At 45.6% G+C, this 288,358-nt stretch overlaps 2 protein-coding genes, 4 long non-coding RNA genes and 2 other non-coding genes across 20 annotated transcripts in view; 6 read left to right on the plus strand and 2 right to left on the minus strand.

The window, feature by feature from the left end:
• LOC117307800 (uncharacterized) overlaps window positions 1–888 on the plus strand; it is a 2,814-nt gene extending 1,926 nt beyond the window's left edge. The window contains exon 3 of the long non-coding RNA XR_004521667.2: window positions 685–888. This is a non-coding gene — a long non-coding RNA (uncharacterized lncRNA). The remainder of the gene's footprint in view (window positions 1–684) is intronic.
• A 19,627-nt stretch (window positions 889–20,515) lies between these two features.
• On the minus strand, window positions 20,516–36,178 carry LOC117307802 (uncharacterized). The gene is made up of 2 exons (XR_012325800.1): window positions 35,909–36,178; window positions 20,516–35,141 (listed from the first exon to the last, which is right to left on the minus strand). It is a non-coding gene; the product is annotated as an uncharacterized lncRNA (long non-coding RNA).
• LOC117307801 (uncharacterized) lies at window positions 21,433–33,263 on the plus strand. Of its 2 annotated transcripts, XR_012325799.1 has the most exons (3): window positions 21,433–21,914; window positions 25,896–31,926; window positions 32,439–33,263. It is a non-coding gene; the product is annotated as an uncharacterized lncRNA (long non-coding RNA). The 2 variants fall into 2 exon arrangements; XR_004521668.2 differs by having other exon boundaries at window positions 21,433–31,926.
• An 11,769-nt stretch (window positions 36,179–47,947) lies between the features above and the next one.
• Window positions 47,948–140,218, plus strand: PUM2 (pumilio RNA binding family member 2). Of its 12 annotated transcripts, XM_033837971.2 has the most exons (24): window positions 47,993–48,076; window positions 68,933–69,001; window positions 69,919–70,043; window positions 76,353–76,432; window positions 76,854–76,962; window positions 80,173–80,360; window positions 80,924–81,093; window positions 83,994–84,264; window positions 84,510–84,603; window positions 91,283–91,408; window positions 94,110–94,252; window positions 95,940–96,069; window positions 106,355–106,498; window positions 106,615–106,905; window positions 111,011–111,247; window positions 126,354–126,621; window positions 127,921–128,050; window positions 128,631–128,771; window positions 129,648–129,782; window positions 133,227–133,364; window positions 134,321–134,446; window positions 134,671–134,792; window positions 135,355–135,547; window positions 137,216–140,218. In XM_033837971.2, the coding sequence occupies exons 6-24, from the start codon at window positions 80,181–80,183 to the stop codon at window positions 137,345–137,347; spliced, it is 3,171 nt and encodes a 1,056-aa protein (XP_033693862.1). In that variant the 5' UTR covers window positions 47,993–48,076; window positions 68,933–69,001; window positions 69,919–70,043; window positions 76,353–76,432; window positions 76,854–76,962; window positions 80,173–80,180; the 3' UTR covers window positions 137,348–140,218. The 12 variants fall into 12 exon arrangements, with proteins under 12 accessions (XP_033693860.1, XP_033693861.1, XP_019798771.1 ...); XM_033837969.2 differs by lacking the exons at window positions 69,919–70,043; window positions 76,353–76,432 and having other exon boundaries at window positions 47,948–48,076; XM_033837970.2 differs by lacking the exons at window positions 69,919–70,043; window positions 76,353–76,432 and having other exon boundaries at window positions 47,948–48,076; window positions 129,648–129,776.
• An 18,754-nt stretch (window positions 140,219–158,972) lies between these two features.
• SDC1 (syndecan 1) lies at window positions 158,973–183,009 on the plus strand. Its single transcript, XM_033837977.2, has 5 exons — window positions 158,973–159,257; window positions 178,578–178,659; window positions 179,572–180,053; window positions 180,657–180,792; window positions 180,916–183,009. The coding sequence occupies exons 1-5, from the start codon at window positions 159,192–159,194 to the stop codon at window positions 181,083–181,085; spliced, it is 936 nt and encodes a 311-aa protein (XP_033693868.1). The 5' UTR covers window positions 158,973–159,191; the 3' UTR covers window positions 181,086–183,009.
• Window positions 183,010–193,634: 10,625 nt separating this feature from the next.
• TRNAC-GCA (transfer RNA cysteine (anticodon GCA)) lies at window positions 193,635–193,707 on the minus strand. The gene has a single exon. It is a non-coding gene; the product is annotated as a tRNA-Cys (tRNA).
• A 68,192-nt stretch (window positions 193,708–261,899) lies between these two features.
• LOC117307804 (uncharacterized) lies at window positions 261,900–270,550 on the plus strand. The gene is made up of 2 exons (XR_004521670.2): window positions 261,900–262,125; window positions 268,010–270,550. It is a non-coding gene; the product is annotated as an uncharacterized lncRNA (long non-coding RNA).
• A 13,856-nt stretch (window positions 270,551–284,406) lies between these two features.
• TRNAR-UCU (transfer RNA arginine (anticodon UCU)) lies at window positions 284,407–284,479 on the plus strand. Its single transcript has one exon. It is a non-coding gene; the product is annotated as a tRNA-Arg (tRNA).
• The last annotated feature ends 3,879 nt before the right edge of the window (window positions 284,480–288,358 follow it).

Raw genomic sequence — 288,358 nt, forward strand, 5'->3', positions numbered from 1 at the left:
AATCAAAACCTTTTATAGCTGTATTGTTAACACTGCTTTCCTTTATCTTAATATAGCTTGGGAATCTTGGCTATGTCCTTAAGCTTCAAATATTAAGAAAGTATCAAACAATTAAAGTTTTGTACCATGTATTGTTTTTTAAAACTGGAATACAAAGAATCAGGAAGAGGGATTCAATTCACTCATTTCCTGACTCTCAGACATATTATATGAGGTGTTCCAAGCTTGAATCTCAATATTGCAGTAATTTCTAAAAATATTCAGTTGGTAAATTATTCCAAAGTAAACAAGTAGAAAAATCTGTATTCTGCAGCAGCTTCTTTTCATGGTCTTCATTTTCATGTCCAGGATCCTTTGACAAGCTCTGTGAAGACTGGCTACTTCAAATACTGTACCACTCACGGGATAAACTCTCCCAAACTAGGGGATGTGCCTAATGGCCTCCTCACTGCCGCTGCTCTCCCATCACAATACACTGGCAAAGGGCAAGGATAAAACTGATTTGTCAAGGAGAGCAAATCATTTTAATAGTTAACTTTAGTAACCTATAGATTCATTGTATGACAGATACCCACACTAATGAGAGAGGGAAGTTATCCTCCAGACAAAAGGGAGATGTTAATCTACCTCCAATCTTCCTTCAGCCTTATTTATTTGGCCTTTTTTGTCCACTGTCTCCTACAGATCTCCTGTAAATCACCCCCCAACTCTTCGGAGACAAGACCAGCCAGAGACTGGAGTGTTCATTAGATTTTAGTGCCATCTTGTGGCAATATTTACAGGGTTTTTATATATATATATATATATATATATATATATATAATCATATTTAAATATTTTATAAATATTTTCTATATATTGTATATATATGATTATATAAAAACTTATCTAGCCAAAAAGCATGCATTTTATGACTATTTTTAAGATGTTTCACAGGATGTAAAACCCCTATTTGTTTCACAAGCAGCTTCTTTAGAAATTCTTCACATATATATTTATACACACATAGAACTTTTTTCATATACACTTAAAAAATTAATTAATTCCTTCCTAGTTAAATAGTAACTTCTAAAAGAGATTAGCAGAGATAACAGCTGTGGAACCTTACTAATTTATATAACAATGGACTTTCTTTTAACCTAATTACAATGTACAGAAAGTTGTAAAACAACTTGAACTGCAAAAATCATCTGCTTTCTTCCCCCCAGTTAAGAAAGCCATTATTGGATAATCTGGTATAACTGGAAGTAATAATAATTCACTTACCAATAAGCATTTACTGGAAACCAGCAATACCATAGACATTCCTGACACTCACTTAATTTTTAAATTATTTCTAATTTGAGCAAGTAGTTTAGGGTCTCTAGGAAAATTGTCAACCTTCCTTCTCAATGCGATGAGTTTTAAAAAGGGAAAGGCTCTTCTAGGCCTAGCCATACTATTTCATATGGAAAAACAGAAGTGGTCCCATATGGTCCGTTTGGGCCCATTCAGCCATGAGTTACATAGCTGAGCCTTCAAACTGCTTTCTGGGGTCTTCAAGCTATAAGTAACAGCAATTCAAACACCCCTCCCCTGTTCCAAGATTGTGACCCAGTTTGACCCAGGCCTAAGACAGAGAGGCTGTGCTCACAGGAGAATCACCATAGCTAGAATGTTAAACTTTGGAATGTAGGCATTGACCTCTGATCAGACTCCCTGTCTGTCCAGCCCAGGGTCATGCTGAGGGGAATTGGCAGTGGGCAACAGGGCCTAGCTCCTGAGCACTCTAAAATTGCACCATCCAATCCAGTAACCGATAGCCACGTGTGAAATCCTGCTGATACCACTAAAGAACCATTTTCAATGTTATATAATTTTAATAAATTTAAATTTAAAAGCTGATATTCATGGTAGAGGAAAAGGGAAATGTTGGTCAAAGAGTATAAACTTCCAGTTAGAAGATGAATAAGTTCTAAGGATCTAATGTCTAGCATGGTGATTTTAGTTAATAATACTATATTATATACTTGACAGTTGCCAAGAGAGTAGTTCCTAAATGTTCTCAGCACAGGTTGGGAATTCTCTGGTGGTGCAGTGGTTAAGACTCTGAGCTCCCAATGCAGGGAACTTGGGTTCAATCCCAGGTCAGGGAACTAGATCCCACATGTGTGCCACAACTAAGACTTTGCATACCACAACTAAGGAGCTGGCAAGCCACAACTAAGACCCAGCGCAATCAAATAAAAATAAATATTAAAAAAAAAAGAAATGGTAATGATGTGATGTGATGGAGGTGTTAGCTATTGCTATAGTGGTAATCGTTTTGCAATATGTAAGTGTATCAAATCAACACCACTGTTGTACACCTTAAACTTATACAATGTTATATGTCAATTATATCTCAATAAAGCTGGAGAAATAATTGATTTAATACTGATATGGCACTCAGAAAACTATAAAACACTGTTGAAAAATATCAAAGATGACATAAACAGATGGAGAAATATACCATTTTCTTGGATTGGAAGAATCAATGTTGTGAAAATGACTATACTACCCAAAGCAATCTACAGATTCAATGCAATCCCTATCAAACTACCAATGGCATTCTTCACAGAATTAGAACAAAAAATTTTACATTTCGTATGGAAACACAAAAGACCCCGAATAGCCAAAGCAATCTTGAGAAAGAAAAACAGAACTGGAGGAATCAGGCTCCCTGACTTCAAACTATACCACAAAACTACAGTAATCAAGACAGTATGGTATTGGCACAAAAACAGAAATATAGATCAATGGTACAGGATAGAATGCCCAGAGATAAACCCACACACATATGGTCACCTAATTTACGACAAAGTAGGCAAGAACGCACAGTGGAGAAAAGATAGTCTCTTCAATAAGTGGTGCTGGGAAAGTGGTGCTGGACAGCTACGTGTAAAAGGATGAAATTAGAACACTACCTAACACCATACACAAAAATAAACTCCAAATGGATTAAAGACCTAAATGTAAGACCAGACACTATAAAACTCTTAGAGGAAAACATAGGAAAAGCACTCTTTGACATAAACCAAACAAGATCTTTTTTGACCCATCTCCTAGAGAAATGGAAGTAGAAAGAAAAATAAACAAATGGGACTTAATTAAACTTAAAAGCTTTTGCACAGCAAAAGAAACCATAAACAAGATGAAAAGACAGCCCTCAGAATGGGAGAGAATATTTGCAAATGAAACAATGGACTAAGGATTAATCTCCAAAATATACAGACAGCTCATGGAGCTCAATATCAAAAAGACAAACAATCCAATTTAAAAAATGGGCAGAAAACCTAAATAGACATTTCACCAAGGAAGACATACAGATGGCTAAGAGGCACATGAAAAGATGGCTCAACATCTCTAGTTATTGGAGAGATGCAAATCAAAACTGCAATGAGCTATCACCTCACACTGGCCAGAATGGCCATTATCAAAAAATCTAGAAACAATAAATGTTGGAAAGGGTGTGGTGAAAAGAGAACCCTCCTGCACTGTTGGTGGGAATGTAGATTGATACAACCACTATGGAAAACAGTATGGAGGTTCCTTAAAAACTAAAAATAGAACTACCATATGACCCAGCAATCCCACTACTGGGCATATACCCTAGAAAACCATAATTGAAAAAGAGTCATGTACCACAATGTTCATTGCAGCTCTATTTACAATAGCCAGGACATGGAAGCAACCTAAATGTCCATCGACAGGCGAATGGATAGAGGAGATGTGGCCCATATATACAATGGAATATTACTCAGCCATAAAAAGAAACGAAATTGAGTTATTTGCAGTGAGGTGGATGGACCTAGAGTCTGTCATACAGAGTGAGGTGACTCAGAAAGAGAAAAGCGTATACTGTATGCTAACGCATATATATGCAATCTTAAGAAAAAAATGGTACTGATGAACCTAGTTGCAGGGCAGGAACAGAGACATAGACCTAGAGAACGGACTTGAGGACACGGGATAGGAGGGGGAAGCTGGGGCGAAGTGAGAGTAGCATCGACATATATACACTACCAAATGTAAAATAGCTAGTGGGAAGCAGCATCATAGCACGGGGAGATCAGCTTGGTGTTTGCGACCACCTAGAGGGGTGGGATAGGGAGGATGGGAGGGAGGCTCGAGAAGGAGGGGGTTTGGGGACATATGTATGCCTATGGCTGATTCACTTTGTTGTACAACAGGAACTAACACAGTATTGTGAAGCAATTATCCTCCAATAAAGACCTATTAAAAAAAATACTGATATGGACCACCAAAAAGTTTTTTAAATAAAAAATTAATAAAAACTGATATTCGATTCAGTTATTGGGAAATGTTTATGTATGTTTGAAGCAACTTGAGTATATGAAGCTACTTTTTCTTACCGGAAATTTTTTGAAATCTAAATACAGATTGAGCATCTTTGATGAAAATTTAGCATCTGAATTGAGATGTGCTGTAACTGTACAATAAACACTAGAATTTAAAGGCTTAGATTGAAAAACATGTAATATAGTCCACGAAATATTTTTATATTAATTACGTGTTGACATGATATTTTGCATATAGCGAATTTTTTTTAAATATGAGATTTAATATGTTAGATATATTTGGATATATAATTCAAATAAATTTTACCTTTTTCTGTTTGCTACTGTGACAACTAGAACATTTTAAATTACATATGTAGGTTACATTGTATTTCTCTTGGATAGTACCGCTCTAAGATGTCTACAAGCTCAGGTGGCTTCCTGGCAACTCCCTCCCTCACCGCCCTTTTGGGGAGTCACCTTTATATGAACCCCCTGGATCCCCTTAATCTTCCTGTGGGGGTTAGAGGTAGGATTTCCGTTTGTTTGTTCTAAACTCACTGCTGGATTTCAGACAGGCTCAGACACTTAGATAAACAGTGTGGTTTGGGGCCATCTCCCTGTCCACTTTCCATCACTGCTTTCCAGGCCAGACACCTCTAGGACTTTTCATCTGTCCCCCTAAACAGCAGCCCCCTCCCTAGTCTGTCCAGCTCTCACCCCAGCACTAGGCGATGTTTTCTTGAACAGGTGAGGCTATTTGGGCCTTTTTGCACGCGTCTTATTTTCCTTTCCAGAAAAGGGAATCAACATCTAGTCCTTGTCTGATTCTGGTAGAAAAATGGGAGATGTAGATTGTTTTCTGGAACTCTCATATCAACCTCAATTCTCTCAATTCAATTCAGTAAATGTAGATTGAAAGGAGAGTGGATGGGAAGGTGAAGACACAAAAGATAAGTAAGCTTAGGACTAACGGGTAGTGAAGTCTTGTCCCTCCCGCACCATGGGAGAAGACCTCACTAATATGTAAATGAAGGATGGAGTCAGCTTCACACTGGTGTTCACGGCTGAGCAAGGCTTTGGGTAAGCAGTAGGATTTTTCCAGAAGAGGTGCCCATTTGCACCATGTGAAACATTTACTGCGTGTATTATGTGGAGAAATGTTCCAATCAGAGCCATTTGTTGAGAGGGAGAAGTAGGAAAATGTTCCTCTTTCCACGCCTGAGTTTGTCTGAAGACATTGCAGGGTGAGGTTTGTCTCACCCTGAGGAATGGGAAGGCAGAAAGGAAAGAGGAAGGTCACAAGAACTCACCCTTACATAAGTGTTCTTACAAAATCCACCCCAGCAATGCTTGCTGTTTCTGTGACAGACGCTGAAATTTCACACAGATTTGTTAACTTCCCCAAAGCTACCGGAAAGTGATGGGGAGATGTAGTAAGCAGAAGAGAGAGAGCCTCGTACCCGGAACCTGGAAACTTACTTTTTAGGTCTTCCAATTCCTAGCTGTACAGCCTTGGGCAAATCAACCTTTCCAGGTCTCCGTTTCCCCATCTGTAAAATGAGAGAGAGAACTCAGAGGTTGGAAACTCAAATGTCCACAGGGGTCCTGCAGTTAACTGTGTGTGAGACATAATGGCAGTGGTGGAAACTGTGGGGAACCAGAGAACATGCCCTATCTAAGCAATAAAAGTTCCGAATTTAAAAACCAACTACTGGGCTTCCCTGGTGGCGCAGTGGTTGAGAGTCCGCCTGCCAAGGCAGGGGACGTGGGTTCGTGCCCAGGTCCGGGAAGATCCCACATGCTGCAGAGCAGCTGGGCCCGTGAGCCATGGCCGCTGAGCCTGCGCGTCCAAAGCCTGTGCTCCGCAACGGGAGAGGCCACAACAGTGAGAGGCCCGTGTACCGCAAAAAAAAAAAAAAAAAAAACCAACTACTGTGCTGTCCAAAAAAGGCACAAACAGAACAGGTTGGATTTGGCCAGGCAGAAAAGTCTGTGGCCCCTGACTAGATGAATTTCATTTTTTACAGATCAAGAGGGCTCACCTATAGAAAATAATATTGTTAATCCTTTCATAAACTGAAAAAATAATTTTATAAAACAAAAAATCATTTTTCTTGAATTTTATTTTTCAAAACTTTCTTTTATTTGAGTTACTTATACCGAGGTCCGAAAGATGAAATATTCCAAAGGATGGAAACTAGAGAAACATAGTCTTAAGTAAGAATAAGTTATTCTCGGACTTCCCTGGTGGCGCAGTGGTTAAGAATCCGCCTGCCAATGAGGGTTCGAGCCCTGGTCCGGGAAGGTCCCACATGCCACGGAGCAGCTAAGCTCGTGGGCCACAACTACTGAGCCTGTGTTCTAGAGCCCGCGAGCCACAGCTACCGAGCCTGCGTGCCACAACTACTGAAGCCCGCACACCTAGAGCCCATGCTCCACAACAAGAGAAGCCACCACGATGAGAATCCCGCACACCACAACGAAGAGTAGCCTCCACACACCACAACTAGAGAAAGCCCACGCACAGCAATGAAGACCCAACGCAGCCAAAAATAAATAACTAAATTTATTAAAAACAAAAAAAGGAATAAGTTATTCTCACAGCTACCTCAGGGTTAGCATTGAGCAGGGTGGGAGATGTTACACCCTTATGTCAGTCCAGAGGGCAATAACACCAAGATTTTTTCTCTTCCCATTTTTTTTTAGTCTTGAAAGCAAATGATCTAATCAAAGTATTTATACAGGGATGGATGATTCACTCCTTTTATTCTCTGATGATGTCAGAATTTTGCAATAGGGAAGAGTTGAATACACAATGGGTTTCCACACTCCAGTGTGTTATCACTGAAGATGGTCTGTGACTATTTATAGCACGAGACAGAGCCTCTATTAGGAGCCACTGCTCAGGACCAGGCAATCTAGGGAGCAGATGTCACAGTCGTGGGGAGACTATGAAGGATACAGTTCACCCCACCATTCCAGGACCTCTGCTTCTGCTCCAGCCACACAGGATGGTGGAACATGGCTCAGCAAAAAAGACTGTTCTTCATGAGGGTCCTCAATCAGAAAGGAGAACACTGAAAAATCTCTCTTTTCCACAATTCTCACATGGAACTGTTTCATCTCTGGAAAGTGGAGTTGTGTGATTTCTGATCAGCTTGGTCACAATGTATGTTTAAGAAAGAAGTTGATGCATTTGTAGCTTGGAAATCTCAGTGATATGCCTAGGAAATCCACTCACGCATTCATTCATCCATTCATTCCACTAACATGTGTTAGGTGCCTCCTGTATGCCTCGGTATAGGGCTAGCTGCCACGCTTTAAGGCACTCAGGGACCTGACATAGTTGGCGTCTCACAGCTGTTGAACTTCCTATGTCTAAACTGAGGTAGGGACAGGGCTTAAACCAGGCAGATATGAAGGAGGTAATGACAGTTGCTGCTCTCATTCAATCATTTATTCCGCAGACATACTCTGTGCCAGGGAGCAATTTGACAGAGTCCCAGTCCTCAGAGCAGCTTCAGTCCATAAATACAAGTGGCAATACAGTACAATAATCATAACAAACTATTTCAATCTAGTGTGGTGAGTGCCATAAATGGGTAGGCACAGGGGAGGGGCCAGAGTAGGCTTGAAGGAAGAGCTATGTTGGTACTTTGGTGGCCCTCAATAAACCACACACCCCCAGTATTCATCTCCTTGTGTGGTCCCTTCCCATGATGAGTCTGAGCTTGATCATGTGACTAGCTTAAGCCAATGGGACATCAGCAAGAATGATGCAAGCTACAGCTTGATAAGTACTTGCATATTGGGGCTTGCCCTTTGGGAGTGCTTCTTCCTGGAACCTGGCTGCCATGCTTTATGGAAACTCAATTAGCCAAGTGGAGAAACCCAAATGGAAAAGAATTGGGTCCCTGGCCAATAGCCACAGCTAAACTACAAGCCGGTGGCCAGCACCAACCCTTCTTAACATTCCAGCCAACACCATGGGAAAGAGAAGAACTGCTTGTGTCAACCCACAGAGTCATAAGAAATAATACATTGTTGCTGTCTTAAGCCACTATGTTTCAGGATGGTTTGTTCCACAGGAATGGATAACCAAACAGGCTGTCCTGATGGCTGCATACAAGTTAGCCAGACCAAGAAAGGAAAAGGAGGGCCTTCTAGCGTATGGAGGCATGAGATAGCATAGCATATTCAGGTACTAGATAGGTCAGTATGGTGGGAATGTGGGGTATACGGTGGAGAGAAGCAGGGGCTGGAACTGAGGAGGCTGGCCAGGCCCAGATAAGAGCATCTGAGGATGGGCCGGGAATCCCCAAGGCGACGATTCACTAAGAGGACTCACAGGACTCAGTGGGTAGCTGTACTCACAGCTGTGATTTATTAGAACAACAGGAGGCAAAACAAGGTCAGTAAAGGGAAGGCACATGAGGCGAAGTCAGGGGACAGCAGGTGCAGGGGAAATTGTTCTTGAGAGTATGCAGTCAGAGTCCTCTCCCAGGGAACCACACAGGACACACCCACTTCCCCCAGCAATGTGTTATGACAACGCGCATAAAACACTGCCAACCAAAGAAGCTCCTTAGAGACTCAGGGCTGGGGATTTTTACTGGGAGCTGTGATGGTTAATTTTTTTTTTTTTTTTTTTTTTTTTGCGGTACGCGGGCCTCTCACAGTCGCGGCCCCTCCCGCTGCGGAGCACAGGCTCCGGACGCGCAGGCTCAGCGGCCATGGCTCACGGGCCCAGCCGCTCCGCGGCATGTGGGATCTTCCCGGACCGGGGCACGAACCCGTGTCCCCTGCAGCGGCAGGCGGACTCTCAACCACTGCGCCACCAGGGAAGCCCGGTTAACTTTTTATGTCAACTTGGCCAGGCTACCATGCCCAGTTTGGTCAAACACCAGTCTAGATGTTGCTGGTGAAGGTATTTTTTAGAAGAGATTAGCATATAAATCAGTGGACTTTGAGTAAAGCTGATTATTCTCCATAGTATCGATGGGCTTCATGCACACAGTTGAAGACCTTAAGAACAAAGACTGCGATTTCCGTAAGAAGGGAGAATCCTCCTAAAGACTGCAGCGTAGACATCCCTGTTGCCCTGAGAATTTGGGCTCAAATGCCTCAACATCCACTCTGAATTTCCAGCCCGCCAGACTCCCCTACAGAGTTCAAACGTGCCAACCCCACAACTGCATGAGCCAATTCCTTAAAATGAATCGCTTGCCCCCTCTCCATAAATATATCCTATTGGTTCTGTTTCTCTAGAGGACTCTGACTAATACAGGGCTGACCCCAGAGGCACCCTCTGCCTGGCACGTACCCAAATTCCAGACTCCTAGAAGGAAAGCAGGGGTTCAACATGAATCGTATTGGCTGTTTCTACAGACAGTTTAGGGACAGGGAGCCACTCTTCTCAGTTAATGTGTAGGAACTCCCCCGACTCGAAATCTCTGTTCCCAGATGCCAGACAAGGGCCAGCCTGGATAAGCAGTCAGACCTAACTCCTTTCCGTATGGAAAGTAAGTAGTTTATACTGTGGACAATAAAAAGTCTTTGAATTTTTTTTTTTTTTTTTTGGCCGTGCCACGTGGCTTGTGGGATCATAGTACCCTGACCAGGGGTTGAACCCATGCCCCCTGCATTGGAAGCATGGAGTCTTAACCACTGGACCGCCAGGGAAGTCCCTGAGTTTTTTTTTTTTTTTAATGTAAATATGTTATTCCACTAGAGATTTTAAAGTGTGGGTGGCATGTTATGTTTTGTGTCATAAGGCCATGCTAACTGCATATGGGAGCCAGCCCAAGTAGGGGAAGTAGAGAAGCAGGCTTCGGATGAGGAGGCCCCTCTGGTCATCCAGGCAGAGTAAGGATGGAGTGGAAGGGGGAGGTTTGGGAAAACAACAGGACCTGTGAGAGGTGTCACTTCCCAGTCTGTCACCTCCTCTCCCGGTCAGTGGGAGCCTTGGAGAAAGGCCTTCTGCAGGTGAGGTTGCCATGTGCACTCTGTCTAGTCCCTGGAGAGATCTGGCCTGCCAGGCCCAGCAGGGGTTGGGTGTGTGTCTGTATCTATGTGTCTATGTCTATCTGTATATGTGTGTCTGTGTCTGTGTGTCTATTTGTGTCTGTGTCTGTGTGTGTCTGTGTATGTCTGTGTCTCTCTACATATGTGTGTCTATATCTGTGTGTCTGTGTGTATCTGTGTGTGTGTGTGTTTGTATATGTCTGTGGTGTGTCTATGTGTGTGTCTATCTGTGTATGAGTGTCTGTCTGTGTCTGTGTCTATCTGTGCCTGTGTGTCTTCTGTATCTGCGTGTCTATGTGTCTGTGTGTTGGGGCCGGCTCACCTCCCACGCCCACTCTCCTGGGAGAGGTATGCCCTAAACAGGGCACCTGCTGTGGCTATGAGAGGAGGGGAGGGGAAGGCTGGCTCTGTGTCCGTCTAGGAGGAGGGGGAGCCCACTCTCTGGAGACCTGATGCCCCAGGGCCCTTGCCCTGCTCTCTTCCCTCCCACCACAATCCAGACAGGGCTCCAGCTCTCCTGGATGCCCACAGGGCCTGAGGGCACACATGATCCTTACAGCTGCGAAAGATTCTGTGGGCTTCAAGGCTTTTGCTACTCAAAGTGTGGTCAGGCACCAGTAACATTAGCATTTCTTGGAAGCTTGTTGGAAACAGAGAATCTCAGGCCCCAACCCAGCCCAGGCCCCTACAGACTCAGAATCCAGGGGTCAACACGATCTCCAGGCGATTTGTTTGAACATAAAGTCCGAGAAGCACTGCTTGTCCTCACCTTATGTTGGAGGAAAGATGGTGGCCATGGGTTGATGGAACGTGTGCTGTAGCCAGGTTGCAGCTTTCCCCGGCCTCTGCTGACCATCGTGTGGTCTGGGCAGCATCTCCCTCTGCCTCAGTTTCTCATCTATGCATCGGGACATTAGCACTGCCTCCGTCACTGGGCTATTGCGAGTTAAGTGAGCTGTCGCGTGTCAAGTGTTTACAACAGAACCTGGCACGTGGTAAGTACCTGAAAACTCTTAGCCGTCATTCCTAAGTGAAGGGTCGTCCAGCCTCGCCTTGCCCCACCCCTCCCAGCAACACGCGTGCACGCAGGACGGGGAACAGCATCCCATGCTGAGACTGTCCTGAGGGAGAGCGCCCTCTTGTGGCTCCTGGAAGCTGGGTCTGAGGTGACACAGGAGTCTCTCCCTTGTCACAGAACAGCCTTCAGTTCTTGGAAATTACTCTCCGACCAAGTTTTCCTGTATTCAGGCTGTTCTAGTCCCCAGAACCCCATAATTTCTGCAGGTCCCGGCTGCCTTCCTGGGAGCCGGCCTCTCAGCGCACACCGGTTTGCCTAAGCCCTTCTTAAGGGACACTCCCAAGGCCAGGACTCTGAGCCAGGGGTGGTCTTCAGACCTGCTGGTTCTGCGGCCAGGCCAGTCAGATGGCTGCAGGGTAAGGCCCTCTGCAGAGGTGCTGCCACCAAGGTGTCTCAGGTCCAATGGATGCTGAGCTGCCCAAGATGGTCCATACAACATGGTGAGGGTGTAAAGCACCCTGGCATCCTGGCCAGCACGCGAGGGGAGACCAGGGGAAGGCAAAGCCCTTCAGCGGGATCCCCAGAACCATGAGAGGGTGGCCCAGCAGACCCCTCGCATCTCCATGAACCAACTACAGCCAATGTCCCTGGTGACGGGTAGGAGAGGGCAGATGGTGGTGGCTCATCCCCAATGGAGAACGTTCCACAACGTCTTGACTGCAATTGGATTTTTTAAACTTTTGGCTAAAGTTCTTGGAATTCAAGCAAAGTAACTAAGTCCTTAGAAATAATAATACCAATGACAGGGATTATAATAATAGGATTAATAAGTAACCGTTTGAGGACTTATGTGTTAGTTACTATTAAGTTCTTGACATGCATTACCTCATCCAATTCTCACAAAAAGCCTGACCAAGGTGTGATTGTGGCGGAGACAAAAGGTGTCTGATACTGAGAGTCTTATCCAGCTGCCACCTCCCCTTCACCCCTTTCCAGAGCAATTCTGGGTTTGCCCACTGGACCGCAGACTCTTCTTTGTGATCATTAGTGGAGAGGAGAATTGAAAGGAGCCAAAAGGCTAAGTTGATTTACATTTTAAAAGGTCCTGGAGCTTCTCCCAGAAGAAAACAACTTGTCCAGAAGGACAGAGGAGAGGTCCAGAGAGAAGCGGGTATGAGAGGAGATTGAGAGAAGAGAGATTTGAGAGAGGAGCTACCGCGAGGACAGGGCTCTGGGGAATCTGCTGGGGAAAGAGGATCTTGAGGGAATTTTCTTGTGTGTTTTGCACCGTTGCTCCCTTTTGCCACCTCTCTGGGGGATTTATGTGCATATTGACATTTCTTTTCAAGATTTTTTTGAGCTGGAGTTATGCGTCTTCTAGAGGCAACCCAGAACGGAGCTAGAAGTGAGTCGGCCCACTTCTGTTTGCATTACACTATGACTAGCTCCACCACTCAGAGATAAGGACACAGAGGTTAGAGAGTTTAAGTAAAGGGCCTAGGGTGACACTGCCAGTAAATGTTGAAACCAGCATCTAGTGAACACTCTGTGCTGGAGACAGCAGCCACCTACCACACTGGCTCAGAGGAGCCTGAAAACTCGGTGCTATTTCCAGGGTCCTCCAGCGGAGGGTCTTCTAATTGCCCAGGTCACACAGAGGAGTGACTCCAGAACCCTTGGGCTGTGAATACTGTGTTGTTCACTCCCTTCCTTGAAGTGGGTTTCCCAAATTGTCCCCTCATCCCCTTGTCCCTCCTCAGTGAATCACCTGCTCCCTTCTAGAAGCAGGCCTCTGCGTGAGCTTCTCTAACCAGGCAGTGTCTGTCTTTAAAGCCAGCAGGTGCCTGCGTGGCTAATGAGGGGCCAGCAGGCCTGGCAGAGCGCTGTCGGAACAGGAAGTACTGCCAAAATCGTTCACTCCCTCCGCAGTCATTTCTTGAGCTCACACTGGGAAGACAGCACTCCCTGGAGGCGACTTCCCTTCCCCTCTGAAACTCTCCGTGACTTAAAGTTCTAGTGTCATAAAATAAAACTAAGCAGGTCATTGACACCTTTACGTTTTTACTTTATCCCAAGTGGCAGAAGGGCTGCCAGCAAAGCAATATTGAAAACCTTGGACTGTAGGAAAGATGTACCTGACCAGAAGGAAGTGGGGGGTGAGGGTGGGAGCTGGGTGCTTTATATTTTTTGTCACATAATGATTCAAACGTAAGAAAAATATAGAGAGAATAATATCTGCCCCCAGCTTTGCCAATCTTTGAATATCCCGTGTTTATTTCAAATTATTTTAGTTCAGATGAAACTCCTGTGTACCCCTCCCCAATCCTGTTCCCCACCCTCCCTCCCTCAGATATGATGTACTTACAAATTTACAACGTATGAATGTGTCCTAAAGAATAGTTGGTGGAGTTTTGCATGTTTTAAATTTTTACACAAATAGTATTATACTTTACATAACTTCAGCAACTTGCTGTTCTCACTCAATGATATGTCTTTTGAGACATAGCTATTGATCATTCACTTTACCTGTATAATATTCCACTGTGTAAATATTTACCCGTTGTCCTGTTGTTGGGCATTTGGTTTATTTCAAGTTTTTTCTGATACAGACCATGCTGCAGTGACAAGTGCTGCAATTGGACAGGCTGATGTGTTCACGTGGAAGGGTTTCTAGGATGTCCACCTGTGTCACGGGAAGGAGCTTTCCATATGACAAAAATCCTGGGTTTCATTTCAAGTTTTGAAATTGCAGCCAAGGGCAAATGAAGTGTGCACCGTGACTCTGCCTCCTGTTTCTGCCTAGGGAGCTCCATGTCCTAGGTGAGTGACTGTGGCCCCCTTTCCAAGAATATGGTCCCGACAACGCCCTACATCCAGACTCATATATGGACCCCACATATATAGAACCCAGTGTGAATCACTTATCTTGTCTGTTTTCCCTTTTGGATTTATAGCTGGAAATATTGACATTCTGGAGTGTTCTGATGATTCATACCTAGTGTGATTGTGAGAGAGTCCGGAGGGAGGGCACGACTGTTTAGAGAAGGAGAAATGGAATTATTAGGTGGAAGTCAGGAGGATTGACATTCCATTCAGCCATTTCTGGGTAATAAACTACCCAGCAAAGATTTATTATTCTCTCAGTTCTGTGGGTTCCTCTGTTGGCTTCTCCTGGGCTTGCTCATGTGGTCAATTTCATCTGGAAGGTTCGCTGAGCAGAAAGAGCTTCTTGATTGCATGTCTAGAGGTTGGTGCCAGTTGTCGACTGGGTTGTCTTGATTCCCCTTCACTCGCTCTTTCACCCTCCAAGAGGCTAACCCAGCCACTTTGCATGGTGGTCCTGGGGCAGCATTCCAAGAGCGTGGAAGCAGATGCTGTAAGGACTATTGTGGGCGGGGCCAAAAACTCACGTAGCATCACTTCTGCCGAATTCTACTGGCCAAAGCAAGTCACGGGGCCAGTCCAGATTTAAGGAGAGGACTAGTTGTCACTCCCTCTTGTTAGAAGGAAGAGCAAGCCATGGGATATTGCAAAATCACATGGGACAAATTGCTTCAACTGTCTTCGAAAATGATCTTGCATGATTGAGCAACATGGGCAGATTAGAAATCTAACATTGAGGTTTTAGCCAGAGTCTTCTGTGTAATTTCCAAAATAGGCCAAGATGGTATAATTCTCATCACCCTGGCTTTCCTGACTAGAAAGAGGTTCACTGAGGGAGAGTTTTTAAATTATTGATGCTTCTGGCATTTCTCTTCACCTGAAAATCCAATAAAGAATCTACCTTCAACCTTTGTGAATTAATTATTTAAAGAATTGGTTTTTAAGGTCTCAGTGTGTATGGTGCATTATGCTAGATGCTGGGGATACAGCACTGGACAAAACAGATATAGTCCCTAAGTATTTTGGAATTTTCATCCCATGGAAGGGAGACAGGTATTAAACAATTAATTATACAGTTAAAGATTTAATTACAATGGTATTAAGTGTCATAAGAGAAGTAAGTCATGCGAGGAAGAAATATAAGTTGGGGGCCCTGGCCTGGTGTTGCAGTCATGGGAAACTTCCTTGAGTAAGACATGTGAGCTAATTTTTGAGGAATAAGTAGGCATTATATAGGCTAAGGGCATGGGGGAGGGTGGTAAAAAGGAATATTTCAAGCAGAAGAAACAGTGTACTAAGGCCCTAGAAAGGGAAGAAGCCTGCATGTCTGAGGAACTGAGAAATAAATAGAAGACAGGGGAGAGTTGATCACATGAGACAGGAGAACAGACAAGAGCCAGGAGATCATGCAGGACCTTGAAGACCATATAAAGGATTTTGGTCCATCCTGGACTGAATTGTGTCCCCTGCCAATTCATATACTGAAACCCTAATCCCCCCAATGTGACTGTATTTGGAAATAGGACCTTTAAGTAGGTAATTAAGGTTAAATGAGGTAATATGCGTGGGGCCCTAATCCAACGTGATTGGTGTTCTTATATAAGATGACGAAGAGACACCAGGAGACAGCATGGGCTTGTACAAGGAAAGGCCAAGTGAGGACGCACAGCAAGAAGACAGCCACCTCCAGGTCAAGGAGAAAATCCTCACTAGGAACCAAACCTGCCAACACCTTGATCTTGGACTTGCAGCCTCCAGGACTGTGAAAAAATTAATTTATGTTGTTTAAGCCCCCCAGTCTGTGGTATTTTGATATGGTAACCCTAGCAGACAAATAAAGCATATGAAATACTGAGATTTATGTTCTTAAAAGACCATCCTGATTGTTGTGTGTCTGATAGACCCAAGGAATACAAAACGTTATTTGGGGACGTCCCTGGCCATCCAATGGTTAAGACTCCGCACTGTCAACGCAGGGGATACGGGTTCAGTCCCTGGTCGGGGGAGTAAGATCCCGCATGTAGCATGGTGCAGCAGTTAAGAATCCGCCTGCCAATGCAGGGAACATGGGTTTGATCCCTGGTCCAGGAAGATCCCACATGCCGTGGAGCAACTAAGCCTATGCGCCACAACTACTGAGCTTGTGCTCTAGAGCCCACGAGCCACAACTACTGAGCCCGTATGCCACAACTACTGAAGGCCACGTGCCTAGAGCCCATGCCCTGCAACAAGAGAAGCCACCACAATGAGAAGCCCACGCACCGCAACAAAGAGTAGCCCCCACTCACCTCAACTAGAGAAAGCCCACGGGCAGCAACGAACACTCAACACAGCCAAAATAAATAATTAATTTTTTAAAAGAAAACTTAAAAAAAGAAGTTCAGCCATAAAGAGGAGAAGAGAGATGGGCAATAGACATAGAGGGAAAGGGGTGAAGTTTTGTTTCTTTGGTCTTTTTTTCCCAAGAAAGTCTAAGTTTGGGGTTTTTAAAGTGAAAGAAACGTAAGCATTTTAAAACTCTGATGGAAAGGGTCCCACATAAAGGTAAGTGCTAGAGATGTGCTAGAGAGAAGACCTGAGTAAAAGCATCAGGTCCTACCAGAAGAGGCAGGAGGCACTGGGGCCAACCCACAGGTGCTTTATGAAAGAGAATGAATGGATGAAATTAATGTATAGATGAGAAAATGAATTAATGAAATTCAACACCCGTGATGCTCTAACCTATGTTATTTAGAGTCCGTAGGGTGGCTGCCATCCGTTTCCAGCTTGCACCCATGTAACCAAGGGAATCTATCCAGAAAGCAAGCTTGTTTTTCATTCTCCTCCTTCTGCTGGTCACTTAGGGTCCTCCCTACAGCCACTGGTGCAACTGTGCTGGGAGCCATGGGGTTTCTTTCTGGGCTACCCACTTGCTGTGCCCTCTGGTCCTGCTTGCACTCAGAGATGCCCCCTCCCACCTCACTGTGGAGTGCTGCTGGCTTGCTCAACCTTATGATCTGGTGATTCTGATAGGACTCAGTTCACGATGGGCAGTGTCAGCCACATCATCACTTGATGTCCTGTGCTCAGAAATCCTGTCTGTTCCAGGGCCCAGAAACATACCAGAAGTTGTTTCTCAAAAGGCATTTAGTTCTCTGGCCCAGAGGGCATGGCCTCGCTCCAGAGCTGCAAGGATCTTCACTGTGATTCTCCCACTGGGACCAGCCACAACTCTACATGGCATGTTTTCTCACCACCGATACTTCCATCACCACGGGGCCTACTGGACCATATGGCCCAAGTGGCAGGAGGTGCTTGTGGCTGCAGCCAGGGCCCGCTGCAGAGCCCTTCATGTTATCCAGTGCACAGGCCTGGTGCAACCCAGCCAATCTTTCCATCCCTCTGGTGACACATGATGCCCAATGTAAGTGGCCGCAAGAAGGGGGTGAACATGTAATTTTAACAGCTCCCCCACCTCACGTGCTCAATCCTCAGAAACTTGCTAAACCCTTTCAACTTCCCTGTGAAGTAAGGCTCAACCTCCTTGTCTTACAGATGAGGAGACTGAGGCACACAGAGCTGAAGAAACTTGTTCAAAAATGCTCCACAGTGTGAGACAGAAGCAACAAGAATACTGACCAGATGCCTCAGACCAGGCAAGAGAATCTTTTAGAAACAGGGTGAGTGGAGTAGAGAGGAGTAGAGAATGATCGTGGGTGCCTGTGATGGTTAATTTCATGTGTCAATTTGGCTGGACTGTGGGATGCCCAACAGCTGGTAAAGTATTTCTGGGTGTGTCTGTGAGGGTGTTTCTGGAAGAGATCTGCATCTGAATCTCAGTAGACTGAGTGAAGGAGGTCACCCTCACTAATGTGGCATCGTCCAATCTGTTGAGTGTCTAAATGGAATATATATGTGCGTGTGTGTGTGTGTGTGTGTGTGTGTGTGTATACACACTATTGGGGGTCTAAATGGAATATATATACTATATATATAGAATATAGAATATATAGAAATATATAGAAATAATATATATAGTATATAGAATATATATACTATACTATATATATATATATATACTATTGAGGGTCTAAATGGTATATATATATATATATATATATAGAGAGAGAGAGAGAGAGAGAGAGAGAGAGAGAGAGAGAGAGAGTTGGTTCACGTGATTATGAAGGCTGAGGATACATATAATAGATAGTCTAATTTGGGTTAGATGTATCACTACGCAGTTTTATCTTTTGAAGTGTTTTCCTAGCAGGACTCTGCTCAATGCTGTAAGCCTTAGACGTTATCACTGTGCAGCAGTTGCTATCTATGTGTGGTTTAGAGGTGACCTTAGTCCTGAGATCAGCAACCAGCAGGCTGGAGACCCAGGAGAGCAATGATGTAATTCCAGTCTGAAGGTCAGCAGGCTTGACACCCAGGAAGAGCTAATATTTCAGTTTGAGTCCAAAGGCAGGACAAACGGATGTCCCAGCTCGAAAGCAGTCAGGCAGGAGGAGTTCCCCCTTATTTGCAGGAGGGTGAACCTTTTTGTTATATTCAGGCCTTCACCTGACTAGATGAGGCCCACCCCCACTGGGGAGGGCACTCTGCTTTACTCAGCCTAAGGATTGCAATGTTAATCTCATCCAGAAACAGCCTCACAGACACACCCAGAATAATATTTGACCAAATGTCTGGGCACCACGTGACACAGTCAAGTGGACACGGATGCTGATGCTGCTGGCCCATGACGAGGTTTTGAAACCACTGCTGCAGAGTATCTGCCTCCCTTTGAGGTGGGGTTAGACCATATCCCCTCTTCCAGCAGTATCCTCACAATCTAGAGGGTAGCGCCCATGACTCTGGGGCAGGTGCTACAGCAGTGACCAAGCTTGACCTGCTTGCAGACCATGGGGTGTAGAGAGCCCATGGCTGAGTGGCAGGAACCCTGCACGGCCAGGCACAGGGCCCATGCAGCCCACAGCACCTCCCTGGGCTTGAGCTCCTTTTAGAGTTCACAGAGAAAGCATTGCACAACATTACACTGAAAAGTATTTGTTGCTTATCTGAAATTCAGATTTCACTAGGCATCCTCTTTTTTGTTGTATTTTATTTTTTGCTCAGTTTGGCAACCCTAGTTTCTTTGTGAAATGGGGTACCACCAAAGGGGGTGTGAGAAGGCTTCAGGTGGGCTGCACAGAGAGGGTAGGGCACTGCTGCTGCTGGTAGCATAATGACAGCTTCCAGGCCATGCCACCAAGGGGGAGCAGACCTGTTTCCCCGGGGCTGCAGGAAGCCCAGCCTCCAACCCTGGATGGGGACTGGGGTTGGGGTCGGGGGGTGAGTCAGCTTGAGAGGAGGCTGGGGGACATCACAGCTCACACCACCTACAGAAGGATGTCACTCTCAGACCAGCCCTGACACCAGCAGTAAACAGGAAGTTCCCTCCACCCACAGGCTCACTGCTCTTCTTGCCAGGGTTAAGATGATTCTAAACCAGGATTCAGAATAGTCACTAGTGCTGGCGTTCAGCACCCCCAAGCGGGATGGCCAAGCCCCCAACCCAGAGGTGCCCCCAGTTTTCCAGCTCCCAGCCAGAAGAGACCCTCACACCCACCCAGTCCCCTCCCTGTGCCAGGGCCCAGACCAGAGAGAGAACTCCAAACCCGGTTTGGCGAGAGGAAGAGCTTCTCCCAGGCTGTCAGGGAGTCCAGGAGTAGAGGACGGGCGCGGTGCAGGGTGAGTGGCGCCCCAGCCCCGGGTGCTCCGTTTGCTGGAGGTCTCACAGATGCTGTACTGTGTGTCGGCACCTCTCAGTCCTACGTGGCCCTGTGAGCTCCAAGGTCATGGGCAGCACAGGGTCCTGGAGTCAGCCGTCACCCACCCTGTGGCCCCACCCCCTGTAGGCCCCATGTCAAGAAACTAGAGGAATGAGGGGCTGCAAAGGCCAGGTCAAGGGCAAAGGCCACTAGTGCTGAGGGAGGTGCGGGGCCGAGACACCCCTTGCACCGGGCCCCCTGGGAGCACAGGCGGAAGAGGAGACAGAAGCCTGGTCCCAAGGGCAAACCACTGGCCACTTAGCCAGCTCCGCCCCCACTTGGTGCTTGGCAAGTCACTTAGCTGCACCAAACCTCAGTTTCCCTTGTGTAAAATAGGGAGATGATACTACCCCGCCTGCCTCCTCAGGCTAGTGTAAGAACCAACTACTTGTGAAAGGATTTCATAAACTTTAAAATGCTGTGAGTTAGGGCTCTCTTAGTTTCAAGTGTGAGAAAACCAGACATAAACCAGATGAGGCAAAAGGAGAGTTTACTGGTTCAGAGTATCAACAGCAGGACAGGGAAAGGTGGCGCTCTCCTCTTCTCTCATCCCTGCTTCTCTCTGCAAATCAGCTTCTTTCTCTGGCAGACTGGCTTCTCCCACGAGCCTGGAGCATCTCCCAGCTTCACCTGCCACGAGGTGCTTCCCTCATCTATTTGCGCCAACATGAAAAATGCCAAGGAGGGCTCTCATCGGTCCCACCTGGGTCACGTGTCCACCCGTGGATGCAGGGTACTAGGTTTAGCACCCTCTTCTAGAACCATATATTCGGAGATCTGGGAGCCTTGGTTCCCCAAAAGAAAAGAGAAAGGGGGAATTCCTCAGAAAGGGAGACAATAATGCAAAGGTATCTACTATGAAGGTCATGTTTTATCAGTGGTATTATTATTATCGTTGGCATCAGCCACATAACCTGGCCACATTTTTCTAATTCCCCTTATCCTTGGGCAAAAGAGTGGCTAAAGGCACAGGCTCTGGAATTCAGACTGCCTGGATTCCAATTTGGGGTCTACCACCTTCTACCTGTGCGACATTAGGCAAGTTGCTAAAACTCTCTGTACCTTCATTCATAAGTGTGTGAAGATTAAATGAGTTGATACATGCAGAATGTGAAGAGAAGTGGATGGTATCTCCCAGGTGTTCGATAAACGCTACTCGTTACTATTGTCAGAAAAAAAAAAGTGGCTTAACCAGGAACATCGCTACTCACTTACTTCCCAGCTTTCTTCCAGAGTGCTTACAACTTCAGGAACTGCAGCTCACTAAGGACTGCCTGAGCTGTGTGGTATCCCTGAGAATTTTACAAGATAATAGACAAAGTCTCTCTCCTTCAGAAGTTCACAGCCAAGTAAGGGGGCAGACATATAAAGAGAGGGCTTTCCTGCAAGTTGGCTTGTGCTCTTCAGAAGTGGATGCAAGGTTCTGTGGGAAACCACAGAGGGCGCTGGGTCCCGAGGAAGCTGCCAGGAGGAAGCCACACCTGAGCTGAGACCCAGAGGACGAGCAAGAGTTTGTGAAGAAATGCAGTGAGCAGGGCACTGTGCTGGTTAGTCCTCAAGCTGTGGTGTCTCCGCTCCAGACCCACGTAGATCCTCTGCTTCGTGCCGCTGGGGCTGGAGCCCTGCAAATTCCACGCCTCCCTCGTCAGGGGTCCCTGGTATGTTCTGCCAGTAGGTGGCACCAGAAGCAGACTGGCAGGCAGAAGGAGGGAAGGCGCTCGCTCCTTGTTTGGTCACTGTCCTGCCAGCTTCTCCCCTGCACGAGCCCACGGGCCGGAAAGCAGCAAGGGAAGCCTCCAGGTCTCTGCCGCCTCCGCGGCTGAGCAATTGACAAAAAAGCAGGAGCCGAGAGGCTGTGCAGAGAGCACCCAGGTAAAGCAGTGGGGAGGGAGCGTCAGAAAGACTCCCAGGGGACAACAGCAAGGTCAAGGTGAGGGTGGCCCTCTCACATAGCACTCGATACCAGCAAGGGGCAGCTGGGGGCAGGAGCCAGAGCCGGAGCGGGTCAGAAGCAAACCCCAGACCCTGGGAAGTGGGGGCCAGAGGCAGGGCCTGGGTCAGGGAAGCTATGGTGCCAAGGAAGCCACTCTGCCTTCTCAGCGCTGGTGGTTTGTTCAGACATCCCCGAGGCCAGACCCGGGGCCAGGGCTCCGAGTGCGGCAGGTTACGGGAGGGGACCGCTCTAAGGACAGGGCGCCGTGACTGCCCGCAGACAACAAGGGAGCTGGCTATCCGCTGAGTGCCCTGTTGCCCGCATGGACAGAGCCCTGAGCCCCTCCCCCATATTAAGGGGCTAGGTCTTTACGAGCTCCTCTCTGAGATGCACTTCAGAGAGGGGCGTGAGTGCTGTGACCCGAATGCAGGAAACGTGCACGTGTGTATCTGTGATGAACAGTGGTGGGGGGGTACTTTTAGAACAGGCCTGGTAGATTCCTATGAGGTTGGTCATTCCCTTAAAACAGCTTGTCCGTGGCGTTGAAAACTTCTGTCTTCAACACTCTTATTCACTCCCGTGGCTTCCATTTCCACCTTTATTTCTAAATATGCATCTCCAACTTTGACTTGGCTTTTGAGCTCCAGATACACAAACCCCCTATCTTCACAGGAACCGCCTGCAGCACTTCAAACTGAACAAAGTAAAACACCTCCTTTTCCTTCAGACCTGCCCCTCCTCCCCCTTCCCTGTTTCCGTAAACCATCACACGCTCACCAAGTCACCCAGGGGCAAACCCCGAGTCCTGGCTTCCGTCCCCCCCCTCCTCACCCACAAGCAAGAAGACCAGGCCAGTCCTCCTTGCCGTATGTCCCAGGTCCCTCCACGACCCTCGCACCCACTGCTACCACCCCAGGTCCCCTCCGCAGATGCTCTCACCCTCAATTCCTTACAGCACAAGGAGCCAGATTCATATTCCAAAGCACCACTCTCCTCCCCAACGCTGAAGTTTAACTCAAGCCCGGATGCCTCACTCAGGGGCCCCCACTGTCTGAGCCAAACTGCCCTCACAGCCTCTCCCTCTCTTGACCCCATACGTACTCAGCATGGCCCCACCACACTCCCAGAGCAGGCTAGCCAGGGGCACGCTCCCATGTTGGAGCGGGAAGCCGGGTGTTGCAGACTTTACAACTGACTGCTTGCCCATAGAGACGGGGTGGAAGCTCTCCCTGTCTGAGTCTCCCTCTCAAGAGGCCTCCCTCTGGGCTGCGATGATTAACAGTCGTGAGCGGCGCCAGGATCAATGAATCGCAGAGAGAGATGGGCTCCTGGAGCAGGGTCAGCGCACAAAGGCAGTAACTCAGGTTCCCCCAGCCTCACACAGTGTATCCCTCACACAGTCCCCAGGCGTGTGGGAGGGCCCGGGACATGCGTGCGCCCAGTGAGAAGTGAGGATGAGGCCGGTGCTCTTCTCCGGCAAGTGGCTATCTTTCTTTTTTCTCTTCTCATCATCTAGACATTTTTTTTGTCTTATAGCACTGAACTATATAGAGTCAGATTCTGTGGCACTGACTAGGTGATATATCGATCTTATTATCTCTTATGTGAAATCAGCCTATACATGCCATTTACTCTTAGATTCAGGAATTTTTATTTCTTTCTATATTTTTGAAGGTTTTCTTTAGTTTCTAACTTTGGCAGGTATATAAAAATCGTTTTAACTTTTGCCCTTTATATTGTGTTTTTGAAAGAGCGATGTATTTGCTCTTTGCTCTGTAAGTTTTGAAATGGCATTTAGATAAAACTATAAAATTCTGCTTTTTAAAAATTAATAATGTACATTTTTACCTTCATAAATTATAAAAGCTTGTCGTTTTTAAATGAAAAAGGTGTGTATATACAAATGCAAACTTTACTTTCAAAAGAATACTTCATTTTGATGTGACTTTCAAGGAAATTGTGTGCCTCTTCCATTATTTATTTAATTTAATTCTTAATGTTGTTCCTAAATATTTTATCTTTGTTCCCAAGGATTCTGTTTCCGTGTTAAAATTAGGGCTCAGAGTGATCTGCTTAAGAAACCCAGTTATATTCTTTCATTCTTCACCTAGAAAAGGCATCCTTTTAAAGGTCCTTTGAATCAGTTAGCAACCAGACCAATACTCAGCATGATCCCATTTGTTTTACGCACGTGTTCACACACACACATGTGTTTGTGTATGTTTGGGAAATTTCAGAAAAGGTTAACTGTTGTTGCCTGTAAGGAGTGAGATTTGGAAGTGAGTACATGCTTCTGTGGCTGCTGGTGTTTCTGCTGGCAAGTATGGTCAAGGAGGTATTTGTTTCTTCTGTGGTTGCAAAAACAGAAACCTCCTTGGCTGGTCTAACTTTGTAGTTGCAAAGAGATAGAGTACAGGGCGTCCAATTTTTTTATGTGAATTGCAGTGGAGGTGGTATATCCCTAAGTCAGCAGCTGGGGCAATGATTTCCTCGGCAGGCCGGTTCTGTGGCATTGTTATAGGAGAGCCAGTCCTGGAAGCTCAGTGTCCAGTTTGGCCCTCCCGCCCTTCCAATAATTTTGTAATCACCTAACTCCCTGTGTTAAATCTCTTTCTACTTCAGTTGTCTGGAGTCATTTTCATTATCTGCAACCATACCCTGAACTGACACAGTGGGTAGAGAGGAGAGTTACAAATCTCAGAGGAAATCTTCATATGATATTACCAATGTTCTCCTTTGTATAATTTACCTCCCAAGAATGAACAAGACACCCTGACCCAGATCCTGTCTTTGCACTGCAATACTGGTCCCTTCCTTGTCCTAGTTTCTCTGCCTCTTCAACAAGATATCTGTGTTCATGTATTAGTCAGGACTATTTGGTTGCAAGTGACAGAAACTGTTAATTCAATCTACTATAGGCAAAAATATACATATATTGTGTTAGACACAACCAAACAGCAAGAAGGGTTGGGATGGATCCATCTTTTCCTCTCTCCCTCATCTCTCCTTCTTTCACTCTCTGTTTTTCTGTCTCTCTGTCATGCAAATCTCTCTCTGTTAGCTTTTTCTCTCTTAGGCCAGCTGTCCCCTACAAAAATGTCATTTCGACTGCTGGTGGCTCTTAGCTCATATCTTCATAATTTGTAAGAGAAAGGAGAGGGACTTTCCTCCCCCAACTTCAGTTTGAAAAAACCCTGGGGAATAATTCTGACTGAATTAGTTTGGTTCATGTGCTTGTCCTTTGGATAAATCACTATGTCATGAGAGTGGCTTAGCTTGGTTCAAGCAGGGTCTGTTACTGGAAAAGATGAAAGGATGCTTTAAAAGAAGTAAATGACCACTATAATGTGAACTCTAGGCTGCTTGACACACATGCAATCCTATCTTTTATATATGCAATTCTAATAATGGTCATGCTTAGAAACTGTGAGTCTCAAATATAAAAAAGACCATATTCATTAGATTGTTTCCAGAACAGCTGCTATAATTTCTCTCCATGTGCCCATGCCCTCATATAGATCTAGTGACATACTGTTAAATTGGTTCTCTGAAAAGAGAAGAAAAAAAAAAAAAAGCCCTGGTTTGTAGCATTTGCCAATTTCTATGATATAAATATTCGCACCATGGCCAATTTCGAGCTACAAGCAGTTTAACCACTAGCTTGCAAAATTCGTGCAAATTTAACTATCAGCTCTCAAGGTCTCATCATTCTGTCCCCTCCCATACTACCCCAGGGTTTGGTCTCATGTCACCTCAGGTGACAATAGCAAACTTGAAGCAAGCAGAGACTTAAAAAGTGCTTGCACGTTCAAGCTTACCCTCTCTTATTCCACTTGGAACCCTGACATCAATCATGTGCATGAGGTAGGTGAATGAGCTGAGTGGTGAGAGATACAAAACCAGTTGTCCTGTTCTTCAAGCCAACAGCCAGAAATGTGGTGAGGGGGTTATTGACCGAAGGCCTCCAAAACTGAAGGAAGGCCACAGAAGCTTGCATGGGCCCAGCCGAGACCCACGGAACTATCCACTGGACCCAGCCCAAATCGCTGACCTGCAGAATCATTGATTAATAAATGATGACTATATTAAGCCACTGTATGCTAAGGTAATTTGTTACACAGCAAAAGCTAACTGATACACTTATCCTATTCCCAAAGGGAAACAACCAAGGATTATATCCAGTTGTTACAGTCTGCTGTCCAGGATCTCTTAATTATCTCTGTTCTTCTCTGTAAGTTTAAGATATGATTGAGCAACCCACATATTAAGTGCGGAATTCAATTATCTCCAAAACACCTGGTAAACAATGCTGGAGAAAAACAAGATAACAAAGTTCCTTTCAGAAAACAGAAAAAGAAAGGCAAAATATCTAGTATAACGACATTTGTCATTATTTTTGGGTGCCCAGCATTTGAACTTTTTTTTTTTTTACATATAAGGAGTCCCTCAACTTATGAAGCAGAACCTGTATACATCCCACTATAGAAGCTAAAAAATATTCCTCAGACTCCCTTCCAGCTTTGGTGTGGGCACATGGCCTTGGTTCTGCCACTCAGATGCATTTACCTTTTGAATCAGAGAATTGTGATGTGAAGAGGCAGAAAACCCATTTGGTTTGTGAGTGGTGACATTTCTAGGGACAGTGTCCAGTGGCAGCATCATTGTGTGGGCAAGGCAAGCCTCAGGGTTTCACCACATAATTTATATGTTATGATCTAGACTATTGTCCCTGCCTTCATATCCTTCCAGCCTAACACACACAATACTCCTATCACAAGTTCTACAGAGTGTCGTGGGCAATGGAGAAGCTCTGGAGTCCAACTGCCTGGGTTTAAACCCTGGCTTTATTACCAATTGGCTGTGTGACCTTGAGAAAGTTCCTTAACTTCTCTATGCTATGTTCCCATCCAAAATGTGGGGTTAACCATAGTGTCAGTGTCAGAGGTACTATTATTGTTATAAAGGTTGTGGTAAGGATTACAATGAGTTTCATACATGCAAAGAATTTCACATGATGGTTGGCAAAATGTAAGCGCTTAATAAATGTTAGTATTGCTTTATTACTTAGTATCACAGTAATAAACTCCTTTTTATGCATAAATCAGTCAGTGTCTGTTGTTTACAACTAAGAATGCTGCCAGATACAATTAGTCACCAATCCAGAGTTTATACCATATCTTGCTAAACAGGAGTTATAAGGTACAGCTACTTATTAAGTTTCAAATGAGCCACTAGGTTGCCAAAGGCTCTATAGACAGGGAGGATTCACTTTGTCCAGGTCCTCCACGGCCATTGTTGGGGTCTGCTCTACCTTAACAGCTGACCTGCTGTTGCTGCAGGTGTAAGGAGCATGGGGAATGTTTTGATACTCTAGCGCCACTCTGGAGCCACAGAAGACCAGAGAGGCTATCTTGAGGCATTTTGCCTAAATGTGTCATGCCAACATTTCTACATTTCTATGCTGCATCATGTTGTCTTGTACAATGGGGGAATTCTATGACCTGACGTGCTTTCCTGGGTCTTCCCCGTGGAAGTAAGCGAAGGTTCCTCCACCCTCAGATCCCCAAACATATCTGGAGGTTCTCTTATCTCTACATGACTCTTGTCCCAATACGTGCACATATGTGTTACCACAGATCCTCCAAGGAACAGATACCAAGACAATATTAAAAGTACAGGAAATTTATCAGGGGAATCCTCAGTGAAGGAAAATGGGGAGGAAGTCAGGAAAGGCTGGAAGAGGTGTCAGCCCATGATATATGCCTGACCTGGAGTGAAGGAGAAAGGCAAGGAAGGATGGAAAGTTGGGAGGAAGTTTTCAGTGCAGTTAGAAGGAAAGCTGGGCAAGGACTTCTCAGGCCACAGTCACCCTCCCAGGAGTCCCCTGTCTCCCAGGAAAGGGCCTGCCATAGTATCCCCAGCTTACTCAGTAATCAGCTGGGAGTAGCTATGAGAAGCACAGGCTCCGTGGACCGCAGAAAATGGATTTCAGAGGAAGAAAGGACTTTTCAATACATTATACTGGTACAATTCACTAGACACAATGAGAAAAAAAGCTAGTTCCCTTATTAATGTCATTTAAAAAAATCTAAATGGATTAAATAGATCATGCAAAAAAGTTATAACAGAATGTAAAGAAAATATGGAAGAATTAAAAGACAGAAATATATGGAAAAAGAAAGTCTGAATTCTAGAAGAAAGAAGACATAGCTATGAGAGTCGAAAGTGATTCTCTCTGGGATAGAAGCAAGAGGAGTGGGAAGGAATGGAAACGAGATCTGTAATATTTTGACTTTTTAAACAATTAAATACAAATAAAGTTAAGGAAAGAGAGTAAGAGAACATTACGTACTACATTTTTGACAAATCTGAAAGTTAGGAAAAAATAGATAACTTGTATGCTAAATCATTAAATAAATTAAATCGGAAGTTAAAAAGTGGGCTTCCCTGGTGGCGCAGTGGTTGAGAGTCCGCCTGCCGATGCAGGGGACACGGGTTCGTGCCCCGGTTCGGGAAGATCCCACATGCCGCGGAGGGGCTGGGTCCGTGAGCCATGGCCGCGTGGCCTGTGCATCCGGAGCCTGTGCTCCACGGCCAGAGGGGCCACACCACTGAGAGGCCGGCATACCGCAAAAAAAAAAAAAAAAAAAAAAAAGAAGTTAAAAAGTTTAGAAGAAAAACAACAGCAAAAAAAAAAAAAGGAAACAATCTGTCAAATTTCAAAGAACAGACCATTCTAATATTATGCAAATTATCAGAGAAAAGAAGAAAGTGGGAACATTGCCTAAATCATTTGATGAGGTTAGAATAGTCTTAACCACCACCAGACAAGAACAGATCAAGAAAGAAAAATTAAATGTTGAGAATTCCCTGACTGTCCAGTGGTTAGGGCTCCACACTTCCACTACAGGGGTTGCGGGTTCAATCCATGGTCAGGGAACTAAGATCCTGCATGCCACACGCCATGGCCAAAAAAAAAAAAAAAGGAAGAAAAATTAAAAGGTAACGCATTTATGAATATAGATGCAGAATTTCTGAACATAATATTAGAAAATTGAATCCAACAATTTTTTTTAGTTTCTCATTATAAAATTGCTTTATCTCACCAATACAAAGATGTCTAAATTTCAGAAAACCTATTAATATAACTTACTTACATATCAAAACATTAAGGGAGAAAAAATATTATCTCAACAGCTTCAGGAAACATATTTGCTAGAGTTTAATATTATAAACTGGGGTTTCTCACAACCGCCTCCTTGAGTTTGATAATTTGCTAGAATAGCTCACAGAATGCAGGGAAACACTTATGCTTGCCAGTTTATAATAAAGGATACAGATGAACAGCCAGATGAAGAGGTACAAAAGGCAAGGTCTGGAAGGGTCCCCAGTGCAGGAGTTTCTATATCTGTGGAGCTGGGGTGCACCACCCTGTACCAACCCAGGAGCTACCTGAAGCCCATACCTTAGGGATTTTTATGGAGGCTTCATCACATAGGCATGATGGATAACTCACTCAATCTCTAGCTCCTATTCCGTCCCTGGAGAACAGGGTTTGGGGCTGAGAGTTACAAGCTTCTAATCATGCTTAGTTTTTCTGGTGACCAGCTCCCACCCAGGAGCCCACCCAGAGTCACTGCATTAGAACAAAAATGCTCCTATCACCCAGGAAATTCCAAGGGATTTAGGAGCTCTGCTAACTCTTATCACCCCCTCGTTACTCAGGAAATTGCAAGGATTTTAGGAGCTCTGTGTCAGGAATAGGGTCAGAGAACAAATATTAGTACAGAAGGTGCTCCACGCACCTTTATCACCCTGGGAATTACAAGGGGTTTAGAAAGTTTGTGGAACTGGGGTCAAAGACCAAATACTAGCAGAAGCTGGGGACAGAGACCAGTATATGTATTTCTTAGTATTTCACATATACCGTTCTCCTTTTGCCCTTTCAGTGGTTTTACGAGTTGACAATTCTCTATATTAACTTTCTACTGCTAATAAAATTGCTGTGTGGTTTCTGTCACCTGATTGGAAGCTGACAAACCACCTGGGACTTGCAATTGGCATCTGAAATGAGGGGCAATCGTGAACTGAGCCCTTAACCTGTGGGGTCTGTGCTAACTCCAGGCAGTTAGTGTCAGAATTAAACTGTAGGAAACCCAGTTGGTGTCTACTGAAAATTGGAGAATTGCTTGGTGTGGAAAATCCCTCACATCTGGTGTCAGGAGTAGTGTGAGTAGTAGCAAAGGAAACAGGAGTTTTCTTTAGCATAAATAATGGAAATAAATAGAAACTTCCTTTTCTGTCAAACTAGGAAACATACAACCCACAACTCAAAAATGCATAAATGCTACCGAAAGCTGCTAAGTTTACTTCATAATCTTTATGAAGGTAATATGTTGTGAAAGCCCCTTGGAGTAGAGAAGGGAAATGAAATGCAAAACAGTCCAGAAGGAACAGATCCCAGAAACCCCCGCATGAAAACTTGCTTTTGGTAAAAGGCTCAACTTGAAATAATAAATCAGTACCCCTTGCATACAATATAAGAGCTGTGATAGTTAGGAGGACAGGATAGAGACCTCTTTGGGGGGAAGTGAAACAACCTAGCAACAACCAATATGAGAAAAACATTAGCAAAACTTTGTCCCCTGAAGCAAACCCCAACAAATAGGTCAACTAGAGAAATTCAAAGGCAGCCAGCTTTAATTCAAAGAGGGGAAAATAAAAACAGGCAGGGAATTGCTGCAAAACTTACCAGCTACAAAGGATCACCAATCAAGTTGCCATGAAATAGGTGAAAATTTTGACCAAGCATTTGGCCATTACTTTCAAAGACTTAATAAAGAAATAGCCTCAATAAGGAAGAATGAATTTAAAAAAATATGTAGTCCCAGAGAAGAAATGGTGAGAAGACAAGAGAAAACTTGATCTTACACATTTGCAGAACTCAGAAAAGAGGTACGAGAAAAAAAGAAACATCACAGAAATCAAAACAAAAGCAGAGGAGTACAGGGGAGGGGGTACAAATACAGTGGAAAATACAACAAAATCTTTTGAGGATAGAAATGAAATAAGCATAGAAAAGAAACCATTTTTAAATAAATCCTAAAGACATTGATACACAGAGAAGACAGACAGTGGAGCTGCAGCAAGCACAGAACTGGAGTCCCCAAAGAAGGAAAACAATACCATGGAACTGGACAAATCATGCAAGAATGTTCCTGAAATAAAAGGCAACTTGACAGACTGTGCACCGGGGGAAGTGAACACAAAGTGGTCAGTATGTGCCAAAACATATTAGATGTTAAAAATAAAGACACAATCCCCCTTCCTCTTTTCCTCTTTCTTTTCCCTTTCCCTTCTAGTCAATTCCCTTCTAGTCAATTCAGTCCCAAAGACATTTGGTGGCAAGAAGCAAAACAGGCATGCATGGAGGGAGGGGAGGAAAGCAGTGATGTTGGAGCCTCAGCAGAGTAAGGAGGACATCTGGGTAAAAGAGTGCAGTGGACGGAACGTGTCCCCCCAAAATTGATATGTTGAAATCCCAACCCCCAATGTGATGGTATTAGGAGGTGGGGCCTTTGGGAGGTGATTAGGTCATAAGGGTGAAGCCTTCATGAATGGGATTAGTGCCCTTGTAAACAAAAGGGTCCCCAGAGAGCTCCCTCACTCTCCTTCCACATGTGAGGACACAGCGAGAAGTCAGCAGTCTGCAAGCTGGAAGAGGGTCCTCACCAGAACCAACCCTGCCGGTACCCTGATCTCAGATGTCCAGTCTCCGGAACTGTGAGAAATACATGTCTGTTGTTTATACGCCACTTAGTCTAAGGCACTTTGTTATAGCAGCCTGAACTAAGACAAAGAGTGACCCGTCCTGTGAGGTTGGAGCCTAAGGAGGGTGCCACGTGGGGAACAGCTGGCTTGCAAAGGATGTCACAGCCTGAGTGGAGTGAGGTAAGTGTCCGGGCTGGAGCCTAAGTGGGTGAGGAGGGCTTCCGCATGGTGGGACAGCTCAGCACAGGGTGTTGAGCCCAAGCAGCGTGATAATGGCACAGGATGGGAGGCGGTCCAGCATGACATGTTGTGGCCTGACCAGGGCCTGGGGCCGTGCGTACTCAAGCAAAGCTCAGAGAGCTTTGGCAGGTTATCAGGGCCAATGTGTAGGTGATAAGAAAGGCATGGGTAGGGGAGATGTAAATGTGGAACACTCCGCCCCTGGACTCAGGAACCAGGGTACCCAGCGCAGTATAGCACACAGTGCCCAGCACGACCAGGAGACCGCAGGCTGCTCAGACCATGCAGCTGGCCCCAGGGCTGTCCCTGGGGACCAACACAACTGTGGAGACACAAAGGTGCCAGAGCTGATCAGGGACACTGCATTGCAGGTCAATTTCCCTCCCTCCCCAGTGTCCCACCCCCAAGCTCTTGACGGCCACCCTCTCACCCATTTCTTCTCCCCAACTCAGGACTTCAACAGCAGCTGCCTCTAGTTGATGAGAAGCAGATGCTCTGAGCCTCCTGCAAGAGTTAATGATTACAGCAGCCCAAGGGCGTCTGAACCAAAGGACAAGCAGGCGGCACCTTACTGACTCAGACTTGTGTAAATGCAGGACATATGTTCCCAGGACAACTCAGCCAAGTTCCAGAAAGGAGAGGTTTTCATGCAAGCTCCTAGGATTCACTCCCTAAAGCCGTTCTTGCTGAAGAGGATTCTGCACTTAAAATGTAAACTCCAAGCAATCGCAGATGGAAAGACAGAATTCTTTGTAATGAGCAGATCAGCAAAGATATCAAGAGTTTCTCCTTGTGGGTCAGACAACATGGGATTAGGGTCACAGGTAAGAAAGCTTCAGAATTAATGATGAGGAACATATGGACAGGACTGGACAGGACTGTTTTCATTAGTCACAGCTGGATAAGGTTTTCAGCAATTTCAGAGATTGGGTGACTGTGGAACAGCGTTGTAATATATTTTCTCTGCCATGGTAGAGAAAATCTATCTGCACTAATACAGCAGCACTAGCTACATGTGGCTATTGAGCACGTGAAATGTGACTAGTGCAACTGAGGGTCTGCATTTTTAATTTTACTTAATTTTCATTAATTAAAATATTTCAATAGGGCCATGTAGCTAGTGGCTACCACAGCAGACAGCGCAGCTCTACAGAATTTGTGATCATTGTATAATTACTGCCGGTGTACTGTGTGAGTTATTTTGGTTGTTTTCAATTGTCTCAGATAATCAAAAAAATATTTCTTGTATAAATAAAAGTCTTAGTTAAAGAACCCTTCTTAATTCGTGTTAGTCAAGTCTGCAGGGCTCTGGAGTCGCATGTAGGCATGGCAAGTGGACTCAGCTGCTAATTGTGGTCCAGGCGGTGGTGTCCAGAGTGGGGGAAGCATATGAGAAAGCGCTCCCCAACGGGCATTACTGGAGCGCGATGATGACCAGTTGCTATCTCATGTAATGAAGAAGCTTTGTGAATAGGTAAAGTGTCACGGAGACTTCTCAGTGGAGTAGAATTCCCCAGGGATCCCATTCCCACCTACACCCTCTCTACAAAGCCTATCAGACAGAGGCCAAAAGAAGAGGTGGCGTGGTTCTCTTCCCACCAGCACCCGTGGGGTCTTATGCAGGGGAAGTAATAGAGAGAGGGTAGCAAAGACTGGGAAAGAAGAAAATAGACGGGAAATGAGGGGTAGAATGCTGTCAGCAGGAAAGGGAAACTAGTGTCTGAGGTAAGAAGCCAGCAATTTGGGGGGACTTCCCTGGTGGCACAGTGGTTAAGAATCCGCCTGCCAATGCAGGGGATACGGATTCGAGCCCAGGTCCGGGAAGATCCCACATGCTGCGGAGCAACTAAGCCCGTGCACCACAACTACCGAGCCTGTGCTCTAGAGCCCGCGAGCCACAACTACTGAAGCCCACACGCCTAGAGCAAATTCAATAAGTCAGATTCCTACTCTCCTTCCCACTTGCCCACGCTGGGCTCCAGGGCCCTGAAAACTTCTTAAGCATTTTGAGGAGCTCTCAGGCGGTGCCTCATGTGTGCTCACAGACCAGTCGGGCAGTTACAGGCAGTGTGGACCACCTTCCCCCTGTTCTCCCTCCTGCCGGCCCCTCCAAGTCCCCTCCCAGGATCCTGCAGGGAGGGCACTCTCCTCTGCCTGAGCACCAGTGCCCCCTATGCAAATGCCATGGTTCCCAAGAACGCTCTCTCTCCTTCGTGTCCAAAGCTGCTGCCTGAGGTGCCAGAGGTGCTGGGCTCCAGGCAGAAATGTCCCAGATTTTGTGAAATATTTTACCTCCCCCGCCCTGGAGCAACCCTTCTTATTTCACCCAAATGATCATATCTCAGCGACCTCTGGCCTCCAGATAAGGTCATTAAAAAAAAAATCAAACTAATTTTTAACAATCATGAGATCCTCCTCGACCTCCCACCTCCCTCCCTCTTTCTGAGGTGGAAGCCCATTTGGTAGCACCTCCCTTCAGGTATTTTGAGGCCCTCGGGAATGCTTTGCTGTCTGTGGTTTACCCTTCCTGTCACTCACTAGCTTCCCTCGCCCGGAGAACTGAGGTTCAAGCACAACCCCAGTGCCCAGACTCTGCAAACGCCAACCTCTGGCCAGGCCACCAGTGGGTCTGGATTCTCTCGAAGAACCATGTATAAATATGCCCTGAAAAATACAAAGTGTTGTGCTCAGAGCTCATAGTGTTCTTAGAGAGAAACCGAAAAGTCTAAAAGCCCGGTAGAGGGACTTCCCTGGCCGTCCAGTGGTGAAGACTCCACACTTACACTGCAGGGGGCACAGGTTCGATCCCTGGTCGGGGAACTAAGATCTCGCAGCTCGACCAAAAAAAAATTAAAAACAATAAATAAATAAAAATAAATAAATAAATAAAAGCTCAGTAGACACAGCTCTCTTCTCTTGAGTCGGAGAACAGCAGTGCTGAAAGCATCCCCAGAGGTGACCCAAAGTAATGCCATTGATCTACTCGTGAGGACAGGCCCGGCCCCACCGGGCTGGTCATCACAGGAACTCAGGATGGGTTTCACGGGCCAGGCAGGGAGTGCCAAATTTTGGAAACCAGATCACATCAGCCGTTGTGAGTTCTTAGCCTCACCTGCTGTTTCAGACGTCCACTCAAGTGTTTACACCCCCTGCAGCTGCCAGGGAGAAAGACAGTTATCACAGAAGTCCTGCCACTCCCAAAGTCCTATAGAATCTGAGCTAGCGCCCAGGCCCCTGTGCCTGAGGGTGAATGGGTGAGGCCAGCCCGTAAGACCTCAGCGTTGTCATGCCCTGCTGGAGAGTCTGGATCTCCCATTGCCCTCCAGGTCTGGAGGCACCCAGAGGGGGAAACTTCTGCCTGAGTCAAGACTGGCTTCTGGGCGTCAGGCTCCATTCTAAACTCCCAACATGACTGACTGGTTTATAAGGTGGCCCTCTCCTGTCTCTCCTGAAGGGGATAGTCCGTCAGCAGGTGGAGCTCTGGGTCCAGAGCACAGGGCAGCAGGTGATGGAGATGACCCTCCATCCCTTAGGGAGTTAGGAGGAGGGGCCGAGGGACCCTCATGGTGAGGAGAAGGGGTAGGAAGCTTCAGAGGCTGCCCAATGCCTCCGTGGGTCACCAGCAGCCTCGGCGACCCAGGCAGTGTTGATCCCTGCTGGAGGTGGAAAGGCAGCCCTGGATACCTCAGCTGCCTCTCCCACAGAGACAAGGGGAGACGGGAGGGGGTCTGGGACTTGAAGGGGATCTGGGCACTCTCCTGAGCCAACTTCAGTCCCTCCCTGTGGCCCCGTGGTCCACATCCCAGAACCTTCAGCTCCTAGAGCAGTCCTATAAGGCCTAAAATTGTGCCTAGCACATAGCACATACGCAGGAAGTATTCACCGAATGAATGGATGACTCTAAAAGTAAGACTGTGCTTACCTGTAGCTGCTGGTTTCATGGCAAAACAGGTTGCAGCTTCTACCTCCTTTGTGTATAGGGATGATGCCCCATTCCTTCACTGTCTCAGTCCCTGGTCCCTGGCCCTTAGCAAGGACTCTGGGACTGTCACAGTGCCCTCTCTGCAAGTCTCACTTGGCACGGACAGAATCAGGACTTGGGAAGGCCCCGAGATTCTCTAGTTTGGGCAGAATTTTGACAAGTCTGGACAGAATCCCGCCCTCACTCCTGTCAGACAGGTTTAGATGGCTCCATTTCACGGGGCCTGCACTCCTAAAAAGTGGCATAAGCATCTCACTTTTCCAGCTCTCCCACACCTCAGCCTCACTTTCCCGGGACAGGTGCCAGCTGCGGTGAGGACGAAAGCAGAGCCAGACAGCGGCCTCCTTGACGGCTTCTCTTCAGAGGGTCTGGAGGAAATCCCTATAAAAGCTTTTTCCCCAGACATGCAAGTGTGAGTAGACACCTCCCACAAGGAGTTCATTCATTCACTCCACACATATTTCTCACATGCCTTCTCCGTGTCAAGCACTGTCCTAGGAGCTGGGGTCCGGCACTGAACACAACAAAGTCCCCACCCTCATGGAGCTTACATCCTGGTATGGGAAGACCGATCGTAAATAAACAAATAATTCTTGAGACGGTGCTACGTGCCAAGAAGAAAACTCAATCAGAGTAAGAGGATACAAAATGGCTGCAAAGAACATGAGTGACTAGAGAAAGCCTGCGCGCAGCAATGAAGACCCAACGCAGCCAAAATATAAATAAATAAATAAAATTTACTTATTTTAAAAAACACACACACACAAAGACCCTGGAGCAAGAGTGTCTGATGTGTTTTAGGAACAGCCCAGCATCCAGTGTGGCTTAAGTAAGGGTAAGAGGAGTAGATCTGAGAGATAGCTGGAAGCCAGATCATGAATGTCATGGTAAAGATTCTGGATTTATTCCAAGTGACACGGGCAGCTATTAAAGGGTTCTGAGCAGAGGAGAGACATGATCTGACTTGAGTTATAAAAGGGACACACTTGCTGCTGGGTGCAGAATAGACTAGAGCTGGGCAAGGGTGGGGGTAGGGTGACAAGGCTTTGCAATAATCCACCTGGGGGATGATGGTAGCCTAGACCACAGTGGTCGGCGGTTATGGTGGAAGGAGTCAGAAATGGGTGGAATCTGAGTATATTTCAAAGGCGGAGCCAACAGGATTTTCAGGTAGATTGCATGTGTGGTATTAGAGAAAGATAAAAGTCAAAGATGCCTCCGGTGATGACTCAGACTGTTGATCTGAGCAAAGAGGAAGCTACCACGAGTAAGTGCTTTCCACCCTGGGATCTTGTATTTCTCTGAAAAGGAAACGAAAATCAGGACATGCCAAGGACCTGGACTTAGTAATCTTAGCCCACTGACGATGGTGACCCTGCGAAGGTGTTGATGGGCATGTAGGTGCACAAGGGGCACAGTGAAGACAGGACACTGATGCGGGGCATGTGGGTGCAGATGCAGGTTAGCACACGGCACACGTGGAGGGTGACGCTACAGGTGTGCATCACGAGATGCATGTACCATACGGTACTCTAAGACAGAATCTGGTTAAAGCAGCACTGAAAGAGCAGTTACTCATCTTGTTTTGACAAATGTATGCCCTAGACTTTTGACTTGAATAGTGCAATAAGATTCTCCCAGCTCTGATATCATCTATAGCAAAATCTTGAGGTTTTATGTGGGACTATGTGTAGACACCGAAAGGATTATTTGAGAACAAAGAGCACATGCACTGGAATGAGAACCACAATCGGTTTACTCTAAATTCTCAAAGACAATGAATTATAAATGCTGGGCAGAAGGTTCTGATCTTGGCTCCAGTTTCTTCTCACTTAGAAACTGGTGAAAGTCTGTAACTGGTGTGGCCAAGAGAATAGTTTCTTCCCCTCAGGTTTCCTCCATGTCCAGCTTTGTGGGGACCATGACAAGATTGTCCCACAGGGTGTAGTTTGCTCTAGGAGGTTTACCTCTTCCTTCAACCCATTTGTTACTATTCATGGCCAAGGATTCTCAGTTTTCACTTATGTCTGTATTTCAAAGGAGGATTTGCTTCTCTCTAACATGCTTTATAAAATGCTGAATGTTGGCTCTACTTGTTAACCCGAGAAGACTGTGCAACAGGGCAGTTCTGTTTTCCCTGCCACGCTGTTTTCTCTCTGGGATCAGCCCTCTCTGTGAGCGTCAGCGATGGGAGGGATATCTTAAAGCCCCTTGGACACATGCAGCATACAGGGGACCATGAACACAGAGGGCGAGGGAATAGGAAAAACTCTTTGATTCCTCCATGTACCAACTAATAGAAAAACTCTTTTCTCCCTCTGCTACTCTCCATACTTCACCTCTTGTCACCAAATATGTCATGGGTGGGGGAGGGCGGGTTCCCACACCAAGCAATTCTCCAGTTCTCTGTGGACATTAACTGGGTGTCCTGTAATTCAATTCAATTCTGACGCTATCTACCCAGGGCTGGAGCAGACCGCAGTCCCGGAAGACCTGCCCACCCTCCCCTACTGCAGATGCCAATCACAAGTCCGGGTTGTCCCCTGTGCTTCTGACCTACTGGCTATAAATCAGAGGTTCCCAGGTTCCCACAATGACCTCCTTGGTTTTGATAATTTGCTAGAGAGGCTCACAGAAGTCAGGAAAGTAGTTTACTTACTAGATTACCAGTTTATTATAATGGAATACCACTCAGAACAGCCAGATGGCAGAGACGCATAGGACAAGACACGAGGAAAGGGGCGCAGGGTTTCCATGCCGTCTCCACGTGTGCCATCCTCCCATCACCCCCACATGTTCAGCAACCCGGAAGCTCTCCAAACTCCAGTTGTTTAGGGTTTTTGGAGGTTTCATTTGTGGACATGATTGTTTAAATCATTGGACTTGGTGATGGAACTCAATCTCCAGCCCCTCCTTGCTCTGCTGGAGGTCAAGGGGTGGGACTGAAAGTTCCAATCTTTTTTTTTTTTGTGGTACGCGGGCCTCTCACTGTTGTGGCCTCTCCCGTTGCGGAGCACAGGCTCCAGACGTGCAGGCTCAGCGGCTATGGCTCACGGGCCCAGCCGCTCCGCGGCATGTGGGATCTTCCCAGACCGGGACACGAACCCATGTCCCCTGCATCGGCAGGCGGACTCTCAACCACTGCGCCACCAGGGAAGCCCGCAATCTTTTAATTACCCAATTAATTGGTTCCCCTGGCAACAGGTTCCCATCTTTAGAGGTTTTCCAAAAGTCGCCTTCTTAATGTAAATTCAGGTGTGGTTGAAAGAGACTTGTTATGAATAGCAAAAGACACTTTTGTTTCTCTTTTCACATAGAAGATTCCAAGGGTTTTAGGAGCTCTGTGCCAGGAATGGGGCCTACGACCAAATATATATTTCTTAGTATAAATCACAATTTCACAGTAAGCCTGCTGCACTACTAGGAAGTTTCCAATAATATTTTTTATATATATTTTTTTCTCATGGGAATGCATCTCTAGTTTAATGACAAAATGAGAAAATATAATCTACTTTCAAAATCTCCATCCCTGGCAGTCTATAAAGCAGAAGATACTAGTAGATTTTCCTAGACATTATGGACTGATGGTGATTTATTTTTTAATTTATGAACATAGTTTGACTCCTTGACTCACCTCACAGCCTCAGAAAGCACCCCGATGGCATGCAAGTCAGACTCTGGGAATTATGGAAGTGCGGTGTGTCTGAGATAGCATAGTCTCTTGTTCCAGTTTGGCCCTTGCCTTGGTCAGAGACATTGGGCAAAGTCATAGATCTCCCGGTTTCTAGGACCGACCTTCCTTATTTCAAGCCAAGGAAGTTGTTACTCTCCACTACGCCCAAATGGCCAGGATTTTCCCTCTGAGAAACCATAAAAAGCTGGGAAAACCCACCCTATCCAGGCATGTTTATATTCAGGGAAACCCCTCTGGCTCTCCCTCTAAAATTCATTTGGCCTCTCCTTCAGGGGCAATGGAATATATAAGATCACAGCAGCCCTGGCTTTATGCACAAACATTTAGAGAACACAAGCAAGTAAACCCACAGCCACCACAGCTTACCCAAGACCTGTTCCCCCAACCCAAAACATACCACAATCCAGATCCCGTTGTTTAACTGCCTGTCTTGGAAGGGCAATGATAGTCAAGGTTTAGCTAACAGCGGGGTTCTTTATTTTGTACAGGCTTTAGGGCAAGGGAGTGGAATTCAAGCCTTGTGTTTCTTAGAATGCCACCAAAATCACAGAAGGAAACTGTAGAAACCACTTTGAGATTGGAAATAAAAGCTTTGGAGAAATGCTATACTTGAGACTGGATGTTTCACTTTGAGAGCAAGGGATTATTCCATGTTACAGAAACTCACCAGACTAAGAACATCTAAAAAAAATTTCTCCTCATAATTTTGAAAATGGAAAATTGTTATAAACCAAGCCTCTACAAATATACAATTCCTTAAATAATTGGGCTCTGTCCTGGAAGGGGAAGGAGGCGTATGGCAGCTCTGCACGGGCTGGTCAGGACTCTTGCTTCACTTTAGCAGTGAGATAGGATGCTAACAGACCAAGCTGCTACGCTAGGGCAAGCCAGGAGGCAAAGTGGAAGTCACCATAGTTTGCCACCTGCAGGACACTCTTAGTTGACACAACAAGCTGAAGCCCAGGGGAATGGAACAGACCTTTGACCGGGTGTCATGGACCTTGGCAAAGAACGTTTAAGAGAATCTCTACTGAGTGACCAGAATCTAGGTCATCCAGCAAGAAATCAACTTAGTGCTGACTGAGCTCTTTCCTTCTCCCACCACGGTTTCCTCAGCCTACAGAAAAGTGGCTTCAAACTATACCCAGTACTCAAACTAACGCTTTGAAGGGAAGACACATTGGTCCCAGATGAGTGAGAACGCTATCAGAGATTTCACTGGCAGTTGCTCAAAGCAAAAAGAAAGCATGCCAGGTCTGCCCAGGATGACCTTGAGTAGCAAGAAAATAAAAGGGGCCTTTCCATTAGGCAGAGGTACTACAAGGGGGGAGGGGGTGGGGTGGGAGGAGAAGGAATACGTCACACAAAAGACAGCAAACCCACTATGAGAGAAACCATAATCAAAGAACCAAAACACTCCTCACAAAAACTTGTACACAAATGTTCACAGCAGTGTATTCATAAAAGCCACAAGGTAGAAACAACCCAAATGTCTATCAGTTGAATGGATAAACAAAATGTGGCATATCTGTACAATGGAATATTATTCGGCCATAAAAAGGAATGAAGTATTGATACATGCTACCCCATAGATGAACCTTGAAACATTATGCTAAGTGAAAGAAGACAGTCGCCAAAAACCCACATCTAATATGATTCCATTTATATAAAATGTCCAGAATAGGCAAATTATCTACACAGAAAAAAAGTGAATTAGTTGTTGCTCAGAACTAGGAGGTATCAGGGACAGTAGAGTGATAGCCTACGGTATGTTTTCTTTTTAAAGTGATGAAAATATTCTAAAATTGACTGTCTGATGGTTGCACATATCTGTGGATATGCTAAAACACACTGAATCGTACACGTTAAACAGGCAAACTGCATGGCCTGTAAATCTGTTTTAAAAATAAAAGCCAGCAAAGTTGTCTAAAAAGAGGGCTTCCCTGGTGGTGCAGTGGTTGAGAGTCCGCCTGCCGATGCAGGGGACACGGGTTTGTGCCCCGGTCCGGGAAGATTCCACATGCTGCGGAGCGGCGGGGCCCGTGAGCCATGGCCGCTGAGCCTGCGTGTCTGGAGCCTGTGCTCCACAACGGGAGAGGCCACAACAGTGAGAGGCCCGCATACTGAAAAAAAAAAAAAAAAAAAGTTGTCTAAAAAGAGACTCATTTAAACAAAAAATAAGATGCAGAAAAAATTCACAATGAAGGCATGGAAAAAGAATTTAAAAAGAAAGAAAAGAAACAGCCACATTTTCTGCAAATATTTATGCTATAATAAACTTTAATAACATGACTTCAAAAAAATTAGTTCCAGGGACTTCTCTGGCAGTCCAGTAGTTAAGATTCCCGGCTTCTGCTGCAGGGGGTGCGGGTTCGATCCCTGGTCAGGGAACTAAGATCCCACAAGCTGTGCAGCGCAGCCAAAAAGAATTCTTTTTAATAGTGTCTTTACATTAGCTTTACAATGGTAGTTGCACAAAATGTTTCAAATAAGAATAATCATTGTCCCTGAAGTAAAGAATCTATCAAATGTCAGAGAAAAAATATTCAGAGCTAGTACAGGAATCATGAATTATAACTTATTTTGGATTTGTAACAAGAAATGAGTATATAAATGTATGAACAGAAAATTTTCCCTGAAATGATAAAAAAAACCCCACTTAATTTCCAAATATCAAGGTTATATTTTAATACCAGGCAAATCTGTTAGAGACTGACAGTGAGACATATTGTGGTTAAGACACTGAAGTTCAAAAGTAGAGAAAAAGTTCTTAAAATAGGTTAAAGTCAAATCAGCCTCGGGTTTTCCATAAGTCTTTTCCCTAAAAGCAATGTTCACAAAGTCCTGAGGGGAAAAACAGCAAGACCCAAGAATAGTTGTTGCTTGAGTTTAATTAAAACAGAAAGGCATTTACAAGCATGAAATAACTTAGGGAATATGAAGCTATCATGAAAGATTGCAAATGGACACAAATACTTTGAAGTTTCTGTCATCAAAAGATAAAGTCTGGGGGCTTCCCTGGTGGCGCAGTGGTTGAGAGTCTGCCTGCCGATGCGGGGGACGCGGGTTCATGCCCCGGTCCGGGAAGATCCCACATGCCGCAGAGCGGCTGGGCCCGTGAGCCATGGCTGCTGAGCCTGCGCGTCCAGAGCCTGTGCTCTGCAACGGGAGAGGCCACGGCAGTGAGAGGCCCGCGTACCGCAAAAAAAAAAAAAAAAAAAAAGATAAAGTCTGTGTCTTCCTCTGTCAAATCCATGCTGGTCTTATGATTTGCTTTGGCCAGTGACTTGTAATGGATGGGACACTGTATGAGGTCCGAACCTAGGCCTCAGGGGACATTGCATCTTCCAGTCTCCCACTTTGCCACCATGTGAACAGGCCTGAGCAAGCTTGCTGGAGGGGCTACAAAGGGCCTTGGCTGACCACCTGACGGGAGCCAAGGCTCCCTACCAAGCCACCAGCTGACTGCAGTTGCATAGGTGAACCCAGGAGAGACCAGCTGAAACCCCCAACTGAATGCAGCCCAGCTGACTAACCCACAGAATTGGGATCTAGGAAACGACAGTTGGGGGTGGTTTGCAACCCAGGTAGAGGCTGATACGTGACGAAATGCATATAACCAAATCAAAATGAAGACAGAAATGAAGAAGTAATGAACAATAAATACATTTAACTGGAGAGGGTGTGGAGAAAAGGGAACCCACCTACACTGTTGCTGGGAATGTAAACTGGGGCAGCCACTATGGAGAAGAGTATGGAGGTTCCTCAAAAAACTAAAAATAGAGTTACCATATGATCCAGCAATCCCACTCCTGGGCATATATCTGGAGAAAACTCTAATTCGAAAAGATATATGCACCGCAATGTTCATAGCAGCACTATTTACAATAGCCAGGACATGGAAGCAACCTAAATGTCCATCAACAGAGGAATGGATAAAGAAGATGTGGTACATATATACAATGGAATATTACTCAACATAAAAAAGAATAAAATAATGCCATTTGCAGCAACATGGATAGACCTAGAGATTATCATACTAAGTGAAGTCAAAGACAAATATCATATGATATCACTTATATGTGGAATCTAAAAAAAGATACAAATGAACTTATTTACAAAACAGAAATAGACTCACAGATATAGAAAACAAACTTACGGGTTACCAAAGGGGAAACAAATATGTGGGGGAGGGATAAATTAGGAGTTTGGGATTAGCAGATATGTGCTACTATATATAAAATAGATAAACAACAAGATTCTACTGTATAGCACAGGGAACTATATTCAGCATCTTTAAATATACTATAATGGAAAAGAATCTGAAAAGAATGTGTATATATATATATAACTGAATCTGCTGTACACCAGAAATAACACAATACTGTAAATTAACTATACTTCAATTAAAAAATAAAAATACATTTAAATACTGAAATTAAGACAAATCAATATGGAAATGATGGATTAAAATAGAATGTAAATGTTATAAACCCTGACAAAGTGAAAAATAATATGAGCAAAAAATTAGGAAGTACAGGAAGGAGGTAGAAGGAAGTGAAAGTGTGCAGATCTATCTTTCATAGCAGGGAACTCAGTACTGACCAATATTGAAGCATTTAGTTTGAAAAAGTTACTCTGTCCCATTAGTGATTTTTATAATTGTGTTTAACCTTTGAGAAACCCTTTACAAGTCAATTTCTCTTGCAGTGAAGAAACATGCATCTGAGTATTTCCTTCATTTACTTCTTTTGTCAAATTCAAGTAAGACTAAATTCAACGCTGTACTTTAAAAACAGCCTGTGCGAATTGAGCCTATTCCTGTTACACTCTATCTATGTAGCTCCCTATCCATCCTTCTATCTGTATTTATCTATTTAATAATGGTGTTCACCAACTGTGGATATTTGTGGTATTTCTGTGATATTAAAATTGGGATGATATGAGCTTTTATTTCTTGAAGCTTTTATAAAGGTTTAAATTATTTTCATAAAAATGACAAAGTTAGGGCTTCCCTGGTGGTGCAGTGGTTGAGAGTCCACCTGCCGATGCAGGGGACACGGGGTCGTGCCCCGGTCCAGGAAGATGCCGCCGAGCGGCTGGGCCTGTGAGCCATGGCTGCTGAGCCTGCGCGTCCGGAGTCTGTGCTCCGCAACGGGAGAGGCCACAACAGTGAGAGGCCCAAGTAACGCCAAAAAAAAAAAAAAAAAAGACAAAGTTATAAAAGGAGTTTACAAGAAATTCCTTGAGCTGTCCCAATGGAAAGGGGGCATTTGCAAAGGGAATACTGAAATGGCATTATGCTGTAAGATGTGATCTGTCTAAGCTGGTGGTTCTCAATGGCTACACAGTATAACCACTGAGGAGCTTTTTTTTTTTTTTTTTTTTTTTTTTTTTTTTTGCCGTACACGGGCCTCTCACTGCTGTGGCCTCTCCCGTTGTGGAGCACAGGCTCCGGACGCACAGGCCCAGTGGCCACGGCTCATGGGCCTAGCTGCTCCGCGGCATGTGGGATCTTCCCAGACCGGGGCACGAACCCGTGCCCCCTGCATCGGCAGGTGGACTCTCAACCACTGCGCCACCAGGGAAGCCCTGAGGAGCTTTTTAAAAACATCAGTGTCCAGACTTCCGCCCACACCCATTAAATAAAAATCTCTGGGATGGGGCCTGGAAATTGATATCTTTAAAATGTTGCCCGGGTGATCCTGATATGCAACTCTGGTTGAGAACCACTTGTCTCAACAGGCTGTATAGACACATTCCTAAGATGCAATTTGTGTTGCTGGAAGGTCTAGGGCACTCATTCCATCCTATGCCTCCTCTGTCCCGTGGGAATATCCACTGGACCTGTTTGTTACTCAAGAAGGGGAGAATGAATAATCTGGGTAGGCTACTTGGCCACAGTCTAGGTTCCCTTGTCGTCATAAGATGCCTGACAGCAGGAACTGAGGCAACATGCTTTCTTGCTGTCTTTTTCACATCCAGAAGGAGGGAGAGACTGGATCCTGCTCCCCCCCCCGCCAGATGCTCTGAGTTGGCATCTTCGTGTCTCACTGGCTCAAAATGGATAACCCACCCATTCCAGAAACAGTTCCTATTAAGTGAGATGGAATTATTGTGATTGGATCACCAATGCTTCTTAAACATTATTGTGTAGAGAAACTGCCTGGGAATCTTGTTAAAGTGCAGATTTTGATTCATTAAGTCTGGAGTGGGGCCAAGATTCTGCATTTCTAATGCGCTCCCAGGTGATTAAAGTGGCTGTCAGGCCTCAATGTCAATGACATTTACAATGTCCACCTTAAATATCAAGCACACCTGATATTTATAGTAGCTGAGGCACTTGTTCTTTCCTTGCAGGTAAATCTACAAGAGAAGCCAATTATAATCATAAGGTGCTTAATGAGCAAGGCCAGATTGCAAAGCATACTAAAGGCACAGAAGCAAGAAACTGCTCACCATGCACAGGGAATCAGGAGCTGGAGATAGGCAGTCAAATCACTAAAGGGCTGGGCTTTGATTTGTGTTCTGCAGAGCACAAAACCTCTAACAGATTTACCATGGAAAAAAGTCTTATACAGTCAAATTTGTCTGGGAAATGTTGCATACCATGTCCCTCACTTGGATATTTGCAAAGCATATTTTGATTTTAAGGGTGCTAAGCAGTCTGGTAGTAAAGAAGCCTTTTGTTAAACAGCAATAATACCTCATAGACAGGACGGGCTATATATAATTTGTGGAGCCCAGTACAAAATGAAAACGAGGGCCCTCTCTTTTCCAAAGACTAAGACTTTCTAGATGGCAACAACGAAGCATGAAACCAATTGAGGAACGCTTCTTTCTAAAGCTTGAGGCTTTGTGGGACTGCACAGGTCACATGCTAGTGAAGCACCCTGCTTATGAGTATATTAAATGGGACAACGAAAAAGCTATAGTGCTTGCATACTATAAGCACTAAATAAATAATAACTATGGTATACGCATGGCTTTTAGTTAGAACTCTTGGTTGTGACAGAAACTCTCTTTATCTAGCTGAAGCAAAAAAGCAGATTTTATCTGAATCGAGGCATTTGTTTCACAACCCAAGAGGCCGCCAACAAGGTCCAGGAACAAAGGGAAAGAGAAATGTCAGAACTCTCCTCTTCTCTCTCAACTCCACTCGTCTCCATGGGTTTCCTATCCACACGGTAGGACCAATCAGCCCAGAGATCCCAGGTTTAAGAGACTTCTTAGGGGGAGATTAGGGTCTCTTAGTCCCAGTTCCGAATTCTCAGGGAGGGCCTCTGATGGGTTCACCTCTTTTTACCCAGACTAAGCAACTGTACATAAACTCTTTTGCTGTTATCAGCTCAACGGCGGGAAAGGAGAAAGCAGGCAAAATATTTACATCCCAGTGTCTCCTATGCTTACGTGATTATAGGACATTTTTTACAGGGACATCTATTAGCATTGAACAGAACACACTTGGGCGTAGGACAACCACCTGAGTTTCCTTTGTGTTTACCGGGCCAAGCACGGGGGGGAAAGGGGGCAGCAATCTGCTGAGCCGGCTCCACCTGCCCATGCAGTAAAGACTAGGAGAATGACAGTCCACTTAAAGGGTTCACTCTTCCACCCAAGTTGTGTCTCCACCGTCTTGCTTCGGGGAGAGGGTAAGGGTGAAACCTAAAGGCCTGGATTACTGTCCGGCTCTTGTGGGTGCCAGCACCACGAAAGCGAAGTGCGAGGAGTACACCGAGGTCGGGGGCGCTGATACCCGCACAGGCAGCTGGGGGAGAACAATGAGCTACGGGGCAGGAAGCCGAGGGTAAACGAGTTCTGAAGACTAGGCCCCACGCGGGAAGACAGAGACGTAAGCCGACTTCGGAAACACCACGCCTGCGCCTCCAGACCCCGGAGCGCGCTCCCGAGCCCGGCGCGAACTCCCGCCTGGCGCCCCTGCCGAGCGCAGAACCGGCAGCTAGCCCGAAAGGTGAGGGCGGGGGAGCACACGCGGGAGGGAAGGCCGAAACGCGCGAGCGCAGAAAGCGTGCGCACGCGCAGAACTCCCGCCGGCCGGCGCCCGGAGCGCGGGAGAAGCGTCGGAAGCCACTGAGAGGAGCGGCACCTCGGTGAGTGCTCCCCTCCCTTATTTCCCGGAGTGCCTTGCGCGCGCTCGGTGGCCTGGGGGGAGGGGAGGGGAGGCGGCGGTGGCAGCCATGTTGTTGTGAGTCTCTGTGTCTCACCCTCGGTACTTCGGTGGTTCGGAGGAGGAGGGGGAGGAGAAGGAGGAGGTGGGGTGGGGGGGAGGGAGGTAGGTGGAGAAAGAAGATATTGCCACCACCGAAGGCGGAGGGGAGGACGGCCAAGAGCGACGCCGCCGTGTGCCCAACGGTCGGTGTCCCCGGCTGAGGCAGCGCGGCCGCAGCAGCCCCGTAAGTCAGTCGCGCTTGCACCCTCTCCCCGTGCTCTGGCGCCGTGGGGTTGGCTCCCCGGGCTTTGTGTGGCGGCCTTGGCGGGGGCCGCCTGCCGGAGGGAGGGTGGATGGGGCCTGCGGGCTGCCCGGGACGGCTGCGGCCTTGGGCCCGCTCGCACAATGCCGGGGGAGGGGTGCCGGAAGGGGGTGTGGGCCCGGCGGGGGGTGCTCTCGGCTTTCCCGCTTCCTTTCCTCCCCGCGCCTCAGCCTCGCGGCGCTGGGTGGCCCACCCGGCTCTTCCTTTGGTTTCGGCGCGCTCGGGGTTAGAGACCGAGCTGTCCGCCCGCTCGCCCAGCCCTTGGGCCGGGAATGGGGGGGAGAGGCCGGGTGGATCCCGAGAAGCGTGCGAGTTGGAAGTGGGCGAAGAGGAAGGCGTGGGCTTATGAAAACAAGTGTGGGAATTCTCGAGGGCCCGAGTGTGTGCAGGAAAAGCTTCCGGTAGACAGGTGTGGGTTTGAAAGAAAAGGCGACTTGGGTTCGGTGTGTTAGGAACGTTGTGTTTTTGTTATCGGAACAGATTTCGATACTTAGGGAAATGTGTACATTAAAACCAAAGAAGAGATTAGGGACTTAAAACATTTTAGCAGTCGTTTTGTATCTGAACTGGGCCAAATTTGGGGAAGACAAATTGTTAAAAGTTGTATGCCCAAACACGCGTGTAAAAGTTACTGTTACTTATGAGAACATAGCTAGGGGAAAACCGATTTTTCTTAGCTTTTCATTGTAACACATATTTAAACATTTGGGTAGGATGGGAATTGCGGACGTATTAGGTGTAATAAGACAATCATGTTAAAATCTGGACTTTAGTACTTTGTGAGATTTTAACTTAAGAAAACTGGTGACAGATTTTTTGGGGTGAAGTTTTTTGAGGAAAGCTTTATTAGATAAAGGCTTTTAAATGCTTGAGAGAAATGTAATACTTGTAAAGGTATTGAATACCAAGAAAATTTTAATAAAGGGTGTTACCTAAGGATTTTAAAAGCTTGTTTACTGCTTGGATTCATGTTTAATAGGTGACTCTTCACCATGTGACCTGGAGCATTGGAGGATGATTTAAGGATTTCTGGCTAGGAATCCGGTTAAAAACACAAAGATAAATAGTTTTAATTGGATACGTTTCTGTTCTTAGTTTTTTAATATCCTTTTAAAAAATGATTTGCTTTATCTGCACAGTCCTAAATAGTTGCTGGCATTTCCCTTATTTCAAGAATGTCTTTAAAAGTCCAATTTTTGGTGAAATTCAGTTATTTTAGAATTGTCTTTCGGTGTCCTTGAGGGCGGTTTTTGTATGAAGTAAGCTGTATTTTTTAAAAAATTAAAGTTATATTTCAGAATCCTGGTTCTTTTTTTTTTTAACATCTTTATTGGAGTATAATTGCTTTACAATGTTGTGTTACTTTCTGCTGTATAACAAAGTGAATCAGCTATACATATACATATATCGCCATATCTCCTCCCTCTTGCGTCTCCCTCCCACCCTCCCTATCCCTCCCCTCTAGGTGGTCACAAAGCACCGAGCTGATCTCCCTGTGCTATGCGGCTGCTTCCCACTAGCTAGCTATTTCACATTTGGTAGTGTATATATGTCCATGCCACGCTCTCACTTCTAAAGTTCAGTTTTTTGTAAAGTTCATTTTTGTTATTTGCACAGGTCTCTTATCTTCGAGTTAGATTTGCGATTAACAAGCTTAAACATCTTCAAACAGTTTAAACTGTTTAATTTTAACACATGGTTTTCTTAATTTGAGTCTAAAGTTCTTTGATGTTTTGATATTAGTAAGATTTCAGCTTTTTTAAAAGTAAGTTAATTACTGCCGTATTAAAGTTGGTGTTACAAGGTTGTCACTTTAAATAGGCCAGTTTTTCTTAGGCATTACAAGTATATAAACCAAATAATGCAGTCTTAACACAGATACGAATATGAGGATTTTGTTTCTTAAACCTTCCATACTTGTCTATAAACATTTCTGGTGTTGAAAGATAATTTATTTTCTTGTGCAGGTACTTATCCTATTTACAGAAGTAATTATCAGAGATTTGGGCCAGGTGTGACATCCAAAACCAATCTTCTCAGTGACCAGACGGTCCCCTTTTTATAGATACTGATAGGATCTTCATAATTTTAAGTGGAGGTTGGTTCTATCTCCTGGACTCAAGTTCTTTGTAGTTTCTAATTTAACAACCTTTGAATTCGTTGTGTTTCTAAGATAGGAAAATATTCCGTATTTTCTCATGTTTTTAAGACTTGTGGATACATATTTTAGACATCTGAATGCTTGTACCACATATGGCTTCGTCTAGCTTGCATTCACAGTTTAAGGCCATTTTTACTGACAGGTGTGATTAAGATAATAATTGTACTTATAATAGTGTAAATTGGTTTGTGACATATTAGATTTTTTGCTGTTCTTAAGAAAGCATAAAAATAGTCTGACTTGCTCCCATTGTCCCACCTTCTCACTCTTCCCTTCGATGAGTTTGTAAGAAGGAACTGATCAAGTACGCTCAGCCCCTTTCCTCTTTCTCTTTGGGCGCCTGCCCCCTGCAGAAAGCACTTTGCTTTTTCTGGAGGCCACCAGGGATAGACTCTGTCCCTTTCTGGAGGAGGACCATGGTTGTCCGGTGCTACCTGTGACTGCGTTAGGATAATTGTGGGGTGTGGCGTTAGGAAGCCCTGTTCCTCTAGGTTTAGATTATGCTTTCCAGTGTAGCTTTTCAGTAATAAAGGAGCTATTTAGATTACCATCAGCCTAACTCCTAATGTCTCTCACTCCTGAATTCTGATGTGGTGGGAAAAAGGTTTCTTCAAACCCTATCATTTAGAAGCTAATGTTTAAATAGTGATTTTTATATTTAGCAATATAGATAGAAGACATTTTTTAAAGTTGCTTTTGCAGTGGAAAAGTGAATTTACAGAGAAATATTATTTTCATGCTTTGCCAGTGATACATTGTATAGAATTATTGTATAGGTAGGTGCATGGCATATGCTTTTTCTTCTCAGATTTTCATGTAGCAGTATGCTTAGAGACATAAGCTTAGTAATATTTTTTCCCTAGTGACTTTTCCTTTCAGTAACTCAAAAGATCCAGCTTATTTATAAATGAGAAATTAAAGCTTGCCTAATTGAACACAAGTGTCAGCTTCCAAAGAGTCTTTTTTTTTTGGCCATGCCGCGAGGCTTGCGGGGTCTTAGTTCCCCAACCAGGGATTGAATCCCGGCCCACAGCAGTGAAAGCGCTCAGTCCTAACCACTGGACCGCCAGGGAATTCCCACAGAGGGTCATTTTAATTCTTATTGAAATTGCAGAAGGTTTTGTTTCATTGACTTTTTAAATTTATTTTATTTTATCGTATTTATTTATTTATTTTTGGCTGCATTGGGTCTTCGTTGCTGTGCACAGGCTTTCTCTAGTTGCAGCGAGTGGGGGCTACTCTTCGTTGTGGTGCACATGCTTCTCATTGCAGTGGCTTCTCTTGTTGCGGAGCACGGGCTCTAGGCACGTAGTTGTGGCACACGGGCTTTAGAGCGCAGGCTCAGTAATTGTGGCGCAGGGCCTTAGTTGCTCCACGGCATGTGGGATCTTCCCAGACCAGGGATCGAACCCGTGTCCCCTGCATTGGCAGGCGGATTCTTAACCACTGCACCACCAGGGAAGTCCCTCATTGATTTTTCTTAAAATGAAAAGTTGTGTTTGGCCCTTGCCTGACTCATTTTTCTAAAGTGCATTAAAGAATTAAAAAGGGATAAGAACCTGCTGTATAAATAAATAAATAAAATTCAAAAATTCAAAAAAAAGAAGTTAAAAGGGATGGTTATTCACGCATGTTGGCAAAAAGATAGTTTCTTTAGTATATACCACCTCTGCAAATATAGCTTCTGTAATCCCATCCATTTTCAGTTTACATATCACAGATTTTCACTTCTTATTCTCTTACTATTCTCTTATGGAGCGAGAAAAGATTATAGAGTACTAGAAAACATCTAGATTGTGTACACCTTATATATATATTCCAGAATTTCACTGTAGCTACCAAATACAAAAAGGGGGAAGAAGTGTGAAGGGAGAAGGGGTAGTTAGGGTGTCAGAATACTTTGACTGCAAATGGTACAGCAAAAGAAGGCAGCCATTTTCACCTCCCTAGGGTGATATGTATATTTGGGCCATAAAAATCTCCAAAAATCTGCTTCCTGGAAGGGATTTGGTGAAATTGACTGTAAAGTGACATTACAAAACCACGTATTCGATACCTGCCTAGGAAAATAAAACCACCAGAATACATAAAAAATAGTATGGGGGGGGTTTAACTTTTTTCTTTTTTTCCTTTAGTCCCCCAGAAAAAAAGTTTGTAGAGAGACTAGTTTTAGAGAAATCTTTGTGGTTTCAGTTTTACTGGACATTTTATGTCAAGAGTAGCAAGTTCTAGATCTCAAGGTGGTAATCTCTGATTTTAGGCACTGTTTCTGAAAGAGATCAGCAGGAGATAGTCTTCACTAATGTATAAGATGGTTTTATTCATTCTCACGTTAAAAAAAGCTAAATAAATGGCAGAGGCAGGCTGACTCTAAGTACAGGTCTTTTGCTAAGCAGTCAAATGAGGCACATTGTTGGTAGAGAAAAATATGGACTATGGTATGACTTTGTTACATACCAACAAAGAATTGTATACAGGAAGGAGCTACTTGTGTCTTCCATTTTGGTGACCAGGTCATTTATTTAACATCTATGTAGTATTAGCACTTTTAGCATGATTTAATGCAAAACGTTGTACTTTATGTGGCAAAACCTGAGTCATTTGAAACCAATTTAACATAAACAGAATTAAGATTTGGAGTTTAGAGAAGGTGATAGCTCCAGGTTTTGCCTACAGATGTTTTCTTAGACCACCTTGCAGTTGAAATATAATTGATTGCTTTTCATCCAAAGGTGCCTTCATTTAATCTCTAAATTATTTGGCTCCTACACTGGCAAAAATAGGAGTATTCAAGGATCTTGCCAAAGATAAATTGTTAATTTTTATGGTAAGTCTGGTTGAGAAGATACTCATGGAGTATTACCTGACTTTCAGCCCATTTGTTACTCTGGGTATTCTAAGTTGTATCATTTCATCAAGCTAGACTACCAGAAACTTGCATTCATTTTTTGAGGTTTGCAGGCCTATCATGTGCCAGATTGTCCTTAGATGTTAGTGGTACAGTGATCCCTGTTCTTATAGTTTTACTGTAACTATAAGCTTATGTTTACAGTGGAGAGGAAGATGATTAAACTCATGTTTACACAGTGCAGTACACTAAGTGCCACTGGAGGTGGTGTTGCAAAAGTGCTCTGGACTTAGGTAGACACTGCAGGGGGTCAGGAAAAGCTTTCCAGAAGAGGTAAAGTTGACTATAAAAAGACTTAGAAAAGTTAATTTAGTCAAGAGATGGGTGAAGTAGTAGCATTTAGCCAGAGGGTTTAGTATGTGTAGTGACCCAGATAGGGGAGAATGGCAGAGCTTAAAGTGGAGGTAAGGAGGAGAATTGAAAAGATTTGATTGGAGATACAGGTAGCAGCACACGAGATTAAAGGGCCTTTTTTTTTTTTTAATGTATTTATTTATTTGGTTGTGTTGGGTCTTCGTTGCTGTGCACCGGCTTTCTCTAGTTGCGGTGAGCAGGGGCTACTCTTCATTGCGGTGTGTGGGCTTCTCACTGTCGTGGGTTCTCTTGTTGAGGAGCACGGGCTCTAGGCACGAGGACTTCAGTAGTTGTGGCACGTGGGCTCAGTAGTTTTGGTGCACCAGCTTAGTTGCTTCGCGGCATGTGGGATCTTCCCAGACCAGGGATCAAACACGTGTCCCCTGCATTGGTAGGCGGATTCTTAACCACTGCGCCACCAGGGAAATCCAGGGCCTTTTTTAATTTGAATAATTCTGAAGAAGACTTTGGAGATCCAAGATTACATCTTGGGAAGATTCAGACTATATTTTCCAGCAACCCTTAACATAATTACTGTGAATCGCTTTCCCTGGATTGTGTTAGAGGAGTTAGACACATGACTTTCCTTCAGGGATTGACTCTAAAAAAATGAGATTCTGAAACCTTGCATCTGCGAAGAGAGTTGTTGAGCATATTTTCTATTACAACTCTGTGTTCTCTATAATACCCCATATAAGAGATTTCTTTTAAAGCTTAGTGTTAGAAATAAGGATGTCTCCAAGGAATTGGATAATGAAAATTTTTTGTAATGTGCTGTGTCACCCCCCCATCTTCGTGTCTTTCAGAAGTTAAAGTTCTTACTGTTTTTGTTATTTAGTATTTGCTTAGTTATTTTCCTAAGATTAGTTTTTGTTTTATTGTGTACATTTCCTATGAGTTACTTGGTGTGCCTCCTTCCAAAAATTTTTATTTAAATGAATATAGAGTAAATTTCATTTAGATTATACTCAAGACTATTTCTACCACAGACACTTTTTATGGCATATAACTTAGTACTCCCTGAAACTGACATAGATTTGTTTTCTCTTTTCAGACACTGCAGTCTAGGTGTTTGGTTTTTGGTTGTTTTCTAAGCAACAACTTAGAATTTTTTTTTTTTAAACTTTTATGTCTTTAGGAAATTGGTTTGGTCATATCACTTTAAAGTTATTGGGAAACAGATCACCAATTCAAGGCTTGTTCTTGAATATTTGAGGAACTTTTTAAAAAATCACAATTCATATTCATCACCTAAAAAATTTCCTCATATTTGTTTAATTCAAAGATTTGTACAGCTAATATTTTTCTTAGACTATTTATTATGCCTGTCATGAACTAAACATTTTAAAACCTTTTAACCGTCATAGGTTATGACTTTTCCTAGACAAAAGTTCAAGAAAGTTGAAATAGATAACTTGTTCATTTTTTTCTTGGAAATGACTAGAAATAGCTGCTTCTCAAAATAATCAGCTTTGTGTTAACATGCTTACAGAAAGTTACAATAATACTGGGTTAAAGTTAAGCAGATTTATTTATTTATGCATGCATGTCGCACTGTGCTGCTTGTAGGATCTTAGTTCCTCAACCAGGGATGGAACCCAGGCCTTCAGCAGTGTAAGCGCAGAGTCATAACCACCGGACTGCCAGGAAATTCCCAGTTAAACAGTTTTAATTGTGGGACTTCTCAGAGCCTTTACTATGCTGTTATCACAGAGAATGAATTCCAGAATGACCATGTACTCAGCTTGCAAAAGAACAAGTGGGTGCTGGGGAGCAGCATATCTTAAATGTGTTGGACGAGAAACCTCTTATTTTAAAGAACACTGTGCATTGGTGATTAAGGAACACACTTTGGAAAATTTTTGTCGGAAGAAAAAATCTTTTAAAAACTGCACTAAAGTCTGCTGCTTAAAGTGGTTTTTATTTTTTCCAGTTGTCTCAGACCATGAACTCAAATGATTTCCTTTAGTCCTCTGTTACAACCTAATTAACATTTCTTCAGTTATTTCTCCTTGGTGCCATACTGATTCTATTGATACTGTGTAACAATTGAAAATTACTAGGTAGCCATTCTAGACAAGTCTTCTGTTGTTGGGCATTCAGCCTAGTACTAAACTGAACTGAAAATAGCACAAGATTGCTTGTACTCTATTGACTGTGATAAAGCTTCTAAATTATAATGTGTTTAAACTGTATTAATATAGGACCTTTTTTAAAAAAACTTTCATTTGCTAATGTCAACAAGCCTTACAACACAGAAATATAAAAAGATAAAACCAACACCTACCCCCTCTCCTACCAAAGTTAGATGTTTATTTTTTTCATACTCCACACAAATATATACATTGCCCCTCTTTTGTTAAACAAAACTGGGATCAGGTTACACACCTTAGGCAACTTGGTGTTTTTATTTAATATCATGGATATTTTATTATATTAGTACATATAACTTTAATAACTTGTAATACTTAGTGTATGGCTTTTTATTTTGCTAACGCATTTTTGTCGAGTTTAGGTTGTTCATTTTCTGTTTTTGAACCACTGCAGGCAGTGCTGCAGCAAATACCATTATTCAGTTCATCTTTTTATGTTATTGTTTATGTAAGTTAAATTACCAGAAGAGAAATTACTGTGTCAAAGGATTATATATTGAGTCTTAAACAGAAAAAAATATGTTCACTCATTATGATGAGTTAATATTCTAGAAAGGACTTATATTACAATTTCACATATTATCTATTTTAGTCTGCACAATAACCTTATGAGGAAGCATTGTTATTCTCATCTGTAAATGGGGAAACAGAACCAGAGAGTTCAAGTGGTCTGAGTTCATTCAGCTAGTTAGAGGCAAACATGGTACCATATTCTAGATCTTTTGGTTCTGGTTTCTGTTTCTGTTACACCATGATGAATGACACAAAATTTTTTAATTGGAAAACCATTAGGGTGCTTGTGAATATATCCCTTAGCTGTAGGTGGTATGGTGTATGTAAGGCTTTCAATCCTATCTGCACAGGGAAGCATTGCCTGGAGAGCTTAAAAATGCTAATAAAAATCTGTGCCTTTCTCCCTGCCCAGACTAATTCAAATAAGTCTTAGATAGGTGGGATCTTAGTGTTAGTAGTTTTCAAACCTTCTGTCTAGATTCTGATGTACTGTGAGGATTTGAGAACCAGTGACCTTAAAATTGAGGTGCTAATATCCCTGAGGAGTACATGAAGTGTTTCCAAAATGTTAGCACGTTTAGTTTCCTGAGGATCAATTTACAGATCCTCACTATGTGTACTGAGAAGGGCACATCTTTGATCCATCTCAGATTTTAATGTGGTGTATTTTACCCCGGATAATTAACCTTCAGGGCACCAGACTTGGAGTTAGCTTCCTCTAGTGATTAATTTTATGTATTCACATTGCTGTGTGAAACTGGAGTATTTTGGCTTCCATTGGGATTTTCTGAATTCGGGTCAGTGATAGTCTTGAGTGGTAGGGAGTGATGGTAAATTGTTTTTAAACCAGCTCACCTCTTCTTTCCTAACTTTTTGTCAAAGAATACTTACAAAGAACAATACTATGAAATACTTTGAAAGCTAGAAATACGTAAATCATGTTTGTTATAGCATACTGTCAAATATATTGTGTTTAAATGTATGATTTGGTTGGCTCCATTGTTTTTTTTAAACACTTTGCAGAAATATATCAAAGAGTAAGGTAGAACTAACTTAGATTTAAAAAACTAAGTGCTGACCACAGTGTAATTCCTTTAAATAAGGTGATGATAGAATATTTAGATCTACAAATTGGATTTTGATTTTTTTTAAACTCAAAGTCTCATGAAGGTGTGGCTAGAGATAGTTACTATAGTAGGTATTGGGTATATGTGTAAATTCCTTTATATCATCTTAAAAACCCTTAAAAGTTTACAGATAAGGGGTGGGATTGAACCTGGGCCCATGGCAGTGAGAGCACTGAGTCCTAACCACTGGACCGCCAGGGAATTCCAGAGAATATTTTTAAGTGATGCTTAATTTATTGAAAAGATGTTTTTCTGTTATGTTTGTTGATAAGTCATGATAACCTCTCTTATGTATAGGTGTATGTATATTTGAGTTCTACCATATAAGACTACTGATTTCCAAGTTAACTTGTTTATAGTGATTTTTAACGTGTATATATTTTAAATATTTTAAAAATATAAGTAACAAATGGCAAATATTCAGAGTATAGAACTATAAAATGTAAAATAAAAATCATGCATACCCTTTTCCTGATGTGACCACTGTTAATGGTTGTGTCACTCTTTCTGATTGTTTTCTGTTTTACAAAAGTGGAATGATAGAAACACTGTTTTCACCTTGCCTTTTCACTTAGTATCCTAGAATTTTTTCCATGTATGCGTAAATGTATCCATTTCATGCTTTTTAATGGGTGTATAGTTGATAATATTATCATTTTCCCTCTCTCCCTATTACAGTATTTAGTATCCTTCTTTTGGTCTCCTTCCTCATGACTGTTAACATTTCACAGAACACTGGCATAACCAGAAAGTGCAAAATTGTGGTTCATGTTTTTTCTATCATAATTCTGATTGAGAGAAGTTTTAAAGTCTGATGGATAAGATGATATTAATACATTGAAAAATATAAATTAAATGCCATGAGAATTGAGAAAAAGATGACTTGGAGGAGGTTTTAATGGAGAAAGTGGCATTTGAGCCAAACTTTAAGGGATTTGTCGGATCTGCACATGAAGAGATAAATGGCAAAGAGCTGTCCAGGGGACTGGAATAGTTTAGCAAAAGGAAGGTTGGGGAACAGAGTGATGGTTTATGCTTGGTTGGTATAGAAAAGAGCATGGAGCTTTTGAAGTCTTGATGGTGTTGAATCCTCTGCCATTTTAGTAGCTTTGTCTATTACGGTAGGGAAATTGACCACAATTTCCTTATTTGTAAAGTAGGTATACAATACCTACTTTGCTGAATTGTAATGAGAATTAAATATAATGTTCCTAGTATCGTCTCTGGCATAAAATCAAGTGCTCAGTACATTCTCTTGTTCTCTTTGGGGGATGGTGTCTGATAGAAATTAGTGCAAGGAGGTTTATGCTCATTTGGAAATGTTTTGTTTTGTTTTTTTAAATTTCATATACTACTTGTCAAAAATATGGTTGAAATAATAAGTGATGTTAGGTTTAAACAACAGCTTGGACCATAAGTCAGTTAACTTTCTGGAGAGTAACCCACTTTATAAGTTGCAGTTTATAAATGTTTTGTTTAAAAGTGTGTGTGTGTGTGCGCGTGTGTGTGTGTGTGGTGGAGGGGGTGTCCAAATTGTACCTATCCTTCGGGGCCCAGCTTAAATACCACCTGCTTCACATGGCTGCTTGTCATATTGTTATTTTGTTAAACTTATGGAAATTTTCAAGCACAAGTAGAATAGTACAGTACACCCTTGGAGATCTATCATCCATATTCAACAGTGTGTGAAATCTTTATACCCATATTTTACTTTTTTGAATATTTCAAAGCAAATCCCAGACAGTAGCCAGTTTAAGCATAAATTCTCTTACTGATGAGAACTTATTAAAAAATGCAATCTTCTTGCTATTATCACAGCTAACAAAATTCCTTAATATCATCTAATACCCATTCTATATCTAGAATTCCCTGATTTTCTAAAAAGTTTTTTTATAGTTGGTTTGTTAGAATCAGGAGTCAAGCAAGGTTTATACAATGTATTTGACTTTTAAGTCTTTTAGTGTATATAATAGTTCTCCCTCTCCTCCTCTTTTAAAAATTTCATTGATAGTGAAATGAGGTGAATTTTTTCTTTTTTCCGTATTCTAGATTGGGCGATTGCTTCCTTGTGTTATCTATTGACTTTGCTCTCTCTCTCTCTCATATTTCTGATAAATCAGTATTTAGATCTAGCAGCTTTATTATTAGATTGATGTTTACTGGGGGGTTTTTTTAGGCAGTAATTCTTCATTGGTGGTACTGTTTTGTATTACATTATATCATGAGGCATATAATGTCTGCTTGTTCCACTTTTAGGGTGATGGCATATTAAATTACATATAAGAACATTAATTTAGAAATACTGCTTTTGGGGGACTCACTTCATGATATATCTTGGACATTTCACATGTATCTTGGACGCATTAGAGCCACTTTGCATTATCTAATAATTATCTTCATTTCCATCTAAGTTATTTGACCTACTTCTCTCAGGTGATATGTAAAAGCATGAAAAACTAGCATTGATTGAGGTTGTTTTAGTGTGTAGATCTTCTCTAAACAGTATTTTGTTCTCAAAGAAAAAAAAGAATTTCCATAAGCAGTATTTTATTTCTTAAACTAAACCAATTGAGAGAATGCCTTGTAATACAAGAGACTTTGTAAGGACTCAAATATATGGTGATTCGCCTTTGAGAGAATTCTAAGGGGAAAAAAAAACCTTGTCTTATATTTGCATTAAGTAAGTATATATTTACCCTATTTAATCTCCTTGAGAAATATGATATCTGAGATTGATCTCAAAGAGCTAAAGTATTCTTGCACATAACTATTTGGTTAACTTTTATTTAATGTCTTAATGCCGGTGCTGAAACAATCTTAATTTCTAATCTTAGTTAGAAGATTTGAGCTAGAGTCTTTGAAGATTTCTGGTTTCTGGGAGTCTGTATATTGATAACACATTTTTTTTGCCAAGTTTTATTCAAAATGTAAAATTTGACTTTTCCTTAATATAGTCAAGTCAGTTATACAGTACTGTTCTTAATGCTGGTAAAACAAGTATGTAATTCCCCCATGAAGTACGTGGACAAATGAGTAGCAAATATCAAAAAAATATTTATGGTTCCTGGCTTAGTTACCACCTGAGTGACTTGTCCAGCACCACTAGAAAAGTGTGTGATTCAATTTGTACCCCCAGATAAATAACAGATTACTAGGTGTTGATGGTGGTTCCTAGAGACTTCTAATATTAAGTCTGTGAAGGCTAATGGTCTGCCAGAAATACTTACACCTGGATTTACGTTTACCTTTGTCATATGGATAAGAAAAGGTATTGCTAAACAAATGAATTTTGTTGGAAAATTTGCATAAGTGATTTACTATGCTGAAGAGACTAAGGTATTCTTAAGGACTTTAGTACCTGTTTTCAATGGATACCACTAATGCTCAATGATTATGTTCACTAAAAACAGTCCAAAGAGTATGACTACTAAGAATATTTTATAAGCAGCTTAAGTTACTCTTTGTGTGTATTGACTTATGTGAATCAATTAAGTTTTCATGTAATTTTTAAAAAAATATTTATTTATTAGGGTGCGCCAGGTCTTTGTTGCTGCATGTGGGATCTTTTAGCTGGGACATACAGGCTTCTTAGTTGCAGCATGCAGACTCTTCAGTTGTGGCACGCTTGAGGGATCTAGTTCCTGGACCAAGGATTGAACCCAGGCCCCCTGCATTGGGAGCATGGAGTCTTACCCAGTGGACCACCAGGGAAGTCCCAGTTTTCATGTAATTTTGTTGTTTTTGTAATGAATGCATGAGGTAGCAGCAGCCTCTAGGTATTAGAGGACCAGTTTGGAGAAGTAGCGCCAATGGGAAGTTGCACTCATTTTATGTTTGGTAAATGTCTTCAGTTGTACAAAAAGTCTGAGGAAAAGTCTTGTTTATGTCTCTATAAAATGAGCATTGTGTATTCATATATATGAAGGCATTTATAAACAGTCACTATCCAGATATTAGATGATTTCATGATCTGAATTTACATTTCATAAAATATAGAACGATTTTTTTCATTCAGTATATATTGAGCATTTTGGTGGCTAAGACACAGTTCCTAGCCCCTTTAACTCCAGAGTTTAATTACTACTATGGCTTTAAAATAGAACTAATTATAAAACTATAAAAATGTAATTGGTGTTATATGCTGGTGCTTTAATACCATTTATTGTAGCTTTAAATGGTTTTTGCCCCCCAACCTATTTTTTATGGTAGGCATATGGTAAGGAATTGGATCAGATGTTACCTAAGAAAGTAATGCATATTCTTGGTTCATTACACCAACTATTTGTAAACCTTTTGGCTTACGCATTAGTAAATATGAAAACCCACAAAACTTAACCAAGTTGTTATTTGAAGTACTTGATCTGTTTTTCTCACATAATTAGTAATGTTGTCTACAGAAAAATTAACTAATACTGTTAAATTTTAGAACTTAATAAGACACTCTTTTGCTAAGAAACATCATAACCTCAAAAACTATTAACTTTTGTTTGTTTGTTTGTTTGTTTGCGGTACGCGGGCCTCTCACTGTTGTGGCCTCTCCCGTTGCGGACGCGCAGGCTCAGCGGCCATGGCTCACGGGCCCAGCCGCTCCGCGGCATGTGGGATATTCCCGGACTGGTGCACGAACCCATGTCCCCTGCATCAGCAGGCGGACTCTCAACCACTGCGCCACCAGGGAAGCCCCCAAAACTATTAACTTTTTAATTTAAATTTACCTCAAGATTACACATGGTCTTGTCCATAGAAAAGTTTCTATTATGTATTTTCTATATTAGCAAATTCTAATTGTTTAAGGAAATAATATTGGAAAACTTCATGGCTTAATAATGCAGACAAAAAAAAAAAAAAAAACAATGAAGACAGACTTTACACCCCCAAGCAGTATAGTGTGTACTGTAATTCTGGGATACATTTTCTTCAAGGGAACTAGTCAGGTCAGTATTATATAACTGATAGCTAGATACTCCATTGCTTGTTGAAAGAAGAGATTGTTCTCTTTCTTCCTTAGGTCTAACCACGCAGGGGAGAGTTGTTAAATTATGTCCAGATTCTTTTCCCTTGCCATCAGGTGACACCAGCGCAGAAATTTTAAGAGTCCTTAGTGGCATATGTGTGACCCCCACCCCTGCAGTTTCATTATGGTTAATATGAAGGTCATTGCAGAAGAATCGAAAGTGTTTATTTTCTTTGTATCTCATTGTTTTGCCTACTTTCTCCTCCATTTGCGTTCTCATAGTTGAAATAAATAACACCTTAAACTGAAAAGCTGAGCTTGAGTCTTGCTTTGTGAGTTTTGTTTTGTCTTTTTTTGTGTGTGTGTGATACGCGGGCCTCTCACTGTTGCGGCCTCTCCCGTTGCGGAGCACAGGCTCCGGATGCGCAGGCTCAGCGGCCATGGCTGATGGGTCTAGCCGCTCCGTGGGATGTGGGATCTTCCCGGACCGGGGCACGAACCCGTGTCCCCTGCATCGGCAGGCGGACTCTCAACCACTGCGCCACGAGGGAAGCCCCTATCTTGTTTTTAAAGTCTTTTCCCCATAACCCACCCTGGTCATTGAAAGAAAATAATAAAATAACCTCCATTAAACGTAATATGAAATTCCCGTTCATTATTAAAATAAAAAATGTACATGGTGAGAGTATAAATGAAAAGGTTGAAAGCAAAGCCCTGATGCTTAACTTTGGGTCTGCTCGAGTTTGAGAGTGAATTATCTGCATTTGATTTTTTGTGGAACAGTCGAGAGTAAATGCACGAGAGCAGAGGTCAGCAAACTTTGGCCTACAGGCCAGATCTGGCCCACCAACTGTTTTTGTTTGAACTGCTCTCTAGAATTGACTTTTAGAATTTTTAATGGTTGGGGGAAAAAATCAAAAGAAAAATAATATTTTGTGACACATGAAAAAATATGGAATTCAGACTTCACTGTTCATAAATAAAGTTTTATTAGGACACATTCGTGCTCACTCATTTTCTTATTGTCTATGGCTGCTTTTGTGCTACAGATGCACAGTTGAGAAGTTGAGGGACCATATGGCCTGTAAAGTCTAAAATGTATACTGTCTGGCTCTTTACAGAATAAGTTTGTTGACCCCTGCACTAGGGCATGATTCACCACAAAAGTATGTGGATCCATATAGCTAAGATACCTCTCGCATTTATCCAGAGTTTCTTTACCTTATTACCTTATCTGTTTGGACCACGGATGAAAATGTAGAAGTAAGCAAAGAAGAGGCTTTGGTAAAGCTCTGATGCTTTTATTCCTGAGAAGATTTCTTTTTTTTTTTTTCAGTTTCTCGAATTTATTGTTCTGTCCCTCTCTTTGTCTCTCTTTGTACCAATACCATATTGTTTTGCTCTCTTTAGTTTTATCATAATTTCAGTTCATGTTGTACAGTCATCTTTTAAAACATCAACTTTATCGAGGTCTAATTTACATACACTAAAAAGTATATGGTTCACCAATACCAATCAATCTATACACTAATGTAACAACCCCAGAATTAATATACAGAAGTACTTCTTTTCAGGTAATCCTCTGTGCTTCCCAACCCCAAGCAACCACTGATTTGCTTTTTGATACTACTGATTCATTTTGGAATCACACAATACGCATTCTTTTGTGTGAAGGTTTTTATTCCACATTTGAAGATTCATCCCTGTTGTGGCACTGTTCGCTCCTTTTTATCAATGAGCAGTACACCATCGTATGGCATAACAGTGTGTTTATCCAGTCATCTGTGTAGAGGCGTTTCTGTCATTTCCATTATAAAGATGCTCTAAATAGGTACAGGACTTTATGTGGGCATAGTCTTCATTTCTCTTAGGTAAATGCCTTGGATGCACATAGCTTGATCACATGGTAAGTGCATGTTTAACTAAATAAGACACTGCCTGAGAAGATTTCTTAAGTCTACTCCTTTTTTCCTAATAAAAATCTCCTTTCTTTCATTCATAGATTATACAGATTTATTGTAATAAACTAAAAATTATGATATTTTTAATAGCTACACTATACTTTATAGATGTGTTATATCACTTAAATATTGTGAGGCAGTTATGCAGCTTATAATTTCAGGATCTGCAAGCAACACTGCTACAAACATCTTTGTACATAAAACTTTTTTGTATTTAGGTTTTCTTTTTAGGATTGATTTTCAAAGTTAGGGAGATGGGCTCAAGATGTACGAACCTGTATATATGATGCCAAATTGCTTTCCTAAGAAAGGATTGTAACTTTAGAATGTGTTTTTGTGTTTGTTGGAGGTAGTTTCCTTCTTAGAGCTTATTTACTCTTACAAGTCTACCACACTCATCTGAGGCTACAGATTACTACAAATTAAAAGCAACCTAATTAGAAAGGTCAGAAGGGATACTGTATGTTCAAGTCAAGTGATATTTAACCTGACAAGGCAGGAGGCTGAAATACTAACAGAAGCATACAAGAAACACAAAACATTGAGCACCCCAAGAGTCTCAGGAAGTATCAGTTCTTTCTCGAGTAGGATGTAATGATCTTAATAGTAACTAGTTATTTGTTTAGCACTTTTTATTAATTGCTCACAAAACACTTTTGGATACATTATCTAGTTTGATCTTCACAACAGATAAGTAAGATTTAGAGGTTGGACAACGGGCAAAAGTTAAAACTCGAACTCTCATATTCTGAATTAAAATCACATACTCTTTGTACTCTACCACATTATCTTAGATATAAAATTTGTCCATTCTTTCTTCAGGATTGCAGAATAATGAATCCATTTTAGAACTATTTCCATCCTAAATAATAAGAATCTTATGTTTTTGGCCCTAGTGGAATAATTCTTAATAAGGACAGTCTGTCCTCAGAGGATACAGGTAAATAAGATGTCACATGGGAGATTTTTTTTTTAATGACTGTAATTGATGTGATCTTTGTATGTTGAGCCCAGATTTCAGGGCTTAATATCATTTAGTGTGTGTTCATAAATTGAATTATGAACTCAAAATTATATGGCTGCATTGTCAAGTTGGTAGGATTTAAATTTGAAGCATTCTTAAGAAATTAGAACACCTCTTTAGGTGATTGAAAGTATCAATACATGATTCCTGATAACATGTCAGCAGTATCTCAAAGCTTTCAAAGGATTGGCCATTAGGTTTGGGAAGCAGTTGATGCTTGGAAGAAGTTGAGGCTGTAATGGGATGGGAAATCTAGAAAATACAAGGTCTATAAAATGTAAGGTTTAAAGAAAGTGAAATCACAAATGTAAATCATCTTAAGAAAAAGAATATAAAGGACATCGAGTCTAGGGCAATATGGAGACCCTAGGAATTATTTAAACAGAAAAATAAAATGGACGCTGCCCAAATTTAGGAAATTTTAAAGAAACAAGGGAAATCAAAGATGGTTTGAGCAGACCATACTAGACATTAGAATGAATTGTGTCGTGAGATGTAGAACTTTGATTGCGTGACTGAGAAGTGTAGGACAGATTTGGACTAAGATTCCTTTACTTAATCAGATAATTGGGGGCCCCTCCAAACTATATATGTATTTAAGGATGTGCAGTTGTTCCTCAGTATCTGCAGGGTATTGGTTCCAGGTGCCTCCCCAGCCCAATACCAAAATCTGAGGATGTTCACGTTCCTTGTATAAAATGGTGTAGCATTTGCATATAACCTGTGTGCATACTAGGGTATACTTTAAATCATTTCTAGATTACTTATAATACCTAATACAATGTAAATGCTTTGTAAATAGTTGTAAATACAATGTCAGTGCTATGTATTGATAAATAATTACCAGCCCTCAGGGAATTTAATTCCCTGCTTTTTGGAACTTTCTGGAATTTTTTTTTTTAATACTTTTGATCCCTGATTGATGAAACCTGCCAATGTGGAACTCATGGATATAGAGGGCCAACTGTATAATGTTGTGTGATAAACGAGTATTTTGATCTCAAACTGAGTTTTGTTTTAAATCACTAGGTGTCATGATGGTATGGCTAGAGATATTTTTTATAGTAGGTATTGGTTGTACATGTAAATTGGTTCATCTACATATGTTATCAAACTCATAATAAAATTTTTGCTTTACATGGGCTTATGTGTTTTGAAGAAATTGAGAGGAAAAACTAGTCCTTTGTACTTATGCACATACTTAGCATTTCTGGTGCTCTTAATTCCTTCCTGATTTGAGTTTCCATCTGGTACCCTTTTCCTTTAGCCTAAGAATTTTTTTAAGGGATTTTCTGAGGTGGAAGTCTGTTTAACAAATTTTATTTTCCTTTTATCTAAAAATGTCTTTTAGCCTTTATTCTTGAAGGAGATTTCCATCAGATAAAAATTCTAGGTTAGCGTTTTTCTTCTTTCAGCCCTCTAAAGTCTGTCCTTTTTATTCTGGTCCCCATTGTTTCTAGTGCGAAGTCAGTGGTCACTCATCATTTTTCCCCTTTTTGTAATGTTTTTCCTCTCGCTGCTCTCAGGATTTTCTCTTTGATTTTCAGCACTTTTATTATGATGTGCGTAGATGTGGGGTCTCGTTTTTGTTTTTCCTGTTTATCTTGCCTGGGGTTTGCTGAGCATCTTTTTTTTGCGGTACGCGGGCCTCTCACTGTTCCGGCCTCTCCCGTTGCAGAGCACAGGCTCCGGACGCGCAGGCTCAGCGGCCATGGCTCATGGGCCTAGCCGCTCCGTGGCATGTGGGATCTTCCCGGACCGGGGCACGAACCCGTGTCCCCTGCATCGGCAGGCGGACTCTCAACCACTGCGCCACCAGGGAAGCCCCTCACTGAGCATCTTGAATCCGTAGATTTTGCTTTCATCAAGTTTAGGGGAATTTCTGGCCCTTGTTTTTATTAATTGATTGCGACGTTGGGTCTTCGTTGCTGCGCGCTGGCTTTCTCTAGTTGCATCAAGCGGGAGCTACTCTTTGTTGCGTTGGCAGGCTTCTCATTGCGGTGGCTTCTCTTGTTGCGGAGCACAGGCTCTAGGCACGCGGGCTTCGGTAGTTATGGCTCGCAGACTCTAGAGCACAGTCTAAGGAGCTGTGGCGCACGGGCTTAATTGCTCCGCGGCATTTGGGATCTTCCCAGACCAGGGATCGAACCCTTGTCTCCTGCATTGGCAGGCAGATTCCCAACCACTGCACCACCATGGAAGTCCTGTGTTATTTGTAGATTTTTTTGATGACAGCCATTCTGATAGTTGTGAGGTGATATCTCTGTTGTTTTGATTTGCATTTTTCTAATAATTAGTGATGTTGAGCATCTTTTCATGTGCCTGTTAGACATCTGTATTTCTTCTCAGGAAAAATGTCTATTCTGGTCTTCTGCCCATTTTTTGATTGGGGTGTGTGTTTTTTTTGGCTGGGGGTGGGTTTTTTTTTTTTAATTGAGTTGTATTGGCTGTTTATTTTGGATATTAACCCCTTGTTAGTCATATCATTTGCAATTATTTTCTCCCATTCTGTTGGTTGTCTTTTCAGTTTATTGATGATTTCTTTTGCTATGCAAAAGCTTTTAAGTTTAATTAGGTCCCGTTTGTTTATTTTTGCTTTTACTTTGTCTTAGGAGACAGATCCAAAAAATATTGCTGCGATTTATGTCAGAAGTGTTCTACCTCTGTTCTCTTCCAAGAGTTTTATGATTTCAAGTCTTACATTTAGGTCTTTAATCCATTTTGAGCTTTTTTTTTTTTAATATGGCATGAGATAATGTTCTAATCTCATTGTTTTATAATACATGTAGCTGTCCAGTTTTCCCAGCACCACTTGCTGAAGAGACTGTCTTCTTTCCATGTATACTCTTGCCTCCTTTGTTATATAGATTAATTGACCGTAAGTGCATGGGTTTATTTATGGGCTCTCTTCTGTTCCATTGATGTATGTGTTTGTGCCATTTCCATGCTGTTTTGATTATTGTAGGGAAAGGAATTATTCTTAAGGAAACCTCTGAATATTATAATTACTCCCACAGCAGATTATATGTTGCTTTGAGGTAGAACTGGATCACCACTTTAAAAAATTTTTTTATCATTGTTATAAGATCCACAAATAATGAAATTCTGAGAAATTTTGAGAAATCTTAAAGAAGTAGTGCAAAGTAATAATTTTGTAATAGGAATTACAACATTTTTTTTTAAAAGAAGATAACTGGGGATTTCCCTGGAGGTCCAGTGGTTAAGACTCCACGCTTCCACGGCAGGGAGCAGGTATCCAATCCCTAGTCCGGGAACTAAGATCCCGCGTGCGGCGCAGCATGGCCAAAAAAAAAAAAAAAAAAAGGTAACTGTATTTTAGTACGTGAGCTCACTTCTTTTCTTTTGCGCAGGAAACTAGTACGGGTTTCTTTTGGCACACAGAATAATCCAGGAACCGTTGACCCCAGGTTTCCCACAAATTTTAGTGTAGATTACTGTGGTGCTCTATTTAGGAAAACCTGTCTTTATAGAGAAATGGATTCTTGTCCATCTCAGCTCATGCTGTAACATCAGTAATAGCAGCAGTGTAATATAAAAATAGTTGATGCAGTCTGTTGTTCAAATTTTTCTTTCTACTAATGTTTCTTTTTGTTATTTAACAGGTTTGATCTGTGGATGAAATGAATCATGATTTTCAAGCTCTTGCATTAGAATCTCGGGGAATGGGAGAGGTAAATATTTATGAATACTAAGAATGTATACCTCACTTCGATTATTTAAGCCATTGAGACTTGTTTTTTAACCATAAATCTCCTTGAAAATAGTGGTTATATCTTCCAAATGATGTGGGCTTTTAAAATCTGTGGTTGTGGGATTTTTAGCTTTTTTTTTTTAACTTTTAGCGGTAATTTTAGTGAGGTTATTTGTGTCTAGTTGATTTGATTGACCTGATAATGTCTTCTATTTTGGTAATGGACCATAATTACTTTGATCAGAAAAGAGCCTTCCTTGATCTTTGTCCTGCTGTTTTATATATGTATGCTATGTTTGCTTTAGCCACACTTAATTGTTCACTGTTCTTTCTTACAAAAATTTCTCCTTGTTCATTGTTTGCTTAATAAACTTCTAATCCTCTGCAGGACTCTACTGAAAAAGACTCTTTATTGTCCCATTGATATCTGCAGTAAAATTAATTCTTCATCTGACTTCTCATGGATCTTTGTACATACTTTTATTATATTACTGGTTACAGTTTATTTGTTTTATATTAGTCTCCTCTGTAGATTGTTAGCTTTGAATGACTAGGGCACAGTGGGCACTCTAAAATTTTGGCTTTTATCAGTCCTGTTAATCTGTGAATTTTCATTGGGGCATCCCATTTAACCTCACCATTACATAATTTAAGACATCAAAACTACTTAGTTTTCCATATACCTAATGAATATTTAGAAAACTTTAATTGATTATGAAAACCTTGCGGTCACATTTTGTTTTGTCATGTTCTGTAGTACTAACATAGTGTGGACTTTGATAATAGAAAATAACCGTGAACAGACCTAAGATGTGTAATTAACCGCTTGCTCCTGGAGATTATTTTACTTTGGTAGACCTTCATGAGACTCACTCCATCCAATGCTGTGCTCTTCAGATGCAGAAAAAGAGTCCAGTCACTCTTCTGGGCCACAAGAGGGCACCCTGCAGCTAGCTAACCCTCCCCTTCTTCAGAACAGCGTTTTCCAAAGAGTTTGTCATTTTCAGAGGACTGATTTAAGGGTGAGTTAAGGTGCTTAAGCATAAGTATTGCCAAAGTAAACTTGTTAGTCCAGCGCTTAAGGTAAAACTCTGGGCCCTAAGAAAATTTGAGAGAGGGAATAATTTTTTAGTTAAAAAAGAACCTTGTAGCTTCACTGCGGTGCAGTGGCGGCTTAGGCATTATTTACACTATGGGTGAATAAAGAGAAGCAGTTGAAAAGGGCTTTTGTTTTTTTTCCCTGTTACTTGTTTTCTTTGGTCTTTAGAAAGCAGAATAACATATCTTAAAAGCAGGTTTGAACAGTGCTTCAGCCTAGTCTGTGACAAACTTGAACTTGATTTTCTTAAAGACCAGATAAAGTCACACCCTTACCTTGATTCTGTTTAGACCCCACGACGCTTTACTTTGCAGATCTACACTGTGTATGTATTTACAAATTGGCTCTTTTTTTCCCCTCCCTTTTTAAGTAGTATTTGATAAACCCAAAGACATGTTGGCAGTTTAAAAAAAAAATGTCGTGATCAGAAACAGTAGTTGAGAGAGTTTAGGTATTTGGGGGGTGGAGGGAGGGGTATTTGAGGTTTTTGGAGAAGAGAGGCTGGTTTTAATAGCATGTTAAATGATCCAAGCTTAAATCTAGGCTTTTCTTAATGGGAATGTCAGATATGCAGAGTAAAAATGGCTAGGGTTAGGCTGTCTGGTTTTTTGGCAGGTAGCAGCAGGTCAGTGCTTCTGTGACCTTCATCTATTAAAAATGTATTTTTAAATAAGCTGTTACTCACTAATTAAATTTTTTTCTTAACAGTTTACCAACTAATTCTGTTACCTCTAAGAGATAGCTAAGAAACCTATTGAGGTTTCTGTCTCTGGGTTCTCTCTCCCACAAGCCTTTCTATCTTTCCTCATCTCGCAGGCAGCAGGGAACCTTCTGGGATTTCCTTCTTTGCCTGTCTCTCTCTCACCAGTCTTCTCCTCCTTTCCTGACAGGTGAGGTTTTTTGTTTTATCCCAGAATTCATTCATTTTAATAACCTAAAAGCAGCCTTGAGTTTCTGGCTCTTGAGTTTTCTAAAATTGCTTGTTTATTTTTTTTAATGCGACATCCTTTTCTTATATATTGCCCTATCTTGACTTTTTCTTTAAAGATAAAGCTTTACTTATTATGTCTTAAGTTGCTGTAAATCTATAATGTACAAAGCACTGCATTACATACAGGGTTATTTTCAAATGTACTGGGTTATGTAGATCATGATAGCTTTTACTGACTCATCATCAGAAGGGCGGTTTCTTCTAGTTGTTCATCCAGAGTAGGAACAGATTTGTATTCATCCATTCATAAACTCATCCTTTCCAATTTTTTCCGTAGCACATTTTTGTCAAAAGGCCTAACAGTTTGTGTTATGTCACATGGCTTAAAAAGAACAAAGCTAACCCATAGGCGGTTGAACTCAGCTTCATTAGTGTGGTGTTTTAAAACTATACTGCAGAGACACATACCTTTATTTTTATATATAAAAATTAAACAGGAACTTTGTGTGTGTGTGTGTATGGAAAAAGAGGCTCCTGCCTGAAATTCTTTAGGGAACCCAGAATTTAACTTTAAATCACTGAGTTAATGTGTTTTGGGGGAGTATTTTCATAGCTTAGTATGATAAAGCTCCCTCCTTTCTTTTCTGACACAGTACTATTTAAAGAAAACATTAGAGAAAATTTATGTACTAAGATCCCAGGTAGTATGGTGAAGTGGAAAATGTACTGGAGAGAAGAGTAAGGAGACTTCTGTTTTCTCTCAGATCTATCATTAGTACTATGTATTTCTCTCAGATCTATCACTAGTGCTATATCACTAGTGACAAAGACTGACTTCTTTGAAGGTAGTAATAAGAATAGCTTTTTGTATGAATCACATATACCTCCCAAATGCTCTAGCTCTGATCTGAGCTGTTAGGGATAACTGGAATGGAAATCAGCTGTTTTAAATAGCTGATTATCGCCAATGTCTATAAATCCCTATATTAGACATTCTATCATAAACTTTATCCACTCTAATGAATTCCCACATTATATAGTCTGAATATCCTGATAACATCTTGAACTGTTTTATTTTTTTCATTATGGCTAGTCGTGGCCTAATAACTGAATATTTTTAGAAATATTGATGAGTTAGACTATGATTGGAAAGAACCATCTTCTGTGGTAGTTAAGTGTAAAGAAAATGGGCTTTAGAATTAAACAGTTATGGTTTCAGCTCCTAATGCTGCCACTTACTAGCTATATATGTAATCTTACATGTAATCTTGGATAGTTTATTTAGCTTCTGATTCTGTTTCCTTATGCAAAATGTGACTTTATTAGGCAACTTTTTTATTGATGTAAGTAGTGTAGTTTCATGATCCCCCCAGGATACTCAAATTTAAAAAGAAGGCAAACAGCTATAGACAAGATTTTTGTAATGAATACTCCTATAATCATTTAAAATAATCAGCCAATTAAATGTTGCTGGCCAGCATGTTACTCATGTTTTAGAATCTTAAAGGATTCATACTTTTCGTAGTGAAGATACGTAATATGTATGTTTGCCACGTGCTAGATGCTGTTCTAAGTAGTTTACTTATATTATTTCATTATTGCCTCATAGAAAACTCTATAACAGTAGCTTTATTATTATCCTTACTTTACAGATGAAGAAACTGAGGCTCAGAACAGTTATTTAACTGGCCCAATACCAAGTAACAGTGCTTGAACAGCAGTTGGAACTCTTGAGTGCCTTGACTGTTTACAGTACTGCTTCCCATTGGGAGTGATGACATCTAATAATATTTGCTGCTGATATTAAGGGATATTGGGAATGTAGAAGATTTGGGGAAGTAGTATGATTTGAAAACATTAAGTATTGATATCTTTCATCAACGGAAAAGATTAAAGTCTGGAAAAGCACCATTCTGGAGTTCTCTTGTGGCTGTTGTTCTACACACTTGGTTATTAGCATCTATGCCTGCCTATCTTTTATGAACTTCCATTGTAAATAGAGTCACCTTACATCCTAATTTGCCCAGACTGTCCAGATACGTGTTTTCGTGGCATAATTGTTAATAGCACTCCCTTTCTCAGAAGTGTCCCAGTTTGGATGTTATATGAACACTATAATGTAGACATAGAGCCTTCAAGTTCTTTTAATTCTTAGGATTATATTAATTTGGTTGACTTGGTGATTTTACATAACAATTTTTTTTTTTTTTTTTTTTTTTTGCGGTACGTGGGCCTCTCACTGCTGTGGCCTCTCCCGTTGCGGAGCACAGGCTCCGGACGCACAGGCCCAGCGGCCACGGCTCACGGGCCTAGCCGCTCCGCGGCACGTGGGATCTTCCCGGACCGGGGCACGAACCCGTGTCCCCTGCATCGGCAGGCGGACTCTCAACCACTGCGCCACCAGGGAAGCCCTTACATAACAATTTGTATTAGAAAAATCTGAAGTGTAAATGCACCTCATAGTATAAATTCTAGCAGGAATTTTAATAATTATTTTGCGGTAGTATACTATCATGTTGACTGATTTCTTTGGAGATGGAAAAGGGCAAGCCATAAGTGCTTCTTGAAGGAAAGAACTAATAAACTGGTGGATAATGGAGGGATGAATTTGTATGTCCACCCAATCATTTCTGAGTTGGAATGATGGAGGAGTAGGTTGATAAGAAATACTGAGTTGCTTGACCTTGGTTTAGAGCTTTTGTGAATTAGGGAACTAATTTGAAACAGTATTGGATAATATGTTTTACAGATCTTCAAGATCTCTTAGCCCTTGTTTTTGTGCTCTCCCATTTCTACTATAGTAAAAGAGTCTCCAGGGGCAAAACACTACTTTTATTGCTATTCCAACTTTTGTACCACTTAATCTTTTCTTTTTTTTTTAACTGTTCTATCCTGGATATCCTGAATTGTTGCCTCCCCCTATATTTAGTCCATTTTAACTTAATTCTTGGTCACAAGCCAGTAGTTTCTCTAAAAATATTTGAAATCAGTGTCTATACTGTCACAGCTGTTTCTAGAATGGTGATAAGGGCCTTTGTTAGGAAAAGTGTTAATTTTATTAACTACTAAATTGTTTGCCGGTCCGTGATAACTTATAAATGTTTGCAAAATGAAGAGACATTCATAGCCCAGTGCCTGGCAGAAAGTAAGCACACTGGGTAAGTGCTTGACATAGACTCCCCCCCGCCCCCAGTTTTACAGTTTGGGTGTCAAAGCAGTGATCTATGAACTACTACTGTACTGCATGGAATCTTATCCCAAAAGACTGGAATAGGCCCCTCAAAAAGATTCTATTATTTCTTTTACCTCAGAAGATTAGTTTGTTTCAGCCGCTTCTATGTCTGTAATAAATGCTTCTACTAAGTTGTTATAACTTCATTTCTGATTTCTTATTTGTTATCCTTATTTTGCTATTAAAACATTTTTCTTTATGAAGTGTGGGATAAAAGCATTATTTGCTCAGGAGCCATTTCCTTCTGCCTGAAATGGCTTATTTATACAGTACTTCAAAGGGATTAACTTGGGTTTTACTATGAATAAATGTTCAATTATTTAAATATATCAAGTGCAGTGTTTTAGTACTGTATTATCAGATTTACATTTTGTTTGAATATTTTCATGAAACTTTTATAGTGAGATTTTTAAAAATCGCAGCAACAGAGGTTGTATTTTACCGAGATCTTTATTAGAGCAGATTATTGTTTTAAATGTCTGTACTTTAGGGAATTCCCTGATGGTCCAGTGGTTAAGGCTCTGCCCTTCCACTGCAGGGGCACAAGTTAGATCCCTGGTCATGGAACTAGGATCCCTCAAGCCATGCAACGTGGCCAAAATAAGTAAATAAAGTCTTTGAAAATAATAAAAATAAGTAAAGAAAATGTCTATAATACAAATCATTTGCAGCTCAGGAAGATCCTAACATGCAAAAAGTTTTCTTTCTTAAAATAGCAGTAAAATTAACAGTATTTAGTTTAGCAAAAGATCCTCGGGATATATGCCCAAATTGAATTTTCCCTCCTCCCTCTAAAGCTGCTTATCCTGGTTTTTTTTTTCTGTTTTGGTCAGTAGTATCATTTACCTCATTACCCACATTTTAAACTTTTATTCTTTTTATCAACCTCCCCTTATTTTTAAAAATATTTATTTATTTGTTTATTTGGCTGTGTCGGGTCTTAGTTGCAGCATGCAGGATCTTCATTGCCGTGTGCAGGACTTTTTAGTTGCGGCATGCAAACTCTTAGTTGCGGCATGTGGGATCTAGTTCCCTGACCAGGGATCGAACCTAGGCCCCTTGCATTGGGATCTTGGAGCTGTAGCTGCTGGACCACCAGGGGAGTCCCAGACCTCCCCTTATTTTTATTCATATTCTGTTGACTCTCCTGAATGTTTCTGAAACCCATTTTATTTTCTCAGTTCTTTCTGCCAGTTGTTTCAGTTCTTGTCATCTTGGCTTTGTTGTAATTCTCCTTAACGATTTCTTTGCCTCTAGTCTAGAATATCCATTATTCTTAGAACTTACAACTTGAATTGTTTTCTGAAACACAGTGTCACTCTTCTGCCATCCTCTCTTGAGTCCCTGTTGCTTCAATGTAATATACTATTGATATTTCTTTAGCGTGTCTTTGAGGTTCCTCATAGTCTGTCTAGATAGCTTTAACAACATCAGCTGCCACATCTGTTCCTCCATCTCACACCCTATTCTACAAACTGCATTTTCTCAAGTTGTGCCTCTGTTCATAATTTCTTGTGTCCTCCCCACCTTACATTCACACTTTAAACCCCCAACAGACATACAGTCTTATCTCTCAGACCCAAGTCAGGTTTCACCTAAGTTCATTTTATTATGGTTAGTTTATATTTGTGAGCTCTCTGAAGATAAGGTCACCAGGCCCTTAAGGAGGCAAACACAGGTAATTTAGTGTGATAAGTGTAGTAATAGAAGTATATACAGGTTTGATTATGAGGACCTAATTATGGGCTGAGAGGGATGGGTGTCTTACAAATGCTTATTTAAATGTCAAATGCATGTTTTAGAAACCAGTCTGTTCTTTTCAAACAAACATATCCTCAGTTTGCCTTCTCTGAGTGTCAGGAAAGGTAGAGAGGGGAGACCTGGATGAACGTTAAAGTCTCATTAGGAATTGGCCAAATGTACATTTTGAATTATTGAATGCTTCTATCAACACAATTTTTGTATGCTTGTGTATGTTAACAGTATAGGATAGGGCACAGGGCTTTGACATTGTTACCTCAAAAAGTATTTAAGGGTCTTTTCTATGTGTCTCTTCTGCCATCCCATAGCTTCCTGATTTGGGATCAATAGATTGTTAGTATTGAGGACCTAGGAAGAATTGTGAAGTTCACCTCCATTGCATTGTGAAGTAAGAATGAAAATTTTCTATCATTGAAGCTGTAGGATAGTAGGTGATCCAAGGGCAATACTTGGAAGTAAAGGAAAAATTTTAATCATTTGTTTAGATATTTTTATTGTATTACTGTATTAAGAAATTTAGTAAGTCTTTTGAAAAAAATTATAAAAAATATCACATGACAGTAAAACGATTTGAAAAATGTAGAAAAGTCTGAAATCGACTTTTCAGGTCTAGAATTACTAGAGCCAGTATCTAAGCACAAGTGGGGAGTGATTGTTAACTGGACAAATTAAGAAATAGGTCATCTGAATTTTCATTAGCATTGAAAACTAACTTGTGCCTATTGGTGGTAAGTTTACTTTCCTCTATGTTTTAGCTCTTTGTAATTAGAATAAAATTTAAATACAATATTTTTTTCCATTCCAAATAGCTTTTGCCTACCAAAAAATTTTGGGAACCTGATGATTCAACAAAAGATGGACAAAAAGGCATATTTCTTGGAGATGATGAATGGAGAGAGACTGCATGGGGAACTTCTCGTAAGTTATTGGTGTATGTGTGAGAGTTCTGAATTTGTTGCATACTTGAATTTTCTTTTAACCCTGCCCCCCCAGACAGTATTTGGAGAAACTTTGCAATATCTGTGAGGATTTCATATATCCTTATAATGCACATTTTCTTATGTAAAGTAATTCATATCTAACAGTCCACTTATTGATTAGGAATGTTTGTCACAATAAGATTTTATTTGAGGTTAAACTGATTATAAAATTCTGAATTTCAGTTAAAATAGAGGACACATTAACCATAGGGATTTTTAAGCATGAATTGTATTAATGGACAGTGACTGATTTGTTTAATTGCAGCTCAGTCAAGCTTTATTAAACATCAGCCACACCCACAAAGGAAGTAAACCCCCTTAGTAAGGTAGAATTCCCAGAAAGGGAGCAGACTTTGAATGTTTTTGATATCCGTAAGTAGTGAAGAGAGACATAGGTCCAAGAAACTCTTAAGGGAAAAGGAACTGGGGTGTAAGGAGTATAACTCACAAGGGGTGACAGTATTTATTGGTAAATTAAAGAGCATAGTTATATTCTTAAAATAGTACTGATTATATTTTTAAATGTTTCTGACTAGTAAAATTTGAGATATACACATGGAACTTTGAACATGTATTTTACAAATAAGTTTTCTCTTTGTAACTAAGTTTAATGCAGCTTACTAAAGCTATAGAAAATGATCAAAGTAGTAGAAAAACAAATTTCTGGATGATAATTATCAACTTAACCTTATATTTTGGGTGTAAATTACCAGGTGCTTTTTTATTCTCCAAATTATTAAAAAGATTTTTAAGTCCTATATAGTCTTAAATTTTGTTTTTAAGGGTAAAATAATTTTTTTTAAGTTAGGAAAAGCTGGAAAATTTTAGTGATTAATACTGTTTTATAGTCAAAACTGAAAAAGATTGAAAACTTTGCTAACTACTAAATTAGACTGAAATACTGGGAATTTTCTTTGGTTTCAAACAATATGTAATATAATATGCCAGGTTTGGAGAATACAAAGATAAATGAGATGTATGATCCCCATCCTCAAGGAATTTTTTTTTCTGGATTTGTATTAACCTATATAGATTGCACTCATAAGGGCTAGGCTACATTTTCCCACAAAAGGCACTTTCTTTGCTAAAATAATGTGCTTGAAAACTTGGTTGATAGGCGTGTTTGGTTTATTTTGAAAGTTGAATGGTTAATTGCTCTATTTACCAGAACCAAAATTTTTTAAAGCATTCCAAAGCAAAACATCTTGACCACAACATGGTAATGAGAGATATTTTCAAGATGGATGATAGGGAAATATCTTTGGTATGTTATATTTGGAGGACAACTAGTACCAGCAATAAAACATTTAAGCAACTGTTTATATATTCCTGATGTATCTTTTTAGCATCAAGTTTATAATTTTAGTTAATTCCTTGTACCACTCCCTCTTCCAACTTAACTTTTTTACTTGTACAGATAAAATTTTGAAGATAAGTATTAGTCTTTACCGGGAGAAATGAGAAAAATAGAAATGAATGGATTATTTTGTTTACTGAACAAACACTTATTGAATGCCAAGCATGTACAAATACGAATAACACATTCCTTGTCCTAAAAGAATTTTCATTCTACGATTCTTTCCATGACTACAGGAGATTTTATCATACACATATTTCCTTCTCAGCTGAACTGAGTTACTTGTAATTGTTAATCACGTTGTGTTCTCCTGCACTTTTAGGCCTTAGAGAAACCAGGATGTTCAAACCGAGATGCTCTTTCCACCCCCCATTTTCACCTGTTTTTTGTTCTCTACTCTTCATATCACTTCCTTTGGGATTCACTCTAAGACTGGGAAGAATTGATAGATGCCCTTTCTTTCTGTTCCCTATAGTATCCTGGATTATTTTTATTGAAGTGCTTTTACTCTCTTATGATTGCCTCTTGTTACACCTATAATCTCTTTTGAAGTCAGGGACTGTTTGTTCTTGGATTCCCCATACATAGCACAGTGCCCAGCATGGGAGAGACAGTAAATCAACATTTAAACTGTGCATGACTGAATGAAAAATATAATGACTAATCGCTCATGGATAAAGGTACTGACATGGAAGTGTTTTAATATGGTTTAACAAAAGTACCAGTCATTTTAAAATTACTGCAGTTAATAAAATGATGAGTGAGTATACCTCTATGATAGTTCAGCCCTTTAAGGATGATGCCTAATATTTAGTATGGTACGTGTTCACATATGAGCCAGATATAAATAGTGGCTTATTGGTTCCTTTTTAAAAATTTTTTCTGCAAATCTATGTGACTCTTCCTCAAATGTTTTATTATGTTTGTATCTTCTTTGCTTTCAGATCTTAAGTATTGCTTTTTCTTTTTGTCACAAAAATATGTAGAAAATGTATTCGTACCATATGGATGAATTTTTTTAAAAAAATAAATGGAAAACTTTTAGACTAGAAGGTGTTTTTTAAAAAATCTTAAGTGATACACCAAGAATAGAAAATTCTGGGCTTCCCTGGTGGCGCAGTGCTTGGGAGTCCGCCTGCCAATGCAGGAGACATGGGTTCGTGCCCCGGTCCGGGAGGATCCTCTGCGGCTGGGCCCGGGAGCCATGGCCATTGGGCCTGCGCGTCCGGAGCCTGTGCTCCGCAACGGGAGAGGCCACAGCAGTGAGAAGCCCGCGTACCGAAAAAAAAAAAAAAAGAATAGAAAATTTTGTGATATTACTGGTTTTTCTAAACTTAGTCATTTGTGCTTATAGCAGTACAGCCGTGTGTTCTGAATCTGTCCAGTACGTAACTGAGCTTGAGGAGGGCCTCTGCCAGTTTAGAAGTTACTTTTATTTCAGGTTTTATCTCTAAAGTTTTTTGTTTTGAATTGTTTAGAACTTTTTAATAAGATGCTTACAGGCAGTGGAGATGTCAAATTAGTTTCTGTCTCCATTGACCTTTGGGTTTGACTGTTCTTCACATAGGCTTTTACCTGCTTTTTAGCAAATGGCTTTCTTAATCTGTATTCTCAAGAAATGTGCCCAGGCCAGTGAGTCTCAACAGACTGAAGATCTTTTTATAAAGATTACAGTAATATTCAAAATAAAACAATATGCTGATTTTTCTTACTTTAGTATATAAATTCATGTAAATACATTTTGTTAGCTTAAAAGTACAAATTTGTAATTGTGTTCTTTCTTCCAAACAGACCATTCAATGTCCCAGCCTATTATGGTACAGAGAAGATCTGGACAGGGTTTTCATGGAAACAGTGAAGTAAATGCAATATTGTCTCCGCGATCAGAAAGTGGAGGCCTTGGTGTGAGCATGGTAGAATATGTATTAAGTTCTTCTCCTGCTGATAAATTGGATTCTCGATTTAGGAAGGGAACTTTTGTAAGTATTTTGAGTAAAGAAAGGTTTTTAAATTGCTTGATGGTTATTTGGTTGTCTTTAAGCCAGTTTCTTTTTCTGGCCCTTCCTAGAACTAAAGGAAACTTCATAGCTCTTGGTGCTCTTGTTTTCTTGTCTTGGCCACTTGAAATACATGAAGTGGTAGAACCACTGGGAATATTTCTAATCTTAACCATGTTACCAAAAAAACCCATATTAATTAAAGAACAAAATTTGTAAGATTAAAATTGCATATTCATGGTAGTACTTGATATGAAAATTAAAAAACAAAATCATCTATGCATTAAGTAGAATTTTTATCTCATTTGTGGTGTTTCTGCTTTTCCAGCACCGCTATAGTTAAGGTTGCCTTAGCCCTTCTGTTATAAATCACTGGTTTGTACTCAATTTTTTTGGCCTTTTGTAAATTAGTTGACTATGAAATTAAAATAAGATTCAATGTTTTTATTGTTTACATGCACTATAGTATAGTTTTAGGTCACCTCATGGTGCCTTTTTTTGTGTTCTATTAAATATTCAGAATCAAACAGATTCTTTTTCCTCAGGGCACTAGAGATGCTGAAACAGATGGACCTGAGAAAGGAGATCAAAAAGGCAAGGCTTCTCCATTTGAGGAGGACCAAAACAGAGATCTTAAACAAGGAGATGATGATGATTCTAAAATAAATGGCAGAGGTTTGCCAAATGGAATGGATGCCGATTGCAAAGATTTTAAGTAAGATTTTAACTTTCTCGAGAAGAAAAGCATATCTCTTTAGGGATTATTGCTACTAGGTGATGTGACTGATGTAGACATTTTTCCAATTTTGGTTTTTTTTATTTCCCTTTGTACCTTGTATTAATCTGGAGGAAGATTTAAAATTTTTTGTAAGGAATATTAGTTAATGATTATGTGCCATTTTTTAAGAAAACAATTCTTTAAAAGTCTCTAAAACAGATGCATTCCATTGAAGGAATAATGTTAGAAGCTGCCGTTACCTTTCTGCTAATATGGTAGTCTAAATTTTAACTGTTTTCTCCCTGCTAAAATTTAGTGAATTTTAGGTTTAATCTGTGATTTCTCTTGGCAAACTCTTCTTGGGTTTGCTCTTGAGCACCTTTCTGTAGAGTTTCCTCTTCCTTCTATCCCTGTGTTGTATCTCCTATCCCCCCTTTTACTCTGAGTTTGTGCTAATACTTAATCTTGCTGAAATTAGGAAGGGGGGGGAACATATTAGAGACTTCCAAAATTAGTTTTAAGTTCAGAATTTAAGTTCAGTTCCAGATTTTTTATTGTCTCTTTATGACAAATAATTGTTTCTTTTCTTCTAAGCTTTGGACTTGGATTAGACAGTGCACATTTATCTAAATATTAGGGTGTTGTTTCTTCATACAGGGAGTTGTTTCTTCATACTGATTTCCTATACTTTATACTTCAGTAGTCAGATGCTTTGGGGCCTATACCTGAAAATAAGCTGTTTCTTTGCGATCTTGTGAACCATGGAATATCAGTTAGTTGTAGGTACATGTTTACATTTATTGCCTTTAATTATCAAAAGCAGACTAACAATGCTTCTTAAAAACAGTGCCGTTTCTATCTGTTCTAAATGCAAAAAAGCATCCAAAACCAGTAAACCTCTTTTGACAAGAAATTAATGCTATTCAGTTTGTTTTAGGACCTAATTCTGATTTTGCGCTTCTGCTATTACTTAATCTATGTTTTAGTCAAGGATACGCATTTAAAACTGAGTTGACTATAAACCTGCAGAGTATACATTTATAATTGAAGTGTTAATACACCATTAACTATAGCAAGAAAATAGCACCACTCATAGCATAATGACTTTTTTCTATTGTATCCTCTACTTTTTGCTGTTAGAGTTGTTTTGTATGAGAGGCTATACTTCTTCATATTAATATGAACTTTACATTCAATAGCATTCTAATTTTATTCTGTTTAAGTTTGGGGTATGTGTTTAAAATTGCTTATAAAATGTTTCAGATACAATATTGTCTTCAACAATATAAAACCATTTCAAACTAATAGCTGTGGTCATATGGTCATTATGGCAACACATTATTATGTACATTAACTGATACATCATCAACATATATATTATTGGAGTAGAACTGAAAGGAATGAACTATAGCAGGCTTTCTTTCTTTTTTTTAATTGGCTGATTTTAAAGAGGACCCTTTCAGTTTTATTTTTTTCTTCCCCTATATTCTGAATGAAAAACAAGCCTTGGGATTATTCATATGAAAAATTAGGTGCGGATAAAGGGGAAAGGAGTTTGAAATTTCTTCTGATGTTGCAAGGACAATGGTTAATTTTGAAATAAAATGTAAGTCTGCCTAAATATCCGGAAAACAATTCTTGTAATTAAGCAATTGCTTTGTGAAACGTTCTGTACAAGTTAGCAAATTTATCCCAGTGTGAAGCACCTGAAGGTTGGGGTCAGTTACACAGGTGTAACAACTGACGTTGAAAGCCAGGTAAAATAGTTATTGCCATTTATTTAATGTACGTATATTTGAATATACTATGAACTGATGGTTCCAGAACAGACTTGTTTCTTGTGAGGGAAAGGATCTTATATAAAATATTTCTGTAGAAGGAAAGAGACTGTAAATGAGAATTATGTCAAGAAATAAAGTGAAAATAAAGTTTAGACTGTGAAGGATGTTGATAAAAAGAGAAGAGTCAGTGCTTAAAATTTAGTCCAATGTTAATAAATTTCTTCAGAAAATTAAGAAGGCTAGTCAGTGGGGAAAGTTGCTTTTTGTGTGTGTAGGATTATATTTTTCATTGATGTGCATACTTAATTTTTGATTAATATGTTATACATTTCTATTCTCATGGTTTAAGCTGAAACAATTTGGTATGATAAAGATGGTTTTTGCAGCGCTCATAGAAGGTTTTCACAAATAGTCTTTTTGTTCTTGTTATTTGGAACCACAAGGTCACCTCTTCAGTCTCAGCAAGGAAACTGAGGCCTGGAAGATGAAATGATTTGCTCAAAATAATACTTAAAGATAGAATCAGGAGTCAGCTTTCTGTCTTGGTTCACTGCCCTTTTCTGTCGTATTGTATATTTTACACCCTTAAGTCATGGAGGCCATATGATTCTTTATGGCCAGTTTTTTTTTCTGAAATATTAAGCAAGATGTTAGAGAAATTATGTGCTGGTGGACAGGATGGGAGTATGGTAGGTGGGTTTTGGTTTTGAGCCTTCCCATATTTGTCACTTGATAGTCTGCTGTTCATACCTACGATTCACTTTGTCTGATTTGAGACAAAAGTTTTGGGTAGTCTAAGCTTAAATTTTGGTATTAGCAAATTTCCTTATCTGTAAAATTGAGTTATATCTTTATGCTATTCAAATCGGGGACAATGGTCACTAATGATATTTAAATAATGAAACCATGTCAGCTCTTAAGAGGAAGCTAGATTAATTGATAAGCTAGAAGCTAGAAGCTAGAAAAAAATTGATAAAGTGGAATGGTTAGTGACCTAGGGTGCCTAATTTGCCCTCTGTGTTTTACAACCATTTGTTTTTTCATGATTTTCCTACTTTCCCATTTCACCTTTTGACATACTTGTTACTTTTACTCATTTCTGTTTTGTTTACATAGTCGTACTCCTGGAAGTCGTCAAGCCTCTCCAACTGAAGTAGTTGAGCGCCTGGGCCCCAATACTAATCCCGCAGAAGGATTGGGGCCTCTTCCTAATCCTACAGCTAATAAACCACTTGTTGAAGAATTTTCAAATCCTGAAACTCAGAATCTAGATGCCATGGAACAAGTTGGTCTGGATTCCTTACAGTTTGACTATCCTGGTAATCAGGTACCAATGGACTCTTCAGGAGCTACCGTAGGCCTTTTCGACTACAACTCCCAGCAGCAGGTAAAGCATGCCACTCCTTTAAAGAAGTTCCTCTTGACTATGTACTAGTATAGCCTGAAGTGCTATGAGACATTGACATAAATAATAGGGGTATTCTTGAACGTTTAGTGTTTTATTGAATAAAATGTCCTTGTAGTTGAAAAAGTGATTCAAATATGTTTTTATAATATTCTATTCTTAGCTTTCTAAACAAAAATGAAATGCTCTGAGACTAATCTTTGTATTAAATATTTTTTTCTTAATAGCTCTTTCAGAGGACTAATGCACTGACAGTTCAGCAGTTAACTGCAGCTCAACAGCAGCAATATGCATTAGCCACAGCTCAGCAGCCACATATAGGTGAGTCTTTATAAGTTACCATTTTGATTACACTGTTAGAAAATCTTGTGTTAAAGTGTTTAGAATGTTCCTTTCGTATTTATTGAATGGTGTTATTTCATTACTTTTGAAACATCTCATTGAGATAAAACAGTAGTAGATTACATGGCAAGAGTAAAGATTAGGGAAGAACAGTTTGGCTTTTATTTGTGTCCTTGGTGAAATAAAAATCTATAACTTGATAAAAACTGTCAGCACATAAGTTTGTTTTTAAAGTTTTTTTTTTTATGTGGACCATTTTTAAAGTATTTCTTGAATTAGTTACAATATTGCTTCTGTTTTATGTTTTGGGGGTTTTTTTGGCCATGAAGCATGTGGGATCTTAGCTCCCCAACCAGGGATTGAACCCACACCCCCGGCACTGGAAGGCAGAGTCCTAACCACTGGACCGCCTGGGAAGTCGGAGCACATAAGTTTTTTTCTCAGTGTGAAGTCGAGAGCATCAAACACTTGGAAATTCAAGTGTAGTTACGGATGTTCATATCAAGTCAGAATGTTTATTTTTAAAATGGGTTGGAAATAGGAATCCCAAGAAAATTTCTTTGAATATTTTCTTCCTTAATTCATTAAGCTATTTAGTCTTTGACCTTTATAGTCTTTACTATGATGTGAATTATTACAATTACATATGTGTTACTGGTAGAGTTCAGGCATTAGTATGTGTTTTTGTGTCTTGGGTTTTTTTTTGTTGTTGTTATTTTAAAATAATTACTGATTCACATGAGGTTGCAAGGAGAGTACAGAGAGGTTCCCCACCCAGTTTTCCCTAAATGACTACATCTTAACATAATTATAGTACAATACCAAAACCAGGTATATGACATTGGTAAATGTGTGTGTATAGATTTACGTTATTTTATCATGTTCGTGGAACCGTTTTTACACCTGATTTTGGCTGACCTTGATTTATTTCCTGGTTGGAAAAGTTGTGAACACTCTCAACATCAGTATGTTTGGGGGCAGTGGGTGGGATATACTAAGTTGGTTCTGTTCCCTTAATTGTGTATTGTTCTACGTCAATCCAAGAAGTCTTTCCAGGTCCAAAATTTTATTTTTGGTTTTAATCAAAGATGACCACACATTTCTAGATGACTTCTAATAGCAGCATGCACTCTGGACCTGTTTTTTCCAGTTTTCTTCAGCCTTCTGTATCCCTGTCCTTCAGTACTTCTTACTCATTGTTAGAAACGTACTGACTCCTGTCTACTCGTGGGCCAGTACAACACTTTTTATTTCTTGACGCTTTGTGGTATGATTTATATGTGGCAGGCTAAGATACCCATTATTGCTCTTCCTTTTGGGAGTTTTAAATTTTTGGTTCTTATTTGCTTTTTCATATGAACTTTAGAATCCTTTTATTTACTTCCAGATCAGGTTAAAATCTTAAACTTAGGAAGATCAACATCTTTATGACATTAAGTATTCTTATCCAGGACATAGTGTATCTTTAATTTTGTTCAAGTCTGCTTCTGTGTTGTTTATGATTGCTTTAAAGTTTTTCTCATGTAAGTTTGCATATTTCTCAATAAGTTTGTTCTTTGGTATTTTATCTTTTGCTATCATTGTAAATGCCTTCCTGTCTTTCATTATATCTTTAAATTGGTATCTATGAAAGCTCTTAATTAGTATTAATTAATTTTATGAATGATATTTTCTAATAATTGAAGCATTCCTGTGTTCTTAGGATTTGGAAGAATTGTATATAATTATTTTAATGAGCTCTTTTAATTTGCTGATGTTTTATTTAGGATTTTTTTTTAACTCAACATATAATGAAGTTAGTCTTTAAGTTTGTATGTGTGCATTTTTGCATTTTTTGTTAGGTTTTGATATCAATATACTTCATAAAAATAATTTAGAAATGTTCCTTTTTTTAATGCCTTGGAGTATTTACATTCTTTCTTACGTGATCTTTAAAGATTTGGCACAACTTAGAACAACTTTGTGAAGCCATCTGGGAAACTATGCAAATAAATTTGAAAACGTGAATAAAATGGAAATTTCTAAGAAAGCATAACTTAGCAAAATTGATCCCATCTTTTCATCTTTGTTCCATAGTTAAATAGAGAGATAGAGAGAGAGAGTTGATCATAGTCCTTTTATCCAGGTTTGCTCAGTCATCTCTTAGATGGCTGATAGTTCATTTAGAACAGCACTGTCCCAAGAGAAATATAATATGTGCCACACAGAATTTAAAATTATTTAGTAGCTATATTTTAAAAAGTAAAAAGAAGTAAATGAAATTAGTTTGAATAATATTTTATTTAATCCATTATATCCAAAATATTTCAAGTATAATCAATATATACTAATAAGAAATGTTAAATTCTCTTCTTCATATAAAGTCTTTGAAATCAGGTATGCATTTTCCCACTTTGAGCAGATCTCAGTTTAGACTAGTCACATTTTAAATGCTCAGTAGCTATATATGGTAATAACTACCATAACAGACAGTGCATATTCTAGAATGGGGTTGACAAACTTTTTCTATAAAGTCCCAGATAGTAAATATTTAAATTTTGCAAGCCATATGGTTTCAGTCACAGCTACTCAACCCTGCTGTTATAGCACAAAGCAGTCGTAGACAATACATAAATGAGTACAACTGTGTTCTATAAAACTTTACTATGGGCACTGTTATATGAATTTTGTATAATTTTCATTTGTTACAAATTATTATTTTCAACCATTTTAGAATGTTTATTCTTAGCTAATTCATACAAAAATAGGTAGCAGGCTAGAACTTGGCCCATGGACTGGGCCAGAAAGAGGTATAGATACAATACATTTTATGTTTTAAAATATAGAGCCACACTCAAAAGGGGGAGAGAGAGAGAGAGAGAGAAAAGAAAACGTGGGGTTGTTTTGATGGCTGGGGAATTTCTGTAGGATAGGAAATGGAGAGGTGATCCATAGGAGTAAACTGGAAATAAATCTATGAGGCCTGTAGCGGGCTGCAAGAGGGATAAATAAGCAGAAGGCCTGCACAGTGCCAGGATTGGGGTTGGAGGGTTAGACCCCCAAGTCACTAATAAAGACTTGGTTTGGAGACTTCACCTTATGGTGTGTAGTTAGCAATTGGGATGAGTAAGTGTAAGAGAATCTCATATAAGATAGTATCTAAAACAGAAATTACAGTGCAAACAAGAAAGAGCAGTCAGAAGGCAGTCATATAACATACAGTAGAATTTACACCCAAGATGTAGAAATAAGAGAACTTTAAAGTTCTGAAAAGAACTTTAAAATGTTTATTTAGAATATTAAGAGATCAAGGACTTAAGTCATCAAAGATCGGAGGTCTTGAAACAACAAAATGATGTGAAAACAGACCATTTCAGAACCTTGTAAAAAAAAAAAAAAAAGACATAGGTGGGTTTCATAACTAACTAGCTATCACCTAGGAGGAAATGAACCAGAAGATAAAACTTATGAACACTGAAATATAGCACGTAGTAATCAGGATGTGGGGTGGAGTAGGGAGTAACTAAATCAGTTCAAGGTGTATGTAAAGAAAACTGTAAACTTTTTCTGAAGGCTTAAATAAATGGGGACACATGCCCTTTGGGGGAAACTCATTACTGTAAAGAGGTCAATTCTCCTTAAATTAAGTTGTGAATTTAATATATTGATTGGAATCCCAACAGGATTTTTTTGTTGTTTTGAACTTGAAAGTTTGCTTTTGATGTTTATCTCAGAAAAGTGAAACCGGAAAATTAATAGAACACTAAAATGAGAGGTGGACGTACTCAACCATATTTCAAAACAATTATTATCCACAGTGATTAAAACGGTGTGGCACTGGCCTAGAAATATACAAGTCGATCAGTAAACAAGAACACTCTGAAATGGGTGTGTGTATGTTTGGGGTGCAGTGGTGGGGTAATTTTAACCTTGACATTGCAAACTAATTATAAAAGAATATCTTTGGAGAATAAGTTGGAGATAATCGGGTCATATTCCTGATGAATTAAAAATTTTAATGAGAAAAAATAAAGGTATAAAAGATTTGATATGTTTTTTCTCTTTGATAGCCGAAGAACTATAGATTAAAACCAAAAAATTTGAATGCTTTATTTTACTTCTGATGTTGACAACTTTTAAAAAGTTTGATAATATCCTATTTCAGCGGGAGTGTAAGTGGTATTCTCATATACTTATGGTAGTAATGTAAATTGGTACCACTTTCCTGGAGGGTAATCTGGAAATGTGGATCAAGAAATTATATATATTTGTCCATTTACGTGAATTTTCATGAGGATATGATGATGCTGTATTATACTTAAAGAATAATAGCACTATTTATAGCAAAAATTGTGACTCATCTAAATATATATCTGTAGCAGACTGGTTAAATCATGTTTCTTCTATGTAGTGGGATACAAAACTATGAAGCTATTAAAAAAAATGAACTAGGGCATTCCCTGGCGGTCTAGTGGTTAGGACTCGTGCTTTCATTGCCAAGGGCTAGGGTTCCATCCCTGGTTGGGGAACTAAGATCGACAAGCCACGCAGCACCCCCGCCTCACCCCCACCCCCCACCCCCCCAAATTGAATTAGATAGGTATCTGTTGACATAGAAAGGGATCTGTGGTTAATTGGCAAGTGAAAAAAGCATATTAAAGTACCGTTATACCCTGTAATATAAAATGTATGAGTGTGTGTTTATAAATATAAAAATTTAGAAGGGTATACATTTATACATATGTGCATATGTAAACACAGATTCAAAAACATGTATATATACATGCAAACATATACATATTTATATGTACACTAACAAGCATACGGTTTGATGTCTAATGTGTTGCAAATATTTCTAAGTGAATCATGTGAGCTTAAACTAAGTTTTCTTCATTTTTTTTGGCAGAAGGTTCAATATATATCCGTTAGGTCACACTAATTCCTTGTTTTTCAAATATTTGAAACCTTCCTGCTTTTTATCTGCTTTGTAATATAAATATGGAGAGAGCTATGTTAAAATCATGTCTAAAATTGAAAAAAAAAGTTTTAGAAGGCTATAAACCACCTGCCAGTAAAGGTTACATGAGGACTTTGGCTTTCCACGTTATATACTTAAATAGTATCTCATTTTTTAAAAGCAATCTTTTTTAATCATAAAAATATAGAATATAAAATTAGGCCCTGACTTTTCAATTTGTAGTTATAGGAGTAGAACATGGATATCAATACATCTTTATTCTTGTCATAAAGATAATCACAGTAGAGGAACCAGAAGTAAATCTTGAAACCTTCGACCTAGGACATAGCTAAGAATGCAACTTGGAGCAAATGATTTTTTAAATAGTGCAAGGATTTTGTTGAACCCTCTGTTTAATTCTTATTTTTTTTTTTTACTAAAAGCAGATTTTTCAAATGGCCATGCTATGCCTGGGCTTGAAATCAGTATTGTAGCTTGTGGCCAATATTTCTTAAAATTAAGTAATTTAGAAATCAATGAAGAGAAAAATTAAATAGAGTGCATTGGAACCTCATAAGGATAAATATCTTTTTGAGATTTTTGTTTGTGGCATGTGTGTGTATATGGACACTAGGGAAATGTATTTTACATTGTGGGTTACAGTCACAAAATGTGAAAGCCACTATAATATAGTTAAAATTAGGTTTCTGAATCTTGATTTTAAGACCTAGATTTTAAGATAAATGTACCTTTTGAATACTTTTTAAAAAATTGTTTTATGTCCACCTGCTTTATGCCCATATCTCCCCACCATCATCTTTTAACTTGAGCTCCTTTAACTTTAAACACATTCTCTTTAATTATTTCCCTACCTTGTACTTGTCACAGTTAGTTTCCAGAAGAGGAAACTCTCGCAGTACATTTTCAAAGTAATTTTTTAGTACCTTATGATAAAAGGTCTACATACTGATTCCTGCTCAATACCAGCGGTTTTCTTCTTTCTTTAATAAGTACCGCAAATGAATATTTTAAAATCTTTCTTAGCCTTAACCAAATCTATATTGGCATATATTAGACTCAGAAGTGGGTTTACGCTCCTGCTTAAAACTGTTCATTGTTTTATTTTCAGGATAAGGTCCAAACTACTTAGCATGACCCAGGAAACTCTTCATGAGTCTTCATGCTGATTATAACTCCAGTTTTATCTTATACACTACAGCCCCACTCCATCCTACCAAAAGCTTCTTGGATACCCCTACTTTCTGTGCTCATATAGCACTTACACTATATTCTAATTGCCAACTTACTTGTTTGTTTTTCTCACTAGATGGAGTGATTTGTGGGTGTAGATCATATCTGTCTCTCTCAGTGTTGAATCCCTAGCTCACAGTATGGCTTAATAAGGATTGAATGAAAAACCACTATTGAACAATAGCAATTCTAGCTCTAAACATTTATTGTGTGTATATGCTAGTACTATACAGTCATGTATATTTAATTCTAACAAAAATCACTGGTGATAAACCAGTTTCATAAACAAAGAACCCCAGAGTCAGGTTGTATTACATGCCCAAGGTCACTTAGTTAATAAGAATTAGAATCATTATACACCCTCTCCTCCCCCACCAACCCTAATTTCAGAAGAAATGTTTTTTTTTTTAACCTGATGAAGAAAATCATACATATTTTTTTATTTATTATTTCTCCCCCTTTAAAATACAGCTGGTGTATTCTCAGCAGGCCTTGCTCCAGCTGCATTTGTGCCAAATCCATATATTATTAGTGCTGCTCCTCCAGGGACTGACCCGTATACTGCAGCAGGATTGGCTGCAGCAGCAACATTAGCAGGTAACTTACTGTTCATACTTGTTGCTTGTTATGGATTTAGTTTTAATTTGGGGATAAGCTTTGTTTTTGTCTATTTGGGCAATTTGAAGTTTCTAGGAGAAAACTGAAACATTTATCCAGAATGAACTGAAGTTTCCAGAGAGTTTATTTTTCGACTGTAATGCTACAGGAGAAAACCTAAGTTGGATAACTTGTTTCCTCCTGTACATAGTTGTTTTACATTTTAGTTTTACAGTCTCAGAAATCTTACATTAGCAGCCACAAATCTTTATTCTTGTGACTGATCCCATTACCCACAGAGACAGTGCAAATAAAGTTACTTCTCAGAAAATAAACTGGGGGTAGCTGCTATAAATACCCAGGTCAGGGATAGTACAAGGTAAAGAGGTTCAGTGATCTTAAGAGAATGAGTATCTAAAAAGTAAAGTTAAATTAGCAATGTTAAAATGTGCAGGCAAGCTGAGGGACAAGAAGGTGGGATTGAGGTGGAAAGAACTTATTAAGTGCCAAAGCCTGATAACCACCACTCAAAATCTGAAGTAAAAACCAAAAGTACACAATGTCACATGTCAGTTGTATGGCAGTAAAGCTGGGAAAAAAAATTTTTTAAACCAAACTGTATTTATGTCTTATTTAAGTAAGGGAGAGTTGTGTACCGGTTAGGCACAGTCTTACTGAGCAGAGTGATTTGCTGATCTTCTATAGGATTTGGGGGGAAGGTTGTTTTATGTTGAGTTAGTTACAGAGACAGGAATGAATTTGTCTTAAGCATGATTTATGTTGGTTACCAAGGCAGGAAGAGGGAGATGTCAACCATAGAAGTGTGTTCCTTGGGTTGAGTCTGTTGATTGGCTAACTTTTCATAACTTTAAGCTGTCACTGATAAGTTCACTGAATTATCACTGATCAATTAATTTTAAATCCACTTCTGGTAGTTATTTATTATTGCGACTGCAGAACAGTTAGTCTTTTCATAGGCGTTTTCTTTATACTCAGGACTTTAAGACCTGAAAAAAATGTTAATTTCAAATTCTTGTTTGATATCTTAGCAGACTGAAACTAACCTGTCACATTCAGTAGATTTGGTATAGATCTGCATGTGATTCCATAAAGATGTGAGCTTTCCTGGTACTATTTAACTGGATGTTAGTATGTAAAGTGCTAGTATATCATACATACATAAAATCATTAATCTGTGGAACTGAAGGAAGCAACTTTAAGAGGTCATTAGTTTTGAGATAAGGACTCCTGGCGTTCTGAACTTACTTAGGCTTTCTAAGATCAGCACTGTTCAGTAGAAATAGAACGTGAGCCAGATAATGTAACTTAGATTTTTCTAGTAACCACATTATAAAAGTAAACCACAGATGAAATTAATTTCAGTATGTTTGATTTAGCTCAGTATATCATGTAATCAAGATTTTTTAAATTATTAATAGATATTTTATTTATTTTTAATGCTAAGTCTTCAAAATCCTGTGTGTATTACATACTTACAGCACATCTTAATTCAGGCTCTCCAGCTTTTAATTGTTTAGCCACAGATGACTTCCGGCTACTTTTGGACAGAGAGGTTCTAGATGGATGTCTGATTCTTTTGTTTTGTTTTGACAGTGTATCCTTTCTTCATAAATCCTTTTCTATATTTTAAGAGTCTTCATTGTAGATTGTGCTTAAACTATCTTTAGAAATATATTTTACCTTTAAACTGTTCAGAGCTTTTCATTTTAGTGATTGAGTCAGTTACACTGGGCTTTATTTTCTTCCAAAACAAAGTGAAACCAGGAGTTTCACTTTCTAAAGTATACACATTAGATATACTAAAATCATATCAGTGGAATTTAGGGACATGTATCAGTCAGGAAACATGACATCGTAATCATTAGTTTAATGGCAGGGCTTATTGTGTGATACTATTTACTGTCCAGAAATGAAATTTTATCTTGAATAAAGTAGAATAGAGCAAGAATTCATTCTGTTTTTCCTGGTTTGCTTTTTTATGTCTATGTCCATGATTATATTTCATAGTTCTTTCTTAACTTACTAGTTCCATCTTCCTAACCATAAAGACACTGATGTTTCATTTGTTTTTACATGATTTTCAATTGTTTTGTGAGAATTGTAACTAATTCTGTTTCAGATATGAAGAATATTTTAAAATTCACAGTTTACAATTAAAATACAGTTGTAGCAAGCTTAGTACCAACATTTTCCTTAGTTTTATGTTATAGATTACAAATTAAAAGCCAAAAATGTTTGTTTTCAATTTTAAAAATTCCTTTTTAAAGAAAATGCTGAGTTGAGTATAGGAACTCTTATAGTTCTATGGTGTTTAATGTTCCTATTTGCCAGTATCAAATGCATAAACTAGCATTCAATAATAGGTGTTGAAGAGATGGTTCAGTGTCCTGTCAGTTCATTGGTCTTCTTGAGTTTAGTTCACATCTTTTCATTAAGACGACTGCTGTCACCTCTGAATACTTTCTTTTTTAATAATCCATACCTCAGTGAGACTTTCTAGTAAAACTGGGAAAAAGAGAAAAGGGAAGACAGTTGTATGTGGGTAGAGGATTGTAAGGACATCTGCTCTAAGTCTTATGCACTGTCCCTTTTTTATGGTCTAATGGTAACTAACCTTATTTATCTATAAAATGTAGTGACTTTTTTTATTTTTTTTGGGGGGGTGGGATGTGGGGTTTAGGTCCGGCAGTGGTTCCACCTCAGTATTATGGTGTTCCGTGGGGGGTGTATCCAGCCAATTTATTTCAGCAGCAGGCTGCAGCTGCGGCAAACAACACAGCAAATCAGCAAGCAGCATCACAAGCTCAGCCTGGACAGCAACAGGTATAGGCCCGCCTTCATTAAATACTACCTGAAGAGTCTTGGAAATTTCATGAGCTCCCTGCATTCAAGATCTGTGTTTTTTTATTTTCCCCAATATGTAGCACAGTACTTATCATATAGTTGGCATACAAATATTGATTATGTGGTTTTTTTCCTCCAGTAGTCATATATATGAACTTAAAGATCTGGTTGTATTCCACTTCAACATTTCTATTATTGAAACTGTCTTGAAATCTCTAGCAGTTTTAAATTTTCTTTTCATCACTTCTTAAAGTGTGCTCATAATGTTTCTGTCAAAGTAATTGTCATTTCATTTTCTTCTGGGTATTTAAATTGCTATTTTAAATATTAACTTAATATATTTCTGACCAGAAAAAGGAGATTACTGGGTACTTTGTTTTTAAGCGAGGAAAGATGAAATATTTTCACTAAAGGTTAGATTTCTTAAAACAGAAAATGTTTATTTTTAAGGTTTTTTTTTTAAATTTCAGCCACTTTTCTGGAACTATTTTTATAAATAAATGTAAAAGAAAAATTCTGATAAAAATTCCAGAATTCTGTTTGTCAAATTTATCTTTTTTTTTTTTTTTCGGTACGCGGTCCTCTCACTGTTGTGGCCTCTCCCGTTGCGGAGCACAGGCTCCGGACGCGCAGGCTCAGCGGCCATGGTTCACAGGCCTAGCCGCTCCGCGGCATGTGGAATCTTCCCGGACCGGGGCACAAACCCGTGTCCCCTGCATCGGCAGGTGGACTCTCAACCACTGTGCCACCAGGGAAACCCCAAATTTATCATATTTATACCAAAGAAGCAACTTAATGACAAGTATAGTGTTACTTGGCAGTTGAATTTTCTTTTAAACTATATTGATATTCTGTTAAAGCTGTCCTTTAGCTCAGTCCTTGTAGATTATACCACAGCACCATTTAATAAATTCTTTTTAAATCTGTGTCTTCTTTGGGCAGATAAAAATATCACATTGCCTAAACATCACATATACCTGTGCGTGATGCTTACTTACACGGATGGACTTAAGATGAATCTCCCTTGTCCTGAATTGTTTAAGTATTTACCTTTGTGAAATTAATGTGTATCATGCTTGTGTATATATTCACTACAACAACTATGTATTACGAAGCAGTTTGACCAGCCTTAAGAGTTTTCACATTTTTTGATGAAATCTTTTGTTCCTTTTTTAACACTAAGGTTTTACAGTAAAAAGCAGCTTTTTACTCACTTTAATTAAAGCTTCTGAATTCTGAAAACTTGGTTCAATTTGAAGTTTTCACTCTGCACCACAATCTCGTACCAGACTAATTGAATAATTATACTTAATTTAGAGTTTTCAGTCTTAGAAAATAATAAAATTTAAACTTTTGTCTTCATGTAAGATTTTGCCATTCCCTTCTCACCGCCCAAATATCTGTCTCTCATTTTAATACTACTTTGGTAGGTTAAAGAGCACAAATACTAGAAATAATTGTTCCTGAAGACCCTCTACCATGTTGCTTAATAGATTATGTTTTTGGTGTTACGTTATTTGTATTTTTTTATGATAAACTGACATTTCATTGAATGTAAATATGTTCAAAGAATATCCAAAGGCTATCTGTGATATATACAGAGTTGTCTGAGATAAATTTGTTATTTTATAATTTCGTTTTTAAGGAAATTGTTTGTCCTTTGTAGGTTCTTCGTGCTGGAGCAGGTCAGCGCCCTCTTACTCCCAATCAGGGCCAGCAAGGGCAGCAAGCTGAATCACTTGCAGCAGCAAATCCAACTTTGGCTTTTGGTCAGGGTCTTGCTACCGGCATGCCAGGTATATAGTTGGTTAATTGTGGAAATTTGAATAGACTTAAAATGTTAAATGTAGATTCTCACACTGAGGAGTGAGAAAAATCAAGAAATGTCTTTAAATCTTGCCTACCCTGCAATGCATTATTTACAACTCAGGTGCCAATAGTTGAAATCAGTATTGCTTGCGAGACAATGACAGGGATGGCAAATATGTGTTAGAATTCTCAAAAACCTTTTTTTCTTAAGTCTGTTTATGGTGTAAATCAAAGCGTCTTTCCAGTGGAGTGTAGCCCAGAATTCTTTTTTTTTTTTTTTTTAAGATGTTGGGGGTAGGAGTTTATTTATAAATGTATTTATTTTTGCTGTGTTGGGTCTTCGTTTCTGTGCGAGGGCTTTCTCTAGTTGTGGCGAGCGGGGGCCACTCTTCATCGCAGTGCGCGGGCCTCTCACTGTCGCAGCCTCTCTTGTTGCGGAGCACAGGCTCCAGACACGCAGGCTCAGTAGTTGTGGCTCACGGGCCTAGTTGCTCCGCGGCATGTGGGATCCTCCCAGACCAGGGCTCGAACCCGTGTCCCCTCCATTAGCAGGCAGATTCTCAACCACTGCGCCACGAGGGAAGCCCTCAGCCCAGAATTCTTAATGCAGTGCTTTAAGAAATAAAACCATTAGGTGGTATGTCAAACAAAACCTATTTGCCATTTCTGCCTTACAAGGATAGTTAGTCATTTAATTAATTAATGTTGAAAAGTGTACAGCTAACATTTTCCACTTAGAACATTGCTCAGTCGTTTAGCACATTTATATAGTATTTTAACCTGTTGGTTTTTATAACCTAATGGCATCAGCATTTACTAAAGTTTTCTGCCTGTTGCCACAGTACAACTTTTAGAAAAGGCCAACAAAGTACATTTTTTGTGAAGTAAATTTGTGAAACTAAATACAAAATTAGTACTTTAATATTAAACAGTGGAAGATGGAAGGAAGGTATTTTTCTTAAGCTAATGAAGCAGCACTTGTTATGTTTGGTTCTTTTGAATTTTATTTTATTTTATTTTTATACAGCAGGTTCTTATTAGTTATCTATTAGCACTTGTTATGTTTTTAAAGGCTACATTTGAATGTCCGTAGATAATGCATCACTTCCCATTCTATTCCTTCATTTCTCTTCATTCCTAAAGACTCACTTTCAAGCATGCCATTTTTTCACTTTCGGTATATGAGTAGTTACTCCTTCAGCTGTAGATTACAGCTAACCCTTGAACAACCATGGGTTTGAACTGCGTGGGTCCACTTACATGTGGATCTTTTTCAATAAATATGTACTATAGTACTACACAATCTGTGGTTGTTTCAATCCTGCGGGTGCAAAATATTGGATATGGAGGGTTAACTGTAAAGTTATTTGCAGATTTTCAGTTGCACAGAGGGTTGGTGCCCCAAGCCCTGCATTGTTTAAGAGTCAACTATACTGATTAATGAAATACGTGTTCCAGTTTTCATTAATTGTACTGTAGATAGATTTTCTATTCAGATCATTTAGGAGATGTGTTTAATGCATTGGACACGATCCTGACTTACATGATTGAGGGGTTTTTTTTACATGCTGCTAAATATTTCTGTATATTATTTTGAGGAGTTCTGTATCAATTACATTCATTCTGTTCTCTCTGAAATTCTAAGGTCTGAGTTTATCATCTTGTTTAGCCTACTGAATGAAAAAAAGGATGTTAATATTGCTGTCCCTGGAGTACAAATGATAATAGAATGGGGGCATTCTCATTATTTTCCTTTTTTACCCCAGCTGTATACTTGCTTCATGGAAGCTGCTCTCCCAGAGCTGCTGTAGATTAGAGACCCTGGCAAAAGCAGCCCTTAGTGAAATGGACTGTGAAGCAGAAGTTGTAGGCATGTGGAGAGACATGGAACAGGGCTAAAAGAACTGAGCTGGGAGTTTATGAAAGCCACTGCTAAGACCATTCTGGGTTCCTCTTGGGTTTTAGCTATAAATAGAAAAGGGAGAAGAGTCATGGAGTACAACAGTCCTGTCTTACTAGATTCTAAATAGGATTTTGATTTAAGAGAATGCTTCTGACCTGTGTTTATTTGCTTCTCCCTTTAACTTATTGCTTATTGTTTTAGACTTTTGGTGCTGGGCCTATTACCCATTTCTTATAAATGCCTTTGCTCCTCTTCCTCATATTCACCTCATGTTCTTATTTACTAAAAACGTCAAGGTATTTTGCTATTAATTTTATCAGCTTTGGTCTTCTCAAAATTTATTTTTATGTTCACTTCTTTCCATTCTATAAGAAAGCTCTTTATTGCTTTTTTTGTTTTGTTTTGTTCATCAGTGAACTCTATCTTGGTACTCCTAAAAGAAAACCACTTTTTACACGATATTTGTCTAAAAACCATTGACTGTCTTTGGAGTGATGAGAAAATTAAAAGCAATTAAATTTAGGGAAAAAAACCAAATTATTTTACCTAACCTTCTAAGCCACAACATTTAGTCCCTTTACAACTGTAAAATGTAAAAATCATTTTCACAAAAAGGGCTTTACTAGAAATAATATTTGTGTGCCTAAGTGACTTGTTGACTGTTCATATGATTCCCTCGCTGTAAAACTTTTCTCTAATACCTTCTATACTTTATTCTGCCCAGGACTATGATGAAATAATTCTCCCTTATTCAAATAGTTACATAGATATAAAGTTTTATGTGTTATATCTTTATATGGTTTAAAGATATAAAGCTAATACAAAAGCTTGCTTAGAAAATTGTTTATTTCTTCAAATCTCATGCAGTCCTTAGCTTTTCCACCTTCTGTCCTTCACTTCTCATCCATCAAATCCCTGTTCCTTGTACTGTATTGATTATAGACTTTCAATCCTTCTGCTTGATTATATATGCCATCATTGTTTTTTAGTCTTGTATTTTCAGTCTTTCTCCCTCTGCCACCTCCTTTTCCATAACCACGATGCTAGTCTGCCTCTTCATCCTAAAAAGCTTTATCTCTCTTGTGCTCCCCTCTTATACTACCTTTCAGAATTTACATTCTACCCCACACTTCTTTTAAGCCCCGCCTCCACGATTCCTTTTCATACGTAGCTCTAATGTAACTCAGTGCAAAAGTATGACTTCCTCTCCTCCATCCTTACTTTTCTCAATTCTTTGTTGTATTACACAACTTTGTTGTATGTCCAACTTTCTGCAGCTCCTCTCTACTACATTTGTGTGATATTTTACTCTCCTGGCTCTCCCATCTTGCTCATTGCTTTTTGTCAGTCTCCCTTTCCTCTGTATATCACTTAAATGTAAAAGACTTTCTGGCTTTAGTGACTAGATGCTTTGGAGTCAGATCTGCCATATTGCTCTGCCAATTAATTGTGTGACCTTGGCCATGTTACTTTCCTCTTTGAACCTTAGTTTCAATATTGGAAAAACAGAGATACTTTATATTTTTTCTGTGGAAGAGTCTTAACTACTTTCATCTTTTCACCTGTCTTTCCTATACCAGTAAACCAGTGAGTTTACGTCTGCATCTTGGATTCTTTTCTGAACACTTAACACATTTCTACATTTGTACAAGATGTTACCGCGTATATGTTCCTGCCACTCCTTAAACTGAAAATGTCCAAAAATGAACTCACCTCTCCCAAATTTGCTTATCTTATTGTTTACCCTATTTCACTATTAACCCCGCTATCCCCTTGAGCTAGAAATTTTTGGCTTCATTCTCAGAGTCATCTTTAACTCTTGGTTTTCTTTTGTGCTCCACATTCAGTGACTTGCCAGTTGTTGTTTATTCTCTCATGTTCACTTCTTTTCATCTCTGCTATTCTTGTTCAGCTTCTCCTATATCCTCCCACTAACTCTGTCTGCCTCCAATCTCTTCTGTTTATTTCATCTTTTTATTCTCCCCTCAGTTACCTTTCAAAAATACAGGTTAGTTCATACTATTCTGCTTCTTAACATTTTCATTAATATAGCTCCAAACTATTGATACCTTTTAACCTAATCAGTACTGTCCTGGTCCTATGCTTTAACACACTAGACCACATACTGTTCCACAAATATCCTTTTATGCCTTTAGCCCTAGCTAATACTTTTAGTTTAGAATACACTTTTATAAATTTTAAGCAAAATTGGGATATATACTTTTACATTTTCCTTTTTAAAGCCTTGCTTTATACTTTGTGATTAACTTTCCTTCTCATCGTTTAATATGATCCTTTCCATGAAGCCTTCCCAAATCTTTCCCACTGCTTGTTCATTAATACTTATTCCTCCTGGGACTTCCCTGGCAGTCCAGTGGTTAAGACACAGTGCTCCCAGCGCAGGGGGTGTGGGTTCGATCCCTGGTCAGGGAACTAAGATCCCACAGGCCGCGTGGCGCAGCCAAAAAAAAGAAAAATAATAGTAATCATTCTTTTTGCCATTCTTGTGGCACATAACTTGCTCCTTTCTTTACTACTTTTGTCTTCCTTGCGTTTCATTTAGCTATTTGTGGTTTGTTTTCTTAATTATTTTACCATGTTTGGAGGTATAAAGTGTGTTAAAATTAAAGTGGAAGAGTTATGTATTTCTCCCTAAGGAAAGTCATTTGATCAATGTCATGTCTGAAAATAAGTGGCATCTTAGAATTAAGAATATAGTACATTATTTTCGCTACAAATTGTATAATTCTTGAGTGTGGGGACCATGTCTTTTTTAATCTCTTGTGTCTTTTAGATAAGTAACAAAAAGATAATACAATAGAAATTAGAAACTTTTGAACTGAATGATTATGAAAATGCTACATATTTAGACTTGTGGCCTACACTTAAAAACAAAACATAGAAGAGGGGTATATAGGCTTTTTTTTTTTAATTGAAGTATAGTTGATTTACAGTGTTGTTAGTTTCATGTGTACAACAGAGTGATTCAGTTATATTTATATATATATATTATTTTTCAGGTTCTTTTTCCTTATAGGTTATTATAAAATATCGAGTATAGTTCCCTGTGCTATACAGTAGGTCCTTGTTGGTTATCTATTTTATATATAGTAGTGTGTATATGTTACTCCGAAACTTCTCTAATTTCTGCCCCCTCTTCCTTTTTAGTAACCATAAGTTTGTTTTCTATGTCCGTGGGTCTATTTCTGTTTTGTGCATAAGTTCATTTGTATCGTTTTTTTTTTTTTAGATTCCACATATAAGCAATATCATATGATAGTTGTCTTTCTCTGTGTGGCTTACTTCACTTAGTATGATAATCTCTAGGTCCATCCATGTTGCTGCAAATGGCAGGAGTATATAGGCTTCAATGCATACATTAGAAAATAAGTTTCTATCTGGGAACCATAAAAGGAAGAGAATAAACCCAAAGAATTGTAGAAGGAAGCCAAATAATAAAGATAGAAACTGATGTGGATGAAATAGATGACAAACATATAGTTAAAAGAGTAGTTATATATAGTTATATATATATATAGTTATCCCAAAATTTACGTCTTTGAAAAGACTAATAAAATTGATAAACCTCTGAGAGGTTCATCAAAAAAAAAGGTAAAGAGAGAAGACATAATAACCAATATCAGAAAAATAAAATAATCATAAGAGGGTATTCGGAACCAATCTCATGTTAAGAAATTGGAAATTGTAGACAAAGTGGACAAATAACTAGAACAATGTAACCAAACACACTCAAGGATACATAGAAAATCTAAAGTTCATTACCATTAAATCAATTGAGTAATCAAAAATATTCCAAGAAAATTCCAGACCAGCACAACTTCAGTGGTGAATGATATCAGGCGTTCAAGGAAGAAATAATTCCAACGATTCCAATTTTTAAAATTCCAGAGAACAGAAAAAGAGGGTGTTCTTCCCATGCCATTTTATGGTACTAGCATTATCTTGATATTAAAACCCGTCAAACAGTGCAGAAAAGGAAAATTGTAGGCTCATCAGACTTATGGACATGGATTTAGAAATCCTCAAATATTAGCAAACCAGATGTAGCAATGTAAAGCAGGATAATGTATCATGAACAAGTTGGTTTTATCCCAAGAATGCAAGATGAGCATTAGCAAATCACAGTGTAATTCGCCACATTAAAAGATAATAATCATAAGAACTTCTCAAAAGATGCAGGAAAAGCATAATAAATTTATATATTGACTTTAAAAAAAAAAACCTCTTTAACAGTTATGAACCAGAAGATAACGTCTTTAATATGCTGGGGAGTCGGGAGGGAATTAAACACCCTACCCCACTTCCCAAGGATGATAGACTTTGCTATTTATAGGAAATACTTGGAAGCGTTCCATCTAAGACTGGGAATAAGACAAGGATTTCTGCTAACGATACTTCTCTTCAACATTATATTAAAGAGCCTAGCCAGTATATAACATGAGAGAAATTCTAGTAAAATGAAAAAGTTCTGTAAATAGAAAAACACAACTGTCATTTGCAGAAAATATGATTGTATTAACTGAATCTGCAGATAAAGTATTAGAATTAATGTGTTTTTGTTAAGGTTTTTGGATATAAAAATCAGGTTAAAAATCTTTCTGTTAGGGCTTCCCTGGTGGCGCAGAGGTTGAGAGTCCGCCTGCCGATGCAGGGGACACGGGTTCGTGCCCCGGTCTGGGAGGATCCCACATGCCGCGGAGCGGCTGGGCCCGTGAGCCGTGGCCGCTGAGCCTGTGCGTCCGGAGCCTGTGCTCCGCGACGGGAGAGGCCACGACAGTGAGAGGCCCGCGTACCGCAAAAAAAAAAAAAAAAAAAAAAATCTTTCTGTTAACCAACAGCCTTTTCTTTTTCTTTTTTTTTTTTTCCTGACATGCTGCGCTGCTTGCGGGGTCTTAGCTCTCCAACCAGGGATTGAACCCAGGCCCACGGCAGTAAAAGCGCTGAGTCCTAACCAGTGGACTGCAAGGGAACTCCCAACACCATAATGTTTTGAAATGAAAAATTTGAAGGTTATTATTTACAGTAGTCAGAAGTACCTAGGAATAAGTCTAACAAAAAATGTGCCCAGTTTCTATGGGAAGCAGCTTTGTTTAGACATTAAAGGAGACCTAAATAAACAAACCATTGGGCAACTCAATATTTTAAACATGCCAGTTCTCCCCATATTAACCTGTAGTTTCAGTGCATTTCCAATCAAAAATCCCAGTGGGTTCTTTTGGTGGTTCTTTTTGACAGCTGATACTAAAATTTAATGAAAATGCAAAGAGTCAAGATTAGCCAAAACATTCTTAAAGAACAAAAGTAAGTAGAAGGACTTGCTCTGTTCTAACTTACAGAGTAAGATTTACTCTAAAGCTGCAGTTGAATTACTACATGGACAAACAGACCAGTGGAACAAAGTAGAGACCCCAAAAGTGAGATTCCCAAAAGAAATGGCCACCTAATTAATAGCAAAGAAAGCAGCAAAAAGCAGTAGGGAGGAATGAATGACTTGTTTTATAAATAAGATGAAATAAAGAAAATTGATGATTTGGGCAACAAATTGAACCGCTGCCTTATCCTGTGTTCAGTACTCAGCTCCATTTGGATTTTAGACCTAAGTGTGGAAAAGTGGAATTTTAAAGCTATTAGAAGATAATATAGGGAAATTTTTTTATGAAAATAAAGGAAATAATAAATTTGAACCCATTACTTCAAAAGTCACCATAAAGAGAATCACAGGTCAGGCTAAGAATGGAAGAAGATATTTGCAATACATTAAAACAGTGAAACACCTGAATTCAGCATACATAAAGAATTATAAATCAATAAGAAAAGGCAGACCAATAGGAAAATGGGTGAAAGAGACTTGAACAGCTGTTTCCCCAGAGGAAATCCCAGTGCCTAATTAGCATATGAAAAGATGCTCAGCCTCCTTATGGGGAGAGAAAATCAAAACCACAACAGAACGCTTCTGCCTGTCTTTCAGATTGGCCAGTTTTTAAAAGTCTGACATTATCAAGTATTACTGAAGTCATGGAGCAATGGGAACTCTAATACCAAGGTGGTAAGCATGTAAATTTGCACAACCACTTTGAAGGCAGCTTGGCATTATTTGCCAAAGTTTGAAAATACACATGCCCTTTGGCCCAGGGTGTCAACTACTAGATATATACCTTAGATTAGAGAAATACGTATACATAACACACCAGCATACATATACAAAAATGTTTATGGCAGTCCTGTCGGCAGTGGCCCCAAACTGGCAACCGTGTAAGTGTAGAACGGATAAATTCATTGTGGTGTTTGTCCAATGAGGTGCTACACAATAATGAAGATGGAAACTAGAAGATCTCTGTATAACCACATGGATGAATCGTACCTAAAATTTTTTAAATAATTCAAACCAAATGATTGTTTAGAGAGAAGCATTTATGGGAAGTAGAATGTGTAACTCTAAGGGAAAGAGAAGACTGGTAGAGCAGGGACTTTCGAGAGGTGGGATGCTGGGCAATTTTCTGTTTCTTGGCTTGGATGGTAGTTATACTTTTTTGTGTTGTAGTCATTATGATGTACTGTTTTTTGTACTTTTTATGTGTTTTATTTCACAATAAGAATAAAAATTTTTAAACACCTAAATATCATGCTCTGCTAATCAAGTACATTTTCTGGTTAAGAAAAAAATTACTCTCAGCCCCCTTTGTGTAGCTCGCCTCTGGTCCTTTTTTTACAGCAAAACTCCTCAAAAGCATTTCTGTACTTGTTTATTGTTCTTCCATTCTTTACTGAATTCACTACAGTTTGGCTTTTATCCTTACCAGAATGACTTCCATGTTGCTAAATTCATTGGTCAGGTTCTCAACTCTTAATGGCTTTTAGTAGCATTTGACATTGTTGATCACTCAGTGTTTGTTCAAATTCTTTTTTCTTTGGCCTCCAAGAGACCAAATTGTTTGAATTTTCTTTCTTTACTGGCTATTTCCTCTTAGTCTCTTCCCTTGTTCCTGCTCTCTGCAACCTCTTAATGTAAAGTACCCTCAGGCCATAAGCCCTGCCCTTTTATTTTCTTGGTGATTTTGTCCTTTTTTAGCTTATACCATCCTTATGTTGACCACTCCCATATTTATAATTCCAGCCTGAACCGCTCTCCTGAACTCTAGACTTGCATATCCTATGTGACAGTTACAGTTGGATATCTAATAATCTTCTCAAATTCATCATGTTCACTCCATGAGGAGAGGGCTTGAAAGCTTTACATTCCCTCCTAGGTTTTGCCCGATGCTTCTCTTCATTTGGCTGGACCTCCTAATTCATATCCATTGTATTAGTAAAATGGTAATTGCGAAGCAGAATTACTGTATTTAATTAAAACAGCCTTTTCATGTGAAAGTTTTGGTCTTAGTGGGAAAAGTAGTGTTTAAATTTAAAAGTATCCAAGGCTGCCAGTGCAGTTTTGCAAGTGGTCCTCAGACTTTTGAGCCTGAGTCTCTGTTACTGTATAAGACAGCCTTTCTCAGCCTGCGTTCTGGGAGACAATAGCCCTATTGCCTTGAAGTATCCACGGTATATATATATATAGTTAACTTCTCTCCCATGCATCTTGAGTTGTACTTACTATGCACCATCCTTGAGAGAATTGGCAAAATAGTCAGTTTTCTGTTCGAAATAGTCATTTTCTATTCTGTGGTTCAGATGAGGCGTCCCTACTGAGAAGGTCTATGAAGAGATAAACTTCACTCACCTGTCGTTCTGAATAATGCAAATTGTCACCTGCCTTGTGGTCATGGCTGTAATAAAACTAATGCCTATGTGATTTTCATTCAGATTGCAGCTTGAGAACCTTTACAAATTGACTGTTAAACCTTATGATTTTGAGTTATCTGTTTATATCATGATTTAATTTTTAAAGGGCTGCTTACAAATGAAAATCTAAGGGAATGCTGGTAATGAGGCACTTGGTTTAGAAATTTACTAAAATTGCATAATAAATCGTACAGCATTCTCCCTCACTTCCCCGTAGTCTTTCTATCCATTCTCCTCTCGGGACAACTGACTAAATGGTAATAACTTTCAAGCATCAGCCCTTGATTACCTATGGTTTCAATATCAAGGAATATATCTCATCATTTTGTTGTCCATAAGTGAGAGGCATCTCTGTTAAAATTTAGGAAAAAAATTTACTTGTGCTTTAGTATATTTTCATATATTTAGTAATACCTTCTCAGCTGTGTTTGCTTTTATATGGTGACTAACGTTTTTATATTAACAGTATAAATAGCTGTGTTGATAAAAACACAAATACGGGGGAAAATAAATACATGTTTTCTATAATGTTTTCATTGGTAAACATTTATTTTGATATTATCTAGGCTATCAAGTACTAACTCCAACTGCCTATTATGATCAGACTGGTGCCTTAGTGGTTGGCCCTGGAGCAAGAACTGGCCTCGGAGCTCCAGTTCGATTAATGGCTCCAACACCTGTTTTAATTAGTTCAGCAGCAGCACAAGCTGGTAAGTGTAACTGACATTTTCAGGGATAATATTTTTCTGGTGTTGTTTGAGATGTTTCAAAAATAGAAAATGGTTTTCTGGGTAGTTTTAAGAAGTGTCTGAAATTTAATTTACAGCAGCAGCAGCAGCAGCTGGAGGAACTGCAAATAGTCTCACAGGCAGCACAAATGGTCTCTTCCGGCCACTTGGCACTCAGCCACCACCGCAGCAGCAGCAGCCGCAGCAGCCAAGCACTAATCTGCAGTCGAATTCATTTTATGGGAGCACTTCTTTGACTAATAGCTCCCAGAGCAGTTCTTTATTTTCTCACGGACCTGGCCAACCTGGAAGTACATCTCTTGGCTTTGGAAGCAGTAGCTCTTTGGGTGCTGCTATAGGCTCAGCGCTCAGTGGATTTGGCTCATCAGGTAAGTTTCTTTTTAAGATGAGTGTACTCTGCTAAGTGGACATGAGGTATATGTATTTGTTTTTAATATTAATATAAACAGTAATAGCTTGTGGTATAGAAAGGACAGGAATAAGATACTGGTTTATTGGTTTAGTTTTGTAGCTGAAAAACCACCTCCTGTAACATTTAGGAATGCTTAACTCATTTCAAGCAGTCCATGCTTTACTCAAATATAATACATTTTCCCCTGGCTTTAAGAACTATATTACTGTAATTTTTGTTTTAGTAAGGTTTGTTTGGGATAATATGTATTATGCTAATTACTAGCTCTTCCCTTTGCTCTATAATATTAATGTTCGAGGAAGTAAATATTTTTGCCATCTTAAGTTTCTGGTGTTTTAAAATAATTTTTGTGTGCTCATCAGATGATTTATTCTTATTAAATGCTAACGGTTGTTAATGATCTCTATTTGGTATAATATATAAAAATAAAATATGATGTAATGTTCTAAACAGAAACCCCTAAGATAAATATGCCTATCTTTATATTAAACAACTTAGCCTTTATCACTAGAAGTTCATTTAAAAGGACTTTTTTTCCCATATCCTAGTTTTATATATAATCCTTAAGAAATCCAAATTTTAAATAGCTTCACAAAATAAATAATTTACCCACACAAACTGATTTTGTAACTGAGGAAGAGCTGAAATCAGAAGAGGCCTGCACTGACACCCTGTTGACACACATTGTATTATCAGTCTCTGGTGTTTCCAGAGTATTCAGGAAACAGAGGAAAAACAGCTTACTCTCATTCTCTTGGTACAATTGACAGCCTTTTCTTTATGAGGGGCAGGGCCATTTATTCACACCTCAAGAGGTTTTTTATTCCTCTCATGTCCTTGAGTCTTAAAATCTGGTTCTCATCTGTTTTCCCACCACATTAAATTATATTCTTTTCTGGTGTGAAAAATGGCAAAACTAACACATGCCAGTCATTACTAACTGTGCTTGCCAATTTTCTAAGACAGTATCTTCTGAACTTCTTGAACATTCATATTTATAAATATGATGGTCTAGAACAACTATAAACTTTTAGGTGCAGAATGCTTTTTTGTTACAATGAAATACAAAAGGCAAATATATTTGCCTAATACAAAATTACCTAAAGAAATGGGCATGGGAACTTCTGAGGAAAAGTCTAGTGAACATAAAGACTGTTTAGTCTTAATTTTCCTGTTTGATTTTTTTTCATTCCTTTTGGAGCTTAGTCTTTTTATCTCTCGCCCAAGTGCCCCCATAGACTCATTTTTTTGTTTCTAACACAATTGACAAGTATTTTCCCCAGATAATCCTAGATTGCTGGAGAAAATCAAAAGAACATATAACTTTATAAAAAAAAATTTTGTGTGGAAATAACTAGTTTCTATAGATTGTAGACCCTAAATAATCCAGGAAAAATAGAGAAAAGACTTGATAAATCTCGGTCTGGTATAGATTTGTAGGAACTCCAAATTCCCATTTGTCTCTTAGTTGTTAAGAGCCTTCCCCCTGCATTCAGGAACTGATGAGCCATCAACATTTTGTTCTCTACACATGTCCCCTGCAGATGCCTCTTTCCCAAAAACTAATCATCTTCGTTCCTCCCTTATTTATGAGCATTGCTTACTCCATTCTGATTTCCAGTTTGGGGTACCTCTGTTTTACCTTGCTTCAGAGGACATTAACAGTTGCCACCCCTAAATACCAATAAATAACCTGTCATCTCCCTCCTCTTGGACATTTTATGAGCGTTCATTCAAGTGCTGCACTTAGGTACTCTTCGAAGTCTACCCATTGCCTTTTTACATTATGGCAATTCCATACCTATATGAAAGCTAAAATGTAATGTGTTTATGTGCTCATGTACACACACAGTAACATATACACATTCTTTTACCCATATGATGAAATTTTTAATACTTAGTAGTGTTAAATACCCCAGTTTATAACTCAGCTCACCAGGAAGCTTAGCCATTGTAATAAAGTAATTAAATCACCATTTCTGTGACCCATTAGAATGTTCTTTTACAACTGAAAGTTTGTAATTTAACATTTTGTCCACAGTTGATAAATGATTAGTGACTCCACTGTCTAGCCGCTTAGATATTTTAGGTATACTTTGTTTTATATTTTGTAGTCATACTGTTGCAGATAATTTAGGCATATAGTAAAATTTAAGGAGCCAGTTTGTTAGGTTTAAGGTAAAGCTATTTCTGAATTACTTTTAAATGTTCGGCTTGGCTTTTCCTTTTTAGAGGAAAATAATATCGCATGTGTCAAAACTATGGTTTCTTTGATTATTTGCCAGGGGAATAATAGTGCTGCTGCTCTCATTAGAGAGCTGTTGTCTTTTTCCTTGTCATATAAATTGTTTTCTGAAATAAATAGGAATTTTAAATGTAGCCATGTTTTAGAAAAATCACTTTGACAGTGTCCTTTTAAATTAGCATAGTTAATATAGCCATTGACAATTTTGCCAAAACCATTCTTACAATAGTGTTTATTTTTTGCTATTAAAAATACATATAGTTACTAGTATTTCCCTGTAATATATCTTAAAAAGTGAGAATTTCAATAAAACATGATCAGTCTTCCAGAAACTGCACTCACTGGTTTAAAAGATTGAATACTGTTTATATAATATTTTGCTTAATACAGTAGTGTGAGCCTGGTGTTTTTCCTTTATAGAATTTTAAATTTGGTAAAACCAATGTAATTAAGTTTCCTATCTGTATTAATAAGCTTAACTTGGTCTACCATCATGTGCTCTGCTTAATTTTTCTCTTTAATCTGTACCCTTATGATCTATTTATAATTGACTTGCTATTAGAAAACCACAACCTAATAGAAACTTTAAAATTCTCTTGAAAAGAATTACCATATTGGTCCGAATATAGAGCTTGTCCTTAAAAAACTTGATAGGTTAAGAAATGTATTATGAAATTATTTTGGATATAAAGGCTTCAGTTTAAAAAGGCTTAGAAACAGTAAAAAACATACTTGAAAATACGGGCTCTAAGTGAGACTTATGAATTGGGAGTTTTGGACAACCCTTTTAAACACTTAGTAAAGAATTTGATTATCCAAATATATGTTGATTAACAGCCAGATCTTGTTGCTTTTCTGAGCATGCATAGCTACATGGTAATGTGAACCTACCATTTTTTTATGATTTTATGAAGTACAAAAGAAAAAAACTAGAAGGTTAATAGTTGAATTGGGGATTAAGTGAAAAACAAAAAAAAATTGGTATGTAGAACAATAAGGGATGTGATATAATTGTATACCATATAAGAAAAGAAAGGCTGATCAGTCTTTACTTGAGTAAGGGGCTCATGAGGCCAGAAATAGAATCTTAGGAATGGAAGATCCTGAGGGGTAAGTGAACACATGTCTTTGGTTGATAACAGTAATGAGAGCTATCAGTTTTCTAAGAGAAAGTTTGATTTTTCCATATGTATTTTGTAATTTAGTTGCTGAAGGATAGGGAGAATGTGTAGTGTGAAAAGTACTGAGGAGTTAGCTGCCATCTATACTTCACAGCTGACTAATATTCGGGCCAATATGGACTTTAAAGGACTATGGTTTGAACACAAGCTGGAAGCCAAATCAAATGTGAATGGTGAGGGAAATGTATTAATATTCTGTTTATCAGTATAATCTTTTCTTGGCATTGGGTTGAAGTCTAAGAACTTGGTTCCAGAGATTAGGATACTACCAAAATTTAACCTTATTGGAATTTAATCTCTAGCATATCCTAAAGCAGACAACTTACAATTTCAGGGTTTATAAATCATACCAGGGTATTAAAGCACAGTAATCATATGTGTCAATGGTAAATATGTGTGAAATAATGAACATATGAGTGACTGCTCTTAAATATTTGGTTATTTTCTTGGGGTGCATTTATACCCTTTTATGATTAATAAGTTAGTATGTATAGTTATCACAGTAATTATCTTCTCTATAATGTTTCTAAAAATAATTATTGTGATCACTTCTGTTATTTCCCAGCAAGAGTTGGGGATAGGTTTTATTCAGTTAACACTGTATGTAATTAGGGTTTTTTTTATTTCTTCTTCAGTTGGCAGTTCTGCAAGTAGTAGTGCCACAAGGAGAGAGTCTCTATCTACTAGCTCTGACTTGTACAAAAGATCTAGTAGCAGCCTAGCACCCATAGGGCAACCATTTTACAATAGTCTGGGATTTTCCTCCTCTCCAAGTCCAATAGGCATGCCTCTGCCAAGCCAAACTCCAGGACATTCACTTACGCCACCGCCATCACTTTCATCACATGGATCCTCATCCAGTTTGCATTTAGGTAAAAAAAAAAAAACCAAAACCCTTTTTATTTGTATGTATACATGTGAGTGTGTTTGTGTGTGTGTTTTATAATATGTGTAAAATATTTAATGTTGGATAAAACATGCCAAATTGCTTTTGCTTATAGATACTAGCCTTTTGAAAAAGTTCTACTTTTGTGAAAATTCAAAGTGAGGGTCTAATGTACAGTAAGGTAAAGACCCGTATTGTATCTTATGTTCCTTTTATGAAATACAGTGGTGTGTTTTTTTTCTCGTCTGTGCTTTTGATTTGTGTGTGTTTTAGATCATCTGAAAAGTCAATTATTTATACATGATAGTGAAAGAAATTTCACGATCAAATGTTTGTGCACACCATATAAAATGGATAAGTAATAAGAACCTGCTGTATAAAAAAGTAAAATAAAATTCAAAAAAAAAGTTTGTGCACACCAAAAGCAATCATTAGTCACAAAGTTATTGAATTTAAATAATTTAGTTTAGTATGATGGTTTTTGCTTTGGCCTTTGAATGCCTGGCCATTTTACCACAGGGTTATATCAGGGTATATGAATTGAGTATGTTTGTGAGTTAGAGAATCTTATTATGTATGGGTTTGGTCCATGTAGTTCTCTTACTTTTGAACACATTGTTTAAGAAAAAAAACGTTCTAGGCTTGCTGTACCCTTGAAATCGGAACATTTAGAACTTTGGTTTATATCTGTATATTAAAATTGCCCCCACCCCAAGATTATTTGAATTGGTGGTTACCTTTTTCCCACTCCAGGAATTATTTAGCCATGTAGTTAACAGTATATTTTGAAGGGTTTTTGGATATCAGAGGCTGTGTATGAATCCGTCCCTGTCTCTTCAAAGAAAGTATTTTATTAAAATTAGATTTTGGATTTTTGTAATTCTAGTCATTTCAGCTAAAACTGAGAGATTCTATTGCTGATTCTTGTGTGCTTAGGAAGATTTAAATCAGCTTGTGATTTAAAAAGTAATGTTGCTTTTGTAAGCAGATATATTATAAATTAGTGATTATGTTTGACCCCGCCATCCCTATCATAAGGCTATAGTTATTTTTTCCTAAAGCTCAGTAATATAGTGAGTGTCCATGTAACAAAGGAATATTTTACAGTGATGATCATTTAGATTTATGTTATTACAAAGTGGGCTAGATTTCTTTTCTAAAGACTGGTCCTCCACCCCAAATTCTGGGCCTTTGCTCTTTTTGGGGATATTGACTGTATACAACCAATTAATTTATTTGAGTGGGGTCCTAAGATCTGCTTTGCAGCACTGTTTGTGTAAACTTATCAGTTTTTAGCCTACCACTTTCCTTCATTTATCTTTTCTTAGTCATAGGAGCTACTCAATTCCTGATTTTTATTATTTCTATTCAGACCCATTCCTACAACTCCCATATAAAACATGCCTTTGAGACTTTGAAATTGACACCAAAATTTGGAACAAAGCAAACCTAAAAATAGCCTTTCGTAATAGTTTTGTGTTTTATTTGTTAAGATTATATTTGTCGCGTCCTGTCATTTTTTCATAGATAAGTTTCCGATCAGATTTCTGTCAACTGTTACTGCCTACGTTGTGCTTTAGTGCCTGTGTAAATGGCATTAATTATTCTACATAGCTTGTTTAGAAATTGGTTTATAAATGACGTTTTAGATGTCTCTAATTAAATAGCAATCTAGATTTTTTTTTTTGACTATAAAGAACCCAGGCATATAGATGCTTCTAGAAGGAATTCTAGTCAGTTATGAGAAGTAATCATCGTGTGGGCCAGCAGTTCTACATTGTAGCCTGATACTTTTGTACCCATGGTTTAAGCTAAACTCCTTAGTTTAGCTTCACCTTGAAATCTAGTATTTCTAAATCTAGTATTTATTTAATCTAGTATTTAAACACACCTCTGATTGAAATTGTCTGTAGATTATTTTCTTTTGTGATTCCCCAGTTTCTTTTAGCTTTAGTCATATTATGACTAGCAACCTGTTTGTTAACAAGGAATAGACCCTGCCAAGTTGAAAATAATTAAGTAGATTTCATAAATTTGCTCTTTGTGTATGTAGTGTTCATGGAAATAATCTATCTTTCGTTTTCATGTCATTGAATCACGATGCAAGACTTACATGCTCTCTGGTCTAAAAAATATATTTTTTAAATTGTATATCCCCGAAGTGGATTTCTTCATGAATCAAGTTATCAAGGCTGCTGATTGATAAAATACCTATGAAAATGAATTTGCATAGCCATTTAAAAAATAATCTTACTCTGCTCACATGTTAAGAATATAATATCATAAAATAGGGATAAATTCTCAGTTTCATTAGAATTGGTTGTAATTAATTAGTTCCAGCTGATTTTCTTATGAGATTTTTAAGACATATAGCCATTGTAGTTATTGGTAGGCCTGGATATCGATATTCTTAAAATATTGGATGAAACAGGTAACTTTTTTTTTTTTTTAAACCACCTATGCCTTTGCTCATGCTAGTTACTTGATTCACAGAAGAAGTGAATAGCAACATTGTGTGCTTCTGGCTTTCCAACAAAGATGTTTCATTTTTTAAAAAATAGTTGTCATTTGATCAACATAAGTATTTTTAGCAGGATGACCAGTAGTCACTTTGTGATTGAAGAACAAGTATTTCAACTGATGAATTTTGTTTGTTCATTTTTTTATAACCTAAAATATTTTTGTTAAGATTTGCAACCTTGTTGCTTTTTAAATATATTGAAGTCAGAAACATGAGAAGTAATTTTATCTTCCATATTCTAGTGTGAAATTTCTAAGAGATAGAGATTCCTTTTTTAAAAACAATTATAGCCACAAAATCATTATCATACCTTTTAAAATTTATAAATTCTCATTACTCTAATTTCCCTAATTGACTTAAATGTCTTTTTACAGTTGTTGTGTTTCCATCAGGGTCCAAATAAGGTCCGTCATTTGTTTGATGTCTTTTAATATGGAACCATTTCCCCATCCTCTTTTTTTTTTTCCTTCACACTTATTTGTTGAAGAAACTTTGTTCTGTTGAATATCCCACATTCTGGACCTCGATGGTTTCTTCTCCATGGTGGTATTTAACATGTTCCTCTATTCTCTGAATTTCCTATAAAGTGGAATTTAGGGGTTTGATCTGGTTGTTTGTTTGCTTTGCTGTTTGGTTCTGTATTTCTGCTGCACCGTATCAGGAGACACGTCTGGTTATTTCCTTTGTGAGGTTGTCTGCCAGATCCACCTAATGGCTTAGCAGCCTTTGATCATCACCTAAGTATTTCTTCAGAGGTTGCAAAATGGTGATGCTCTGTCATTCCTTTTACATTTTTTAGCTGGAATTTTTCTATGGAAAAGAACTTTCATCAATTGTGAGGTTACCCTAAAATATATAGTTCATATAGGAGTCAGGATAATGCTTGATTTCTTTTCCTTTATTTTCTGACCTTGGGAAATGAGAATTGAGAATGAGAATGAGTTGATGCCCTAGCAACTTCTAAAGGTGACTTGCAGGGTTTTTTTGTTTTTGTTTTTAAATCATCATTGTTCCCTGTAGTGTAAATTGATGGATTTTAGGATAGTTATGTTTCAGTCCATTGCAGACTGGGAGATAACACTTTTTATACCTTTTCTTGATGCTAAAATATTACTATCTTTGGCCATTTGGAGTCCCTTCAGATTGGTTCCCACATTGACTACAACTTGTTAAAAGCAGCACTTAAAATACTGATCAGAGAAACAAGTGGAAAAGAACAAGGAAGGAGAACAACTTTAAGATTAGTGGTTTTTATCTTGAAATGCAAAGAACTATGTCAAATTCTGGGCTTCAAGTTCAGCCTTGAATATTAAGTGAATTATTTTCTCATGTTATACTGATGTATAGAGTTGGGGGGAAAAATCTTCTACCTGTAGTTGTTTTTTTAACTCTTTATGATAGAAGTCAGTCTCTTATTTTGAGATACGTTACTCCCAGTAGAAGAAGATTAAATATTTCAAGTATTATTTAATTCATCTACCTGGAGCTAGCTAACTAGTTCTTTCCTTCCTTGTTTCCTTTCTTTTTCTTCTTTGAGTAAACGTTTAAAATATGTTAGTGATTTCTTATTTACTCTAATCTTTATGCTCATAATAGATTGATATGGAACTTCTTGGGTATAAAGTAGCATTTTGTGTTTTTATTTGACTTAGGGTTTGACAAACTAATGGCTTCTTCCCTTGTACCTCTTCATTTTTGAACTGGCTTGTTTTTTCTTAAGAAAAGGGTGATAAAAAGTCTAATTCCAGCTTTGAATTCAGTGAAATTAGTTAATTCAAAGGTGGCTGTCAGTTTTGAAGATTCCTTAATGTCATATATTCAGTAGTCACATAGTGCTTTAACTTGCATTAGATTAAAAAACTTTATAACCTATCTTCTCTCCTAATCACAGAAAATTTTATATGAAACATAGACATGGTACTATTAACTGTTAGAGTCATTTTCCCTGTTCAGTAGTAGTTAATCTGTTGAAATTGCTGACCTTTGGCAGATTTGGTCATCCGCTTCTCTTAGAATGAGATGTTTGAGAATTAAAACAAATATGGCCTAATTGGTTGTAAGGCTATGTGCGGTTTTTCTGAGTTTCATATATGGTCTTAAAGCAGAAAACAATATAAATTATTTTGAAGTTTTCATTGAAAGTATTATTATCCTTTAAGTAGCAAGTTCCCTGTAACTGAATAGCATTTGATAGTTTTGTAAAGCACTTTCATATTCATTATTTCATTTCATCCTAATTGTTAACATAAACTGGCTGAGTGATCTGCCCATTAAAGATGAGACAGTTATAGGTCATATGAGCCCAAGAGACTTGCCCAAACCAGTAAATGGCAGAACTGAAGCTAGAACACTGTTCTGACTCCTGATACTATCTTTTCTTTTTCTGTTCTGCTATTCTATAATGAATTGAACAATTTTACAAAATATATCAATAACAATATTCTACTCAGCCTCTCAAATTTAACCTCACAATGGTGTAGGTTATGTGTTTTTAAAATGTGTATATAAGATTACTAGACTTCTAGACCCCTTTCTCAGTTATTCTTGAGATTTATAGAAAAGCTCTTATCTACTGTATGAAATAAGAATATGTGTTACTCATAAGGCAGGCCACTCAGGGACTGAATATATGTTGGACAACAGGACTGAATAGATAGGACAACATACTCAGCTCTCAACAGAATATTATTTACAGGTTCTCGTGGTGTAAATGAAATCACTGCTTCAACCCATTGGTGCATCGAAAAGTCATTTATTTGTTGAAAAGTATGAAATATGTTGTGGAAAAGTTCTAAAATTATTGTGTGGAAGAATTTATTATTTTATGTTTCATTTCTGTGTACAAATTCATTAGTCTTAGTTCTGGTTTGGGGTCACAATGATTAATTTTTGTCCTTATGTTTTATCCATTATCCTCTAATAATGTTATCTATGACTTTGTGCTTCTAATGACTGAGAATGTTTTTGCCAGCTAATTCAGTTAAGGTAATCTCAGATTTGAGACTAAAAAATACTTGGATGATTCGATTCAGTGGTTTACCATACCAGAATCACTTGTAGTGCTTGTTTAAAATACCTAGAATGAGGAGGTGAACGATTTGGAAATTTGTGGCAACAGTTTTTGCTTGTCATCATGATTGTGGGGATTCTGTGGACATTAAATACCCAGCAGCCAGATGCTAAGCTTTTCATTTAAAAAGGATTATCCCACTGAAATTTCCAGTAGCACTCAGGTGAAGAGAGACACCTTGGGACAATTCATAGTTTATAGAAGGCGTTACTCCAGTTCACACTTCTTTGTAACTCATAATTCCTGGATCTCTAGTGTGTTATATGAGCCTTTGATCTTGTCCCCCATCATCTCCCTAATGGATTTCTTTCTTCCTGCCTTGTTTCCTTCTATTGACCTGAAGTCTGCTTGTGCCATTGCATTTTTGAAAAAAAGCTTATGGGATGAGAGAAAATAGAAAAGTCTGGTCTCTTACTGAATATGTTTTTAAATATTTTTTCCTTGATATGTATTTTGCAAATTGGAGGCATTTATTTAATGTTGTTGACTATAATTCTGTATATCATTATTTACTATCATTTGGTTGTTTTACATTTTATTCACTGGCTCTACCTTTCCTTCATATTTGCATTTCAGCTCCTCCCTCAATTGTTTCTCTACCTTTCCTTTTTACTGATATCAAATAAGTCTTCATGTGCCTTAAAAACAATCAAGAATTCACCAAGAACTTACATCATTGCACTGTTTATACACTAAATAATGTGCATTAAGTAAACATAGGATCAAAAAACTAACTCTTAAAATATAGGCAGATGTGCTTCATGAGAGATCTGCAGCTTTAGCCAAATAACCTTTAAAAATGAATGCAGCATAGGTCTCATGGGGTAATACTGAAAATTGACTTATGTTTAGAATATTTTTACATGAGACTGTTTCCTTAACCAGGAATAAGCCCATTGGAGGAAGGGCAAAATCTTTACACTGTAAACCATAAAAGCACTGACTGAAGTTAAAGAAGGCAAATAAATGAAAGGACATATCATGTTTGTGGCTTGAAAGACTTAGTATTATAAAGATACCAACTGTCTTCTAATTGATGTATAGATTTAGCACAATCTCAATAAGAATTTTTCAGGCTTTTTTAAAGAAATTGATAAGCTGATTTATTTAATATGAATGGGAAAACGGAGCCAAGAGTAGTCAAGACAGTCTTGAAGAACAAATTTAGAATTTAATAACTTGGCCAGATATCAAACTTATTAAAACTGCAGTGGTAGTTTTACTAAACTTGTGGTATTGGCACAAGGGTTAGAGAAATAGATTGGTGGAATAGAGGATCCAGAAATAGACCTGCTCGTTTAGTTACCTGATTTGTGGCCACTGGTGCCACTCTGGTGTATTTAGGAAGGATGGTCTTTTCAGTAAGTTGAACTGGAGCAATTGAATATCCAAATGGGGAGAAATTAACTTTGACTCCTCTTTCACACCACACCACACACACACACACACACACACACACACACACACACACACACACACACACACACACACACACACACACACACACACACACACACACACACACACACACACACACACACACACACACACACACACACACACACACACACACACACCCCCCCCCCCCCCCCCCCCCCCCCCCTTCATTCTCAAAGCAATCAAGGAACTTCCTTGTAGTCATGAAGTTAGTAAGGAACAAAAATTTTGAGTCCAGGTCTACCTGGTTCATTCCAAGGTGTCACACTGCTTCTCAAAGAATGCTTTTATTTCTGTCTACTGTCGCTCTAAATAAATAAAGGATCTTTTCCTATTCCCTAAGTTTAGAATTTTTGTGAACTTTTTATAAAATTGTGGTAAAATATAATTTAGCCTATTGTGAGTTGGTGGGGAAAGTGAGTTTGAATGTCAGTATATTGGCATTTTTCACTTGCCTGCAATTGACTTTTTTTTTTTTTTTTTGGCTCCTTTGGGTCTTCATTGTTTCGCGGGGGCTTTCTCTGGTTGTGGCGAGCAGGGGCTCCTCTTCCTTGTGGTGCGCGGGCTTCTCACTGTGGTGGCTTCACTGCTGTGGAGCACGGGCTCTAGGCGCACGGGCTTCAGTAGTTGTAGCACACAGGCTCAGCAGTTGTGGCTCGCACGCTCTAGAGTGCAGGCCCAGTAGTTATGGCACACGGGCTTAGCTGCTCCGTGGCATGTGGGATCTTCCTGGCCCAGGGCTTGAACCCATGTCCCCTGCGTTGATTCTTAATCACTGCACCACCAGGGAAGTCCCCCTGCAATTGACTTTTAATCTAAATTAAATACTTTTTACTTCAAGGATCTCATAATATTTTATTGCTAATTTTTAAATTAAAACTGATCAGATAAGGGTCTTTACATGATATTCTAAATAGGATAGTAATAAGCTTAATTTATACTGAAACTAATCCCTATTTTATGTTTATCTTTTATGTGTAGTTTTATTGGCCCCCGTTTAAGAATTCTGGGGTCTCATGAAAATTTTTATTTAATTAATTTATTTTGCTTAATTAATTCACTTAATTTATTCAACCAATGTCAGATCCCTATATGCCAGACTGTGCTTGACTTGAGAGACACTTGAAGAAAACATTATTCTACCCACCATCATCAAGTTTGATTTTTTTGTGGTGAATACAGATGAGTAAACCAGTAATTACAGTATAATGATTGTAATGCTATTGCCTTATTGCACTTTATTTAACACAGTGATTCTCTCCATTAGAATTATTATCTTTCCTTTCTGGTCTTTTTGTACCAAATTAACCACAGGCTAGATTATATTAGAGTTGTTTCTGGGTTTTTTCTCCCTACTAGATTAGAAACAAGAAAGCTGAAACCATTCTCCACAGCTTTAACAGTACAGTTGACCCTTGAACAACACAGGTTTGAACGGCCCAGGTCCACTTATACATGGATTGTTTTCCCCCCAAAAAATGCGGAAAACTGGGAAATTTTTTTGGAGATTTGCAACAACTTGAAAAAAATCGCAGACTGCATAGAAATATCAAAAAAAAAAATTAAAAGTTAGGTATTTCATGAATGCATAAAATTATAATTATATATATAGCATATAACGTGTTAATAGACTGTATGTTACTGGTAAGGCTTCTGGTCAACAGTAGGCTGGCTACTACTAGTTAAGTTTGGGGGAGTCACAACTTATATGTATACTTTGGTGGGGTGGGGTGGGAGTCGATGCTCCTAACCTCCGTGTTGTTCAAGGGTCAACTGTATTCAGATCTCAACAAAATGGTTGGAGTAATTTAAGTGGCTTTGTTTCTTTCTGTTTTATCGATGAATTTATTTTTGGACACTGGCTGCTTGTTTAAAAAAATTATTTCACATCCTATATAGATTTCTACATTAAAGCATTGTTTAACTGGTAGTGTGTTCTCTGATCAGTGTGTTAAGATCATACTCTGTAGAGTACTGCACTTTGAGAAGTTTTATGACGGTTGTGAGTTTTTATTTTTGCCTGTGTGTGGTGTTCTTTGGTTTGGGGTAGGGGTAGGTTTTTAGAGTGTCTTCATGTTCAGTAATCACAGAAGTAGTTTAGTTTTCAATAAAGATGTAAGATTCAGACAGTTCTTGAAATCATACAAGCCTTTTTTGATGGAATAATGGAAATTGGCAAGGTGAGTAGAGGTAGAAGTGAGATGTAATAGTAGTCTGAACTACATAGTTCATATGTTAAAAACTCAGTCTGTTTAAATGCTCTTTGATGAATGAGGGAAGATTATTAAGTATCTTCTGTGAAGATGGCCTCTCTCTTACCTTTATATTTTTAAAAAGTTGAAGCACTAGATGCTAAAAGGTAGATTAATTACTTAGTTGCTTTTAGAAAAGAATTACAAGCAATAGAAATGGAAACAACAGATTTTTATTTTGGTTTGCACCTGATATTGTTTGCTTACAGATGGTCATAAAATGTAAAAATTTAAGATAGCACACTTGACATATTTATGCTTTTTGCTTTTTATATTAGTCTTTTAAGATGATGTGGAAGATTATACTTTTAACTAGAATTATGTAGGTTTTTTAATTCATTGAAGCCTTGGTTTTTCCCGAGTAAAAATTTTGTGTCTTTATATGGCAAATATATAGTTAAAAAATTTACATGGTTTACTCTCCCATGTAACCTCAAGCATATCCCAGATTTAAGTATGGTATATGGCATTAAATGTTCTTCATGAGGTGTAGCAGAGTATAACCGAAAGGGAATTATTCAGATATAATAGTTAAAAAAAAACTCAGTCTAGTTATTAGCTATGCATCCTTGAATAAGGATTTATTAAGGATTTAGCTTCTCTAAGCCTATTGTGTCACAAGTAAAATGGAGATAATATCCTTGTCTTAGAGTGTTGTTAAGATAGCATTATATATTAGTGTTCTAAGGCTGCTGTTACAAATTACAACTAAGTGGCTTAAAACAGATTTATTGTCTCACAGTTCTGAAGCTTAGAAGTCAAATTAAGGTGTCAGCAGGGCCATACTCCCCTTGAAGGCTGTAAGCACAATCCTTCCTTGCCTCTTTCTGGCTTCTGATGGTTGCTGATAACACTTAACGTTCTTTGGCTTGTAGACACAGCACGCCAGTCACCGCCTCCATCATTACCTGGCATTCTCCTTATGTGTCTGTCCTAATTTTCCTTCTCTTATAAGGACACCAGTCATTGGATAAGAGCCCAACCTACTCCAGCATGACACCTCATTTTAACTTGATTACATTTGCAAAGATCCTATTTCCAAATAAAGTCAAATCCACAAGTACCAGGAGTTAAGACTTGAACATATCTTTTGGGGAAGCCCAGTTCAGCCCAGTACCATGTAAACTCTGGTCCCCCCAAATTCACGTTCAGCCCACATGCAAAATACATTCACCCCATTCCAGCATCCCCAAGAGTCTTGAACCATTCCAAAAATCCCAAATCTTATTTTCTAAATCAGGTGAGATTCTGAATGTGGTCCACCCTGCGGCAAAATTCCTCTCCATCTTTGGGTCTATGAAACCTAGGAAACAAGTTATCTGCCTCCAAAATACAGTCATGGGACAGGCATAGGTTAGACAGTTCCATTTGCAAAAGGCAGAAATTGGAAGGAAGAAAGGAGTTACATGGCTGTTACAGTCTACTCTGAATGTTCCATATATTTCTTTTGAAAAGTAATCAGAGAAAAAAAATAGCGAACTGAAAGTACTAAGTGTATGGGCTCTGGGTTAGAACTAACTGAAGGTAATAGCTTAAAGTGGAATTAGGTCATCCTCATTTTAGACTTTTTCCAACTATGCATTCTTTATCATTTATTCTTTGCCCACTCCAACTAACCTAGTCATCTTTCATTATCATCTTATCATTCTTGAGCTTTCCAGAGCCTCGCCTTCTGAAAGGGACTCTACCTAGTAGCCTATATGTAGTTGTACCCTTTTCGGGACCCTGAATCTACTTGGATTACCATTTTTATTTGAAATTAGTAGTTGAAAACTTGCTCTAAAATGAAACCTTAATTTATCTTGATTCTAATTTATTAGCCTCCAAACCTCTATCAGAATAATCTTCAGGTAGACTTTTTTTTGTTTTTAAATAAAAACTATCCACTGGGAAAGATTTGAGAATCTTTATTTTTTAAAAAGTAGAAAAAGTAGGGGCTTCCCTGGTGGCGCGGTGGTTGGGGGTCCGCCTGCTGATGCGGGGGATGCGGGTTCATGCCCCGGTCCGGGGGGATCCGGCGTGCCGCGGAGTGGCTGGGCCCATGAGCTGTGGCCGCTGGGCCTGTGCGTCCGGAGCCTGTGCTCCACAGCGGGAGAGGCCGCAGCGGTGAGAGGCCCGCGTACCGCAAAAAAAAAAAATAGAAATGGTAAATAAATAAAAGAATAGGCTCAGGAGTTGTTATTCCAGATCCCAGGGAGGTGGAAAATAATGAAAAGAAAAAACTTTTGAGATTTATTTTGTGGTGGTTTCAGTTGTTTTATATTTTTCTCCCCTGTGTTTTTCACAGTATTAAGATCTTTTTGATTTCTGGTATTAAATAGGGAAGAATTCTAAAACAATAGACTTCTCAAGGAAATTAATGAAAACTTATAAAATCATATTATTTCTACTAGGATAGTTGTGAGGTGTTTGCCTTCATTCAGTTGTCATGAATGAACTTGATAGATGCCTATGTAAATAGCGTATAAGGGGCAGCACACTACTGTGTGATGAGCTCTGGCCTAAGACTCCTGGTTGCCTAGCTGCATGTCACATCACTTTTGGATTATAGTGACTTCATCTGTGAAATTATAGTACAGATCTCCATGTCCCATACACTCTTATTAAGCTAGTGATTAAGCAGTGATAAATGATAGGGGTGAGGTCAGTGATAAATTGAAGGGACTGTTACCGTTTAACACATTTGGTGCAGAACACATCTTTTAGATGACCAGTAGCAATGGTATGAATATAGATGACCAATTTGTATGTTTGTTTTTAACTAATTTTGAAATAATTTCAGACTTAAGAGGAAATCATTAACAATTAAAAAAAAAAAAACCTAGCCAGATTCTCCAAATGTTATTTAACTGAATTTGCTTTATTGTTGTTTCCCTCTCCTCGCTTCCCCTCTCTGCATTTGCCTGTCCCTTCACACCCATTTGTTTTCCCTGATAACTTTTGAAAGGAAGTTGCAGACACAGTGTCCCTTACTCATGAACATATCAGTGTGTGTGTGTGTGTGTCCTGAAAGTAAGGACATTCTTTTGTCAAAGTCAGGAACTTAACAATACTACTATCAAATCAGCCGACTTTATTCACTTTGCCAGTTGTCTCATTGAAATCCTTTATAAGAAAGGCGGGGGGGGGGCATTGGGGCGGAGAGGGCGATTGATGGATTTGGGGGCTCACACATGACATTTATTTGTCATGACTCTTATTAATCTTGAACTATTTCTCAGTCTTTTATGACCTCAACATTTTTGAAACGTATAGGCCAATTTTGTAAAATATTCCTCAATCCCAAAATAGTTTTGGATGACATGCTTTCAGTGTTTAAAAACAACCAGTTTTGTTTTTTTTTTTTCCCCCACGTGGCTTGTAGGGATCTTAGTTTCCTGACCCGGGATTGAACCCAGGCCCTCAGCAGTGAAAGTGAGGAGTCCTAACCACTGGACCACCAGGCAGTTCCCTAAAAAACCAAATTTTAAATGTTTAATGAATATTTTAAATTGAGTTGAAATGCTTATTTAATTAATTTGTAAGGAAACGAAGGTATCCTGGCCCTTTGTGAAATTAATTTTTCAACTTTATAAATGAAAGTGCTAATTAGTCTTCTAGAACTGAAATTCCAAGATTTTTTAAAACTCAAGGCAGTTTGGCATCATTAGACATTTTAAGTTGTCAAAGTGCATCAGGAGTTTGGTATATTAGGAGCTGATAGAATATAATCAAGAAATATCTAGACACAGGAGGAATTCCTGTTGGATATTGATAGGACTACTTGGAAGGTACCAAATAAAATTGTCTTTTCTGGGGTAAGTATGTATTTTGAATTTGGTGTTGAAACCTTTAGTGCATTAAGAATAAGGAGGTAGGATTAGGCCTTGTTTCAAGTAGTGATAAGCAGTGGTACAGAGATAGTAATGAATAAGAAGAAGAAGGAGAGAAGTGAACAATTAGGGTACTATTAGGAAATTCATGTGAAAAGTAGGTTTGGAGTAATGACTTGAAAAGTAAGCTGAAGAATATAGAGAAGGTACTCTAGCAGGATGCTGTAGGTTTTTAGTATAAAATGACATCATCAAAGTGGCCTTTGAATGGGAAGATATAATTGTTATTTATGAAAACAGATTGGAATGATAAGCAGAGCACCCCTACCCTACAAAAAGTTTAAAGAATTGTTATCGAGACTCGAATGGGCTAATGATCAGTTATTGTTGTGAACGGTTGATGGTACTATAAACAGAAATAAAAATAGGGGACTAGAAGGATTAATAGTGAAGAGATCGAGACAGTATTAAAAAACTGAATTCTTTTACTTTTTAGACTTTTCATATATGAGCACGAGTTTATGTAGAACTGCAATGAACATGAGAATTTGATGTCAATGACTTTGGTGTATAAAACAGCTTGTTAAAGTTACACACTTTCAGGAAAGATATTACAGAACTAGACCTCAGGCAGTTGATATTACATTAAATATGTATAAATATTTGTGTACTCACTGTGTATGAGGCATCGTTTTAGGTACCACGTATCTAGCACGTAGGCGAATGTAATTCTATGGCACTTACATTGGAAATGGGGCTGAGGATTCAAATAAATAATAAATATGTATAATATACTGGATGATGGGAAATTTAATGAAGAAAAATAAAGCTAGGGCAGTGGGGACTGAAAGTAAAAGAGGGATATTCTAACCCGCTTCACTCTCCAGGATTATAACTCTTTTACTGCTCCTTGTCCCTGTAACTCTTTTTGGCCCTTAATGCCTCTCTATAACTTTGCACTGACAGTGTGTCCTTGGCACCATCTATACTTTGTGGCCTGGATTGTACATACAGCACTATTCTAAATAGAAGTGATATACAATAGTGAAAGCTGGCGGTGGGTTTTGTTTATCTGAACTACTAAATCTGCATTTTATAATTTTCTGTACATTTTTCTTTTTTAAAAGGACACTGTCAAGTACTTTTAAATGGTTATATGTAATAAGAACAATTACCTGCTTCTATTTATTTTTGTTTTTATCAACTGCCCTTTAGTAGTATTCTTTGGAATGGGATATAAGTTAAAAAGGCTTTTTATTCATTTGTTTTAAATGGTCAACATTAAAGCTCTAGGAATAATAAATATGTTTACTGCTACTATTTCTTGTCTGTAAAACAGTAGTATTTTTACGGAGAGTAATTTTTAAATAAAAAATTTAAATAGTGTGTAATTTGGCTTTATTATCTGATATTGTGGGTTTTTTAAGTTTGAAATTTAATCGGGTTAACTAAGAAATCATTTTTCTTTACATAAGTATATATGACTTAATGAATTTTTATATATTCCAAAAAAGTACAGATTTAGTTGGTGTTAACACTGTGAGTAAATTTCAATTAAACTTTTAGTGGCTTAAAATCTGAGTTTGCTAGCTGTTTGTAACTTGCTTGTTAATGTAATTGAAAATTTTGTTGGTGGTTTCAGTATTCTGGTATTGATACTAGTATGTATGACATTAGTTGTTATAATTATGTTTTAAACTAAACTTCCAAGAACGAATACAGGTTTTGTGTATGACATTAGACGTTTTTAAACTAAACTGCCAGGAACAAATACAGGTTTATTTTTCTCATGTTTTCTAGTCTCTTTTTTCCCCCATATTATAGCCAGACACATTAAGTAAATGTGTGAGATTTCTCCTTCAACTTTAATTTTCTGTTATACCATATAGGAATTAGTGGGGTGAATATTTCTATATTGACTGACTTCTTGGTTTAAATGACTTTTATTTGAGGAATGACTTTGTCAAAAATATTTGCTGACCACAGCTGCTTTGTTGTAGGAGGACTGACAAATGGTAGTGGTCGATATATCTCTGCAGCACCTGGAGCAGAAGCAAAATATCGAAGTGCTTCAGGCACTTCCAGTCTGTTTAGCTCCAGCAGCCAGCTCTTTCCTCCTTCTCGGCTTCGGTATAATAGGTCTGATATTATGCCTTCTGGCCGAAGTAGATTGTTGGAAGATTTCAGAAACAACCGCTTCCCAAACCTTCAACTTAGAGACTTGATTGGACACATAGTTGAGTTTTCTCAAGACCAGCATGGTTCTAGGTAGGTGATTATTATTTATGATACTTTCTATTGCATTTTTGCTTTGAAAGAGCCAAAGTTTTTCTTGACTAGAATGATTGAACCTTTATAAACGTTAGAATTGTTTAAAAAATAAATATCCAATATGGATTTTTCTTTCCTGTTAGGATGAACTATAAAAATACAGGTTTTTAATTTATTTTCTGTGGTTCTTCAGTTTTCTATAATAAAAATAGAGCAATGTCCTTTTATTGGATTATCTTTATTACATTGACAGAATACATTTAATTTCTTCAAATTTCCTTTTGAAAATAATGTTCCAAATTACATTTATGGACTTGTGTCCCTGATATATACTTTGTCTAAAAAAATGTTTAAAACAAAGTTTACATTAAACAGACCACGTGTACTGTAATGCTTGAGGTACATGCAAATTAGTGTTCTCAAGATAATACACAGAAAGGAAAATAGTAGTAGAATTCTAACACATTTACTAAATTTGAGGTATCTTTTTAAAGTAAATCTAAAATTTTTTAAAGTAATTTTTCATTATATAGTTGCATACAGATTTTATCTCCCTATGGTTGAAAGTTCTTAAAGTTCCTTAAGAGTAGCAAATCGACCTTGTGTCACTCACAATGGCTAGCTTTTTTTTTTGGCCGTGGCATGCGGGATCTTCCCCAACCAGGGATCGAACCCATGCCCCCTACATTGGGAGCACGGAGTCTTAACCACTGGACCACCAAGGAAGTCCACAGTGGCTAGCTTAGTTAGGAATTAAGTTGTGTCTCATGAATTTTATTTCTAAAGGTTTCTTTTATTATGTTCTAAAAATACTTAGTAATAATATGATTATTAAAAATAAATGAATACCAGTAATATCTTTGTAGTTTTTCATTGATTATAATAGAACCAGAACTAACTTAAGAGGCATTAAACATCTTCACGTCCAGATTTTTTGCCAGTCTAACTAGAAGGTATTTTAAATTAAGGTGTTAACAAAGAAATGCTCCATAACTTTTGTTCTTTTTATTTTAAATTGAATAAAATGTTTTAGTACTATTTCTGGAAATGATTTTATTTATGTGGATATGTACACACACACACACACACACACACACACACACACACACACACACACACACACACACACACACACACACACACACACACACACACACACACACACACACACACACACACACACACACACACACACACCCAGTATATATCAGGGTGTATAATACTCGAGTCAGATTCGGATATTGCCGGAGCTTATTATCAATATACTGTCATGGCATTAAAATTTTTCCCACATAGATTCATACAGCAAAAGCTAGAGAGAGCTACTCCAGCTGAGCGACAGATGGTATTTAATGAAATTCTACAAGCAGCCTATCAATTAATGACAGATGTTTTTGGCAACTATGTTATACAGAAATTTTTTGAGGTAAGCACACATACATGTTTGTATATGCTTAATGCTTAGAAAAGCTCTGAAAGTTGGGTGAGTTTATTTTCATATAAAAATATGTGAGCTTGGGAGAAAATATTTACAGATCATATGTCTGATAAAGATTTTATATCCAGAATATATGAAGAATTCCTGAAACTCAACAACGGGAAGACACCTCAGTTAAAAAATGGACAAAGGGCTTGAATAGACGTTTCTCCGTAGGAGATATTCAAATGTGCAGTAAGCACATGAAAAGAAGCTCAGCACCCTTAATCATTAGGGAAATGCAAATCAAAACCACAAGGAGAGTCTATTTTACATCTAGTGGGATGGCTGTAATTTAAAACACAGAAAATAACGAATGTTGATGAAGATGTGGAGAAATGAGAACCCTTGTACATTGTTGATGGGAATGTAAAAATGGTGCAGCCACTGTGGAAAAGTTTGGCAGTTCCTCAAAAAACTAAACATAAAATTACCATATAACCCAGCAATTCCATCCTAGGTGTATACCCAAAAGGATTGAAAACAAGGACTTAAACACCAGTGTTCATTTCAGCATTGTTTATAATAGCCCAAAGGTGGAAACAGTCCAGCAGATGAATGTATAAACAGAATGTGGTATATACATGCAGTAGAATATTGTTCAGCCATAAGAAGGAATGAAGCTTTGATACATGCTTACACATGGATGGAACTAAGTGAAATAAGCCAGGTACAAAAGAACAAACATTACAGGGCTCGATTTATGTGAAATACCTAGAATAAGCAAATTCATAGAGACATAAAGTCGACTAGGGTTTCCTAGTCTTACTAGTAGACCGGTTGGGGTAAGAGGGGGAATAGGGGGTTATTGCTTAAAGAGTACAGTGTTTCTGTTTGGGGCAATGGAAGAGATTTGGAATCAGATTGTGGTGGTGATTGCACATGGTGAGAATATAGTCAATGCCACTGAATTAAAAATGGTTAAAATGTCATATTTTATGGTATATATTTTTTAAGTGTATGGTCTTACATTAAATGAGAAGTTTAATACCAATCCTGATTAATATTTGAAATATATTTGAAAATATAAAGCATTAGGAGTAAGTCTTATGTGAAGCAATTAATGAATAGTAGTACAGTCTTTATGTGGATTTGTTAGGTGTCATTTATTATGTAATTCAGAAAATTTTTTAATTTATAACTAAACATCTATGTTGTAGCTTGACTTAACAGATTTTCTCCACAGTCAGAATATAGTTGAGAATTATCTGGTCTGAATGTATGCCTCAGAAATTCATTTTATTAGAAGACAGTGGGGGTGTTTATTTGAAATGAAGAGTGAAGATGTTTACTTTAAAAGAATAACAGGTGGTTAATATGTTAGTAAAAAGGAAATAGTAGATAGAATGACTTACCCTCTAAAAAGTGATATTATTTCAAGCATCTCTGGGTCTCTCTTAATTCGCTTTTACCTAAATGCGTTCTCCCTACATACTTGCCAAATGTGATATTTTATAAATAGATTAAATAGACTGCAAACAGTGGGTTATTCAAGTTTAACAAAGTAATATTATAGTCATTTTTATTAATTTTTTTTTTCTGTCAGTTTGGGAGTTTGGATCAAAAATTAGCCCTGGCTACTCGTATTCGTGGTCATGTTCTACCCTTAGCATTGCAGATGTATGGCTGCCGTGTTATTCAGAAAGCATTAGAGTCTATTTCATCTGACCAGCAGGTAATTGTAAGTTAAGACAAAATTTTTGTATTATTTTATCCAATTTTTAAATTTTTATCTTACAATAATCTTGGAGTGAAATGTTAAATATTTCCACAGACTAAAATATTTTTTAAAATGTATCTCAAACAGTATGTAATTAATTGAAAGTTACACAACACATCTTTGATCTGTCCTTTGTTCATTTTCTTCATCTTTTCATTTCTAAGTGAAAGTGAGTACCTACTCTATGTCAAGCAGAGTGCTAGATGGTAGGTGTTTCTGCTACCACTACTCACTTGATTTTCTGTAGTATCAGGAATACATTTTACTATTCCCAGTGTTTATTTGGATTACACTTAAACTTCTATCATAAGAATAAATATTTTAAAACCAATTGTATTCCTATATGCCAGTTAAAAATGTATATACAGGGAATTCCCTGGTGGTCCAGTGGTTAGGACTCCGCGCTTTCACTGCTGAGGGAGTGGTTCAGTTCCTTGTTGGGGAACTAAGATCCAACAAGCCGCGCGACGTGGCCCAAAAAAAAAAAAAAAGTGTATACAAAGTTTTAAAAATTTCATTCAACAGGAAAAGTAGCCTCAAACATCCTCTTAACAAGATTTACAGTTCTTTAAGAGAAAAGAGAGCACATATAAATTAATTGGGAAGTATACCATGTTCTTGGATGGAAAGGTCTAAGTATTTTAAGTAAAAAAGGGATTAGTACAATTCCAATTATGTACTCCTAGGAATTTTCTTGTAAATGATAAAAATAAATTTTTAAATTATTTTAAATAGACAAGGATATTAAGGAGAGTAGGGGATGAGGAAAATTGCTTATCCACTAGATTTTTTAAAGAAACTGTAGCATCACTAATTAATTAGCATGGTTTGCACATGAGGTAAACAGACTTTTAAAGTGAAATTCATAACCTCCCATAGATACTGTATATAAGTGGTTTATGTATTACAATGAAATGTAGTAAGAGTAAAGAAAATAATTATTTCTTAAAAGGTATTGGTAATTAGTAAGTTTGGAAAGAGATTGGCTCTGACTTTCAACCTACATTCATATGATAAATTCCAGAATTAAAGGCAATAATGTATGTGGATGGATGGATGGATGGATGGATGGATATGTATGTGTTATGTATATACATTAATCACAGCAGTGAACATCTGTGAGAAAATAGCATTGTTCCTCTTGAGGAAATCCTGAGTTTTAGAGTCATTGAAGATGTGTCATAATGGAGAGAGATTAGATTAACAGTTTGACTGTATTGGTACTTAGAACTTCTCTGCTCTTAACTCTCAGACTGGTATAGATACTTTAAAGATATTTTGGGAACAGTTCTCAGAGCTTTCTGAGATGCCCTTCCCAGGTTATAATCCTCAAGTTTGGCTTGAATAAAATTTTCCAATTCTTTCTTTTAAAAAAAACCCGATATTTTACGTGTCTTTAATATTTGAAAATATAAAACATTGGGAGTAAGCTTCAGATGATTAATGGTATTACATTTCCTCTTTGGATTCTTCCCCCACCCGGCTCTGCATGGCTTATGGGATTTTAGTTCCTTGACAAGGGATCGAACCCAGGCCCTCGGCAGTGAGAGTGCAGGGTCCTAACCTCTGGACCACCAGGGAATTCCCTCCTGTTTAGATTCTTAAGTACATTTGATTTTGTAATTTAGTCCATATTTTTAGTTTATAACTAACATTTGTGAGATATCTTGACTTCAAGGATTCCTCTAGTTATGTCAGAATACAGTTGAGAGTTTTTTGGGTGAGAGAGTTTTGGGGATTTTTTTTGGCTGTGTTGGGTCTTCGTTCCTGCGCGTGGGCTTTCTCTAGTTGCAGCAAGCAGGTGCTACTCTTTGTTGTGGTGCGCGGCTTCTCATTGCAGTGGCTTCCTTTGTTGCCGAGCACGGGCTTTAGGCGTGCGGGCTTCGGTAGTTACAGCATGCAGGCCCTGGAGCGTGTGGACTTCAGTAGTCGTAGCATGCGGGCTCCGTATTTGTGTCTGGTGGGCTCTAGAGCGCAGGCTCCATAGTTGTGGCGCACAGGCTTAGTTGCTCCATGGCATGTGGGATCTTCCCGGACCAGGGATCAAACCCGTGTCCCCTGCATTGGCAGGTGGATTCTTAACCTCTGTGCCACCAGGGAAGTCCCTGGGTGAGAGAAATTTTAAATATGAATACCGGGAATTCCCTAGTGGTCCAGTGGTTAGGGCTCTGCACTTCCACTGCGGAGGACATGGGTTCGATCCCTGGTCAGGGAACTAAAACCCTGCATGCTGCACGGCGCAGCCAAAAAAAAAAAATGTGAATATGTTTACATTAGGTGTACTCCATTTCTTCACAATACTATTTCCTGTGGCACTAAAAAGGCACGCAGGTTATTGTGTGGCTACCTATATTTTCCCCTAAGGATTAAGATGTTTATTGAATGAAGTCTTACAAACTTATGAGAAAAATATTAAGATTGTTAGTTAAAAGAAAATGCACTTAGTAAATAAACCTTACTGTAAATAAGTTTAACCTTATTAGTAATCAAATATAAAATTGAAAGGTGTCATTTTTGCCCATTAAATGAGCAAAAATCTAAAATCTCCTGAGAATCTGTCCCTGAAGAAGGTATCAAATGATAAAGGAAAGTTATATTGAGTCAGGTTCTTATTTTGTTTTTTGGCCACACCAAGCTGGGATCTTATTTCCCTGACCAGGGATCAAACACAGGCCCCAGCAATGGAAGCTCAGAGTCCTAACGCCTCGACTGCCAAGGAATTCCCTGAATCAAGTTCTTTGTTATAAGATTATTAAAAAGAAGAGTAAAAGTGCTCAACAATAATTTCTTCTCATAATTGAGATATTACGTGAAAATCACATAGCCCATCAGTGCTCACTCAGCTCCTTACCCTTTTCCGGTCACTTGATAAACTCAAGGAGCCATCAAAAATAATTACTTGGGGGAATTCCCTGGCAGTCCAGTAGTTAGGACTCCTCGCTTCCACTGCAGGGGGCACAGGTTCAATCCCTGGTCGGGGAACTAAGATCCCGCATGCTGTGCGGCACAGCCAAAAAATGATAATAATAATTATTATTTGGGGGAAGGGGCATGCTAAGTGGATAAAAAAACGTAGAATTCTAAAATCATTATCTTAGTTGTCAGCTGAGAAAGATAAGTGGAAGGTGTACACAGTGAAGATAGTAGTATATAGCAAATTGAGTACCACTAAGTTATATTTCAGCAGGTATCATTTACATTATAATCCAGTAAAATGTTTTAGTAATTCTCACCTTCAGTGGCTTCTGCTTATTACACTTTGGGGGATGGGGTGGGAATTTTAAACTTTGACATATAAAAAATTGCAAACAAATTTTTGAGTATACTTTTGTTCCTATCTCAGTACTTTTATGTAAAATTCTTCTATGCTGTTTGGTGAGGTAATTTAAATGTCTTCTCTTGCAGAGTGAAATGGTAAAGGAGCTAGATGGTCATGTACTGAAATGTGTGAAAGATCAAAATGGAAACCATGTTGTACAAAAATGTATTGAATGTGTTCAACCACAGTCACTACAGTTCATCATTGATGCTTTCAAAGGACAAGTAAGATTGATTTTGGGCTTCTAATTAGTTAGAATTTGAGTGTTAATTGACATGTTTTTTATAAATCAAAAGATAATACCCAGTACTTTCATACAAAAATAGGAGATAAATACTGAATGTGCATTAATTTCTGCCTCTTTTATAGAGTGAGTCAATAGATAGCTTCATTTTTTGCAGCTGAAAAATGTAGAAATATGAGTTTAATTTATATTACTCTAAGAAGTAAAGAAAGACAACTACTGTTAGAATTGTAAACCCAACCGTGTTTTCCAAATTTTCTGGGAGAGGGAGAGGAGGGAAGAAGACTTAGGACTGTATAATAAAAGGCAAAATAAATATCAGTTAGTAATTAATAACATAATAATTAATAGCTTCTAATTACAACATGCACTACCCCTACTGCACAATCCATTCCTTGTCATTATTACATGCCTTCCATCTTCTGATTAGGTTCCTTTTGATCAAAATATCCGTTAGTGAACTTATGGTTACCGGCAGTGGGGCAAGGGATAGTTAGGGAGCGTGGGATTGACATGTACACACTGCTGTATATCAAATGGATAACCAACGAGGACCTACTGTATAACGCAGGGAACTCTGCTTAATGTTATGTGGCAGCGTGGATAGGAGGGGAGTTTGGGGGAGAATGGATACATGTATATGTATGGCTGAATCGCTTTGCTGTGTACCTGAAAGTATTACAACATTGTTAATCGGCTATACTCCAATATAAAACAAAAAGTTTTTTAAAAATCAGTATAAAAACAAACAAAAAGGATGTCCATTAGCTCCTAAATTCAGTACCCTGCTTCCCAGCCTTTGTCACATGACAGTTGGCATATTATCAATAAATGTGAATTCCCCATTCTATTTTAAATTAATTCAGCATGTTATCAAAAACCTGTCCTTCCAAAAATGTCACAAAATGGAAATTTATTTCTTCTAATTGTTTTAAGGTGTTTGTACTTTCAACTCATCCTTATGGCTGCAGAGTAATCCAGCGCATCCTAGAGCACTGCACTGCAGAACAGACCTTACCTATCTTAGAAGAACTTCACCAACATACAGAGCAGTTGGTACAGGTATAAACTCCCTAATATTTTGAAATGTTTATATATTTTTGAAAATATTCTGATTTTTTAAAAAGGAAATATAATTTATTGTTAACACATTATAGAAAGACTCAGTGAGACGAAACCTGTGATTCTCCTGATTGTACTGTTGGATTTTTAGAAAATTGATGAATATCTTTTTAAAGAATTACCATTATTCTTAAGGAAAGTAATTTTTTAATATCTGCACTTAGGATCAGTATGGCAATTATGTTATTCAGCATGTACTGGAACATGGTCGACCTGAAGACAAGAGCAAAATTGTTTCTGAAATCAGAGGAAAGGTCTTAGCCCTGAGTCAACACAAATTTGCCAGGTATTGCGTTATTTTCTAATTCCAGGGGTCAAGTCTTTCAACTCTCTGGCTTTTATTAGTAAGCACAGAAATGCATATAGAATATAGCGTTGGAATATAGTCTTTTTTAGTAGAGGCAAAAGGTACATAATAGAATGTTGCTTTTGTTCTTATAGAATTTACACGACAAATTGGTTTGCCCTCATATATTCCATTTTTGAAATCTGTATTTGGAAAATTATTTCTCCCCAAGATGTGTAAATAAATGCAAATCTAATTTATTTAGTGCATGTTCATGAAAGCCTTAGACCTTATTAATGATCTACTCCCCCCCCTTGAATTACAGTTTTATTTATTATTTAATTATAATTTTGAGGCCTGTAATTAAACTTACAGATATCCAATATGGGTTCTTCTATGATATTAATTTCTGTTTTGAAAGTAACTGTAAGAGAATTACAAGAGAATCCTATTTTGACTCTTCTGTCTTCCAGTGTGTTGAGCAGGTACTTTCAAAAACCAAGGAAATTTTTCTATTAAATATAACAAAATAACTTTTTGTGTATGTCCTTTAAATTTTTAGCAATGTAGTAGAAAAGTGTGTTACTCATGCCTCCCGTGCTGAGAGAGCATTACTGATTGATGAAGTTTGCTGCCAGAATGATGGTCCTCACAGTGCCTTATACACCATGATGAAGGACCAGTATGCCAACTATGTAGTTCAGAAGATGATTGATATGGCTGAACCTGCTCAGAGAAAGATAATCATGCACAAGGTAATACAGTTTGTAGCACTTAAAATAGATGATTCAATTTGTGTGACTTCAGGCTACTCATTTAACTTCCCTAGGCTTTAATTTCCTCAGAATTGTTACAACTGCAGAAAAAAAATTTTTTTTTTTTTACATCTTTATTGGGGTATAATTGCTTTACAATGGTGTGTTAGTTTTTGCTTTATAACAAACTGAATCAGTTATACATATACATATGATCCCATATCTCTTCCCTCTTGCGTCTCCCTCCCTCCCACCCTCCCTATCCCACCCCTCTAGGTGGTCACAAAGCACTGAGCTGATCTCCCTGTGCTATGCGGCTGCTTCTCACTAGCTATCTATTTTACGTTTGGTAGTGTATATATGTCCATGCCTCTCTCTCGCTTTGTCACAGCTCACCCTTCCCCCTCCCCATATCCTCAAGTCCAGAAAAACATTTAAAATCAGTGGGAAACCGTTGGCAGATGTAGGTATGGAATACCCCTTTATTAAATTCTTAAGGTAATCAACTCAGTAAAATCACATTCATTTCTCATCTATTTACCTACCGTTAGTTAGCATTGTTTTTCCCTTCACCGTCTTATTTAGGTATATTTGATTTGCCATAATACATTGGCTGAACATTGATTTTAAAATCTGATTAGATTTTCTCACTAACCTAGTAAATTTTCTTAAAGAGAAAATTTATATCGGTTTGATTTTTTTTTAATCAATTAAGCTGTTTTCTCTCTCTGTCCTGCTAGAATCAAATGATTCTTTAAGAAATCATTAATTTCCACAGGAAAACTTACTGTTAAAAAGAACACTGGTAGTATTTTTGCCCTCTTGATTTTCTGTGTTTTTAAAAATTTAGTATTTCTGCTTAAGAATATATAACTATAACATTTTTTTCAGTCTTATTTTTAACAACTACATTATTTAATCAATATCATATTTAGGGCATTTTGATTATTTAATAACTTCTTAGCAGTGTTTATATAAACAACTTTGCATAATTAAGTGTTTTTGTAAGGTAAATCCCTAGATGTGGAATTGCTGGCACAGAGTATGTGAACATGTTACATTTTAGTAGATTTCTGCCAAGTAGCTCTCCAGAAATCTTGTACAAGTTTGCAGATCTATCTAGTATTTGAGAAGAGTGCCTGTTTTACTGTTATCTCATCAATACCAGTTATTATTTATAAAATCTTTGCCAGTCTGGATGGAAAGATAATGATATGATTCTTCTCATTTGCATTTTTAAAACAATTAAGGAGATACTGAACGTGTTAAATGTATTAGCTATCACACGTCTGATTGCTTGTTCATGTCTTTTGCTCCATTTTGTATTGAATTTTTGTCCAGTTGCTTAGAGTTATAGAATTTTGCCCTCGTAAACCTTAGAATATAATAGCTCATTAGTGATACTTCTCTGCTATGTTTGGAGCCCCTCTCCTGTTTGCATGTGTAGTAGTTTATAGGAATAGTGGTTTGTTTATTCACTGAACAATTTTGAGAGTCGAAGTTGGGAGAGATTGAGTGGAACAGAACTGCTTTTGCAAACAACTTTCTTTGGATTTGAATTTTAAAATTTCAATTATTCTTCCAAATCACCCAAATTTGGGGGCACTTTTTTAAGGAATCAGAAACTAAAATAACTTAGATTTCCTAAGCAGATCATTTATTTTTCAGATTCGACCTCACATTACTACTTTGCGCAAATACACATATGGGAAGCATATACTGGCCAAGTTGGAAAAATATTATTTGAAAAATAGCCCAGATCTAGGGCCTATTGGAGGACCACCAAATGGAATGCTGTAAAGGAGAAAGAGAAGATGATGTAACCATGTGAGAGGAACGTTTCTTTTGTGAATTATCAAAACACAACTCAACTATGAATCTTCAAATTTTTTTTAAAGTGAAACTATTTATTGACTTTATTCATCCATTTGTAAATTTTTAAGGTTCTTGTGTATATTTGGGGGTGGGGGGTGGTGAATTATAAATTATATTCAGCCCTGAGTGGAGACCTATCAGATTGGATTGCTGGCAAAGCACAGAATGCCTGTATATGATGTAACTGTATCAAAAAATGCTGTCACATATTTTGTAAATTTTTACCTTGTAAAGTCACAAAAATAGTTTTTAAAGGAAAAAGTACAGTATTCTTTTAATAAACTGGCTTGCAGTCTGGTAGGTCTACGGACCCCATAGCACAACAGGTTTATAGAAATGTATATAGAAATATAGTCCTTATGGGTTTTTTTTTTTTTTGTCCTTTGTGTGAAGCCTTTTATAACAGATTAACAGTCAACTGCATAAATATTATTAATATTTTTAAAAGAAAGTTAAGTTGTATTTTGGTAATTCACAAACTATCATGCAAATAAAAACTCGGCAAGTAAGACAAGAATTAAATGATTTAAAATGAACTTACATTATTTACAGTAGATGTGGTTTTAATACAAATACTGCCCCAAAATGTCTCTGGCAATGTACAGAAGTATTGTATATACTTACATATGTAATTGTTGTAAGAGGTAGAAAAAACAAAATCATGGTGACACTTCCATCCAGTTAAGTACGCTAAACGAAAAGTTAAGTTCCATTTTAACTTTTCAGTTTGGTTTGCAATGAGAAAGAGTGGAGATTTGTATATTGTTTTGCTTATAGAATTACAAGGACATGTTGAAAAAGTGTTGAGATTTATTTTGCTTTTTCATAGTAGATTCAGAAAGTAGGAACAAGATAGAGGTGAAAAGGGGCCACTGAAAAGTGAATTTGATAGCTCAACATTTAAGCATGATTACATATTCAGATAGCTTTTTTTGCTTCCTATAAATATATGCATTGTGTGTGTGTAGTAATAGATGTAAGTTTACACTTTGAAAGCAAATCTTGTTTCAATGTTTATTATAAAAAGCCTTGCTAATTTAGTAATGATGTTTTCTTTGGTTGTACAGGTGTACATTTGTAAACCTTAATGCTGTAAATGGAATTTGTTTTATCTCTTTGGGAAACATTTGCATTTTAGTGTACATTTATGTCCCTGCCCTCTGACCTGGCATATAGTGTTGTATAATGTAAATTTATTTCTCCAAATCAAGAGTGATTTTTTAAAAATTTTTTATCTTTATATGGTTTCAGAAGTATGAACCAGCTTTCTTTTTATTATTGTGAAAAACATTTTGTTTTATAACATAGTTGTTGACTCTGTTAATATGGACATGCTAGGATTTGGATCACTTTCAAGAAGTCAGGGTATTGTGCATAATAGAAAGTATTGGACTGAGATATTTGGTTACCATGGAGGCCAATGCTTTTTCCATCTTATTAAATGTGATGTGACTTTTTTCTTTGTACAGAAGAGTACTGTATTTTTGAATAGCCTACTCCCAAGTAATAGCAAATCTGTATGATAACATTTTTTCTCTGGACATAAGACATAACAGTAACATGATGTACATTTACAAGCGGCCTTATGTACATTTCCCAACAATCTTTTTAAGGCAAAATTGTGACCATATGTGTATAATTAAAATCGTTTTTAATCCTTTGCCTATGAAAATATTTTGGAAAAAAAAACTTGCTTTGTATATTCAGTTTCTGAAAGATAAAGGAAGTGCTTTGTATTTTGTTGAAGTCAGTATTTTGTATAAAACTTTTATGTTGACCCACTTATGTTTAAAGCTAAAAACTAATGAACCATGCTGTCTCTTTCAATTGAACATGTAAGGGATTTTTTTATTAGAAGTCTGCAGAAGAAAAGCAATCTTCTGAGCACAATATTGAATATAAAGGTTTTTTCACATAGCTGTTCATATCATGAACCTAAGAATAACGGCATGAAGTTTGGGGTGCCAGGCATACTTTTTCATGTTTGACGTTGAGTTATTCTAGTTTTCTAATAACCCAACATTTCGTGTTGAGGCCATAAAATTTAACCACTTGTCAGTGTCACGGTCCCTTCTCATAGTCACACTAGTTCATCAGCATGTCCCAGGCACAGTAACAGAGCTTTTTTCCCTCCATACAGAACTGCTCTCTGCCACTCTTCCCCACTTTGTTTTGCCAGCCTCAGAATGTCTTGGACCTGTGTTGAACTTTTGTTCCCAGTATCAGCTCATGGTTTCAGGATCAAAGTTGTCCTTGTTGCAGATTGGTGGTGACTTTCCTGGATTTGCACAGTTGAATTCCCGGTTTTCCTTTATCCTTATCTTCTGTTCACACAGGCAAATTATTTCTGCAAATTTAGAAAGTCCTAGAGAATGGCACATTGGGAAACTGAACAGTTGTCTTGGGTTCCTGATGTTCCCATGTATCCCAGTGTTGACAACCAATCTTCCCAGTATTTTAGGGTTTATTGTATTTTCTAGAAATTTTGCGGTCTGATATTTTTGGTGCCCACCTCTCTAATTCCACCTTTTAATAAATTGGCGTGGAGTTTTGGTATAATCTGAAAATGACATTTCAGAATAAACTTAATTAGGCAGAACCACTTAGGCTTTGCTCTTGGGTGTCTTGATATGGATTGTTTCTGGACCAGTTTGTCTTAAGTCCTGGCTCTTATTGGTTCATATGAAATAATGTTATCTTCACTTCTTTGTATATTATGTATAAATTAGAAAATGAAAAATGTGTGAATAACATTGTATGAAATAAATCTGGTCTTGTGTTTTTCTCTAGATAAAATACCCCTCTGTACCTCAATTACAGTTCCATTGACCATTCAGATTTACTCTGATTGAAGGAAAACAAAAATATCTTTATCACATGGATGCTAGTCTAGGGCCACTGATGATTACACTGATGGTATTAATTCTGTCTTTTAATATTCATAATCTAATTACATAGCGTGATTACACACCTCATATGATGAAACTTTAAGCCTGTTTCCTTACTGATAAAATGATACTGATAAAATGATGGTTTTTGAGGATCAAATTAAATCACATATCTTTACCCACACGTGTTTGTTTCCTTTCCACATGCACTTCAGGAGACTAAGTACAGTTTGGGTTCAGGCACGGATTTAAAGTTAACCTCACTGATTACAAACCTTGTGAACTTGGGTGTGTTAGCCTCAGAGCCTTCATCTTTACTATGAGATGGAACTATTTTTAAATCCATGGTTTTAAGAATTGAGAATATATATAAAAAGATACCTAGAACCTAATTCTCAACCGCTGCTAATACTGTTTCCATTTTCCTGTCCCTTCTATAGCTAATTTTTTTAAATCTATACAGATAATTCAGTGGAATCCAAAATGGTGATCTTATAAAACTAAATGGGAAAAGGAGTTTTCATCATACACATTGTTTATCCTCCATTTTAATTTTATCCTGGTTTCCTTCTATTACAAACTGAAAGTCCCTCTGGAGTTGTTTACTTGTGCCACTTGCAGTGATGAAATTAAGGATCCTATAAAGGAAATAAATGTCATATCCTCCCACCCTAGCTTATCAACTTCAAAAAAGTAGTTTCCTCAAGTGACCTGGGTAGTGTTCTATAATATTTGCCCTAATGACAGTGGTTTCTCAGAAGGGGGTGGGCAAGTAGGGGAGGAAGGCAGAGGAAGCCCTGAGGAGCAGCATTCAGTGTCTGCCTTACCCATCTAACTTGAAAGGACTGGATTAACATATGTGATGGAATTTGGATGCTACAGACATTTAGTAAATTCATCTCTAGACAGAGGTGAGAAGGAATAGTGCCCACTTGGAAGAGGCTGCAGTGGGCCTCTGGAAGGCACTGCTGAGGGAAAAGGAGTGGGTCAGGCCTAGGTTGGGCCCTGAGGCGTGTGGTCTGTGTGGTAACCCTTTAGGCCTTTAAGTTATCTATCTGCACAGTAGGAATAATATCCTGACTTCCCACAGAACCTCAGATCTGAGAGTACTTTTGATGCTAAGAACCTTACAACTACAGGATGGATCCTGTGGGAAGCTCAAAATTAAGTTGAATATTTGTTGAACTTTATTACCTCCACATCCTGTAGATAATTTCTTGTTTATGTTCCAGTCATACAACTTTCTTTTCTAAATATTTACCAGGAATTTAAATGAAATAGCTCTGTACTCTATTTGATAGTTTAAGAAAGAAATTGGCTACCTTAAGATTCAAATTTTCCTGGGCATTAGCATGTAATGGTTCAGTTTGGATTCTGGAACTAGACTGCCCAGGTTCCTTTAGTTTTACATTGTTAGGCAAGCACTTTGATCTTTTAAGCTTTAATTTCCTCATGTGTAGGCAAGGGAAGAAATTGTGAGGATTAAATGAAAATATGTGTGACATGCAGGGGCAGTGAGTACTCAGTGCCTCCTGTTACAGTTAACTTTTGAAAAGGGGTTTTTTGTTTTTAATTTGCCTACATACAGCCTCAAAACATTTGGCTTGGAGCTCATGTTTCTGCAAATGAGCTCTCGATTCAAGCTGCAGGTAAATCACTAAGTAGGAAAACTACTGAAGATATGAGTAAGGAACTTTACAGCATTTTAATTCTTTTTCTTTGTACAGTTAGTCTTTTTTTCTTGGTACTAATATAGGTAACAGTAGCTTTGCCCTGATGTGTATGGCTGCCAGGATGGAGGCAACGCGAGGAAATCAAAGGCAATGTGGTGGGAAAATCTCTCACAAACACACACACGTAGGAAAGCATATTACAGGCTCAGAAGCCACTGAGGTTTTTGGTCTCTGCCATTCCTCACAGCCATCCCTTGCATCATTTTCACTGAGTAGTTTGGGAGCCCTTGGTTCTGGGATTATGCTTCAGTAAAAAGAGTGGTCTGCCAATATATTGATTTCTTTTTTTATTTTATTTATTTTACTTATTAATTTTTGGCTGTGTTGTGTCTTCGTTGCTGCATGCGGGCTTTCTCTAGTTGCAGCGAGCGGGGGCTACTCTTCATTGCCATGCGCAGGCCTCTCACTGCGGTGGCTTTTCTTGTTGCGCAGCACGGGCTCTAGGTGCGCGGCCTTCAGTAGCTGTGGCTTGAAGGCTCTAGAGCGCAGGCTCAGTAGTTGTGGCTCACGGGCTCTAGAGCGCAGGCTCAGTAGTTGTGGTGCACGGGCTTAGTTGCTCCGCGGCATGTGGGATCTTCCTGGACCAGGGCTCAAACCCGTGTCCCCTGCATTGGCAGGCAGATTCTCAACCACTGCGCCACCAGGGAAGCCCTATATTGATGTTTTGCTGAGTGTAAGATTAAAGAGTCGCCTTGGATATTTTATGGGTATCTGCTTGCTTTGAGAGGTGAGCTCTAGTGATAGCCAAGTGAGGAAAAGCGTTCTGTATGGGTCCATCCGACTGATGTGACTTGAAGCCACAGTAACACTCCTCAGTAATTTCTGCCAACTTGGCTTATTATAGCAAGGGAAGCATTTAATTGAGACAGATAATGCCTGTTGGCCTTCTAAATCAATCCCTCTGGCATCTGCCTGCACAACAATGTTAAGACAAGCTGAAGTCTCCTCAGAGTAGGTATTTAGAAATCAGAAACCCAGAGGGTCTCACCCAACTCCTGATACCACTCACAAAATTCAGCCTGAGTCTGCCCGATAACTCCTCATGGACATGGCCGTCTGACTTCCTAGGCAAGACAAGGGCTGCTTGAGAAGATTGTGATTTTTCCCACCTCAGCAGACATTTTAGGAGCAGTGCTGGTGCCCGTGCAGTTGAGTAGGAGATTCCCTTCAAGTTCAGGACCAGGTCTTTATTGTGTATCCAGAACCTAGGTCACGGCCAGACAGGGCTTATGGAAAGAATGGTAAACAGTGGAGAAGAATACACCACCATGGATCTATTCCATGATCAAGTAAGATCATGCTGAGAAAACATGTCCCATTTATTGTTTGGAAAGAGAGTAAGCCTGAGAAAAAATTAGTTTCTATCTCAGTAGCTTTAAATCTAGACGGAAATCAAGATTTCAAAGATAAATACTGGTGAAAAGCACAGCACTGGATGCAGTGCCTTGGGCTGGTAAGGGGAAGGAGAGGTGAATAGACTTACACTAGGATGAGTAGGAGGGCCTGGGAGGTTGGGGTTGAGGCTGTGGCATCAGCTACCATGTTTTCTTACAGTTGTATTTGATGAGCACCTCAAAGAATGAGGTCCTTGAAGCAATGCTGTGGTTAACAATAGGAAATCGTCATAAATTCTTGAGCAGGGAGTGACAAGTGCAGTGCTGGAAAGGATCCACCTACATGATGGGCAAAGCATCAGAAGTAGGGAGAAACTGGAGGGAGGGTGAAGTTAGCTCTGTGAGTTACAGAGCTAAAGAATTCCCATTACAACTGCCAACTCCCATCTCTCGCCTCAGTCTCACCCAGGCCTTTCATGAGAAGGAGCCTTGAAAAGTCAAGGGGTCTCAACATCTGGTGGAACCATCTTACACCAAAGGTTAGGAGGAAAGCATGTGGGTCACCCAGAGGAGAGGAGGGATGTTTGGGAGCCCTCCCTGCCCCTACTTCTTTGAAGCTCAGTTCTGAAATCATACAGGGCACATTCATTGAATGGAATGCAGTAGGATTCACTGAATAGAATTTAAAAAGGAGGCTGAAAGTATATCTTAGAAATATATCTATTACTAGAAATATATCTTAGGAATCTTTGAAATACTGTTCATTTTTAATAACTCCTAGGTAAAAGACCTAATCTAATCTGGAATAAACTATTTGGGCTAACTTCAAAATTAATTACAGTGAGAGTGCTATGCAAAACCTGGGGGACTCGAGCCAAAGCCTATTCAGAGAAAATGCTTAGCAAAAAAGTCTGAAGATAATTTAATAATTTAGTAAAATAAAATAATTACCAAAAAAATAAGTGGAAGGAATTAATAATAAACCCCACATAAAAGAACAGAGTCAGTTAAAAACAAGAATGAATTAGACATGCTTTTGGCAAATTTGAGTTATGAAAAAAGATGGAAGATGCAAACAGTAATCAGATATAAAATTATTTTTTTAATTATAGGAGACCATTTATATTAAAAGTCTACCTGTAAATTAAAAATCAAATGAAATGGATAATTCTCTAGGTCAATATAAAGTTCAAGAATTGATTCAAGAGAAAGACAAATATTATATGATACCACTTATATGTAGAATCTAAAACATAATGCAAATGAATTGAGATACAAAACAGACATAGGAAACAAACTTATGGTTACCAAAGGGGAAAGGGAGCAGGGGAGGGATAAATTAGGAATATGGGATTAACAGATACAAAGTACTATGCATAAAATAGATAAGCAATAAGGATTTACTGTATAGCACAGGAAACAGTATCTTGTAATAACCTATAATGGGAAAGAATCTGAAATATATATGTATGTATATGTGTATATGTGTGTGTATATATATACATATATATATATCTGAATCACTTTGCTAACACAATATTGTAAATCAACTATACTTCAATAAAAAAAAGAATTGATTCAAGAAGAGTAGAAAACTTGAACAGACCAATAATCATAAAAGAAATTAAGGTAGTCAAAAGAACAAAGTTGAAGGAAGGTCTCACATGTCCTGATTTCAAAACTTTTTATAAAGCTACAGCAATCAAAAAACAGTGTTTGGATGTTAACTAGAATTATTGTGATGATCATTTTGCAATACATACAAATACCATATCATTATGTTGTACACCTGAAACTAATATGTCAATTATCTCTTAAAAAATCAAAACAAGACAAAACAAACAGAAACAGTGTGGGACTGGCATAAAGACAAACATATAAACCAACAGAATAGAAGAGAGAGTGCAGAAATAAACCCTCACGTATATGGTCAAATTCAACACGAGTGCCAAGAACGTTCAATAGAGGAAAGAACAGTCTTTTCAACAAATGGTGCTGGGAAAACATGATATCCTCATGCTAAATAATGAAGTTGGACCTTACCTTACAGCATGTACAAAAATTAACTCAACATGGATTAAAGACCTAAATGCAAGACCTAAAACTATAAAACTCCTAGAAGAAAACATGGGAAAAGCTTCATGACATTGGATTTGGCAATGATTCCTTGCATGTAATGCCATAAGTACATGCAACAAAAGCAAAAGTAGTTAAATGGGACTGTATCAAACTTTAAAATGCCTGCATCAAAGGGAACAATCAGCAGAGTGAAAAAGCAACCTACAGGATGGGAGAAAATATTTGCAAGCCATGTATCTGATAAGGGGTTAATATCCAAGATACATGGGACTTCCCTGGCGGTCCAGTGGTTAAGACTTTGCCTTCCAATGCAGGGGCTGCGGGTTCCATCCCTGGTCGGGGAGCTAAGATCCCACCTGCCTCTTGGCCAGAAAAACCAAAGCATAAAACAGAAGCAATGTTGTAACAAATTCAATAAAGACTTTAAAAATGGTGCACATCAAAAAAAATCTTTAAAAAAAAAATATATATATATAAAGAACTACAACTCAAGAAGAAAAAACACAACCCTATTAAAAAATGGGTAAAGGACATGAAGAAACATTTCTCCAAAGATGATATACAAATGGCCAACAAGCATATGAAAAAATACTCAACATCACTAACCATTAGGTAACTGCAAATCAAAACCACAATGAGATATTACCCCTTGCCCATTAGAATGGCTATTATCAAGCAGAAAATAGCAAGTGTTAGTGAGGATATACAAAAACTGGAGCCCTGTGCACTGCTGGTGGGACTGTAAAATGGTGCAGCTGCTATGGAAAACAGTATGGCGGTTCCTCAAAAAATTAAAGATAGAATTACCATATGATCCAGCAATCCCACTTCTGGGTATATATCCAAAAGAAAGTAGGATCTCAAAGAGGTATTTGCACACCCATGTTTATAGCAGCATTATTCACAATAGCCAAAAGGCAGAAACAATCCAAGTGTCCATTGATGGATGAATGGATTAAAAAATGTGGTATATACCTACAATGGAATATTATTCAGCCTTAATAAAGAAGGAAATTTTGACACAAGCTACAACATGAATAAACCTTGAGGACATTATGCTAAGTGAAATAGCTAGTCACAAAAAGACATGCTGTATGATTCCACTTAAATGAGGAATTTTAAATAGTTAAATTCATAGAAACAGAATAGTGGTTGCCAGGAACTGGGGGGGTGAGGGGGAAATGGAGAGTCGCTGTTAAATGAATATAGAATTTTAGTTTTGCAAGATGAAAAAGTTCTAGAGATCTGTTGCACAACAATGTGAGTATACTTAACACTACTGAGCTGTACACTTAAAAATGTTTAAGAAGGAAGGAAAGAAAGAAAAAGGGAGGTAACAAAGATACACCCTTAAAATAAAGGCACAAGCCCAGACTGTCTGGGCGGTGAGCCTACTGTAAATCTTCAAGGAGCATGTAATTCCTAGTTTATATAAACTTTACAGACCATGGAGAATAATGAAAGTTTCCCAGCTTATTCTACAAAGCTGTGATAACCTGGAAAACAACACAGAATGATAGTACGTACACAAACAATAACCGTGGGCTATTTTCATTTACGTGTATAGATACAAAACTCTTAGGTAATACGTAAACCAGTCACATCCAGCAGTCATATTTCATGACCACACAGAATTTTATCACAGGAATTCAGGATAGTTGAACATTAGAAATTGTATTAATGTAATTTAGTACATTAATACATAAGGGAAAACAAATCATATCAAACAGTAAGAAAAGCAACTGATAAATTTCAATACCCATTTCTTTTTTTAAAGTTTTTATTGAAGTATAGTTGATTTACAATGTTGTGTTAGTTTCAGGTGTCTAGCTCAATACCCATTGCTGATAAAAACTCATAACAAGCTAACAATGTTGAGAAACTTCCTTAACCTAAAAAGTAGTATCTATCAAAAATTTAAAGCAAATAGCGGGGCTTCCCTGGTGACACAGTGGTTAAGAATCCGTCTGCCAATGCAGGGGACACAGGTTCGAGCCCTGGTCCAGGAAGATCCCAAATGCCTGGAGCAACTAAGCCTGTGCGCCACAACTACTGAGCCCGTGTGCCACAACTACTGAAGCCCGTGTGCCTAGTGCCTGTGCTCCGCAACAAGAGACGCCACCGCAATGAGAAGCCTGTGCACTGCAATGAAGAGTAGCCCCTGCTCACTGCAACTAGAGAAAGCCCGCATGCAGCAGTGAAGACCCAATGCAGCCAAAATATAATTAATTAATAAATTTAAAAAATAAAATAAAATGGCTTGGTGTTTGTATTATAAATAAATAAAGCAAACAGCAAGCTTAATGTTGAAACATTAGAAGTAATCCCATTAAAGACAGAAGCAAATAAGGATGTCCACAATCTCCACCGTTATTCAACATAAAGCAGGGGGCCCTAGACAATGCTTTAAGAAAAGCATTAGAGGGACTTCCCTGGTGGTCCAGTAGTTAAGACTCTGTGCACCCAATGCAGGGGGCCTGGGTTTGATCCCTGGTCAGGGAACTAGATTCCACATGCCGCAACTAAAGATCCTGCATGCTGCAACTAAGACCCGGCACAGCCAAATAAGTAAATATTTAAAATAAAAAAGAAAGAAAGAAAGAAAGAAAAGCGTAAGAAGTATAAGTTTTAGAAAGGAAAAAAATGATAGAATGGTTTACCTAAAAAAATCCAAGAGAATCAACTGAAAAAGTTTTAGAACTATTAAGAGTTCAAGCAGTTGGCCAGATACAAGATTAATATACAACAACTAGTAATAGCTATAGCTTTTCTATCCACCAAAAAGAGCTAAATTTTTAAAAAATTCATGATAGTACCTAAAGCTCTGAAGTAACCATGAAAAAAGCAAATAAGAAATTTTCAATGTGAAGAAAATAATTTTCATTGAAAGATGGTAAAGAGGAATGGATGAAAATAGCGACAGCATATTCCTGGATAAGAAGATTTGATGTTGCAAATTGTTATTTTCCCTCAAATTAATCTATAAATTCAATTCACCCAAAGAGTTCAGACTATGTCCTTCAAGTGCCATTTCTCATTGGCTAATTACAGGTCTAGGGTAGGAAGTGCCCAAGATGAGCCTGCAATATTCGTCATATTCTAATACATTTTGCTCTATTTTTGCTATGAAATAAACCACCCCCAAATCCAGCAGCTTAAAACGACAGCAATCCTCCTTCTTCTTCTTCTTCTTTTTTTTAATTCGTAGATTAGTTGGGGAATTCCCTGGTGGTCCAGTGGTTAGGACTCCACGCTTTCACAGCCAGGGCCCGGTTCAATCCCTGGTCAGGGAACTAAGTTCCCACAAGCTGAGTGGTGCAGCCAAAAAAAAAAAAAAAGCACTCATAGATTAGCCGTGTGGACCAGAATCAGCAGGGCAGCATGTCTGCTGCATTTGGTCAGCTGGGGCAGGCTGAAGGCTGGGGGCTAGAATCATAAGACAGTGAATTCTCTCACATGTCTGGCAGTTGACGCCAGCTGCCAGCTGTCAGCCACACACGGAGGCCTCTTCCCATAGCCTGGTTTTCTCACTTTGTGATGACTGGGTTCTGAAGGGGAGGGGAAGGGGGTAAGCAAAGCCCCCCACCTCCATCACCCTCACACCTGCAGTCAGGTCAGCACCCTTGACTCTCTTCCAACGGTCTGCAGGGCAATGTTTGTTCCACAGCTTACTGGTGTGGACTCCAGAACAAGTCACTTACATCCCAGGGACACGCTTTCCTCATTTGTAAAATAAGGTAAGCACAGGATTAGGGCTGGGGCCAAGGTGCAACCTTCATGTTATATATAGTATTGTTCGATTTTTTTATGATTTTTTTATTATGTGACTGTATTTGTTATTATGAAAATAAAGTCTTACCACATGACCCAGCAATGGTGCTCCTAAGTATTTACCCAAATGAGCTGAAAATTTATGTCCATGCAAAAAACTGCACACAGATGTTGATAGCAGCTTGACCTCATAATTGCTAAAACTTGGAAGCAACAAAGATATCCTTCAGTAGGTGAATGGATACACAAATGAATGCATCCAGACAATGGAATATTATTGAGATAAAGAGAAATGAGCCATCAAGTTATGAAAAGACAGGGAGGAACCTGAAATGCATGTTACTTGGTGAAAGAAGCCAATATGAAAAGGCTACGTCCTCTGCGTGCGGCACTGTGTGAGCCAGTGACACCGGACGAAGCAGAAAGGGGGAGAAAAGCTTTGCACTAAACATCTACCATGGTTCTGCGGAGACGGCCGTGAGCAAGGGGCAACGCACCGGTGCCCCGGCTCCTTCATTGAGTGGAAAGTAAGCTAGAAAACCACGAAGGTCCACACGACAAAGCCCACATCATTCACAACCGAATTTGGCTTCCCTTTCCGGAACGTTGGAGAGTGGATGCGCTCGACGGGCACTGGCTGCTCCAGGGGATCAGGGCGTTCAGACGCCTGGATGGCATCAGGATGTCCCTGTGAGCGCTGGGTTTTTGTGGAGGCAGAGTTCAGCAGACCTCACAACATCCCAGCGGCTCCAGGAGAAGCAGCAGCTGTGACATCCAGGACTTGAGGTGGGATGCAGGGCCCGTGGCGCCTTTCGTGGATTCTCATCACCTGGTGTGCGCGGGCACTCAGCCGGCGGCTGCCGTGTGTGCATCCAGGCCTTCACGCGTGCACTCGTGCATTCCCTTGTTTGCGACATTCGGCCCGGTTACCTGTCATGAGCCCTGGCCTCGCCCCTCCCAGCACTGTGCGCAAGTTAGTCCCAAAGTGCTGTGAGCTCAGTGCCCTCATTGGTAAAACACAGACGGTAACCGTCCCTTTTTTGCAAGATGATTGTGGGTTAAACAAATTAAGGCAGTAAAACTGCAAGAACAGAGCCAGGCCTATAGGAGACCCTTAGCAAATGCAAAGACACAGGTCTCTGCAGGTGTATGAGCATCAATTCACTTACAAAGGAGGCCAAGGGTATCTCCAGGAGACGCGTGAGTTTTCAGATGAGACCCAGTTGGGTTGGGACAGAAAACAGAGGAGGAATTTTTCCACCCTCATCTTTATATTCACTTTATTTTCTAAAAAAAAGTGTGCTGTCTAATGAGAAAAGCGGAATGGGGTGACTTGGTGTTAATTTTGGAGATTTCTCTTATTCGTTAATCTTTCACGAACAAGTGTAGCCCAGGGCAAATCTCTAACAATTCTGGGATTTGGGAAGAAAAGACAAAGCCGTTTGTGGGCAATTCTGGTTCTCTTCTGCAAAGATTCTCAAGCCAGAGCAGCAGGGCAGGGTGGTGCGGGGAGAATCCTACCTTTGGTAGAAAATGTGGAAACCCAGGGTCATGTGTGGAGCCAGGATGAGAATATTTGATGCTGGTAAGTGCACAAGTTGTCCTAGGGTGGGCTTGGGGGTGGGTTCTGGTCTTTTCCAACAAGGAAGAGAATATTTGCCTTCATCTGGGTGTGGGTGAGTGGCTAAAGGGGCTAGGCTTGGAGTTACCCACCAAAGAACAATCTCGATGTGCACATTTCTCCAAGCATTGGCCAAATCCATCACGATGGACATCATTCATTCATCCATCCCTTTGTTCATTTATGACATTTATTATAGAATAAGTGGGAAGATCAGATAAAGTGTCTGATCACCTTATTTCACAAAGAAATCCCTTGTGGTTCTACCACAAATTTTTAAAATTTTATTTTATTTTATTTTTAATTTTTTAAAAATTGAAGTACAGTTGATTTACAACGTCTCAGGTGTACAGCAAAGACTGACTCAGTTATTCTTTTTCATATTCTTTTCCATTATAGATTATTACAAGATATTAAATATAGTTCCCTGTGCTATACATTAGACCTTTGTTGTTTATCCATTTTATATACAGTAATGTATGTCTGTTCATCCCAAATTCCTAATTTATCCCTCTATCCCCTGTTCCCCTTTGGTAACCATAAGTCTGTTTTCTATGTCTGTGAGTCTGTTTCTGTTTTGTAAATAAGTTCATTTGTATCATTTTTTAAGATTCCACGTAGGAGTGTTATCATGACTTCACTTAGTATGATAATCTCTAGGTCCATCCATGTTGCTGCAAATGGCATTATTTCATGCTTTTCAGTGGCTTGAGTAATATTCCATTGTATAGATGTACCACATCTTCTTTGTCCATTCATCTGTCGATGGACATTTAGGTTGCTTCCATGTCTTGGCTACTGTAAATAATGCTGCTATGGAAAAAAAAAAGGCTACGTGCTGTGTGATTCCAACAATATGACATTCTAGAAAAGCTCAATCTATGGAGACAGTAAGAAGCTCAGGGTTTACTAGGGGTTGTGTGGTGGGGAGGGATGAATAGGTGGGGCAGAGGGGATTTTTAGGGCAGTGAAACTACCCTGTGTGATATGATAATGGTGGGTCCATGACCGTATATATTTATCAGAACTCATAGAATGTACACCACCAAGAATGAATCCTAATGTAAACTGTGAACTTTAGTTAATAATAATGTATCAATATTGGTTCATCAATTGTAACAGATGTAACCCCCCCCCCGCCCAGTAATGCAGGGTGTTAGTAATGGGGAAACTATGGGGGGCTTGTATATGGGAACTCTCTGTACTCTCTCCTCAATTTTTCTGTAAACCTAAAACTGCTCTTAAAAAGTCTATTAATTAGACAAAAGAAAAGAAGGAGGGCAGGAAAGAAGGAAGGAGGGAGGGGGGACAAAAGAAAACCCCTCTTCACACAGGGCCTGCTTCACTGTGGGCTCTTAGCAGACGGGAGTTTCCTGCCTCTTTCCCTTCCCACTCTCCTGGGTCGGGCTTGACCATGTGCTTGGGCGTGAAAGGCGTGGGTGGGGCAGAAAGGGGGATGAAGCGTCTCTGCCCCTCTGTGACCTTCCTCAGTGACCTTCACACTCCTTAGCTTGGCTCCACCTCTGCCCCTCCCCTCCTCCGTGGTCCTGAACACTAAGGGGACAGCGATACTCACCAGGGCACGGATGGCCCTGGCCCTTCCAGGCCTGGCAGGCAAGCCCTTGTCCACCTGGAACAGACCTTCCCACTTGCTGCTCTGCCCGGCAAAACTCTACTCTTGGGAAGCCTTCCCTGTTCAGTTCTGGGCCCCCATGGCCCCTGAATCACCACATCATAGGACCCTAAGACTGTATCCCTGCCAAGAGCTGTGCCAGGACCTGGGTCAGGACAGGTGTTCGATGCCATTTTAACAGCCCTGGGAAGGGATGCGGAAGCCCAGCCTGCAGGGGGACCAATTCAGCAGAGTTCTCAGAATCTCCTTCCATGCAGCCCATCCACTGCCATCCTAGGAAGGTTGACTCCCTGCATGAAGAAGCCCATGTGAGGATATTCGGCAGCATTTTTTGATAGCAAAGTCTTAACAACATCACCCATCAGAAGGGAGATGGTGAAAGACCAACACAGAGCCAAACCAGGGAATCGCCACAAGACTGAGTCTGGTTATAGATACCGACATGTCTAAGACATGTTAAGTCAAAAAGGCGAGTTGCAGATGTCTGTATAAGTACCATTTATGTGTGTAAATGCAGAGGAAAAGGTCTGAATAAACCCCGCCCTTCTCGTAGCGTTTGAATTTGTTTGAATTTTTGATAGCCTGAATATATACTTGGGTTACTTGTATTTTTAAAAAATGGGATGGATCTATATATGTTGACTTGGAAATAGGCCCAATATATATAGTTAACCTAAATATTAACACACACATGCAACTGTGTATACATAGGAAAAAAACTGGAAGGATTCATAACAAACTTTTAACAGTGGTTACCTTGAGGAGTGGGCTAAAGGAACTTTTCAAGTTTTGTTGTTTGCTTTGACACTGTTTGAATTTATTACGACCAGCAAATTTTAAAATAACAATAAAGCCCATTTTCTAAGGAAGGGTTTGATGAATGAATAACTGAACGATTGAATGGATCAAGATGGGTAAATTAAGAGACCCTTTGGCAGGAAGTTGAAGCTCTCACTCCTAGCCTGTCTCCTCCCCAAAGAGGGCTCGTCTAGAGGACTGGAGGGTGGCCCAGACCCTCCCCCTCAGGCCAGGAGAAATGTGGGAAAATTGCCTTCTCAACAGAGGGCTCTCCACCGTCTGCGGGTGCAGGACCACCACCCAGCGTTGGCGTTCACAGCCATCCACGACCCCAGCCCACTGCACCTTCCCAGCATAAGCGCAGTGATCTGGTTTCCAGTAAAACAAGGCACTTTCCAGCCCCTCTCACTTTGCTCACTCTGTGTCCTCTGCCTGGAGGGCCCTTCCCTTTCTGCTCTGCAGAGACAAGGCCTACTTGTCATTAGAAGCTCCCACCATCTCACGGGCCTCCTCTGAACTCGCCTGGCCTCACTGCCTGGCTCCTATTGGGCAGAGGTCCTGAATAAGTGTGTCTGCCTGCATGTTCATGGAGTATAATTGCTTTACAATGGTGTGTTAGTATAATTGCTTTACAATGGTGTGTTAGAAACTACAGAAACTATATTCACTTTATAACAAAGTGAATCAGTTATACATATACATATATCCCCATACCCCCTCCCTCTTGCATCTCCCTCCCACCCTCCCTATCCCACCCCTCTAGGTGGTTGCAAAGCACCGAGGTGATCTCCCTGTGCTATGCGGCTGCTTCCCACTAGCTAGCTATTTTACATTTGGTAGTGTATATATGTCCATGCCACTCTCTAACTTCGTCCCAGGGAAGCTCAGAGTCTTAACCACTGGACCGCCAGGGAAGTCCAAGGCATTATTGTTTAATAGATATGGAGTTTCATTTTGGGAAGATGAAAGAAGATCTATACTGTAGATAGATGGTGATGGTTGCACAACAATGTGAATGTGCTTAATGCCACTGAACTGTACACTTAAAATGGTTAAAATGGGAACTTCCCTGGCGGTCCAGTGGTTAAGACTCCGTGCTTCCACCGCAGGGGGCATGGGTTTGATCCCTGTTCAGGGAACTAACATCCTACATGCCGCACGGTACGGCCAAGAAAAAAAAACAAAATACAACAACAATAATGCCTCATTCTCCCCTCTCTCCAACCCCTGGCAACCACTACTCTCTCCTCTGTCTCTATGAGTCTGGCTACCCTAGGAACCTCACGTAAGTGGCATCATACAGTATTTGTCCTTTTGTGACTGGTTTATTTAACTGAGCAGGAAATCTTCCAGGTTCATCAGTGTTATGGCATGTACCAGATTTTCCTTCCCTTTTAGGGCTGAATAATACTCCTTTGTACTTATATACCACCTTTTATTTATCCATACATCTGTCAGTGGGCACTTGGGTTGCTTCCACCTTTTGGCTATTGGGAATAATGCTGCCATGAACGTGGGTGTACAAATATCTGTTCTAGTCCCTGCTTTTAATTCTTTTGGGTATATATCCGGAAGTGGAATTTCTAGATCATATGGTAATTCTATTTTTAATTTTCTGAGGAACATTATTATTTTTCTTTTTTTAAAATTTTTATTGCAGTATAGTTGATTTACAATGTTGTGTTAGTTTCTGCTGTACAGCAAAGTGAATCAGTTGTACATATACACGTATCCACTCTTTTTTAGATACTTTTCCCATATAGGTCATTACAGAGTATTGAGTAGAGTTCCCTATGTTATACAGTAGGTCCTTATTAGTTATCTATTCCATATATAGTAGTGTGTATATGTCAATCGCAATCTCCCAGTTTATCCCTCCTCACCCCTCTCCCCCTTTGGTAACCATAAGTTTGTTTTCTGCATCTGTGACTCTATTTCTGTTTTGTAAATAAGTTCATTTGTACCATTTTTTTAGATTCCACATATAAGGGAACCTTATTTTTTATTATATGTTTGAAATGGTTCACAGTAAAACGATTAACGGTATTTTAAAATGCTTCACAATGGCAAGAAGTTACTCTGAAAACGCATCGTCTGGAAGCATGCCCTTACATGCGTCTAATACTCTTTAAGAACTCGAAATATTTAGTGGATGTGGCATTGGCTCCCCCAAATCAAAGCCCCTAGAAGGTTAAGCTACACCCACACTGGTATTCAAGCTCCCCTTGCTAGTGCTGCCTTCATGAAGGCACAGGACACACTTCAGGTCAGTGAGATGGGAAGAGAAGTGTGTGTGTGGTGGGGAGTGAACTTCAGGAACTATTTCCTTACTCCTAAGAAAGACACTAGGAGAAGGTGGCCTTGGTCCTAGGCGTGGCTGTAACGCTGCCATTCTGTCACCATCTTGAAGGTGGAGCCACAGAGGAGAAGGCAGAGCCGAAGGGTAGGAGGGGCTTAAGTTCCAGTGTTGTGGAGTTTTTGCTGTTGAGTGGGTAATACAGGTATAGGTACATGCAATAAATGTCCTATTATTCAAGCGACTTGAGTGGAAGCTATTAGTTGAGGTTGAAAGCATCTTCACTGATTGAGTAAATAACTTCTAATTTAAAAAATTAGATAAGTAATATATATATATTCTAATTATAAACACTTAATAATACTGAGAAAATTTTAAAGTTCTCCTTCACTTTCCCCATCCCATTTTCCTTCCCTAGACCTTTTTTACTATATACATATGCAGTCTATGTTTACACACGTTTTTGTTTTAAGAAAATGTTGGCTATACTACATATAGATCATTCTTTACATCGCTTTTTTAACCTAAAAATAGGTTTTGAAAAATGTTCCATACCATTTTCTTAATTTAAAAAAGTGTTGTATAGTATTCCATGGTGTGGGAATACCCACATTGATTTCACTGTTCCTTTATCAGTGAACATTTAGACATGCCTCCTTGGGCACTGGTGAAAATACTTATGAAGAGTGAATTCACTGAAGCAGAATTCCTGAGTTAATGGATAAGTGCATTTTAAGTTTTGATAGATGTCATCTTGCCCAGAGAATGCTTGTGCCAATGTAGGTGCCTAATGCAACAAAGGGGCAGCCCCCGTGCCCAAGTTTCACCCTCCCCCCGCCCACACACACAGCTGCCAGCCTCTTCCTACCCTCTCTCCTCCAGCTGCCACCCCAGTGGCAACAGCAAGCCTTTCTCCCAGAAGGAAGCCCTGTGTGTACGTGGGAAAAGTGACAGAAATGAGGGGCGGGGACACTGGCCCTGCCTTCCAGGAACTTCTTTTCTCTCATGGGAGAAGGAAGCAACACTGAAGGCAGTTAGTGACTCAACAGGGATGATATTAAAAATATTTAATACCCCCATTAGGAACACGAATCAGGAGGAGGCCTAGACTTAGTGCCTCCAGATGGGAGGCTGCAGGCCCTCTGCTCAGCCAGACATTAACCCTTTAGGTGTCAGATCTATGAAGGTCTGGGGGAATCCCAAGGAAGGGGCTGATGAGAGTGCGGACAGGGCGGCCACAGCAGTGCATATGGGCTTACGTCCCTGTGGCATTCCAAGGGGTCGTAGGGGATCTGAGGAGGCACATGTCCTGGCTACTATGGGACTCTGAGAGAGCTTCTGGGAGGAAGATTTTCTTGCAGAATTTGGGTTGGGAGGAGGAGCAAGCAGGCCAGGAATCAGCTGGGTCAAGGCAAGCCCTGACCCTCTACTTCCTTTCTCTGTTTAAGTGTCCTCCTTGAGTCCCCTCCTCTTCCTAATCTGCCCAGAGAAATATACATTGATCTGGGGCAAATTTACTCAGTTTGAAAGAAACAGTGAACTGGTCATTTTTATGATATAAAAAGACTCCATCACATGCTCCCTGACCTCAATCTTCTTTATTTTGTGCATTAGAGAGAGGCAAGATTTCAAACGTACCTACTTTTCCTCCATATTGGGTTGAAAGGGCTAGAGAGCTGACTTCAGACCATGAGCCACCCCCTGGCGGACACACACATGGTCTTCTTTTTTTTTTTTCATGGTCTTCTACCAAAAGGGCATTTTACCCCGGACCCCCTGAGCTCCTTGGAGGAGCCCTGCCTGGTACCATGCTGTTGGACGATCCTTGAAACCGAGGCACTAAGAGACCCTGCATCAGGCCTCAAGAACCCGGATGAGGATCTGTCGTCCCTCATAGACAGATCCGGGGACACTGAGACCCCGGAAGGGAGAGCTTCCTGAGGTCAAACAAGTATACAGGAGCAGAGGCAAAACCAGGGCTGAGTGCTGTGTGGGCGTGGGGGTGGGGCATCACTTTTTAGTGGCCTGATGGGAGGAGCGGCTAAGATGGGGCGCAGGAGGTTGCTTAGCTCACCGCAAACCTGCAGGGTGGGTGGAGAAGAATCCAGGGGCCCACAGCTAACTGTCCCTACTTGCAAAACCCAGGACCCGGGAACGTTTAATCCGTTTAAAGAGAAACACGGGAGACTGCCCAAGAGGCCAAGACGCCTCAGGAGGCTTTTTGGTTTCTAGTTCCGGCCAACCGGGCGGGCCTTGTCCTCTGCCTAGGGAGGGCGGGTGGGGAAGACGCCATCTTTGGTCTCCAGGTCCAAGGTCGTTTGGCACCATCTCTCCCGCCTACCAGATTGCCGGCAGGGCTCCGCCGGTTCTTCCCCTTTTCTTTCCCTGCAATGGAAGCATGGAGTCTTAACCACTGGACCGCCAGGGAAGTCTCCCCCCCCCTTTTCTTTCGGGACCTTTTGCAGTACACCCGCAGGTCTTCCATAGTCTTTTTGCACCGAGGTTCCAGATTGGTGATGGAAAGACTGAGGTCTGGGGCCTCTGCGGGAATCATGAAGGAGCAGAAACCTCAGTGGTGCTTCTCAGACCTGCAGGCCGGAGATCACCTGGACACAAAGCCGTTTATTTTTCCTTTTAGCTCGGAGGATGAAGAGAGAGGGCACTGTTTTCTACAGAGACACCGAAAAGTCCTTTCTTAATTCCCCACCTCGCCTCGGCAGGCGGAGGTGACTGGAGATTCTTAAATTTTTTAATTTTTTAACAGCCCCTCCTGAGCGTGTCCAGCTGTTTAAAGTAAGGCACCGCGTTCCCAATACTGGCAGAAGGCGAGCGCATGTGGGAACCTGTGCTGGGGGGAGGGAGGGGGGGAGCTGACAGCCCCATCCGCAGCCAGGGAAGCGTCCATCCGTTTAAGGCCCCATCACCTCGGGGCCCCGCACAGCCTCGAAGTGTTCCTGCCCGGATCTGGGAGTCCCACGCACCTGGAGGGCGCTCGGTGTCCACTCCCAGAGGGCGCTGCAGACCGTCGCCCACAGTCGACAACCAACTGCCGTCCCTCCCGCCACTCTCCCAGGCAGAGCCTCAATACCCTGGGCCGGGGCGCAAAGGAGTGCGCTCGGCCCCCACTACCCGGGAACCTAGGAGCAGCTGAGCTGCAACGCCGGAACCACAGCCAGCTGGGAAGGTGGCTCCGGAGGTAGGCGAGGCTCTGCCCACGCACCGCAGGCCGGGGGCGGGGCAATCCTGAGGGGCCGGGCCACTCAGGGGGCGTGGTCTTAGGGGGTGGGGACTGGGGCTGGCCCCAGGACCTGGAGAGCTGGGGGTGGGGGGCTAGTTTTTGCAACGGCTAAGGGCTTTATTATAAGGCGGAGCTCGGCGGGAGAGGTGCAGGCGGGAGCCGAGCTGAGTGGGAAGGAATCCAGCCGTAGAAAGCGGACTGCAGCCGGCGGACCCCGCAGCCCTCGCCTAGGACAGCCAGCCGCGCGCTGGACATCGCTCGAGGGAGCTGCGCGCAGCGCAACCCGCGGAGCCGACCCGGAGCCCCGTGCAGTCTGGGCAGCGCAGCGCAGCCCTGACCTGCGCAGCTCGCCGCGCTCCAGCCGCCGGTCCGGGCAGCATGAGGCGCCCGGCGCTCTGGCTCTGGCTCTGCGCGCTGGCGCTGCGCCTGCAGCCGGCCCTCCCGGTGAGTGTGGCCCGGGGCCGGGCTGGGAGGCGGCGGGAAGCCGGGGTTGGCAGAACCGCCGATGTCGGCGGCTGCACGTGGAGGGGGAGGGGAAGCGGGGACTTCCCTTCTTCCCGCGCTAGCCCGGCGGGCCCCGGTACCCGGAGACCCGAAATCAAGGCTCCCGCCTCAATTACCTCCGCCGTCGGGGGGCGCCGCACGGGTTCCGCCGCTCGGGGCGGAGACCCGGGGCCCGCGGCGCCCAGCGGAGCGGAACCTGCGCCGGGGCTCCGCGCTCAATTAGGTAAAACGGTTCCACAGGCGAAGAAGCCCGCCAGCCTGCGGCGGCGCCTGGGGTCGCCGGCTCCCACCCGGTCACCCCGGGCGCCGCGGCGCCGGCTCCCCCGCCTGTGACCCGGGAGGATGCGGTGATCGCGGCAACTACGCCCCGTCCGCGGACCCTAATTCAAACCAGACTCGCCGAGCCTCGGCTTCTGGCCCCTCGGGCGGAGGCAAGTTTGGGCGCAGCGGTGTCGGCGCTGGAGCAGGCGGGCGTGTTCGCTAAGGAGCCCCAGCCAGGGCTGCGAGGGGGACTGGGGCGGGCGGGCGGGCGGAGGCGGGGTCCTCGGCTGTCCGTTGGCTGCCCGAGACGAGCCGGGCCGAGCTGGTAGAAGGAGGTTCCGGGAAGTTGGCCCCAGAATGCTAGAGACCCGCAAGAACCCAACTTCTGGGCTGCTGAAGTTGTGCTGCCCGGGGAGGGACGCGAGCCGGCGCTGGGCACCGCCGCGCCGCGCGGGCAGCTTCCCCAAGAGTGGACCCGCGAATGGCTCTTCCCCTCCCCCGGCCTGGCTTTGTGCTGGAGCCGCGCCGAGGGAAGGCGGGTCCCTTGGCCCGCCCAGTGGAGCTGGAGGAAAAGGGACAAATGTGGAGCCCGAGGCTGGGGGGGAGGCCTTTGGGTAGGACTCCAGCATCCACCTTTGGCGAGGGGTGAGTCCCCTCTGAAGAGGGACCTGGCCGACAAAGAGCATCCCGAGGGTCCCCAGAAAGTGATCTCCCGCCTCAGCCGCAGTCCGCTGGCCCGCCTTCCCCAAAGGGGGCGCTTTGTTCTCGGCCCCTGTAACCCTTTCCTGGGAACCGCCCCGCAGCGCCGTCCCTAATATGGGCTGGGACCTGGGCTGCCGCCAGGTGTCAGCCCTGGCCGCCGGGTGGTCATGTCCATCCCCCCCAGTCCCCACACCCATTGCTGGAGTCCCGGGGTCCTCCCCGCGGGCCGGGTCTGCCATCCCCCGGGATGAAGAAGGGAGGTGCGGACCGAGGGGCTCTTCCCGTGCCGGAAGTGGCAGTCTCTGGCCAGCACATCTGGACGGCTCGACTTCCCTAGCTCTGGCAAAAGGAGGCACGTGGGAGGGGAAGGAGCGGCTGCCGGGCGTGGGTACTCCGGTCCTCCACTTATAATGTATTATCTGGACAAGTCTCTCAGCAACGCCAACCCTCTGAAAGCGGGTCCCTCCATAATGATAGTAGCTCCCAATCATTGAGAGCCTTGCGGTGTTTTGCAGGGTCTGGCTCAGGTGAGGTGCTTTTCAGGCTGATCTGTGAAGTGCCCTCCTTGCTTCCCAGGTGACTGTTAATGCTTGGAAACATTTTGGAATCCAGGAAGGGGTCCCTAATGCCACTTGAATTGCTGATGAGTTGGAGTGTTCATGTGGGGTGCCCTATCTGGGGGAGCCATGGGGAAGGACAGGATTTCTGAGCTGGGTCTCCACAGCACGCCTGGCTTTTAGGTCCAAGAAGTTGGCAGCTGGCTTCCCCTTCACTCTTGAAGAGTATGGCTTCTGTGGCATTCAGACTGCACCTTGAACCAATAGTTAATACTCTGGAGAAGAGGGTGAAGGTGTTTGGCTTACCTCCCTGGCCCACCTGGCCTTTCCTGGCTGCCCCACTCTCTCCAGGCACAAGATGGGGCCTTAGCAGCACTCCGCCTATTTCCAGCCAGAATCAGGAGTGCTGGTGGTGGTTCCTTTGCTTGCCTTAGGTGAGGCTGGCATTCCTGAGCGGGGATCCCAGAGCACCTTTTAACACGGGGAGGCAGATGGGATTAGAAATTCTCTGTGGGCCACGTTTCCCAGACTTTTTCTGTGTGCTGGGAAGAAGCAGATGCTGCATTTTTTTTTCTACCCTAGAAAATGTGATACATTATGGAAAGGCAGGGCAGTTGAGTTTCAAGGGGGAAACGAGGAAGGGAGGGAGGCTCATTAGAGCTGTGGTGGTAGGAGGGCTTCCTGGAGGGGGTATTTGAGCTAAGCCTGAAAGCACTAAGCTTTGGGGTCAGACACTGGCTCAGAACTTAGGTTTTTGTTTGTTTGTTTATTAAGTTTAGTTTGTTTTCTCTTTCCCAGCCCTGTCCTCTCCCTTTTATAGTGGCTGTCCATATTTGGTTCAAAGTGGGGGCACAAAGTACCTTCCCAGAACCCTCTTCTACTCTCTTACTAAAAGAAATAAGGCAGTGGGATTTGCTGAAATAGGAGGTGTCCACTGGTTGCAGAAATCTGGCTTCTCCCAGGGTTCACTTTGGCCCCAGTGGGAAGCAGGTCAGAATCCCCTGGGGATCAGTGAGGTAGGGTATGATCCTGGGCGCCTGACTTTGGACAAGGAAAGGCTGCTAGGGCAGGAGGTTGCTCAAAACCACTCCCAAGAGACGAGAACAGGTTTGTCTAAAAAGGTTTCCGCGTGGTTGTGTGTGTGTGAGATTCCCATGGTCTTTTGTTTCTGCCATGCAAGAAAAATTGCTTGTTCTGGAAAGTTATTTGCTGTTTCCTCTCTTTCTCTCTTCTCTTTCTTGAAAGGCAGAAAATCCCTTTTTGCCTTAATTATGGGGGCTAGTAGAGACATTTCCCGACGGCCTGGCGGAGTGGGTGGGGCTGGGGGAGGCATTAACTTCCTCTGCCTGGGCTTGGAGCCTTCTGGAGGTGATGTCACTCCTGGCTTGAGCTCCACAGGGAGGGTGGGGCTGGTTTAAGTCTCTACCTGTGGCTCATAGTGGGTTCCAATAAAACCTCATTAACCCAGATTCGTGGGGAGAGAAATAAGAAAGGGAGGGAGAGGAGCCTGGAAAGAATTAATGAAAAGCTTGAATTTTGGAGTAGTTTATAGAGGAATCTTTTTTATTGCCGCAGAATTTTGGATTCTGAAGTCTCTTGAGAATGAGATATCCTTGGTATCCAGGTTTTTTCAGAAAGCTAAGAATCCTTATTACCCTCAAAAATATTCTTACTTTGGGCGGGACTCTGAAATATTTATTTCCCTTCCTTTATTAACGAAAGACTACTAAGCATAGTTAAATCTCTGGATGCCAGGGTCCTCATAGCTGTCACCATGTTAGGTTATGGCGTTTGTCTCCCGGGTTTATTGAGCTCTGAAGAGCACTTTGCCCCTGGCCTGGTGCCCTTCTGTTGGTGCACTTGGGATTCTGGTTTGCGTTTTTTCCTCTTCCATCCCTGTCTGATAGCAGCCAAAAGTGACATTTGTGGGCCTGAGTATAGCAAGCGGCTTTTCAGTTCAGTTCTAACTGGCACTTTTCTCCAGCAGTACTAAGAAGCTAGTCAGATTTGTTAGAATTATTTCTAAGACAAGAGTTTTCAGCACTGAGTAAGGGTCTCACCTGTGAGCAGTGACCTCTGTGGTGTCCTGATAGTACCTAGAATAACAGAGGCTGTCAAGGGAGGTGCTTATGGGCTCCCTAGGGGAACAGATGTCAGTGACCTTTGGAGTAAGCACCTGACGATGACCCCGTGTTCCAAGTTCTTCCCCCTGGCTGAAGTTGTAAATGACTTGTCAGTCATGGGTAGCCTGGACCCAGAAAGGCTAACTCCGTCTAAATCCTGGTTGGCAAGGGCCCTCATTCCCTTTTTTTTTTTTTTTTAATTTAATTTCGTTATTTTTGGCCGCGTTGGGTCTTTGTTGCTGCGCGTGGGCTTTCTCTACTTGTGGCGAGCGGTAGCTACTCTTCATTGCGGTGCGCGGGCTTCTCATTGCAGTGGCTTCTCTTGTTGCGGAACACGGGCTCTAGGCACGCAGGCTTCAGTAGTTGTGGCATGTGGGCTCAGTAGTTGTGGCTTGTGGGCTTTAGAGAGCAGGCTCAGTAGTTGTGGCACACGGGCTTAGTTGCTCCATGGCATGTGGGATCTTCCCGGACCCGGGCTCGAACCTGTGTCCCCTGCATTGGCAGGCGGATTCTCAACCGCTGCGAAGGGCCCTCTTTCTTAGCTTGGGCCCTGTCTCTATTTTTCACACTGTGTTTTATTCGGGTGGCAGTGCACCCATACTGTTTGGCTGGCCAGAAACAGCTTTGGGTGAGGTAGAGCCCCCGGTATTGGGTCTCTGCTCCGCCACTAATGTACCACGTAGTCTCAGGCGAGTCACTTCACAGCCAAGTCTTGATGTCCTGTGTAAAGAGAACATCATACCTGTTCTCCTCGTCCTGATTCTTTCATTTGCGTATTCATTTCATAATGAAGGTGTGAAAGTGTTCGGTAATGAAAACGCCAGAGGAAAGTTAGCTGTTAATAGAATTAGGATCACCTTTCACTGAGTGCCTGCTGTTGGGTGCTCAATGCTTTTCCTGCATCCCTATTTCATATTTACCCCAAACCTTTACCATGTATGTCATTGTACCCATTTTGTGGATGAGGCCTGCAGAGGTGAGCCCCTACAAGGGGCCGACGTGGGAGAACCAGGATTTGTACGTACGTGTGTGCATATGTGTGTGGCGTGAAGAAATTGAAGGACTGGCAAGTCTCCCCCACAAACCCAGCATAGGAGACTGACTGAAACCAGCAAGGTTTGCCCTTGTGCTTGTCCCCAGGGCAACAACCAGCCTGCACTGACTTTCATCATGGACACTGGGGAGACATTTGTGGAATTAGTAGATCTTTTTTTAAGCCTCGAAGCCGGGCACCGTGGCCCCAGTGGGGCGACCAGAACCCAGGACTCGTGGCCCCTGTGCTGGGCTCACCTCCCGGCCCCTTCAATGCCAGGTTCCGCCGCCGCTTCAAGAGCAGCCCCATGAGGAATTGTCATTAAGTGCTGGAACCCTGGGATTTCTACAGAACAAACAATTTCCTGATTTCCTCCTTCTTTTCAACAACGAATTTTGGAGTCTTGGGTTGAAAGCCGCCCCTTGAGGGCCTGCGTAAGTGTGTCTAGAGAGAGGGAAGGGGATTAACGGAGTCTGTGGAAAGAGGGCTTTTGGCGCCAGGATCCTGCACCCTGGAACAGGTTCAGTGCGGTGTCATTTCCCTCTCAGCTGTTCCGGCAGAGGTTGGGTGTGTATCCTGGAACCTCCCTCTGAACGGCCATGCATGCCCTGGCGGTGCGGAGAGAGGGCAGGCGTGTGGGCATCCCCTCACCCACGGAGGCACGACCCTGCGCTCGGGGTTACTTCAGCAACTACGCAACTTCCAGCTCCAGGTGGATGTGGGGAGCCCCCTCCACTGCCCCCCAGAAGGGCTAGCTTTATCTGTGTGGTGTTACCACCTCTGCCTGTCCTTGGGATGCTGACATTGGGTGGGGAGTCAGCACTAGAAAGTCCCCTGCATTTCCAGGTCCAAGGCAGGGGCACCTGGTCAGCTCCCTGGGGCTTGGTACCCTGCGGGGGAGCGGTGCAGAGGAGGGGTGGCACGGGCCAGAGTGGTCCAAGCTTTTTCTGGAAAGGGTCCTGCTGCCTGTCATGCCGTTGTGGGTTTGGGGAGCCAGCGGTTCTGGCAGGGCCTCAAGGCTGTGGAGGCGCTGGGCGGTCGTGGGGCTTGGGGCCGTCGGATCAGGAGGGGGAAGGTTTGAGGGTCTCTCTCCTGCGTTTATGGCTCTGTGGTGCTGCCTAATTATATGGAGAGGCTGCTCTTCCTCTGGCCTTCAGCCCTGGGAAGAAACTCCTCTGCCCAGTGACTCACGTGAGGGTTGCAACCCCACGAGAGGCCGTGTGTGCGTGCGCACGCTGCAGGGGTTGCAGCTGTGACTGGGCTTTGCTTGGCCCGGCGATTTCCCCACTGGGCTTCCCCGCAGGTTAGGCTGCAGTCTGAGATTTTGGGAAACCTGGTCACCACCTGTCTGCCACTTCCTCCTCAGAAACCAGGAAGCTGTCTTCCTCCCTCCCTCCCCTTTTAACTGCAGCTCTTCCTCTATCCCGGGCTTTAGAAGAGTCTGCGGAAGTTATTCCTACAGACGAGGGTGGCCAGGACCCGTGTCCCACCTAGTCTCAGTTTAATCCTCCGTGGTGTGACTTGGGCAGGTCCGCGCCCCTCTGCGTCTCAGTTCCCCTGTGCACTCAAGGGGCCCCCCTTACCTGCTTCAGCTCCAACAGCCATGTGGTTGCAAAGAGACCTTGTCCTGGGGAGGGTGAAGGTGGCACTGGGGGGACCTAGTGAGGGCTCAGAACCCTCCAACATTATTCCTCTGGGGACTCGAGGGGGCACTGCCTGCCTGAGGGCTCGTCTGTGGGATGGCAGTCACGGCAGGCTGCTCTTGGAAGAGGTGGACTTAGGGTCAGTATGGGAACCAGAGGTGTATGGAGGCCCCTGGGCAAGGTCAGGCTGAGGGTGAGGGCCGGGTGATGTTCTCTGCACACGCCCAGGCCTCCTGGCCACCTGCCCCAGGCCCGCTCATCCGCAGGAACGGAAGCCGGAAGCCGCGGCGGGCAGGTTGTGGCAGTGGGGCAGGCAGGCGCGCTTATCGCTCCACTCATCGGCTGAATCATGGTGCCAAGGCCACAGATCCTCCCCTGAGACTCATCCAACCAGCTTGTCCCTGAGCCCACTGTGTGTGAGGCAAGACTAGGGCTCGGGGGCCTGGCTGCCAGCCCGACCCTTTTTACCGCTGAGTGACTGGGCACGGGCCTCTCTTGGGCTCAGTGAGTCCACGTGTGAAATGGGAGTGCAGCTGAGAGGCAGAGGCGAGGTCACGCCTTTGGATGTTGGTGACGTCTCGTGGCTGTGTCACAGGGCTGGTGGCGTCTGGGTGGGGCCTGCCTCTGCTCCTGCTGCCTCAGGAGAGTTCTGCCGGGAGCATGGGGGTTGGGGAGCCTACCTGGCTTGACCAGATCTAAAGCCCAGAGCCTGGCTGCCTGCCGTGCGCACAGCCCTGAGCAGGTGGGGAAGGGTCCACGCCTGGTCCGGGGCCGCGTGTAAGAGAGGGTGGCCATTACTGGGACCAGACAGCAGGGTCGGTCTGCGCAGACAGGCCAGGGGGGCAGTGACAACCAAAGGTCATCCAGCCTGAGAAAGGGTTCATCCCAGAGCCCCTCCCATCAGGAACTCAGGCCGTAAGGCAGGGCATTTTCTGTGTTAGGGCAGGGGGCCCCCCGATGGAGGCAGCGGGAGTGGCGGAGACTACCAGTCCCGCTCTGGGACCCCTCTTGGGCTCCCTTCGTCTCCGGAGCAGTGCAGGGACTTGTCCCACCATGGGACGTTGAATTCCCAACCTTTCCTGCTTGGGCTGCCTGACGCTTCCTGTGGCCATGCTGGCCCTCGTTGGGTGCCTTCTGCCCCCAGCAGGCTTAGGTGACGGGGTTCTGGGGCCTGGCCCAGGGTGGGTGGGGCGTGGGGAGGTGCGGGGGAGCTTCTGGAGGGCCGAGGTGGCTTGTCCACCCCAGCTCCTAGCACGTGCTGGGCCCCGGGAGGCCTCAGGAGGACCTGAGGACTTGCACTGCTGTTCCCATGTCATGGCTCATGCCCTGGCCGCGTCTGACCTGTTTGGGGACTTGACTGTGTCAGTCCCGTGGCAGGGGCTCTTCTTTCCAGGAGCTCCTCAACACCCCTGCTGCCCACAACACTGTCCGGGGCCTTGGAGTCCCATCCTTGGGGAGTGTCCCGGATGGACATGTGGTCAGGTTTGGGCTTGCAGGGTGTTTCAGGAACCTCTGAGACTATAGTAGAGGCTGAGGTCACTCCAGCTTCTCCCGGAGAAAACCGCTGGGGGCCATACTGCTGTCCCTGGTGCCCACACTCCTCCAGGATGCCGTGGGGGGAGGGCCTTGGCAGCATGAACTCCAGGCTGGCCAGGGCCTGCCGGGCTGGGAGAATGGGCCCGCTGGGGCTGAGCTGAGATCCTCGGGTGCTGCCCCTGCCTCTCCTCCCTGCCCCCCACAGGCTCTGGGGAGCAGGGGACAGGGGTCGGAGGGTGAGCATAGGTGCAGAGTGTCCCTGGGGCAGGCCTGCTTGTTGTAAAGTCCTGGAAGGGCTCAGGCCAGGACGTCGGCCCTGAGGTCTCCATGGTGACTCTGAAGGAGTGGCTGAGGCCACCTGGGTTCTGTGAGCTGTGTGAAGAGCAGAAGGCCCCCAGCCTAACCCCCTCTCCCTTCCACCCCTCTGTGGGACAAGATCGTCCTTCCAGAGCCTCATCTAGGGGCTGGGCGTCCCGTGGATGCCCTGGTCCAGCTCTCCTCCCAGGGCAGTGGCGGCAGCCCGAGCCTGGATGTCTGAGTCTGCCTGCCTGCGGAGTGGATTTGGGGCCCCGTCTGGGGTCCTGAAACCTTGGGCCTGGGCAGGCGAGGTGGGACCCAGAACTGGCAGGTCGGTCTGCCTTGGTTAGTCCTACCTGGGGCTGGCGCAGAGAGGGGTGCTGTGCGGAGGCCGGGAGAGCACAGGGCGTGGAGTCTGGCCAGCCCACATCATTACCAGGCTCCACCGCTTCCTCCCCGGAGCATCCTGGGCAGGTTTCGGCACCTGCCTCGAAGCTTCAGTTTCTTTACACGTATAATGGGATTTTTTAAGTCCTGCTTCGGAGGGCTTTTGAAAAGATCCTGTGAAATAACCTGTATGGTGTGATTGGGAGCCTCTTCCTTGTCTGGGCTCAGAGGAGCAAGTCTGGGAGAGCTTTGGGGCTGACGCTGCTTAGGGAGTCCCCTGGGGAGAGCCCCCTGTGGCTGTGGCTGGGGGGAGGGGCACAGTCTGACCTGACCTGTGTAGTCGTCACTCAGTGTGAATGGCCAGCTGATCTTACCCCAGGGTGCTGATGTAGCAGGACCTACAAACACGGCTTTGGCCCCTTCTCAGAAATATGAGCCTTCCCTGTCAGGCCGGGCTTTGCTCGCCTCTGCCTGAGCCTTTGCCAGGGGCCGGCTCCTGCCCCGAGGAGGTGTGGGCTAGGCTGGTAAGCAGTGGCAAGAGGCCCGGTGAAGCTAGATGCCGGGGTACCTTGGGGGGGTGGTCTCAGGCTAGCTGAGCAGGGCCCCCTGGCTGTGGGGGACCCATGGTCTGTGCCCAGAACTGCAGACTGAGGGGTGCCCTGGAGTGGGAGCGGGGCTAGGCTGCAGGGTGGAGGGGGTGGGGGAGGGGAGGGGAGGGGGAGGGCCCCACCCCTGGGTCCTCCTTCGTTCTGCACTTTCTCTTGTGCCGCCTCCAGTGGAAATGATGGCTGTTTTCTCCCTGAGGGTCAGAGAGCCCGCAGTCCTCCCTGTGATGGGGTGGCTAACTGCATACCTGCTGGAGCAAGACTGCCTGGCCCCAGACCCCCTCTCTAAGCACTTCAGTGGCTATGTGCCCTGGGACAGATGACTCGTCCCCTTTGCCTCAATTTTCTCATCTGTAAGATGGGTTTGCACTAGAATCTAAGGTTACCATGAGGTGTAAATGAATTCATTCAGGTAAAGTGCCTAGACTAGTACCGGGCACGCAGTACTCAAGACGTATTAGCCGTGATTACTATTTTCCCCCCAAGACCTAATTCCGAGATTTCTGTTGTTCAAGTGACCCCTGCCCCCCGCAAGCCCAGGTCAGGTCCTTGGGTTTTTCCTTCCGCCCCATGACTGTCCTGAGTCCTGGGCAGGTGTTAGGGCTTCTTCCCCTTTCTGGGGTTTCTCTGAGTTCATAAGACTGGGGCTGCATCCACGGTCCTCCTTTTAACTGCCTTAGCACCTACTGTGTGCAGGGGCTGCCAGGGCCTGGGAACTCAGTGCCGGGCATTTGAAGCTGTGCGAACCTTCTAGCCGTCAGGAAGCCACTGGAGGAGGGCAGCCTGACAGTGAAGGGGCCCAGGCTGCTTTGCTTCTTATTGGCGGGGGTCCCACCAGTAATCTGGGAATCCAGCCTATTCAGATCTGGCCTTCACAGGAAATTCTGCCTTCCATCACTCAGGCCGGAAAGTACCAGCTCTGCTCTGCCACTGGACCCCTTCAAGGACACTCTGACCTTTCTTTGTCTTTGCCTGGGCTCCAGCAGCCTCAGTGCCTACTTGGTCTGAATCGTACTTTATCCCAGAGGCAGGTTCCCAGACTAGCCCATTATTCTTCTGGACGTGGGAGGAGAAGCCATGTACACCTGTGGCTTAAGCAGGAGCAAAGGGAATTTCGTCGTTCTTTCTTGGGTATGGGGTTGGCTGGCAGCCACATTGTGACACAGGTTAAAAAATTTGCTCTTGGCATCTTTCAGCCTCCTTTTAGCAATCCTTTCCCATCTTCCAAAGCCCCTACCCATCCCCAGTGCCCCAGTTCCAAAACTACCCATCCCCCATAGAGCTAGTTTCTGCTCTAGTGAGAGTGACTAGCACCCCTTAGCCCTCCCAGCGGCATTTTCATCTTAAAAGGGATACTCTAACTGCACGGACACTGCTGGGGAGATTTGGAGGATAAAGTTCTCCCCCTCCCTCCACATACACACAGCTGGCGCCCTGACCAGCAGCTGCAGGTGTGTCAAAAGCTGCAAGTTTCTGCCTCCTTGAAACTTGAAGACGCTTTATTTAGCCAGATCAGGGGGAGGATGTCTCTAGAAGCCCATATGCCAGACGTGTCAGGCCCCCAAGCCAGGCGGAGTTTGGGGATTAATCAGCTAGAGAGCAGCTCTGGGGGCCCTCGTGGGGTCCGACTCGGGGATCCTGCCTGAGCTTCTGGCCTTAGCTGTCTCGTTGGGACAGCCAGGGCTGGGGTGGGGGCGAGGCTCTGGGGGCTTTGGCTGCTTGTTCTGTCCCCGTGGGTTGACAGTTGCCATCTCCAGAGGCACTTTGATGTGGGACATCTCCAGCATCCTGCCTAGGCCATCATGCCCTTGGGAAGCGGAGAGCGGTGACCCCGAGTCACTGTGATCAAGTACCCCTCCCCCCACTTGCCATTGAGGGTCCTCCCCCTGCTGAGTGCCATGTTGGTGGTTGGCTGCCCCTCCAGGGTGGGCCTTGAGTCGCCATCCACAGACTCGGGACTCGGACCCCCCTTGCGACCTCTTGGCCAAGCCCCTGTCGTGCAGAAGGGCAGCCTGAGGCAAGGTCTCTTCAAGGTCACCCAGTAAGTTGGAAATAGAGCCCAGGTTTTCCAGTACCAGGTCTGGTCACTCTACCCTGGCCAGCACTTGTCTGGCTCCCAGGACAGTGCTGGGCACAGAGGCTGGCTGGGCCGGGCCAGGCGGCCTTGCTCAACGCCCAAGTGGAATCCTACCCTGCCCGGCCCAGGTTCTGGCAGGTGGGGAAAAGCAGAGGAACTGGTCTTCCAGCTCCTGGCCTCACACCCAGCCCTCAGCTGGGCCTGTTCTCAGACGAGCCTCGGCACGCGGGCAGTGAGGCAGGCGCCACCTCTCCGGAGGGGTGGGTACGGGGGTGCTGGTGGCAGCTCTGGCCTGGCTTGGGCATCGGGGCTGGAGCTGGCTTCCAGGATCCCCCCTCCTTCAATACAAGCCTGACCCCTGGGGTGCTCCAAGGGAGAAGGGCTCCATGACCTTGACCTCGGGTTTCCCTTGTGAAAGCCCTGACGTGCAGTGCCCTGGGAAATGCTACTGCAAAGGGTCTTTAAGCCAAGTGTGGATGGCGCCCTGCACCCTGGCCCTGTCCTGGAATCCCCCAGAGCAGTGAAGTCTGTCTCCTAGGGGCAGGGTGGGAACAGCTGAGGTGGGGTTGTGTGTGTGTACGGCAGGGGGGGGGGGGTGAAGGGTGCATGCCCAGGAGGTGCCCTGAAAGGCCTTCCTCCTCAGGGGGCCCTGCGGGTGCCCTCACCGAAGCACGTTCTCAAGGTGAGGGCAGAAGAAGCCCCCTCTTCCCTGCCTGTCTGTTCCCGGGCCCCTCCCGCCTTGAGCTGTACCCATCACCCCTCTGCAGGTCCCAGCCTGACTTAGTTCTTGGTGAGCTGATAAATCATCATGCCTGTCAGGCCAGGAAATGCTGATGCTGCCCCGAGGCACCGGTGGGGCCCCTCCCTCCTGGAAGTAGAGGGGGTGGGGGGAAGATTTCAGGGTCTTGAGGCCAAAGCCGGGAGATCCGGGCCTCCGCAGTAGCCTCCCTGGCAGCTCCCAAGTGAGGAAAGCGGCGTTCAGAGAGGAAGTGATTTCTCTGCCACCACCGTGATCTCCTGGGCTAGCGGGAGCCCAGCGTCTTCCTGGGCTGCGGTCCTGCCCTCCCACCCACCCCGCCATGGCCGTCTGTGGCCAGTTTATCACCCCCACGCCACTCTGGCCTCACTGGTAAGGAATTGGGGCCGCAGGGCCCAGCCTAGCCTGTCAGAACCCTGAGAGGGTTTAGGGCTCTTCAGCCAGCCCCTTGTGTTGTCCAGGCGGGAACCAGGTCCAGTGAGAGGCAGAGAGCTGCCCAGGTCCCCCAGCAAGGGAACAGTAGAGCAGGACCTCCGCCTGGGGTGGTCCCCCGGTCAGGGCTGTCTTCCCCCGGCATCCTTAGCTCTGGTCCCTTCCCGGAGACCCTTGATCCAAGATGCTTTGGCCCGCTTGGCCCCTCAGGTCCGTGCTTAGGCCGTGTTAGCAAGGGCTGAGGGAGGGAGTGCAAGTGATCCCCCCGAGGAGGGAAAGCACCAGGTGCACCAGGTGCTGCCGGGCACCAGGGCGTTTGGTGGGCCGCGGGAGGGGGCTGGGTATTTGTAACATTCTCTTCCCCAGCCACCCCTAGGCGGGCAGGTACCCCGGGCCGATGGCCCCGAGGCTCTGCAGCTCCCCATCCCCTCTCAGCTCCTTGGCCTCGTTGGTGGTGCCCCCCACCCCCACCCCCACCCCAGAGAGGGCATCAGCGGCTCTGCGCGGCTCCCGTTGGTTTCAGCCTGGTCACTGCATCAGGCCAGCTGAGGGGGTGAGAGTTGCCCGGAGAATCGAGGAGGTCCTGCTCGGCCCCGGGCAGGCAGGATGGAGGCTCAGCTCAGCTTCAGGACAGTCGAGTGTTGCTTTCTTTGTTTCCTGTTTCTAGCACTACTGGGAATTGAGGGGTTCTCCCAGCTCTGCGGCGAGGCCTCTTCCTCAGACCGGGCAGGCACCACAGTGTACTGACTATAGAGAATGGATGTATCAGAAATGTAGAGAGAATGTTCTAGAACTTTCTCGGATCACTTTGGCCCTAGGACTTGTTTTCGGGGCTACCTGGTACCTCTTCTTTGAGCACTGGACCTGAGTGGGGCTGGCGGGGGGAGTCTTGCCTCCCCCAGCCCCCAGGCCACTCTGGGTGAGGCCTTCTCCTGTCCAGACTGTCGTTCCCCACGTGCAGTCTGCAGACCACCTACAGGATATGGAGTTTGCAACATGCAGAGTCCAAGGCCTTTGCCCCAAACCCCCTGAATCAGCCTCAGGGATGGAGCTTGGAAGACTTCATCTCCAACAGTCTCCTGGTGACGCTTAGGGACCCCAAAGAAGAGAGCCCCTGGCCTGGAGGCAGGTGATGGTGTGAATGTCACCTTGGCCAGTTTGGCATCTTGATACACAGGTCGGGGCAAAGGCTGAGGTTCTGTAGCCCAGACACCTCAGCCCCCAAGAGTTGTGTGGGGTTGGGGGAATCAGCTCTTTTCCCTTAGATCCGTAGATCTGACCAGGAAACTGAAGGGGGTAAAAAAGATTTTTAAAAACCATGAATCTCATTTAAGCCTCCCGAGGATGCCTGCTGTTGGGTGGGATTTTGGTGGGATGGGAACGAGGGGTGTTTATCCTGGTGTGATTGTGTGGCCCGCCTGCCTTTATACTCCTCAGCCTGGGCTCATGGAACAAATTGGGCCCCTACCCTCCACCCGCTGCCTTCAGCCCCAGCACGGGCGCCAAGGCTGGCTCCTTTCACAGGGAAAGGCTGTGACCTGGGCATTGTGACAAGGGGCAGCTCTTTATCCTTGTGGATTCAGTGACTGAGCTCCCACCACGGCAGCCAGGGCTTCTATCGCTACACCCAAGCCTTACAACCAACAGATACCTAAACCTCCCTTTCCCACTTGGCTGCGGAGGCTGCCACGCCAGTGAGGCCCCAGCGTCGCCGAAGTTGTGACTCAGGGCCGAGCGTTGTCCTAACCTCTCCGGGGTCTGGCTGGAGGCTTCATCTGCCGGCCCTAGCTTCCCCAGTGGGGTGACCCTCTGTACCCCATCCTGTGCAGCTCCCCCTTCCAGAAGCGTCCTGGAGTGGGAGCTATATGCCTGGGAGCTCACCAAGGCCAAGACGAGACCGTTTCTTACCCTCTCTTCTCCCCGAAACCCTTGGATGACGGCCCCTGAGCTTTGAAGACCATTTCTTACCCTCTTTACTGTCGAAGGACCTTGCGTGATATTGTACTTAGGCATGTGACCTCAGTAATGCTTTTTTCTTTTTTTAATTTATTTATTTGGTCATGCCAGGTCTTAGTCGTGTCAAGTGGTCTCCTTAGTTGTGGCATGTGAACTGTTAGTTGCGACATGCATGTGGGATCTAGTTCCCTGACCAGAGATCGATCCCGGGCCCCCTGCATTGGAAGCACGGACTGTTAACCACTTCGCCACCAGGGAAGTCCCTTCAGTAATGCTTTTTAAAGGATTTGTGTTTATCCATTACTTAGAGCAAGCAGCGGGTAACACACCAGTGATTCAGGGTGTGGGTTGGAAACCAGAGGTCTTTGGATCTGATGGCTGCGGGTTGATGGGGTGCTGGGGTCAGGGGTCAGACAGGCAACCTCTTCAGTCAGCCTGGAGTTAGAAGCCCTTCACCTGAACATCTCTGAGATGCCCACTTGGTATCCTGACTTGTGACCCTCCCAAGGAAGTTTCATGCTCATGCCCAAGGTGTCTTGGAGGGATGCTGCAACACAGCCCCAGGCCCCCTGGGCCAGCCTGGGCAGAGGTCTGCTCAGATGGAGGTGGCCCTCCTATGGCCAGTGTGGGGTGAGAGATGGCAGGAGTGGGCTTGAGGCTGCCTTCTTGAAGCTTTCTCTGCCAGCCCTCTGCCCACAGACTACCGACATGCTCTTGGGGATGGCTGACAACCTGATGATGGAGACCCTTAGCCCCTGGTAGCCCTGACCCTGCTTGTCCATGCCATCCTGTCTCCACCTCTGAAGCTGGGCTGGCATCTTGGTCTCCCCTGCTGGCAGGGGTCAGGAACTCTTTTTTTTTTTTTTTATGGTTTGCCTTTTTAAAAATTTATTTTATTTATTTATTTAGGGCTTCATTGGGTCTTCGTTGCTGTGCGTGGGCCTTTCTCGAGTTGCACTGAGTGGGGGCCACCCTTCGTTGTGGTGCGTGGGTGGCTTCTCGTTGTAGAGCACGGGCTCTAGGCGCACAGGCTTCAGTAGTTGTGGCTTGCGGGCTCTAGAGCACAGACTCAGTAGTTGTGGTGCACGGGCTTAGTTGCTCCACGGCATATGGGATCTTCCCAGTCCGGGGCTCGAACCCATGTCCCCTGCATTGGCAGGCGTATTCTTAACCACCAGGGAAGCCCAGGAACTCTTACTTGGTGAGGATGACATGCTCATCCCATGGCTCCTGGGGCCTGTGGTGCATTGAGGAGATTTAGGCAAATTTCCCGTAAAACAGCTGGACCATCAGGGAAGGTGGTTCTTCAGGGCAGGGGAGGGAGAGAAATGGCAGGTGAAGGGAGCAAACACTGCCTGCACGTCTGCAGATACTTCACTGCCCGGTGACCACTGGCAAGGCCCTCACCCTTATCTCTGGGAGATGCTGATCTCAGCCCTGCCTGCCTCAAATCAAAGGGATGGAAAATGCTTCCAGTGTCAGAGCAGGCCTCCCTCCTCTCACACTCCCTTTCCTGCTCCGCCAGACCCCTGAGGCCAGGTCCTCTCTCGGGGTGTCCTCCTCACACCGCCCCAGGTGTGGCCTGGAGACCAGTGTGGCTGAGATGAGATGGGCTGGCCGTTCCTCTCGTGTTCCTTGTCCCCCAGCCTCCACGTGTCTGCCCCCCGACCTGAGCGAAAGATGCCGGCAAAGCCGGGGAGGCCCCGGCTCTCACCTACACAGAGAGGCCCCAACAGGTTAGCAGTTTCCCAGGAGAAGGGCTTCTCTCAGGACTAGGTAAGACTTTGAATCTGCCCAGTCCCTGAAAACAATGTGGGACAGTTTGGCTTTGGCCTTTCAGGCCCTGGGCTTCCAGGATCTGCGCTGTGTGTGGGAAGGACCAACCTGGCCTTTGCCCTGAGCAGACCACAGGTGTGAACATCTAGACCCCCTCATGCGGCTTTTGATTTGTTGTACAAAAAACTGATTTTCCTGGGCCTTACAGAGGTTAAAGGGCCCCATTACAGGTACAGCTGGCTCGCCTTTGTCTTCCCAGGCTGTTTGAAGTGGGTTCCAAACTGGGCCAACCCACCCCTGGCATCCCTGAGTTGTGGCCAGTGTGGTCTCAGAACAGTGTCGGAGGCTGTGCCGAGGAGAGCCCCGTATGGGGCCTTGGAGGCAGCTGACCACAGGCTCTTAGCACAGCAGGCCTGCTGGTGAAACCGGAAGTCTCACCCCAAACTCCAGAGTCAGCTGGCACCTGGTGAGCCAAGTTCAACCTCAGCAGTTTCTGCTAACTTCCTCCCTGGAGGGCTGAGGCTGTCACTGGAGGTTCAAGCTGGAGGTCTGGGAGATCACTACAGCCTATCCCCTTGGTGGAGACCCAGCCCCAAAGGGGAGAGGCTGCCCTGAGGCCTAGGAGCTGGTTTCAGGGGAGAAAGTGTTTGCTTAAGAGCTTGTTGTATAAACAAGATTGCGATAAGATGAGGGAACAAATTGTTTTCAGGGACTGGGCAGATTCAAAGTCTTACCTAGTCCTGAGAAAAGCCCTTCTCTTGGGAAACTGCTAACCTGTTGGGGCCTCTCTGTGTAGGTGAGAGGCTGGGCCTCCCTGGTTTTGCCTGCATCTTGGGCGATGCCTCCGAGGTGGACGGGGTCCTGGTGCACTGTGTTCTCTGCAGAACTCAGTGCCCCCGTCTGTGAAACAGGGCCTGGCCCCCTGCTCCAGGTCCAGCTTTCTGTCCAAGGCTGGGAATTGGAGCACTGCCACCTAGGGTCTCCTCCAGAGCTGTGAGGGTGTTGGGCGAAGTGAAGGGGGGTCTTGATGAGTGTGGGTGGGGCGTGTCCCCTGAATGCTTGTCCCCCTCAAGCTGCCCTCTTGGGAGCATCTGCTGTGGGCCTGGGGCAGGGGTATGTTAGGGTGTGGGTACCCACTCTGCGCCTGCCTGGGGGACAGCGTTCTTTGTTACTGGAGGGGGTAAGCTTTGGGGAGGCGAGGGTCAGCTTCCACCGAAGCTCCGTGGAGGCAGGACAGGTGTTTGAAGGGCCACCTGGGGACAGTACAGACAGGACGTGTCCTGAGGCGCAGGTGGAGGCCAGGGACTATGACTGTGCATTGCGGACGGGCCGTGGCAGCTCATACAGGCCCTGCTGTGGCCAAAACTTTTCTCTTGGGGGGCGGGGGGCCGGTGGAGAGGGGAGGAGGTGTAGTGTGGGTTTTGTGCTTTCAAAGGAAGCTCAGTGGTATTTCTAGCCTCACGGTTTCTACACGTTTCTGAAGCTTCCCTCTGACCTGGGCCCTTGGAGGGAGCCCCCACCTGATCCAGCTCTGCCTCAGGAGGCCAAAGGTCTTGCCTGTCCCTCCCTGCCCTGCTGCGCTCAAGAGGGAGGCCCCGTGGCCCGTGGCCAGGACCTGGCGAGGCCTCTTGGGCTGAGGAGGCCCATTCCCTGGAGCCCAGCCTTGGGCAGGGCCTGCCCTCTGACAAGCCTGCACAGAGCTGCCCGTAAACTGGCTCCCTTCTGCCCCCTCTTCTCCTGAAACCCTACCAACCTCCACGCCCCCTCCTCCTAGACAGGCCCCAGAATCCTCTTCCTCAGGCTGAGTGGCTCTTACTTCCCCAGCTTAGAGCAGCCACCACTGGTGGTGGGTCCCTTACTGCGAACCAGGCTCTATTAGGTTCTTTTCATGCATAACCTCTTTAAACTTCTGCAACAGTCCTGGGATGTAGCTATTACTGCCGTCCCCATTTTACAGATGGGAAGACTGAGGTCGTAGGAGGTTTAATGATGTCCTCAGGGCCATTCAGCTAGTAAGTGGCAGAGATCAGGGGGGCTTGCAGAGCCCATGTGCTCTGAACTATGCTGTCCTGCTTTTTCATTCGTTCTTTGTTCTGGCCCTTGACGCTGGGACTGCAGCACAGGGTCATTTGGGTCAAAGTCTTGTTGCTGAGCAGGATACTTACGGCTACTCTTCCTGCCACCTGGCTGCTGGGTCCTCCCTTCCCCATCTGCTGTCCTGGAGCCAGTGTTAGGGGTGGGGGGTGGTTCCCCGCGCAGGCCAGCTCGGCTTTGTGTGGTGTGTCCTGCCTCCGCCTGGTCCCACTCCCTGGCCCTGCTGGCACAGCCCCTGCTTCAGGGCCTGGGTATGTGTTTGCAGTCCGGCACCTGCAGCCTCTTAGGCTCGGCCAGGCAGGCAGCATTCCTGGGGCAGCTCTTCGCACACAGGGCCCATCCCAGGCTCACAGACCCTTTGCCTCCTTAGTGCAGGGTCCCTTCTGGATCAGCCTCATCTATCCCCAGGCTGATGGATGTCCTGTCCTTCCTTCCCCAAGTGGGTCTGGACCCAGTTTTTCCAGTGGATGAGAAAACAGGCTGAGTGTGGGAAGGAGCACTGTGGCCGGGCCTGCCTCAGCACAGACAACTCACCCTGGGCTCATCCCTGCCCCTCCCTGCCATGGGGCCCTGGGTGTCCGCACCCTGGCGCTCAGCGTGCCTGGAGGCGGCCTCCCTGGAGCCACGTGGTCGTGATGTTGTTCCGGGGGGCCCTTGAAAGCCCCACTCTTGGACCCTGAAGCTCCCTGGTCAGTGGCCTCCGGGAGCTGATTCTCAGTGTAGGGTGGGCTTTGGTCCCAGGGGGGCCACAGTCTCTGTTCCTGCCAATGGTGTTGTCTGTCTGCTCCTCTGAGAGGTCTGGGGCGCCCTGAGCAGACTGAGCTTCTAGGGGGTGTGTGTGTTGGCGGGGAACCGAGGGTTCCAGAGCCACACACGAGGGCTTCCTTCCTGTGCTGTGTGGAGTGGTGTGTGTGTTTGGGGAGCAGGGGGGTGCCTGATTTACCCAGCTACCTAGGATGGGGACCCCACAGTAGCAGGGCCCAAGCCAAACCTCCACTCATATCCTTTTCTGTTCATTTTCCAGCAAACTGTGGCTGTAAACGTGCCCCCCGAGGATCAGGATGGCTCTGGAGATGACTCCGACAGCTTCTCTGGCTCGGGCGCAGGTGAGTGGGCTGGGGGTGGCGGTCAGACAGCCCCCCTAGCTGGGCCAGAAGGGTGATGCTAGGGAAGAGAATGGGGACCGTGCTGCAAGGAGAAAACATGTGTGGGTTGAGGTGGGAAGGGTGTGGATTCCACGAGGTCCTGGGGGCTGCCTGCTGCAGACAGACTTGGGCTCGTGTTCTCCTTTTTAACTCACTGGGGAATCTTTGGAAGGTGATTTGACTTCTCCAAGCCTCTATTTCCTCATCTGTACAATGGGAATAACCTCTTGACTTCATAAGGCTATTGGGAGGTATTAGGCTGCACAGAGCCTAGTGGGGTATAAATGTGCCTTTATCTTCCCTATTTCCCCTTTCCCTGGGGGAATGAAATCCTTGAGCCTAGAGGTGGTCAGGGAGGCTCTCTGAGGAGGTGCTCTTGAACTAGACCTCAGAAGAGGGCTACAGTCATCCCTGGGGAAAGTGGCCTAGGCAGGGGCCCGGGAGCTAGGACGTGAGACACAGGCCTCTGTACTTGGGAGGCTGGGGAGAGGGCAGGTGGATCAGGGAGGGGGCCAGAGAGGTGTGTGTATGGGGATATGGCGTTCAGCCCCTAAGGATGCCCCCATCCCCCAGGGAGCGGGCTTCAGCGGTCGCAGGAAAGATCCCTTCCCAGATGGCTCCAGAGACCGGGCTGTCCCCAGGCACGTGCAGCAGAAAAGGGCAGCTTTGCTGGTTCATTTTCCAAAGTTGAGTTTCGCCTTAGCTAGCTCTGCCCCAGGAAACACAGCTTCTCACGAGAGGAAGGGTTTGCTGTGCTGGCCTGGAAGTCAGAGCCTCGGGTCCTCGGCCAGGCCTTCCTCATGGCCTGAGCTTGGCTGGCCTTGATGCTCAGGGGCCTCCCTCACCCCACACGCTGTGCTTCTGGCCCTGCAGGCGCTCTGCCAGATATCACCGTGTCACAGCAGACCCCCTCCACCTGGAAGGACAAGGGGCTCCTGACGGCCACGCCCACGGCTCCAGAGCCCAGCCGCCCGGATACCACGGTCACCTCCACCTCCATCCTGCCGACTGGAGAGCAGCCTGAGGGGGGCGGGCTGGTGCTCCTAGGAGAGCTGGAACCTGGCCTCACTGCCCAAGAGAAGGAGGCCACCCACCCACCCAGTGGGACCACGCTGCACCCAACCACCCACCGGGCATCGACAGCCAGAGCTACCACGGCCCAGGGGCCTGCTGCCACCTCCCATCCCCACAGGGACGTGCAGCCTGACCACCACGAGACCTCAGCTCCCACAGGTCACAGTCAGCTCGAGCCTCAGGCTCCCAGCGTGGAGGATGGAGCTTCTGCTACCACCGAGAAGGCTGCTGAGGGTGAAGCCCCCACCCAGCTCCCAGAAGGAGAGGGCTCTGGCGAGCAGGTGGGTGTCGGCCCGCTGTCATCCGCTGCATTTCCAGGGACGCCGGGTGGCCAGTGGGTAGGGTGGCCCTTAGTGCCTGGTGGGGCACAGTGCACTGGGTGGGGGGCACTGGCCTGGACACGCGGCACACCCAACCCCCTACACCCTGTGAGCACATCGTAATCACCTCAGTGAAGGCAGTGTCCCGAGGTCCCATCCTCTCCCACCCCCAGGGCTGAGCCCAGGGCGGGACAGACTAAGTTCGAGACCAGTGCAAGAGAGCCGTTCAGGATCCCCGAAGAGAGGGCTTCCTAAAACGCACGCCTCTGCGGCGAGTGTGGAAGTTCCACCAGGTCTTATTTTCTGTCTTATATAGCATCGTGGTAATGTTACACTTTGCACTAAAATGAGCCTGTTTATTTTCACATAAAAACGTGGGCTTTATATCACTTGATGGGATACCTTTGCCACAGTCCAGCAGGGTCCAGTGTGATGTGGCGAGAGGGGCCTGGGTCGGGGTGTGTCTGAGCTGATGGCAGAGGTGACCAGGGAAGCTGGGAGCGGACCTGGACGCAGCCTTCGTTGTGGTCGCCCAAACCTGATCCCATACCTGCCCTCCCCTAGGACTTCACCTTTGACGTGTCGGCGGAGAACTCAGCCGGGGCCACTGTGGAACCTGGCCAGCGGAATGTGCCCCCAGGGGATCCCGGGGCCACGGGGGCCTCGCAGGGCTTCCTGGACAGGAAGGAAGTGCTGGGAGGTGAGTTTTCTCTCTGGTGGGTAGGATGGGGGGCGGGGGGCTGTCTTTAGCTCTGGCGGGGCCGCCACTCAGCCCAAGGAGCAGCCGAGCTCAACTGGCCTCTGTCCTCCCCACCCGCCCCAGGGGTCATTGCCGGAGGCCTCGTGGGACTCATCTTTGCTGTGTGCCTGGTGGGTTTCATGCTGTACCGGATGAAGAAGAAGGACGAGGGTAGCTACTCCTTGGAGGAGCCGAAGCAAGCCAATGGCGGGGCCTACCAGAAGCCCAGCAAACAGGAGGAGTTCTACGCCTGATGGGGAGGGTGCCCCTCCCCTCCCCCTGCCACTCGCTAGGCCCCCACTTGCCTTTTCTGTGAAGAACTGCAGACCCTGCCCTCCTCCACCGCGCCACCTTCCTGGCGCACCCAGCCCCACCGGCGGCCCCCTCCCCGCGGAGTCCTGGGCGTGCCGGGGAGAGGGCTCATCTCCGCTTCTCTGACTTCTGCCTGGAGGCTTGGGCACAAGGGCTTTCTCGCATATGACCGACCTTTCCATCACAGCCGGCACCTGGCAGCCCACCACGCTGACCCAGTTTCTCCAAACCGGAGCAGCCCATCCCCAGGCCTAACTCTGGAGAGAAGGGGACCCCGCTGCTCGGGACCCGGATGGCTGGAAGATGCTGTGGCTGAGGGCTGACACGTCTGTAGCACTTACTGGTAGAGACCAGCGGGCCTGGCTGGGGGTGTGTCCCTCTGAGTGGTGGGGACAGGAGGTCAGGGCTCTGTCAGAATTCACTTTGTTTTGTGGAGAGGTCTAATTTAGGTGTCAATTTGTTTTTGCACATGTTTCCTCTAGTTTCTTTGTTTATAGCCCAGTAGACTTTGTTACTTCGGAGGTAAGTTAAGTAAGTTGATTTGGTTATCCCCCATCCTGCTTCCCTAATCTATGGTCAGGAGACAGCATCAGAGTTAAGAAGACTTTTTTTTTTTTTTTTTTTTTTGGGACTAGGAGAACCAAATCCAGAAGCCAACATGTAGGCTTAGTTCGTGTGTTGTCTGTTGAGTTTGTCCCTCACGTGTGCAACAGGGTATGGAATGTCTGTTGGGCGGCCCTGTTGGTGGGCTGTCCCATCCTGGCTGCCGCGGGTGGTCACCTCTTTGAGCAGTCGTGCCTGTGTCCATGAACTCGGGGCCAGGGCCAGGGCCCAAGCGGCTGCGATGCTGGGGAGCCTGTGTGAGATTTGAATCCTGGAGCCTCAGGCTTGGGGATCGAGGAGAGTGGACCAAGCCCTTCCTTTGATGCCATCTCTGGGGGACACTTTCTCCTGGAAGGTGACGAGAGGGGTCTTGGCCCTACCTGCCACTGAGCTGCCCCACGAAGGACCAGGTTCGCTTTGATTGGCTCCTGTGGCCCGACTCTGGGCTGGAATCAGGAATGTTCCAAAGAGTTGATAGTCTTTTGCTTTTGGCAAAACTCTGCTTAATCCAATGGGTTTTTCCCTGTACAGTAGATTTTCCAAATGTAATAAACTTTAATATAAAGTAGTCACGTGAACTCTACTGCCTTTGCTTCTTTCTGCGCTGGTCTTGTGGCCGTGACCAGCCTTTTTGCTAAACGCCAATGATATTGGGAAACTTGGCTAAAAGCTCTGTGCCCTTCATCTTTCCCGTGGGGAGGGATTCTGGGGCCAGAGTCCCTCTGGTTTGTTTGTTTTTTTGTTTTTTGTCTTTGCTGAAATTATTCTGGAGATCGGTAGGTTCATTCAAGGTTATATACAAGGCCTGATGTAGATTTCCATGTTGCCAAGTTCAAAGGACAGTCTCCTAAATGGTGATGAAGCTGTGTCGGCCCCAGTCCAGTTTGATCCGAGGCCATGTGCCCCATGGAGGCCTGGAGCCAAGGCCTGCCTCTCAGACACCTTTGCTGGGACCAGAGACCCCCAGCCCGGGCTCCTGGGAACTCCTGTGGTTGCTTATTTAATTTGACAACGTTCCAGCTGCTCTGTTGGCCGCTCCGAGAGGGGACCATCTGTGATTCGGAGAGACGCCCTGCCCAACGAAGGGAAGGGAACTTGTGCCCTGTATTCCATACAGAGACTTTCTGCCGGAGTGTATGACTGGACACGACTCCCGGGTGGAGAAGGGGCTGTGACTGTGCTCATCTCTGCCAGTCCATGGGACGGCGCTCAACCCATGGCTGGGCCCATTCATGTAGCTAATAAACGGTACTTGTCATTCGGGCTGTGGTGGTGGTTGAATCTCCTCTTGGCCTGGTGATGTCCTTGCCTGTCACCTTCTTGTGGGGAGCCTGGCTCTGTGCTGTGGCAGGATGGGGGCCAGTCCCGTTTGCTGTAAGGGAATCCGTGTCCACCTCTGCCCCCCTCCCCCAAGCCCTGTGTCAGACCTTCATCTCACCTCCTCCTAGGTCTTACTTTCTGCCTTACTCTGTCCTGCCCGGCCTCTCCTTCTAGATCATTCCCTTCCCCAAGGACACAAGGCTCCCTGCTGACTCAAAGTTTGCTACCTATTCTGTTTGCTCATTGTCATACAACTCCTGGAAGCTCACGAGCAAATGGTCTCAGTGCTAAAGGTCTAAAAAAGTCTGCACGTTAGGAGAAAACTGTAATGAAAATTTGGGGGGTTGAGAAAACACAGTGCACTGCAGGAGCCCTAGTTTTCTAAGGGCATCTAGCCACCCTCCCCTTAAGTCTCGTCCAGGCTGCTGACCCCCTCCCAGCCCCTCGGGTGCCCCTCCACGGCAGGTCTCCCCACCTGGGACCCTTGGCACCAGACCTGCTCTCTGGCCCTGGGTGCAGGCCAGCCCCTAACACCAGAGCCCGAGTGTGTCCTGGGAACACAGCGGGAGGGACTGTTGCTCCCAGGGCCCTGCACCTGCTGGTGGGTTGGGCACTGCGGGTTCAGGGCGGCTTTGCAGAGTGAGTTCTGTTCTCCCCGACACGTTGTGCTTGAAGGGTTCAGAGGCAGAGACGAAGTCCTCAGATCATTCATTCAACAAACACTGTGTCTATTTCCTGCCTGCCCCTGGACCGGACGGTGAGGGCACAGTTGCAGAAATGGCCGCCTGAATATTAATACTTTCACTGTGGGCTGGACGCTGCTAGACAGCACCTGGGTGATTTCATTCACTACGAAAAACTTCGGCCGCGTTGGAGACACACTTGTGTGACTTATCCTCGCTTTGCAGGCAAAACTTGCAGTATGAAGGGTAAGTACCCTGCCCATGCTTGCATGCCAGTGAGCAGTGGAGCCCACAGTGGTGGCCCTGGGTGACAGTAGGACTGGGGAGGCCGTTCCCGCAATGTGGGACCTGCACAGTCCCAAGACCCCAGCCTCCTGGGCCACTTGCTTTCCTCATATTCAAATGGGCTAAACCGCGCCCCGCCTACCACTCTCCTCTCACTCTGCTGGTACTCCTACTGCTCTGTGCTTGCCCCCATCACCCCCATCCCAGGGCACCGCCAGCACAGGGTGGTGCTGTAAAACAGGCTTTCCTGAGTGTTTGAGACGAACAGTGAAGAAATGAAAATGTGAAGGGTTCCTCTAGCGTCCTGGCCTCAAGCAATTTCTCTCTGCCCATCTATCCTCAGATGTCAGCTTGCTGCCCTACTTCCCACGACCTTGACCCCCTTCTCCTTCTCTCTTTTCTGCTTTCCCAAGATTCTGCCCTCCCACCCCCCCCCCCCCCCCCCCCGCCCATGCCTGAGAACGGAGCAATTGAGCACTATTTCATTTTCCCCTCACCTTTAGATCACGCCCATGTGGCCTGTGTGTGTATCCAAGTCCGCGTATGCCAGTTTGTACATTGTATGGGGATGGGGGGCCTGCTGCATTTCCACTGAGTTCTTTCAAGTTCTTTTTTTTTTTTACATTTTTCTTTTTGCGGTACGCGGGCCCTCACTGCTGTGGCCTCTCCTGTTGCGGAGCACAGGCTCCGGACACGCAGGCTCAGCGGCCATGGCTCGTGGGCCCAGGCGCTCCGCGGCATGTGGGATCTTCCCGGACTGGGGCACGAACCCGTGTCCCCTGCATCGGCAGGCAGACTCTCAACCACTGCGCCACCAGGGAAGCCCTCCAGTTATTTTCTAAACGAATGAGCCGTCTTCTCTTAGACTGATTGTGTTGCCTTCTTATTTGCAGCCAGTTTCTGCTTGAAATGGCGTTTTCTGCCTTGCTTGCCTCTTGGGTTTTGCTCTGGAGAGCAAGCACTGTGTTTTCACTTATAGAACAAAGGTGCGCAGCCCTGCTCTCAGGGAGGCTGGGGTCCAGGGGGAGACGGACGCCGAGAGAGTGGTTTCAGTGGTAGAGCTCGGTGCGGGCCGGAGGGGGAGTCAGGGCACCTCGGTTCCCAGAGGTGGCACTTGATCTGAGTCTTGAAGGACAGATTGAAATCAGCCTCTCGGACAATGGGGAGAAGGCATTCCAGGCAGAAGGCACAGCTTCAGCAAAAATAAGGACACGAGAGGCTTCTTGCTGGATGTGGATTGAAAGCAGGTATGAGAAGAGAGGGGGCTGGAATGTGGTGAGAAGGTGGCAGTTACCTCTCCGAGGGCCGCAGGAGAGTCTCAAAGCGGATGCAGGAAAGATTTAGGAATTGCGGAGGGATGGGGGTTGGGTGGGGACGGAAGCCCGGGAACAGAGGAGGGCTGAGGTGGGGAGGGCTGGGGAGGAGGGGCTGGACTGGAGAGCTTGTTAAGAAGTAGAACTGGCAGGACCTGCGAGGCATGTCTCCACCTCGCCGGGCGTCACCTTGCTCTTCCACTTTCACACGGAGCCCGAGGGAAAAGGCACCTGTGATGAGGTTGTCCTCGGAGCTGGCAGTCAAGGGTGGTGTCTAACAGGGGCAGAAGGGACAGTAGTCCCAGAGCTGGGCCTCGAGGAGGCTGGTCTCACCCCTCCTAGGTTAGACACTGCTGGTAGGCAGACCTCAAAACAGCATCTGGGGGCTTCCCTGGTGGCGCAGTGGTTGAGAGTTTGCCTGCTAATGCAGGGGACACGGGTTCGAGCCCTGGTCTGGGAAGATCCCACATGCCGCATAGCAACTAGGCCCGTGAGCCACAACTACTGAGCCTGCGCGTCTGGAGCCTGTGCTCCACAACAAGAGAGGCCGCGATAGTGAGAGGCCCGCGCACAGTGATGAAGAGTGGCCCCCGCTTGCCACAACTAGAGAAAGCCCTCGCACAGAAACGAAGACCCAACACAGCCAAAAATAAAATTAATTAATTAATTTAAAAAAAAAAAAAAAAAAAAAAAAAACAGCATCTGGGAGAGAAGGCAGTTTTGAACAGGTGCAGGGAACTCCTGCATGAAGAGGTGCCCCGCGGCCACGCTCCCACCCCTCTCCCCATCAACCCCACCCACCCCCTGTCCCTGGAGCCTGGCAGAAGAGAAAGTCAGGCTGAGTTGACCTTGGGAGGAGGGGGGCTCCTGGTTCCTGGAGCTACAGGGGCTGGGGAGGCCCAGCCCAGGGAGCCTAGAGGGGCTTGGGATCCTGCCAGCCCTGCTGGGCCGCAGGCACAGCCGTCGCCTCGCTTTCAGCCTTCCTCCCCCCTCCCTAACAGCTGCACCCCCTCACCCCCGGTACCGATCCTTGAGCCACGCGAGCTTTGCACCCACACGAGCTTTGCACCCACTCATGGTGTGCAGATGTGAGAGTGTGAGGGTGCCCCCAAATCAGGCCCTCGGCTGTGCTACCCCAGTGCCTGCTCGACTTCAAGGCTCAGCTCAAAGCTCCTCCAGGGAGAGGCGCTGCATCCTCTGTGCCCGCATAACTTCTGGGTCACTGCTCTCGGCACCTCTCGCCCCATCACCGCAGGTGTCCGTTTCCACACTGGCTTCCTGTTACCTCGGGTGCTGCTTGAGGGTAGACGCTTTATTATGAGCCAAGCATGAGGCATGGCGTGGGGGAGCTCGCTGCAGATATGGGAGCCTCTGCCTTCGGGTGTTCCTTGTGGACGCCTGGTGCTGCTGTCCTGTTCTGCAAGTCAGGTGGTTGTTAGAAGCTTAACGGTGCAAGACACTACCACCCGCCCCCAGAAAGGCTGACGTTAAAATTGGACGATTGTTGAAGGGCACGTGGAGCCACCGGGAAGCTGCTGTGCTGCTGGAAAATGGGCCAATTGTACAAGCACTTGGGAAACTAAAGCCAAACCTATGCCTATGCTATGCTCCAGGCAGAAGGAGAGCACGTGTCTGCGGAAAGGTGTGTGTGAAAAGGTCCACAGCAGCCTCACGCATCACAGCCCAGACGTGGAAACAACCCAAGTGTCCACCAACAGGAGAACAGATAAATAAATCGTGCTACGGCCCTATAATGGAGTACTACTCAGTGATGAAAAAGGACCAACGACTGCTACGCATCCAGCATAGATGACATCACAGGCTATATATTAAGCACGAGAAGCCAGACACGAAAGAGCCCAGACTGCGTGATTCCATTTATATAAAGTTCAGGAACAGGCAAAACTAATTGGTGATAGAAGCCTGTGGTACTTCTGCTGGGGGTGTGGTATTGACAAGGCGGGGGCACGAAGGACCCTTCTCTGAAAGTTTCCCTGGCTTCTTGTAGGTGGTGATTACAAGGGTGTATGTATCTGTAAATAAATCATCAATCTATACACTTAAGATGCGTGTACTCTGTTTTATTCTGCAATAAGGAAGTTAAAAGGACGGGAAAAACAGCTTATAAAAGGGCTTCTGAGATTCTAATTAGTTCCTTTAAACCCACTGTAGCTTTTTCAGCAAAAATGAGGGAGGCCCGCCTGACCCACGTTTTCTTCCGGATCCCAGAGGATTCGAATTTACGGGCGCAGAGGCCAGGGCAAAAGCCTTGCAGGGCTGCTGCTGGGTGGAGGCTGCTTCCCTGCCGGGAGGGTGGGCACCGCCGAGGGCAGCCCTGATGACCCCCTCCTCCCCCGGCTGCAGCCAGACCCTGCTCTTCCTCGGGTTCCTGGAACCTGCCCGACCCAGCGGTGTTTCCAGCACTTAAGGCTGGGAGCTCAGCCGCTCCTCCACTCCAGGAAAATATTTGTTCAGGGACTTGGCACCCGTAGAGGAGGAAATAAAAGCCACCTTGGAGTCGAGCGGGCTGCGCTGCTGCGGTTGCTTTGTCTGCCCCTCCAGGTTGCCTCGCAGGCTCTCAGGCCCGCCGTCCCGGGGCCAGGCCCAGGAATCCCACTCCACAGACGGGCCTGGGGTGCCAGCTACCCCTGCATTCCTCATTCCGTTCCGGCAGTCATCTGTCAGCCTAGTCAGCAGACGGTTACGAAACCTACTATGTGCCTGGCACAGTGCAGGGCCCTGGACGCTGTCGGTGAACCAGGCCCTGCCCTTACCTCCAGGCTCTTGCGAGCTAGTGAGGCAGGCTGGCCGGTGGGGAGGCCGTGACAGCCTAGGGGCAGCTGTGGAGTGATGGAGTTGGGGCCAGGGTAGGCAGGCAAGGCTGGCAGTCGGGGGAGGATGGGCGGGCACCTGGCGTCAGGCTGAGGGGTGAGGAGGCAGAGATTAGGGGCGATCAGACGGGGCAGCACGGTCAGAGGCCCAGAGGCGAGAGAGAGCAAGGGGCTTTGGGGTGTGGACGGGGGCAGGGTCGGCCGTGGCTGAGACCCAGGCGTCAGGAGACCGAAGGCGGAAGCTGCCCCTGGCGCCGTGGGACCTCCCAGCGTGAGTTCAGGAACGTGGACTTTATCCCAGGGCAGTGAAAGTTTTTGTTTGTTTTGCAACATTTAAACACATTGATTTCGATTCTTTTTGATACAGCAAAGTATAAAGAAGAAACCGAAATTGGCCTCAAATCCCCCACCGCCCCAGGTCTTTCCTGATGACATTTTAAACATTAAAATACTCTGTGCACATGATTCGAAATCCAAGCAGAACAGAAAAGTACACCATGAAAAGTTAAAGCCTCCTTCTCCCCACCTGTCTTTCTCTCCAAAGGCAATTTCACTTAACAGATTTTTGGTGTGTGCTTCCAGACATTTTTTCCATGCATATATACTTGTTAGGATAAGTCTGCACTTTCGCAGAGGTACACCAAAGGGATGGTGCTATATGCCGAGACTGCAGCTCCCTTTTCTGACCTGGTTTCATTTCAGCACATGCATTCGGTCCTACCCCGTTGTTCTCTTTTTTGGGGGGAGGGAGGGCGCTGAGCCTCATGGCTCGGCCTGTGGGATCTTAGTTCCCCGACCAGGGATCGAACCCATGCTCCCTGCATTGGGAGTGTGGAGTCCTAACCCCTGGACTGCCAGGGAAGTCTCTACCCCATTGTTCTTAACATCTGCAGAGCATTTGGTTGTACAGATGCAGCAGATGAACAGTACCGACTCTTCCCGCTGGGTAGGCATCTTACTTCCAGGTGTTTGCTGTTATAAACCTTGCTGGAGGAAACCTGCCCTGACAGCCGTCAGAGTATCACGTGGTCCAGACACAGGCAACTGCTGGGAGGATATACCACGGGCACTTCTCTTGCAGTGGGTTCTGGATGGAAGGGGCCGTTCTTTATGATCATCCTCCAAAAGTTCCACCAGTTTGCCACACCTGTCACTACACCCAGCCTGTGTGGGAGAGGCCCTGAGACCACCCCCTCCCACGTCACCACACATATCATCAAATGTTTCCATTTTCTTTTCTCCTCCGGGATGGGGGATGGAGGTGGTATCCCATGGTGGTTTTGATTTTCATTTATTTAACTATAAATGAAGTTAGGAATCTCTTCATGTGTTTTTGCCATTTGCATTTTTTTTCCATAGGCGAACTGCTTCTGCATATTATTTGGCCCATTTTTCTAACGGGCCCCTTGTCTCTTCCTCATCGATTGGCATGGGTTTCTTGCGCGCTAATGATTTTGAGCGAGACCAGCCTGTCAAGTTTTGGTCTTGAAAATATCCCTCTGGCTGCGACGTGAGGGGAATGGGGGACTGGTCTGCTGGGAGGCCTGTGCAGGGGTCCCTGTGAGAAGTGCCTGGCCTGGAGCAAGCGGGGCCTTGGGGACGGGGGCTCTGGAGCAAGCGGGGCCTTGGGGACGGGGGCTCTGGAGCAAGCGGGGCCTTGGGGACGGGGGCTCTGGAGCAAGCGGGGCCTTGGGGACGGGGGCTCTGGAGCAAGCGGGGCCTTGGGGACGGGAGCTGTGAAAACATTCAGGAAGCAGCACCAACAGGACTCGCCAGGGGATTGATTTTTTGCACAATAGTCCAGGCACTCGTGGGTCAGTGAAAAAAAAACATTGCCAGCTGCCCTCCCCAAATGTAGTAACACTGGATTCGTATTGATCAGACACAGTTGGGCCAGAGCTCCTGCCTGGTAGTTTATGCCACCCCCTCCTCATCTTCCCCGACTGTGTGGGCACCAGAGGGGTGAGGTGACAGGGAGGACGGAGGTGTCGAGGACGGTTCCCAGGTTCCCACTTCAAATATTGTGGTCCCATAAACCATGGAAATGTCTCAGAAATTCCAGCGTTTCAGCACATAGATATCGATTGACCCACATTAGGCAGAAGCGATCCAGAGTCCCCCAAAAGGGAAATGAGGGTGCCCTGGGCCTGAGCCCGTGTGTTGGGAGGTGCAGGGGGAGGTGCGGGCTGACGACACAGCTGAGGAGGGGCGGGAGTCCCACTCCCACCTCCGTGCAGAGCAGAGGGCTTGGCACGCAGGAGGCGCTTCAGAAACATCCACTAAGTGAAATTCGCTAATATTCAAATTTAGGTTAAGGTCTAAATGAATGGGAAAGGGACTGAAAAGGAAATGTAGTTCTTTTCTGTTTTTAAAAAATTAAGTTCTGTTTTATGTACAGTAATTCATGCTTTTTTTAATTAAAAAAATCAAAATCCAGGGCTTCCCTGGTGGCACAGTGGTTGAGAATCTGCCTGCCAATGCAGGGGACACAGGTTCGAGCCCTGGTCTGGGAGGATCCCACATGCCGCGGAGCAACTGAGCCCGTGAGCCACAACTGCTGAGCCTGCGCGTCCGGAGCCTGTGCTACGCAACAAGAGAGGCCGCGACAGTGAGGGGACCCGCGCACTGCGATGAAGAGTGGCCCCCGCTTGACACAACTGGAGAAAGCCCTCACACAGAAACGAAGACACAACACAGCAAAAAGAAATAAATTAATTAATAAACTCCTACCCCAAACGTCTTCTTAAAAAAAAAAAAAATCAAAATCCAGTATTTTTTGTTTTTTTAAATTTAAGTATAGTTGATTTACAATCAGTAATTCATTCTTACCGTTCTGCAGTTCTTCAACAAACACATACAGTTGTGTAACTCACCACAATTATGATATACAACAGTGTCAGCTCCCCTAAAACTCCCTCCCATCCCTTTGTAGTCGAACCTCCCACGCCACTCCCCAGACCCAGCAGCCATGGATCTGTTTCTGTCCCGGTAGTATTGCCTTTTCCAGATGTCCTATAAATGGAATCATATAGCACGGAGCCTTCTGAGTCTGGCTTTTTTCACTTAGAAGACTCCATCTGAGCTTCATCCGAGCTCTTGTATCAGGATCTGCTCCTTTGTGTCGCTGAATAGTGTTCCATGGTACCGATAATCACCCCAAACTAGAAAAACCCAACTGCTCTTCAACTATAGGGATCTCCTTATTTCTAGATTCGTAAGTCAGAACACTTCCTTTGTCCAAGTACAAATCCTGATTTAGTATGCAGAAAGCATGGTGCCTATTGCCTGAGGGTGAGAAGTTAATTTCAAGACCCTGCAGAGGTTAACAGGCCCCTTGTGAAGAGGGGGACCAGGGCCAGAGGACGGGACACCTGCTCCAGGTCTGTGGGACTGACTGCCCTACCTCCTTAGGGGCAGGCCCACTCCCAGCCTGCACAGCGTGTCTGGTGAATCGGAAAATGTTCCCCATTTGGGGCCCAGCTCATTTGGCGGATGGTGCCTTTATCTGTTAAGAGAAAGGCACCGTTCCCTCTAGGCCGGTGAGCCTCACAGCAGGACAACAGGATTTCAGCCCCAACTTGCTCCTTGACCCAGACAAAGCTCACAGGTGGCCCAGATTGGGACCTCCCACCCTCAAAGGCTGCAAAGTGCTGAGACTGCAGACCCAGGAGGCAAGCAAGCATGACACCCTGTGTGAGCCTCAGAGCTGGCCTGTGTGGTGTTCCCCACATTGCCTCAGGGTCTCAGTGGGCAGTTGGGATCCCAGAGACCTTGCCAGGGGAGCATCTTGACCTGTCAGGAGCCTAACCTGTCCGGACCCACATTGGCCTCCCCTTGGCACACCTGTTCCAGCAGCCCCAGATCTAAGGGCTTCCCCCCACGGGGGCTCTTGGCCCCCACGTTAGCCCCCAAAGTGAAGGTGGTGTGCGAGAGCAGGAGGTGTGGTCACCTCTTCAGAGCTCGTGGGGAAGGCAGGCTAGCACAGTGGTTAAGAAAAAGCCCAGAGCGAGTGACCTGTGTTCAGATCCTGGTTGCTCCCTCTGCCAATCACATGGCCGCCCTCACGGGGTGTCCTGAGGACTCCCAGGTATCATACAGACAGCATTTGATCATTGCTTCCTCTCAGCAAATGGCAGACTTCGGGGTTAAACCAGTGACAGCAGCACCTGCTGACAAGGTGTCAGGAGCCCCAGGTGGACATTCTCTTGCTAGGGTTCTCTCCCTCTGCCCTGTTCCCCGGTGGGATGTGGCTGTAGGTGAGATGACCCCTCCCACCTTTCAGGATTCTGCCAGAGCAGGTTGACCAGACCCCGTGAGGACCAGGTCCGGGGGCTTCAGTGATGCCATCCCAGCACCCAGCCTTCTGGGAGGCGTTCCTGCAGCCTGAGGGTCCACACAGGGCTCCAGGCGTCCCCAGTGCAGAATCGGCCTAAGCCTCCCCGACGGGTCCAGCCTGGCGGCTCTGAGCCACGACAGAACCTGAGTGGGCTCGTCCAAGGTCCAGCTGAGGGCTGCCTAGCCATAGTCCACAGAAGGAGGAAGAACTTTACCAACCGCTTTTCTCTATACCACCAGGTTCTCAAGGCCACATAAAATATGTATCTGTTTTCTCTTCTTAAGACGTTTTTCCATATCAGATGTGCTACCACTCGAAACTATGAAAAGTCTTTCCTGGTGTGACAGACAAGCGGCTTTCAGGCCTGAGAATGCAGACAGGAAGCAAAGCCTCCTTCCTTCCATCACAGGGACCTCGTTATGCTCTGTGCACCTAAGTGCCCACAAAATCACTGTTCCCACGGTGAGCTTAGCTGTCCCTGAGATGTGCTTTTCAGCTACAGCTCAGTGCGAGGTTGGCTACCCAAGGCTCATAGGACACCCTTCCCCAGACAGGGCTCCTTCCCTCGCTACAAGGTTTACGGGGTGTATTCAATCATCAGCTCCTCTCGTTCTCACAAACTCCTGGGGCCTCACAGAGGTGCAGGTATTGGTATTGTTCCCATTCTACAGATGAGGAAACAGAGGTCTGCAGAGGAGAAAGATTTGTTGAAGGTCACCCCTCCCCCAACTCAGTTCTGTGGCCCACGGTGGGGGGCAGAGGAGGGGCCTGGTGGGGAGCGGAGGGTCTCTCTGCCCAGACACGCCCGGTCCAGACCCAACGGTCAGCCCTTCTCCGTCTTTCCAGCCCCCGTCCTCACTGCACCCACAGACAGAGCAGGTTTCTCCGATGAGCCAGGAGCAGCTGCTCACCCCACAGAGGGCAGCCTGGGAGCCTGGACCCGGTGCTCAGCCAGGGTCTGCCAGGACTATATGTGGGACCAAAGCCTGAACCTCCTTAGGCCTCATTTTCCTCGTTTGAAAGCTAGGAAAGCTGCTGCCTACCTTTAGGTTCAGGTTCAGAGACTTTGGAAGAGATTTTTTTTTTTTTTGGCCACACCGCGAGGCTCGCGGGATCTTAGTTCCCTGGCCAGGGATCGAACCCGGGCCCCCTGCAGTGCAAGCGTGGAGTCTTAACCACTGGACCACCAGGGAGTTCCCTAGAAGAGATTTTTTAAAAATTCCATGTCCTGGGCTTCCCTGGTGGCACAGTGGTTGAGAGTCCGCCTGCCGATGCAGGGGACACGGGTTCGTGCCCCGGTCCAGGAAGATCCCACATGCCGTGGAGCGGCTGGGCCCGTGAGCCATGGCCGCTGAGCCTGCGCGTCCGGAGCCTGTGCTGCGCAACGTGAGAGGCCACAACAGTGAGAGGCCCGCGTACCGAAAAAAAAAAAAAAAAAAAAAAAAAAAATTCCATGTCCTGACACATGCCAGCCAGCAAGATTTGCGATAATTACTAATAACAGCCTGACACACACCTACCCTCTAAATTCAGGGGCTCTGCAGCTTGACCCCACTTTACTTGCTGTGTGACTCCCTTCGAACCTCGGTTTTCTCGTCCGTGAAATGGGACTAACAGCTCTTATCTCATAGGGCAGTGCGGGGATTAAATAGGATAATGTGAGGTAAACCGCATCACAAAAACTGAATTTTGCTGTGGCACTTTGTAAGCACTCCATAAATAGTGGCCATTACTCTTATGTTGACGAGAACCCTGAGAGACAGGCATGACTACCCCATTTTACAGATGAGGAAACTGAGGTCCCAAGCCATGACTTCATACAGCTGCTGAGTGGCCAAGCTGACATGTAAACCCAGGTCTTTTTCACTCGGAAGCACATGGCACTCCCTTGAACACTGCTGCTTCCTGTTTCATCCATTTTGGTCACACAGGACCACCTGGACAGGACCTGCAGGAGGCTCTTCTAGGCTGGGGCTGCCCCAGCAAGCCCTGAGGCTATTCCCAGGCACAGGATAAGATGCTCCTCCACCCCCGAAATGCCCGGGTGCTGGTGCCAAAGTCAACAATGATAACCTGCCCTGCAGGACACCACGGTCACAAGGACACAAACAACAGCTCCCTTCTGCCCAGCCCCTGCCAGCTCTGTGCCCCTGGGGGTGGGCTGGGGGTGACACCTGGCATATCTCAGATCCAGGAGCTGAGGGATGGCCCCCTTCCCCCAATCCCTGCCCTGCAGCTCTCCTAGGAAGCTAGCCAAGAAGGCGGCTCTGGGATCTGCCAGGAAACATCCAAGATCTTGACTTGGGCCCCTGGGGCGGCTCTCCCCCTGGAGCCCTGAACATGAAACTTCATGCATCTCATGCCCTCAACACAATCACTGAGGCTTTTCCTGGAGAGCCCACAGTTTCGTGGTACGGACAGACCCGCGTTATCGAACAATATAGATGTCCAAGGCAGTATCCTAGGGACACAGATGAAGGGCACCTAGTCCAGCCTGGGGAGTCTGAGAAACAGTCTGGAGGGGGAAACATCTGAACGGGGTATTATTAAAGGAGCTGGCCAGGCCAAGCAGGAGAGGGGTGTTTGGGGCACGTGCTAGGTGCACTCAGGGACCCGCAGGTCCTATCTAGTGGGCGGTATCTGTAGGGGGGCAGGCAGGAAAGCAGTGGGAGATGAGGCAGGAGGGACAACAGGGGCCGGTAAAGGAGGGCTTGCACCCTAGGCCGGGGTAAAGGGAAGAGGTGTGCGGAGCCGGCTCCTCCTGGCTTGCGGGAGCTCGAGTTCAGTGACCTCACGCTGGTGGTTTGAAATTGGCGATGGTGGGCATTGGCAAGTGCTACAAATCAGAGCCAGACGTTTAAAAAATAAAAAAGGGCAGACTTTGGCGGATTTAAAAGTCAGGGCACAGGATGACTAACTTCGTTCCTCAGAAGGATGCTCTGTCTGGTGTGAAGGATGGGCGGAAAGCAACGCACTTGGAGACTGGAGCTTGGCCCTGGGTGACCTCCCGGGAAGGGTAAGGGGTAGGGAGGGAGTGGAGAGGACTGGCCCATGGGTCACCTGACTCCGCTGTGTCGGTGCAGCCTGGGGGTGGGGGAGGAGGCTTGGGTAACCCCTCAGCCTTCCTCAGCCGGTGCCTGAGAATCTGCAATAAAACGCTTAACGAGAAACACCTGGGCTCTGCCCCAGCCCAGGCTGTGAGCTGGGACCGGAGGGGATTAGGGGATTGGGAGTGAGGTGGAGAAGGACCTTGTACTCCATGCATTCACTTGCTGGTTCATCAGCTCCCGGGGCCTGGGCCTGGGGGAGGAGAATGGGGTGCTGGGGGAAGAGGAGCAAAAGAAGTCAGTGATGGGATCACTGCACACGGGCCCCCGGGGATCATCTGAGACGAGGTGCTGATTGTGTGGGTGCTGATTCTACGGAAGCTTCTGGTCAAGGTCACAGCGTGTCAGAGCTGCAACAGGCAGGGTCCCGGGTCTCCCACGACTTCCCCAGAGAGTCCTGTGTGGGGCTAAGGGGTTGATCGGTGAGAACGCAGGAAGGATGCAGGCTGAGCGTCACTCCCCCGTTCCCCCACCACCCTGTCCCCCACTGCCCGGGATGCACGGGGCAGCGAGTGTCTGAGACCCCAAAGGGGAGACTGGGCTGATCCCCAAGCCCACTGGGGCTTGGCCTGGCCTAGCCTGGCCTTCATATCTGAACTGCCCCATGGACTTTGGTGCCTGGAGAACCAAGGCGGCCACTGGGGAGCCCGGGCCCCAGTCCTCCACCCACCCTTCCCTTGAAGGAGGTGCTGACAGGGCAAGACTTGCCTTGGGTGGGAGGGCACTTCCGACTGGGCAGCATTTCTCTTGGCTTCTCGAGACCGTCCAGGGCTGGCGCAGAAGCATTCATGGGGCTCCCAGTCCCCGTGCCCACTGGCAGAGCTGAGGCTCCCAGTTGGAAGTGGCAGTGGTCAACAACCGGGTGGGTCAGGAATTGGAAAAAGGCTGTGCTGGCACTGGGGGATGCCAGCTTGGGAACTGAGTTCCCACCAGTTATGCACCTTCAGAGCCCTCCTCCCCACCCATATTCTGCCCAGGGATGAGTGACTCCCAGGCACCGTCCCAGGGCCTCAGGGGCACACAGATCACCTCTGTGTACGTTAGAAACAGCACCCCCTCCGGGGAGCCCCAGCCCTCTGGGCACATGGCTTGGTGAGGAGACATGGCCTTGATCGCAACTAGGAAGGAGGATACTTTCTTCAAGCAGACGCAGCCCTTCCGAGGTGACCAGCGGGCACACGGTGGCCCCGAGCACACCCTCCAGCGGCTGGAGGAGAGGCTCCGTGTGCACACACACACCTAGGGCTGCCGTGCCCGCCCTGCCCTGCCCCCAACCACGGGCCACCCCAGCCCTTGTCATAAACAGCCCTGCAAAGGATTGGAGGGACCTGGAGGGTGGGGAGGGGTGCCCTGAATGCAGAAAGCATCACCCTCTTTGCACCCCACTCGGACCACCCACCCCCTGCTGCCAGGCCTGCTGCGGCCGCTTCCAGGAGAGGAAGGCCCGCACTCCTTCTGGGCACCAGGTGGGGAGGGAGGCCCAGGCGTCTGGAGATGAAAGGCACAGGACCAGCTGCAGCGCCGCCACCCCTCCAGGGCTTCCCTCCGGTGCCCTGTGGTCCCATCTGGCCCCCACCCCACCTCCAGACAGGCGGCGTGGGGGGCGGAGGCACAGACCCTCCAGGGCAGAGGAGCTGGTCTTGCCGGCTGGGCTCGGAGAGTTGGCTCCTTCATCTCAGCCCTTGCAAGTTGAACACCCTTCCCAACACGCGGGCCCTCTTCCGACCGTCCACCCTTTAGGGCAAATCCTCTGGGAAAAGAGGGGAAGGACACAGAGCTGCAAGCTGGCAGACCCAGGGACCGGCCCTAGATCGTGGGCACCTTCTTCCCTCGTGTGTGTGTTGGGGGACCCTCCGGTCTCCCATCTGTAAAACAAGGTCAGAAAGTTACATAATGTGCAAGTGAGAGACAGAGCTGGGATCAGAACCCACAGCTGCTGGCTTCAGAGCTTCCTTGCGTCACCACAGGGCCGCTCTGCCAGCGGGGCTGACGGGACCAGCTGGGACATGCCCCTCACGGGCTCCTTTAGGGCATGGCCCGCTCCTCAGCGCTTCTTCTCAGATGTGGACTTCTGGAAGTCACAGAGTTGGGAAGATTCTTAGGGCTCTTGCAGCCACACCCTTGAAATTGAGGTTCAGAGAAGGGAAGTGATTTGCCAGGCAGAGGGGGAACCAAGGTCTCCTTGCTCCCAGCCCAGTTCTCTTTGCGCTGCTCTGGGTGGGCTCTAGAAACCCATGCTGGTTAGGCTGCAGGTACATCGAGCCCATGTTGTGCCTGGGGGCCTCCTTCCAACGGGAGGAGCCGCCCCCGGGAGAAGCAGAAGCAATACGCCTCCCTCTGTGACTGTAGCTGTCACATGAGACCACCCTCCGCCTCTGCTTCCAGTTACTGACTCACAGACAGCACTTAGTGCCTCCAAGGGCGAGGAGCAGAGGCCAGTGACCGGCGGAACGAAGTTGTTGAGAGCTCCCTGGGCGGTCAGTTGCTGAGACCAGGCCCCGGGTCTGTGCAGGCTGCCAGAAGCTGGGCTGCTGTCTGCATTCCTGGAGCAGGGCTGAGCCTGCAGGCAGGAATTCCGGTGGCTCTTACAGGCGGGCCGGCGCTGGCCTCGGAGAGTGGCGAGAGAGTGTAAACCAGAAGGGGCTGGACCTGGGGAATCGGTCCATCAGGCCCAGCCCGGGCTCCCCTCGGGGATAGGTACCCTGCCCTTAGGGACCCCATGATCCTGCTGGGAAAACACACATCAGGGGACTTGGCAAACTGTGAGCCGGACCCTAAGTCCTGCAGAAGTGCCGGAAGGAGGGAGAAGCCTGCTGAGGGTGGGAGAGGGGGGAGGGGGGTTGTCAAGGAGGGGTCCTCGGCCTGGCCTGCAAGGATGGGTAGGAATTCCCCATGGGAAAAGTCTAGAGATATGAAAAAATCAGAAACTAAAGTCCAGGCTGGGGAAGTAAGTTGGCCTGGACCCCAGCCTCCCTGGGTGGGGCTGGTGGGGGCACTGGCTCTCTGGGAGCAGCTCCCTGCAGCAGCCACGGCACTGGTCAGAGCAGGCCACCCCCAAGGGGCACGATGTCCCGTGGAACTGTGATGACATGGGCTCCAGTGAGTCAGGGGCCACCCCCTGACCCCTGATTCCCAGCACTCCCTCGCTGCTTGAGGACCGCTTCCTGTGCCGGTTAGTCAGCTCTGTGGGTGCCCCCAGGCGGGGAGCTCAGACAGCGCAGTTAATAAGTGTGTCCCCCATCCGCCCAGCGCCTCCTTTGTGTGGGGGGCAGGGGCTTCTCTTGGGCCTCCTGGACACTCCCTTTGTCCTGTCCAAAGAGCTTCCCTGTCACTGCTGCCTCTCCGCATAGCTCCCCTTGTGCCATGGGCGGCCACCTGGAGGAGGGGTCTTCGGTAGCTGGGTCCCCAAACCCACGGAGCCAGCCTCCTGGGGAGCAAGAACCCAGGATGCTGGGTGGCATCTTCTCCCTCTCCTTCCTCCTTCTTCCCCCTCCCCCTCCTCCCTCCTCCCCCCCTCTCCCACCCAGTGTACTCCCCTGGCCTCTTCTTCTCCTTATTACTTTCTCAGCAGCTGCTCTGATTCTAAGGCCATCCGCACTCACAGGGAGGACTTCCAGGGAATGTTCACTCAGCTGGGTCCTTGAGCCCAAGGACAATCTGTCTGTGACTTTAGAAACTTCTGGGAGTTTCTAGGAGCTTCCAGGGGAGGGCCGAGACTGTGAAGGGAAGCAGCTGGGCCCCTCATTCCCCACCCTCACTCTGACCGACAGATCCTCTTCCGGCACAAGTGGGAGCAGGGCGTTGAGCAATGGGAAGATGGTAGGACTAGACTGAGGAGTTCTCAGGGTACGGGACAAAGAATTTTGTCTGTCTGGTGGGGTCTCCAGGTCCGGGGCTGCCTGTGGACACAGCAGGATTTAGAACCCAGAGAGAGAGGGAAGCGGGTGAGGCTGTCTCTCCTCAGTGCCCCTACATCCTGAACACAGGAGCGTTCCTGACTCTCACATCAGCGTCCTGGCGTCTCTGTTGCCAGGCAGTGCCTCCTCTGCTTTCCCCTGGAGCCCCTGGTGATTTTAGGTTGGTTCCATGGTGCCCGTCCCCAGAGAGGCCCTTCTCCCTGTGCTGTGCTGTTGTGCAAATTGCTGTGGAATCCAGCGTGGGTGCCCAGCGCAGAGAGCCCGAGCTTCAGCCAGGTGCCCCGACGGCGGCTGGACGCTGGACTCGTGACAGTTACAATACCATGCCCCTCCTCCACCCTGCCAGGGAGACAGATGACTTCCTGAAAAGGGGTTAAACGGAGGGGGTTTGTGACATGGAACATCTGATGTGACCTGAGAACTTCCTGTTCAAATGACCCCTGGGGCTCCTGACCTCAGAAAGTGTCCCGTGCACAGTTAGAACGAGCCCCGGGAGTCATGCTTCTCTAAGCAGAGATGCTTACAGGCTCCTCTATCCCCACAGGCTCATCTGAGCTGCTGCCACAGAGGCCTTGAGGCTCAGAAAGTCACCAGGGGAATCCCAGGAGGAAGAGGACGTCGTCACATTCCATCCTCCACCCTCACAACTGGAACCCTAGAGTTACAGTTTAATTCCTTCATGCCCAATAAGGTGTAGGTTCACTAGCTGATCACCTAATGGGTCTTTTGGAAAAGACTGAGTCCTCAGCAGGCTCTGGGATGTCAGAGAAGAAAGATCCAGAGAGCAGTGTGCTTAGCCGACTGACACACCCTACACCACGCACTGACCGGGAGCAATTGCTGGGCTACACTAAGGAGAGGTCCCTGGCCTGATGGCAGAGCCGGGAAGGCTCTCTGGGAAAAGCCCTTCCTGAGTTTTTCAAGGTTTCAAGGCATCACCTGGTGAGCCAGGGCAAGGGGCTGTTCCGTGGGCCCTGTCTTGGCCTCCCAAGGCTGAAGTACACCCAGCTGTTCCTGTGAGCTGCGTAGACCAGCAGTCAGTCAGACCTGGGTTGCCCACAGCATCAGCTGTCTGTTCACTAGGCTGCCTGTGAAGCGGTGTGGCTGAATCAGGCCTTGAGTAGACATTAAAGGACTGGGGCTCGAAGCCGTGGTGGCGGGGGCTTGAGGGCGCCTCTCAGGAGGAGGCAATGTGGTAATTCACCGTGGGCAAAGGGAGAGAAACATTGTGCAAACTACCGCCCCCTCAGAGGCATTGAGTGTGAGATAAAGACTCTAAGTGCCTGGTGTTTGGGGGGTGAGAGCCAGCAGAGAAGCCTGGAAGCGGTCCCAGGAGAGGGTAAAGCGTGAGTGTGGTCAGCACGATGGAGAGGCAGAACCAGAGTGTGTTTGACTTCCTGGGAGAAGGCAAACTGAACAGTGACTCAGTTGAGAAATATTCAATCAAGTGTTTGTTTTTGGAAGGACGATGTAATCAGAAGGCAGTCCAGCTATGAAGGGGATGAAGCCCTGGAGAGGCCTAATAGAGTTATCCCCACGCCCCCTTCACCCCATGTAGTGTTGTCCTAACACAAGGACCCACCCTGGAGGAAAGCCTGGACCTGACCTCCTGCCTCCCGCAAGCCACAAAAGATGAGTGGTTAAAGGGAAGATTTCAACCAAATATCCCCCCAGTGGAGGTGCCTCATGGCGTTCCGCATCCCTGGCTGGTGGGCAAGAGCATCCTGTCAGCTGGCTGCTCTGGCTTTATTTAGCCCTCAGCCCCTCTGGGGATGGAGTCCCCTTAGACCTCTCCCGGACACCCCAGCATCTTCCCATCACTCCTCCCAGCTAAGTTCACACATCTGAGAGCCTTTTCCCTGCATCAGAAAGAGAAGGAAAAGTCCAGCAAATATTTATTCACGGACTGTTCTCCAAGGCTCCCAGGTCATTCCCAGTGTGGTGGCTCATCTGGGAGAACTGAATGGGTCATGGCTAAAGGTCGGGAAGAGAATCAGGGCTGCAGGAAGGTGGGGTACACCGGTGCATTTAGCCACCTGGATAGCCTTCAGGCACCACCACAAACTCATCGTTTCCATTCCAAATCCCTGACTCTCTCCCTGGGGATCCTCTCTCAGCACCTCTGTCCTCCAGCTACCCCTGCCAGCAATGCCACTCATCCTGGAGCTTCTTCCCGTTCTCTCATGTTCCTCCTTCGGCCTGTTTAGCTTCTAAATGTGTCTCCTTGCCCTCACCACCACTGTCCCATTTTGCTGCTGCATCTTCCTTTATCAAAATCGCAGCAATGGTCTCCTAACTGGTGTCTCTCTCCAGTCTCACTCTCTTTGAATCAATCAGCGAAGTTGCACTCAGGATAAATTGAGAAGAGTTGGCAAAGCTGTGGGCAAGGGTAGTGAGAGCCCTAGCACTGGTGATGTAAGTCAGGCCTCAGGCTGTGGCCTTCTCCCTGAGGGAGGCAGCCAGCTTGCAGACAGCCCGCAGGGAGGGGTTGGGGAGTTCGCCTCGCTCCCCTCTCTCTCCCATTTTCTGCTGGGCTCCCCGTTGCCTGAGCCCATCAAGCAGTAGGAGAGCGGAGGAGCCCATGACTCTGTCCACACAGGTTGGTCTTCTCAGCACAGGGCAGCGGGGAGGATGGTGGAGGAGGGATCTGGAGGGCACGCAGGTGTTCACACAGATGCCCAACCGTCCTCCATGCAGCCACCAGGGCAGTGCTGCCGAAACACATACCTGAGCAGGTTCCTGCCTATGAAGCACATGAATGAATAACAGACAGCCTCTCACCCTAAGTGGCCCCTTTCACAGGACTTTCAAGGTCAATGCCAGGTTCCCATTTTATAGCGGAAGCTCAGAGAAGCAGACACCTGAGTCTCACAGCCAGGGCCTGGTGACACTGGAGCCTGAGGCTGGGCTGACCCTGCTGTGATAACACCTCCTCTCTGGGTCCTCAAGGCCCCCTCCCATCTTGGCCAGCCCCGCTCCTCACTCCTGGGGCTCGTGGGCTCTGGTCAATCTGCGTAACTAGTTCTCTGAAGCCTCCATACACTCTCACTTCTCCAAGCCTGTAGGACGGGAGTCAGCAAACTGTGGCCCGTGGCCCTATCACTCCTCCGGGCCTGCTTCTGTGCCGTCTGAGACCTAAAAACACTTTCTACGCTTTAAACGATGGAGAAATGTACAAGAAAAATATTTTGTGGCATGTGAGGATCACGTGACATCCAACGTCTGTTAATAAGGTATTATTGGCACATGGCCAGGCCCATTTGTTCATATACTACCTGGGACTGCTCTGGGGCTCCACGGGCTGAGCTGAGTAGTTGTGACAGGAAAGGCATGACCTGCAAAGCCTCAACTATTTACCATCCGGCCCTTTACGGGAAAAGTTGGCCAACTCCTACTTCAGAGTGTCGCTTTTTGATGTGCTACTGTCTTCATTGTGTTTGCGTGTGTGTTTATGTTGCACCTGTAATCCAGGCCTAGCTCTGCCGCCATCCCGTCTGGGAAGCTTCCCCGGCCCTCCCTTTCTTCTCTACCTTGCTTTGTAGGCAGCGTAGCATGGTGGCTAAGAGCACAGGCACCCGGGTTTGAATCCTGGTCCTGCTACTTATGTCCTTGGGCAAGTTACTCGACTTCTCCGTACCTTGGTTTTTCCCTTATCCTGCAGTGAGGGTCATGAATTTATCTCCTTCATATCTTGCCGTGAAGCTCATGTGATGAAAACAGGTAAATACCTGCGACCTGCTTAGAACAGGGCCTGGTATACAGAAGGTACTGCTTAGGAATCGCAGCTCGTCAATCGTCACAGCAGCCGGACTGGCCTCCGTCACAGAACTTCTCATTCGTTCTCTGCCATTTGTTCACGTGCCCTGAGGGCAGTCAGCATATTCTATTCTCTTTACCAGAGCAGGTGTTCAGTAAACACACAGATTTCCCATAAGGAGGCAGGTGGGCGGGGTCAGGGCAGGGTTCTCGCATGGCCCTGAGAAGGTGAGACCCAGGTCTTCCCAGTCCAGGTTGAAGAGGGGGTCCTCCTATGAGGGAATAAACAGCGTATGGTACCCCTGAGTACATAGCCCAGAACTTGGGGTCCCGGAGGCTGGGCAGGTGAATCTGGGGCAAAACAGGACCCAACCTGTTGGTCAGGAGGAGCCCACCCTGTGTTGCTGCAAAGTTTTTGGAAATCCTCGAGGTCACAATGTCCCTGGGTTGTGAGGAAGGGCCGGGCAACCCAGTCAGACTCCTGGGCCCCATTGGGCCTGGGGGATGGTCTGCTGAGGGGCCTTTCCGGAATATCGAGGAACCCAAGTGGGGCTGGGGAGAGGGGCAACCTCGTCCGAGGCGGCCTCCACCCCCTCCCACCTTCAGAGAAAATTCTCTCTCACTGCCCACTCCCCACCCACCTACCCACACATCCCAACCTCCTCCAGGCTCTGGAGTGGCGGAGCTGGACCTGAAACGGGCACAGAGTTTACTGAGGACAAAGGACTTCAGTGCTTCGTTCAACAAACAAACGGAGGCCCAGCTTCAGGCGAGGCTGGGGTGCGAGTGTATGGGTGTGGCAGTGAGTCTCCAGGCGGATTTTGGCCAGTCTGAGTGTGAGTGCACTCCCACCAGCACTCTGGGAACAAGGTGCTCCCGGGGAAGGGGCCCCGGGGGCTGGCAGGTGTGTGGGTGCACCAGGCCTGGAACGCGTGTGCGCCTGTGTTCTTCGACTAGCAAGGGGCAGGGAGGGAGGTGCAGAGGAGCAGTGTGCGGGGCTCCCTCGCCATCCCGGGCCTGGAGGGTGGAGCGCCCAGGGTGAGCTCCTGCCTCCTCTGGTCCAATCTGGCCTGTGCTGCTCTGTCGCTGGAGCCAAGAGGGCCGTTTCAGGTGACATCGTTTGAGGAACACCTTCATCAAGGCGGACCCCATGAGCACTGGGGCTGGAGTCTGCTCCCGTGGTGCACAGGAGCCCCCAGAAGAGGCTCCACGAGCTCGGGGCTTGGGAGGGGTGGAATGTGGTGGTGATCACGTCTGCAGGTCCAGCCAGGGTGTCCCTTGTCCTTCCCAGGGCCGTTTCCCCAGCTTCTGGGAGCCTGCCCGGTCCTGCCCCCTCGGTCACCCCCGAGCTGGGCAGGCGGGTGCGGCAGCCGTTGTGCAAGGGGTGAGCTAAACCGCCATGCCCGCCCTGGCCTGCACTGGCCTGCCCGCTGCAGTTAATCATTGTTCAAACACCCTGGCAGGCGAGCGGGCTACAGAGGAAGGGCAGGCCCACCCCCCGCCCCCCGCCACCGCCCCAGCTCTCAGCAAAGCTCGAGCCACTCCCCAGGACCCCACATCCTACAATGGGGCTGGGACCACCTCTACTAATTCTTTCGTAGGAACTCGGCAAACATCTTCGATGCCATCAAAGAGCATCCCTTCGTCGGTTTCCTCTCTTAGGGTGAACTCAGAGCGGTTCAGTGGCAGGGCTAGGAGGACGGCCCCAAAGCCAAGAGGCTTTGGTTCAAACCACAGCTCTGCCACTTACCAGCTGTGTGACGTTGGCCAAGAATCATAGTCTCTCTGTGCTTCAGTTTCCTGGGCTATAAAAAGCTGTTGCTCTGCTGCTGCTACTTTCCTCAAAGGACCATTGTGAGGATTACGAGATACAAATATGCAAATATTTGCAAATATAATATAATATAACGCAAATGTTATATACAAAGTGCTTTTACTGTGTCAACAACACAGAAACCCCAGTGCCCAGGACCAGGCCTAAAACAACTCATCACTGGGCTCTGCTAACTCCCAAGAGGAAGCCAAGGTGCTGGGCTGGGCCATTGGGGCATGCTGTGTAATCACCCTTCATGGGGTTCATTGTGAGTCAGGTACAACTGTCCCCATTTCCCTGATGAGGACACCTAGCTCTGGGAGTGAAGTGACTGCCCATGGTCACATGGTGTAAGTGACAAAGCCAGGATTCAAGCCCAGGTGCCCGAATCCCGAGTTCTCTCCGCTACCCAGCGCTGCCAGGTTTGCAGATCAAAGATGTGAATCTGAAGTTGTCAGGCGCTGAAATTCTGCCCACACTCACTGACATCCTTGGAGCATGGGGGCGGGGGTGGGAATGGGGCGAGGGGTTCCCGGCTGGGTTCTTCCATGAGAAAGACAGAGATGAAAAAGGCCCAGCCCAGTTCGTATGCTCAGAGAACCCCAGACAGACGAGGAGACAGGAAGAGCCGTGCACAGACCTGCAGAACCCCAGCACCACTGTGGGCTGGGATCTGGGGGCCCCAGGACCCCAAGACAGGCAGGGCTTGGGTCGTAGCGGGAGGGACAAGGGCCTTGAGGCACGCTGGGGCATTTCGGCAGTCTGTGTTGACATGGCATGGCTTGGGGAAGGGGAGCCGTGAGAGGCCTAGAACCCCTTCTCCAGCCCACCCCAAGCCTCCCCACGGTGCAGCAGGAGGCAAAGACAGTGGCAGCGGGAGTGTACCAGAGATTCCAGCTGAATGACCCCGGCAGAGGAGCACACACCTCCAGGGAGGGACTCTGCCCCCTGCAGGGGCTCCTCTGCTATTTCAGAGGCATACCTTGAGGGAGAGTCCTGGGACTCGGGTAGCCTGCCCCCGGGCCAGGGGGAGCATTTGGGGGCCCCATGGGAGCCAGCACACCGTGGGATTAGCAGCTAGGAAAATCCCTGTCTGACATGTGATCTGAGACCTTGGGAAAGAAAGGGCCATGAGGGCAACTAATGCAGACCGGAGACCTCAGGGGTGTGTGTGTGTGTGTGTGTGTGTGCGCGCGCGTGCCTGTGCTGAGAGCTGGCTAGGGAGTCAGTGCCCCTCCTCAGAATGCTGCAGTTCATTTCATGGCAGCTCTAGAAAGCTCCCTCTGGATCCTTCTGCCACCCTCCCTGCGTCCATGTGTTGGCATGGACGCCCACCCCTTTCCTCCCTCCCCCACCGCCTTCAAACACGCAGTGCCCTCAACCAACTGCCCCTCTCTCCAGCCAAGCAGGCCCTCAGAATAGGCTCCGGTAAACTCACTTCCCCTGAGCTGCTGATGGCTGAGAATAAGGCTTCCTGAGGGGCCCCTCCCAGCCCCTCCAGCCATCCACGACTGTCGCCCTGCCTCTAAATGCATGGCTACTACCTGTGACCAGGGAGCCCAGGGGGTGCGGCTCTGAGCAGCCAGGCCCCTGGTTTCATAGGACAGGGAGGCAGGCTGTTCCTGCCGGGCTACAGCGGGAAGCAGATGAAAGGAAGCCGAAAACCAGTCTTGGCCACCACGATGGATCCCAGGCCCAGAGGCCGGGTTCTGGCCGCGGAGCTCTCGTGCACGTTTGCTGTCATGCCTCGGAGGCCTTGAGCACAGAGACCTTTCCTGGCCGTGGTTGAAGCCACAGATGTAGGTGTTGGGAGCATGGGTGAGACCCTGGCGGGGTGGGAAGAGGTGTGATACGTGGTGCTGGTGCCAAGGAGGTATGTGAAAGATGTTAGAAACTTCCTGAAGGAAGTGATGGAGGTCTAATTTACCCTCTAATCTACCCCCTCCACACACCACCACCATTATCCTCCTGATCTCAGGCGATCAGGGGCTTAAGTAAACACTGCTGTCCCCAAGGATTACGCTGGGATTCTTGAGTCTTTAGGCGATGCCCTAAAGGAGCATATGTTACATAAAAGCACATTTCAGACCAGATTCTGCCACAGTGACATATTTTTAATAGCAAGTAAGCACCGAAACAGTCATTTGACCCCCTCACTAAGCTTGGGGTGTCCCCTCTCTTTGTCAAGCGCTTGCATGAAAAGTTCAGTGCCCCCCAGATAAGCCTATGTTCTGTCATCAGGACCAACCCACCTTCTAGCTGCACCAGGAGACAGAGACGTCTATCAGAATTGGGGATGGCTGGGCCCAGAGGAGAGCCCGGAACCGCATGGGAATAGACCCGGAGCACGGGTCCACGGGCGTGAGGCAACGGGTTTGCTGGATCCTTCTGTCTCTTTTAAGCAAAGACAAAGTTGCCTGCACAATCATTTCAGCCAAACACATTTCTTTTCTTTTTTTTTTTCCTTTCTGCCCACGCCGTGTGGCATGTGGGATCCTAGTTCCTCGACCAGGGATTGAACCCGTGCCCCCTGCCTTGGAAGCACGGAGTTTTAACCACTGGACCGCCAGGGAAGTCCCCAAACATGTTTCTTGAACATCACTTATTTCTTCAATAACAAATTATCTAGAACACCTTTTGTTTTTGTTTTTGTTTTGGCCGTGCTGTGTGTGGCTTGCAGTATCGTATTTCCCCGACCAGGCCCCCAGCAGTGGAAGCGCAGAGTCCCAACCACTGGACTGCCAGGGAATTCCCTAGAACACCTTTTATGCTAACTAATGAATTCTGGGGAGCAGATGTAGATGACTATATTGGAAGCCCTGGCTAGCCACTTCTAGAGTGTGAATTCCTTTCAGTGTTAACTAATCATCCCTAGAGCATAAATTACTGTGAACGCACACATGGATACACATTCCTCCTGTTCATACAGCAATGCTTTAAGGTAAATTGCTTTAAGGTAAATTCCACACGCCTAGGTTCCTCAGCCTCAGCGTGACTGATACTTTGGGCCGAGTAATGCTTTGCTGTGGGGCTGCCTGAGCACCTGGCAGCATCCCTGGCCTGTACCACGAGGTGACAATCACACCCCACCCCAGCTGTGACAGAATGACCCAAAACGTCTCGAGACGCTGCCAACTGTCCCTGGGGGCAAAATTCCTTCTTATGAGTGAGCTAGAGTGACCGTATTTCTATTCAATCTGGGACACTTTTTAAAAACTTTTCATATCAGAAAACTTCAAACAAATATAAAAATAGAGACGAGCTAACGAACACCCATGTATCCACACCCAACCCCAGCAATGATTAACTCAGCCAGTTTTCTTTCTGCTCCCACCCATTCCCTCCCACCAGCCCTCCCCTCAGATTTTTTGGAAGCAAATCTCAGACAACATTCATCTATAAATATTGAGGTATATATCTCTAAAAGACAAGAACTCTTTTTTTAAACATAACCACAAGGCTCTTATCCTATCTTTAAAAATTAAAACTAGGGGCTTCCCTGGTGGCGCAGTGGTTGAGAGTCCGCCTGCCGATGCAGGGGACACGGGTTCGTGCCCCGGTCCAGGAGGATCCTGCATGCCGCGGAGCGGCTGGGCGCATGAGCCATGGCCGCTGAGCCTGCACGTCCGGAGCCTGTGTTCCGCAACGGGAGAGGTCACAACAGTGAGAGGCCCGCATAACACACACACACACACACACACACACATAAACAAATTAAAACTAATTCCTTAATATCATAAAATATCCAGTAAGTAAAACCAGGATACTTCTGAGAGTGTCACGGGGAGTGGACGGGGGGGGGGGGGGGCGCGGGCATAAATCAGGACTGTCCAGGAGAACCAGGACCGAGCCAGGCGCACTGGAACATTTGGTTTCCCTAAACAGAACCCTCCTAATGCATATGTCCTAAGGGTTGTTCCCCAGCTCAAAAACCTCCAAAGGCTCCCCGGTGCCAAAACACAAAATCCCAACTCAAGCTGACCCTCGAGGCCCCCTACGATGTGGTTCCACTTGCTTCTGCCTTATCCTCTGATGTTCCCTCTCCTGCTGCTGCTGAGGTTACATCTGGTGACCAAAGCTCCCAAGGAGGCCATCCGCCTGCTTCCTGCTGCCCAAAGACCATGCTGGCACATGGGGCAGGGGATGTGCACGTGCAGCGAGGCACTGGGAGCGCCCTGGACGTGGTTTCTTCATTCACTTAAGTTCTAGCTCTCCCTTCCAGGCACATGAATTTGACTGCTGGCAGAAGTAGGATGTTTGGTGTTTGCTGTAAAAGACATGCTCTGGGCTAGTGAGGCCTCAGCCTGGTCTGAAGGTTTTTTTGTCCCTTTCCTCCCTCCCTTGTTTCTTTCTTCCTTTCTTTTTTTTTTTTTTTTTTTTTTTTTTTTTTTAACTTTTTGGCCACGCTGCTCAGCTTGCAGGATCTTAGCTCCCAAACCAGGGATGGAAGATGGGCCCAGGCACTGAAAGCACCAAGTCCTAACCACTGGACTGCCAGGGAATTCCCATTTTTTTTTATTTTTTATTTTATCTTATTTATTAAAACATTTCATTTTCTTCCCTCCTTTCTTTTTTTTTTCAAACACATATCCAGGACCTACTTTGCTTTTGCAGGACTGAAAACACTTACTCCCAAATGCAGGCTCTCATCCATCCTCAGCCACGCCCAGGGAAGGGTGCAGGGCTGGGGCTTGGCCGAGGTGTGTAGCCAGAGCTGCCATCAGTGGGGGTGCCGTCGCCCCCGCACAGATGGACAGACAGACATACACAGACCTCAACCTTTTGTCCAGAGTCAGTACTGCTGCTTCCCAGGAGGGTCTCCTCAGAGCCCAGGGCTCCCGTAAAGGAGTCTTGCCCTCTCTGCCTGGAAAAGGCAGAATCTCTTTCCTCTCTGGCAACCCCAGCTCCACACAGCCAGGCTTGCTGGGGGGGCTTCTATCTCTGCATGTCTCTACAAACCTCCTGATCTGGGGGGCTTCTCGCCGAGCCACAACTCTGAAGAATGAAAGCAAGCCATACTGCCTGAGATGAAATTTTAAAATAACCAGAAAATTGTCCCAGATCCCACAAGGCTCTGTCTCACCCCACATGCCCAGGACAGGCTGGAGACTGGCCTGTTCAGGTCCTGGCCACCTACCGCCAGGATGCCATCAAGACAGACCTTGCCCTGGTGCTTGCAGAACCCCGCTCCTTGGCTTTCCCCACCCTAGACAGGTCTCCCTCTGCCTGCCCAGTAGGGAGGCCTCGTTTGTCCAGATCTCTAGCCAGTCCACCCTAGGACCCAGTGCCTGGCCCAGGCCTTGAGTTGGCCTCATGTTTGCCCCGTCTTCCTGGTGGGTACCCTTCTGGGCCCTTAGAGTCCTTTCCTGCCAGCACAGCTTCATTCATTTATTCATGAAACAAATACCGAGGACCTACCAGGTGGCAGGCACAGGACTAGGTGCTGAACACATTGACACAAATACAAACCAAACCTGCATTGTGGGGCTCTTACTCCAGGGGCCATTTGCACCCAGGTCACCATGATGAGTGTTCATACAGGGGCTGGGGTCCCTTCTTTTCTTGGAAGCCCTGGGATTCTTATGCAAATGATTCCCCTCTTCCCGAGGGACCAGGTTTGCAGGTCAAAGGCCCTGAAGAGAGGCCTACCCTGGTCAGGCCACAAAAGGTCGCATTACCCCCTTACCCTGGACACTGGGGGACTCCAGCCCCTACCTTTGCATAACAGATAGATCTGTCAAGTGGCCTCTCTCTGAGGAAAGAAAGTGCAGCTCAAGGTAGGGACCTGCTCTTTCCCTTGGCGAGGACAGGAGTGTGTGGGGGGGGGGGGGGCAGTGGGGATTTAGGCTACTAGAAACAGTCTGGTGAATTCTATGTGAATTTTATGTGGCTTCTGAAAGGACTCTATGAATCTTCTACGTGGACTCCATTACGATCTCATAAGGGTTTTAGGTTCATCCACAAGAAGTCTACACGGATCGGTAAGGATTCTACGAGATCTCGCTGTGTCGAGCGTTGAAGCCCTGAAGTGTGAGCTGGTTGAACATCCTGCTTCGGCTGCACCCGGCCCACCGCAAATGGCCTCCCACCTCCCCTTCCCCTATAAATTATATAGCGTTCCTTTTCCGCTGGGTTCCTTCTTTTGCCCCTTACCGAACCAATCAAGATGAGTTTATAAACGAATAAAAGGAAAACCCCAGAGCAAACAGCACATGGCTGGCTTGGCTAGGGACATCCTCCGACATCAAACGCTCCGAGGAGCATCAAAGATGCCGCAAAACAAACACTCAGTGCCCGCCCCCTCCAGGGGGCCTCTCGTTAGGACCAAGGCGAGTGGCTTCCAAAAGGCACACAGAATCAGCTGTCTTCCCAGTGCTGGGCTTCCGGACGCCAGAGCTTGGGATGCAGGCAGGTGGGCGTCGGCCCTCGCAGGCCCCAGCCCCCTGGGCCGCAGGAGGCTCAGCTGCTCCCATGACTGCTGCCTCCTGGTCAGCTGCCGGCAGGTTCCCACAAGCCGCATTCCTGGCCCCTGGGTGGGTGTGGGCAGCAGCAGACAGGCATCCGGTCAGGTTAGGCAGCCCAAGAGAGGGGCTCAGGCCTGGGCCCTGGGTGGGGCCCTTCCCCAGCTAGCTGGTCCTTCAAGGTCTTCTCCCTCCAAGAAACACACCTCCGCATCTGGCTTAATTCCAGCGTTTTTCATTTCACCTGGCTTCCTTCTAGGGTCAGTGCTGTCAGTAGAATTTTCTTTTTTTCAATAAATTTCTTTTATTTATTTATTTATGGCTGCGTTGGGTCTTCGTTGCTGTGCGGGCTTTCTCTAGTTGTGGTGAGCGGGGGCTACTCTTCGTTGCGGTGCATGGGCTTCTCATTGCAGTGGCTTCTCTTGTTGCGGAGCACGGGCTCTAGGCACGTGGGCTTCAGTAGTTGTGGCGCTCGGGCTTGGTAGTTGTGGCTCGCAGGCTCTAGAGCACAGGCTCAGTAGTTGTGGCACATGGGCTTAGTTGCTCCGCGGCATGTGGGATCTTCTCGGGCCGGGGATCGAATCCATGTCCCCTGCATCGACAGGCAGATTCTTAACCACTGCACCACCAGGGAAGCCCAGAATTTTCTGTGACAGTGGAAATGTCCTATATCTGAGTATCCAATCCAATAACCTCTAACCAAATGTGGCTCTTGGACCTAAGGAACTGAATTTTAAGTTTTACTTAATTTTATTTAATTTAAATATAACTTGTGAAACGTGGCTAGTGGCAGTGGAACTGGATGGTGCCACGGTGAGCAGGGCCTCCTTTGGCCCATGGCTGCTCTCCTCCCACGTGCTGTCTACACAGAGGGCCTGGCACAGGCCTGGGCACACCGCAGGCCTCAGGCTGACTCTCCTCTGCGTGTGTCACGCAGCTTCTTCCCAGTTCACGCCTGTCTGCAGTGGTGGTTCCTGTTGCCCAGTCCCCACAGGGCCCAGGTCTCAGGGGCTGTGGACGTGCCTCAGCCTGGGGATGATGGAGGAGACCTGGGTTCTGGTCCCAACTCACTGCAGACTCTGTGGTGCCCTGGGCTTCTCTGCCTCTCCACCGTGGCAGAACAGGGCTTGATGGTGCCTGAGTTCCACGGCTCTCCCGTGGCCTGGGGTCCAGAGAGGTACAGTTCAGCTAGACATCCTTCCTTGTTTCTCTCCCTCTTCCCCATCAGGCACACCAGTGGCTAATGGGATGGCTTTCCAGAGCCAAAGGAAAATATTGGAGACAATTACCCCAGTGGTAGTGGTTAAGAACATGCCTTTGGAGCCAGACTGGTTTCAAATCTCAACTCTGCTACTTACTACCTGTGGACCTCTGGTACGTTTAGCTGTGTCAAGTAGGATTCAGAGCGTGGGCTTCTGTGTCAGAGGTCCTGGGTTTAAATCAGTGTGTGCTGTACCCGGCTTGGACACTTCACGAGAATGATTGTGAAATTTTTGGAGATTTTGCAAGCCAGTTAATAAACGTGGCCATTGTTAATAATTAACTTAAACTTGAATAAATCATATGAAAAACAAAGATAACAAACTCACCACTCCCCAATTATTTTACTATTGTCTACACTCTGAGGTCATTTACAACTATTGTGTCTGCAGATGGAAATCCTACATAACAGCCAGCGTCCCGCTTTACATCTCCTACCAACTCTTTTCCCATAACGTCACTTTGGTAGCTTGAAATCAGCCAGTGAGAATATTTACACCGTGGAAAGTGGCAAAAACTATAAATCATGGCTTGATTGATTGTTTAGTTGGTTGTCTAGATGTAAGAAAGCCCTGGAGAAAATGTTAATAATGCAGGTAAAATGTGTGTCGTGTCTGTAGTTATTACATTGTGAATAGCATAAGAAACTAAGGAAATATCCAGTTTAGCAAAGAAGGCACTTGTGTCAGTGAGGAAAGAGTGAAGCTCCAATATATGTCTTTGTCGTTTCACTTCTGTTCTATTCATTACCAGAAAGAGAAATATCAACCAGCATTCCTGTTGGAGTGACACGTGGAGAACTGGTTTTCAAAACTTTGCCAGCTCTCTACTGGCTTACGTCCTTTAAGTCCTGGTTTTGCCGGTTGCTAGCAGGGTGACTAATTCAAATGCTTCTCCTCTCTAAGCCCCAGTGTCACCATCTGTAAAATGGAAATTTAACTGTCAAATATGCCAACAGCTTGCTGGACTGTCGGCATCCATTTTCCCTTCCTAATGTGCCGTCCCGTTCACTAGAGGTGAGAAAGATAAAGCTACACTTATCCGTTCCCTTGCAGCTAGGGTCCTGGGGGTGAACTGGTTCCCCCATATAGATGCACTCACAGAAGATCTGGAAAGCAGAGGGGAGGCAGAGCTACGGTTCTGGTGCTTCCAGCAATGTTGTGCTGATGTGGGACTGTCTGGCAGCAGTGCCTCGGCGCTCCGCCAATTCTTTAGTGTCATGAGGAAGTCGAGGTAGGCTTTCCTCGGGCTCTTCTTAGTAGCAGTGTCAGGCTGGGGCTCCCAGGCCCTCTCCGAGCCCCAAGGGAGAACCCCAGGGACACAGTACATTGAAGACAGGTGCACAGGTATGCACAGGTGAGCTCTCACTGCTCGAACCGGTGCCCAAGGCTCCCGGGTCAGCCCAGGCCATACCCGGTCTGACATGGACCCACTCTCCCTCAGAGGGTTGCATGCCCTCCCAAGCCCCAGCCTCTCTTCCATGGGCCTTTGATAGCCCCTCAGCCCAGGCTCAGGCTGACTCGCTTTCTGCTCTCTTGAACCTCTCTGGGCTACGTTGGATCCAAGGACAAACTTCCCCATTTCTGACACCAGGAATAAAGTCACACTTTGGAGGATGTCCATGTCAGCCAGGAAATGTTTAGGTGCATTTCCTATGCTCAGAAGAAGGCCAACAGTAATCCAGCACCACAACCTGACAGTGACACCACAGCAACCGCAGAGAAGCCCTACAAAACCTCCTTTCAGAGAGCTGTACCCTTCCTGTAGGAATTTCCCCACGACCACGCTCAGAATGGTGCGTTTTCATTTCCCCAAATCAGGTGTTTCCTTCTCCTGGAATGACCTGACTCTATCTCTGTGTGTCTCAGCCCTTCTGGTCCTTCAAGGCCAAGTTCAATGTTACCTTCCCAACTGAATGTGATGTGTTACTACCTCGAACTTCACTTGCTCCCTGTATATCCCTCTATTAAACTTCTGTCAAAGACCCCAGTGAGATGAAACTTCTCAGCTCCCACCATCCTGTGGGCACAAAGGAGGCCACGTGAGCATGGCTCCCCCTTCCACTGTAGGGATGCAGGGCAGTGCGGAGTCACCCCACCCCACTACGCTCAGGTCTGTTCAAGAACGAGCCACACCTGCTGGGCGCTGCAGCTTTCTCTCCCCCCAGGCCTGGGGGCATTTACCTGCCCACTGAAACCTTTGTCGCCAGCTCCTTCCACTTTTGCTGCTTCTCGTTCCAAAGCATCAAATGCTTGCGCCACCAACCCAGGGCAGCGGTCCCTTCAGGCCCCCTTGGGATGGGCCACACCTCCAGGTCTGCTCTCCTTCCAAACTGTGTCACATTTTGTCACCTGGGCCTTAAGGTAGTAAGCTGCTGATGTCCAGGCTCTCAGAAAGCTCTTTATTTCAAGAAAATGAAAGGAAACAAAACTATTTTCAGTTTTTGTCTATAACCCCTCTCTCCATACAGCCTCAAAAACTAGCCCAAGGGGTGGGCAGGGGACCAGATGTGGTCACATCCCTCCATGGTCCTATGCGTTTTCGAACACAAGTTTGTGTGCACGACACAGTGAAGCCAAACAAACTGAAACGTCAGCGTTTGGAGCAGGGGAAGGTTTATTGCCAGGCCAGGCAAGGAGAATGGGTGGCTCACACTCAAAGAACCCCGAACTCCTCGAAGGGTTTCAGCGAAGGATTTTTAAAGGCCAGGTGAGAGCGGGGCGTCCCATGGTGTGTGATCAGCTCGTGCACAATTCTTTCTGATTGGCTGATGGTGAGGTAACAGGGTGGTTAACGTTATCAATCCTCAGTCGCCAGTAGGTCTGGGGGATACGCTCATGATCATCAGGTAGTTCATTTCTTCCATTTGGTGGTGGTTTTTAGCATCTGAAAAACTCAGGAAATATGCATGAGATACTATTATCTGGGTACTTCAGAGAGGAGCTACAGCAGAGGATATGGGGGAGGAGTCTGTCCCCAGAAGGCCCCATAGGTCCTGCTCAGTCACATATGCTCCCCCCGTTCTTTAGACAAATGTCTCTTGCACCCGAAGCTTCCTTTCTTTTTCATCACCACCCCCTCCCCAAAATTAATGAAAGGGTAAAGGAAAACCCATGGGTAAATCTACTTGCCTAAAAGGGTACCCAGGAAGCTCCTTGTCAATCTGACCAGCACGTCTGCTTAGGTGGGCCCTTCCCTTCCCCATGCTGCACATGTGGGTCCCATGTCACCCCAACTCTAAGTACAGATCAGGGGAACATTGCCAGAGGGGGGCTTGTTGAAGGTCATCGGTCAGTGCCAGGGAGTGTACCCCACTTTTCCACATATAAAGCCTCTATGTCTTCCTCTCACATGCTCTCTCTACCTCAGGGATGGGTGGGCGTCATTTATGCCAATCACCCAAAGGACTTTTCAGCCCCCCTCCCTCTTGCAGAGTCTGAGGCACCTGTTCCTCCCTCAGGTGTAAACAGAAGGAAAGGAGGGTGGGGACCCACTGTGCTACCCCTCATCATGTCAGATGCAGAACCTGAAACCTCCCCTAGGAAGCCTCTTGTTCTGTTGTGTGGCTGCCCTGGGGCTGCCATGGGGGGAGTCTGGGTTCTGGTTTCCTCCTTCCAGGCCGCTGGAGTCCACCTGTTGCAGGAATGGGGACTCCTTCGGGGCTTGAGAGTCTCAGAGAAATGTCCCTACACCTGTCTGGCAGACTGGAGGCCTCTCCCAGCGCCCAGCCTTGGGGTCTGGGGAAGGCCTTGCTTGTGGTCGTGCCCTGAGGAGACACACGCACTGACAAAGCAAGAGACTTTATTGGGAGGGGGCGCCTGGGTGGAGAGCAGCAGGGTAAGGGAACCCAGGAGAACTGCTCTGCCACCTGGCTCGCAGTCTTGGGTTTTATGGTAATACAGTTAGTTTCCGGGTTGTCTCTGGCTAATCATTCTGGCTCAGGGTCCTTCCTGGAGGCAAGTGCATTGCTCAGACAAGATTGATTCTAGCAAGAAGGATTCTAGGAGGTTGGTAGGACATAGGGACTGGCATCTCCTCCCTCCTTTTTTTTTTTTTTTTTAATAGTTTTATTTATTTTTGGCTGCGTGGGGTCTCTGTTGCTGCACGCAGGCTTTCTCTAGTTGCGGCGAGCGGGGGCTACTCTTCGTTGCAGTGCGCGGGTTTCTCATTGCGGTGGCCTCTCTTGTTGTGGAGCATGGGCTCTAGGTGCGCGGGCTTCAGTAGTTGTGGCTCAAGGGCTCAGTAGTTGTGGCTCGTGGCCTCTAGAGCGCAGGCTCAGTAGTTGTGGCACACGGGCTTAGTTGCTCCGCGGCATGTAGGATTTTCCAGGACCAGGGCTCGAACTCATGCCCCCTGCATTGGCAGGCAGATTCTTAACCACTGCACCACCAGGGAAGCCCCTCCTCTCTCCTTTTGACCTTTCTCAAATTCTTCTGGTTGGTGGTAGCTTGTCAGTTCTGTGTTTCTTACCAGGACCTCCTGCTGTAAGATAACTCATGCAGGTGGTGACTATCATGCCTGGCCAGGGCGGGCAGTTTCAGTCAGTGGTTCTCCTAACACACCCACATAGAAGCAGGAAGGGACTTCTGGTTTTCCTCCATGAGGTGTATATGGGAAGGAGGTCTCGGCTGACACAGCACTACAGCGGCACTTGCACAGCAAGCCTCAGGGCACGACCACAAGCAAGGCCTTCCCCAGACCCCAAGGCTGGGCGCTGGGAGAGGCCTCTAGTCTGCCAGACAGGTGTAGGGACAGAAACCTGCTCCTGGCGCTGACTGCCCTGGGTGTGGCGGCTGTACTGGAAGCAGGCTGAGGCCAGAACTGTTTTGTCCAGCCTTATATTTTTGGACACTGTTCTGCAACCCCACAAGTTTCCTGAGATAAACTCAAGCTCAGAGATTCTTCCCTCAGCCGCGTCCAGTCTCTGCATAAGCCCATCAAAGGCATTCTTCATTTCTGTTAGTGCTTTTGATCTCTAGCATATTTCTTTTGGTTCTTTCTTAGAATTTCCATTTCTCTGCTTACATCGCCCATCTGTTCTTGAATGTTGTCTACTTTATCCATTAGAGCCTTAGCATCTTAATCATAGCTGTTTTAAATGCCTGCTCTGAAAATTCCAACATCCCATCTGTGTCTGGTTCTGACGCTCTGGCTCTGGCTCGTCAGATTGTGGGTTTTTTTGCCCTTTAGTATGTTTTATAATTTTTCTTGCTAGCCAGGCATGATGTACTGGGCAAAAAGTATTGCTGTAAATGGGTGTTTAGTGATGTGGCAGTGAGGTGTGGGGACGGGAAAGTGTTCTATAGCCTGTGACTAGGTGTCAGTGTTTTTAGAGAGCCTAGGCTGGACTCTGTTTCTTAGTCTTTTTCTCCTCTCTTAAGTGGGGCAGGACGGCTACAGTGGACTGGAGACGGGTGTTTCCCTTCCCCCAGATCAGTTAGGTTCTGATTTAAACCCCAGCAAGTTAGGCTCTGGTTAACCAGTTTCCCCTGAGGGCAAGAAGAACCTTTAGAATGGTTCCTTTACCCTCCTCCTGCTGGAAGCCGGAGGGGATTTTTCTCTGCTATTTACTGGAGAGCTCTTGGAGATAAATCTCACAAAAGTGTGGCCCTGCCCCCGTGACTGGTCCCACTGCAGATTTTCTACTGAGCCTCTAGCAATTTGTCAATTACAGTTCGATTTCCCTACTCAGCACTGCTTCCAGCCCAGGGGAGGTTTCTGCTCCTGGTCCCACATTTGGAGTGATTCCTGGATTTGCTTGTCAGCCTCTCCAAATTTGGGGAAGTGGCATGTTCAGGGACCCCACTGCTCTGAAAAATCTAAGAAGAGTTGATTTTTCACTTGCTAGGATGAAGTGGCAACTTGTTTAGATTCTTGTGTGCTGGATGGAGAACAGGAGGGGACCCCACAAAGGTATAGGCGCGCTTTTCTATGTGTGTGCATTGCTTTTTTCTGGGAAGAGTGTCTACAGATTTCGTCAGATGCTGCAGGGTGCTCTGAGCCCTTTGTCGCAGAGCCAGGTGGTGGAGAGAAGAAGGGCTTGGGCTTGGAGCCAGGGGACGTGGCTTAGAATCCTCACCTGGTTCCAGATTACTTCGTGAACTGGACGAGCCGCTTTATCCCAGGCCCTCTCTAAAGTGGGACAAGAGCCTTTGTCTTGTGTGGTGAGTTAAAAACACATTCACAGTCATGTTCACACATCTTTGGCATGCTTCCCGTCAACAGGTGGAATCTGTCTTCCCCTTCAGTATGGGCCGGCTTTGCTGAGATGCTTCTAGTGAATAGAGGCAGGAATGAGGCTGTTAACTCCAGATGCTAGGTTTGAAAAGGGGGTATAGCGTCTGCCTGGCTTTCTCTCACCCAGGATACAGGAGTCCTGAGCCCGCGTGTCAGAAGTCTGGCTGCCCAGAAGTGGCCATGCTGGAGGGATAGGAGGCATGACTCTGGGCTGGGAGGGAGGAGCCCCAGCTACCAGGTATTCCCGGGCCGGAAGCCAGGCAGGTGAGCGAGTGGCTTCAGATGACTGCTGCCCGCAGCCCTGGAGCTGTCCCAGCTGATGCCGAGTGGAGCAGAGACAAGCTGGCCTTGCTGAGCCCTGCTCACTTCGCACATTCACAAGCAAAATACATGTTGCCGTTGTTTTCAGCCACTAAGTTTTGGGGTGGTTAGTTACGTAGCATTAGATGATAACCCAACACCCTGCCTACCTTCAAAGGGAGTCGTAAGCATCACCTAGCAGGATACCCTCCACATGGAAGGTACCCAATCAAACCGAATACATGTGACCTCAAATCGGGCCAGTGTGAGCAACTGTCGGTCATGTTGCAGAAGAATCTGGTCACTACCACAGCTGTTTAACTAAGCTAAGTCACTCGGGGTTTCTAGAGGTGCAAAGGCTTAGTCACCCCAGGCCAGCCAATCAGCTGGTTCCTTGGGGGAGGGGGTGGTGTGTGTGCGTCTGGACCAGACACAGGCGCTATGGGGAAAGCACACAGAGGGAGGCTGTTCTTTTTCCTGTTGGCTGTTGGCCGGCTGTTGGCCACCACGCAGTTCCCAGGAAGGGGTGGGGACAGTGAGGAGGGCCTGGGAGCAACGTGCTGAGGCTGGGCTCGGGGATGGTGGTCCCTGTGGGATGCACAGCCTGCCCTTCACCATCTGGGCTCTGTGCGCTCACCCCGAGCCCGGGGGCCTCTCCTCTGTGCCCCGGCTGTGCGTTCTGTTACGCCTGTACTGTCACACATCTATTCGCTGCTCGCGTTCTCTCACAACCAGGAAGTCCTTCAGGGAAGGCCTTGTACTTTATTTTGTTACCCCAGAACTCAATACACAGGCTGGCACGAGTTAAGTGGCCAATAAACGTGTGCTGAAGGTCTCTGAGCATCTCGCTGAGTAGGCGGAACCAGGGCAGGGGGTGGCCATAAGCTGAAGTGCCTCCCCGAACGCTTGCTGTGCTGGTGGCTGAAGGACCAGAGTGGGATCACCCCCCTTCCCCCCGACCTCCCTGCTGGGAGAAGAGGCCAGGGGAGGGGGCAGCACCCTCCCTTCAGGCCGAGTTTGGAGGTCCTGTCCTGCTTTGTGCCCCACGTTCCATGGCCAATCCCCTGGCAATAACCTGCCCGGTCGTGCCAGTCCCCTAGGATGGGGTCCCATGGCTGGAGTTCCCGCCACCTCCCCGCGCACTGCCTGCTCGGCGGTTAGCCTCCTCCAGCCCATACCCGGTCACAGCTGATGGGGGAGGCTCTCCGTCTCCCTGCCCAACTGGTCGTACGAGCCACAGTCTGATATCAGCTCTGACTGTTGATTTCCTAGAAGAGGGTTTGCCCAGACCCAGAACTTAAAATCCACGTGAAGACCCCTTCCAAGAAAAGGCTGAGTCCGGGGCTTCCCTGGTGGCACAGTGGTTGAAAGTCCGCCTGCCGATGCAGGGGACACGGGTTCCTGTCCCGGTCCGGGAAGATCCCACATGCCGCGGAGCGGCTGGGCCCGTGAGCCATGGCCGCTGAGCCTGCGCGTCCGGAGCCTGTGCTCCGCAACAGGAGAGGCCACGACAGTGAGAGGCCCGCGTACTGCAAAAAAAAAAAAAAAAAAAGCTGAGTCCTCCGAGGCTCTGAGACCATAAAGGAAGCAACCCAGGCTGCCCTGAGCCCCACCTCCAGCCTGCGTTTCCTATTAGACACAGAGCTCTACAGCAGGAAGGCCTGCCCACCAGAGCCTCAGGGCCCAGCTGCTCCATCCGCCTGCCTGCCCCGGGCCTGGATGTCTGCCCGAGCATATGCGATTTAACTTGCTGCTGGAGAAATATCTATAAAACATTAACTATCAACATAAAACAGCCTGTCAGACCTAGGGCTGGGCTGATGGAGGGGCGCCCAGCAGCTGGCACAGTCCCTACCATGGAGGCCATGACACACACCCTCTCTTTCTTTATCCCCCCAATTCCTGACCCCAGAAGATGTCTTGACCCCTGACACCACGGAGCTACCCTGATGGAAAGACAGGTCAGCCTTGTGCTGTGTGTCACAGCCGCGTCTCAGTGTCCACTCCCACGCTGGTAGGGCCCTGGAACCCTGTGCTCCTGAGACAGGGACTGCTTCTGTCCCTGTGTGTGGGACAGGGTGTGGCCCGTAACTGGTGCAGCCCAAGTGCAAGTTGATTGCCAGAAATCAGCCTTCACTCTGGGATCTTTTAGTTGCAAAGGAAGTGAGGGAGCAAGGAGGATGACGTCCCCTGGCCGTGTGGCTGAGAGCGCTCCCAGGGCGTCCTTCACAGCAGGTGTGCTCACAGATGGTGAGCATCTCCGCCCTGGCGCCCCCGTGGGGCATGGACTCGACGGTGGGAACTGGGGTCATCTCAGGAGAACAGCTCCCTAGGGGGCTTTCTTGGTTCCTCCGGACCCTCTGCTCCTGGCCCACCTGCTGCTTGGAATTGCCACAGAGCTTTCAGCGGTGTGAGGGGGCTTTGTAAGCTGGGAAGGGCTTTAGCTCTCAGTCTAATGCCGGCCACAAAGCACAGCGCTCTGCCTCCCTCCCCCCCCGCAGTGCTGGGGCACAAGTGCTCTCAGAGCAGCCCCCACCCCCCATCAGCTGGAACAGTAACTCACACTCAGACCCAGGAGACCCAGCAAGACGAGCCGGGCAGGCCTCTGGGAGCCACTGTGCCCACATGTCCCCATGTCATGAGGGGATTTTTTCTTCTTCCCACATTGCCCACATCCCCTGTTCTGGGCCTGGCAAACACCGGTATCCCTGGCACATAGCAATGCCAGAGTAATGAATAGAGCATTGAACTCAAGACGAAGAGAGAGAGAGCAACTGAGCATAATTCCACGCTGGCTGCACGCGGATAGGTGGCCCACGGGGCAAGGTGAGTGGACCATTTATCTTGGAGACCTGCATCTGGGATCTGAAGTCAAGTCCCTCCCTCTGGGCACATTTCGAGCGAGAACAGATGGAGCAGAATAGCTGACAACACAAGCCATTGGTTGGGGGACAAAGGGTCAGCGTCCAGCCAGAAAGGAGAAGGGAGAAGGACCTTAGTGGCTTCGGGGGGGGGACAGAAGAGAGAGGCCAAGAGGGAGGGGCTTGCTCCCTGTGACCTGCAAGAGTAGGGTCCTGTGAGGCACCCCCAAGGACAAGGGGGTGAATGTAATGGAGCAGAGGTGCCCCAGCAGAACCTCCTTTCCTGCGGGGCCTCTGCCTGGGCTGGTAGACGTGACCTTGAAATAAAGGACTGCTTGGGTTTGCTTCGGGGCTCCCTGTACGAGCCTGATGCACAGAGAGTAAGGTGTGCAATAATAATAAGACTGCTAACAGCAGATGTGTGGACTAGACAGGGGTGTGTGTGTGTACGTCTGTGCATGTGCACTTGTGCACGCACACGCACCCTTGCAGGAACGAGGTATGCTCAGACAGAAGCTCCCAGCAGGGCAGGCAGCTAGCGCTGTGCACTTACTGTGTCTCCACGGAGCCGCAAAGGAAGAAGGGGACCTCTCTGCCGGAGAGGGGTTCCAATCTGTCTGGGAAAGACACACCCTGCCCACACCCCGACCCCAGACACCGAAGGGATAATCAGAGTGTGAGTAAGCACTAGACAGTGGCTGTGTCACCCTGGTCTGCGGTGTGAGTAATGGGGCTAAGCAATGCCATGGGACACGCAGAAGACATCCCGGGCTCATGAATCTCTCTTCTTGGCTTGGTGTGAATCACAGCTGCCGTTTGCCAGGCGCGAGCATCCACGGAGTTTTGAGGCTCTTCTCCCTGGAGATTGTGATATTCTCCTGCCATCTGGAGTGAATCCCACTTAAATCCCACTCGCCCTCGCCATAACTGGCAGACGGCATCAGGAGATCTGGAGAGTTCAAGTGCGGTTTGCTATGAAATACAGAGGCACTGGACTCACGTATCCAGGCTTTTGTAGTTGACATCTCCCTGCCCCGCTGCTGAGTATATTTCGGGGAATGACCAATGAGCTGGCCTGTCAACCCAGAGATGTAGACGATTGCTTGAAAGTCTTGGGTTGAAGGATACCCACCCACACACCCACCCACACACCCACCCCCACCCCACACACACACAGCTGCCCCAAAAGAGCTGAGTCAGCAAATTGAGGTGAGGAGGCATGTTTTGTGTGTGTGTGTGTGTGTGTGTGTGTAGGGATCCTGCTCAGCATGGCCAGAAAGGATGGAGAAAGGATGGGACACATCCCGAGGCCCCTGTGCTTCCAGAGCACATGGACCAGGCTCCTGCCCTTCTCTGGACAGAAGAGGTTCCCTGGCCCAGCTCAGTGCAGACAGGGAGAGTCGGGGAGAGGGAGGGGGAGGGGGAGGGGAGGGGAGGGGGAGGGAGGGAGGGAGGGGGAGGGAGGGAGGGATGGGTGTAGCCCCAACGCTCATAAAACCTCTTCATCTGAGTGTTTATGGGCCCAGGTCCCTGCGGTAAGCCTTTAAAGTCACATAGCAGACTCCTGCGTGTTCATAAGTTCCTTTCTGTCTGTAATATGTTGCCTCAGCAACACTTGCTGGTCCCCGCCCACGTCACAGCCACTGTGAGATGGGGAAGTCGGGGTGCGAGGGGGGGATGGGAGGATGAGGGAGATGGGGGTGGGGAGGCGTCTGGAGAGTCCAGGTGGCTGTCTCAGGGTTGGGGGAAGAGTGGAGGCGGCTACTGGGCAGGAACTGCCACCTTCCCTGATTAGCTTCTGCCCAACTCCCTGGTGGTGGAGGCTCCCAGCATCTCCGAGCTATGTCCCAGCTCTTCCTCATTCCAGGGAAAGTATGTGTAAAGTAGGGCTGCCAGATCAAACACAGGTGGCTCCGTTAAACTTGAATTTCTCTTAAGCAAAGGGTAATTGTTTTAGTATAATTATGTCCCAAATATTGCACAGGGCATACTTATACTAAAAAAAAAAAAAATCACTCATTGTTTATCTGAAATTCAGATTTAACTTGGCATCCTATGACTTTATTTGTTGAATCTGGCAACCTTAACTTGAAGGGAACCACAGCTATTGTCGAAAGTCATTGAGAGAGTCTTTTCTGTGTTCCAGACACTGGGCTGAGCCTTTGAATGTGTCCTTTCATTTAAACCTCCCCATTACCCTGTATCCCAAACTTGGATGATTCTCCTAATACCTTTAAGATGTTTGCCATACCTTTTGCACAACACCTGTACTATTTTTTTTTTAATTTTTATTGGAGCATAGTTGATTTATAGTACCTGTACTATTTTTTTAATTTAATTCTTTTCTTTAGTAATTTACTTTAAAAAACTCCCTTAAATCCATTTATTTTTAAAGGAAAATTTACATCCACTATCACCTGTCATAAATAGATGCAAAATTAAATACAATGTTATTATTGTATTCCCTGCTGTAGGCTGAGGTGACTGGGGAGGTATTTTAACCACTTATGGGAGGTTCCAGACTCCCACTGTGGCTACACTGTTATCTTCAGCACTCTTATCAGCACTCTTACACCTTCTTCCTGGCTGGAAGGAAGAGCCTACCCACTCCTAAAGAGGCTAGAAATGCTATGCCCCCTTCCCCAGCCTCCCGTCAGCCAGGACATGGGATTATGGCCCATCTGTGGCCCCTGTGACCTGAGTGAAGTCCGCTGGAAACTTCTAAGGAAGATTTGCTTCCCTTTTATATGAAACAAATGCTGGAAGCAACCGAAATGCTTACCGAAGGATGAATGGCTAAAGATGTGGTGTATACATACGATGGAATATTATTCAGCCTTAAAAAAGAAGGAAATCTTGTCATATGCTACAATATGGATGACATCATGCTAAGTGAAATAAGCCGTCACAAAAAGACAAATACTGCATAGTTTCATTTATATTTATATGAGGTATCTAAAACAAACTCTTAGAAACAGAAAGTAGAGTGGTGGGTGTCAGGGGCTGGGGAAAGGGGAAAATGGGTAGTTGTTCATTGGGTACAGTGTTTCAGTTTTGCAAAAAAATTTAAAAAGTTCTAGAGATAGTAATACATAGTTACTATTGTATTGTGCACCCCAGAATGCTTAAGATGATAAATTTTATGTTATATATTTTTTACCATAGTAAAAAAGTTCTGCAATTAAATAGTGGTGATGGCTGTACAATACTGTGAACTGCTGAATGGTTCACTCTAAGATGGTTATTTTATGTGAATTTCACTTAAGTAAAATTTATCTTGTGTTTATCTTAAATGAACAAATCCTGATTTAAGCTACTCTTAATGTCTTTAAATAAGGCCATAGATGCATATGAATCCTGGTGCGGGTGCAGCCATTTTGTAACTATGAGGGAACATGCCTAAGAACCAAGCCAATAAGATGAAAAGGACAAGGAAAGATGGAAAGGACCTGGGTCTTTCATGACTTCTTTGAGCTGTTGAACTTCCTTGAAAGTGCCTTCCCCTGAAAAGTTATGTGAAATAATACATTTTCCTCATTTTTTATTCACTTTTGAGTGTACTGTTTTTTTTTTTTTTAAAGAAGATGTTGGGGGTAGGAGTTTATTAATTAATTTATTTCTTTTTGCTGTGTTGGGTCTTTGTTTCTGTGCGAGGGCTTTCTCTAGTTGTGGCAAGCGGGGGCCACTCTTCATCGCGGTGCGCGGGACTCTCACTGTCGCGGCCTGTCTTGTTGCGGAGCACAGGCTCCAGACGCGCAGGCTCAGTAGTTGTGGCTCACTAGTGGGCCTAGTTGCTTCGCGGCATGTGGGATCCTCCCAGACCAGGGCTCGAACCCGTGTCCCCTGCATTAGCAGGCAGATTCTCAACCACGGTGCCACCAGGGAAGCCCCTTGAGTGTACTGTTATTGCACTCAAAGCATCCCAACTTGTACAAGTATCAGAGACTTTCTTCTTATATAATCAGAAGATTTGCAGGGGAAGGAAGAAAAAGGAATAAATTCCCCACCATGTAATTCATCATCATTTAAAAGTATGTCAACATACTACATAAAATAATCTATTGTACCGTTTAAAATCTCCAGTGATAAGCATTCTACAATTTAGGAAACTCTGTAGAATTATTACCCCTATTTTTCAGATGAGAAAATAACTATGGTGACATAGCTAAGAAGCTGAATAAGCTTCTTCACTTCCTAATGAAGCCCTGAATTTGCATGGTGCCACTGAAACCAAGTATTTCAGGGGAGGAAGAGCAGGTGGATTCTGGCCCAGAGCCTTCCTTCCCTCTGTGGGATTCTCTTTTTGCATTCTACTGACCCCCTCTCCACTGGCCCCCAGGATACTGATCCTGTATCCTCTTAGATGCTTCTTCTCTTGGAGCATGGTGGCTACTTCACAAGCCTGTGGCCAGGTCTCCCCCTCAATTCCTGCTGCAGGCCTGCCTCCCCATAGAGGATGCCATCCTGTGCCCTGGTATGTGCAGGCTGGTCTCCTTCCTGGACCCGTTGCTGCCCAAGCCAGGGATTTGGTTCTAACCCTGCCCATCAGGTTCCTCCATACTCACCTTGAACCTCTCATCTTGTCCTCAGGGGCCAGTCAGCTGCCAGGCCCCCATTATCCATCCCATCGAGTAATGACCCTTTAACCTTTTAATGATCATGGCCTTGGTCACAGATCCAGGTAGAAGTGCAGGCCTGGCCTCTGAGAGACAAGTTGCAAAGCAACAGGGAAAGAGGGAAGTAGGGATTGGTGGAGAGGAGGCTACCTGCTGTCTTTTGGGATCTGCTATCTGCTGGGTGCCCACTCAGCAAGTGAAAGCGAGACCCTGCGGCTGTCCCTCCCCCGCATTCCAGAGTCTTCTGGGAAGTGCCTGGCACTTAGGGGACGGAGGACTTGCATTTGGCCCCAAGCTTCCCTCTCTAAGCTCCAAGCCTCTTCTTTCATAAAAAGGTTCCTATACATATCCTATGGGAACATCCACGTCAAAAGGCTTTGTTTCTATACAATAGCCACAAATTTGAAAATATATGTGAAAAAGATCCTCTTCACAACACAATTAAAACTCAGAAAAAATTTAAGACCAGTCCTAAAAAGAAACGAGAGGCTTACTAGAAGAAAACCATGGGGAAATCCCTGGCGGTCCCGTGGTTAGGACTCTGTACTTCCGTCGCAAGGGGCATGGGTTCGATCTCTGGTTGGGAACCAAGATCCTGCAAGCCACGTGGCATGGCCAGAAATAAATAAATAAAAACAAACAAACATAATACCGGATGTAAAAGAAGACCCATGAAAGAGCAATAGATACTATTGGTATATAAGGAAATCTGAATATTACGAAGCTACCTATTGTGGGAATTATCTATAAAATTCAGCACAGCCCCAATAACCATCTCACTAAGATTTCTAATTAAAATTACAGTGTTATTATTCTTACTCCCACGGAAGAAAAAATGCATAAGAAAAGACTATTTTGAAAAGGAAGAACAGTGAAGGGAAACTTACCCTTCCAGATATCAAAACATGTTATGAACTTATAGAATTAAAACAACATAGGAATAGACAAATAGACAAATGGAATAGAACAGTGAGTGCAGAAACAGACCCTTGAATACATAAGAATTTAGTGTATGATAAAGCTGGTATTTCAAATGAATGAAAAAAGTTCAATTAAAAATGTTGGGAGAGGGCTTCCCTGGTGGCGCAGTGGTTGAGAATCCGCCTGCCGATTCAGGGGACACGGGTTCGTGCCCCGGTCCGGGAAGATCCCACGTGCCGCGGAGCGGCTGGGCCCGTGAGCCATGGCCACTGAGCCTGCGCGTCCGGAGCCTGTGCTCCGCAACGGGAGAGGCCACAACAGTGAGAGGCCCGCGTACTGCAAAAAAAAAAATGTTGGGAGAAATGACTGCAAAAAATGAAAATCAAGGTTGGTCCCTACTTTGCACCATTCATAATAAAAACTCTAGATCACTTACAGAACAAAATATATATTTTTAAAATTTTATTTTTATTTATTTATTTTTGGTTGCATTGAGTCTTCGTTGCTGCGCACGGGCTCTCTCTAGTTGTGGCGAGCAGGGGCCTCTCTTTGTTGTGGTGCGCAGGTTTCTGCAGTGGCTTCTCTTGTTGTGGAGCACGGGCTCTAGGCACATGGGCTTCAGTAGTTGTGGCATGTGGGCTCAGTAGTTGTGGCTCACGGGCTCTAGAGTGCAGGCTCAGCAGTTGTGGCTCACGGGCTTAGCTGCTCCGCGGCATGTGGGATCTTCCCGGACCAGGGCTCGAACCCGTGTCCCCTGCATTGGCAGGCAGATGTTTAACCACTGTGCCACCACGGAAGTCCCACAAAACATTTTTTAAAACTACAAAAGAATTAGAAAAAATATGAGATTATTTTTGTGGTTTTGTGATAGAGAAAGCTTGTGAAATAAACAAAAATTTTTGATAGATATAAATAAATTATTCTAATATTTATGTGGACACATAAAGGAACTAGAATAGCTAAAACAATTTTATTTAAAAAAATTAAGTGAGAATTAGTCTACCCAATTTTCGAGACGTTATACTGCTATAGTAATTGAGGCTGTGTCGTATTGGCAAAGGGATAGACACATGGATTAATGGAACAGAGCACAGAAGCCAGAAACAGACCTACACAAATATGCCCAACTGATTTTGACAAAGGTGTAACAGCAATCCAGTGGAGGAGGATAGCCTTTGAAACAAATGGTACTGGAGGAACTGGACATACATAGGCAAAAAATTGAACCTTGACCCAGTCCCCACACCTTATCCAAAAGTTAACTCAAAATGGATCACAAACTTAAATGTGAGACATAAAACTATAAAAGTTTTAGGAAAAAAAATGGGAGAAGAGTCTTTGGGATCTTGGGCTAAACAGAGTTCTTAGCCTTGACACCAAAAGCATTATCCATGAAAGGAAAAACTGATAAGTTGGACTTCATCAATATTAAGAATTTTTTAAAAATTTTATTTATTTTTGGCTATGTCGGGTCTTCGTTGCTGCTCACAGGCTTTCTCTACTTGTGGCGAGTGGGGGCTACTCTTCGTTGTGGTGCGCGGGCTTCTCATTGCGGTGGCTTCTCTTGTTGCGGAGCATGGGCTCTAGGCGCGGGCTTCAGTAGTTGCAGCACGCGAGCTCAGCAGTTGTGGCTCGCGGGCTCTAGAACACAGAGCTCAGTAGTCGTGGTGCACAGGCTTAGTTGCTCTGCCGCATGTGGGATCTTCCCAGACCAGGGCTTGAACCCACGTCCCCTGCATTGGCAGGTGGATTCTTAACCACTGCGCAACCAGGCAAGTCCCAAAATTAAGAATTCTTGCTTTGTGAGAGATCCAGTAAAGGGGATGAAAGGATAAGCTGATAAGCTAAAGACTGGGAGTAAATATCTGTAAAACACTTACCTCACAAAGGACTAGTATGTAGAATATATAAAGACCTCTCAAAACTGAGCAGTAAAAAAACAATGAAATTCAAAACTGGGCAAAATACATAAACAGACATTTCACTGAAGAGAATATAAGCACGTGAAAAGATGTTCAACATACTTAGCTGTATGTTTAATTGGGAAATGCCGATTAAAACCACACAAGATATCACTACACACCTATCAAAACAGTCACAATGAAAAATAGTGGCAACATCAACTGCCCACCAGGATGTGAAGAAATTGGATCACTTAAGCCTTGCGGGTGGGAATATAAAATGGTACAGCCGTTAGAAAACAGTGTGGCAGTTTCTTTAAAAACTAAACATGCAACGGTCACTCGAACTAATTGCATTTTTGAACAATCTGTACACAAATGTTCAGAACAACTTTATTTGTAATAGCTCCAAACTGGAAACAACCCAGATGTCCTTCAACAGACGAATGGTTAAACAAAGTGGGGTGGGGACTTCCCTGGTGGCGCAGTGGTTAAGAATCCGCCTGTCAATGCAGGGGACACGGGTTTGATCCCTGGTCCGGGAAGATCCCACATGCTGCGGAGCAACTAAGCCCGTGTGCCACAACTACTGAGCCCGTGTGCCACAACTACTGAGACCATGCACCTAGAGCCTGTGCTCCACGACAAGAGAAGCCACTGCAATGAGAAGCCCGTGCACTGCAAAGAAGAGTAGCCCCCACTCACTGCAACTAGAGAAAGCCCACGCGCAGCAATGAAGACCCAACGCAGCCAAAAATAAATAAGTTAAATAAATTAAAAAAAAAAAGTACACGAGAGCTCTCTGTATTATTTCTTTGAACTGAATGTGAATCTACAATTATCTCAAGATAAAAAGTTCAGTTAAAACAACTACAAAAGAATTAGAAGAAAATATAAGATATTATTTTCATGGAGTTATGACAGCGAAAGCTTGTAAAATAAGACACTCAACACAAAAGCCAATAAAGAAGATATCAATAAATTCAACCACATCAAAAGACACCATAAACAAAATGGAAAGCAATCAACCAACTAAGAAAAATATTTGCAACAGGTACAGTATACACATAATTAATATTAGAATTATGTAAGTATCGGTTTTAAATCAATATGAAAAAGTAAACAAGGCACAAGGAAATAGGTTAAAGGATATGAAAGGACAATTCACAAAAGGAGAAATTCAAACAGTCAAGAAACCTATGACATGTAATATATCCAATAATCAAATAAATATAAATTAAAAAAAAACCCTTTTATTCTATCAGACAAATAAAAGAAAAGTTGATGGATCTAGGGCTGGTGAAGATGGTGGGTATTCTCATATTTTGTTGGTGGGAGTATAAGTTTGTAGAATCACTTTGGAGGGCAACTGAAGAATCTGTTAAACTTTAAGATGCACTTACCTTATGACCCAGTAAATCTGCTTCTCGGTTCATCCCTGGAACAGTGCTGTGTGCCTGAAGCAGCAGGTAAACGGTCCTTCCTGCAGCTTTCCTATCATAGTGAAGAACTGGCAGTGACCTAGCTGTCTGTCACGGAGGGGATGGTTACATAAACCCTGGTGCCTCGATTCTTTGGAATACTGTGTGTAGAGCACATTGGAAGTAGTGAAAGCAAGTTACTAAATAATACAGAGAGAATGATAGATACCATTCATGTAAACATACACGCAGTTTCTGGAGGTAATTTTCATTTTATGTTCATGACCACAAACCTCAAATGATCATGCAACACAACCTGGTAATCCTAAAACGTTTCTCTCCTAAGTTTATTTTCTTTTTCTAAAATGACTATTTTGTATCTTCTCTCTCCCCACATTTCCCACACCCCCTCCCAGCTTCACAGCCAGCTGATGACCTTGCTTAATACTCAACAAAGAAAAACAATTGAAAATAGAATTACCATGGGAGCCAGCAATTCCACGTCAGTTTATATACCCAAAAGAATTGAAAGTAAGATCTCAAAGGAATATTTGCACACCCATGTTCACAGCAGCATTATTCACAATAGCCAAAAGGTGGAAACACATGTCCACCAACAGATGAATGGATAAACAAAATGTGGTTCATCTATATAATGAAATATTATTCAGCCTTAAAAAGGAAGGAAATTCGGATACATGCTACAACATGAATGAAATTTGAAAATCTTATGCTAAGTCAAATAAGCCAGACACAGAAGGACAAATACTGTATGATTCCACTTATATGAGGTACGTAGAATAGGTGAATTTGTAAAGACAGAAAGTAGAATAGAGGTTACCGGGGGGGAGGATTTTTAAATTTTTAAAAATTTTATTTATGTATTTATTTAATTTTTAATCTTTGGCTGCACCTCACAGCTTGCAGGACCTTGGGTCTCCCCTTGGCAGTGAAAGCATGGAGTCCTAACCACTGGGCCGCCAGGGAATTCCTGAGGAGTTATTATTTAATGGGTGCAGAATTTTGGTTTGGGATGATGAAAAGTTCTGGAAATGGGTAGTGATGATGCTTGTACAACACTGTGAATAGATCTAATGTCACTCAATTGTCAAATTAAAAAGGGTTCAAATGGTGAATGTAACGTGTGCTTTACCACCTCACATACGCGAAAAGTGAGGGGATTTATTATGAGCCTTTCTTCCTGCTAGACAGCAGGACCCACCCAGCCCATTAGGACAGGTTAAAAAAAATCTACCTTGTTTCCAAAGACATCCCCTCCCCTGGTCCGCTCTAAAATAGAGGTGAGAAATAAGACGTCTGGACCTAGGAGCAGGTAGCTGTGTTGGGTAACTGGGTCCTCAGAGGGCATCAGCGGTCAGTCCCTTCACCCTGGATTCTGCACGCTCTGTGCTCCAGTGATTTCTGCCCATTTCCAGGAGTTCTGCGGTATTTGGAGCCACAGAGGACCCAGGTCTCCCATGCCCATCTGCACACCAACAACAGGATAGTCCCTGCGTAGGCACAGATGACCAAACTTGCCAGGAAATAGGAAGTAGCAGGGTGGTCTACGGGGAATCTGTCAACTGATGGTTTGTCCCAGCCCAGTCTCTGGCCTCCACATGTCCAGCTTTTCAGCCTGCCCCATACAGCTGAGGTTTGCGTCAGGATCTACCAGGCAGCCCCTGCAAACTAAGCCATGAAAACTAAACGGCCGTTGGCTCCTAAGAAGATTTTATACATCCCCTCAGACTTTCACAACCCACATCTTCTGCCCGCCACCATATGCTTTAGGAAATGCAAGAGCAGTAAATCAAATTGATCTCATGAAGTTCCCCTCACTTAATGGAGCACATGTACTCCATCAAAAATGGCTACAAGGAGGTAGACTTTTTTTTTTTTTTGCTGTACGCGGGCCCCTCACTGCTGTGGCCTCTCCCGTCGCGGAGCACAGGCTCCGGACGCACAGGCTCAGCGGCCATGGCTCACGGGCTCAGCCACTCCACGGCATGTGGGATCCTCCCGGACCGGGGCACGAACCCGCGCCCCCTGCATCGGCAGACGGACTCTCAACCACTGCACCACCAGGGAAGCCCAAGGTGGTAGACTTTTAAGTTAACCTCATTTCCCCACTGATTTTCATTCTAAAATCAGGACTGTGTTCTTCTGGAGAAAAAATAATTGGCCATTTAAATATGATTTTCCCCCCAGTTTTATTAAGGTATAATTAACAAATAAAATTGTATATTTTTAAAGTGTACAACATGGTGATTTGATATAAACACACATTGTGAAATGATTACCACAATCAAGTTAATTAACACATCACCTCACATAATTACCTTTTTCGTAGTGAGAACACTTAAAATCTATTCTCTTAGCAATTTCAAGTATACAGTAGTATATTATTAACTACAATCACTACACTGTGCATTAGAGCCTCAGAATTCTTCATCTTATAACTGGAAGTTTATAACCTTTGACCTATATCTCCCCCTCACCCCCAGCCCCTGGCAACCACCATTCTACTCTCTGGTTCTATGAGTTCAATCTTTTTTTTTTTTGATTCTACATATAAGTGATACCATAAGTTTTGTCTTTCCCTGTCTTGCTTCTTGTCACTTAGCAGAATACCCTCCAGCCTCATTCATGTTTTCACAAATGGCAGGATTTCCTCTTTATTATGGCTGAATAATATTCCTCTGTGCGCGCATGTGTGTGTGTGTGGGTGTGTGTGTGCGCGCGCGCGTGTGTGTGTGTGTGTGTGTATGTGTATCACATTTTCTTTATCCATTCATCTGTCACCAGATACTCAGGTTGTTTCCATTTCTTGGCTATTGTAAATAAGGCTGCAATGAACATAGGAGTGCAGATATCTTTCTGAGATTTTTTTTTTTTTTTTTTTTTTGCGGTATGCGGGCCTCTCACTGCCGTGGCCTCTCCCGTTGCAGAGCACAGGCTCTGGACGCGCAGGCTCAGCGGCCATGGCTCACGGGCCCAGCCGCTCCGCGGCATGTGGGATCTTCCCGGACCGGGGCACGAACCCGTGTCCCCTGCATCGGCAGGCGGATTCTCAACCACTGCGCCACCAGGGAAGCCCGAAATTCTGAGATATTGATTTTATTTCCTTTGGATATTTACCCAGAAGTCCTACTGCTAATTTTTTGAGGGACTTCCATACTGTTTTCCATAGTGGCTGTACCAATTTACATTCCCACCAACTGTGTTCCAGGGTTCCCTTTTCTCCATACCCTCTCCAACATTCATCTCCTGTTTTTTTGATAACAGCCACCTGACATGTTTAAAGTGAGATTTCATTGTAGTTTTGATTTGCATTTCCCTGATGGTTAGTGATGTTGGCCATTTGTGTGTTTTCTTTGGAAAAATGTCTATTCAGGTCCTTTGCCCATTTTAAAATCAGATTTCTTCTGATGATTCCTGACTCACTTTTTTCCTCAGTTCCCCTGAGTACTTTATGATGAAAATAGCAGCTCAGAAAGACTTGACCTCTCTACGACTTGCTTAGTCATTTATTCATCCGTCACACGTTTATTAAATACCTGCAATATAACTGTCACTAAGAGTATCGTGGGGAGCAGAACCAGTACAGTCCTTGCCTTCGTGGACTTACAGTCTGTGGGAGAGCTGGATGTTAGACAAATAATATATGTATAAAAGAAAAAAGTAGATCAGTAATTGGACCATTTAACAAGGGGGAATGTGACCCAGAGAGGGTTGAACTGCGGAAGTAAGGTGTGAGCTGAGGTATGAAATATTCACTCATTAATTTATTCATTCATTCTCTTGACAGGTATTTATTGAGTGTTGACTATGCTCCAGGCACCGTTCTAGGCTTTGGGGATACGGTGGGGAGCCAGCCGTCCCAAGTCCCTGCCCTCGTGAGCTTCCCTCTGGTCACAGTTAATGAGTGAAGTTGGGGTCATGAGAGAGGTGGTCAGAGGGAAAGCCGGAGCCAGGGGCCTGAGGCAGAAAGGAACATGGAACTCTCAGGGGACAACCATACCCTGTGTGGCTGGAGCCCAGAGAGGAAGAGAAGGGCAGATACAGATGAGGGCTGGACTGGTAGACAGGGTCTCAGACCACAGCCTATGACTTAGGATGCCAGTAATGCAATCACTGGCTCACGTCTGTGTTAACAATTTCCTTCCCAAATACAGCCCATTGCTTTTATGCCCATTGGTGATGGTGGCTTGCTGGGCTTGGCAAAGTGCTGATGGCCTCAGGTGTTATTGGGTTTTGCTTTCCCATGTGCATGTATGACCAATGGCAGCAGCCTTAGCAAGCCAGCCACCCCAACGTGGACTCATTGACACCCAAATTCCCTCCATGCTTTTTCTGTGTTGTTCCTTTGAGATCTTTTACTTGATATAACAATCCCACTCACTAACCTTGTGACCATGAGGAAGTTACACAACCACTCTGAGCCTCAGATTCCTCACTGTCTTCTGGGGGATAATAGTACCTCCACTGTGGGGTGGTTGTGATGACGCATTGAATGAAATTCGAAAATCCATGTAAAATTACCCAGCACAGTACCCGGAACTCAGTAGACGTGCATCACAAATGTTATTTCCTCTCATTTATTCCTTATTCAATTTGGAGTTTTGTTAACTGAATTTTTGTTAAGCAAGGGATATCTGTTCTCAAATTACAGTAACTGCTACTTTCCGGGGCAAGAGGTTATTAGCAAGACTTCCTCTTGCGATGGTTCAGGACCAGCCGGGGAATATGAAGAGGGTCCTTTTTGAGTTATTAGGGGTGAGACTCTATCCTGTAACAAAGAAGCAACAACGATAAAACCCAGGCCTTTGTCCCTCTTTCATGGGGACCAAAGTCTCGTGTGTGTATGTATGTGAGAGCACGTCATGTGACCGAGCCAGCGCTTTAAAGCCCGCGCCTCTGAAAGCTGGTCTCAAAACAAAATAATTGCATACAGACATTCCTTTTGATCACATTCTAATACCGATTTACAACTCTGCTTCCTTGTAACTCCAAAGAAAGCCCTAATCGTGGAGCACATACCAAAAACTAGAATTTTGGCTGTGTAGGCGTGGGTGTCTCTAAGCATGTATTTGTATAGAGGCAGTGAGCAGTGGTTTTCTAACGTTTAATTCTTCCCCAAATTAAGCTCTCCATGTGGCTAGTGGGATATTTTCAACTGAATGCCTCAGTGGAGCACTGGCGGCAGAAGACAACTTTTTTGTGGTTTGCTCGAGGCCAGGCAGTTTTTCCATTCTGTTCTTTTATTATGATCACGATTATTTCATTACCTACCCCTGATGGGGTTTCTTCGGGTCCCAGTCTGTTTTTAATAAGGAGCAGACTAAAAACAAAGTGTCGGTTGTGTTTGAAATCTTCAGCTTTTTTCTTGAAAGAACAGGTTAAAATTTTTATTTGTCTTCTGAGGTTGGCTCAGAAATGCTCTGACCCAAAGAGAAGTGGCATTTAGGGTACCACCGTCAAATGCAGATTCCTAGGCTCTGCCCTCATCTATGGCATCTGAAGTTTCAAGGTGAGGCTTAGGAACCTGCACTTTTAGCAAATATTCCAAGTGATTCTTCTTCTGTTTGAGAACAGGGTAAAGGAGGAAAAAATCCATCAGCAGTATTTCTTTTTAATTGTGATATAATTCAAATGCCATAAAATTCACCATTTGAAAGTGTATGACTCAGTGGTTTTCAGTATAGTCACAAGGTTGTGCAACCGTCACCACTATCCAATTTCAGAGCATTTCTAACCTCCCCCAAAGAAACCCCATACCTCTTAGCAGTTGGTCCCAATTTCCTCCTACCCCAGCCTCTGGCAACCACTCATCTATTTTCTGTTTCTATGAATTTGCCTATTCTGGTCATTTCAAATAAATGATATATAATTTATGACCTTTAGTGTCTGGCTGTTTCACTTAGCACAACGTTTTCAAGATTTATTCATGTTGTAGCATGTGTTAGTACTTCGTTCCTGTTTGTTGCTGAGTAATACGCCACCATATGATATATCACATTTTGTTTATCCATTGATCAATTGATTATTAATCAATGTCTTCCAAGTATTATTTATGTGCCAGACAGTCTGCTGGGCTGCCCAGGGAATGGAGACGAGTTCTCTAGTAGTGCAGGGAATCAGGAAGAGGGGATGGGGAACATAGCATCTGTCACAAAGCAGAATGAATGAATGAATGAGAGACCACACACAGGAAAAGAAAGTTAACTTGGAGAGGCAGCATGGTGCCCAGCCGTGTGGTGGAGGGGCTGCCCAAGTTCAGGATCAACACTGACAGTCACTCAGCCAAGGGAGGGGGCCTTTGCTGCAAGTTGGGTCTAGGCCCTGGGGTCCCAGAGATGAATCAGTCATGATCCAACCTACAGAGCTCATAGACTATGAAGGAGGCAAAACCTGGACCCAGATAACAGCATAATACAGGGTAGCTGTGGAGGGATCAGGCCGGCAAGGGTGGAGGGGGTGGCGCTTCTGGCTCAGGGGCTGGGAAAGGTGAAGGAGGAAGCGGCGCCGGAGCTGGGCTTGGCCGCTTGGGCGGGGCTTACATGGGTGATAGACAATGGGAGGGAAAAGTCAGGGACAGAGACGGACTGGGGGACAGAGTTCCGGGACACCTGTTTTACTCAGGTCATTTGTTTTCAACCCTGACTACACATCAGAGTCACCTGAGGGCTTAAAAAAAAAAAAACCAAAGCCTGGGCCCCACCCCTAGAGATTCTGTTTCAATTAAATTGCTTTTGGGGTGAGCACAGGCACTATTTATTAAAAGCTTCCCAAGTGATTCTAATGAGCTGCCAGAGTTAAAAACCACTGACTCGGGGGCTTCCCTGGTGGCGCAGTGGTTGAGAGTCCGCCTGCCGATGCAGGGGACATGGGTTCGTGCCCCGGTGCGGGAGGATCCCACATGCCGCGGAGCGGCTGGGCCCGTGAGCCATGGCCGCTAAAAAAAAAAAAACACTGACTTGAAGACTCAAGGCGAGATGGTTGGACGTTAGCCTGGAGCATTAGGTGGGGACTGAGCTGTAGGCAAGCTGACCACATCACTCACTGTCCAAACTGGGACATCTTTTGCATGAGAGGACGTGTTATTAATCATTACTCCAGGACAGCTGGTATAACCTAGACTGCCCCAGACAAACTGGGCTGTGTGACCACCCTAACCCCAGAAGACCTTGAATGCAGGCTAAGGGATTTGAACTTCACCTTGCCACAGTGGGAGCCATTGAAGGTTCTGGAGCAGAACACTGACACCCAATAGAATTTTAGATTTAGGTCCGGGAAGATCCCACATGCCGCGGAGCGGCTGGGCCCGTGGGCCATGGCTGCTGAGCCTGTGCGTCCGGAGCCTGTGCTCTGCAACGGGAGAGGCCACAACAGTGAGAGGCCCGAGTACCGCAAAAAAAAAAAAAAAGAAGTGGGGGCCAGCGGGGACTTCCGCAGCACCCTAAGCACTCTGGCCCCCTTCATTCTCCCCTTCTCTCAACCTGGGAAAAACATTTAATTATCTCAGATCATCTCAGTACATCGACACACAGCTGCATATCAAAGTGCCCACCCCCTGTGTGCATGGCGTCATTGCCTGAGGAGGCAATGACTACAGGGAGCGTCCCGGGGCAGCTCCCGCCACACTCCTGAGCTGACAAGGAGACACCTCCCTGGCCCAGGCAGTAGCTCACAGAGTATGGCTGCCTCTGGCCTGGAAGTAAAGTCCTCCCTGTCCTAGGAGCTGAGCTGACCGTGGAGGTGACCGTGGCTCACCTGGAGCCCAGTAAGTAGTGCTGTCAGGTCAGCACCAGGTTCCATGATGCCCCAGGGGCCGGGGGCAAGAGGGTGTGCTCAGTTCTTCCCAGCAAGACAGGGGTCCCTGATGTATCAGGGCATCAAGGAAACTGCTTTTGATGAAATCTCAGTGCTGGAGGCTGGCGCTTCAGTCTCTTAAGTAGTCAGTGGATGACCTCAGTGTCCTCATCTGGAGAATGGGCGTATGGCAAATTCGCAGGTTCCTGTAGCCTAGTAGATGAGACCTCTTTCTTTTAATGCAAGTTGCTTTCAGCTCCTTCTTTACCTAGACAACTGGGTAAGAACTGACTTCTTTCTTCAGGAAACTGTCCCTTGAGTGGCCCCTCTTGGTTATCCAAAGGTTAGGCTAGCGGACCTTGATTCCCCAGGGGAAAGGTTGGAACAACTTCCTGGGTGGCCTGACAAAGGTGGAACCATCTAAGTGCCCGCATGGAGGAGCAGGTTTTTGGGGCTGAGGAAAACCTAGGAAGAAAAGGATGAAGACAAAGGGCCCTTCCATGTTGAAGCTGGAATTCCTCTGCTGAAGTGCCCCAGCAGGAGAGGCCCACTACCAGCAAGGGAATGACACTAGGAAGAAAGGAGGGGTCAGAATTGGTGACCTGGCTTAACCTCGGGGTCTTGACGTGCCTGGGCCTGGAGTGTGGCTGAGGATGGAAGCCCCCCTGGACTCAGCTGCCTCTGCCTGTTCACCCTCTGCTTGGGAACATGGCTGAACTTGGAAATGTGAGCTACGAGAGTGATAACCTTGGAGCCCGACGTTGGACACCTCTGCAGACCCGGCAAGGGGCAGATCCAGGGAAGTATGATCCCAGCAGACTTTGCAAGACAATTTTTCATAGAGACACCTCAGTGCTGTGCCGGAAGCCATGGAAATCAGGACCTCCTGATTTTCCAGTTTCTCTGCATTTGCCATTTGCAATCAGAATTACCGGCAGGACTAAGTATGCCCCCGATTTGTTTGGGGGGTGGGTGTGGAATAGTGGGTGTGGAATGAGGCTTCCTGTTTGTATGGGCATATGGAACTCAAGCAATTATTGAATAAATAAAAGTGACTGAATGTATGCCTCAGACTGGCGAAGTGTGTTTGCTTAGGAAAAAGTCCAGAAAGTTATACAACAAAAAGTCATTATTCATTGTCTCTGGTTGGTAAGATATCAGGTGATACCATTCTTTTTTCTTTTCATTCATCTCTATTTTCCTTTTTTTCCCACAGCGATTATGTAATTACTTGAGTTGTTGTAAATGCTTTTACAGTGGCTCACAAAGTAATTATTATCTAGAGACCCCAAGAAAAGGCTGCGAGATGTCTTCTTTCATCTGTTACAGGAGGTGGAGAAGAATACTTTATGCTCTAGAAAGATTTTTCTTAATACCAACTGGTTAAAATAGAAAAGTTAGGTGCCTACTGATGTGTGTTCAATTGTCTGGAAAAAATCAATTAGCAGAATCAACACAGCAGAGCTTGACTTGCAGTGATGGGAGAGACCAAGCCAAAAGTGGAAAGGGGAAGAAAAGATCCAGGTAGCGTGGAGCATGGTTTCCAAGTCTCTGAGGGCTGCCCTGGGGCAGAGGGAGCCCGGCTCCTAATGTGCAGAAGGTACCAGGGCTGAAACATCAGGCAGGCCATATAAGGAAGGCCTTCTCAGCACATCTATGAATGGAATGTCTTAGGAGATGTTGTAATGAAATGACCTCAAACTTCAACGGACAAAGATGTTTTGTCTGCTGGTTATTATGTCATCTTAAAATATGACAGGAGAGTCAGTGGGCCTGAGCAGTAAATAGAAAAATTGGGACAATTGATCCAGCCTAGAGCCTGCAAAGAAAGGAGACAATTAGGGTAGGTGTGATGCCAACAGGGATGGCCACTGTGGGAGGGTGGGGTCCCCAATGGTGTAGACATGAGGAGACAGGGGAGGTCCAGCCAGTGTGGATGTGGGGAAGGCAAGGGAAGATCCAGCTCAGAAACAGAGGAACCTTGATGAAGGGGGTGTGATACTCAAGCACTAGCCCATATAATGCATTTATGCAAATTAGAAACATTGTGCCCCAGCTGGGTGGATGCCACCTTGCACCAGGGGACATGGGTGAGGGGAATGTGAGCTGGATTTTATCCTTTCATTGGCTGCTTCATCCAGCCGTTCAGTTAACAGCCCACACGTTTGTACACGGAGGCCCTGCGTGGCTGCAGTGCCGTTGTGGATGACTGTCCACGAATGACCCCAGCCAGCCCTGCGGGTATCAGCAGGTGTTACTCCAGTGAGGAGACCGGTCCTGTGCGTGGCATGGTACAGGGCCCAGTGGAGGAGACCGAGGTCCAGGACAGAGTTCTAAGGCTAATGGTGAGCTGGGTGTGAGGCAGGGAGACTGAAGTCAAATCCTATTTGTACGGACAGAGGCAACCTTGTAAATGGACAGAGGCAAAAGGCTGAGAGCCGTGCCTTTGGGGCCGTCCATGCCAACAAGACACATCTCTGGTCGCGAGACTTATTCAAGACCCCTGTGGATCGTCCCGCCTGCAGAAGCCCGGCCAGGTTTGGCGGGAGGGGATCACAGCAAGGGCAGGCAGAATGGGCTCGTGGGACCCTTGGTGAGTCCCACTGGGGCCAGGTCTGGCAGGTGCTGACCAGGTACCAGACTTGCTAATCGCTTTGGCTATGCTTTACGGCAGTGTTTTCCAAACTTGAGCAGGCGTTCACATCATCTGGAGGGCTTGCTGCGTCTCAAAGTGTCTGGGGTGGAACCGGAAGACTGGAAATATTTATTTCTAACAAGTTCCCAGGCGATGCCAATGCTGTTGGACCAGCAATCCCTCTTTGGAAACCACTGCTCCGTAGATGTTCTTACCTCCTGAAGCACAAGCGTTCTCCGAGGACTGGCCAACAGAGGCTCCTGTCTGCCTCTCCTTGCCACCTCTGGGTCCTTGGAGGGTCTCCTCACCCCTGATCCCTGAGGCTGGCAGGATTTACCTGCTTCTGCCCTTCTATTCTTGACTTTCTCTGAAAGGACTGATCTTTGTGAGGAAGGATTGGCCACTCCCCACCTGGGCAGTGGGAAGGGGCTGGGCGATCTTCAGTGCTCAGGCAGCCATGGCCCCCAGGGAGCCTGGGCCCTGGCTTCTGGGGCCCGCAAGGCAGGTGTTAGGGATAAGAACTTAGTTACTGACAGAGCAGTGATTGTCCCCCTGACATCCCGACGGAGCTCTAAATCAGTCCCTTTCAGAATTTAGAACGCCAAGTTCTAAAGGCATCAGCCTATGGGCTGGAACCCACTCCTTAGGGTCTCTGTGTCCCCAGCTCGAAGTGAGGCTGCCCCAGATACTCCCTAAGATCCTTTCCAGCTCCGGCCTTCTTGACTCTGATGAGGAAGAGGGATCAGAGGGGAGAGAAGGCCCATGAGGATTTGCTGGGCGGGGGTCGGGGAGGGTGATGTCAGCTGTGGTGAGCTGGGCTGGGGAAGGCAACGTGAGTCACTGGGCATGATGGGGACAGGGTGGGAGCGGGGGAAGGCTTTCACGGGGAGTCATGTGGTCGAACACTGGTGAGAAGGCTGGGGCTGGCAGTGGAGCTGGGGTTTGGGGCCAGCGAGTTTGCCCTGTGCTGTCATTTAGTCTCTGGTCTGGGGGAGGGGCAGTGGGTCACCCCAGAGCTCTGGCTGGATCTTCCAGGCTCTGGGCTTTGGAGAACCACAGGCACTTTATGGGAGTGGCTGCAGTGCAGTGATGGCTGTAGGCCCCGACCCTGACCGTGTGGGTGACTTCGGGAGGCCTCTGTGTAACCAGGCGCTGATGGAAAATTCCCACCTGCAGGGAGCCTGCCCAGCCCTGCCCCACTCTGACCCTCCGAGTTCTGGCTCCAGTCCTGGGGCCACTTCACACATGTGTGTCCCTGCTCCTCTGCTGGTCTCTCAGTGCCTCAAAGGCAGGGATCAGGATGTCGCCCCTTTCGTACCCCACCTCACAGCTTAGCTTAGCACAGTACTGGGCACACAGTGCGGACCCACAGAGAGGCAACTCCTCCTTTAGTCCAAATGCTGCTTGGAAAGAGTGGGAGGTGGAGGCTGAGGGTCTGACTGAGCCCGCTTCCTCCCATCCCTCTCCCACTCGTCCCTTCTCTGCCCTCCGTGGCTTTTGCTGCGACTCCTGGTGCTTTGCTACACTGGTCACCATGCTGAGATGGGCAGGCCACACCCGGGTGAAAGGACCTCAGCCTCCCAGGCTCACAAACCAGGTGGACGCACCCCTGTTCCCGCAGCTCCAAGACCAAGCAGCCTGCGTCCATGGCTTACGCCTCTCGTTGGGAGCGGGCACCTTGCTTATGATCTGTGTCCATGGCTTACGCCTCTCGTTGGGAGAGGGCACCCTGCTTATGACCTGGGTCTGGCGTGGCTAGCTGTGAGCTCTAGATGTCCCCTTCCTTAGCCAGGGCTGGCTTCTCATCGGTGAATTAGGAGCAATTATTCTTGAGCGACCAGGTTACCTGACGCAGATAGGTGCTCCACCAATACTCTGTTGTTGTTCTTGGCATTGGAAATCCCAAGAGCAGAGGACCAAGGGTGCCTGTAGCCCTGGCTTCCTGGGAGCTGGGATGAGCTGGGCCCAGAGCCCTGGGGAGATGTTGGATGGGCATGCAGGCATCCTTGGCCCTTGGGAGAGGAGAGGGGCGTATTGGGAAGGAACCTGAGGCCAGGGGCTCCCGGCCCAGCCCAGGCCGTGTTAGAGATGGAGTGTTCCCTCAGCAGGAGCTTCTGGTCAGGTGCAGACTGGCCTGGGAGGTTATCTGAGGGCACAGGAAATATCTGGAATCTATGGGAATAGGAACTCAGGTCAGAGGTCACCTCAAATTAAAATTTAAAAAACCCGCTGTGTGAAGGGAATCCAAGGAGGTGAAGACATTTGCTCTTCGGAGTCTCCTGAAGCCAGATGTTGGAGGTTAAAATTCTTCTGGGGCCAGACGGTGCGCACTGAGAGCCGCTCTTGGAGCCCGGAGGGGTGGGAGCTGCCCAGGGCACCAAGTGTGATTCCTCATGTTCCCCCAGATACTGGCCCCAGGATTTCCTGAGCAAAGCTGGGTGCTGTGTGAGGACAGGTGCTCTGGGGTCCAGAGCCTCCCCGGCCCCTCGCTCTGGGCTGGCTGCTCCCCGGAGTGAAACAGGATCCGGGATCCCGCTCTGGTCGGAGCCAGGGCAGCTCGTTAGCTGGAGGCTGGGCTCCTGACTTACGGTCTGGAGCCCCACATCTAGGGGCCGAGGTCTTTGGATCTGAGCCTAGAGTTAGGGGCAGGGAATTCCCGGGTCTTAATTGGCATCCGCCAGGCTGGTGCTCACCAGGGCTCCATCTCGGCCCCCGGCCCCCGATCCCCGCCTCCATGAATGATGCCTCTGGGGGTGCGGGGGTCTGGGAGGAGGACAGAGGGTGTCTGGAGTTTTCTCCTGCTCTGGGGCCTCACGAACATGGAGACCGGGAGGAAGAATTAACAGCTCCAAAGGATCATCCTCCCTGCAGCCCCTCCCCAGCCTTGAACCGTCCCTGACCCTGACCCTGACCTCTTCCCTCCCCCGTCTAACCTCACGTGGACCAAGTCTCACGCAAAGGCCCTTTGCAGACTCGGGGGTAACCTGGGAGATGGGAAGCCTGTCTGCCTCCAAGACCTGCAGAGGAGGCTGGGATGCTGTCCTGTCTCCCGAGGGCGAGGTGGTGGTCTCCCGACGGCCCTGGGGTGTCTGAGTTGAGCTCTGAATTGGGGCAACAGGGAAGGGAATGCCCGGTTGTCCCAGGACTAGGGAGACATGAGCTGACCCTGCAGGGCCCCCTCACTCCACGGCCAAGTTACTGCCTTTCCCATGGGAAGCCCAGCCCCGGAGCATCTCGGGAGCAAGGCCATTTCCGGCGGGTCTGAGAGCCTCAGCGTCAAGGTCCTCTCTTACACAGATTGGGCTTAGCTGGAAATTGGCCACAGATGATTCCTACCTCTCCTGGCTTTCTGGAGCGTCCTGGAAGTCCTTCAACACTTCCACATCCTAGAAGGCCGCCTTCCCTCCCCTGCTTCTCTCCCTACCAAGTCTCCTCTGTCTCTGGGCCCTGACTCCCGTCATTGCACCAAAGCCCCCAGTCCAGTAGCACAGTGATGCACAGGACAGGTAGACTTGGAGGTTGGGGGCTGCAGGGCCCACTTCCTGGAAGCTCTGTGCACATCCTGGCCTAGCGATGCCCTTTCGTTGTCATTTAGGGTTGCCGCCTGCTCGATCAGGCCCCAGGTGCTCCCTCAACTCTGTCTGCATTCGCCCCCAGCCCTCCTCCTCTCTGGAACCTTGTCCTCAGACCCCCAAATGCTCTGCGACACACAGAGAACCTTCCTGGGAGCTGCAACCCAGCCTCCATCAGCTGCTCCTATGTGACTGTCCTCAGCCCCTGGTCCCTCAGTCAGGACCTGGGAGTGGGTCATGGACAGCACAGTAAGACGGAAGATGGTAGGACCAGGGTTGCGGTCCCGGTTCCTGGGGGTGAGTGGTGGCCGGTTGAATGAGGGTGGCAGGGCTTCAGACATGGAGAGCAGCTAGGGTGGTCTTGCAGCCACGGTCCAGGCAGGACCTGAGGATAGGGAGTGGGGCCCAGCCCCCGTCTGCCCTACCCAACCAGGACCAGAGTCCCTGGGAAGCCAGCTCCCTTCAGTCCTGCTTTCCTGCCTGCTGTCTTGGACTCAAAAGTAACTCCCTCCACCCAATCGCCTGCTCTACCCTTCCAACGGTAAGTATTTGGCATGTGCCTTACTGTATCTTTTGCAGTCAATTCCTATGTCTGGAGAATTTTCCACATGTGAGTCCCTCCCAGTCAAGGTACAGGCCAGAGCTCGCTTCCGTGCCTCCTGAAGGGCAGTCACTGTGACCAGGATCTGCTGTTCACATGTCCCTGCATGGGACTGGTAAGGGTCCACCACTGGAAAGCACGGCAGTGGGGACATCCAGCCCCTCAGGGCAGCAGTGGCAGCTTGGGGGCCGTCACTAGAGCAGGGCTGTCTGCAGTGTGCTGGCATCATTTTATCTTCTCTGGGCAGCCCCTGTTGCGTGGCTTGGGTATCGTTCTTGGCTCCAAGCGTCCAAGTCTGACTCTTTGGCTTCCTGCAGGCTCTGTGAGCCTCATGATACCTTTTATTTTTTTTTTTTGCGGTACGCGGGCCTTTCACTGTTGTGGCCTCTCCCGCTGCGGAGCACAGGCTCTGGACCATGGCTCACGGGCCCAGCCGCTCCATGGCATGTGGGATCTTCCCGGACCGGGGCACGAACCCGTGTCCCCTGCATCGGCAGGTGGACTCTCAACCACTGCGCCACCAGGGAAGCCCCTCATGATACCTTTTAATAACACTTTTCTGTGTTATCTAGCTGGAGTAAATCGTATTGTTTGCAACTAGAATCCCTGACTGGTTTACCTGCCCTCCTGCAAAGACCCTACCACTCTTAGTAAAACTCATCCCAGAAGGGGACAGAGAAAGAATCTCAGACAATACTAACAGTTATTAAGGCTTCAAACTACCTGGCACTCCTAAGACATGTCCACAACCACTGTTTTATTTGCTCCCATGTAAACCATCTTTGAGTTGTAAGGATACCTCCAAATTCTCCAGAATTAGGGGATTACCTTTTTCTGTAATATTTAAATGCTTGACTTGAGTCCCTATCACACATAAGGCGAGGATCCCAAGATGTCTTCCCTCCCAGTATCTTGGGGACAGTTAAGTTTACTCTGGTATCTTCTGTCTCCAAGGTTCTGCTTTTGCTTGAAGTCTCTACTGTTCTCCTTTCCTCTCTTTCTGTGCTGCCTCACCCCTGCCCAGAATCCCTCTCGCCCTGGGGGGATTCTATTCCCCAAAGGACCACGAACACAAGGCTGAGATCACCAACACAAGGCTATGTAGCAGAATTTACTGAAATTTGGGAGCAAGAAAGGATAGATGACATCACAAAACAACGTGGTAGACCATCTTCTTTTGCTTAAAAAATTTGTATTGTGAAATATATAACACATAGAAAAATACATAAAACATAAATATACACTATAATAAATTATCATAAAGTGAACACTTACGTAACAATCTACCAGGTCAAGAAATAGGGTATTTCCAGCCCTCCAGAAGCATCCCATGTCCCCCTTGTAAACAATCATTATTGTGAAATATTTTATACGTTCAGGAGAGTGTATAAGACAGAGCAATTTGAAGAACAATCATAAGGTGAACACTTGTGAGCCCGTCAAACTGAGTATTACTTGTAACTTACAGGTCTTTTGGGAGCCACTCCCTGATCATACCTTCCTCCCTCCCCCCAACTTGACTTCCTTTTCCTTAGATTTTCTACGCATATACTTTCCCCTGCAAATAGCATACTGTTTAGTGTGTGTATCTGTCAGCACCCTGGCAGGAGATAGACAGCACAAAACAGGAACCTCGGAGAGACTGTTGAAGGGACCGTTTACAAGTTGTGAGCAGAGTTAAGGGAAACTCAGGCAGGATGGTGGGGGGCCCAGGGCTGGTAGCAGTGGGGAGCCGCTTGCACGCTTAGGCCGGAGGGGCCAAGAGGAGGAGCGGTTGGCAGAACCCAGAGGGAGGGCCGTGGTCCTAGGAGATACCCCTGCACTGGTCTTGAAGAGAGGGGAAAACAACCTCCTGTGATGGGACAGGAAGGGGTCAGAGCCAGTACTGCCTGACCTTACTATCCTCCTTCCTTCCATGTCCTGCTGGTACTTCCATTGTCCGGACCCAAGCGGACACCAGAGGGCCCAGTGCACAAAGGAGCCCATCAGCCGCTTGTAGAGGTCAGCCTCCTGGGCTTGGAGCAGGGTGGAGAGGGTCAAGAAAGGATTAGGGGACGGAGAGGGGGCAGACAGAGCCAGAATTGAAACCCCGAGGGGCAAACACCAGCCTTACATCTAATTAAAACGCTCCTAGTGTTAGCTGAAGACTTAGAGGAGATGAGCTGGACAGAGTCCCTGGGCCATGGTGTGGCTTCGGCGCCTGGACAATCTCCTAAAAGCCTTTTCTGGGGACACAGCTGGACAAGCCAATGGGGGAGCAAAGGGAGGCACGGCTCCCCATAGTGGGGCACCTGGCAGGGCTGTGGACCCTTTGAAGATCATTATATCCTGTTCTCAGGACAAATCAGAAACTCCTGTGGGGCGGCCTCCGGCCACAAGGGGAGGGCATGCATTTCACAAGCACACGGTGGAGGCAAGCCCGGGGCAGAGCAGATCTGGGCCAGGCTCGCCCAGGTCTCTGTCCTCAGGTTGGTGAGTTTCCCCACCCCGGTGGGGACTGACTGCCTTCTCTGCTCTGCAGCCATGTCTTCTGGCACCTCCTCCAGTGGTGGCCCTTCCTCCTTTCTGGGTTGGTCCTCCTGGCTCCTGTGTCCTTTCTCTTCCCTTAGTTCACTCTCAGTTTGGGGAGCACCCTCTCCGGTCGTTTCCTGAGAAAGGTTGCCTGGGAGGGAGTTTTCTTGTGATGTCACATATCTAAAAGCGTCTAGGGGGACTTCCCTGGAGGTCCAGTGGTTAAGACTCTGTGCTTCCACTGCAGGGGGCACAGGTTCGATCTCTGGTTGGGAAACTAAGATCCTACATGCCACATGGCACGACCAAAAAAAAAAAAAGGTCTAAGGAATTCCCTGGCGGTCCAGTGTTTAGGACTCAGCGCTTTCACTGCTGGCGTCCAGGTTCAATCCCTGGTCAGAGAACTAAGATCCTGCAAGCCGTGGTGCCGCCTAAATAAATAAATAAAATTTAAAAGTGTCTATTCTTACACATAATTGGTCATTTGGCCAGATGGAGGATTCTAGATTGGAGGGCATTTCCCTCTACTGTTTGGGTGTCCTTCCTGTCTTCTTACATGCCAGCATTGCTGATGAGACCATCAAAACCGTTCTGATCCCTCATCCTAGGCACATGACCTGTTTTCTGCCACCTCTTAAGCTTGCAGAATTCTATCTTTGCCCCTGGTGTGCTTGGCATGGGTCTATTTTCATACCTTACCCAGGCTCTTCTCTCTGTAATTTCAGTTAGTTCAATATTGACTCTCCTTGACTAATCCTCTGACAGTTTAAACCTTTCCTCTCCTACCTTCCATTTCTGGAAGCTGCGTAAGCTTCCCAAGTTTCGTTGCTGTTATCTTTTCTTCTGTTTTCTTCATCCTTCCTCTCTATTGTTTTAGTGAGATGGTGGGGAAAAGTGAAACTACATGTGTGTAAGCTGCCGTTTAACCCAAAACCCTCTTCTTCAAGCCCCCCAGGCACGTCCTCCTCGGTGCGGGAATTCTCGGTGGCCTCCTCTTCCCACAGCCAGCTTCCCTCCTTGTTGCTTGGATGCCTCCCACTCAGTGCCCTTCTCACTTCCCTGCTCCACCACCCACTCCCCCCTCCAAGCCCTCATGCTGCCATGGGGTCCAGGCAACACCCCAGAGGCTTCTCAGTTTCCTGGTCTGAGCCACTGAGGCTTCCCATTCTCCCCACCTCTCCATCCACACCAGGTCCTGGGCCCCTCTTGTCCACTCAAAGATGTGCTGCACCAGACCAGATGACACATTTCTCCCCGACACCAGGTTGGCCTGTGGCGTAGGGCAGCAGGGAGCTCCTGGCTCTGTTGCCCCTTCAGAGGAGCAGCGGGTGTACGCTGAGGGGGATCGAGGTGTGTGGATGGAGCAGACGCTCTGGGAGCCTGGCCACGGCACCCCGACCTGCCCAGCTTTTGCACAGATGTGGCGGACACCTCCGGGCACATTACTCAGGTCCCTCCTAAGCTGCTGCAGCTGGTCTCTGCTGTTTGGCTTCAAGGTTTTCTCTGAAGCTACGGAAAACTAGGCAGCACCCAGAAGTGGAGGGTGGTTAATGGTCTCAGGGGCCACCCTCAACACTGGGGGTCAGGGAGCTCGTGGAGAGATGCCCCCGACTCTCCTCCTCCACCAGGACGAGGGTCCCCGAGAAACTGATTCCCAGGCGCCTAGGGCAGTAACTGGCCCCTTCCTGAATCATAGTCCAGACAAGCCAGTTGAACCCAAGTCCTTGTCTTAGGCTTTGCTTATGGGGTTTCCCAAACTAAGACGGCTGCGCTGGGGACGCGGTGTGTAGCCTTGTATATGGGTGAGTAAGCCCATGTCCTGGGTCACAGACGTCCACTCACCCTTCACCTTCATCCCGTCTTCCTCCCGTCACCCAGTGCCGCCAGCTCCCTCCTTGCCAGCCACACCTCCTGGTTCGGCGCTCACTGTCTTGTGAATGACAGCCACAGGCTCCCAGCTGCTCTCTTGCCCCCGACTGGCGGTCCCCTGCCGTTTCCCCTTACCCAATTGGATCAAGTGGCCACGTGACACTCCAGATTTGGGGAAGTTTGTGGAGTAGAAAAGAAGCCTGGACCTTTATAAATCAAAGGACTTTCTGCTCTGAACGCTTTCCACTTTCCCTGCCACAGGCTGGGCTCCCCTGGCAGCAGGTCCTCAGCTTGCTCTCTGTCTGCTCTGCAGTTCCTTGCATAGGGGCCCGCCGCCCACCCGCTCCGGGTGAGGTGAAGACCACCTCTGTTTCCTTCCTGCCTCCTTCAAGGGGCCTCTGTAGCCCTACCTGAGGCTGCACATAGTTGGGGACAAGGAAGGCAGGAGCTGGAAGACCCCAGAGGGGGCTTCTGCCTTGGGAATAGAGATGGCAGGGCCTGGGGAAGAAGACATGGCTCTGGCCCTGGCTCCGATCTCGCCCAGGCAGATTCACAGACAGACACTCCCAGTGTCCTGTGGTAGGTGCTAGGATAGGGAAAGTACAGGATGAAGTGGGAGCCCCGAGAGGATGTGACTGACTTAGCTGGGAGTGTGGGTGGAGAACAGAGGAGAGTTAGGGAAATGTCCCGACTGAGCTGAGTCCTGAGGCACGAGTAGCTTGCGGCCGGGTGGAGGGACGGGTGGGAGGGGTGGGTGTTGCAGGCAGGGCATTTCCTGGCCCATATGGTGCCTTTGTGCGAATTAGACAAAGGTGCCCCTCTGGGATTATGCAGCCCCGGCCTGTGCACACAGCTTGGTGAGCAGAGCCTGGCCTGCCTCAGAACCCCAGCACTGTACAGCCCCTCTGCCGGCCATTATTCTGCTTACCACAGTGCAGGGGGACCGGAACGCGCCAGAGCTCCGGGCGATCTGGGACGGGCAGAATATTGGCCGCCGAAGATGTCCATGTCCGGATCCCCAGAACCTGTGAATACGAGACTTTGCTGATGTAATTAAATTAAGACTCTTGAGATGGGAGATTAGCCTGGATTATCTGCGTTGGCCCTAAATGCTATCACGAGGGCCTTTATAAGAGGGAGGCAGGAGTGTCAGGTTGAAAAGAGGCAACACAGAAACAGAGGTCAGAAAGAAAGAGATTGGAAGATGCCACACTGCTGTCTTTGAAGATGGAGGAAGGGGTCGCGAACCAAGGAATCAGGTGGCATTTCTGAAGCTGGAAAAGGTAAGGAAATGGATTCCTTCCTAGAACTTCCAGAAGGACATAGACCTGCTGGCACCTTGATTTTGGCCCCTAAGACCCATCTTTGGACTCTTGACTTCTAGAACCAGAAGATGAGCAACCGGTGTTGTTTGGAGCCACTAGTCTGTGGTCACTGGTTACAGCATCTGTAGGGACTAATACAGGAGCCACGGTGCTTTTGGGGAACGGCTGTGGGACCTCGTGCCTGGGGCCCAGAATGAGGTGGGAACAGGGACAGATGAGGGCAGACAGGTAGGCCGGGATGACCAAGGGCCTTCTGAGTCGTAGAAGAGAATGTGGCTTCATCTGAAGGTGGCCCAGCAGAGTGATGTGAAGGGGAGTGACATTTCAGGGGGATCCCGACGTGGAAGATGGGCTGGTGGGAAGTGACCGGAGGCAGTGACCGGGGGCCTGCTGTAGGTGCGGGGATGACGACAGGGCTTGGGCCCAGCTAGTGGCAATTTGGGGCGGCACAGCCTGCTCCCCTGAATGCCTGGAGTCCCGAGACACAGAGGAGGGCAAATTCCTCTTCCCGCAGCCCCTGTCGTTTCCCTTCCTGCCTCACCCGGGTATGGGGTCAAAGGCTCCGGAGGGCCCCCTGAGATAAGGAGGAATAGTAAATACCGAGAATATTCCTGAGGGCTCGATGGGGAGAGGGTAATTGGCTTCCTGTGTGCACACCCACCCACGGCGGGGCAGAGGCTGGCACGCCCATGGCCTTTCTCCTTGCCAGCCTTCTCCCTCGGGGGCCAGCATGGACGCCCCAGTGTGGCCCTGTGGGGGCTGTCTGATGCCAGGTCTCCACAGGTGGCTGCCTTTTGGGGCCACCAGGCCGAGGAGTCAGGCGGTGGGTCTCAGAGGTCTGAACCCTGGGTGGGGCTGCATAGAGGGCGCAGGAAACCCATTTTTCAGTCACACCTGTGATCACTGCAGGTGAAACTCTGGTCACTTCGTGCGAAAGATGAAGATGAATCAAACCAATTACAAAGGGCCTGTGGTGCGCACCGCCCAACCCGTCCCAGCCCGCATCCACCCATCCTCACAAGGGAAGCCGCAGCGCTCGGAACCACGCCAGCTCTCAGAATGCCTGCTGCTTCCCCACCTCTGCAGGCAGCTGTCCCTTCCTCTGTCTGGGCACCTCCCTGCTCCTGGCCTGCCTGCTTAGCCCCTCCTGACCCGCCAGGTGTCACGGCCATAAACATCCTCTCCCCCAGGGAAGCCGCTCCACCGGTGCTGGATCCGGGTCGCCCATCGGGCAGACTGCTCTGGAGGCAGTGACAGAAAAGCCCAACCAAACCGGCATAAACAAAAATGCCACAGGTTGGCTTACGAGCCTGAACTTGCTGCAGACGAGACACCACCCAGGACTCTGACCCGGGGAACCTGGGCCAGGTTTCCTGTCCTCCTCCTCGGGCAGACTCTGCCCTGCGGTCCCAAGGCGGCTGCAAGTGGCTCCCAGACCACGTGCCCCCTTGTTGAATTTTATATTTAAATTTGTTATTCACGTAAATCTATAAATTTCATATTTGTATTATTAAATGGTATTGTATTAAATTTTATTTATACTTTATATATAATATACATTTGTACATGAAATTTATATTTCATATTTGTATATGAAATTTACATTTATATTTAAAAGATAAAGAAGGAAAGAGAGAAGCATTTTAAAAGAAAGTGTTGTCTTTTTCCTCCTCTCCTCTGCCCGCTAGGCTCCTTAGGCGATGGCAGAAGGGGGTTCTATTAGGAGATTACAGGGAAATCTTCATAGGGCTTAGTGGTACGTTTTTAAGAACTAAATGTTCTTAAACATTTAGCTACCCTTGACCCAACAATTGCACTTCTATAAATTTATCCTGGAAATATATGACACTTGTTCAAAATAATACCTGCACAAGGTTATTCACTGTAGCATTATTTGTAATTGTGAACAGTTAGAATAAGGATGAACAGCCATTGATAGGCAAATGGTTAAACAAATTATATATCTTCATATGATGGAATACTGACACTGTGCAGATATTAGCCAAGAATGAGGAATTTCTACAGTGATATGAAACGAGTTTCAAGATTTTCACAGAAAAAAAAAAAACAATCCAAGATGCAGAATACTGTGTGATCATTTACGTAAAAACTGTGAGTGTGTGTGCGTGGGTGCACATTCAGACTTCTGCATAAAATGTAGTATATCTGGAAGGCACAAAATCTGGGCAAAGGTGTGCTCCTCTGGAAAGGCTCAAAGGGTGGCATTTGCACCTTCTGAATTCTGTAGTTTGTCTCATATTTATCTATTCTAAAATAATGATAGTTCACACTTTTAAGCACTTCAGAATAATGAAAACATAAAATAAATGAAGCACTTAGCACAAAGCCTGGCATGCAACAATCCCTGGTGACTTTATCTCGCCCAAGGCTGCCTTGGGGACTCGCCTGTGTTCCTGCTGCATTGTGTACACACCTCCATTCCAGCATCGTATTATCGCAGATAATATACTTTATTGCAATAATTGTTTCCACACCTGACTGTCCAACTGGACAATAGATCAAATATGATTCAAGGGCAGGGACAATACTCTTTTGCTTTATGTCCCAGCACAGAACAGAGGCTCCGGCACCTGGTGGATTGCTGAGAGACCGAACAAATTCACCAATGAATGTGTTAGAGGGAAAATGAAGCCGTAGTCCCTGTTCTTTAGAAGCTCACCGTCTGGTAGTGGGACAAGAGTCACACATGACACATTTCAGTGAATACAGGCCACATACGACAATGACCCTGTGATCCTGGAGATCTGGGGAAAACAGAAGGAAAGATTCTCCAGAGCAGAGAAGGGATTATAGTTGCAGGATGATGCTTGGGTCTATAAAGGATGGGAATCAGGAAAAAGCTGGTCCAGGACAGATGAAGCCTGGAGATCGCAGCAGAGGGTTAGGGTCTCGTGTGCTGGGGGAATATAATGGGGACCCAGGCGGCACCAAGATGACAGAGCAACGCTCAGATGGCTCGCTTCCCTGTGAACTAGGGTGGGAAGTGGCTCACCCATCCTATCCCACTATCCCACAGCCTCCAATCTCAGAGCTGTGCAAGGGCATCGGAATGGCATCTGAGCCTTGCCGTCTGCTTCTCCGGGCCAGCACTCAGAGATGGAGCCGGGGAGCCAGCCAGTCCCCTACTTTTGTCTCTAGCCCTGTGGGAACAGGATTTTGTGTGTCTTTTGGAACCTCAGTCCTAGAATCTGACAACATGTGTGCACCCCTTCCTGTACTTATCCTAAAAACTAGCCAGCCTGCTCAGAATGGTTATTAACATGATTATTCACATGGTCCTGACTTAACCACGTTAGGTCTCGGGGGCTGGAAGGAAGGCAGCACAAGACTTAGGAATACCAGCCTATCTCTCCAACAGGGAGATTGTTTTTGTTGTCTATCGCTGCATAACAAACCACTCCAAAACTCAGTGGCTTGAAAACAACCACTATTTTATTTATATATAGAGAGAGATAGATTTTTTAAATTATTTATTTATTTATTTTTGGCTGCCTTGGGTCTTCGTTGCTGCGTGTGGACTTTCTCTAGTTGTGGCGAGCAGGGGCTACTCTTCATTGCGGTGTGCGGGCTTCTCAATACGGTGGCTTCTCTTGTTGCGGAGCACGGGCTCTAGGCGCGTGGGCTTCAGTAGTTGTGGCACGCGGGCTCTAGAGCGCAGGCTCAGTAATTGTGGCGCACGGGCTTAATTGTTCAGAGGCATGTGGGATCTTCCTGGACCAGGGCTCAAACCCATATCCCTGCATTGGCAGCCGGATTCTTAACCACTGTGCCACCAGAGAAGTGCACAACTATTTTATTATCTCTCGTGGTTCTGTGGTTGATTGGGTTCAGATGCTGGTCTTGCTTGGTGGTCTGTCATGAGGGCCATTCAGGTAAAGGCAGGGGCTGGAGTCATCTAGAGGCTGAACGAAGATGCTGGGTCATCTGGGCCTCTTTTCTTCTCCATGTGGCCTCTCCACCTGGTCCCTTCAGCCATGTAGCCAGCCATCTTACGTGGTGACTCAGGGATCTCAAAAGCGAACCTCCCAAGAAAGAGGAAGCAGAAGCTGCCATTCTTCATAAGGACTAAGGCTGAAACTGTCATGGAGTCACTTCTGTTGAACAGTGTGTGTCACCAGCTTGCCTACATGCAGTGGGGAGGGGACTGCACTGTGGCATGAATGCTGGGAGGTGTGCATCATTGGGGACCACCTTTGGAGACCAGCTTACACAGCCCTGCAGTATTAGTGGGGATAGCTGAGGCACCAAGGAGAGACGTGGTCAGTGGTCAGTGATAGATCCTGGTCTACAGGTCCTTTCAGCTGGGCTGGGGGTCCTGGGCTGACCTTGGCTCTCCCTGGCACAGAGGGAACAAACCCAGGCAGATCTCCTCGTACACAGCAATCCCCTCACCCCATCCCCACGTGCTGCCTGTGCTCAGGGCTTCAGCCCCTGTGCTCTGAATGGATGCTCCTTGACTGTCTACTTTAACACACGGGGAAAAGAAGCTCTGACCATGGCAGTGATGTCTGGTCATTGTAGGGGGAGGCTCCAGGCTCATATACCCAACTGGCTCTTGGGCTGTTCCACTTGGATGCTCCAAAGACACCTCAAACTTAGTGTGTCAAGAGCCAATCCCCCGTGTCCCGCCCCCAACTTCCCTCTTCTGAGGAGGCTTTACCCCAGAGCTCCAAGGTCTTTTGTGCTTCTAGAGAAGATGATTTCAACGGACTCCAAGGTGATTCTCTGGCCTATTCTATGATAGTAGAACGGAAAAATCAAGTTCAATGTCTGAAAGTGCTCTGTTCATTAGTAGAACAAGGGTAATAACCATACCCAGCTCAAGATTATCTCCTGATAAACAAACTGGATAAATTACGTGGAAGCATTAAAAAAAAAAGTAAGTGCTATAACCAAGGGAGGGGCTGATATTTAAGGAAGGGGTATTTGACCTCTGTTAATTTACCTCTCTAGTACCCATACCCCATTTCTGATTACAGAGCCCTTCTTTTCCTTTAGGAAACTCATTCCATGTGGTTTGGATGGGGCAGGCCTGCTAGAGAAGTAAGAACATGCCTCAGGCTTAGCCAATCAGAGACCTCCATATCTCTGACCACAAGGATTGTTTCAGAAATGGGCATGCGACCTCAGATGAGACCAGCCAGAGTCCTCCAAGCCTTTTTCTGCTAGAGCTCTTGGGAGGGACAGTTTCTGTCCACTTGAATTGCTAAGGTAGGTCTGGCCTCCCATGTGGTGAGAACCCTGTTGGGAAATACATAGAGAGAGAGAGAGAGGGAGAGGGAATCCCTTGGCAGTCCAGTGGTTAGGACTCTGCATTCTCACTGCTGAGAGCCCGGGTTCAATCCCTGGTTGGGGAACTAAGATCCCACAAGCCACATGGCTTGGCCAAAAAAAAAAAAAAAAAAAAGGAGAGTGAGAGAGACAGAGACAGAGCTCTGTTGGAATCATTCCAGCCTCTGGATCCAAGACTGTCTGAAGCCACACCAATCCTGAGTTATCAGTTCCATGGGTCGATATATTATCGGTTTTTTTTTATAGCCTGAAGAGCTTGCTTAATTGTGTCTTTAAAACAAACTCTTTTCTCTTCTTTTTCACCAGTCCATGACTTTCTTCAAGCCCTGGCTCAAATTCTCCTCTTCCAGGAAGCCTGCTTGAATCACCCCATCGTGTGATATATATCATTCAGATTACATTACCTAGTGCTGGTTTTGTCTGTAATATTATAAATGTGTTGGGTCCTCCCAAGTAGCGAAGGAGCTTCTTCCTCCCGGAGGGCGGGAGTGTGATGTGAGAGCGGTTTCTGCACACTGGGATGGAGTGAGTGAATGTGTGAAGACGTGGGGGCCTGTGTAAGGTCAGACCAGAGGTGATGTGTGTGCCTGAGTGTGTGGTGAGCGAGCATGCGCAGGAAGGAGCAGAAATGCAGGCTCCTCAGGCAGCAGCACCAGTTCAGGGACAAGTCCCTGCAGGGCTGGCAGGAGTGTCCCTGCCTTAGCCTCGAAGCCCAGGCACATGTGTGGCAGGAGGACCCAGCAGCACCTTCTGCACCCAGGGGCTGGGGCCTAGCGCTGTGGTCTTGGGCTGGGACTTGCTTTATCATTATAGCTCAGCGTTCTCTTTACCCACAGAGAATTAAGCCCCTTCCTTTCTGCCTCCCCAGTGCCTAACCCAGGCCCTGGCCTGTTGTCAGAGCCCAGTGGTTAGAGTTAAAGGAATAAATGAGGGATCTGGATCCCCTCCTGCAAGTAGCCCAGGGAGGAAGTGAAGACAGCCCTTCTCCAGTTGGGCACGTCAGATGCTCTGCAGGTGCTGTTTTCAGAACCCCCTTCCTGTGCTCTCTCTCCCTCTGGCTCTCTGTAGGTTCAGGTGTCCCTGCCTGAGACAAGCGCTGCTCCCTCCCCTGCACCAGCTTACAATCTGTTAAATCTCAACTTGGACATGGCTTCCCCAGGAAGCCTGCCCTGCACATGCGCACACACACTCTGGGTAGGTGCCTCTTCCAGGGGCACCACAGCAGTGGTCCTGGCATTTACAGAAATGCTTATCACGTTGCATTTTAAATGCCCATTTCTCACCACCATGCCCCCATATTGGAGCCCCCAGGGCTGGGACCATGTCAGATTCTGTTTTGGTTTTATTCCCACTTCCTGGTCTCCGTTTGTTCATTTATTCAACAGCAATGTATTGAACACCCACGAGTGTGCCGGGCACTTTTCCAGATGCAGGAGCTATGGCAGCAACAGTGATAGAGAAATTTCCTGCCCTCCTGGAGTTTCTTAGTGGGGGAGAGAAAACAAGTAAAAAAATACTCAAAACAGATAATTTCAGTGACAGTAAGTGTTATAAACAGAACAAATCAGGGCTTCCCTGGTGGCGCAGTGGTTGAGAGTCCGCCTGCCGATGCAGGGGACACGGGTTCGTACCCCGGTCCGCGAAGATCCCACATGCCGCGCATGGCCGCTGAGCCTGCGCGCTCGGAGCCTATGCTCCGCAACGGGAGAGACCACAACAGTGAGAGGCTCGCGTACCACAAAAAAAAAAAAAAAAAAAAAAAAGAACAAATCAGGGTGATGCCGCGAGAGAGCCTGGAGCGGTCAGAGAGTGCTGCTTTAAGGAGGTGGTGCTTGTGCTGAGACAGGCGAAATCTGGGGGGAGAATATTCTAAGGAGGGGAAGAGCTGCAGAGCTCCCCGTAAGGTGGAATGATGTCCTGCTCCCTGAGTTTGAACAATAGGCTGATGGCTGATGTAGAGAAGGGGTGGTGAGAGAGGCCGGGAGGGGCCCTATTTTGTACAGAACTACAGGCCACGGTAAGGAATCCAGATTTTATTCCAGTAACCACAGGGAAGTGACATGATCTCATTTACTCTAAAAATCACTCTGGCTGTGATGGTAGGCTAGATTGTAGGGGACAAGAGGATTGGGAGACCGTAACAGCCATGTGGGTGAGACTGCGGCAGGAATGGAGATGGAGCAGAAAAGAGGGATCGGGATATATTGAGATGAGTTCACAGGACTTGGGGATGATGGTGAGAGGCCATATTCAGCCACGTGGCTGTAGGCACAGACGAGGCAGAGAGTTAAGATACATGGCCTTTGGGTAACCCAGGGCTGGGGCCTGAGCAAGAGGATGAAATGTCCCGATGCCCCCGACGACCTTGGCCGCCATCAGCCGAGAGCTCTGTCCCACCACTGCCAGCCCCTGGCGTGTTCAGCGCTCAAGAAACACCAGCCCCTTCAGTGTCCGGGGGGACCACCTGGGGATGGGCTAGAAGGGTAAGGTCGTTGTATCGAATGCTCACCTCTGCTCACCCAACCCTCTTCACTCCCCCCCAGCACAGCCTAGAGTAACCACTCCCACATGGAGGACCTGGGAACACAAAGATAACACGGGGTGGGGCTGAGCCCTGGCCCCCAATGTGCTTGGAAGACAAACAGCCCGGCCACAGAGAGCTTCTCAGAGGAGTTCTATTGGGGCGCGTGCGTGTCTCCTTCCTTGTCAGGCACCCGCCCGCCTCTGGAGAAAGGGCTACTCATCCCTCACGTTAGTCATAAATCCCTGTGCAGACCATGGGGCCTTTCCACAGCTTTCCCACTCACCCTGGGCCAGAGCCTAGCACAGAGCCTGGGTCAGAAAGATGCTTCGTAGTTTCTGATTGAATAAATGAATGAGTGGACACATCAGGGCAACCATCCGTCAAGGGATGAAAACCCTTGCTCAGACCTGGCTAGACTGACCAGCCCCTCCGCCATTGCCTCCCTGCAGCGCAGCCGGGGTGATCAAAAGCGGCTCTGGCAGAGCCGGAAGGTCTCCCGGTACAAGGGAAGTTTTTCTTGGAAGGACAGGGAGGGCAGACAGTGTCCTCGGGGACTGAGGAGAGAACGCAGGCCCTTTCCTTCCTTGAGTCTGGTACAAAAGGCCTGGTGTTAATTCAGTTCTGGACACTGTCATGGGCACCAGCTTGACCACCTTCTCTCATGACCTCTTGGTCGTGACCCCTCGATGGCCAGAGTAGCCTCCAGAGCCCTGGTCTCTGCTCCTCGCCAGCAGTGGTGAGGCTCTTGACCTCAGACTAGGACCCCCCTAGCAGAACGGCCACCTCAGCGACTGCAGCATCAGAGGTCAGCCAGTCAGGGGTCATGCCGAGAAGGCATTGCTGCTTCCAGCCAGGCTCACGGCCTGGTTCGGGCTGAAGGCTGTACCGATGAAGACCTGGCCCTGGGGGCCCGGGCCTGCAGGCAGATGGGCCCTCACACCTGTCCACTGGATCCTGCATCTGTTCCCACCTCTCCCTTGCCTCCAGGATCCTCCTGAATGCCCTGGTCAGCTAGACGAGGAATGGAAACCATAGCTGGATTTCTGGAAGAATTTGGAGATGCCAGCCTCAGGGAATACTTGCTGAGCCTTCCTGAAGGGGTTCTCAATCTGGCCAGGAGCCAGAAGAAAGAATAAGGCCACGTGGGCTGAGGGTCCAGAAGCAGTACAGCTGGGGGCACCCACACCTGGCCCCAGGCCCCCGCTGAGGGGCTAACCAAGCCCTGCTGCGCAGGTGCAGGACCAGCTGGCAGGCTGCTGGCCAGAGAGGGGTCTAAGTGCCAGGGACCCCTGAGAGGGCCGTTGGTCTGGCTGGGAAGGAGCCGCCCTACAGGAGACGGTGAGGGTGACCCCACCCCAAATGTGAGGGCTGGAGAGGAGCTTGCCCCTGCCTAGCAGGGCCCAGGTCCAAGGAAGTACCACCCGTGAGGAGGCTTTGAGAGGAGTTTCCAGGACAAGCGAGGTGAGTTATTGGTATCAGTGTCCTGGGGGCGCTGTAACGAAGCACCACAGCCTGGGGGACTTGAACAACAAAAATTTATTTTCTCACAGTGCTGGAGGCTGGAAGCTCAAGATCACGGTGTCAGGAGGGGTGGTTTCCCTTGAGGCCTCTCTCTTTGGCCACTTTCTCACTGCATCCTTACATGGCCTTTCCTGGTGTCTCTTCTTCTTCTTCCTTTTTTTTTTTTGCAGTACGTGGGCCTCTCACTGTTGTGGCCTCTCCCGCTGCGGAGCACAGGCTCCGGACGCGCAGGTTCAGCGGCCATGGCTCACGGGCCCACCCTCTCCGCGGCATGTGGGATCTTCCCGGACGGGGGCACGAACCCGCGTCCCCTGCATCGGCAGGCGGACTCTCAACCACTGTGCCACCAAGGAAGTCCTCTCCCTCTTATAAGGACACCAGTCAGATTGTATTAGGGTCGACCTCATTTCACCTTAATCACCTCTTCAAAGACCCTATCTCCAAAAACAGTCACATTCTGAGGAACTGGGGGTTAGGCCTTCAACATACCCATTTTAGGAGACACAGTTTAGTCCCTAACAGCGACTATGGTCCCTGACTGTGCATGTTATAGGGAAACGCACTGCTGGACCCAGATAATAACAATGCCAACAGCAGGAGGGACAGTTCCTCCCGTGTGTGTGTGTGTGTGTGTGTGTCTGCGTGTGTGTCTGTGTGTGTACTCACACATGCATATGTACACAGCAGCCTGCTATTCACTCAACAGGTCTGCTTCCCTTGGCTCACTTGATATTCCCCAGAGCCTCAAAGAAGGACAGGCATTATAGGCCCATTTTACAGATGAGCTGAAGGAAGTTGTCCAGGTCACACAGCAGACGAGGGGCAGCCCTAGAACCTCTATCCAGGCCGCCTTGGTGTCTGGGGTGTTCCCTGCCCCATTCTTTCCAGTAAGGTCGTGTCCCAGGATCTCACCCCTCACCTCTGGAAGAACGCCCACCAGTCAGCTGCGAGTTCTCCACCTATGGGATGTAGGTGGCAATCTGCTGCCTGGACACGAAGTGATTCATGAGGCGCCCAGTTTTCTGGCTAATTGCGTGTCTTATCTCCCTGACTCACTTGACTTTTAGGCTCTGACAAGCTCAATGATTTGCCAGGATCTGACAGGTCCTTGGACCCAGAGGGCAGGGCTCTGTCCCCATGGGGCCCACCTCCCCCGGAGGCCCTGTGCAGGCTTCTGGACCTGAGCTGGCCCAGAACATCCGGCCTCGGCTGCACCCTGAAGAGCCTCTGGCCCTGCTCTCCGGGGGCCTTTGCCCCTCCCGTGCCAGTGAACCTTGTGCTGCTGGGGCCCCACCTCTCGGTTGAGAGGAGCTCAGCTTCCCAGGAGCCTCCTGAGGAGGAATGGCAGCTGTGGCAGGTAAGGGGGAGGGCATGGACAGATGCCAGGAGGCCAGAATGCCCAGTCTCCAGGACGCCAGCCAGTTTCTATGGAGGCCATGGAAGCTCTTCTTTGTTGTTGTTTTTTTAATTTTTATAAATTTTTAACATCTTTATTGGAGTATAATTGCTTTACAATGGTGTGTTAATTTCTGCTTTATAACAAAGTGAATCAGCTATATGTATACATATATCCCCATATCTCCTCCCTCTTGCGTCTCCCTCCCACCCTCCCTATCCCACCCCTCTAGGTGGTCACAAAGCACCGAGCTGATCTCCCTGTGCTATGCGGATGCTTCCCACTAGCTATCTATTTTACATTTGGTAGTGTATATATGTCCATGCCACTCTCTCACTTCGTCCCAGCTTACCCTTCCCCCTCCCCATATCCTCAAGTCCATTCTCTAGTAGGTCTGCGTCTTTATTCCCGTCCTGCCCCAGGTTCTTCATGACCATTTTTTTTTAGATTCCATATATATATGTTAGCATACAGTATTTGTTTTTCTCTTTCTGACTTACTTCACTCTATATGACAGACTCTAGGTCCATCCACCTCACTACAAATAACTCAATTTTGTTACTTTTTATGGCTGAGTAATATTCCATTGTATATATGTGCCACATCTTCTTTATCCATTCGTCTGTCGATGGGCATTTAGGTTGCTTCCATGTCCTGGCTATTGTAAATAGAGCTGCAATGAACATTGTGGTACATGACTCTTTTTGAATTATGGTTTTCTCAGGGTATATGCCCAGTAGTGGGATTGCTGGGTTGTATGGTAGTTCTATTCTTTAAGGAACCTCCATACTGTTCTCCATAGTGGCTGTATCAACTTACATTCCCACCAACAGTGCACGAGGGTTCCCTGTGCTCCACACCCTCTCCAGCATTTAATGTTTGTAGATTTTCTGATGATGGCCATTGGAAGCTCTTCTTTGAAGTGGCTCTGCCTGGTCCCACCTGGTCAGAGAGCCTTGACCAGCCGTCCTTACCCCACCGGCCAAGGCCTTGGTGGGGTTTCCTGTTGGAAAGCTTCATCTAGACACTTCCAAGGAGCTCAGGCTCTCCTGTGTGTGCTTCCATGGCCATGGTGGATGGGAGGCCAGAGGGCAAGTCCTTCCTTGACCTGGCCGTGGCGGGTAAGGGGTCACTGGGGGGAGGACTGGGGCCCAGAGAGCTGCTCATCTTTGACTGTCAGGTTCTTCCAGCCAAGCAACAACTTAAGGGCCTGGAGCAGGGGCCCTAGAGAGTGTCCTCTGGCAACTTGGGGTCTGATCATGCCAGCCGGTCAATGACCATACGGGCACAGCCCCCATGACAGCCAGAATGGCTGAGGCTACCTGCAATCTCCTCTCCTATTCAGCCCCAGGGATTAAGCTCCTCCTAGCAGAGACCAGGACTTAGTGACCAAGGACTGCACACTGCCAGCTGGATGGCCCCCAGGACCACTCCATCTAGTCCTCTCACTGACAGAGAACTCACTGTCTCCTGTCAGCTCCCGGGGCTCTGCAGGGTTTGCGTGGACGGCCGCTGTGCCCTAAGGCAACCACAGCGTCCTGACATTCGAGCAGAAGTGCAACCGTTGAATGAATAAACAAATTCAGGTCCTCAGGTAGTTTAAGTACACCCCACCCCACAACCAGAGGCCATGTTCAAGGACTTGAGATTCAGTTCATCGCTGCCAGTGTCGGGGGGACACCTCTCTATTTCCACCAGGAGCCCAGGGGTTTGCCCGGTTGGGAAGATATTGCAAGTCTGTCCTGGGCCCACGGCTGTGAGCGTGGGACCTTTCAGGACATAGAGAGGCATTGATTGCCTGGGCCCCGTCAGCAGGTACCTGAAACCGCCTGGTTCCCCCCAGGCCAGACCCTGAGGCTCTCCGGGCTCTGAGCTGGGGCGGCAGGGAAAGGCGCTGCCTGGGGCCTGGCCCAGCTCCAGGGGGAGCGGCGTGGGAATGTGGTCTTTAGCCCCTGCTGGGCCCCGCGTGGGGGGAGCTGGGTGTGCGGCGGGAGCCATCCAGGGCCCAATGCCAGGGTGGCCTCTGAAGGACATTTCTGCGCCAGCCAGGCCTCCAGTCGTCCACAGCAGCCACTTCTCCTGTCATGTGTCCCTCTCTACCGGGGCTTCCAGGACTCTGTCCCTCATCCCCATGAGTGGACACGGGCTGTGCCACCACCCCTCCCAGGGGCCACTCCTGGCCCACCTGGAGAAGCGCCGGCTGCTGAAGTGGAGCAAGGCCTGCGAAGGACGGGAGGTCGGAGAGCCCTGGGTCCAACAGGCCCATCGTCTCCTCCCTCCCGCTCTTTGGGAGAAGGAAGTTTCCCGTGTTTTGACCCCTCGGGGACTGTGACCGTGGGGCGGGAGTCCTGGGCTGGGTGCTCGCGTCTAAGGGCTGCGAGTGGCAGCCCCGGCCGGGGGCAGCAGCAGCAAGTGGGCCTGTTCTGCCGGAAATTCTTGGTCTGGCCTCTCCAGAGCCCAAGGCCAGCAGGAAACCTGCCTTTCCTGTCCAGCGCTCCTAGCCCTTGTCAGGCACCCTGGGTGAGGGCAGGGCACTCTCTCCAGTCCTCACACAAAGCTCTGTTGGGTTGGGCTCCCAGCAAACACAGGTCTGGCCCCATCAGGCCAGCTTGCGTTTTCCTTCTTCTCTCCTGTCTGGGGCAAGGAAAAGTAGTTGATAGTCTTGGGTTCAGATCCCTGTTCTGGCCCTTCCTGATTGGGGCCCGGCGCAAAGCCGTTTCTTATTTCCTCTTCACTGAACCAGATTTCCTCAGGGAAACCGCCGCCCTCCATGGCAGGTGCTCTCAGTGGGCTGAGGGAGGCCTGCCTTATGAGCCAGGCAGCCCGGGGGTCCAGAGACCCATCCAAGCTCGCACTGGAAATTTTGCTGACTGTGCAGGATCCTCCACACTCCGGCAGGGACTTGGTCAACCTGTCCTCAGTGTCCTGCCCTCTCAGGGGTCCAGGACAATAATGCCAGCTCATCACGTCTCCCGTGTGCTGAGGGCTGAGGACTTCATGACTAAGATCTCAAATCCTCCCAACAACAGGCAGATAGGTTTTTTTTTTTTTTTTGCGGTACACGGGCCTCTCACTGTTGTGGCCTCTCCCGTTGCGGAGCACAGGTTCCGGAGGCGCAGGCTCAGCGGCCATGGCTCACGGGCCCAGCTGCTCCGCGGCATGTGGGATCTTCCCGGACCAGGGCACGAACCCGTGTCCGCTGCATCGGCAGGCGGACTCTCAACCACTGCGCCACCAGGGAAGCCCCCAGATGGGTATTATTATCCACAGTCACAGAGGAGGAAACTGAGGCTCAGAGAAGTTGAGTGACTTTCCTGAGATCACACAGCTAGTAAGTGGCCTATTAGGGACTTGAACCTCAAGTCCATGCACCTTCTACCGAAAGTACTTCTTGTGGGGGAAGGGGAAGACGAGGAACCATCTCAGGGACAGTCATGGGGAGGGGCTTTCCCCTGGGTAATGGCTAAGCTGTCAAAACAGGCAGCAGCACCCCAGCCTTGTGAAGTCATCTTCAGAAATCCCTTTATCTTTGGAACTTTAGCATCTAAGACCTGACTTCCCTCCACAACAGCATGAGCTGGACCCCATGGTGGGCAAGCCCATCCCCAGACCAGCCCCAGCCTGCCAGCCTGCCTGCCACTCTTACTGTCCTCCCTGCGCCCAGACCCACTGGTTCCGGTGGGGACCGAGGATGAAATGGGACGCTCCAGACTGGGTTATTCCATGGACTCGCTACCTGCCAAGGCCTAGCATAGGTCAGAAATACTTCACGGCTTCTCCTGAGGACTTTGCAAACATACACATCTGGATTCATGTAGTGACTCCAACATCACTGGTATGACACGATGAGAAATCTGTTTAACATCTCTGAGCCTTGGTGGTCTCATCTGTAAAATGGTTATGGCAAGGAGTTAATACTGAGAATAGGGCACTGGTGTCGTGCTTGGCACATAGTAGAGCTCAAAAAACGGTGACGATTGTTATTGACATTTCTCTAGATCTGCATAATCTGGGTGGTGTCATTTACCTATAGGACTTGAGGAAACTTCCGGATTTCATTGCTGCTCTGTATTGAGAATTCCCAGGTGAGGAGCTGAGATCAGGGGCAATTCACTCACTAAGGGAACCCCCTGTGGGATCAGGAAGGCCCACAGTGGGATAAGCTTCTGCAGGGGCAAGAGAGGCAACCCAGAGGCAGTGACATCACATCCCAGACCAGTAGAGCAGCCCACCTACCCGAGGGACGGGAGCCTCCTTGGCCCCTCTGCTCACTTGCAGCCTCACTCGTGGCCCCCATGAGCAGAAAGTCCTCACAGGAGTGTGAGCCTCAAGGATGCGATGACGGCACGCTCTGCGCTGCGGCCCTTCTGGAAGGCCAGCCCTACCACTCACTGCTCAGGCCGGAAGGGGCAGGGCCTGGGACAACGTCAGGTTGGTCTGCATGGGAGGGCCACAGGTGCTGTGCTTAGGAGGCCGTGCTTCCCGCAGCAGGGCCAGGGAGCTGGAGGGGAGAGACCGGAAGGAAGCCAGCAGCGGGCTGGGTCAAGCGGCCACGGGGAAAGGGGTGGGACTGGCCGGGGTAGCGGTCTTTCCACCATCTTGTGCTCCACATCTCAGGAGCCACCCCTCAGCAGGGCCTGCCGCAGCGGGTCGAGGATGGATGCTGAGCACGCCTGGAGGCTGGACAAAGGTCCCCTGGGAACCAGGCCCCAGCACCCGTGCTCTCCAGCGGGAAAGCTCTCAACTGCTTTGACTGGGTTTCCAGAGCTCCCAGGCTTGGGACTGAGACCTCAGAAAGGGGCTGGGGGAGGATGGAGGACATTTCCTGGGGCTCTGGCTGACTGAGGAACTTCAAAATCTCAATCACCTCCAGCATTTGTCTTCATAAAAAGAAGCTAGTAGGGCTTCCCTGGTGGCACAGTGGTTGAGAGTCCGCCTGCCGATGCAGGGGACATGGGTTCGTGCCCCGGTCTGGGAAGATCTCACATGCCGCGGAGCGGCTGGGCCCGTAAGCCATGGCCACTGAGCCTGCGCGTCCAGAGCCTGTGCTCTGCAGCGGGAGGGGCCACAACAGTGAGAGGCCCGCGTACCACAAAAAAATACCCCCAAAAAACAAAGAAACAAAAGAAGCTGGTAAGGCGCGGATTTAAGACCTGTCTTCTGGGACAAGGTCTAGGACCTGCCAGGTTTCCAGCAAACGGACTCGTACAGAAGGTGACCAGGCCATCTCACTCACGTGCCCCCTCAGCCTTGCTGGTTACAGCATGGCTGCAAATTGCATGTTATTAGCACAGTCCGGATGGTGAAGTCACTGCAGCCCTAATCCTATTTATTTCAACGACAGCTTTGGCAGAGCAGTAAGTCTTGCTGCCAACCATGTCTCTTGTGGCTGGTTCCCCGAAGGAGCTATCATCAGACGTGACTACAGGGAGGGGTCCTTGTTAGAGCTTCAATTTGCCACTCATCACATTTTTCCTTCAAATGGAAAGTTCTTCCAGGAAAGCCTGCCTCGTGGCACACTAATTTTCAAAGACGGCCTTCGCGGTATATCCTACGTTACGTACTCCTCTTGACACTCCTCCCATGAGTAGTGGTCTCTGTGCCCTCTCCTTGAACCTGGGTGGGACTTTGTGACTGCCTTGACGAGTAGAAGTCACCACAGATGTGACACTTATGTGACTTCCGAAGCTAGGTCAGAAGAACGCCATGTGCCTTCCGCTTTATTTTCTAGGGACTCCTGCTGTTGGGATCCAGCCGCCATGCTGTGAGGAAGCCCAGGCCACATGGAAAGGCTGTGTGTAGGTGTTCTGGTCCTATACTAACCACCAGCCTCTGCTCCCACTAGGTCCCAGCCAACCAGCAGCATCAACCACCATGCATGTGAGTGAGGAGACTTTCCAGATGACTCTAGGCCCAGCCAACATCTGACGGCAGCTACATGGAGGACCCTGATGAGAACCACCTGGCTGAGCCTGGCCAACACTGAGAAGTGCAAGAGAGAATAATAAAGTGATGAGCATTGTTTCCAGCCACTACGAGTTGAGGCCATGGTTACACAGTGACGGATCAGCAGAACACCCAGGGGCAATGAGGATGGTCTTGGGCTTCTCTGCTATTGAAAGATGGAAGTACTGTCTCCTCCCAAACTGTCCTTCTCAGGTTCTGAAAATGTAACATCTGGGTGGTTGAATCTCTCGAAGCAGGATTTGAAAGTGGGAACTCCAGTTTTCAGAAGTGGGAAGACTGCTCTCTTACGTTCCCAAGGAAGTTCTTCTCTCGAACATTTCTACTGAGAGAGGTAGTTATGACGTCGTGGAAAGATCATGAGTGAAATGTCAGGTAGACCCAGTGTCTTAGTCTGCTCGGGATCCCACATAAAAGTACCAGAGATTGAGTGGCTTATTAACAACAAACATTTATTGCTCACAGTTCTGGAGGCTGGGAAGTCCAAGACCATGGCCCTGGCAGATGTGTTGCCTGGTGACGGCCCGCCTCTGGTTCACAGCCAGTGCCCTCTATTTGTAATCTCACATGGTGGAAGGGACAGGTTTCATCAGGGCACTAACCCTGTCACGAGGCTCTGTCCTCATGACCTAATGATTTCCCTGAGACTCCATTTCCTAATACCCTACCCTGGGGGGACGTAAACATCCAGACCATGGCACCCAGGTACAAGTTTCAATTCTGCCGCTTCCCGGCACTCTTGTCCTAGAGTCAGTCCCTTTACTTCTCTGTGTTTCAGGAGCCTCTGCTACAAAATGGGAAAGCTCATCGCTACCCTAGTGGATTGGCATGACAATCCGAGATTCTTTAAACCAGTCTCACCCTACAAAAAGGATTTGAGGCAGATTCTGGGGATGATCTATGTAAATTGCCTTGTGTGAGCAATAACGAATGATGTTCGTCAAAGGCTTCCCGTCAGGAAAAATGTTAAGCGCTTTGCTCATGTTAACTCTTTTGATAGTCACAATAACGTCGTGAGTTAAGTATCACTATCATCTGCGTTTTACGGATGGGGGAAACCAAGGCACAGAGAGATTACGTAACTCTCCCACACAGTAGGTAGCAGAGCTGGAATTTGAACCCAGGAAGTTTGACCCTAGAGCTGACTAGGCCACACTGTCTCTCGGTAAATGGTTAACTCTGGGTTAGAGGTGCTGGTGGCATAAGTGTCCAGCCCATCGTCTTCCTGAAGAACCTGTCTGAAGAGATCCAGTGCTTGAACCAAAGTGATATCAATGGTGAGATGCCCGGCGCTGGGGTGTGCTAATAGGGAAGACACGGTGTGGGTGAAAGTCACGCCCAGTGGCCCTGGGCTGCTGGGGGTGGTGGGGTGACAGACCAGGAGAGAAGGGAACAGCTGAGGAAGAGGACATTTTCAGTATCAGGACAGAAACATCCATCTGGAGCCCTTGCCGGGCAGTCAGGGTGCTGTGAAGGTGGGGAAGAGGGGGCGGAGTCATCCTGGAGAGACTGAGGAAGCGAGGCTGGTGGACGTGTCAAGGACACCTGACATTGAGACTGGCCCTTTTACTTAGGCCGTGGGACCCTCAGTGAGTCACCTGCCCTCATCTCTAAAGTGTTGATAAATTTTGCAGCTCCCAAATGAGAGCATGTGTACAAAATGTTCAGGAAACTGGAAATGGAAGCTACCACTTGGTATTCTAGTTAGCAAAAGGTGTCTTCTTTTAAGCTTCCTAAAATAAATTTTATCTGTTTTGGAAGACAACTAACTTAAAATGAATAAGGTGCTTCCTTAACTTTTTTTTTTTTTTTAAACGAGTCATTTGAATATCATTTAACTTTTCTTCGTGACTCAAGTTTAATCATTATGAACACCCGTTTCCATATTGAGCTGCACAGTGATGCCGGGCTTAGAGGGCGCGTCCTGTCTGGGTGTGGCTCTGTGCCCCTGCCGGATGGCCCTGGGCTGCTGGGCTTTTGGAGTTCTGCTGATAGCCCTGGATAGGTCATCAGCCTCATCCCTTACTATGGCCATTAGCTGTCACCTCTCCGTGCTGTCAGAATGTCGGCCCAAAGCCGGTTAATGACACTTTGACTTGTGCTCCTAATCTGTTGTGATTTACAAACCAGATGCTCACATTTATTACAAATGTTCATAAAAGCAGGGATTCCTAAGTGCAGGGTACCGAGGGGTTCAACTCAGGGTAAAGTGTGTGGGCATTAGCGCACGGGAGTTGATGACATCAATCTTGACTATTCTGAGACACTTGATGCTCCCTTTGTGAATTTCAACGGCTCCAGATGCTCCAGGTCAGCGAGGTGTTACTGTAGCTAGTGACCTGTCAGTGATTCTCTTTGATTTAGTTCTCTATTGTTATTATTATTTTTTAAAATATAGAACTCTTTCTTTTCCTTCCTGCAATTGGTGTTTGTTGTGATTTACAAAAACTTCAGGGCCACCACTACTCCTTCAGTCCCGCAGCCTCAGTCCATGCCTCCCTCCCCAACCTTGACCCAGCCTCCTTAGGTTATACCTGGCAAGGTCTTCTAAGTGCCCCTCTATGCCCAGCACCCAGCCAGGCACTCAGTGGGAGTGTTGGAGCAGCTTGAGCCATGGCCTGCCTTCCAGGAGCTCTCTGTCTGGCTGAGGAACCAAGGTCCACACACGGAACCAGTTAGGAAACACACAGGAAGGCCAGAAGTAGAGACTGGCTGGCTGTGGCCCCATGCGGTGGGTGGGTTAGTGCCATAGGCAGTCAGGAGGAAGGCTGCTGGGACTTTCAAGGAAGGCTGTGGGGAGGCCTGCGATGCCACGTGCTGGAAGGACAGCTAATCCCGAGCAGTGCTCAGGTTCCAGAGAATGCTGGCAGGTCTGCAGTGTGGTCAGGGTTCCCTGAGAGAAGTGAGGGGTGGATAGGTCAGGAAGCATGGTTGGAGCCCCTCAGGACTGGCTGATGGAGAACTTGGGGGCCTCCCTCTGGGAGATCTGGGGTTGCGGTTGGGATGGGGAGAAAACCAGGAAACAAACACGAGCAGAAGGCATCTGAGCAGAGGCAGGGCGAGGAAGGGCGGGAGACAGGAAGTCAAAGTCCAGGCTGGGGGAGCCATGCGTGAAGGCAGCACGGGAGGTCAGGAGGGGGCCGAGATGTCACCTGCCCGCCGCAGGAGGGGTGCCGGAGCTCCCCCAGCATCCCAGGCTGAGCTCAGACAGAGCTAGTTCAAAGCTAGGGGAACCTGCCAACAGCTAAGGCTCTGGCTGGGGTGCCCGGTCACTCCAGCCTGTTGTTAATAGGCAATTATCAAAGAGAAATGGAAACAGGAAGCCTCTCATTCAATCACATCCAAATTGGTTTCAAACAGTATTAACACTTCCTCCCTCCCACACCTCCCACACTGCTCAACAAATGAGAGTTCCCTTTTGCAAATTTACAGGCGGTAGTGAGCACACTGGCACACGCACAGGGAGAGCTGGGAGGCAGGTCCTCCTCCCCACTCCGTGACCCGCCCTCCCCCAACAAAGCACACTGGTTACAGGTCAGAAACGACCCAGGTGCTCAGAGGTCCCAAGAAAGGCTCTGGAAAGTTTGCAGGACGTTCCTTGTGCTTCCCCTGACGTTGTTGGAACTCAGATGATCAGTGCACCATCCATGCCCAGGAGGCCTGGCCTCGCCCCGCGTGCCTGGCTCCCGGCCCACAGTGCTCTGCGGGCCTAAGAGGAAAGACAGCACTTGCAGGGGCCTGGTCCCCATGGGGGTTCTGGAGAGGGTAGCGGCCACGTGGAGTTCTGGCTGTTGTTCCAGAGACCCCAGGAGTAGAACAGGAGGAACGGTGTGCCCACATGGCACCCAGAACACCCTTGGCCTTCTATTAAGTCCTCTTGGTAGACAGTCGCATCTCTACTTTGTTCACACAAGGCCATCCAGGCCTAGACCCGTGCAGTCACTCCTTCGGGGTCGCACAGCTGCTAAGTGGCAAAGCACACTCACTGCAGCTTTCAGGCCCAAGATGACATGCGGAGGCCGTCGGGGGACAGCGATGGCAACTGTCACTGTTTGCATTCCAGAAGGCGTCAACAAGATGTGAGGGCCCCGGTCAAGCCGCACGTCCCCAGCTGGGTCCCACCCCATAGGCTCTGCCTCCTCCCGGTATCCTGCTCGCCCAAGCCGACCCTTCCCGGAGGGAGGCGCCCAGAGAGAGGCGGGAAAGCGCGGAGCACCCGGCGGTCCGGGGTGCAGAGGTGGCGCGGGCCACGCGTTCCCGCCCAGCGCGCTCCACCGTGCGGCCCGAGCGGGAACTGCGGGCACGGGGCGACCGGACCCTTGTCCCTCACCCGCCCCGCCAGGCCCGGCGGCGCCCCCGACCGCGGACCTCCCGACTCCACAGGCCTGATCTTCACGGGTGGAAAGAATCCGCTTACTTTACGTGGTGCGCCCTCCGTGAAGGGCGCAAACCCCGAGCGAAGTGACAGAATGGACAGTGGAGCGACCGATGCCAAATAGAGGCAGGGGCAGGAGAGGAGTATTCGGGAGGGAATGACACCAGAGACCCAGGAGGACCTATCCCAGGGGACAGGGGACTTGCAGGGGGAGAGACGAGCCAGAATGTGGCAAAGGTCGGAGGGGCAAGGCCCCAGGCTCCAGGGCAGGGTCACCAGCGGGAGGGGGGCGGGCAGGGAGGCCCGCCAGCGCCCCACTGAGGACTTTTCCTGGATATTAGCCTTTCTCAAACGAAAGAGGGGCAGCACCCCTGCTTCAGGAGGCATTTGATAATATGCAAGGAAATCCCGAAGTCACAAGATAAACGGGACTTGCCTTTCTTGAGTTTGCTTGAGAGTCACATAATTAAATACATAAATTTATCTGTTTAAAAATGGTTATCTTATGGAACCAATAATGCAAAATCCCCGTGCATTTAAAGCAGAAACAGGAGGCTTCCATTGCATTTGAGCTGTGGTGGGCTGCTTCAGGATGTGGCCCCAGGTATGAGGACACCATTCTGTCCACCTGCCCTGAGAGTATGTCTGTAGAAATGCTGGGAAAGCCCTGGGAAGTACCTGGAAGGGAGAAGGTCAGGTGGCACTGGATACAGGTCACTCTGGCTGCTCCAATGGAAGAGAAGAGCCAGGAGTCCAGGAAAGGAACTGGGCTGTTGCCAGGTCCTCTGTTTTGACCTTGGGGCTTCCTGAAAAGGTCTTGAAAACCCCAAGAGGGCCCAGATCACTTCGAGAACTGCTGAATTAAGAATATGGTCATGTGCGCCACAGGCCTGGGAACAGATCTAGAACCCCCCCCCCCCAAAAAAAACTGTGATGTTTATACTGGAGTTCAGGTTCCCTTTTCTCTGTTCACCCAAAGAACTTACCCTGCACTGAGATGGGCAGGGGTTCTGTTCCTGTGATGTCTGCTGAATCAGGAGACTGTAACAGGCCTGTTACTCACCATGTTAAAATAATTCATTAAATGTAACCAGAAAAACGTATTTATAGATACAATTTGGTTCTCACTCACAAGTCATTTTCCAATACAGGGATATAAACAAAAGTATGGGATGTTAGAGTTAGTAGGACCCTGAGAATTCTAGTCCAACCCTCTCATTTTAAAGATGGAGAAGTGGGGAATTCCCTGGCGGTCCAGTGTTTAGGATTTCACAATTCCAGTGCAGGGGGCACGGGTTCAGTCCCTGGTGGGGAAACTAGGATCCCACACGCCATGTGACGCAGCTAAGAAATAAAAAATAAAGTAAAAATAAAGATGGAGAAGTTATAGCCCAGATAATCCAATTCAACCCAATTCAACAAACATTGAGCACCTACCATATGGTGAGTAAAATCAAGCCGAGTAAGATGCCAGGGACTGATGGATGGGGTGTTATGTTAAATAGGGTGTCCAGAGGAAGCCTCTCTGAAAGGGGACTTTAGAGCAAAGGTCTGAAGGAAATGAGAAAAAAATCATGTGATATTTGGGGGAGAGATTCCAGGCAGAGGGAAGTGAGTGCAAATGTCCTGAGGTCAGAGGATGTCTGGCATGTTGAAGAAACAGGAAGTGACCAGTGTGACTGAGACATACAGTGGTGAGAGGTAGGAGGTGAGGTCAGGGAGGGGACAGGGCAGACCCTGTAGAGCCTAGAAGGCCCCTGTAAGACTTGAGTTTGGTTCTGAGTAAGAGGGGAAGCCATTAGAGGGTTTTAAGCAGAGCCATCACATAATCTGAATGAGAAATTCATTCTGGTCACTACGTGGACAGTAGATCACGGTTGAGGGCTGGAGTGGAAGCAGAGAGATGGGTTAAGAGGCTCCTGCATTAATCCAGACAAAAGATGATGATGGCTGGGGCAAGGGCGATAACAGAACAGACGTGAGAAGCGCTCAGAGACTAGAAACGTTTTGAAGGTCGAGTCCTCCTGAAAGCAATTAGGAAATGATATGGCTGGGGCTCCACGGCTACTGATTTCCTGGCCAACACCGCAGTGCTTTGCATACGTTATCTGTAGGTCTTACCACAACCAGGGAGGTGGGTAAAAAGAGTCCTGTTTCATAGATGAAGAAACCAAAGCAGAGAAAGACAAAAGACCTTCCCAAGGTCACCCAGCTAGTAAGCGTTTGTCTCAGAACCACACCAGCCATGCTCCAGAGCCCCCGTACCAAGGCCCTGCGTATCACTACAGACCACCTCCTCCCCAGAAATCTCAGTTGACACTGTCACGGGGCCAGCCCCAGGGGGCAAAGACTGCTGTGAACACGCCCCAAATCTCCTGCCCTAAAAAGTCCCCTTTGGTGGCTCTTGCATGTGTCTGAAATCCCCATCACTAGAGATTCTCTGAGGGGTAGGGCATTGCAGGCCATTATGTGAAAAGAGTGATTAAATCCTGATGAAGTTTAGGGTTCAAGGCCTTGACTAGGCAGCCCAGGGAAGCAGAAAGCAGAGAATCCAGAACATCACAGGAGCATGACGAACCTCGCCCCTCTCAGTGCAACCTAGGTTATTCAGATAGCAAAGCAAAGGGAACCTGAACGTCAAAAATAGCCATAGGGGCTTCCCTGGTGGCGCAGTGGTTGAGAGTCCGCCTGCCGATGCAGGGGACGCGGGTTCGTGCCCCGGTCCGGGAGGATCCCACATGCCGTGGAGCGGCTGGGCCCGTGAGCCATGGCCGCTGAGCCTGCGCGTCCGGAGCCTGTGCTGCGCAACGTGAGAGGCCACAACAGTGAGAGGCCCGCGTACCGCAAAAAAAAAAAAAAAAAGCCATAAATTTTTTTTTAGATTCCGGAGCCATACCCAGGCCTGTGGCTCATGTGACCATATTCTTAATTCATCAGTTCTCAAAGTGGTCCGGGGCCCCTTCGGGGTTCCCAAGACCCTCTCAGGGGGTGCTGAGGTCAAAACTGTTTTCGTAAAAATACTAACACGTTAGTTGCCCTTTTCACTCATTCTCTCACGAGTGTACAGTGGAGTTTTTCCAGAGGCTACATGACATGTGACGTGGCTACAGACTGAACGCAGAAGCAGACATAGGAACCTGGCTAGCTTCTACTAAGCCAGACATTCGAGAGATTTGCAAAAGTATCAAACAGTGCCATGCTTTGCACTCTTTTGTGTTTGCTTTTCAAAGCCTAGTTATTTTTCACTAAAATGTCGTGTTAATATGGGTTTGTTGTTGCTATTTTAAATGAATTAATAAATAATTTTAAGTTTCTCATACAGTATAAATCATTAAATAAAAACTCACATACACATACTGGGATCCTCAATCATTTTTACGTACATATGTGTAGAGTATAAAGGGACGAAACGTTCAGTCTGGCTAGAGGGGTCACACTCAGAAGCCCGGCCTGTGTTTCTTCTCCGAGCACATGAAGTGGTCTGACAGGCGAGCGAGAAAGAGACAAATGCAGGGAGGAGAGAAACACAGGGAGGAGAGAGATGCAGGAAGGCGAGAGATGCCAAGGGGAATCCTGTTGCCGCTGCGAAGACCAAGTTGACATTACCCCATAGTAACACATGAGGGCGCCCTTACCAGCCAGCAGATTTCATGTTGCACTGGGTTTACATGTTGCTGGGATTACTAGTCGGGGAGGCACGACATCATGCATCTGACTCTGTACCTCCTGAAGTGGCTGCTGAAACTCCAGGCTCCCCTGGAGTCCTGGTGAGGACGGAAGGACACTTCTACTACAGGAAGTCCCCTAGAAGCCACAGTGCTGTGGTGGGCCACCCCGGTCAGGGTGACATCCAGCACTTAGCTTTGTGATGTCACAGGCTGTTTTCCGTGGGGTTTGCCTCTGTCCTATCCTTGTGGTTATATCCACATGTGAGACTGGTTCATAGCAACTAATTAGACCTAGTCTTTGGAGGGAAGCAGCATCAGAAAGAGGACTGGCTGGGGTCAGGGATCTAGTGTCCAGACATGCCTTCTGGAGTGCCCTGGGTCACAGGTTTTCACTTTTCAAAGGGTTCCTCCTGCTGGGGTCAGAGGGCCGTATGGGAATCAGATGGCACAACAGTGCAATGGGCGTCGTCAACCTTAAGCTACTAATATATATGGGAGTTCCCTGGTGGCCTAGTGGTTAGGATTCCGGGTTATCATTGCCGTGGCCTGGGTTCAATACCTGGTCAGGGAACCAAGATCCCGCAAGCTGCGCAGTGCGGCCAAAAAAAAAAAAAAGATACTAATGTATAAAGAGTGGGTATTTATGGAATTCTCTTATCTCTCCCACTTTGTGGTGGGAGGTGGTGGGCATGACGAGTTCTTAGTAGGGAAAGGGCATAGCCTGTCTTGTGGCTTAGATTTCTCTGGTAGCTGGTGGGAGGTTCTTTTGGAGAACAGCAGAAGTGGAGGGACATGAGTTAGGAAGCAGTTATTAGTGGCCAGGTGAGAGGTGATGAAAGCCATCCTAAGCAGGTACCAGGGATGGAGGGCAGGGGGGCAGGAGGGTGAGAAACGTCAGAAGCAGAATGGAGGAGGCCTGGTAACTGATTAGATGGTAGCGGGGAAGGAGTTCCGAACAGGAATAACCTGGGACAACTCCCAGGGTGTCTGGAGGGGAAGGAGTAACATGTTCTTGGAGATGGAGGTCATTTTTCTCACTGGCTCCAGCCTCTCTGGGTTTGCCCCACTGCTGAAGGCGGTGCAGGCTTTGTGGCTTTATGTGATGGACACACGCTCCCATAAACATCGGGCTAAATAATTCATTAAATGTAAGCAGACAAACACATTTACAGATACTATCTTGTTCCCATAGGGACAACCCAGGGACATTAGAGTAGGTAGGACCCTAAGAATTCTAGTCTAACCCCTCATTTTAAAGATAGAGAAATTGGGACTTCCCTGGTGGTACCAGTAGTACAGAATCAGCCTTCCAATGCAGGGGACGTGGGTTCGATCCTTGGTCAAAGTTTCCATATTGCAAGGGACCATTGCAACAAAGTAGATGAAAAGATACCCACATCAAGGCAGGTCATTGTGAAATTTCAAAACAATGGGGACAAAGAGAAAAGATTTAAAAGAAAAATTCTGTTGCAGACAAAGGAAATAGAGATCAAAATGTTTCCCAGTTTTTCAATAGCAACTTTTTTTTTTTTTTATGCGGTACGCGGGCCTCTCACCGCTGTGGCCTCTCCCGTTGCGGAGCACAGGCTCAGTGGCCATGGCTCACGGGCCCAGCCGCTCCGCGGCATGTGGGATCTTCCCAGACCGGGGCACGAACCCGCGTCCCCTGCATCGGCAGGCGGACTCTCAACCACTGCGCCACCAGGGAAGCCCAATAGCAACTTTTTTTTAAGGCAGTGGAGCAATATTTTCAAAATTCTAAAGGAAAACGTTTTTCAATCAAGAATTCCTTATCCAGCCAAACAATCAAGTGCAAGGATAGAATGAAGAGTTTTCCAGATCTCCAAGTGTCAAAAAATTTACCTCTAATGCACCTTGTCTCAGGAAGCTATTGGGGGATGTGCCCCACCAAAATATGGGGTCAAGCAAGAAAGAAGAAGACCAGGGGACATTGACCCAGGAGAGAGGTGACGGGAATCTCCCAGTGATGTCTGTGCATGGGCTTCTGGGGGAGCTTTACAGACGGGAGCGGGGGCTTCCCAGGAAGACTGAATTGGTAGGTCACTACGGGCTTCTGAACATCTTGAACAGAGATTTATATACTTGACACAAAGTTTGGAGTTTAATTAGTGATGAGTACTTAGAAATTTAAACAACACAAAACAAAGACTGATGAATTTCAGGAAAAGCATAAAAATAAGCGAGAAAGGAAAAGTTACCACGGTACACTGTGTAATTCAGCTTGAATATCACTGATACAGTAATAACGTAAACACAAAATATGTTTCTAACTAGAATTATAGTGTAACTATATTTGAAGGGATAGGAAATATGTTTCTGTATAGTGGGAAGGAGTGAAATCATCTTTTACAGTGAATGGCATTTAAAATCGGAAAATCAAGCAGGAGTAATATATGTGTAATATTTAGACCTATGGTGGTAAATACTGAAAGAACTGGCTAAAAACTTGGAGGGGAGGAAAAGGTGAGAGCTGGGCCTGGGGACAAGGGCCTTTAAACCGTGAGGGTGATAACAATTCAAACTGAAGTTAAATACACCCCCTGCCGCCCCCCCTTCCCCATTCAGTCCTCTTTGTGATTTGGCCACAAGCTTATTTCCATGGCCCTCCCCCTCCCCACATACCAATGATGTTTCAGCCTGATTATATCTGCCACCCAGAAGCGGTCACCTCTGTCTAAAATGCACTCCCCCATTCCCCCCACCCCAGCCCCCTTCGGACTCCTGTCAGCTCCCTAACAAAGGTCGCCTTAAGCCCAACCTCATCCATCTGAGAAGCTTTTTAAGATTCCATAGACCCCACCCCCGCCCCCCAAACAGGAATCAACTTTTCAGGTGCACCGAGGTCAGGCCTCTCTCTCCACAGTCTGCGTGTCAGTGCCTGAGGCTGCCTTCCCACCAGGCCGCGGGATCCTGAACGAGCCAGAGCCTCGTCAATCTCTCCTACGGGGCCCAGCACACTGCGTCTGGCCCCCGCGGGACTTGTTGGATCTCAGCTCTCTGCATCAGAGCCAGACGCATATATACATGGTGGTCCCAGGAGCTCCGGAAAGCCAAACCCTGGCTTTGGCGGGTAGCTGACTGTGACCTCCTGCCCCTCCTCCCCCTGTTGGACTGGTCAGCAAGCTCCGCCCCCACCCACTGGCCAATCCCAACACTCCCGCTCACAGCCCAGTCCCTGGGCCCCTGTGATCAGAGACAGCCCTTCCCACTAGGCACAAACCTAAGGCAGGTTGGTACAGGAAGAGGCAGATTTCCTCGGAAAAGGCAGAGGGACAATTCCCTGAGACACTAATATGTGTTCTCCCAGTGCTTTCTCCTCCCTGTTACGAGCCTCAGGGAATTTTGTTTGTTTGTGGTACGCGGGCCTCTCACTGTTGTGGCCTCTCCCGCTGCGGAGCACAGGCTCCGGACGCGCAGGCTCAGCGGCCATGGCTCACGGGCCCAGCCGCTCCGCGGCACGTGGGATCTTCCCGGACTGGGACACGAACCCGTGTCCCCTGCATCGGCAGGCGGACTCTCAACCACTGCGCCACAGGGAAGCCCAAGCCTCAGGGAATTTTACAAAGCAGGCCTGATGTGCCTTTAACAAATGCCCAAGGTCAAGGAAGAGCTTCGCTGGTGTCCGGCAGGGGGCGCCTTTGAGAGTAGTACGGAAGAGAGATTTTCTTCCCCCCCAGCCTGGGGGAGATACAGACAGGCCTGTGAACACTGGGCCGGCCCCGAGGTGCACCAGGTGCTCCTGGAGCCCGGGGCCTTCCTGCCTTGCCACATACTCCTGAACCGGGAACATTGTACAGAAAGCGCAGCACCACCTGGCCTGAAGGGTCACTGCCTAAGGGAGCGGGTGTCCCAGTGGTAAACAGTGCAGGCCAGTGATGGATGAGAGAGGGAAGGTCTCTGAAGTTTCCACACAGTCCTGGCAGGGGTGTAAGGGGGCTGGGGGTAAAGCTGTGAGACAGAAGAGCCTCACACTTTATGTGGATCCCAGGATGTGCCTGGATCTGAGCAGAGGCCAGGCTTGGGGACAGGGGGAGACTCCCTCCTGGGGTGGCCACGCCGAACAGGATGGCCAGCCCAGAGCAGAGACTGGGTGCCTGGGTGCCAAGACCACTGCTTTCTTCTCTTTCTTCCTTTCTTCCTTCCTTCCTTCCTTCCTTCCTTCCTTCCTTCCTTTCTTTCTTTCTTTCTTTCTTTCTTTCTTTCTTTCTTTCTTTCTTTCTTTCTTTTTCTTTCTTTCCTTTCCTTTCTTTCTTTCTTCCTTTCTTCCTCTCTTCCTCTCTTCCTCCCTTCCTTCCTTCCTTCCTTCCTTTCTTTTTTCGGCTGTGCTGCACGGCTTGTGGATCTTAGTTTTCTGACCAGGGATTGAACCCCGGTCCCTGGCAGTGGAAGCATGAGGCCTAAGCACTGGACAGCCAGGGAACTCCCCCCAAGACCACTGCTTTCAACGAATTAAGATTCATCTCTTGAGGCTGGAAAGGGGTCCTTGAATTTATGGCCGCCTGCTACTGACCAAGACAGAAAGGGGGCGCTGTAGGGTAGGAAGCCACCAGTGTCTGTTCACACCTGTTCCCCTGGGTTCCACCCTGAGCATTTCTGAACTGTGTGGTAGCTGTCATTTAACCTGAAAGGAAGGAAAGAAGATGGACGAACCTGTTCTTTCTGATTCTAGAAGTAACAAGAGGAGGCGGGAGGAGCATGGCTGTCCCTAAGCGGGGAGCAGCCAGGTGTGGGCCCGTCTGGGTCACTGGTGGGACCAGCCACCAGATATCTGTCTGCCTGGGGGACAGGGGAGTCTCCAGAAAGCATTAAAATGTGAGGCAGAGTGTATCCTCCAGACGACAGCCCAGACACGACAAGCTAGACTCAGTAAGGACCCCTCAGCCCCCACAGTGGAGGGATAATTGAAGGTCAGCAGTGAAGATCACCTGTCACTCAGATGTATTCCCTCTCCCAGCACCCCCTCGTCCTCAGTTAAGTTAATCCCAGAGTGAAGTTAACATAGAATGCAGGGCTTCACTACAGCTCTGTGTGACTGGGGCTTTGAAGCCACCTGACAATGTGTAGCAATTTTCCTGGCATAATGTGGCTTTGAGGATCTCAGAGAAAGCAGAGCCACTGTGCACCTCACGAGCACCTGCTCACAATCATGGCGGTGTCCTGGGCTGAAGGCTGTGCCTCTAGCGATGGCAGGGGTGCCTGGCAAACGTGGCCGAGTCCACTGGGATCCAGCAGCACATCCCAGGTGGGTGATGGTGGCAGAGAGGTACCTTCATTTAGACTCGATCCCCAGGGAATGTCAGCCCAGCCTCGGCCAACACATAGGGTACCTCTGAGAGAATTAGAAACAGGTACCCCATCTGGGCAGATGAACCATGAAAAGGCACCCCTCCTCTGTTCTGAAGCAGGGCTTGACCGATGGGGCCCAGGCTGAATTTCAGCCTTGCTCCGAGACCAGGCTCTGTTGGACAATGACCCTGGACGGGAGTGAAACACCGTTGGAGAACCAAATGTGCAGGAATGGGGGAAGAGAATGGGGACGTCATGGCGAAGCACTCTGATCAGAGCAAAACATTTTTAAAATCTAGGAAAGTATAAAGAAGAAAACTGAGATGCTCATATTCTCAGTATTTGACGTTCAAGCCTTAGAAAATGTGATACAGAGAGAAATCAGATCCAGAGGGTCCTTTAATGCCCTTCCTTTGGACAGTGATGTTGAGTCTCACTGGCCAAACCAGGGCCTTTGCTAGATGGGGGACCCAGCTGCTCCCTCACCAGCAAGGCTCCGACCATGAGTAACAAGGTTAGATCTGTTCTATGCTGTTTCTCCCTGGCGATCATTCCCGATACAGGTCCCATGATACCCCTTCCTTTCCGCCTACCTTTTGCAATATCCTTTCTTCTGGCTCAGGACTAGGCCCTGTCGTCTTAAAGGTCCCAGCCGATGACAGAAAGTGATCACAGTAGAAGGAAGGAAAGTGTCACACAAGGAGGAGGTGTATTTGAAGGACTGTGAGGTTCTCAAGAGGTGGAAATGGCAGAGGGAGGATATTTCAGCGAGAGCAGAGCAGATGGACCCTGGGGACTGGCCAAGGGAGCCTCATGCAGCCTTTCAACACTGTCAGCCCCCTTCCTTCCTTCCTTCCCTCCCTCCCTCTCCCTCTCTTTCTTTCTTTCTTTCTTTCTTTCTTTCTTTCTTTCTTTCTCTCTCCCTTTCTTTCTTTCCTTCCCCTCTTTCCTGCCTCCCTTCCTTCTTTCCTTCATCACCAGAGATGGCCCTTGAGTCCTACAGATATGACCATTATTCTTGGGGAAAACTGTAAAGTTATTAACTCATAAAGGACTGTGTATGGACGTGCTGCACTGTGTCATCAAAGCTCTGGCAATGTGTGTGAGGGTCAGGGATGGTCACAGAAGGAAGGGGAGAGAAGAGCTCTGGAAGCTTGTAGCATAGATGACAACACTGCACCTTAATTGTCGCTTGTTCCTGAGGAAAAGGGTGATTGCTGCAATAGGAAATATTGCACCAGACCTCTGTGATTTTTTTAAAAAGCTTTTTCTTCAGGAATGTGGAAATTCAAAATGCATAAAAAGCACATCCTTGGGCTTCCCTGGTGGCGCAGTGGTTAAGAATCCGCCCGCCAATGCAGGGGACATGGGTTCGAGCCCTGGTCCAGGAAGATCCCACATGCCACGGAGCAGCTAAGCCCGTGCACCACAACTACTGAACCTGCGCTCTAGAGCCTGTGAGCCACAACTACTGAAGCCCGTGTGCGTAGAGCCCGTGCTCCGCAATGAAGAGAAGCCACCGCAATGAGAAGCCCGCGCACCGCAAGGAGTAGCTCGTCACAACTAGAGAAAGCCCGCATGCAGCAACGAAGACCCAACGCAGCCAAAAAATAAATAAATTAATTAATTTAAAAAACCCAAAAAACCAAAAGCCACATCCTTGCTGACAGATAATTGCATAACATTGTTTTGAATTAAAAGAACTGTTTCTGGAAAATAAAAATATTATACAAGTTGCTCTATCAGCAAGCATGAATTAATAGTTGATATGTGTAGGGATATATTGTCAATAAACACTGTGCATTTAACTCCTCCCCAGGCCGGTGCTCTGCACGTGTGTGGTGACAGCTGGCCACCCTACGTGGAGAGGGCTCCCAAGGGCGTGCAGGATGAGAAGCGGGAAGAGGCCGAGGGGGCTGCTGGGAACACCAAAGAACAGCGTTCTCTACACTATTTAAAAGAGTTCCTAGACTCTTGAAACTCATCCAGGGAACCCCCAAGTTAAGAAAAGCAAAAGCTAACACAAAAATAAACTCAAAATGGCTTGAAGACTTAAATATAAGACACGGCACCATAAAATTCCTAGAAGAGAACATAGGCAAAACATGCTCTGACATAAGTCATACCAATGTTTTCTTAGGTCAGTCTCCCAAGGCAATAGAAATAAAAGCAAAAATAAACAAATGGGACCTAATCAAACTTACAAGCTTTTGTACAGCAAAGGAAACCATAAACAAAACAAAAGGACAACCTACGGATTGGGAGAAAATATTTGCAAATCATGTGACCTACAAGGGCTTAATTTCCAAACTATACAAACAGCTCTGGGACTTCCCTGGCGGTCCAGTGATTAAGAATCCCCACTTCCACGGCAGGGGCAAGGGTTCGATCCCTGGTCGGGGAACTAAGACCCCACAAGCTGTGTGTTGTGGCCAAAAAACAAAAGAAAACATACGAACAGCTCATACAACTCAACAACAACAACAAAAAACAACCCAATCGAAAAATGCACAGAAGACAGGAGTTCCCCGGTGCCCTAGTGGTTAGGATTCTGGGCTTTCACTGCCATGGCCTGGGTTCAATCCCTGTTTGGGGAACTGAGATTCTGCAAGCCTCATGGTGCAGGCAAAAAAAAAAAAAAAATGGGCAGAAGATCTTAATAGACATTTCTCCAAAGAAGACATACAGATGGCCAGTAGGCACATGAAAAGATGCTCAACATTGCTAATTATTAGAAAAATCAAAACTACAACAAGGTACCACCTCACACCGGTCAGAATGTCCATCATTAAAAAGTCTACAAATAACAAATGCTGGAGAGGGTGTGGAGAAAAGGGAACCCTCTTGCACTGTTGGTGGGAATGTACGTTGGTGCAGCCACTATGGAAAACAGGATGAAAGTTCCTCAAAAAACGAAAGATAGGAAATTCCCTGGTGGTCCAGTGGTTAGGACTCTGCACTTCTACTGCAGCGAGCACAGGTTCCATCCCTGGTCAGGGAACTAAGATCTTGCATGCTGCACAGTGTGGGCAAAAAACCCAAAAAACTAAAAATAGAGTTACCATGTGATCCTGCAATCCCACTCCTGGGCATATATCTGGAGAAAACTCTAATTAAAAAAGATACATGCACCCCAATGTTCACAGCAGCACTATTCACAATAGCCAAGACATGGAAACAACCTAAATGTCCATCAACAGATGAATGGATAAAGAAGATGTATTACATATATACAATGGAATACTACTCAGCCATAAAAAAAGAATGAAATAATGCCATTTGCGGCAATATGGATGGACCGAGAGATTATCATACTAAGTGAAGTAAGTCAGACAAAGACAAATATCATATGATATCACTTACATGTGGAATCTAAAATATGACACACAAATGAACTTATCTATGAAACAGAAACAGACATAGAGAACGGACTTGTGGCTGCCAAGGAGAGGGCAGTGGGGAAGGGATGGATTGGGAGTTTAGGATTAGCAGATGCAAACTACTATATATATTGATAGAACAGATAAACAACAAGGTCCTACTGTATAGCATAGGGAACTATATTCAATATCCTGTGATAAACCATAATGGAAAAGAATATGAAAAAGAATGTGTACATATGTATAAGTGAATCACTTTGCTACACAGCAAAAATTAACACAACATTGTAAGTCAACTAACTTCGATAAAATAATTTTTAAAAAATCAGCACATCTAAAAAAAGAAAGAAAAGAAAAAGCCAGAGTAAATTCTTTCTCCATGGAAAAATCATCACAAATCATTTGCATCAACAATCCTTGTAAGAAAATAAATGAAAACAATGTTTGGTACTCTTGGTTTTAATTTAAAAATTAAACTTTATGTTGAAACGTTAATCTTGTTCAAATGCTGTCACGTCCTAGAAGTGGTGAAGAAAGCAGGAGTTTAAACATCCATCAGAAAGGTCCTCATTCTACCAGGACAGGACATGGGATTCCCCCATCCTGTGTGACAATGCCAGTTGCAATAAGAATTTCTTTCACCAGAGTAGATTCAGCAAAGATTTATCAAAAAAAAAAAAAAAAAGTAAACAAACCCAGGTTATCTGATTCCAAACCCTGATTTTTTTTCCCCCATTTACCACAAGTACCAAATTAGGCAGATCTTTAATGATTTAATAACTATGATTACATTGTTGAACTATAATCAAAGGGTATAATTTAAAAAGAAAATCATTGCATTTACATTCCCAGCACTGTGCTGAGGAAAGGCTTAGAAAAAGAACTTTATACTCTGGTCAGGGAAAAGGGACACAGAGACAGGCAGCAAGTAGGACAGATGAGCCTGTGATGAAAGGGAGAGAGCCATAGCTACTTGTCTAAGGGCAGGCCCGGCAGAACCTTGATGGCTCCCTGGCAGAGACGGGGGTGGGACCTTAAAGGCCAAGGAGAGCTGGTTGGCTGGAAAAGAAGTGACTTTACGTGTGTCCTTTCAACGTGCCAAGCCTGATGTTTCCTCTCTGGCCCATAAGGGGGTGAGAACAGATTCCTCTGAGGACTGTTCCAACTCTAAATTCCAAGGCTGCCCAAGGGGACAGCATAAGCAAAGGCCCTGAGGCTGGATTGAGCCACAGTGAATTGATGGTTCACCCAGGAGTACTGCCTGCTCAGAGCAGTGGATGTGTCTCAGGAGATTAGAGGGGAAAGACTCCCTAATGCTAAAGCATGGAACTTGGTGCTGTAGGCAGTGAGAGTAGTAATTGTAGGTCCTAGAGGAGGGAGGTAGTCATACATTTAATTACTCCTCCTCTTGCCACCCCCTCTGCCCATTCCCTCCTGCCTTGCTGAGCTCTGGCCCTGGGGACCTCCAGCTCCACCAGGTTCCTGGGGGGCATTTCCCTCCCACCGTCTCTCCCATCACCCTCCCCGCCCAGCTGCCTGCTGTAGCTATTCCTTGGATGTCCTTAACTTTGTATTGCCAAAAAAAACCCCAAAACAAAACAAAACAAAAAAACAGGATTCCCCACTAGATTTGAATTTCAGAGAAATAACTATTACCCGAAAACTGTGGTTTGCCTCTTGGTGGGTGTTGAGTCAAAAGACACAACTGAGCCAAAGATCGGGAGAAGGAAAGATTTATTATTACTTGGCAGCAAAGCAAGGAGAACGCGGAGATCTTTCCCAAAGCAGTGTTTCCCCGAACAGCAAAATTGGAGCAGTTTTAAACTAAGAGTACATGTATATTCATGAAGGAGCTTGGGCAGTGGGCAGAGTCCAAGCTTTAGTTGATTGAAGTCCTGAGGGTCAGAAAAGGTCGACATTATTATCCCTTAGGTCCTATTGATCTGGTGGTTGAGCGCCCAGGGAGGATTTAAATTCTGCAAAACAGCTCGAGACAGCGCTTCAGGCTAGTCTTTACCATTGAAATAGGACTGGGAGTCTTTACAACTGATGTGTTATCTTTGCTCTGGTTACTTCTCTCACCTGATAAGTTTGTCCTTTTGTTTTCTTAAGATCATTATTACTGAGACCTGTTCCAGGACAAGCATTGTGGCCAGGCTTAGCTCACAAAATGGCTCAGGCTAAAATGGCTTCTCTTATGTCAAGAAAGTGACGCTTAGTTCTCTTTTGGGGGAGACCCCCTACCCTATCTGCTTACATAGCAAATAATTTTTTAGTGTGTGTCCTCAATATTAGAGATACAAGTATTCATCCTAAAAAAAAATCATTTGCTGTTTAGATGAAAATCAAATTCAACCGGACATCCTGTATTTTTATGTGCTAAATCTGGCATTGGAATCCCCCTGAACCTGCCCACAGGCTGTACTGGACCCTTCATTAAACCTTTGTTGGGGTCTTCCGTTTCCTGCCATTTCTGACTCACACACAGCTGTCCGCTTTCCACTGAGGCTCTGGGTGTTGCTGCAGCAGCAGCCGGTCCTGCCCTCACTGAGGGTGGGGCTCTGCCAGTCCCAGCCCCCGAGCCCAGGTCAGCGAGCACACACTCCCTCCTCCCATAATGCATGATGTGTGGAGGCCCTGAGGGACCCTCATGTCAATCAAGAGGCGGGGCTCCCTTCATGGCGCCAAGCCCGATCTGCCTGTGCCTGAGGAGGACAGCTGAACAGACTTAGCCTGCCCTGCAGTCCTGGATGTCTGGGAGGAGACCCTCAGGATGCCCGAAGTATCATGGCTGAAGGTGGCACAAGGCAGCGGAGCAGCCCTGAACCCATAGATGCAAATCTTGGGCTGGGTGGCCCTGACCGCTGCTCTGAGTGTGTTTCCCCATCGGTAACTTGGAGATATACTCACCCCTAGGGTCGTCGGGACAAATGTATATGTAAAAATCTTGGCATGTGGAGGGCATTTCAAAACTAGAAATTCTTTGTAAATATCGTTCATCCTATAGGTCTGCCTCCCCTGTGAGGCTGTGAACACTCAAGGGCCGAACCGTGTCTTCTCAGCGTCTGCCCAGGGCCCAGCCGAGGGCAGGGCTTGGAAATGTCAAAGAAGCAGGAGTTGGGCTGCGTTCACCCTCTGACAAAGGTCGCAGGATGAGCAAGAGAATGCTCTTTCTCTGAGTTAAGCTTCTGGGAGGGAGAGCTCATTATCAGGGCCAGATCCAGACTTTTCGAGGCCCTGAACCCTAAACGTGAAGAACAGCGTTAGCGCGATCATTTGCATGATTTTTTTCCAGCTGTCAGTACCCCCTCCCCCAGCTTTTTTGTGCATGTGATCCAGCTTTGCGGCTGCATTAAATGTAAGCTTTAGCTACGTATTACGTGATCTGGTAGTGGGAGCTGGGACTGGGGCAGGGCATTTCTGGGGCAGGAGACCTCCTGCCAGACAGCAGTCAGGCCCTCACGTAGCCTGGGACCTTCCGCTCCTCGCGAGAGCCAGGA

This window comes from Tursiops truncatus, chromosome 14 (assembly GCF_011762595.2).
Source record: "Tursiops truncatus isolate mTurTru1 chromosome 14, mTurTru1.mat.Y, whole genome shotgun sequence".
NCBI classification, from domain to species: Eukaryota; Metazoa; Chordata; class Mammalia; order Artiodactyla; family Delphinidae; genus Tursiops; species Tursiops truncatus.

What these genes read in the sequence shown, in the direction of transcription:
- PUM2 (XM_033837969.2), top strand. Translation starts at nt 68,951, where the DNA reads ATGAATCATGATTTTCAAGCTCTTGCATTAGAATCTCGGGGAATGGGA. An exon ending in TGCAGCAGCAACATTAGCAG is followed by an intron (nt 91,409 to 94,109) that starts GTAACTTACTGT and finishes TGTGGGGTTTAG; the next exon opens with GTCCGGCAGTGGTTCCACCT. An exon ending in TTATACAGAAATTTTTTGAG is followed by an intron (nt 128,051 to 128,630) that starts GTAAGCACACAT and finishes TGTTTATAATAG; the next exon opens with CCCAAAGGTGGAAACAGTCC.
- SDC1 (XM_033837977.2), top strand. Translation starts at nt 159,192, where the DNA reads ATGAGGCGCCCGGCGCTCTGGCTCTGGCTCTGCGCGCTGGCGCTGCGC. An exon ending in CTTCTCTGGCTCGGGCGCAG is followed by an intron (nt 178,660 to 179,571) that starts GTGAGTGGGCTG and finishes CTGGCCCTGCAG; the next exon opens with GCGCTCTGCCAGATATCACC. An exon ending in GAGAGGGCTCTGGCGAGCAG is followed by an intron (nt 180,054 to 180,656) that starts GTGGGTGTCGGC and finishes GCCCTCCCCTAG; the next exon opens with GACTTCACCTTTGACGTGTC.